General features: G+C 38.9%; 3 protein-coding genes across 8 annotated transcripts; all 3 read right to left on the bottom strand.

Annotated features, from left to right (window-relative positions):
• Positions 1 to 3,743: 3,743 nt before the first annotated feature.
• MYO5A (myosin VA) lies at positions 3,744 to 197,372 on the bottom strand. 4 transcript variants are annotated; one of them, XM_055319733.1, is made up of 41 exons: positions 197,244 to 197,372; positions 133,417 to 133,527; positions 129,910 to 130,081; positions 127,932 to 128,076; positions 110,902 to 111,058; positions 105,593 to 105,736; positions 103,177 to 103,258; positions 102,716 to 102,823; positions 100,834 to 100,940; positions 84,896 to 85,161; positions 83,752 to 83,833; positions 78,430 to 78,570; positions 76,054 to 76,179; positions 74,706 to 74,789; positions 71,743 to 71,904; positions 70,527 to 70,624; positions 68,413 to 68,499; positions 68,217 to 68,325; positions 65,329 to 65,540; positions 64,271 to 64,427; positions 59,674 to 59,913; positions 58,459 to 58,707; positions 55,002 to 55,095; positions 52,436 to 52,584; positions 46,456 to 46,569; positions 39,500 to 39,643; positions 39,202 to 39,255; positions 35,210 to 35,437; positions 30,053 to 30,153; positions 27,584 to 27,664; positions 25,558 to 25,756; positions 23,200 to 23,274; positions 21,828 to 21,921; positions 16,668 to 16,814; positions 14,493 to 14,647; positions 12,229 to 12,318; positions 10,494 to 10,644; positions 7,862 to 8,144; positions 6,161 to 6,335; positions 4,887 to 4,967; positions 3,744 to 4,401 (listed from the first exon to the last, which is right to left on the bottom strand). In XM_055319733.1, exons 1-41 carry the CDS (start codon positions 197,268 to 197,270, stop codon positions 4,249 to 4,251), a joined length of 5,634 nt encoding a protein of 1,877 aa, XP_055175708.1. In that variant the 5' UTR covers positions 197,271 to 197,372; the 3' UTR covers positions 3,744 to 4,248. The 4 variants fall into 4 exon arrangements, with proteins under 4 accessions (XP_055175708.1, XP_055175709.1, XP_055175710.1 ...); XM_055319734.1 differs by lacking the exon at positions 23,200 to 23,274; XM_055319735.1 differs by lacking the exon at positions 27,584 to 27,664.
• A 9,277-nt stretch (positions 197,373 to 206,649) lies between these two features.
• On the bottom strand, positions 206,650 to 207,749 carry LOC129506349 (eukaryotic translation initiation factor 3 subunit I-like). The gene has a single exon (XM_055320012.1). It carries the CDS (start codon positions 207,718 to 207,720, stop codon positions 206,743 to 206,745), a length of 978 nt encoding a protein of 325 aa, XP_055175987.1. The 5' UTR covers positions 207,721 to 207,749; the 3' UTR covers positions 206,650 to 206,742.
• Positions 207,750 to 209,657: 1,908 nt separating this feature from the next.
• ARPP19 (cAMP regulated phosphoprotein 19) lies at positions 209,658 to 232,633 on the bottom strand. 3 transcript variants are annotated; one of them, XM_055319997.1, is made up of 4 exons: positions 232,578 to 232,633; positions 232,274 to 232,328; positions 220,405 to 220,527; positions 209,658 to 213,716 (listed from the first exon to the last, which is right to left on the bottom strand). In XM_055319997.1, exons 2-4 carry the CDS (start codon positions 232,316 to 232,318, stop codon positions 213,546 to 213,548), a joined length of 339 nt encoding a protein of 112 aa, XP_055175972.1. In that variant the 5' UTR covers positions 232,319 to 232,328; positions 232,578 to 232,633; the 3' UTR covers positions 209,658 to 213,545. The 3 variants fall into 3 exon arrangements, with proteins under 3 accessions (XP_055175972.1, XP_055175973.1, XP_055175971.1); XM_055319998.1 differs by having other exon boundaries at positions 232,573 to 232,610; XM_055319996.1 differs by lacking the exons at positions 232,274 to 232,328; positions 232,578 to 232,633 and adding exons at positions 223,009 to 223,101; positions 224,057 to 224,598.
• Between the last annotated feature and the right edge of the window lie 11,217 nt (positions 232,634 to 243,850).

Raw genomic sequence — 243,850 nt, 5'->3', positions numbered from 1 at the left:
GTTCAAACACACTGACTTGTATATGGCTTGCCCAGGGACAGGCCTCAGAAGGTACCCGGGGGTGGGGGGGGGGAGGCTCGGCTGCAGGATGCACAGCTCGTCTGGTGGCTCTAGTGGTGGCTCTGGGTGTGTGTTGAGAGTGACCTACCTCTTAACTTGTGGGAGGCTTTCACTGCTTCCAGTCAGGTTGAGACAGCCTGCTACTAATTAAAGACCTAAGCACAGAGCACTGTACCCTCCGAGGGAGCTCTGACTCATTATAAAAATCAAACCAGTTATAGCAGGTAACTGACAAGAAGAGAGCCACCAGGCTCTGGGCACTTCATCTCGTTAGCACAAAGAACCTGGAACTTGGCACTTGCTCGGTTCCCATATGCCAGTTGCCAGTTCTGATAAGAAGAAGAAAAAAAAAACACCTCTTGCTGACCCAGGGCACCCCACAGGTACCAGGAGAAACAGAATGTCACCTGGAGACTTTTCAGTCTCCTGCCCCCCACCTGCCACATTGCCACTGCCGCATGCAGGGAAGTGGCATCGCGGAGGGTTGCGTGACCTCAGCAAGTCGCAGACCTCTTAAGTTATCATCAGCAAGTGACTATAGTAGCTACCCTTCCTACCTTCCAGTGCTGTTGTGAGGATACAATGAGGTAACAGAGGAAGTGAGCCTAAGAAAAGCATCGCCAGGTGCAAGATCCTGTTCTGTACTACTTTCAGCAGGAGAATTGAAAGGTCACACACTAATTTTTGCTTTCTGTTTTGTCCTCAACAGTTGAAGTTACCCAGAGGATCCTTGTTTATACCTCCTGGGGAACTCTACATTCTGGTGACTCTGTGTGTATGTGTGACAGAGACAGAGAAGGAGGGAGGAAGGGAAGGAGGGGGAGAGAGAAGAAGGAAAAAGAGAAAAATAAGGAAAGCAGGCAGGCATATGAATATTGTGTGAGGATTTCTCAGGATAGGACAGGTGCCCCTTTACCTACGGTTACCAGGGGAGTAATTTCTTAAAACAATCATTACATTGAAATTCCAATATTTTCATAGCCTCCCACACGTTAAAAGATCTGATCTATATAACCCATAATGACTCACTCAGAAAGAGCCAATTCTCAATAATCCACTGAAACAAAGGAAATAAAGCAAACCATACAAACTGACCAGAATCCCCAAATTTCCTTTGGTAGGCTTTGGAATATATCTTTTTGTACTTTTGCACTTGACAAAAGAAGTCTCAGCTACGTGGAGATTTTCCAAAACTTCCAAAGGAATCTCTTTGTGGATCTTACCTTCCACTTTATAGTTACTCTCAGGTCAGGGAGACCAAAGCCTTAACCTAAGAAAAGCTACAAGGCAAATTGCTCCTAGTTTTTTACCCTTGCGTTCCAAGACATGAGCTAAGTACATATGTAAGGTGTGTGGGGAGACTGTTGAGAAGGAGCTATTAGGACAGAACTGGGTTCTTTCAAGATCTTTCTTTGAAACGCTACTATGTGTCCCAGGGGAATTATGAAAAAACAAATTAGTGACAATGTTAACGAATGTACTGCTGAGTGAGAACAACAAACATTGGCCTGAAGGTAGGCCAGGGTGGCAACCGAGGACTGACTCCATCCACTGCCTTCCACAGCCAGAGTGGGTGAGTAGGCGGCTGGGGAAGGTAGGTTTGAAGCTGGGTGAGAAAGTGTAGTTGGAGAGAGGGTGAGCTGTCCTCAGAGGGACTAAAAGAAACCCTAATCTGCAGATTACTGTTGTATCCTCAAGAAAGTAGCACAGAGTCTTTTACCAGGACTTGGGTTTCCCTGGTTGTAAGGTATTCTTGTTATGACTAAAGATCTTTAGGCTGCTAGGAGAAATTAGTTCAGAACCCCATCTGGGGTCCTGGCTAGCCCTCAGAGGAAACTGGAGCCTGGAATAGTAGAATCTTTGTGTGACCATCACTGACCGGGAGAGATTCTGGCCCAGGTGTGGAAAGGAGGAGGCCCCAGCACTTTCTAGCAGAAAGACAGGAGACAAGAAAGAGACATTTCAGGATACAAGCTGTCAGGGGTAATATAAAGGGCTGCAATGGCAGTAGGAGCTACAGTGTGCTCTTGAAGACCTGGCAGGATTGTGTGCACAGGACATGTTGCACAGGGACTAAACTATGGGAGGGCCTGGGGGGAGGATTTCCCGGTCTGAGGTGGAAAGTCTACAGCAGGGTGGCATCTTTTTAGCATCTCCCTTATGCAACAAGTCAGTACTCTGGCACATTCAGTACTAACCAAATGGTTTTAAGAGTTCATTGTTCATTGAAAACCACATTGACAATTGGGGAAAACTAAGAGAGCCTGATTGAATCTGTAGTATTTTTGGTGGATTTTGCAAATAAATAAATGTATCCAAACTGAATACGGTAGTACATGACACAATAAAAATTACTCAAATGAATTTACTGTCTAAAAGTATGTATGTAAATCATGTACATTTAAGAAAGGTTATGGCTACATCAACTTGTGATTTTACATTTTATTAATCTCCCAGAATTAAGAGGCAGCAAACACTGCTCTTTCCATTCGAGGGTGAAATCACTGAGTAACTGCATCTAGTTTCTCTATGGTTCAAGTGGCAAGAGGAGAGAATTTTAGATGTGTAAGGGTCCAACCCTCTTATTGTGTAAGTGCGGAATGTGAGGTCTAAATAAGTTAACAGACAGTGTTTGTCCTTTAAAAACAATCTTTATCATGATTTGAAACTGTTTGACTTCCATTAATATTGCACGTTTTAATAAGATGTCATTTTTCATAGACGATCTAGCAGTTAAGTTTACATAAATCTATGAGTGTAATTCAGAACCAGAGTTTCTAATGAAAGCTAAGATTTTGCTCTCGCATAACTTGCAAGACTTACTGTCTTTCTAGGAATTCCAGGAAAAATTGAGAATATGTTTAATTAGGATTTCAGAATGAAACTTATAGGACCTGGGTCTTAATGAAACAAGTCCTCTGCAAAATTTAGCAATCTTCTTATATTTCTTATATAAGTCTTAAAGTATTCGTAAGATGATGCTCCTTAAAGTATCTAGTGGTACCGAGAACATTTATAGAAGTTGCAAAGCCTTAAAAAAAAAAATGGAACCATAGTATTTGTTATATACCTTCTTTAGCATAATTTATAGGATAATCAAGGTTTTAAGACCTGAATCATGACTATGCTGACAATCTTCTCTAGACAGTAACTGAGATTAATTCTTAATAAATTAAGAAGAAGAAAGAAAACCTGTCAGGGCTGAGAATATGCAGTGCAGGAATCCAATCCGGGAACTAAAAATAAGTCAATTTACAGAACACTGTACCCTGATGTGATATCCACCCAGGGAAAATTAATGAGCACATCAATGTAATACATTCTGAATAAATAATGACATCAACAATAGCCACTTTGTCTAATCCTATCCCTAAATGTCAAACATTTTGTCATATTACTACGTGATTTCCCAGTGTCTGCTACTTATGCAGGTGAATCTGTATATATTTGCACATAATCCAGTTAAAACTGATCTGATTGAATTGTAAACAGAGTTGATAAAAGAGAAGCTTATTGTTGTAGTGCCTAATAAGAGTATCGCTTATATATTAAAGAACACAGTATGTAGCAGCAATTTAAAATGCTCAGTAAACTACAGTACAAATGGACTTCTATGCTATATGGCAAACCAACATTCTCTTAATATCTCTATATCATAGTGACACATATAAGAAGTTGACCAATTACTTTACATATTGCCAGTTTATTTCTTTGATCCAGTTTGACAGTATCAACATAATTTATTCCTGAACTGATATGATATGTACTCAATGGCAATTTTTCTTTCAATTCTTCTCGTCCGCGCAGAGAAGGCTCTTTGTTGGTGCCTTTCTAACAACAGCTCGTAGCTGGCATTTACATTCTTACCATACCAGTTAGATGCAGTGCTAAGGATTTATAGTAAATGCCGGCAGCTGGTGACATTTTCCCCCTTCCTTCCATCATTTACCTGCATGTACATACCTTGGGAAACCTAACTGACCCAGGGTGAGTGTTGCTATTAAGGTAACACAGCACAAAGAAGCCTATTGTTCTTTCCACGGTGATGAAAGTACTTAGGGAAATTTCCAGTTAATAAACTCTTGTTTGAAAGATAATCAGTACTTTTTCTTTAAAAATGTCTCTTCAGTAGCTCACTGGAAATAATGGGTTCTTATTGTCAGTGTTTGCCTTGATACCACATCACTTTCAGACCCGTGATATGAATCCCAGGCCCAGGCTGGCTGGGATCTGGATGGTTTCTAGTGCAAGGGAGGATGGGTTAAAAGGAAAGGTGACAGGAAAGATGTGTTTAGCATCCATGAGCAGTTGAGGAGAGTCTTTCCTGTCTCGTAAACGCATCTGAGATAAAAAAAAAAATAAAAACAGAGCATCAGTTCTTTGAATCTATAAAGATTATTTCCCCGCACCAAAAATCTACCAAGTCCTCAACTAATAAAGAATGTTTACATTTGTTTTAAAATCACTTCATTTTTCTAATAAGCTGTTATCAAAAAGTTAATGCATTGTTAAAATTAGAGATAATACAATTTAAAAACACATTTTCTTTCAAGCACTATAAAATTTTCATTCAAAAAACTGTGTTGGTGAATCAAAGAAAAAGAAAGCCGGGACACCTGGGTGGCTCAGTGGTTGAGTGTCTGCCTTAGGCAAAGGGAGTGATCCTGGAGTTCCCGGATCGGATCGAGTCCCACATTGGGCTCCCTGAGGGGTTTCTGCTTCTCCCTCTGCCTATGTCTCTGCCTCTTTCTCTGTGTCTCTCGTGAATAAATAAATAAAATCTTAAAAAAAAAAAAAAAAAAAAAAGAAAGCCTAGGAGATCTTACCTGTATAGTACGAATAAATGATACAGAGACTCTTTCTTCAAACTCATTAACTGGAGTATACAAATTCAACACTTTGACAATCTGTGAGAAATGAAATGATTAAAGTCTTCAGCATACTATCAAACACACACACTAGGTGCTTACAGTCTGGAAAACTAAAAGGATCTGTGCATACAGTTTATAATTCTACTAAGGGCTGGGCTGGGATAAGGAGAGAGAGAGAGCTGGTCTAAAAAGGCATATTTACCTTTATCATGTGAATTTTTAAAATAGGAATGTATTAATGGAATATTTGAACATTTTAAGAAGCAACATAAATTTGGAAAAATAACCAAACCATACAAAAGAACACATGAAAAGTGTCCCACTCAATCCTCTCAGTCTACCCAAGCAGCAACTGTTTGTTAGTAGTGTCCCTCGTTTCCATCTTGCTGCTTTCTATGCATATTCTACGTGTAATCTATATAAGCTGTCTATAGTATGAGACATGTAACGACCATTAAGCCCAGGAGTCGGCAAAGAAATAACTGGCAAAAGAAAAACGGGCATGGTTTATACCAATGCCTTGCCTCATGCTGTTGCCAGCATCCTCAAATTGCCCTTCCCCTCTTTTCACTTCCTTAAATGCAGTGCCCAGCTTAATAGGACGTTCCTTGAACAGAGTAATATCTTCTCAGCATTTCCTTTAGACATCTTACTATAAAATGCTGGAACCTCTTATAGTAGAATCAGTTGGGTACACCTCTCTTGCCTACTACACTGGAAAATTCCTTTTAGGCAAGGGCTGTTTCTTATTGTTTGACGTATTTCCCCCAGTAATAGGTATGGTGCCTTGAGATAGGCACTCAATCAGTCATTTATTGAAATGAAGGAACAAGAATCATCTGTCTTAAAACTAGAGAAGTCTAATACCATTCAATTATCAAATAGTATGGAAAATTATTTTTTGGAATACAGGCTCCATAGAATGCAGAGAATATACACCCCCTGGAAGCAGGGACGTTGTTTTGTTCTTGGTTGCACCTCAGTGCTTGGGGGTGTTATGCAGAACACTGTACACAGTATTTGCTGAATGTGGACTGTGGATGATTGTGACTCTCACCCAAATTTTTACTTTCTGGTAAAATCTCCTTTAAGATTTGTATAGATATATGTCTTCTCCAATCACATGAAGTCAGTTCAGAGACAAGAGTCATGACTGAGGGACCTCATTTCCCTAAGTGTCACCCCTTGACAAATACTACACTAACTCTCAGCAGGGAGAGGTGCTTCACCTGGGCAGTGGTTAGAGCACTGCACATGGAACAAATGGCTTCTGCGTCATCATCTGTCTTCTTTTTCACTTGCAAAAGCTGAGCAGCCTGAATGAGAGGTTCCAGGGTTTCTTTAGCCCCGCTATTCATCAGATTCTTGTCACGCAGCCATTCTTCCAGTTGACTGACATTGTACCTATGCCAAAAAGAGAAAGAGGGAGAGAATGCAAATTTACTGAATGTTGTCATAAACGTCTTAATTTTTTATGTACGGCTTTGTCAGGAATTTCAGTTAAAATGACAGGCAGTATTTTTGTTCAATTTTCTTAAATCTTACCAGCTGTGCTTAAGGTTTTATTATAGCCATGAGGTTTATAATCATAATTATATAAGAGTAAATGACTAGAGGATATAATTAACTTCAATGGAAGGCAGAAATACAGCCATTACAGCAAAAATTACAAAATAAAACTTGCTGAGAGACAAAATAGAACATAACACGGCTGTGTCCTTATTATGCAGCTGACCAGAAAATGCTTTCTAGCTTGTTTTACAAGATCAGAGGAAAGAATCAGTAACCTTCGAGTACTTTTTCCTTCTTATGTCAAAATCCAAGGTAGTCACGAGAAACAAGATCCCCCCCCCCCCACATAGGCTTTGCACTCCAGCCCTCTTTAGGGAAGAGCGTGGGTGATGGAGCTGTGGCCTAAGGAAGCTCAGGGATGGAAGGAGACAAGGTAAGTGGGGGGTGGGGAGCGCTGGGAGAGAAAAGGCCCCAAATATGGAGAGAGATGTGGAGACTACACAGATGCTGAGGTTGCAAGAGGCAGTCAAACAAGTGACAGTGGTTCTCATGCTAACGCACTAAATGGATACATGATCAGAACTTTGCAGTCAGGCAGATAGGAGGCAAGATGATATTACAGTAGGGCTTCACAGGTGTAAACAAACCTTAGAGAAATAAATTCTACTACCAGAGAGGAAAGTATTATCTTCTTAACGTTAACTGTAATGGCTGTGTACCAGAATGGAAAATTTGAAAGGAATGCCAAGGTTTCCTGAGATTAACTAAAGACTTATGTAGGAGAGATCCTTTTTCCCTCTCTTGGTGAGTATTCTGTTTTAAAACAAATGATTTACAAAAAAAAAAAAAAAAAAAAAAAAAAATCAATTTTATTATGATAATGGGTTATGCCAAGGAGCAGCTGGGCAGACCATTGAGTGTACATTTTCTTAAATGTCAGAGGGGCATGTTTTAAGTTAATAAAGATTCTATTAGACATGCTCTTGTAGCCATGGTACAAAAGGTGTCTTGTCTAAATAAATTTCTAAAAGAAACCAAACATTAGGAGTCTTCATCATAAAGATATCTTGTTAGGTATAATTAAAACATATGCAAGAGGTGAGAAAGCAGCTATCTCAACTCGAAGTACTTTTCATCTGCTCTGTGTCCCCTCAAACAAGCTAGTGTCAGGGGAGCAGAGTTCCCACACAGTGGTGGGTAGAATGTGTTGAAAGGCAGTCAGGAGCGATACCGAATGAGAGGGGAGAAGTCCAGCCAGGCAAGAGGAAGCAGCTCCAAGTGTGGGCAGCCCTGGCTGCTTGGCTGCTTGGCAGCAGACCTCAGGTGTGTTGCCCTCGAACAAGCCAGAAGGCCCCTGAAGCCCGGCCAGCGCTTGGGCAGTGAGTGGATGGTGTTGGGAGCTGTGGGCGGCCGCTCACCTGATCTGCATGCCTTTACTCCAGGAGCACATGTCCTTCCGCAGGAGGAGGTTGTTCAGGGTGATGGCCCCAACAATGTAGAACATCTGCTTGACCACCTGCTTGATCAGTTCAGGGTCCATGCCATGCTGACACATGACTGAGTGGAACGAGTTGAGCTGCCGGAGGATGGAGTCCAGTGTGTAGGTGCCCTCATCTGCAATGCTGGAGGTTCGCTTTCTCAGCCCTGTGGGCTTCACCCCAGACACACCCTGGATGGTTTCATGCTCCAGCATGCCAGACACTGCAGGGGGAGTTCACGTGTTAGAAGATGCCTGTTTCATGCGTACACATGCCTGCTCACACAATGCATGCATGTACTCTCAGACATTCAATTTAGGAAAATGATCTGAGTCTCAAGAGAGGGGAAAACAACTTTCCAAAAAAGGGCTTCCAGGTTTTGAATTTTAATGAAGGAATAATTCTTAAATGAAAATATTTATGAAATTAAGAAATTTTAATGGTGCATTTGCTAAAATATGAAGCAGCAGCCTTATAATAGCACAAGCCTGGGATATCTTGGGAGGGTTTTTGAGAAAATGCAGCAGTTAGGGAGAGGATAAGTTATTTTCCAGGGATATCTGAGCCCCACAGGCAAACCAAGTAGCAAGACCGGCAGGAGACTGGGCAGTGGTCATGGAGAAGCCTTGGGAGGGGATGGTTGTGTGGGGCTGGAAAATTGGGCCCTTCCTTGCCCTAGCTTTCCATGGTAGCAGGGAAGCTTTGGGTTAGCCTCAGCATCCCAGAACTCGGTCTTTTCAAATGTGGGGCACTGCTCCCTCTATTGTGTCCTCACAGTGTTTGACTTTGGCTTATGCCTCCTCCTCCAGGATGGTTATGGGATGATTACTCCCTGGATTGGCAGCCCTTTGAGAACAGGGGCCAGTTCTGATTCGGTTTATATCTCTTATTCATTTTATTTCTCACAGTGCTAACTGCAGCTTCCACAGAACCTCAGGCTGACACAAAACATTGGCAGTTGTTATCAAATGACTGGGAGGTGGGGGTAGTAGTTTACAGTGGGACATCTCAGAGCTAAGCTTACTGTTTAGTCAATAAAAATAGGCAGAAATAAAAGAAATATTAGCTGAAGTTGACCTTCTTTGCATCTGTGTTGCTTCTTACATTTTAGCTGACCTACGTTGCTTTGAATACACAACCATTAGGGGACAACTGAAAAATTGACCACTGAGGTTGTACCCTGAAGAAATCACTGCCAAGAATCTCCCATGGCTTTCTCAGCCTTTTATGACTATGGTTGGTTTACTGTGGGCCTGCAATGGAAGATGGGAGTACTAAGGGCAACGAAGAAGTTGTAGAAATGTAGAAGACACACATGTGGAAAAAGAAAGGGTAGCTTGGGAGAAGCCTTAAGTAGCTGCTGATCATTTGCTTGAAGATAACAGAGTTTGGTAACTTAAAGCAAATTTAATTCAATTCATTCAAAATTAGCAACCTGCAATTTATATATGCCTCCTAATTCCTACTTTATACATGCTACACATTCCCAAGGAATATAGGCAGTGCAGTACAAAAATACACACCCAGGGTGAGTAGACACATTTAAAGAGAGGTATGTGGACTCACACACCTATTTCATATATAGAAATATACACACACGTGCACACCCCAGTCACTTATATCCAATGAGAAACCACTACTTTAAAACCAAATTACCTTTAACAATTCCATAGGGGCCTTGAGATGTAGAACTCATCATGGAGTGTCTGAGACCTATTCTTGTTGCCGTGGTACCCCCAACCCTTTTATTGTAGCCTAGCAGGAGAAATGTAAACTCTCCCCAACTTCCTTAGTTTTAGATAGATCCCCCCCAGGAAGCCCTGTGTAAGAGTTTTCTAGACCAAAGTTTGTTTATTTATTAAAGATTTTATTTATTTATTCATGAGAGACAGAGACAGGCAGAGACATAGGCAGAGGGAGAGACAGGCTCCTTGCAGGGAGCCAATGTGGGACTGGAGCCCAATGTGGGACTTGATCCCAGGACTCCAGGATCACGCTCTGAGCCAAAGGCAGATGCTCAACCCCTGAGCCACCCAGGCGTCCTTAGACCAAAGTTTAAAGTGTTTTTGAGGGGTGCCTGGGTGGCTCAGTCAGTTAAGCATCTGCTTTTGGTTCAGGTCATGATCCCAGAGTCCTGGGATGGAGCCTGCCTCAGGCTCCCTCTACCTGCTGCTCCCCCTGCTTGTGCACGTGAGTGGGCACGCTCTCGCTCGCGCGCACTCTCTCTCTCTCTCCCTGACAAATAAATAAGTAAAATCTTTTTAAAAAATAAAGTGTTTTTGAAAATTGGACAAAGAATGAGGTATATTGCTGGGTATAAAGCATAACCCAATCTCAAGGGAAAGGCATCACACTGGGGAGAGTCACTAGATACTGCCCTTTCAATCATGTGGAAGCAGTGATTTTGATGTACCCCAATTAGTCATGGCTGGGGTCCTGGGATTCCTCAGCTAATTTCAGGACTGAGTCTTACAACTTTATGTTCTTCATATGAAGATATGCCTCAAAACAAGTGCTGCTGGTGGGCACGTGAGGCAGGCAGACCTTGATGTCGGCCAAGCCCTCGCCTTACCGATCATTGGCTGAAGGATGTTCTCTAACACCCGCACAAGCTGCTGGTAGATCTGAATAGCCAAGTCACTTAGCACCTGCCGGTACTCAGCCAGGTCAAAATTGGTGAGACAGTGTTCATTCTGGCGAGATGTGTTGTGTTTCATAAAGCCCTGGTAGAACCAGAAAGCAAAGTTAATGAGACCCATGTGAAATAAAATGTCTCTTCTAACTCCTTTGTTTATTAGATTCCTTTGCTGTCTTTCCTCTGAAGAGTTTCCATCTGTTCCACGCTTGAATGCCAGATAGTCATTCTCAAATGCTCTGTGTGTTTGTTTCCTTCGTATCCCCCTTCCACTCCCTATTAGTTTTTGAATAACATCTAAACTTGGCAAGCTAGCATTTAAGCCTTTCCAATAGCCATGTCAGTGAAACAAGACAGGGGAACATAATTTGAAAAAAAATTAATGAGTGTTTTCATTCATGATGCAGCAGGTTTACTGCCAAACACCAAGTTATCTAAAGTATTAATCTCTTAACTTCAATTCCATTAAATACAGTCCTATTTATAAATACTGCCTCTGGAGGGCACACATAATCTGAAAATAGACCAAGAGGTTGATCAAAAAATAAAAAAATTCCCTTTATTACATTTCATGGTAATGATACATGATTTTCCATCCAAGATTAGAATGGAATTTTTTGGTGGTATTAGTTAAAATGGAAAAGCAACTGTACAGGCAGGTACTTTTGTCAGACATTGCCTGCTTGATGGATTCTACCCACAGTCAAGCACGTGCCTCCCTACACAAACGACCTAACATGGTCTTGAAGTGGAGACTGACAGGATAACTAATGGCCCCTCACAGCAATTCTAGTCTGTCTGTCCCATGTTCTCACGGGCTGTATCTTACTCATATTTGTATTTTCCATCATTTGCCAGGACAGTCCTCTGCCCCTAGCCTCTGGGTGCCTAGAAAATGCTGCTGGTCAGCTTCTCTGCCTGCCTTCCAGGCAAAAAATGGAATGCATGGGCAGCAGTGGGTAGGGGCACAGGCTGTCAGAGGCAGGCAGCCCCAGATCCCAGCTCTGCTCCTTCTGACTAAGAGAACCCAGGCAAATTGATGAACTTCACCGAACTTCAGTTTCTTCATCTGTAAAACTGGATTATAATTTATACCTCACAGAGATGTTGTAAGAATTAAAAATCATAGTGTGCAGTAAGTGCTGTCTGATATTCACTGAGTAGGCCTTAATAAAGAATATTAATATATTACATAGTTTTGAAATAACAGTTTTGAAGTCTATCAAGTACCTGATGAACCTATCACTGCAAATAAAAGCAAAACGGGTTTTTGGACCAATCTAAAGAGATATGCCTCAGCTTGATCACCTTTTATGTATTATCAAAAGCCAAAATTCTTTAAATAGTTCAATATTTTTCATATCAGTCCCCAAAAAGCCCATTTCCACATACTGACGAGGTTTCATTGCTCATAACAATTCATTAACCAATGCTCATTGTATTTCTGCTATGCTTTCTCATAATACAAACTCTCAGAGGGAAGAAACTATGTTGCTCTCTAGTTCACTGTTTCATAAACAATGGACATCAAACAAAACTATGAGCTTCCAAGCCACTTCTGAATTCAGGTTTCTAAATTAACAAATGGTTAAATGTTTTGTGCTTTAAAATTTTTCCTTAAAGGGGTCAGAGAAAATATATCATGCTGGTTTTGTAATCAAGGTTTTCTCACCTCTTCTCCACTGTACTGCTTCAAACAGTGCAAAAACCGGCATGTGTTAGAGAGCCAGAAGGAGACCGTTTCGAAATCATCACCTCTTTTCTGAAGGAGAGAAAAAGGCTACATTCACTTTCCTTAGGGAGATAACAACCTGAAAGGAACTGAACAGTTACCAGAAGGCCCACTTCTCTCAGTTACATTATAATTACAAAAAATAAATAAAAAAAATAAATCAGACTGCAATTGTAGTCTTACATCATTGCTAGAAAATTTCAACCCCATATTTGTTGGTTGGTTGTTACTTTGCTTGGTATCTATTTTCTTGCCATTAGAAAAAGATGCCCGATCATTCTGCTGGTATTAGCTTAGCCTAAGTCCCTTTCGGCAGAAAACAATTCATCCAACCACAGCTTACCCCACCTCACTTCCCTCAGGGTTACTGAGAGGGTCAGAGGGGACTAAAGCACAAGAGGGAACTATATACCAGGAAGTGCTGAATCCCAGATTAGGTTAGTTGTATCAGTGATACAACTCCTGAACAGAGAATCCGAAGTGGGGTGAAGGAAATCCTGGGCAGAAGAGAAGAGAGGGGGGAGCTGAATGGCTCTTCATCAGGACTAGGGTACATGCCAAATAACTGGCTGCTAAATCGAAGGCAAATATACTTCAGTTCAGAACTGGGATGAGAGGCAAATTCACAACAATTTTGAAGGGCATCAAGAATGCGTTGTATGCTAGTACCCACTCCTTTTTAATTTTTTACCAAGAATACATGGTATGTCATTAGTATACTATATAATGATCAGTTAAATTAGAGGAATGTCTTCCTGCAATTAGGATGAGAGGGAGAAAACATGATTTGATTCTGCTATCTTCCTAGGAATTGACTTACAAATTAGTAACACTTGCAGGCTAAATGCAATACAGCATCAATATACCAAAAATGAAATGGGTTACATCAGAATACCTCCAACAACTTTTTTAAAGATTCTATTTATTCATGAGAGAAAGGGGTGGGGGTGCAGAGACACAGGCAGAGGGAGAGGCAGGCTTTATTCAGGAAGCCTGACACAGGACTCGATCCTGGGTCTCCAGGATCACGCCCTGGGCTGAAGGTGGTGCTAAACCACTGAGTCACCCTGGTGCCCCCTCCAACAATTTTTAAGTGTGAAATCTTCAAAAACTCCATGCTTTGGTAACTATCGGGAAACTAACTACATAGAATATCTGCATAGCAGGGACGGAGAACCAGCATTTGTCAAAGGTTCACCACCAGGGGCTGCACAGAGGGTGTGTTTAATGAGAAGAGAACTTCAGGTGGAGAACATGAAAAAGTTCTGGGGTGGGCAATGATAATGGTTGCACAACAATGTGAATGTACTTAATGTCACAGAAACATGCACTGAAAAGTGGCAAGGTGGTAAATTTTATGTTTTGTGTATTTTACCACAGTTTTTAAAAAAATAATGAAAGACATACTAGATTTGAGAACATCCACTGGGCATGTTAACTATCCACTTATCTCCATCCAAAAAGTTTTCATCCAACTTCAGTTAGATAATCAGAAAGCAAAGTACTCGGAACACATTCTCTTAGCTCCTCACAGAAACGTGTGAGTTAAAGTTAAGTATAATGTTCATTGTTTTTCTAGAGAGGCAAGAGGAGGAGGTGACACAGTGATTACTGAGTTATGCAGGTCTTTCAATTTTATTACATAATTCTGCTGCCTTTTCCAAGCCTTTCCTCTCTGTTTAGTATCTGTTGCTCCTCACATGGAACCAGGCATTTCAGGTAACAAGGAAAATTATGGGGTGAGTTGGAGAATAACAGGAAGAAAAGTTGGAAGAAAAAATTTAATGTTTTATCAGCCATCTCGTTTATGAACAAGCCATGTCATGTTGAATTTACTTAATACCTTTTTAACTTTTTAACTAGAGCATCATATTCCCTATATATATGGACCACACTAAATATTTTTAATTTATTTGTAAGATCTCAAAACAGACTATTTCTATTTTGTTTATGAAGAAATTTACTCTGCAGTTTAATGCAATTATATCAAATTAATTTTAATTACTGTTAAACCTGAGCCCCACTGTACAAGAAGGCATATAGACATGTTGCAAGGAATGCTGTCGACAGTGTAAGTTATCAGTTAAGACTGGAAAGTGTTCACATCTGGCAATTTAGCTCCAATCTAAGAAAGGAAAATACCTTGGTGCAGATTCTGTCATCATTAAGGTTCACTATGAGAATTTTGTGGAACATGAACTGACCTTTAATACTTTTTTGATGCTGTTAATTGTTGATGTTAGCAACGACCTTACTTTCTGATCATCATTCAGGTAGTCAGCATGTCGAACACACATAAATAGGATATACGCTGGTAACCCTGGAATCAAATTGACTGCCACACCACGTGGCTTCAGTTCTGAAAGGGAATGGAGAAAAATAAGCTTATGTAGCATTGAAAATATTCTTAAGGAATGCTTTTATGAGATATAAAAGCACAGTTCTCATGAAAGAATTCAATCATTCAGGGTTAATAGGTCATATTAAAAAAACATATTTCAAAAGCTCAACAAGGGGAGAAATTGTTAAGGGTGGGGACATGTGAATCTTACAACTCCCGAATTTATATCTCTTGCCTGGACTTCTCCCATGAACTCCAGGCTCATGTATCAACTGCCTTCTTGACACCTCTGCTTAAGCATGTCAAATTGAGTCTGTTTCAAACAGAACCACTGATTCCCTATGGAACCTGCTTTTCTAGGAGTTGTCCCCATCTCAGTAAATGGCTGTTGCAGACTTCTGGTTTCTCAGGTTATAAACTCTGTCAATATCTTTGACTCCTTTGTTTTCTCACACTACATGTCTAATTCAACAATAAATCCTGTTGGCTTTACCTATAAAACACATTCGGAAACTTACTCTACTAGCTACCCTAGAACAGGCCACTATCATCTTCTCCTGAACTATAGTGATGGCTTCCAGACTAGTCTCCCTGAATTCATCCTCTGCTCTCCAGTAGCACATTTTTCACACAATGACTGGATTAATTCTATACACAAACGCCACTCGTGTTCTGAAAACCTTCCAGGCTTCTTCTCAGTCATTTATAAAATCGAAAATCTTCACTATGTCTGTGTGATCTGGCCCTGCTCCCCTTCCCCAGTTCACAGTGGTCTAGTAACACTTCTCCCTCTCATCCTAATTGCACAGGGCTTACGTACTTACTATTTTCTGTCTAAAATGTTCTTTCTGAGACACCAGGATGATCTGCTTCCTTGCTTCCTTTGATCGCTGTCCAAGGATCAACTTATCAAAGAGAACTTTCTTGACAACTTTATATAAACTATTTCACTTGCCTTTACTCTTTATCCTTTTACCCCATTATATTGTATTATTTTTTCTCTATTCCCCCCATGCCCCAATGTAATATTACAAGAATAGGGATCATGAATTACTTTATTCATTACCCAGTACCTAGAAAATGCTTAGCATTTGGTAGGAGCTCACTAAATGTTTACTGAACTGATGAATCTTTGTTAACTCTATGCTTAAAAATCACAGGCTTCTTAACATTTTTGCTAAATGAAGGTCATGTTGAAACCTAAGTGCCTCTGCTCCTATATATAGTACTTGGTTTAATGCCACAAACCTCAGGAATATTAAATCAGGTATAACTGTCAATCACATTGCTGTCAGCCCACACCTGCTGGGAGGAATGCTACACAAAGGCTGAACACAGAAGTTTTTCCCTTTTTCAGTTCTTAACTTTCAGGCTGTGTGCACTCCCAACTCATTTCCCACCCTCCCTTAAAGAGTCTTCTTGCAGAACTAGTGGGCTTACACCCCATCTTGCCCCTATGCTGCTCTGAAATGTTTCTTTCATGTCCATTTCATTTGTCCAGTCTTCTTCCCTTCCATAGTTGGAATCTTTTCCTCAATTCTTTGGTTTCTTCCCTATTACCAAAGTGTTATTCTTGACACATATAGTTGTGAAAGAAAGCAAGGGAAAAAATGAAACTTAGTAAGTTAAATGGCCCAGAGCAGTGGTGTTCAGCTGTGGCTGCACTTCAGAATTCTCTGAAATATTGAAAAAAGTATATTTGACATGGCCAGGCTCTTCCCCGTAGAGATTCTAATGTAATGAGTCTATGGTAGGGACCATACACCAACACTTCTCAAAAGCTTCCCCAGATATTCTGATTTGTAGCCAGAGTGAAGAAGGTCTGGCTTCAAAGGATCCTTATAGGTAGATCCTATGTAAGTCTCCCTGCAGGGGATAAGGCATGACGTGGTCAGGATGCTACCACAGAAGGATAATGCAGTTTGCAATGATGACTAAAGAAACCAGTGTTGAGTATCTTAAAAATTAGTGACTAGTCTTTCCCATCACTGACTATATGCACCAGAAAGACCTTCTATTCCGTGCAGAAAATACTTGCCCAGAATCAGGTTCTTGACAAGCTTTTGCTCATCTTCCTTCTTGTATTCCAGCATTCCTTGGAAATCCTTTTCTTTCCTGGGAATGTTAACTGGACGGATAGGTTCATCAATGATCTGTCCTGGAGATATGTTCTCCATCTGGCCCACTTCATGAGAAACAAAAAGGAGAAGAAAATATTTTCCAGGTAGAAAAGATACAAGGGTTCCACATTCCAATAATTTGAAATGAACTCTACGGCAACATAAACTTGACATATTTGCCACTTAATTATTTCCTCTTTAAATACCTTTTTCTCCTAAAATTAGGTGGATAGATGGCAAAATTATATGGTAATGTTACTCCAACAGCCACTAATGCCTGGCTACTATCAACATCAAAGAAAACATTTGCTGTAAAAACATTTTTTTTTTTTTTTTGCTGTAAAAAAATTATTTTTGGAATAAAGTTTCCTTTGTCAAAAGTAAGGTTAAATGTCCCCAAAATAAGTGGTTTAACTTCTTGGTTAACCAATCAGCATCATCATAATGTTTAAGATATTTAGACTTTAAGTCACAGAAAGAGAAAAACAGTATTCTACAAAGAGGCAGCAAGAGTATCAAAGATTTCCCCTCACATTGAGCTGTATGAATCCAGTCATTAAAGAAAAAGAACATTTGCTTTAAATGTATCATTGCAGTCAGTTCAAACCACATCAAGATAGCTGGTAGATAAGTATTTCTTCACACTAGTTGATGTGAAATGTATCATTTTTCACAAAGGCCTCATAAGGCAAAGACCTAACTTTCTTCTGCTACCCTTCATTCTCAAAGAAATTATGAACAGATAAACGCTTTTATTTAATATGATTTCCTAAATATTATTCTGTCTTTTGCTTGTTTGTTTTTAGTCAAGTGCTTTAAGTCTTAACCATGAAGCTGTAACCATTAAAGTACAAGCACTGGTTAATGGCCCTTTGATGTTAAAAATGGTCACTATTGTTAATGGCAAATGCTAGAGAAGGATTATGCTAAGAATTAAAAGAAAAAGGTCTCCAATTTCATTGCAAAAATTGAGAATTAAATGAGAAATGCAAGGGAAGGTAAGGGAACATAGAGTTATGATGGTGTTTGTGAAAATATATGCTACTACTAAGCAGGTTTTTAAATTCTTTTACCTATAGGGAGAGGGCAGTTATCTAGGGATAGATTGAGTTGAATCTGTTGCCAGACACAATGCAGATCAGAAGCATTAGAAAGTTTAATGTTGCTTATTCCCCAAGGTATCAGTAGTTCTTCCCCGGTCACTCTGGGTAATTTCCTGTGTTAGTTCTGGGAAGCCAGTTCCACAGGACAAGGTTATCACGGAGAACACCAATACCTGCCAGTATTCTTGCTTATGTGGCAGAGAGCCAGCCTAGTGCCACCCCGTCCACCTCATGCTGCAGCATCACACACCAGGATTATCAGCGCTGAAAATCACCACCGTCCATCAACACTATAATATCTAAAGAGTGACCACATTGTGACTGGACAAGTCAGGGCTGTGGCGTCTAGTGCTTCATATGCATGGTAAAATATACGTCTCTATACAGGAGACAGGAGATTCAAGCCATTTAGTTTTGCAAAGATTACTTCTGGAGTCAGTTTAAAAACAACAACATGAGGATCTCAGAATTAGCAGACAGTGACCTTCACAGCTCATGTACACACTGCATGTAAAGTACAAAAGAGTAAAATCCCTACCATCCATGTTACTAGTCACTTTGAGCCACAGAAATAATTCTGGGAGGAAATAGATTCAACATATTATCTTTATCAATAAAAGTACCTATTTGGACTCTAACCCCGAGAGAATGTTTTAAAGCCCACTGATTTCATCCACTGGTGATGAGATATACCATTATTTTACATAACACTAAAGAAGGAAAAACACTGCCAATTAAAATGCAACCTGTCAATAGTTTCTGAAAGATGCAACTTAATTTAAGATGTTAAAATGTAAAAATTTGAGCACCTCAGAATTTATGAAATATGGTGAATATTTTTACTAGGAGATCTCACATTTTAAAAGAAAGCTTACTTTCTTTTTACAAAACCTTTAACCAAGATATTTTTGGTTCTGCAAAAAAATGTCCGAGATGGTTTTCCATATTTTCATTAAAATTTTCTCTCTGCTTTTGAATTGTCTTCAGATATTTGAGTTTTCAAAAAAATTCATAGATAAAATATGGATGTCAACTCAACACAATTCTGATTTTTTTAACAAGCCATCTACTAATTAAAATGTCAGTCTTTATGTATGCAGCATCAGGAAATTATAGGGCCTGAAAGAAAGAAGCTGGGACCGCATTTCAGTTTTCAAAGACTCATAAGACCTTAGGGGTCATTTGGTCCAATGTTCTATTACAGACTTTCTTCTAAAAAAAACCTGAAGCAATACCTATTTTCATTTTCTGGATTCTTTATATTTGTGGGAAAAATATTCCTGAGCCTTTTTGTCCTGGAAAAGGAAAGGAAATTGGGCATTTTTTAAAAAATTTAATTTCCCCACTTTGGAACCAGAAAGATCTTGATTTCAGGTTTAATGGAGACAGGTGAATAAATTCCTATAAGTAGAGAGGAAAATTGGAAAATATGACAGCAAGGAGAGAAGTCAGTCATTCCTGGAGGCTTGGGTTCTGGTTCCAGTTTGGCTACTCACTGGCTGAGACCTTGGCAGTCCCTTATGGTTTCTGGGCCTCTGTTTTTTATGCCTATGAAATAATTAACTGATTTCTAGAATTCTTTTAGGTCTAAATTCCCTGACTTTATGAAAGTTGAGATGGAACACCCACTCCTGGATTAAAATATAGCACAAAGCCGATCAAAATTTGAAACACTCTCTATTTAGCTTTATAATTTCTGCTAAAAATTATATATGTTGGCATTTAAAAAAAAAAGGCTTCACTGGCTTCTAAAAAAGTCTCCTTAATTAAGGGTAGCCCATAGAAGGAGATAAGAATCTTGCTATTTTAAACCAGAAGAATTTAAGTATATTATATTTAGAGAAAAATACAAGAAAACTTAGTTTTTAAAAAGGCTTTTGTTGTGGAAAGTTCCCTGTATTTCCGTATAATGGAGGATAAGGAAATAGGAAGACAAAAGTGTTAGAAGAGCTTGTTACCTTAGTCTCTAATTTAGGGGAGGAGTACCCAGCATGAGCCCAAGTCATATACATTTACTTCATTTTATTCTTTAGTTTTGTGTTATTTAATTTCAAATATAACTTTTAAGAATATGATGTCCTTTTGTTTAATCTATGAAGTGCCTTCTCAAATGCTACTTATAGGTTTGAGAATACAGCTGGTGAGATAGTTTAATTTATGAGATTGATTTCTGATTGATAATAGCTTAAAATCGCTGACATCTTGAAATACTGTAACCTATCTCAATTAAAATATATGTATCAAAGAAAGCTGAGTAAAAACTTAAAATAAGTAGCTTTGCTATTTATCAAATTTTACTAATGTATTACAAAGAAATCATTAGAAGTTTAAAAAAATAATCTACCAATTAATATCCTTAAAATCAGTTCTTTCAGGCACTCTTGTCTAATTATCATCTTATGATATAATTAAAGCAGAGTTAAGGGCAGAAAGGTTTTCTGAATAAAGATTTTTTAAAGTTTTATCAATAGACATTATAGTCCATGTGTGTGTCTTGGGAGGTTCAAAGTTTTAGTGTAATAAGGAGTCATGTAATGCTAAAAAGGTTTATAAATTATGACTGCAAAATAATTTGTCTGATTTCTACAAAAATATTTCAGCATTTGTACATCCAAGAGAGTACATTCAAAGTAAACATCTATGCCATCATTCTAAATATGTTTGGAACTTATTCATTCAACAAACATTTAAGGAATGATTATGATAGGTCAGACACCATGCTAGGTAATACTGGTGCTATGAAAACAAGAGGAAAAAAGTTGTGGACCCTATGTTCAGAAAGCTCATGTCCATTGAGGAAGCCAGTGATTCAAACGGAAAAATTGCTAACTGTGGTCCACAGAGGGCAGAGCCATAAAGCCTGTCTCGGTGATCAGGAGAGGCTGCTCTTGAGGATGTGACATATGACTCTGGTCTCAAAGGATGAGCAGGACTTGACCAATTAGGAAGACCAAACAGAAAGGACAGTTGTGACAGACCTTGCATGTTGAGAGAATGAAAACCATACAGAGTTAACATGGTAGATTCTTCCAAACACTCCAAACTATGCAGAGTGACATTGAGAGACTAGATGGGTAGTCAGACTACAGAGTATCATTTTTGGTCAAAAGTGTATAGGTGTGAAGGCAATTCCAAAGAGGGTCTCTAAATCTCTTGAACAATGAGAACGGTATTGGAATAAACTTAAAACCTGGCTTTATCTCCATTCATTGCTATATCTCTGGCACCTAGGTAAATACTTAGTGAAGGAACCAACACACTAATCCAAAAGACAAGATTCATTTGTATATAATTACAATTGATATTTGATCATTTTTTTCAAGCTGTTTTCCCATTATCATATGTAAATTGTGAAATGTTAAAAAAATCTTATTTCTTTGTAATCATAAATCATTTTTTCTCTTTTTTCTCCATTACATTCTGTGAGGACACAGACTTGTCTTACTCTCCTTAATATCCCTAATACTAATTGTAATAATAATAATAGTTAAGTTGTATACAGCATTTACTATGTGTCAGGGAACACACTAAGTATATTACACACATTAATTCATTTCATCCTTACAAACTGTCAGGTAGATGCCATTTAACATAGATCATTCCCATTTAACAAGTGGGAAAACCGAGGCATAGAGCGGTTCAATAATTTTCCCAATATCAGATGCCTAATAGAAGAGTTGGGAGTTGAAGCCAAAAAGCTTGGCACCAAAATCCATGTGCTAAACCTCTATATTTGCCAAGCCCAGTGTCTGGCACATGGAGGACAGTCACTAGATGCTTGTTGAATGATTTCTCTCTCTTCGTGAAGAACGTTTTTCCCTACCTAGCAATGGATATTTCCACTCCACAGAGGTCAGATTTGCTGAAAGTCAATTTTGTTATCATCCCTAATATTCACATGCAAACCTGTTAGACCACTGGCATAGCAATACAAAATCAAGATGCAGCAATTGTTGTAAAAACGTGTTAAAATACCTTCTAGTTCACCAATTTTCTTGGCAAATACTTTCAGTTGTTTTTTCAGTTTCCGAACTGTCTTATCTTGTTTTTCAAGTTGTTCCATCAAGTCCTAAAGATTAAAATGAGAAATATAATAGAAAGATCAAAATAGGCCTTCTAAAATGTACAAAAGGAAAGCAGACACAAAATCACAGGAACACTGTTAGTTTTACATAAAAGCTCCAGAAAAGCTCGCTGGTGGAGCCACCACCTGGCTAAAACTGGCAGGCATGGGAAATGCAGCTACAATAAAAGCCAAATGTTAAAATACACACTGCAGTAAAATCCTTTACAGCGTGATGGATAGCGGGCTCACTGGGGAGTCTTTTCCAGTAGACTCCTTGTTGTTAAAACAATTAAATGCTTGTAAAATGTACTGCTTTTTTCAGTAGAATGCTTTCTCTCAAGGGGGAAGAGGCAAAATAAATTTGACAAGTGCTCAAAAAGTTCTGTGGGAAGTTTTAAGGATGGCTGAACTTAGGTCAGGGCTCTTGGCCGACCCCTGTGTGTGAGAAGCACGGTCTCTTTGAGACCTACCCTTTGGAAATGTTGAAATTAGTCTTATAACTTAAGAAGTTTGGGGGAAATAAAAGGTAAGTTGAAAAAGAAACACAGAGAAAGGATAAAGAGTGGTCTGCTGACCTAGGTCCAAGTGGCAGGTGGTATAACACACCCATAAAATTTCACAGGCAGAATATTTTGCCTTTATATATATATAAGCAAAGATATAACTTTGCTTATTGAAAAAAGGGGGGAATTCCAAGTACTTTGTATGCAAAACAAGGAAGAAGAAAGCCAGTACATTCAAGGGGAGAGGGTAAAAAAATGTCTCTGATGGCTATCAAGAATTCTCAAATCGCAGTTAAGAGATCAATAAGTAAGAATAAGTGGGTAACAGCAGACTCAAAGTTTAGGAGCGAAGTCAGTCAGTGCTATGTCTGGTTGCTATGCAGGTGATGGTGAAGGAAAGTATTTATAAACACAAATACTCATTCACTTTCCAGTTGAGACAGCGCAGATTTAGAAACTAGACTACTGATTCAAAGGAAATAGGTGCTAACATTTCAAAGTGCTCAGTTGTGCTTCTTGGATTTTACTTTATCTTTCCAATCACATTTTGCTTCCATCACACTGTAAGCCTATTGTTAATAACAAACCCAACGTGACAATGGACGCAGGACACTGACAGAGGTGACACCACTGGCTACAAGACAGCTGTGGGGAGAAATAGGTCTCGTGAAAGTTTTTGAAGAGATTCCTGAGGAGGGGTGGGCAGCAGTGTGCTCTTCAGTAATAGAGGCTACAAGTAGCAAGGGAGACAACAGAAATGCACTCTGAGTTTACATACAATCATCCGTTTGTAAAGTGAAATCCGATATGACTGATACTTCTTAGGGTCATCTGCATATAATTCCTCAAAATACTGAAAAAACAGGCACAATGGATATTTGTTTTTCTCTGCGTCTTTGAGGGGAATGCGACCTCTCAGCAAAATAAATTTTAAAATATTTTACAACACAAATAATGACAGTTTATGTTCTCAAAAGGCTGATTTGTCATCTGTCCATTGCCTTCTGATCTTTCCAGTAGAGATGATTGTAATTTTATATACATACACATATATTTTCATGTGCTCAAGGGTAACAGGCTATCACTCAGGTGCCATCATTTAGCAGGCTACACAGAACAGAAAGCTGGTATTTCACTCGTCAGACCTCCTCACAAGTTGTTGTATTTTTTTTTCCTGTGGCCAGCAGCAGTGCAAGGGTGAGGAGGCAAATAAAATGAAAGTGAAAATTAAGGCAATGTTGGCACTCTTGCCTGAAGGTGAAAAGACTGGTGAGAAGCTATGTGTCTTCCTTCCGTAAAGGCAACATGGGGGAGGCCCATGGAGCATGTTCACAAGTGGAGGAAGGAAAAAAGGCCATCTTCGTGTCTGTGTTGGGAAGTAGGTTGGTAAGTGGGTTATGCAGAATAGAGTTCCCAAGAACACTAAGTGTAGGCCCATTGGGCTTTACCATTCTGTTCAAGTGTTTCCTAAAGAAATGCACAATTAAGAAATTATATCATGGTTTTGAAAAGTGCATTATTCCCTATACTTAAGTTTGAAACTATTCTCCAGAATTAGTAGTCAGGTACGGAAAGTAGCTAACCTGTAGAAGGTTTTCTAAAACTCAGAGAATCTCATTAACTAGATTCTACCCCCTAGAATTTCAGAGCTTTAATTTACTTTTGTATTAGCTATGAAAAACTGCCAAGAAAATTAATAATGCAGACAAGATTGCAAAATAAATGATTAATCAACTTAGTGAAAAAATTGGGAGTTTGCCATCCAGAAGCATCTTGATTTCATGGTTTCGACTTGTATTTTAACAATCATTTATAAGCACAGAATTTATATGCACTGATCAATTGTTATAATTCAGTATATTTATAAATTCTGAGGCATTAAAGCACTGTTAGTTTAATTTAAGCAACAACATACTTGAGAGAATAATGACGTTTCAAAAATATTCCATGATTCAAAACATTTTCCCCCACAAATCTGTGATATTTCAGTCACTATGTAAAGAGTCCGACATATGTTTCTCCCATTCCTACAATGGAGCTTCACGTAGCAAGCTGCCTTCAGAGGGACAGAAGATGAAAAGAATACTTTTGGGTTTTACATCTAATTAATACAAAAGGTGGTTAAATAGAGGACACTAGAAAACGATCTGAAATATAAGTGATCACTAATGGAGTTGATTATAATAATTCAGACCGTTAAATATTCAGAGAAAATCCAAACTATTTTATTAAAGGTCATTAAAACTCTGAATTTAGGAAAAAAAAAAAAAGAGAGAAATCAACTATCAGTTCCAAATAGCTTTTCTCAAAACCAGGCTGGCACTACAATATAATATTTTCTATAGAAATGCAGAATTATAACTTTTCAATGACTTTTAACTTAATATACTTATCAAACCTAAGTAGATTTATGTCTATAATAAAAGTTATTTTGTGACAGAAATATTTTAGAACATATTTCCTGCTAAAGAAAGAAAAAGGAGGAATAAGAAATAACTTGGATTCTTTGCCAGCATTCAGAATCTGGCAAGGGAAAAAAAAAATCTCCTCATTCACTGCACTTCTGTTAGAATCAAAAGCATACAGACTTAAATCCTGATATCCCTCCACCCTGACCTGGGAGGTCTAGCCAATGTCAACCAAAAGCCACCGCTTGGTTCTGCCAACCACCTTCCCCAACCATAACTCCAACCCCTGCCCATCTGCTCGAGATGGAGGCAGGAATGGCCTTGGTGGCTGCCTGGGGACCAAAGATTAAAGCTCATCCCTAGTCTCTACTGTGACAACCAAGTAACACAGCTCCTTAAAATGGCAGAGAATCTGCAGCCAAAGGGTTGAAGCAGGTGAGCCGAGTTCTCAAGGATGTCAAAAGCCCAGCACACAGTTGGGGGAGATCTCCCAGGCTCCCCAAGGGAGGTCTAAGAATGCTCAGACAGCCCAGAGCCTTCTGTCAGATACACAACCTGTGCTTGGGACTTTTTCACGTCAACAAACACAATCACATTTTCCTTACTCTGTCTCTGCTATGGAGTGTGGAGCAAGTTTTTTCCCAGCCCATACAGATGTGTCTGCTGGAAAGGAAACAAGGCCAGTGCTGCAGGGCCAGGTGCTGCACGCTGAGGAAAGCATGGCTTACCAGGTTTTCGTTAGTCAGCCTGGTGATCTCGTGCTGCAGGCTGGCCTCGATGCGGGCCTCCGGGGGCAGCTGCAGGTTCTGCGCCAGCAGCTGCTGCTGCCGGTTGTTCTCCTCCTTCAGGCTCTGGATCTCCCCACGGAGGGCTTCAGCCTCGTTCTCGTGGCTCCTCTTCTGGGACTGGAGCTGGGATTCCAGGAGCCTGGGGAGAAGTGCACAGGTAGGAGAGGGAGATGGCACCTGTGTCTCTGCTTGCTGGGCATGAGGCTTTATGCTCGCTCGCCAGGGCAGGAAAAGTGGGGAAGCTGTAGTGTCTGTGTAACTTCTGACTTCTTTCAAGTTAAGAAACGCAAACAAGCGAAGTGCTCTCACATTTGCATCTTTCTGAATTATGGAATGCTACAAATATAACATTCTCAAAGGCCCTAAGAAATAGGAAAGTTTAAGCTCTTTTGAAAAGTTTATTAGAAATGGTGACTAAAATAGTCAATTAAAAAAACATACTTTTAATTTGGCTTACACTGTTTACAAACTAGCATTTCAGTTGGCAAAGACAGCATCTTTGCCACAAAATAACTCTGCAGTGTAGGACAAGATTACAAACTCCCTATCTCATTAAATATGCCTGTAAGAATTTCAGTGTTACTAATTTCAGGCAGAGTATGACCAGGGTCCCATTTCTACTTTCTACTCTTATCTCTGAGGGACAGAAAGGCTGGTGTGACTCTGAAATAGATACAGATTTATCCAAATCCACACAGGTCATTCTGAAATTTCACATACGTGTATTTTATATTTGTCATCTTTTCTCTCTCCCATACACTTCTATATCAATAACGTGATTTTAGAACATAGATGTTATTTTTTTTTGTGATGTGATTTTAGAACATAGATGTTATTTTTTTTCATAGATGTTATTAATAGGATGGACAAAGTGGTTGCAGCTTCTCTGAGCAAGCACCCAAGTCAGCTGTGCCTGTAAGCAAACCAGGGCATCGACTGTGGGAGTACCAGGAAGAAACGGCATCCTCCCTTCACCATGCACCCCCACTTCTATATTCACCCCCTTTCCAAACACAAAACAAAGTTATGGTTAGGAATTAACTAACATGAAGAAAGGAAAAACATTCTTTTATTCTAATCCCCTTTGTAATCAACTGCTGGGTAAAGGTTCTTGATGCCATTGCAAGCAAACGGTTAACAGCAGACTAAAAATATTTTAGTGATTATAAAATTTCAAAGACATTTGAACCAATAACACCACAAAGTTAATGATAATGGCTTGTGATTACAACAAAGCAGAATAAGCAGGAGCCCCTTGAACAAATAGCTAAGTATTTTTTTAATTTAATCACTAAAGTGGTATTTTTAATGAGACTTTAAAGATACAAATACCCCAGAGCAGATGAGTATCTGTGTTAGAAACCTATTGCTGTTTCAGTTTTATTTGCTTTCCCCTAAACACATTTAATGTGTTGAGTTATTATTTTGAACTGTAGCAATACAGGAGACCCTTCTGGTTTGTGGTTTCGCACATCTGAATTTCACAATAATCACACAGAATGCCAAATTAGGCACTCAACAGTGCAGTTAGGCAGCATGATAACATATATAAGAATACAGTCTCACAGGTGATACTTTCCTTTAGATTGGTCATTATTACAAATAAGAAACTACTAAATAATAGGTATTATTCTTTCCCACCATAGTTTGGGCTCTAATGGAAAGGTTTGTTGTTTTGTTTTCCAATCCCTAGTGATATAGCCAGAAATTTTAGTCTATGAAGAGAAGATCCTTCACTCACAGGCAGCAACTCTTAAATTCACTATCAATCCATTTCAGCTGTAATTGCATCTCTTAGTGGAGAAAATATTTAAGAAGGTACTTGGCTGAATGTTCTACATTTTACTGAAATTTACCCAGGAAGACAACTAATGTATAAGAAACACAGAAATTAAAGTCAGAAGGCCACTGTTAGTAAGAGAAGCAACAAGTTAATAACATTCCATTTTGAGGAGACAAATATAACCTGTTGGCTTGTTTTAACCCTTCATAAACCAGCCACAGCTCTCCATCCTCATTCAACTCATGGCAATCCATAGCAGGTGATCTTCCATGCAAAAGGAACAACAATGCAAAACACAAAGGGATACAGGATGGTCATGAGATGATGATGGTCAAGAGTAGCACGCGGTATTTCAATATTTCAGTAAGGCAATAAGATTGTTTTTATTAATTACAGATGGCGTTAAGACATTATCACAAAAATTACTTTTGGTTAATTTTGTACAAAATGGGTAACATGTAACATCACATGTCAATGAGTAGAGAGAAGAACAAAAAATCAAGGATTTAGAGCTACTTTTTCTGTAAAGTAAGAAATGACTGAAAAGGTGAAAAAGAAGTTGTTTTCAACATTTTATTCAGCTAGGAGAGTGATCTTTATGTCACATATTGTATAAGAGACCAAGATCAACCATGATAGTTACACACATATAGAATGAAAACGTCAGCTATTGTCTTCATGTGGCAACCGTCACAGTCCAGTTCAAAATGAAGTTTTAAGTCTTCTGAGTAGAAACTTGTTTTCACTTAATAAAAACCACTTTCCTATTTTTAAAATTGTGTTAAGAAATTCCTATAGGAGTGACTTATAATAAGAATATGTCCAAAGCTCTCAACTTTTATGACACAACTGTTACAAAGATTTTTTGTGTCAAAATTAATGTTAGATCTGGGGAAACTGCTTTTATATTAAAGATGTGACATATTTTATTAAAAGTATATATAGGGACACCTGGGTAGTGCAGTCAGTTGAATGCCTGACTCTTGATTTCAGCACAGGTCATGATCTTAGGGTCATGAGATCGAGCATGGTGTCAGGCTCCACACTCTGTGCTGGGCATGGAGCCTGCTTAAGATTCTCTCTCTCTCTCTCTCTGTCCCTTCTCCCACCCCACTCTCTCTCACTCGCTCATATGTGCCCTCTCTCTTAAAAAAATTATAAATAAATAATAATGACAAAGTTGATTACAGGCTTTTTCTATCTGGGGTATAAAAATAATATTTCTGAATATCTGCTATCAGACACTGTTCTATATCCTTCCACATGTATTATTTCATTTAGTTCTACTACCCCATTGGGTATCATTTGCCACATTGCAGACAAAGATACCGAGGCTTAGAGATAAGATACCTTGGAGGCAACACACTGGCAAGCAGCAGAGCCTAGGGCTATCTGACTCCAGAGCCCAGGTTTTTACTCTTCTACAAGACTTTTGTTGATATGAAGTGTACAGAAAGCACATTCCAGAGAATGCTCTTCTATTTACCATCTCCCCCTGGAGAGTTGATCTACTTTCATGGTCTCAATAATATTTACACTGGTGACTTCAAAATTTATATCTCAGCCCACATACCTCTCTAATTCCAGATCTATATGTTCAACTGCCTAATGGATTTCTCTCTTTGGGTGTCTTCCTAGCTGCTTACATTCACTATTTATAAATCTACTGATTATCTCCACCTTGTGCTTCCCCACACCACAGACCCAGGATCACAAAAAGCATTACCATATCCAACCAAGTATCCACAGCAGACACTCAGCCACCCTCTATGATTCTCTATTCCTCACCTACACATCTCAGAAGCCACAAGGCTTTTTGATCTCATCTTATGTATCTTTCAAAGTGTCCCATTTCTCTCAATCCCAGCTGCCACCAACCAAGTCAAGTCACTGTAATCAGTCATGCAATTACAGAAAAACTTCCTAACTGGTCTTTATGCCTTCAATCTTTTTCTACTATAATCTATTCTCTAACATAAAAGTCTTTGATAAAGTTTCATCATTAAATGGCTGTGCAAATCTTGTACCCTCAGTCAGCCTACCCAAAGCTCTTAGGTGCACAGTGACTGAGCTGTGTGCCATCTGAAACTTCACTTGTGTTTACAGTAAATAGGATAAAACTAGAATTAGGATTTTCTCAAAAGACCTTAGGAAATGTGACAAATATTTGATCTTAAATATCAGAGTCCCATCCTAGAAGTCATAGTACCTTTGTAGAATGATATGGCCAATACTGAGGTGATTCCAGATACTTCACCACTTCTTTCCACACTAAATTTCATAACTGAGAGCTAAAGTTATCCCTAAAAACTATCCCAACCATCCTGAACAAAAAATGAAAGACTAACCAAGACAGTCCAACAGTGAGCAACTGGTTTTCTTCTCAAGGCTAAGACCCTAAATATACAGAAATATAATCCCTTGATGTAAAATGCATTCCCCTTGACACCTCACATCAATAATGGTACCTTATATTAAAAATGAGATCTTAAATGGGAATATACTGGAAACCTTGAATTCCCCCTGAAGGTTAGCTGATGTCTAATAAAGCAATATATAAACACTTTGACTTACGCGCAAGAGGCTGGCTCGAAGACTAAGATATACATGATTAAGATTAAACTAAAATGATTGAAAAAAGAATAGACTTACCTGTTCGTTTCTTTCAAACCAATGTATGCTTGTGCTATTTCACCTTTATCTTTCATTTTTTGTACATCTTCTAAAAGTATTGTAGAATCTGTCATTGTATTCTGAAGGGGAAAATGACACATTTCCACATTAGCAGTCAACTCAAAAGCTTTGGACCACAGACAACATTTTTCTTTCCTCCAGAATAGGGAAGTTTACATGCCTTACCACACCTCTTCCAGTAGAGCCCCAGCTCCAGCCCCATATAACTAGAGAGGAGGGTCAGGCACAGGCAGTTAAGAGAAAGGGGTGTCTTCAGTCCCTCTATTAAAAGGGTGGTGATATTCTAGAGTACCACTGCCCTGTAAATAAAATCACTGATGGGCAATGTGTGTTTTACATTACGTGGGGTGGGGGAATATATATATATATATATATATATATATATATATATATATATATATATATATTTTTATATTCCATTAAAGTAGCTCCTTGGTGTCCCTGCCTGGTAATTGTTCTTCTTTTTATTTTTTTAAATTTATTTACTCATTAGAGACACAGAGAGAGGCAGAGACCAAGGGAGGAGCAGGCTTCTCACAGGGAGCCCAGTGTGGGACTTGATCCCCGGACCTGCGATCATGCGGCAGACGCTCAACCTCTGAGCCACTCAGGCATCCCTTGCCTGGTAATTGTTCTAATGCTATGTTATAATATAAATATATATATTTCAAAGTCTGTATATACATATGTGTGTATATACTTTATATATAAAAACATAGATATATTTCCAAGTATACATAAATCATTAGAAAAATAACCAAGTAAAAACACTGAGCAACTATTTTTTTTTATAAGGTTTTATTTACTTATCTGACACAGAGAGAGAGAAAGCACAAACAGGGAGAAGCAGACTCCTAACTGAGCAGGGAGCCTGACTTGAGGCTCAATTCCAGGACCCTGGGATCATGACCTGAGCTGAAGGCAGATGCTTAACCAACTGAGCCACCCAGGTGCCCCGACACTGAGCAACTACTGAATGAAAATAGAACAAAAGCTATTCTTCCTACTACTTCCCATCTAGTTACACTAAAACAAATGCCCCAGTAAAACACTGTGAAGTTTGACATAAAGCTCATTTTTCCATTAAAAACTCTGTACAAAAAAGGTAGATGATATGCTTTAGCAAAATTAGTTTTTTCTCACACATTTATATATATATAATATATATTATATATATAATATATATATATGGGAATATATACTTATATATGTATATATATTCCCATATATATATTCCCATATAAATGGGAAGAATTTAGCTCTTTGTAAATATCCACTATCTGTTGTTATTCAATTCTCCTTCCCTCTGTTCCATTATAGGATGGTACATAATTTTTTGAAATACATTTCTGGCAGGTCAGCATTACTAATGATTTTGTATGAAAAGCACTTTTCTGCTCACATTTTTACCTCCTTTTTTATTTTTCCTTTTTGGTCAGCCTGACAATCAATGTAATTTCCAAATCTTGCTTCTACTCAGCTACTCTGTCTCTCCTAAACCAGAGCAAGAATAGATTAAGAATTACTGCACTATAGCCTTTAGAGAATAATACATTTTAGAACCTAAGGACCCATTCTATCTGTCTAAATAGTGTATGTCCGATCTGTTAGTCAATGTTTGTTCGAAAGGCAGGTCTCAAAATGAAGTGGACTTAATAGAAAACACTTCAAAAACCATGATCTTAGAGACCAGTTCTGAGATAAGTTCAAGACCAGTTCTTGATCAGAAACATACTTTAAAAAAAAAAAATCCCACTTTACTCCTAATGCTTATAAATGCATCCTCAAAGACCAAATATAATGGGATCCCTGAGTGGCTCAGCGGGTTTAGTGCCTGCCTTTGGCCTGGGGCATGATCCTGGAGTCCTGGGATCGAGTCCCAAGTCAGGCTCCCTGCATGGAGCCTGCTTCTCCCTCTGCCTGTGTCTGTCTCTGCCTCTCTTGCTCTCTCTCTCTCTCTGTGTCTCTCATGAATAAATAAATAAAATCTTAAAAAAAAAAAAGAGACCAAATATAATCTGATAAGAGCTTATATTTTACTAAATTTTAAAAATCTTTCCCATAAATGCTACACAGAGCTTTCTTTAGTTATGATTTATATATATTTCAATATATATTTCATAGAAATTTTTTTTATCTTTCTCTGAAAGACAGAAAATTTTTCTATTCTACAATGGGCTATACTCAGATTTTTAACTTTTAAGTAGTAACTCTCAAAGACCCAATCCCAATAGTAAATAATGCTGTATGTATTGTCTGATATCTGAAAACCTATATGATGTACTTTTGAACTTTAGGTAAATTAGGTAACTTATCCTATTAACTAGTCTAAAGGAAAGATAAACTTCTTTATATGGTGTTTTCCTTATAGTAAGCAGCCAGGCCTTCCCTTATCTGGCCTACTTTAGCTAAGAAGTAGTGGTTGGAGCATGGGATCAGAGTTGGACCACTAGCATTAGGAAATTCCTGACTCACTGCTCAAAGTTTGTCTCCCCTAAGCCAGTTCAGAAGTTTAGAAAGGGCTGCCCGATGTAGGAAAATCCTACCCTTCTCAGGAAAAGTGTGCTTTACTCTGAGGCTCCTTCTCACCCTTGACCAACAAATCCACAGCTGCTAGAAAAGAGTGTGGGATAACCTGTGCTTTTGGGTATGTTACAAATTACGGGACTCCCATCCTGGGCCCCTGTGCTGTGGATGGCCTACCACAACACTATAGTGAGTCAGAGAGCTGACTATGAATTAGAAGTCATGGAGACCTCCCTCTGATCCAGACTGGAGCCTACTATATCTATTAGTTTTCCACTGATACAGAGAGGGCTCAAATAGGAAATTAATTTGTAAATATCAAAACAGACTTGGTGGTCAGAAGCATCAATTGCATATACTGGGGGAATACTTGTACGGTAAAATTTAGGATTAAATAAAAGTATTTACTAAAAGTTTTTTAAAAGTTTTATAATTACCTTGTCATCCTGAAAATCACAAGTCAGCAAGCACAAAAAACAAACAAAGAAAACAATAAACCCTTAGTTCCATAAATAAATCCCATCAATGAACCCCATCATAACAGAAAAGCTAACTGTAAAAACCCAAAAATTAGTATTTGTGGAACCGGCATAAGGTGGACAGTAATATATATTTATGTGATAATTCTTAATTTTCAGGAACAAGTGCTTGAGATTCTTTTTGAGTTGTTTTGGGTTTTTTAAGTTGTGAGTAAGGTGAGAAAATGACCCTCCTGTTAATGTATATGGCTGAAAGTCTTATCCTAGGTTTGTGAGAGTTACAGTCAAGCTTGATAGGAAGTCACTTGTTCAAATGGAGCCTTTCAGAATACTCACAGAGGTGGAGCAGATGAAGTAGACTTGGCTGGGCTGGATTATCACCTACCTCACTGGGTGTCATTCACTACTGTCCTGCAAAGGAGCTGTGAAATGATGAGTCTTTTGGACTGGAAACTGAATGGGTTCGAAAGGTCTCAATCAGCGTCGTGGGCATTTTTCTTAGTAAAGAACAAGCTGTTGCCATGTGTAGGCTGAGAGCAGAGGCCTTGGTGAGACAGGACAAGCCAATCTGAGAGGCTAGAGAAGAGCTGTGAGCTGGGTGAGTGAGCGCATCTGATACCAGAACTCTGCGCTGTTAACTGGATTGTTTTTATGTCTCTTGGTTCATTTTATTTTTTCCTTTCCCTTAACTTTTACTGAAGTTTCTTGTGAGAATACCACTTTGTCACAAGGGAACAGAGAGAGGAATTATGATTTTGGACTCTGCTCCAGCTAGCATAAAGAGACAGTCTTCTATCTCAAGGCCCAACCACAGCAGTAGTCATGAAAACCACACTGAGAAAGCCTCAGGAAAGGAGAGACTACAGGGCCAGGCCAAAGGAGAGATTCCCCTTCCAGAATCTCCTCATTTCAGCCCAAATGGGTTTGTGATTTAAAATAAGAAAGCCCATTTCTTTATATAAATCCACTCATTCCTGGGATATTTTTTCCTTCCAAGATTAGTCGCAAATTTCTTGTTTTCAGAATTTGGTATTTTCTGGATCAGTGTTGACCTCAGTATGAGTTATCTTTCTCAAAACCAAATGTTATATGCCAGATTCATTATTTTAATCATATGCAGAACTACCATTTCAAGGAAAGTATTCTCAGATCTTCCAGTTCATTATATATTATAGTCATTTTTTATATGGTATGTCCTGAAGCTGGAATACTTGATTGTCTAATTCTTGGTAACACTTCGTTTGCTGCATGAACATGGATAGGGACACAGGCCAGGTTTTATGATGATTATCCAGAGTCTCTCCGATGGCAAATGATAAAAAGGCCCTTTATCACCAACACATGGCAGCAATGGTCTCAAATTACCCGAGCGCAGGAAGAACTTTGAAGGGCTACCTCTACCCTGTGGCATGGGTCCTTTCTGTTGACACTACATGCAGCCCCTCCCCAGTTGAGACAGCTCCCCCTATTAGACAGAACTCCCTAAACTGAGCAGAAATCATCTGCATGGAACTTCTACTCACTGATCTCGTTTCTAACCCTTTTATATGTTGTCTTTCCAGTTAAATGGGCTATTTTCAACAAGGAATTTTAAAGTCTTATTTAATGTCTTCTCACACAGCAAGACAATCTATGGATTTTTGGACTTAACAGAATTTTACTTTTTAAGAAAAGTTTACTTGTTTTATTCATTTAAGTAATTTTTATACCTAATGTGGGGTTTGAACTCATGAACCTGAGGTCAAGAATCACATGCTCCTCTGACTGAGCTGGCCAAGAGCTCTGGATTGTACTTTTGATCAAAATTTATCATGGCCAGATTACTACTTAAAGATTAATTTTAAAAGCCCTTTGTTAATGAGTGAGAAATGGGAGATCATTTTAGTTTTCATTTATTTTTTGCTCACTTTAATTGGCATTTACAACAGTTTTAAAGCAACACTGAGATTTTTTTTTAAATGACAATATCATTTTTTTGGACAATACCCTTTAAATGCTAATTAGATAAAAAATGCTCATAAGTGTTTGGTTCATTATAAATTGAAGGGAAAGGATAGAAAGAAAGAGGCCAGTCTCCAGACACCCACTTTGGTCACTCACTCATGCTTACCTTGTGTTGGATGGCCTCCTTCTGGCTCACCAGTTGGGACCTCAAGATGAGGACCTCCTCCTTGCGGACATCAAGCTCCTCACTTACAGAGGTCAGCTGCTCCATGAGGACACGGTAGGCTGGTGCCCCTGGAGCAGTCACCTCTGGGGCACTTTTCTCACTAAGGGCCTTGCGAAGTTCATTTAATTCATTTTTCAGTTTTTTGTTTTCTGATTCCAGCTCTTGACGCTGTATGAAGAGAAAATAGTTCACTGCTGTTATCCTCAACTTTACACTGGAATGCTCGTGTTCTCCTAAGATGGTAGAATTCTGCTGGAAAAGATCACCAGAGCTACCCTAGTAAACAGCTTCCCAGGCTCTACTGGGAGCTCTGTTCTGCAAATTAAGGAAGCTAACATCAAGTGCAGCTGAGCAAGGCAAATGGCAGTTTGCTTCATCAACCCAGATTCCAGAGTCACATTTATTCTGGGCCTGCCTAGGGTGTGTTCACAGGCCTGGAGAGACTGCTGAGTCCTACGGGGAGAATTTAGCCCATTCCTCAGAAGCCCAGGTTTTCTCTGCAGGTAAATATAAGGCAAGTATGAGGGTTCAGCTGGTCAGGTTATTTCCAATGAATAGTTCAGATGAACAGAACCCTGAAATCTTGAGTAGCATCCTCTTATTTCCTTTGTAAAACAGAATGGAAAGACTATTGAAATCTTAGACTTTTAACTTCTAATAAAAAAATTAACATATCACTTAAACTAATAAAATTCCATTTAGTGTTTTGATGACAACAAACAGTGTATTTTTCAAACTACTTTGACATGTGTATGACAGGCTTGTGAAGTTGCTGGCAGAAGTCTTGGGAGGTGGGAGGAAAGGATGGATTCCTTTGCCACCCAGATGGCCAAACTCATCCTTTATCCCCTCCATACTTTCACAAACTACCAGACATCCTCATGCCACCAGTTAGCACTGCTTATGCAAACTTTGCTGAAACAATGGTAATGACAACCCAGAATAGAGTTCTGACGCTAGAATACAAATGTCTCAGGATACCGGCTGGGAAACGGTAAAGCAGACAGGCCTCTGAAGGCACCATGCTGCCTTGTTTAGCACATTACACAAGGCCTTATGACTGTGGAAGTGAGATACTTTTGGGTATAAGATAAAATATTTTATTGTTTCTTCCAGACAAGCCACCTTGGGTTTGTAGGACCACATCAGACCTCTCAACAGTTATAGTAAAACTATTTATAGTCTTTTTTTTTCTAGTATAAGAATATATATCCCTTTCTTTCATGCAAATTAATCTATTCTTATGGAAAATGAATAAGCCTTCCTATCCCCAATCTCCCACCAACTGATAATCAGATTCATATTGCTCATTTCTGCAACAGAAAACATGAGTGTCTTTACTTGGACACTAAGCTCCGATGCGATGTTTCCCAAACTTTAAAGTGCATCAGAATCACTTGCAGACAGACTGCATGGCCCAACCCCCAGAGTTTCTGGTTCAAAAGGTCTGGTATAAGGCCTACAAATGTACATTTCCAACAAGTTACTCGGTGATGCTAATGCTGCTGGTCAAGGGACCATATTTTGAGAAATACTGAGCTAATATACTTGGGAAATTAGTGATCTGGGCTTCATTTTTTTTTTTTTTTTAAATCTAGGCTTCACTTTTAACATATTCCAAAGAATGTCTTATTTGTTCATTTTTGTGAGGCAGGAAGATGGGAAAGAGTTGGAGATGACAGTCCTATTCCCCTTCCATCGGCCTGTGCCATTCCATCCCATCTGATTCTTTTCTTATATGACCCATATCATGAGTTGGTCCTCTAGACGAAAGGTACAGAAGGCATCAGAGAGTCGGAATAATAGAGATGACACTTTGTTGCCACTCTTTTCTTTCTCTGCAAACATAAATATTACCTGAGAAGTACTTTCACTGAAGGAGCAATAGATTTATTCATGTTATAATTTAGAAAGTGTAAAAGGGTTCTCTAGGGTATTTTAAAAATAGTGCTTTATTTAAATAAAAATTAATTTTCAAACAAGTGACAATAGGAATCAAGACTGTTCTGAAAGTTTCCTTCTGTCTGGAGACCTAAATTCAAGATCAGACTCTGTTAATCTCTTAACTGTTCTCAGCCTCAGTTTAATAATCTTTAAGGAGGAAATAATTTATCTCAGAAGTTTGACAATGACTAAATAAGATAAGGTGCAGGAAAACTTTTCAAACTGTAAAGTAAATAGAAGGTATTATTAGTCAAGTGTTTATTAAATGTCAGTGGAAGAGTTCTATCTTTAAGGGAAGGGGCTGATAAGGGAACTGTGGGTTGGACAGGGGTGGAGGACAGGCATTCCCTGTATCAAGCTGCCATGCAGCCTCAAAAGGAAGCAGTAATCAGCAGGTCTGGACCATAAGAAGTGGAAAATCCACAGAAGACAGGGTTCTACTAACATAAATTCATGTAACACTGTTAGGAAATAATATATCAGGACCAGACTTGAAGTAATATTACTAAAAAAAAAATACAAAAATCCTTATGACAATTTAGGGAGACCCTAGGAATTCTCAAATATACATAAAAAATTCTCTTTAAAATAATGACTTTTCTTATGCTATTTCGTGGCTTTTCTAATTCTTAGCTTTGGTTATAATCATAAATCTCGCTATAGTTTTCTAGTTATTCCAGACTATTGTTTACAAATGGAGAAAATAGTAAAAAATAAACACAAGCAGAAAATGTCTGAGAAAGATAAATTTAAGACAAATAATGTATTAATAACCTAGAAAAAAGCTGGGGGTGTCTTGATTGCTGATAGCCTGATAGCTCAAACTTCACAGGGCTCAAAAGGTTCTGAATCTGGAAAGCTAAGGAAGGAACTGAGTGGAGAACAGCCTACCCTGATATTATTTTTAATTATTTTATTTATTTTTTAAAGTAAACTCTATACCCACCATGAAGCTCGAACTATGACCCTGAGATTAAGGGTCACATGCTTTACCAACTGAGCCAGCCAGGTGCACAACCTACTCTGTATCAAGGAATGGGCTCTTGTTTGTTTGTTTTAAACCTAAACTCTTGGGTTACCCAAGATACTTTGTATTTCAGAAACTCCTGTTCCTTCCTAATCAGAGCCTTTCCCTGTTCAACTGCCCAGAGACACATAGTACCTATTAGTCAGACACTGCTTTTAACCATTAAGGAGAAAACTCTACCTTCATCTTCCTCCTCCCAACAGTTTCTAAAATAAGTTAGAATACGTTTTTACTATAATACCTAGAAAACTAATACTGAGCTATCTTTCTCTACAAGCGGGGTTTGGTGGTTAGGGCACAGGCTTTGGAGCCAAAGATACCTATGTTCAAATCCTGTTCCTGTCAGTTTCTAGTGGGGTGATCTTAGGGAAGTTACTTATATTTCTTAGCTTCAATTTCCTCATCTGTAAAATGGGAACTAAAATACTTGCAGGATTATTTTAAGAATTAAAGCTGATATGTAAAGTACAGGCATTTTAAAAAAAATGATGAGAATAATGACAGGAGCCAACATTTGCTGGGTACTTACTATGTGCTGGGCACTATTCTAAACAGTGTACATGAATTACCTCATATAATCTTCATGACAGTCCTATAACATAAATAGTATTATTAACCTCACTCTATAGATGAGAACACTGAGGCATGGAAAACATACGTAACTTGCACGCAGCTATATGGTGGCAGATCTAACATTTGAACCCAGGCCATCTGACACTAGAATCCATGTCCTTGCCTACCTTCTAGAGCCTCAGATGGCAGCTACTCCTGTTTTTGCTTAGACTGAACTTTAGCTTATAGGAAATAGAATCTATGAAAAGAAATAACATGAAGCTAGAAGTAATTCCTGAATAAGACTGAATTAAGGTGTCCTTAAGGATGTTCTCTGAGAAAAAGAGAAACTCTAAGCAGGTCACTTGCCAAAACATATTCAAAGCCTTGGGCTGAAGCTTCCCATTACCTTGAGTGATTCATATTCCAGTTCTGCACCTCTAATTTGTGGTCTTTCTTCTTCCTAGGGAAAATGTAAAGTTAAAAACTTTATAAATAAGTAGTTATACTTTAATTGTCACATTTTTCCTCAGAATATTTCCTTACTCTGCAGAAAACAGTGAGGAAAGTTCAGCCCTCACTACATGAACCAAATGCTGCTTGGATAAAGTACTTCTGGGCTGAGTTTCCATTAAAGAAGAGAGTGCAGAAAGTCCCACTCAGTGCTTGGTTTGGGCACGGCCCTGGGGTGGGGTAGCACTGTGTACCTTTGCCTTGCTGCGGAGCACCTGCTCCTCCTTGCGGTCCAGCTCGTCCTGCATCACCTGCTTCTCCTGCTCCAGCTCTGTGACCCGCTTCTGGAGCTTGAGGAACAATGACATGTCCAAAGGCACCTTCTTCTCACTTGGCTCCTAAATCCCAAAAATCATAAGATGGTCAAGATGATCCAGAAGATATACAAGCCAATGAGAAAATAATGAATAGTCCAACAGAAATATAGACAAGCTTATAGAAGAAATATAAATGGCGAAGTAATATACAAATAACATGTCCACCCTAGCTATTGAGTAGAGACATGCAAATTAAACAGTGAGGCATTACTTTACCATCAGATTGGCAAAGACTGGAAAGATCAATAATGCCATGTGTTAGTAACAGCATCTTATAAAATACTGGTGGAAGTATAAGTAGGCCTTTTAAGAGGGCAAGTTAGCTGTATTTATTAAAATTTAAATGTGTATACTCCTTAACCTAACAATATACATTTAAGAATTATCCCACAAAAAGTCTTACACAAGTACACAAGAATATGTGGAAAAAGATGTTCATTGCAGCATTTTTTGTAATTGTAAAAAAACCCCAAATGTCAGTCAATAGAAGAGCTGATTAAACTGTAGTATAGTCAAGTTAAAATATTTCATAGTTGTTTAAAAAATGAAATAGATATACACAAGTGGGTAAGTATGTCCTAGATAAAAGTATTAAGTGAAAAATACAAGTTGCAAGGAAGTATTTATACTATGATTTTATTTTTCTTAAAAAAACAAATGCCCATGACTTTTAAATATACCCACCACACAGCATACAACAATCTAGAAGGCCAACAATGGTTATCTTGGAGAATGGGGGTACTATGGGAAAGTTTCATTTTCTACTTTACACATTTCTACATTGGAATTGTTTACAATGAGCATTGGACTACTTTTCTATTCAGGAAAAACGATTTTTGAAAAGGTGAAGTGCTAGCATAAATATACTGAGATCAGACAGAGAAAACTGGAAAACTAAAATATACATAGCCCTTAATAAGGTGAAAAATAACCTAGTAGCATCTGACAAGTATGTCAGTTGGTTCTAGAACAGAAGCATGGTGAGAACTACTAGTGTAAACAGAGATACACTAAAGCTGAGCAAAGGGAAAGAGAAACCACCATCATGGAAGTTGAGACTGCTCTAAGTGTTATACCTTGTTTACTTCAGGTTTGAACTTTTTTTTTTGCCCCTATTTTATTTTATTTATTTATTTTTTTAGTTTATTATAGTAGGAGGTTTGAACTTTTAATGAGGTAAGGAGAATAAGAGTTGTGTTATTAGATTTAATGGAAACAATAGAGTCTCTTTTTGTTAGAGAGAGAAGAGCAATAATGAATGGTCAAAGTAAAATTCTATATTGATTAGTGTGCATCATATTTCAGATTTTCAATTTTTTAAAAGGCTTTTATTCAGACATAAAAGCAAAATGAGCTTATTTCATTTTAAGAGAGAAGGAGGAGGGTGGACAGAGGGAGAGGGAGAGAGAAAATCTCCACTATGTGTGGAGCCTGATGCAGAGCTCGATCTCACAACCCTCATATCATGAAATCAAGAGTCGGACACTTAACTGACTGAGCCACCTGGTGCCCCAAAATAAGCTTTTTATAAAGTTCAGGAAATAAGTACAAAGAAAAAAAAATAAAACCATAATCATACCCCCAGAGAAAACCTACAATTTTTGTCCTTTTTTTTTATAGATTTAAGTAATTGGAATATTTTCATTATAATGTTCTATTGTCTTTTAAATTTAGCATTATATCACAACTTTTCCAAATTTACAATATATTTGAAACCATAATTTTTAATAGCTAAACTGTCATGTGTACCATTATTTACTTAGCTGTTACCTAACTGATGGGCACTAAAGTTGTTTCTAATTTTCTACTACTGAAATATACTAAAATAAATATCCTAGTACATAAATACCTAAATATTAATGTTTTTAAGTCTGCTAAATTAGTTTCCATTTCTATCCAGCAACCACCGCTTTGCCTGGAACAATGACTGTTATCATTAAAAAAAAAAAAAGGCTCAATTGATAGACCAAAAGTGTATTTAATTATAGTTTTAATTCACATTTCTTTGCCTTTTGTTGAGGTTGAATACTTTTTATATTTGTTAGCTATCTTTAGTCTTTTGTGAATTCTTGTGCTGAATTCAGTGTTGCTTCAGTTCTAAAAAGGCATCTCAGAAGAATCAATTAAACTATGTAATGGGGCATTTATCTGTAGGCTATTGGGGTCATTAACCCACAGACTAGCTAGACCTGGACTGCTTCTTACTGTCCACCCTTGTAATGTTCAACAGTAAGAAAAAGTTTAGGTATAAGATCTTTGCCATAAAGTCTGTCCTGACTGAGCAGAATAGATACAACATCCTGCCTAAATGTAAAATTACTATAGATTTTCATTCATATTAAAACTCATTTCTATACATCCCACAAATATTTGCAGTTCAGCTTATTTACAAGGTAAACATTCCATTCATGTATTTTTAATGTTTGTTCATCTATTAATGAAGTATGTGTCCCTGAAAATTTTAATTATTTAATCTCTTTTTACGCTATAATAGACTTCACTTCACAACTTCATTCATTGTACCTAAAACGTCACCATTTGGGAATCATCCCTCTCAATCTTGAACAGGCATTTCATTTAAAAAGAATCTTCTCATTAAAATGAGATGGGGTGGGGTGCCTGGGTGGCTCAGTTGGTTAAGCATCCAACTCTTGATTTTGGCTCAGGTCATGATCTCAGGGTTGTGAGACTGAGCCGGGTGTCGGGCTCTGTGCTAGGTGTGGAGCCTGCTTATGATTTTCTTTCTCCCTTTCCCTCTGCCCCCCCCCCCCACAGCCTGGGCTAGTGTCTGCTCGCTCTCAATCTTTAAAAAAACATTAAAAATGGGATGAGGTAACTCTTTAGATATTAGCAAATACTACATAAAGAATTAGTTGACTGCCGGATAAAAGCAAAACCCTGTAGATAGGAATACTAAAATAGGAGATGAAATAACACAAAAAAATAACATCTGACAACTGCAAAATTGCTTGAGGCACAATGACTGGTAATTATTTAAGGATGCTCTGCACAGTGCCCATTCTTATCCCTAATGATACATCTAGTTAGAGATACCACTTCTTCTCCATGCCATATGAGCAAGGAATATTGGGCCACCTGGCTGAGACAAGTTTCTGAGGTTTTGCTTTGCTTTCTTTCTGTAGAAAGGACTTTATCATCCATGGATTTTCTAAAAGAGTGAAGCTTTGAAACTGACCTAAAAAATCATGGTCTCTCATCCGAGGAAAATCCGGAAGACAAGAGAATTTATTCACAAAATTACCAGCATAGCTCTGCAATCATTCTGGAATTATTGCTAACAACAGCTGAGACGGTTGTGGTGACCTTCTCCCTGGGTTTGACAGGCGTGAGAAAGCAGAAGGACGGAAGCAGAACTGGGATAACTAGTCAGTGACTAGTAAGAAAGCTGCACGACAGCAGGGAGAAGCAAAGGTTCCAAAAGAATGCCACTCCAGACCATGAAGATGCTGTGGGCATGGGAGGGCTGCACAGCAGGTGGAGCTGGCAGGTGAGTTCTCCAGAGGGAAAGAGCAATGGAGGCGCCAGCCCAACTTGTGAACAACAAATCACAGGTTTGGCAAAGCTAGAAAGACATCAATTCTTTTTTTAACATCAAATTTTGCTATCATTACATGACTGAGACTGGAATTCCATGTTTCAAAACAGTATGAAAAATTCTTCTCTATTTTAATAAAAAAAAAAGAATCAATTCATAACCAAGAGTGGGCCCATTATTTTCCTGGGACCAGATTCTGAAGGAGCTGCTTGGGAATACTATACATAGTAGAAATGCTTCTTTATTTTGTTAGGGGCAATTTGTAAACCTGGCCATTACAGAACTAGTTGCAGTGAGAAATGCAAACCTGGAGGTCAAAAGTAATCAGAAGTGCAAATGCACAGCCATAGTCTTAGTCTGATACTTCTCTCCCATCCAACTTCCTTTCTGATAATCAATCTCTCTTCTTCTACTGACAGTTCTACAGATTTCTATCTTTCTGATTCTGACCACACCCAATCAAAACTGTAGGATAGTCACTGGAAGCCTATTTATTAGAACAAAAACATGGATTTATTGAATGCTTATTATGTATCAAACATTGTTAAAAGTGCTTTAAAAGAATTATCTCAATCTTCAAAACATCACTCTAAAGTAAGATAATAATCATAGCATATCACTTCATAGGTGAGGAAACTGAGGCACAGAGAGACTGAGGCTCAGGTTATGGACATAGTTCCAAGGAGGAGAGTTACTGTAGTCTGTCCAATAGTCAAGACAACCCTTCTAACTAGAGCCAGCCACATTTCAGATGCATACACTTAATAACAAGGAATAATATGACTAGTTCAGTGAAAAGCCTTTCCCATTATTGAGAGAAGATTTCCAGGTGCATGACCTACTGCTGATGGTCAATACATATGAAGGACAATACACAGTATTCCAGATCTGTCTGTGACTTCTGCAGCACAATTCATACTTCATTATTTAAAAGAGATGAGCAAAATACTATATCCAACTCTAAACTAACTTTTTTTTTTTAAGTAGGTGCTACGCCATTGTGGAGCCCAACTCAGGGCTTGGACACACGATCCTGTGATCAAGACCTGAGCAGAGATCAAGAGTTGGATGCTAACCAACTAAGCCACCCAGATGCCCCTAAACTAACTCTTAATTTGAAAAAAGATTCAGTGGAAATATGGGTGAGAATTAGAAACAAAAGGTTAATTCTCCCCTCAAATCTGTAAGAATTAGGACACAATTTGAAAAGAGTAGAGACCCCAACAAATATCATTACTAGTAAAAATTAGGTAAAGCACAGAGGAGTTTTTGAGGTTAAAAATGTAATGTCCTTAAACAAAACTATCAATAAGAAGCCTCTTTGCCCTAATTCTTTTTTTTTTCCCTAATTCTTTTTTAAAGATTTTGTGTATTTATTTTGGAGACAGAGAGAAAGAGAGGAAAGGAGGATAAGCAGGGGTAGGAGCAGAAGGAGAAGGACAAGCAGAGTCCATGCTGAGCACAGAGCCTGATTTGGGGCCTGATCCCATGACCTGAGCTGAAATCAAGAGTTGGATACCCAACTGACTAAACCACCCAGGCAACCATGCCCTGAGTTTAATACAAAATACTTTGCAGCAAATACACACTTTTTGTCATGGTTTTCCTCTCCCTTGCAGGAACTGTTCAAGTTGTATTACACTGAAGCCAATAGTTTGTAAACATACTTCCCTCAGACTGCTGGGAGTGAGTGCTCCCATTAGGACCAACTGGATACAATCCTAAAACTTTCATATCCACTGGAGGCTCAGAGGCTATAATTTTGAAATCTTCAAGATCTAACTTGGTGGTAGTCTCCAAAGATGGTTACAAATGATTGCTCCCAACACAAATGTCTTTTCTCCCATCAAGAGATGAAGTCCACTGTCTTTCCCCCAAGTCTGGGCTGGCCTTGTAATTTCCATGACATAGACTGTGGCAGAATTAGCACTGTGCTGGTTCTGGGCTTGGCCCCAAGAGCTCTGGTATCTTTTGCTCTTACACTTTTAGAGTCCATTCAGCATGCCACTGAACAGAGAAGTCACCTGGAGAGGCCCGAGGTTCTCTTCCTTGGGCTGGGATGCAGGGAGGTGCTCCAAGTACCAAGAGTTTACAAACTATTGGCAATACCACGTGAAGCAGAAAAACTGTCCAGTCAAAATCCAAAGAGTTGTGAACATTAATAAATTGCTGTTGCTTGAAATCCCTGCAGTTTGGGATGATTTGTCATAAGTAATGAATAACAGGAACAACCTCTATCCTGCTATATGGTGGCCATAAAACTCTATCAACAGTCTACAGTTTAATGTTAGCAGTAGAGAGAAGCGACACTGCAGCACTACGTGTAAAACCCCCGCATGGGAGCAAGTAGAGTATGGAGCTCCCCACAGACCAGCCTCAGTTAGAATACTGGCTCAGCCACTGACAAGCTGGGTCCTTGGATAAGTTAACTTAGGGTTCTTGAATGTATGATGCCAACTATATGACATTTTTCCTTAAAATAAACAGAATGAGATGGCAGAAACTTTTCATTCCTGAGTAAAACTAAGACAAAGGAAAGAATCATTCAATTTTCTTCACCGTTCGGCCAGAAGCATTCTATTTCCGACTTGGCCATTTTCTCAGAACATAATATAAAAATAGAAGAATTTTGCCTGAATTACCCATTAGTGAAACTAATATCATATTTGAAAAGAAGATCTGAGAATTGGTTTGGGAACAATCTACCTTAAAGTCACTGTACTCTTGGAGTTACAGTAATGTATCATTTTGATATCATACCACATAACACAAACACTAAGGCAGATTTATAAGCTATTTTTCTTGCATTTTTGTGGACAAAAATTACATTGGTAAAAACTATTATCAAACAGAAGCAGCAGTTTTGTTAAACTCTTGGGCACTGGTTATTTATAATTTTCAAGGACAAAAGCCTTACTATTAAAACAATTTACCTCAGTCTGAAATAAATTTATGATGGGTTATGTTTTTTTGTAATAAGACATGTTAAGATGAGAAAGGGAATTACAAAAGGGAAAATCTTGTCATCAATATTACATTAAAAATTAAAATGTCTATTGGCCAAAAAACATATGTAATAAGTTATGTAAGTACATATAAGACAATATATGTAATAATTAATAAGCTAATTAAGCACCCATTGGTGATTTATGAAATATAAAGAGTTTGAACAACTGTTACATTTATGGACAATGAGGTCCATTCTGCAATGTAAATGCTTTCTGTTAAGAACAGCATGGTCACATCCTACTTTTAGTGATAAGTATCTAAAATGTACCTCTGTCCTCAAGGGCATATCTTCAGTTTCTGCAATTTCAGAGCTAAAGGTGTATTCAGACTCATTGCTGCTGTGGGTGGAGTCTGTTCTCTTGTGTCCAGGCTTAGGCACGTTCTGCAAGGCAAATAAACCAAGTAGAATTAATACTATATAATTAAACCAGTTATAGCTAAGACAGCATCCACCTTAACTTGGTTCTAACCCTCACTCACTGACTTATTGCTCTTTTGCCCAAATAGTCTGTTCCATTTTGTCCTTACAAACTCTTACAAAAGGGTTACTTTCTGAGCTCCTCAAAAAAAGAGAAGGATGCGCCAGCAGGGCATGACAAAAATAGTCAAAAAACCAAGTGCTCAAACAAAAATCACCTGTGATTATTAGCAGAGTCCTCTTTGTTTTTTTTTTTTTTTAAGATTTTATTTATTTGAGAGAGAGAGAGAGAGGGACACAGAGAGCATGAGCAGGGGGAGGGGCAGAGGAAGAAGGACATGCAGACTCCCTGCTGAGCAAGAGAGCCTGATGTGGGGCTCAATCCCAGGACTCTGAGATCATTACCTCAGTTGAAGGCAGATGCTTAATTGACTTTAGTCACCCAGGCAGCCCCCAATTTGGGTTTAATTTTTTATTATTTTTATTATTTTTTTAAGATTTTATTTATTTGATGGAATGAATGAGACAGCAGAAGCAGGGGAGCAGCAAAAGGAGGAGAAGCAGGCTCCCCACTGAGAAGACAGCCTGATGTGGGGCTCGATCCCAGGACCCCAAGATCACGATCCAAACCAAAGACAGACATTTAACCAACTGAGCCACTCAGGCGCCCCACTCTTTGGGTTTTAAAGCTGTGAATGGCCCATCAAACTGGATGAAGTGTAGGTATAAGAACCTTAGCAACCAAACATTGACTTCAGTGTTGCCATTAAATAAAACTTAATAAAAAAAACTCATGAAATATGTTTAATGATAGCATAAGCATTTTACTGCACTGTATTTGAGCATAAATAAAAAAAAGGGGGGGTTCTACATAGGTGATGATAATTTCTGTCACTTTTGGGCATGAAGTTGAATCTCTGAAGTCAGCAATGGGAAGGATGAGCAGTGCAGAGGCAAGAAAGCTGCTCCAAAAACCTTCTGAAGTCCTGGGGTTATTAATTCATGGAATCCAGGTGACATATTTATGACATGTGGTGCCAATGAAATTAGCATTCAGAAAGCTTATGAAGAAACAAACAATCCAATCATGAAATGGGCAAAAAACATGAACAGTAATCTCACAGAGGAAGACATAGACATGGCCAACACACACATGAGAAAATGCTCTGCATCACTTGCCATCAGGGAAATACAAATCAAAACCACAATGAGATACCACCTCACACCAGTGAGAATGGGGAAAATTAACAAGGCAGGAAACCACAAATGTTGGGGAGGATGCGGAGAAAAGGGAACCCTCTTACACTGTTGGTGGGAATGTGAACTGCTGCAGCCACTCTGGAAAACTGTGTGGAGGTTCCTCAAAGAGTTAAAAATAGACCTGCCCTACAACCCAGCAATTGCACTGTTGGGGATTTACCCCAAAGGTACAGATGCAATGAAACGCCGGGACACCTGCACCCCAATGTTTATAGCAGCAATGTCCACAATAGCCAAACTGTGGAAGGAGCCTCGGTGTCCATCAAAAGATGAATGGATAAAGAAGATGTGGTTTACGTATACAATGGAATATTACTCAGCCATTAGAAATGACGAATACCCACCATTTGCTTCAATGTGGATGGAACTGGAGGGTATGATGCTGAGTGAAGTAAGTCAATCGGAGAAGGACAAACATTATATGTTCTCATTCATTTGGGGAATATAAATAATAGTGAAAGGGAATAGAAGGGAAGGGAGAAGAAATGTGTGGGAAATATCAGAAAGGGAGACAGAACATAAAGACTCCTAACTCTGGGAAACGAACTAGGGGTGGTGGAAGGGGAGGAGGGCAGGGGGTGGGGGTGAATGGGTGACGGGCACTGAGGGGGGCACTTGACGGGATGAGCACCGTTATTCTGTATGTTGGTAAATTGAACACCAATAAAAAATAAATTTATTTTAAAAAAATAAATAAAAAGAGAAAAAAAAGAAAACAGAAAAGTTAAACAATTGCAGTCTGTTCCTTTCTGTAGGAGAAGGGGTTAGAGAATAACTTGAAGAAAGAAGGACTTAAAAGGCTGGGTTTTGTGCCCCTCGCTCCTAGGGTGCCCCCTGCAAAAAGAGGTGGATAGGTTTAGGGGCCTGCATCTCCTAGGGTTACTGATTCTGGAAACTTCAGACAGACCTCTGGAAGCTTTTCTGATCTGCCAATTTCATTTACTACTTCTCCCAGCTGCAGGAGGAGCCAGAAGTCACAAAGAGCTTCTTTGCTTCTTTCTCTCCCATATCCAGGCCCATCTATATGACCAAAGGAAAGCCAGCATCTAGGAGCAGGTGAAAGACTCCCGGGCCACCCCAACCTGTACTCTCAGTGCATAAGGAAGACCCAAGAGCACCAGAGCTTCTAAAATTACTGAGCAGGCAGGGAGAAATCAACCCACATAAAGTCAAAGGTGCTCAGATTTACTGTTTACATACACAGGCAATCTTACTACCCCAGCCAACAATTGTATGGAAAAGTATTTATTAATAAATCGGTTGTGTCATTATGAGAAATAGGTAGGTCCATATAAATACCTTCAAAAAGATTTTAATAAGCTTATTAGAGATGAGTGAGACTTCTATTTTCCCTCATGTATGTGTTACTAAGCGATAAGTACCTTAAGGTGTGAATAGAAGCAACACTGTATATTTGCTATTTAATGTAACTTTGGGATACAGGGTAGTGGTAAAATGTTCTAGGTCTGAAGTAAGAGAGAGCTGGGTAGGAATTCTAGGTGTGCCACTTACTTGCTCCTTACCCAACTTCTCCAGAGCTCATTTTCAAATGGGGAAAAGGTGAATAATGATATTATCTACCTGATAGGGTTTATGTGAGGGTTAAACTATCAATGTAACAAGGACTCGGTTAATGTTGAGTGATGTTGTCCTAGCATTAGGACCCTGCAGTGATGTAACAACTCCGCTGTGTGGGGCCTTCTGTTCCCCAAGATTTTAGTCCGTATGCCACACAATTACAAGGACAGACATCCTACTTGATCATCAAGTACCCCTTCAAGATTTGCATCTTGTACCTCCTCTTTTAATCTGTTATGTCTCCAATAATTCCTTCTCTTCTTGAATCTGTTTTACTCCCTTTGTCAAGGTTAATGACCCCATTGTTGACATGCTGGACTCCCTCCTTACTTGGGGTGAATCTTCAAACATTTCACAAGTCTGCATTCCTTTGCCTCATTTATCCTTTCATGTCTGCTTGAATTTCCTTGACCCTGGATTTAGTGTTTTCTTCCTTGCCTCTACTTTACAACTGAATGTTCCTGGGGAAAAATCCTACAACACTTCTTGGTACCAGGGCCAACAAATCTAGTCCTTTGTAATCAGTGGCATTAACTTTGGCCCATGTTATCACATAGATTACCGGGAGTCCTGAGGTGGTCTATTAATTCCCCTCCTTAAAGTTTCCTAACATCCATTTGAGGAATCTATTTACCACAAAATGCTTCTAAGCATTGCCACAGTGAGTGCCATCTGCGGAAGAGTGTCAATGAAATATTAGCCAAGTACCCATCTATTAGTCTCAAAGTTTCTACCTAAACATTAATTATTTAATTAATCTTAAATTATAAAGTCCATTTTTTAAAATTCTCTGTAATTCTTGGCAAACATTTTCTACAGATTCCAGACTATGTCTGGAGCTAGGAAAGGAGACTTAATGAAGAGCTGAGTAGGAAGCAAGCAGATTCTGATCTTCCTTCCTCTGCTATTTTCCTTTTCTCTCCCTCTGACCATTTTGTTAACCAAGAGGAGTGACAATGAGTCACAGGCATATAGTGGAGAGGATTATAGGCTGAGAAATCAGAAATCAAGCAGCTGAACTGCCCCTGGAACTAGATTATGTCTTTCTCTTTCCACAGCACTGCAGGAACAGAATGGCTAGCAGGCAGAGACTTGCCAGGCAAGAAGGAATAGCCCTGCTAAAGTTGCTGGAGGATGGCCATTATTACTGGAGGGTCTTTTCTTTTTTTATAAATTTATTTTTTATTGGTGTTCAATTTGCCAACATATAGAATAACACCCAGTGCTCATCCCATCAGTGCCCGTCACTCAGTCACCCTCACCCCCCGCCCACCTCCTCCCCTTCCACCACCCCTAGTTCGTTTCCCAGAGTTAGGAGTCTTTCATGTTCTGTTGGAGGGTCTTTTCTAGACATGGTTACCTCTTTAAGGAGGAGACACATTAATCTCACGGAGATTTCTGGGCATGTTCAGAAAGTGACATATACATGACGTATTTCTCTCGTTTTATTTTCTGAGGTTCATAAGGCACGCAGTTTTGTTTTGTTTTTTACAAGGCATGCAGTATTAAAGAATCCAAGAAATCCTTTAGGGAAAAAATCTGTTTCTCTCTGTTTCAACTAGTGCTTCCCACATTTATTTGACCCTAATCATTTCTTTGCCCAATGCCACTTCTTAATGTCCTAAGTAACTCTGGAAACACCTCATGGGACATGAAGCTTAGCTCTAACCATAACCAAAGCATAGATTAACCAAAAATGTTGGCATGGTTATCTGGTAAGAAGAATACACCCAAGAATGGAACTCTGGGGAACATGATATTCAAAGACAGAGGAAAAGGACTCTAGAAAAAGCTAAGAATGGGAGAATGTGAAGGAGGAAAGATTTCAACAAGGCCAAGTGCAGCAGGGAGATCAAGGAAGACAAGACATAATGAGAGTCTTTCTGGTTTGTCAGTAAGAGTAATGGTTGACCTACTCCTACTTCTAATTTCACTTTGTCACGTATAAATTAGGATAGAGTAACAAGGTTTGAAGTAACAGTCCAACTGTGGCATTTAAATTAGCTTTTTAACTTCTTTGAGACTAGATTTCCTCTCTTCCAGATGACAAATTTATTTCATTTCTTTTGTGTTACATAATCTCCTTTATTTTGACTTTTTAAATGCCACATTTTAAAAAACTTTGTCCAAGGATCAAGATAAAAGCAAAAGTTGAAGCAAATATTCTATGCTACAGATATCAAATTATCTTGTTTTTTATAAGAGGTATTTCAGAGCATTTCTAGCCATCTGTACCATTAGGTGACCTTCAAGGCCGATACTTACAGGGAACTAGAGAGCTAGAGAACTCTTTCTTTCCTGACAGTAGGTTAAGTAGAACAGAGAGGCTATGTAGAACTATTAAAAATACAAAAGGTAGCTGGTAGATAAAGAAGAGTTCTTGAAATAGATAATTACAAATAAAAACTGAATTTTTTTTTGTAGGAATACAACTTTGAAATTATAATAAAAACTAGTAGAGGAAATAATTATATAAACATATGCTTTCTGTGTAAATTTTACATGAAGTCATTCAATACGTAAGACAAAGTCTTTAAAGTGTTTGACTTTACTAAGTATTCATGAATAAAGTCATATCATTCATGGGATTTGCTTTACAACAACTCAATCCACTGGATGAGGTAGGTAGGAGGAATAGGGTAGGAGTAGAAATGTGTTGACCATTTTAAGTGTATAGAAATGCAACTGATTTCTGTGCATTGATTTTATATCCTGGCACACTGCTGAATTCCTGTATGAATTCTAGCAATTTTGGGTGGAGTCTGTGATGTGATGAGCACTGGGTTTTATACAGAACTGATAAATTATTAAATAATACATCTGAAACCAAAAAAAAAAAAAAAAGAAAGAAAAAGAAAAGAAATGTGTTGACCATTTTAGAATTGGGTAATGAGTACATGAAATACATGGGGATTCATTCCACTATTTGCTTTTGTATGTGCTTAAATGTTTTCATTAAAAAAAAGAAAAAAAAAGCAAATGTTTGACTCACCACCATCAGAGTCATTTCTTCTTTAAGGTCATCATATCGTTCTTCTAAGCGACTAAACTCATTCAGAAGGTTCTGATACCTCAGTCTTTCATCATTAAGATCGAGTTCCAGTTGTTTTGTTTCTTCCACTAACTTCTTCTCCATAGTCTCTGAAAGAAAACAAAAGGGAAAAGCATAACAAAGATGGCTCTACAGAACTCAAGAGTACAACATGTATGCTGACTTCCAGTTTCTCTGCAAAGGGTTTTACTTTTAGCACCATGAACTACAAAGAGAATGTAGAGAAAAAATATCATGACAAGAAAATAGTTTGTTAATAACAATCATCTACTGAGGTCTTCCATGTACTATGGATTTAGTGCCATTAGCTCATTCACTGTTTACAGCACATCCTTGATAAAGCTCCACTACTCATTGTTTAGTATTTTTTATTTCACTACATTTCAGGCTCTTATAAAACTTTTGTCCAAATTAGTATACTCTGTCAAAAAGTCAGAGATACTCCTCACATCTCTGAGGGTGGCAACTTCCCAGTGAAACCAGTTGTCCTATGTTCTGTGTCTACTCTCTGCTCCGTCCCCAGGCTGAGATCTTAACAATTTTTCTACCATGTCAAATCACCCCCTCTCCAATCACTCCCCCATTTCAAACCAGATAAAGCCCCCATGCCTGGTCATTTGTGTCACTACTTCTCTTGTGTGCTGCTGGGGGCACCCATTTACCATCCCATTTTGCTGTCTCTGTTGCCAGCAGCTTGCATTTGCCTGGGATGTCATCTGGAGACGAGATGAGCCCCTGACTACAGATAAAGCAAAGCAAACAGCCTCAGATCTCAGCTGTATGTTTTACCTAAATGAGCCAATCAGTCACATTTATAAATGTTAAGCTTCCTAATATTGATAAGGCTCATTTTATTCTCATGTTTTGGAGCTAAATATTAGCTGCCCTGCCTGTTTCGCCTGCTTCACCATTTCTTTCCCTGTCCGCTCCATAAGGGTGTGGGCAGCAAGTATCCTGTCACAACTGCTTCCCTGGTGCCCACCACAGTGTTTCCCTAATGCAGGGCTTCAAAAATGTGTAAATGAATGAATGAATTTCTTCTCCTCTAACATTCTATAAATTGCCTTTTATTCTCACCAATTTGCAGAAGCTGCATAAAGCTACCAAGAAATTTTCCCTAGGCAAATCCAATGTTAGCTCTTTGTTCTTGTGATCCAATTTTAAGTATCTCCTCATTCTGGATCTTCTCATCACATTCTGCATCCTAGCAGCCTCCTTTCCATGTGTCAATGACTGTTTTTAATATCAATTTTTTTTCTAGTTTCTTTTCTCTACCTTATCCCTTACATGTGGTCATCCCATAAGGCTTAATTCCAGATTTCTTCTCTTTCCTTTACATTATTCCCTATAATTGGGAGGGAGAAGGTAGTGGGGGGCAAAAACACAGAGGGCTCTCTTATCATCATAGCTTTAATGGATACCCAAAGGCCTATTTCTTTCTGTCTCTCATCTTTAATCTCAATTTGTTTTCAGGACATCTCTACTTGGAGGCCCTACCTGACATCCAAAATTTAACTCTAGGGATCCCTGGGTGGCGCAGCAGTTTAGCGCCTGCCTTTGGCCCAGGGCACGATCCTAGAGACCCAGGATCGAATCCCATGTCGAGCTCCCTGCATGGAGCCTGCTTCTCCTTCTGCCTATGTCTCTGCCTCTCTCTCTCTCTCTGTGACTATCATGAATAAATAAATAAAATCTTAAAAAAAAAAAATCTAACACTGTAACAACTGATCTCATTAATTTTACTCATAAACAGGTACTTCCCCCCCTCAGTTTCCTCATCAGTAGTAACACACCATTATTGTTGTAATACTTCATCTCAAAACATCAGGAGATTATTATTCCTTTTCTGAATACCACATCAAAAAGGATAATATTCTGGTGATTTTTTTTCATAAAAATATATCCTCACCCCAACCCATCCCTTTCTCTCTGTCTTTACCAATTACTATAGCTTTGATCTTTCTATCATTTAGCCCACATTTATATATATGTGGACTCCTTGTTAATTATCATCATTCTTATCTATCTCACAACTAGCAAATAGAATAAATATCTACATCTAGTTAGTTCTCTATTAAAAAAATTAGAGTTGCTTTTTTGGGGGGTGGAAAAGAGTTACTGATCTTGAAAGAATAATAACCATTTTTTTAGCAAAAAATAAATACACATAGACATATACATATTAGCTCACGATTTCTTCCTAGTTCAATAGAATCCTGTAAGCTATAACTAATATATCACACATAAAGAACAAATTAATTTTTAAAAAATTACATAGGATTCTGACTACACATGAATTCACATTTGTACAAAGAAAGACCAGATGACAAGTTCACCAACTAAATCAACCAAAATATTTCCACTGCTTGCCTCTTGGAACTTCATAAATTTACTGATGACAATGTCAACTTTTTAAAATATTTCAGCTCTAAGCAAAGTTGTAACTTATAAAACCTTGGTCTGCATTTGACTGGAGTACAGTAGGTTATGCCCACCTGAGTCTTACCTGTCATCTCCTTAGCCTGCTCCACAATAAGGTGATTGAGAGCCTCTTTTTCCTGCTTCAGCAAAGTGTTTTCTTCCTTCAGATTTGACACCAGCTATCAAATAAAACAATACACTCAGATGGCTGCAGTAGACAGGGGACGCCCAGTACTGGATATAAAAAGCATACCGCAGGCCCTCCCTACCTCCATGTCTCTGTGCCTCATTTCTTTACCTCAGTCCATGTAGTCAGTTTTTGAACTTGGCTCAAAGATTGCCCCCTCCACAGGGTCTTCCTGGAAACTCTCTCCAATTAGGTGTCTCTCCTACAGGACCCTGTATGTGTCTCGTCATAACCCTTATAAATAATTTACTTTTACTTCCCTCAGAAACTAGAAATCTCTGGAAGATGGAGATAATTGCTGTTGTTTTACTTTGTACCTTGAGCATTTAGCAATTGCCTGGCACCTAGTAAGTGTTTGCTCTTGAAGGGATGAAAATGCCTTCTCACCTCAACAGCCTAACACAAAGCTTATGGGTACTCATGATTCAGGTATTAAGAGGGATTAAGGAGGTTAAGAAAGATGTGAAAGGCATTTTGGTTCTGGAATTCACCGAATTTCTTCTGAAGCTCCCTGCTACCTGTCTTGAGAAAGAAAACTGCCCTTTTATCTCCTCTTAAGAGTTTTAGAATGTTACAAACTAGTCCTTTTAGTCCATGTCTAAGCACTGGCCTTACAACAGTGTGAAAGTACTTAATGCCACAAAACTGTACACTTAAAAATGGATCAGGTAGTAAATTTTATGTTATGTATATGTGTATTTTGCCCCCCAAATCACACACATACACATGCAAACAAAACATTTTGCCCTTTCACTTTCTAGTTCCCAGTTGGATGAGGATCCCAGGAAGCAAAACTCAAAACCAAAGGTTAACTCTGCAAAGTTTATGGCTTACTCAGTTCACCTATGAAATAAATGTGTGCTTATGATGACTGAAATCTGAATTCCTTTCTCTAAGCATAAATTCAAGGAACTCTTAGAGTGATAGCTTGTTTTCCTTCCCTCCGTCCTTCCTTTTTAAGGTAAGCTCTATGCCCAACATCAGGTTCAAACTATGACCCCAAGATCAAGGGTCACATGTTAATGCAATAGCTTTAATAATAAAGAGAAGGTTATCAAGAGTTCAGAGACAGAGAAAGGGAGCTCTGTGACTAAGGACACCTAAAGACCAGGAAATTAGATGGTAACACTGTGCCACAGCAGAAGTCAGTCCATAAGGTATTCTTTCTGATGGCCCAGTCTCTTCCCTCCATACTGAAATGGCCTTAACAGCTGTTCTCACTAGAAAGGGCGGAATTCCTGACATGCTCTTGAGAGAAACTGCTCTTTGTCAGGGGTGTGCAGCCAATAAACTGTGGTGCTTTTACAAAACACACGTGCCTCCCCCATACTTCTAAAGCCTGGGCAGCTTTTTAAAAACTCTTCAGTAGATTCAGATACACACTCCTGGTTACAAAGAAGAGTTCTAGAGTATCTTCTATGCTCCTTGATCAGAATGGGAACGTAGCTTTCCTGACCATAAAGCTGGCTGTCACAGTGAAATTTTTTTCATTCTTCCCAATTACTATACTCCGCTCAAGAGAATTAATGGTGGTAGCTATAGCTGTCTCTGGGAAAAGCAGAAGATAATCAAATAAAAGAGAAAGGAAAAATCTGAATCTCTTCAAGTGTGCCATTCTTTCAGACTAGAAAGGTATCAATTTGACTTTGAATAAGAAAAGAGAATACTCCTTTTCTTCTTTTTAAAGATTTTATTTATTTGAGAGAGAGAGAGAGAGAGAGAGAGAGACAGAACACACCAGAGAGCACAAGCAGGATGAAATAGCAGAGGGAGAGGGAGAAGCAAGCTCCTCTCTGAGCAGGGAGCCTGACATGGGACTCCATCCCAAGGAGCCCCTGGGATCATAACCTGAGCCGATGGCAGACACTTAACTGATTGAGCCACCCAGGTGCCCGAGAAGAGAATACTCCTATCAAGCTTAAATACTCTTAAATACTTCATTCCTCTTCAGAAAGTCCTCTGAAGAGGAATCTGAGACTCAAGAATCTGTGAAGAGCTTCTGTAGACTCAAGAAATGAAAAAAAGAGTTCTTGAACCTCAAGACTATCCCTCTGAATGCCTATTTGAATTCTGATGAATAAGCTTACTATGTCAAAATAACATATTAATGCCATTGCTATCTCTGTATATGGAGCCCAGATCTGCTAGAGATACAGGAAGAATTATTAAGACCCTGAACACCATGGGAAAATTGCAATTTTATTATCTACCCTATCCCATCTGAATTGCACCTAAGTGTCTTCTGAGGTTCTCACTGCATATACTGTGTTAATATTCAGAAACCAGTACAGGGGAGCCTTGGTGGTACGGTTGGTTAAGAGTCCAACTCAGTTTGGGTTCAGGTCGTGATCTCAAGGTTGTGAGACTGAGCTCTGCATCAGGCTCCACACTCAGCCTTCTCCCTCTCTCTCTCTCTCTCCCTCTGCCCCTCACCCTACGCTTGCACTCTCTCAAATAAAATCTTAAAATAAATAAATAAATAAATAAATAAATAAATAAATAAATAAATAAATAAAATCTTAATATATATATTATATCTATCTATCTATCTATCTATCTATCTATATATATATATATATATATATATTTAGAAGTCAGTACAGAAGAAGTATAGGAAATTGGAAGCCTTGCCAGTAGTTACAGCCAATAGTCATCTCTATTTTCATTTGAAGGTGGTAATACTAGTAGAATTTATGAAAATCTATCACTTTTTTCAAGTAAGCTTTATGTTGAGGTACTTTTATTTTGCTTAAATAACACATTGCATTGGTGCTTAAGAACCTTAATGTTTTCTGTACTTAATAAAGTTTTGATGTAAACTTTGATATAAATTTGTAATATAAAATCACCAATCTATAAGCATTGTTGTTGTTCTATCTGAATAGCAGCTCTTGGCTACAATTAGTGTTTCAACATTTGGATTTCTCCCACTTGGACTTCTTACACAGCCTTACTGCAGATTTCCATAAAGATCTGTACTGTACTATCAGCTAGTGACATTTCATTGCTTGACTGACTTCTTACTCGTTAACTCTTTTGATGAACAAGAATTCTACTCATCCAGATCTATGTATTTAAAGGAAAAGAGGACAGAGTAGGTACTTGGCCATGAATTCTCACAATACTGCTTTGCCTCTGTTCTTACTAGAGTCAAAGGTTCTACTAAAAGACCTACAACTATTCATCCATCATGTGGGAGAAATGCTTGGAAAACACTAACAATGAACAGTAAACAAACTGACATTTGTATTTTACCTTTGATTGAAACCACCCTTGAGCCACATGGGCCAGGTCATGATGACAGCACATTTCCTCTGTGAAAGGAGTAGATGGGGTTATAAAAAAGAGCTCCTACCTGCTCAGTTTCCTGTTTGTATTTATCTGCACGTTCCTCAATAGATTTTTTCTCTGACTGAGTTTGTTCCAGGTCTTTCCGGAGTTTGGTGATTTCTTCCTGCAGACTGAGGACCCGTCCAGTAGCAACCTTAGCCTCCTCCTCACTTAGTTGAAGACGCTCTAAGTCACTTCGTAGTTTCTCAGTCTCTGAGTTATATATTCCTTCCAGAGTAGTCAGTTTCTCCATGAGGCATTTGTAGTCTTTGTTCTTTTAAACACACGCATAAGTAACAATAGGTAAATATATATATCAAATGCATTTTGAGAAAACCATATTTATTCATCATATTCATGCTATATCATCATAGCACTGCTGTAGTATCTAACCAAAATACTAACCACAACCTTTACAATCAATACCCTCATAATGATACAAAAAGGAAACAGGGAGAATTAATTCTGTTTTATATCATGAGCAACATGGATATGATTCTCTCATGGTCACAAGGTGAGTTACCACAGTAAATTCTTAATTTCCTGATTCTTAAACCAGAAATAGATCTACACTTGCTTTTGAAAATAAATCAGTGTTCTACCAAAAGCCATATGCTAGTCAGGTGATTCATAAAAATGATACAATGGCCTCAAAATCACAAGTTACTTACAAAACTCTTTATTACCTCAAAATTCCTCCCACTCCTCCCTCTTCCTGATGAATCCTGCTTTATTATGTTTTCCCCTCCTCAGTATTTATGTATCGTTAATTAGCATTATATCATTTTCATGTGCTAAAATATTACTAACTATCTCTAGGAAATAAAACTAGCCCTGCAAATAGACTATCTGCTTCTCAGAAGCATGGACATCTTCCTGCCTCTTTTACCATATCTCAATGTTAAACAACTTATATGGAAAAAAAATTATACTTTATGCAAATGAGTAATGATGATGAAAGAGATTTATAAAGTATAAAGTACAATACGACTCTTGGTCATAAATAACTTGGAGTGCTAATAAATCTGGCTGTATTCTCAGAATAATCTCCTCCCTTAGTCCTTGCAAGTATAACCTTACCTATGAGCTTGTCACTATTTCCATAATGACATTAGTGTCATTATTATTTTACTTTTTTGCTATGATTGAAAAGTAAAGCCACGGGCAAACACTGCTGAAATTAATCCCAGTGGAGTTCTTTAGGCATGCCCCACTCTCAGGGCTTTTGAATAAAACACACCTGCTCATCAACTTTGCGCTGCAGCTGCATAATCTTGTTCTCCATGCCGATATGGAGCTTCTTATAGCGCTCAACAGAGCGCGCTTCAATCTTGAGCTTCTTCAACTCGCGCTTGGCCATCATCCGCCGGAAGCAGCACTGCAGGTAGATGATGGCATGCATGCTTCTCTTGTAGCGGGTGCGAGCCAGCCAGCCCCGGACCCACTTCTGAATGATAACTGCTTTGTGCTCACGGAGCATCTGCAGAGAAGGATAAGTACAGGTAATGTCAGATCCTGGACTAGACTCAAGGTTCAACATTATCAACCCACATATGAGGAGGAGAATCCATAAACTGCCTAGGTGGAAAGATACAAAAATTGAACCAACAATACACTATATGGATTTTACATATCACAAACTTATACAGGCACAAAATTATTTTATTTTTTTTAAAGATTGATTGATTGATTTATGAGAGAGAGAGAGAGAGAGAGAGAGAAGGAGAGAGAGAAAGAGAGAGAGGCAGAGACTCAGGCAGAGGGAGAAGCAGGCTCCATGCCTGGAGCCTGATGTGGGACTTGATCCCGGGACTCCAGGATCTCGCCCTGGGCCAAAGGCAGGCGCCAAACCGCTGAGCCACCCAGGGATCCCCCACAAAATTATTTTAAAAGGCGATTTGAAAAGTAGAATTTAAAATGTGATTTGAGAACCATACAGAAAAATGTTTATTCATGTTATATGTTTACATATGATGATAAACAGAGTATATACATAGAAGCTGTCTAAATTAAAGGCACTAGAATACTAAAAGGAGAACAATTCTAAAAAGAAAGAAAAAAACACTAGGTATCTTATTGGTGTATGATTTTTGTTAGCAACAGATGATCCCCTGTAAAATGAACAGAACTGTGTGGTATTAAAATAAAAGACTGACCCACCACCCTTACTCCTGATACCATATCACTGTTCTTTGGGTGTATGCTTGAAGACATGAGGTATGAGTAGTAAGCTGACTATAGAAGCTAACACTAGGGATACTGCAATGTCTACTACTAATTTACTGACTCTTCCTCTAAGAAACAAAAAAATGACACTCTTGTTTGCCATATTTGAAGAACATTATTTTTAAGGATTTCCCATTGCTATTTCAAATGTAGCAGGAATCCACTTATGAAATCAAAGGTGGTAGGGATGGAGCTTTAAAAGAAAAATAAGGGCAGCCCCGGTGGCGCAGCGGTTTAGTGCCGCCTGCAGCCCAGGACGTGATCCTGGAGACCCTGGATCGAGTCCCACGTCAGGCTCTCTGCATGGAGCCTGCTTCTTCCTCTGCCTGTGTCTCTGCCTCTGTGTCTCTATGAATAAATAAATAAAATCTTTAAAATAAATAAATAAATAAATAAAATATTTTAAAAATAATAAAAAAATAAAAGAAAAATAAAAGATTAAGTGAACTAATCTTAATTTTCATTTTATATTGTATTTTCTAAAAAAAAGAAAAAAAGAAAAAAGGATATTCTCCTAAAATTACAAACCACTAATAGCAAAAATGTTGCTTTATGAGATGAATTTGTCAGTAATGAACATCAGGTAGGGATGGTATAAACAATTTCCAGAAATGATAAAGAAAAAATTCTCTAATTAAAAAAAAATTCTTGAACTTTAAGAAAGATTAAACTAGTAAAACCTTGAAATCCTTCTAAGTCTATGATTTTATGAAATGACTCTTGTATAACTGATATTTAAACATATGCATTTGATTAAGTATTAGCAATTATGACAAATGGACATAATGTACCTCTTATGAAACTTTTTACATGTAAAAATCTCTATTCAAATAGACAGTAGTTTAATAAGATCATTAAAAGAACAACTTTGGTTTTTAAACTATTTAACAAAGAAAAAATGTAACATTCGAGAAAATACATTTAAGAAATAAGTGGCTAAGTCTTACATACCAAAAAAAAAAAAAAAAAAAATCATAGGTGTTTAGGAGACCTTAATCATCTGTTTGGCAATTGAAGGCTGCCCTTTTCAGCTGTTCTCCTAATGCCAAAGCAGCCTTCAGCTTCCACCCAGTGCAGTCACCGTGCATCCTGCTACAGTGAGACCAGCATACTGAGCTCCCCCTGAATGTCACAGTCCTGAGGGAGCCCTTTGTCTTATCTGTGTGACTAGTGACCAAAAGGATAAGAATCCGTGATGGAAACTGAAGGCTTTCAAACTTTGAAACTCAGGACACAGTGGCAAAGCTATTAATACCAGTTTTCCTATGCCATTTCCTTCTCTCCATGTTACTTTGAGCATTGATCCATTTCTGAAATTTCAGTCAAATGGAAACAGTATATAATTAGAGCTTTCACTCCCAAACTCAAGTACATCAGTGAGTCAAAGAAGTGAATAATACCTGCTCTCCCTTTAAGAACCCCAAATCCCGTGAAGGGGAAGCTTGGACTGGACACAACTAGAAGGAGAACTGACAGGGGTGCTACTGGCCTATATGTGAGCTAGTCTCTACCTGCCAACCCCCATGTGTCCAGTCACAGTGGGGATTGAGTTGGCCAGAGTCTGTCTCTGCTAAACTGATGGCCTCCTAGCCCAGTACAAACACTCCTGAGGAAAACAAGAGGGTTTTCCAGTTTGTTGTATCTAAAAGGTCAAGTTTAATAAGACTTTTCCCCTCCCTGAAAGCTCATGCCTATACAGAAAAAGCACCAGAAGGTGTGGCAGAGAGAAAGACCCGGAGTAGCTGTCTTCAAATTTTCTTCAAAACATAGCTATAAAATATGCTCATTTAAGCATCAACTTTCCATATTTCTTTGTTGTCTAAAATTATTTCAAAATAAGAGTAAAATAAACACATAAATGAGACTTGGCCACGCCCATGCACTGCTTGTTACCAGAGATACGTCCCTCAAATCACTCTGATGCTCCTTCTAAAGGTGATGTCCACTGAGCTCTAAGATCTAGACTGTATTTCTGACTTATTGAGAATATACCCTAAAGGACAGACTCAAAACCTTGCCAAAATGAGAGATTAAAATCTTCCATCAAGGAACGCCTAGATGGCTCAGTCAGTTAAACATCTGCCTTCGGCTTAGGTCATGGTCCCAGGGTTTTAGGATTGAGCTCCATGTCAGGCTCTCTGCTCAGTGGGGAGTGAGCTTCTTTCTCCCTCTTCCTCTGCCTGCTGCTCCACCTACCCATGATCTCTCTGTGTCAAATAAATAAATAAAATCTTTTTTTTTTTTTAAAGGTTTTTTATTTATTTATTTACGATAGTCACAGAGAGAGAGAGAGAGGCAGAGACACAGGCAGAGGGAGAAGCAGGCTCCATGCACCGGGAGCCCGATGTGGGATTCGATCCCGGGTCTCCAGAATCGCGCCCTGGGCCAAAGGCAGGCGCCAAACCGCTGCGCCACCCAGGGATCCCCTAAAATCTTTATAAAAAAAATCTTCCATCAATTAGATCATATACTGTCAGAGGTGAGATCAAGATTAATCTGGTAATCTATTATCTAGTCATTTGATTATTGCTAGATATAAAGATTACTTAAAAATTTCTGGAGCATCATATTCTAGTCAATACAACTTTTAAGCACATTAATGTAATTTATTTCCTTTTCACTATGCTAAATTCTTCTAAAGTTGTTTCATTCTTGGTACAATCTTCTACCCATCTATCATATTAGTCTACCTATTCAAAACTCATCACAGTCAGCTGAATAAAGGCCCCCAAAGACATCAGATCCTCATCCTTGGAATCTGTAAAGATTATCTTATTTGGGAAAATGGTCTTTGCAGACCATTAAATTAAGGGTCTTGGGAAACCTGGGTGGCTCAGTCAGGGAGCTTCTAATTCTTGATTTCAGCTCAGGTGGTGATCTTAGGGTTGTGAGGTTGAACCTCGCTTTCTGGCTCCATGTTGACTGCAGAATCTGCTTGTCTCTCCCCCTCCCCATGCTTGTGCACGCATTCTCTCTCTTTCCCCCCCAAATAAAAAATCTTTTAAAAAAATTAAGGATCTTGAGATAGGAGGATTATCTTGGATTATCTGGGTGGGCTTCAGATCCATCACAAGCATTCTCATAAGAGATAGACAAAAGAAACAATGTTAGACACACAGAAAAGAAGGTGATATGGAGATGGAGGCAGAGGCTGGAGTGAAGTAGCCACAAACACATGGGTACTGGCAGCTGCCTGGCAAAAGTTGGAAGAGGCAAGAGACAGATTCTCTCCCGGAGCTTCTGGAGAGAGTACAGCCCTGCTGACATCTTGATTTTGGACCAGGGATCCTGATTTTAGACATCTGGCCTCAGAACTCTGAGAGCATAAATTTCTGTTGTTTTAAGCTACCAAGTTGTTGGTAATTTATTATAACAGCCACAGGAAATTAATATAGTCACTTTTTTTTTCAAATTACACAGATAAGGGGAGAAAGGTAATTTTTTCTACTATTCTGTTAATATATGCATTTAATACTTAAAAATATATTTTAGTTGTTGGTTGTCTCCATTCAGTTCTTACATCCACAGGAACTCCTGTGGTATTTTGTTCAGATGTAGAATTTGATTAATGTTAATGGAATGAATAAACAAAATTGGAAATAATGCCTCACCTTGCGATACCTATTTCTGGCTAAGTAGCCTCGCAAATAAGACTGGAGAACAATAGTGGCCGTTCGTCTGATCTTGTATTTCCTGCGGACTATATACATGCGCCAGTACTTCTGAATAATCGTTGCTGCCTTGGTTCTGCGCAGGAACTTAGCATAGCTGGCCAAAGAAAAGGGTGGTGCATTGTCAGTAATTAGAAAAACCCCAAGAATACATTTTGCAGAAACTTAAAGCACCAATATCTTCAGCATAACAAGTAGTACCTCCATTGTTATAATTCTAATATTACACATGTGAAATCACTTATATTCATATAGCAATTCATAGTCCCCCAAATATTGTTGCATTCATTATCTGATTTGAGTCTTCCCTGAATAGTAGGATGTCCCATATTACCTGATATTACAAAAAAGAAAGTGAAGCTCAGAAGAGTTCTCTCTTTCTAGGACAGTGCTTATTACCTCAGCTGTGTCTCCTTTACATCAGTGACTGGCTATCCATAGTAAGCCCATATTTACTTATCACCAGCTTTCTTACATCTAGCCATTGCTAAGGTGTGATGTTTCTCCATAATCTACCTGTTTGGGCAGAAGTTCTTCATCATTAATTCATCTCTACTGACAGTTCTAAATTAAAATCATCCTCATATGTAATCACACTAATCATTCTCCTCTAGATCTTCTCAGTTAATTGCTCCTGAAAACTCTTCAATGGAATCATTATTAACGAGCACATATTCATGACTGTAAAAGAAATTTACAGAAGATTTCTTCAAGCCCACATAAAAGTACAAAAAGTTAAAAGCACCAAGGACACAAGTAGGTAGTAGTTTGTAATTTTTTGGTAGATGAATCTAAATGATTCATAAGGGTGAGTGAAATTTCCTTCGATTTAACTGTCTTGTGAGTAAATGTTATTCTTTGAAACTAGGAAGATGCACGGTGTTGCCTTCTCAAATAGGAAGACCACTGAAAACTGTCCTCAGTTGGACAATGAACCAGATGAGCTCTTTGGGCTCCGGGGCCATGAGTCAGGCTGGCCAGGCCACCAAGAAACCTACCATCGGGCCTGGTAGCCTCGCACATATCTCTGCACAGTGATGGCCGCCTTCCGCATGCGCAGGTACTTCTTCCGCAGCAGCCACCCTCGGATGGTCTTCTGGATCCGGATGCAGGCAGCCCTCAGCTTATCTGCCCTCAGTTTTTCTAGATAGGCCACTTGACCAGCACGGAAAAAGATCTTTGTCTTACCAAACTGGTATTTGTCCTTGTCCTATGTTTTGGAAGAAATTGTATACTCAGAAGTAGAAATGATGACCATATAAATGAACTTCTAAAAGAGAAAAAAATGTCTACAAGCAGAATCAGTAAAGGGATGACTCTATTAACTAAAACTTAGACTACATCACAATTAACTAATAAAGTCAGATTGTTTAATCCTATGCAAGTTGAGCAAATAGAAGGGATTTTAAGGAAAACTGCAGTTTAATTAAGAGTTATTTTCCAGAATCATTCTACCTGAAATTATTATCTGAGGCCAAAAACTTGGTTGTGGGTTATAGGCAGTTATTGTTTACATGTTTGCATTTTAAATATCTCAAGGAAATGGAGATGCTGACACTCCCTCTGACTGACTCAGGCTGTAAGCATTACATCAGGCTGTATGTTCCATGAGAAAGCTGAAGGGACAAAAAAACACCAGCATGAAGAGTAAGGCAAGAAGCCACGCACACAAAGTAAGAATTAAACAAGAAACTTGCGTGTTCACATCAGGAGTTAAATTTGCAACAGTTATCTGTTGCTTTTATCAACAATATTTGAAAATAAACACGTCCCTATAAATGTATCTAAAATCCTTCTATAAATTTCAAAACTCCTTTTATAAGAACATAATCGCTTATCTTGCTCATTGCCTTTGGATTACAAGCAGAGTCCAACATAAACAATGCATGTTATTTTTGGTCTATCACATTCTTATGTACCTCCTCTACAAGGATGCAGGTTATTAACCACGCTCATATCAAAAGAAGAGTGGAATTTATTTATAATGATCACTACCATGATCTAAAATTCTAAGGGAAAACAAAGAAAATCACTTTTCAGTGTATACAGTCATCTCCTATCTTGTATACGAACCAGAAAAATCAGAAATCTCCATATATACATAAATCACGTAAAATTATTTTTATTTAAATCAATAAAGTTTACATAGGAAATCTAGCTGAAGACATAAGCTGAGCTAGAAGGTGGCTCCTCTCTCCCTCTCCTGCCTCAGTTTCCCCACTCCACCCCTGCTGTCCTCTACCATGCAGCCTCCTCTGTCAAACCACCCTGCACATCCCTGAACCAGGCCTGGTGTGGTCTGGGTGACAACGTGGTCTGGGTGTAGCACTGTCCAATTCTGCTTTCTGTTCCACCTGAACCTAGGTTAAAAAGGAATTGGTCCAAACCCAAAAGCAGGATTCTTTTTACACATTACTAAGAAAGTGACCTTAGCTCTTCCCAAGAAACCAAAAAATGTTATTACCGAAGAAGAGATATTACATTTAGTTAGTAGTCAGTAATTAAGACAATTACCTCAAAGTGAGGTAATCTGTTCAAATTATTGTCAAACAAGTGAAAATATTTTTTAAAAAATCTTTCATGAGGGGCAGCCCAGGTGGCTCAGCGGTTTAGTGCCACCTTCGGCCCAGGGCGTGATCCTGGAGACCCAGGATTGAGTCCCACATTGGGCTCCCTGCATGGAGCCTGTTCTCCCTCTGCTTGTGTCTCTGTCTTTGCCTCTCTCTCTCTGTGTCTCTGATGAATAAATAAAATCTTTTAAAAAAAATCTTTCATGCATCTTAAACTCTTCATAAACTATATCATTGGTTCTCAAAATGGAGTCATCAGATGAGCATCAGCATCACTTAGGAACTTGTTAGAAATCCTTATTATTGGGCCCATCCCAGAACTACAGAATTAAAAATTCTGCAGGAAGGGGGTGCCTGGGTGGCTACTGGTTGAGCATCTGCCTTTGGCTTAGGCCATGATCCTTGGGTTTTGGGATTGAGTCCCTCATCAGGATCCCCGCATGGAGCCTGCTTCTCCCTCTGTCTATGTCTCTGCCTTTCTCTATGTGTCTCCCATGAATAAATAAATTTAAAAAAAAAATTCTGCAGGATGGAAACCAGCAATCTATTTTTTTTTTCCTCCAGCAATCTATTTTAACAAGCCATCCAGGTGACTGTGATACATTCTGAAATTTTACAACTCTCTAGTTTGGTATGCATGACTTTTCAAACACCAACCTACACTTTTTAACCATATCCCTACCGTTCCATATACCAATCTTATACTGCAAACAAAACAAAACAAAACAGTTTACTGTTTTCTGAGCCAACTCTATGCTTTCCTACTTTTTCACACATCGCTCCCTATTAGAATGTCTTTCTACTTTTATACCATCTTACCAATTCTTTAAGGCCTGACTCAAAAGACACTTCTTCCCTGAAATTATTCCTCCTTCCCATAGCACACATGGCTTTGTCTTCCTCTGATTTCTTTTGTGTGTAATAGACCTTAAGGCATATTATACTTATCTCTAAAATGCATGAATTTCCAAGACAGACTATGTTACCTTGGGGCAAGGCTTATTTTTTCATAATCACACAGTATATCTGGCCTGATACTTCTGTAAGTACGATGACCTCTAATTGATAATGATCAAACTCTAAGCAAGTGTATCTGAAGTCTGGGTCCAGGCCTCACCCTCCTGTTTCCTAACAGTAGACCACCCTCCTCACAAGGGGGCCTAGCATCCTAAGCACAGTATGCCTTTACCTCTAACATAGTATGCAAAATAATCTGCATTAGTAGTATATGAATTTCCCAGGGGTTTCAAATATTACAATCACAAGGCCTTTGGCCAATACCTGTTCAGGTAAAGGTAAATAGGACTCTTTCTTACCAGTATCAGTTTTTCTAACACATTCTTGCATGTTTGCTTTCTGTCACTCAGGACATCCTTTTGCTTCATTAGGACACGGTAACGGCTGAAAAACTCTTGGTAAGTCCACCTGTATAAAGAAACTCACATCAGCTTACTTGAAGGGGCAAAAATCTCTCCCAGAAGATCCCTCATATTTGAAACCCGCCCAGCTGACCGTGAGGGGAAGCCCGCAGCACTGATGCGGATGGTCTCCAGGACACCGCAGGCTCTCAGCTGCTGTACTGCCCTCTTCTCGTCAAACCTACATGTCAAAGAAAATGGACATCAGTGATATATAAAGAAGCCTGGCTAGAGCCACAAATTACTCTCCTTGGTCCAGAGAGAAAATTCTTTTGTAAGGAACCAAATGGATAAAATAGAAAACATTCCAAAGTTGGAGCGGAGATCAAAATGGAAAACTCTGTGTGACAGTGGGGAAGAGATAATTAGCAGTAAAAATAAAGAGTGGAGCCATAAACATTATTTGTAGTTCATGCCACAAACCTATAAGAAATACCACTGGGCATATTTTTAAAAAAACAAAATTCTTCACTACTTTGCCCATATTCATTAAATGGCTTGGTCTGATAAGTTCTTCTCTTAATCTTTACCTCACCATATTCCCTGGAATAAAGACTAGCCAGCACTGCAGATTGCTCTAAATTAAATATTCAATTATTTGAACTGAATTCAATTATTTGAATTCAATTATTTTTTAATAATTCAATTATTCAATTGAATTTCTTTAAATTCATTCAAATTATTCAATTGAATTCAATTATCTTTCTTTAAATACTGGTTTTCTAAAAGTTCTATTCAACTTCATGTGTACATACAAAGCATTTAGTGTCCACACCAATACAAATTATTTTTATTTTGTACTATATCTTTTATACTTTGTCTATTTAATGCTAGACAAATAGCATCTTCACATTATACTGACACTAAGAAAAGAAATAGCGAGGCCTGCCCCTTGCTGAATGATCACTCTTGGTACTCTCCCAGTTAAGCCCTGAGCACCCTCTCTGAGCCTTGTGCTGTGCTGTCTTCTCAAGTGTTCTGTTGGCCATAGGTGATGGGGTTGGCTGATGGAAGGTAATAGCCCCTAGGGTTATCCAGGAGAATGGCCCAGGCTGTGGCAGCTCTTTGTCTCCCATTTCCTCCAGAAAGAGCTTCTTGGCAATCAGGAGGCTGTACGTCTTTCAGAACTGCCCTGCACCTAAGGCAGAATCTCAGAGGGCGGGATTGGCAGAGCGTAGGAAAATGAACGCTCATATCTTACTGGGTGGGAGTGGGAGCTACAACCTTTGGTAAATGTGCCTCATCTGACCCACAAATTCCCCTTCTAGAAATATATTATCCTAAGAAGATAATCAGGCAAATATATAAGAATGTTTGGAAAAATATATTTATCATAGCATAGTTGGGATAACCTAAATGGTCATCATTTGAATAAATGATGTATATCTATACAGTGAGATACTATATAGTCATTAAAATGATGATGTGGATTTTTATTTACTCACATGTAAAGCGTCCAAGTTTATTAAGTTAAAACCAGATACAAAACAGCAATTACAGCATAAGCCCCTCCTTTTAATAGTGTCTCTCTTTCTTTCTCTTTCTCTCTCTCTCTCTCTCTCACACACACACACACACACACACACACACAGAAACACAGCAGGGAAGGAAGAGATGTTGGTTGGTTAAGAAGGATTTATGTGAGTGAATACCAGTTATGATGAATTTTTTTAAATTATTTTTATGATATTTTATATTTTTCAAAAGCTGTCTTTACAATGCACATGCATTACTTTTAAATTTTGAGAAAAATTTCCATTTTGAATAAAAAAAACTTCCCCCTCACACATGGTGTTCAATTTAGGACAAGACATTTGGTAATAGTAGACAGGCTCTGATGGTTTCAACAGTTGGAAAGTAGCAGAGAGAACACTGAGCCTCCACCAAAGCAGCCTTACCCGACCTGATTCTGGTTTTAACTAATGGCCAAATTAACAAAAGCCCAGAGACCTTGAATTAAAGTAAATTCAAAATAGAAAGCAGAACTAGGAATGCTTGGTTGACCTCCACTTTTAAAATCTTCAAAAGGTCAGCTACTAATTTGTTACATATTCTCCAAAGAAAACGAAAAAAGAAAAAAAAATCTATTAACTAGTGATTTCCCTCTACAAGACATGAAGATTTATCCAAATATTTTTTCCTTCTGTTGGTATGGGAATCCCTATGAAACTTGGACATTTTTTAATTCAGTAGTTGAGAAATGCTTACGTGAAAGGGAACTTGAAGTCATTAGGCTTAATGCAGCGCACGTAGTGAGGGGTAGTGGCATTGAGGGTCTCCATAAGCAGATGAAGGGAGTTTCGGAACTTCATGAAAAACAAAACAAAAGGAGCCATCAAGGTTTTGTCAAAGTTGACGTATAACAACTTAAAGTTTTCCAATGACACTACTGGAGATGATTTTGCCCCCTATGACCTGACACAACCTCAGAAGCAGGGGTGTTCTAAATAAGAATGTAGGGCTTTAGGTTAAAATTTGCTTAAACTCAGCCATTTATATGCTTATTCTACTAAATATACATTTGTTCTCCTCCCACCACATTTCCCTCATTCCGTTTTTATAAACTTGTTTTCTTAGAGACATTTTAGGTTCACAGAAAAATTAACTGAAGAGGGATTTTCCATCTGCCCCCTGCCCCCACACAGGCAGCACCTCCCCCATTATCAGTACCCCCAACAGAGTGGCACATTCATCAGGATGGTCTGACAAATCAGTTACCTGAAGTCCATCATTTACATCAAAGTTCACTCCCCCCCTTTATTTAACACAGGCTCCCACAGCTTTCTATCCTGAATGCACAATTCTGACTAAAAATATCACCTTACTTGAAGAATGTTAAGTCCATTTATCGTGTACAGTAGGAATTCTGCTACAAAATACTAAAAACATAGCAGGTGACTTACAAGACCACAGGAAATGAGCAGGAGGGTGGGAGAGTGCAGCCAGAGTGGGGCTACCATCAGGGACACAGGTTCCAGCCTGGAGGCTGTGCATCTCTATAAGGCCCTGCGCTTCCTATTTCACCTAGACACACAGTCCCCCACACAGGAAAGCAAGCTGACTGGCTTCCTGTCCAGAGCCCCCAGCCTTGTTCAGGTACTATGCCTGTATGTAGGATTTCCTACTCCCCACAGAGGGAACAACCAGAGGACAAACTGAAAGCAGCAGTGGTCTGTGAAGGATATACACTACAAGAAGTAAGAGCCAAAGAAAATAATTTGGGGAAAGGCTTTCACAGAGTCATGGGTCTAAAGCTGGGTGGAGAGGAGTAGGAGGGGATGGTGTGACATGTCCTCACAGTAAAAGCTCTATCTAGCCTTTCCCCACCTGAGGACCCCATGTGGGGCTTCAGCTGAGCCTGAAGGGAAGACCTGGGGCTTCCCTGAGGAGAAGGAGCCCTGCCATGGTAGCTTCTTCAACTCACCTGGTGCCCCACAGTTTTCTTGTGTTCTTTGGCTGTCTGGCCTGGTCTGCCTTTGGTGGGCTTTGCAGGAGTGCGGCTAAGGGGCATGCGCCCTGATGAGGTGGCTGATGTTGGACTGATGGCCTTCTCATCATCTTGAAATAATTCTGGTAGCATCTTAAACTGAGTCAGAAACAATAGAAGATAATTACACTCTAAATTAACTCAAATGTAAACCTTCACAGAAGACCTGGAGTCCATACTACTTCCCTTCCTTAAGTAATCCCTTTCAGAGTCTCATTCCAGAAGTAATCAATATCTATCTGTGTTAGGAAACAAAGATATGAGAGGAAGGTGACACAAATGCTACAAAAACATAGGAGGAAAATTTGGTGATTCTACAGCCATGTTTGGGGAAAACAAAATCAAAACTACTTCACTCAAGCAGCCCCTGTGGCACAGCGGTTTAGCACCGCCTGCAGCCCAGAGTGTGATCCTGAGACCTGGGATCGAGTCCCACATTGGGCTCCCTGCATGGAGCCTACTTCTTTCTCTGCCTGTGTCTCTGCCTCTCTCTCTCTGTGTGTGTGTCTCTCATGAATAAATGAATAAATAAATCTTAAAAAAAAAACAACTACTCCACTCACACTGGCAATCCTAATCTACAGAAATGTCCACTACAAACATATTACTGGTCTTGAACTACAATTATTTTATGAGCAAAATACTAATTGAAAGTCTTATCTTATTACCTTACCTCAGGTAAGGTAAAATGCTTTATCATCATGCTTCATTCATCTACCTACTAACACAAATGGTGAGCACCAACTAAAAAAACTCACTGAAAAATCTCAGCAAGAAGGGTGTCATGAACTAGTTCTCCAATATTGTAAGATTGAAAAATAATCACGAATTAATTTTTGAAAAAATAACATAGATTTATAAGGAAAACAATTAAAAGCCCTATTCTTGTCCTGGATGTAACCTTTTATATTTGTTTTCAAGGGATTGATAACTTGATTGTATAATTTCTGCAATCAATTTTGTGTTATACCAGGTTAGCACTATGAGAGACTATTAAAAGATCTGGCATTTAACAAGTAGATGGATGGTATTAGTCAATATGGTTAGGAGAAATTTTATGGAATGAAAGAGACTTCAAACTAACTGACAGGAATATCTTGAAACATATGTATCTTCAACAGTGACACATTCTGCATAAAATTCTTCAAATTATAATTTCAACTACTAATTATTTGTCTAATAATTTCAGAAATAATTTTCCTAGGAGAGTTCTTTCATTAAAAAACAAAATCAGAGAACTCCATTTGCTCATAATGTGTATATTTAATCATAAGGGTAATTTAAGAAATAACTCATGCTGTATAAAACAAATTGTTATACAAACATACCAATAATGGTTGCTTCTACACAAATGAATATATCCCTTTTACAGAAAAAAAATATACATATATCCTAGTTTATTTAGCTGCAAAGAGGAAAACATGTAGTACCACTATCTTGTATTACAAGCTGTGTTCCAAGAGAAAAAATAAGAGTCCCCCTAATAGATTTGAACCCCAAACCCAAGTTATGTGTATCATGATGCACCATCTCCCAGCTTTAGCTATAACAATGCTGCATAGACTGCAATCACTCCAAATGATTCCCCAGAACACATAATTATCCTTCTGATAATTAAGGATCTACTAGCCATCAGAAAAGTTAGTCAGAAGAAAGGACTGATTACAAAGTGTCTGGGGAATGAGAACCTGAGAATGTTCCATTTAAGCTAAATTGCCTAGGCAGAGTATTAGAATTTTATGGTTTCCATCACTATTCGTAAATAGAAACGATTTATACTCTAACTGAATACAGCACGCTGAGGGACTGGCACTATGAGAGATTTTTCTTTTATACATCATTCCTCCTATAAGCTATAAAGCATTAATGCCCAGTGCTTATGAGTGTAAGTAAGAAACTGACTTAGATACCGAAAGGACTTTCAGCTCAAGTCATGATCTCAGGGCCTGGGATCAAGCTTCATGTCATGCTCCGCACTCATCAAGGAGTCTTTGTCTCCTGCTCCCTCTGCTTCTACCCTACTATCTGTCTCATGCTCTCTCTTTCCCTCTAAAATAAATAAATCTTAGGGCAGCCCGGGTGGCTCAGCGGTTTAGCGCCGCCTTCAGCCCAGGGTGTGATCCTGGGGACCCAGGATGGAGTCCCACATCAGGCTTTCTGCATGGAGCCTGCTTCTCCCTCTGCCTGTGTCTCTGCCTCTCTCTCTCTGTCTTTCATGAATAGAAAAATAAAATCTTTTTAAAAAAAATAAATCTTAATTAAATGATTAAATGATGCAGCAAAAAACCTGTTTTCTCTCATCATTTTTCACAAAGGCACAAGAAAGTCTACAACCACCGTGGAGATAACAATTTCACATAAAACTCAAAATATTGCACAGTGGTTAAGAGCAGACTCTGAGCAAGTCAGCCTATGTTTTGTCTTGAAAACTTATTAGCTATGAAATCTCTGTCCTTCAGTTCCCTCTTGTGTAAAATGTAATGATAATATCACCTCATTATAAAAATTACATGAGTGGGATCCCTGGGTGGCACAGCAGTTTAGCGCCTGCCTTTGGCCCAGGGCGCGATCCTGGAGACCCAGGATCAAATCCCACGTCAGGCTCCCGGTGCATGGAGCCTGCTTCTCCCTCTGCCTATGTCTCTGCCTCTCTCTCTCTGTGTGTGACTATCATAAATAAATAAAAGAAAAGAAAAAAAAATGTTTAAAAAAATTACATGAGTAACATTCGTAAGGCATTTAAAACAAGACCTGACACACACTGTTATGTATCTGATAAATTAAAAACTAACAGTAAAGCTAATTTTGTTAGAAAAATCATTATTGTTAAAAAGCTAATGTTTAAGTAATTAACACTTTATTGAATATATCCTGATTGGAGAAAGCCTATACACTGTTACCTTGCTTGATTTCAGAACTTTAATTTGTTCTTCAAAAACAGTGTCTTTATTCTTTTCCAGAAAGCCTTCACACTGGTATTCCACCTGAAAACGCATGCAAAAATGTTCTTAACTAACAGACTTTTTGAACAGATATTATTATCATCAACAACAAAAATACATATTAGGCTCAGGATCCAACTGGCTCTCAGCAAATTGGTATCAGTTTTATTCTATGAAACCAGTACCATTCTTGGGAAGAAATACATGAACTCTAGAGTAAAACTCCTCAAATACTGTTTTTCCCTAGGGAAGAGTGGTAGTGCTAATTAGTTATGGTCTGAAAGATCCTCCCAATTCATACGGAAGCAGACTCATAAGAAGTTGACTCTCTTCTCCCATGCTGGCAGAAGAGAGCTCCTCTCTCTTGGCCAACCCAATGTATCTTCTTGTGACTCACATCACTATCCAGGAAGGGTAGTTCTCTTGGGAGAGAAGACACTAAAGCTAGAGAGAGATCAGAAGGAACAAAGAGCTGTCTGACAGAGGGTTGAGGTGGTGCCTGGGAAAATACTGTATGATCTGGTAAGTGGAACTACCTGAGAGTGCACTTCTTGCTTCCAAAACTCCAGTGACTTAGGGCATCTACCACTCAAGTTGCTCCCCAGCCTATAACACAAAGCCCTTAGGTGACCTAATGTCATTCCCAGGTTTCCAGGTAGGATTAAGGAGACTCAGAAGGTCCTCAATTCCTGAAGGAAACTCCAGGAAGTTTACCCCCAAAAGCCTACCCACGTTTCCTTTAAATATAAAAAAATATAAATCTCATAGCTCCTGATTTTCTGAGTACACCACTGAATTCACGAAGTAGCAAGTCTGCATACCCTGTTAGGAGGGACCCAATAACTCAGCCACAGAGGCTGACACAAGCCCACAGTCTCTATTCTAACCCCTCAAAGACATCAGCAGTCTGAGGCAGTGACCTGTAATTAAACACATTAACATTTCTACATTGAAATATGTAAATATCCAGCATAACTGAGATAAATAAAGACTATACACAACCTTGTGTTAGTTTAAGTCAGAGATTAGGTTTAGCCATAACATGAATTATGAAAAGGCTTCTTAGTTTTCACAGTTTCTTGGATTTCAGAATTACAGACGATTGTAGACTCATATTTATTTCATAATATAATTCTATTTAGGCTAAAGGAAGAGAAAACCAACAAAGCACACTGAAAAATACTTTTCCTATAAGACCATAAAGAATGCAAGTTTCAGCAAAGATAAAAATATCTCTTGACTATCACTTTTTTCCTTCTTTGAACTTAAATATTCAAAAAGAAAAAAGGTAATAAAGCTTTCTTACTTTGTCAGCAAAATGTTGGATGATGAAAGCTTTGTTTGATAGACGGGGCTTTTCAAAGAGTGCACATTTGTTCAAATGTGTGTTGTACAGTTTTTGGGCCCAAGTGTCATCTGTACCTTTAGGCATCTACATTCAGGGGAGAAAGGAAAAAAAACAAACAAACAATGGAAACAAGGTGATGAATCTTCTGATGTATCAACCAAGGGCCATTTTTTGGCTTTTCTAACAATTTTTTATTCAATTAGGGACTCATTCCTTCCACATTTCTGCTAGATGCCAAAAATTAATTGCTAATGAAAAGCAATGATTGAGACCTTCTCATGGGTGACTCAACCCAATCTTTGGGCAACTCAATCTGCCTATACCAGGAATCATCAAATAAATATTCTGTTTTTAAAACAAGAGCCTCGCAAACAAAAAATGAACTATCATGATGTCATGTATTTTTTTTCTAGGTAAGCTATGTGCCCAATATGGGGCTTGAACTCATGACTCCCGAGATCAAGAATCACATGCTCTACCGACCTTGTCAGGTGCTACATATCACATATTTTTAAAAATTTGTTAAATAAAGGTAACATCTGCAGAGAATGAAATATTTATATAATTCAGAAAGTTTTAAAATGAAGAGTAGGGGCACCTGGGTGGCTCAGTTGTTTAAGCATCTGCCTTTGGCTCAGGTCATGATCATGGGGTTATGGGGTCAAGCCCCACATTGGGTTCCCTGCTCAGCAGAGTCTGCTTCTCCCTCTCTCTCTGCCTCTGCCTCTGACTTGTACTCACTCACTCTGTCACTCAAATAAAATCTTTTTTTTAAATAAATAAAGAGTAATCTCCTTTCACCATTTCCACCAACTTTTTTATCTTTCTGTCTAGAGGTATGAACATAAGTAGAATCATTCTGTAAGCTCCCTGCATTTTTTTAAATAGTAGCAGTCTTGTATTTATGGCCATTAAGCTGTTACTCATTTTTCGTTCTTATAAAAATGGTCACAAAGACTTCTTTTACATATATACCTTGGATACTTTTGTAAGTATATTCATAGGGTGAACTCCAGCAGTTCACCATTGTTAGGTCCAAAGGTACCTGTGGTTACAAATTTGATAAGTATTGTCAAATCTCCTCAAAATACGTTGTATTAACTCACACCCTACTATCAATGAGTGGTATTATCAAATTTAACCTTACCTATCTGTGGTGTGTGGTGGCACAGTCAGTTAAATGCCAACTCTTGATTTTTGGCTTAGGTCATGATGTCATGATCCCAGGGTCCTGGAATTGACCCACTTGTGCTCCACATTCAGCGTGGAGTCTCTTGAGATTCTCTTCCTCTCCCTCTGCTTGTCCTCCCATTCACAGGGGCACCTCTCTCTCTCTCTCTCAAAATAAGTAAAATCTTAAAAACAAAAACCAAAAAAAAAAAAAACCTTGCCTATCTGATAGGTAAAAAACAGTATCCCATTTTTTATTTGAATTGCATTTTTATATAATTTCAAGTGAAACTGAACATTACACTCATTCTTAATGTTGTAGGAAATCTGGATGCTTAGGAGGATCAGTCTATGGTAAGTTGTAATTTATGGCATATAAACTAAAGAGGAGTTAAGAAAAAAGATAGGTTATTTGTCTAAGATCACTCAGCAGTAAAGCTGGATATCCATTATTTTCTCAACATGCTGTGTCTTCAAATATTAAAGCTAAAATTCCCTTTCTACCAGATATATTAGTAATAAAGAATGAGCAGTCAATTTAAAAATATTTATAACTATTATTCAAAATATATTTTGTATGATTTCTTGCATATCTTTAAATATGTCATACCACTGAACAAAAAAAAAAAGTACCAAATACAAGCATATTGATAACAAAAGTAGCTAACACTGGTGGTAGTTGTGTCTAATGTCAATTTTTCACATAACTTAGAAGCAGGTGAAAAAAGAAAGGAAATTCTCCAAGTTTCTTTTTAATTTTTTTTAAAAAAGATATATTTATTTACTTATTTTAGAGAGAGAAGGAGAGTACGAGTAGGGAGAGGGGCAGAGAGAGGGAGAGAATCCTCAAGTAGACTCCCTGCTGAGTGTCAAGCCTGACTTGAGACTCAATCCCAGGACCCTGAGATTATGACCTGAGCCAAAATCAAGAGTCAGCCACTCAACTAACTGAGCAGCACAGGTGCCTCAAAATTCTCCAGCTTTCAATTGTATTTGGAAACCTTTGGGTCTAGTGACCCTTTGGAATGCAAGTGGGGTGACCTCTCACTTATTGCCACAATGGCACTTCATGGTATACTAATGAATCTCTACTTGAATCCACTAACCTTCTGACCTTGACATAGCTCTTTTGATAGACTAGGTACATCTGAAAATCATATTTACCTTGCATTCTTCATCCAGCAAATCTAAAACGCCCAGTTTAGATTCTATAAGATTAATGCAAGGCTGATTATCATAAAAATCTATGAGTGTCCATGGAATTTGTTCTTTCATATATTCTTCTTGTTCTAATTTGAAGACATGCTGAAATGAAAGACAAAAAAGAGCTGGCATTATTGAACAGTACAAGTAATGTTAGTCAAGAAACATTTATAGAAAACAACTTAGATTTTCTAAGAGGATATGAACATAATTTGAGATAGTCCATGGCATTCAGCAACCATAATCTTGCGGGAGAAACATGATTTACACATGGAAAATAATATAAGAAGCAAATAAAAACCACAGATGGTAAAACCTCAGCTATACAGGATTGTTGGTAAACAAGTAAATCTAAGTACGTAGATGCATGTGTTAGACAACTGACAAATGTAGCAGTATTTTATATTTTTTTATGTATACATCTAACACTGCACTATATACTTTTTGGCCTCAGATTATTGCACAGTGCTGCTAACGATGCCTTAGCTGGCCTTGAACAACTATGCAGAGCAGATGCACCCTGGACCACTGAACCAAACTGGGTGATGCTTACAGCATAGCAAAAATAATTCTCTTAAGGGACAGTGATGTTGGAAGTTCACGTGCCTCAGAATTAGATAACAGTGTTTTATGTCTGCTTCCATTATCTTCCATAGTCAGGGAATCTTTGGTTCAATTTTCTGGATTCTTCATCCAATGCTACAAGTAGCTGCAAGAAATACCAATTCACTGCTCTTTCTGCTAAATGCTTCTACCACCATCCTCACCATTGCTTCTAATCTCCATTCACTCATTTATGCAAAAATACGTATCACCTATGTGCCAGTCACTGCATACCATTAACAAACTAGACATGGGTTCTGCCCGCATGCAGTTTGGAGACTAATGGGAAAAACAGACAGAAATAAAATAATCACAAACTGTAGTAATGTTACAGAGGAAAATAATGCAAGCTATGAGAGCAAGAGTCCTCATGAAGTTTAGATATATGGTGGTGAGGGAAAGCTTCCTAGAGGAAAGACTGTATGATATCAGCTCTGCAGATGAATGGATTTCAAGTTATTCTAGGCAGAAGGGCAATCCAACCACTGATACAGTTCTTGCTTCAGGCTGCCCAGCCAATGCAGCAACCCACAACTTCTTGTCTCCACAAGATGTTAATGACCTCTACTCATTGTTTTTGGGGATTTCTGCTTTCCTTTGTCTCTTGTGTGTCCTTGTTCTCTCAACATTTTGATGCTTTTTCTGGAAAGAACAGCTCTATGACCAGACAATTCATATTTTCTAGGACCCCAAGCCCCATGAAACTTAGGTATCACCAAGATTTCTGATACATATTCTCCTTGTGCACCTGGAACTTTCTCACTTTATTCTGTACTTATTATAATGCCCCTCTTGGCTCATTTGCAGCATTTACCAGCTGCAATAAGCTTTAATAATTAAAAACAAACAAACAAAAGGGTCACCCACATGAATATTTATATCATGCTAACCAGAAAGCAAATTTATTCTGCTCTCTTGATGAATGAGAACGTAAATAGGGCACCATGTGTCAGCAGGATGCTTTGCCTGATGGCACCAATATTTTACAAAACAATGAGCCTTGTCTTTTTTTAATTCAATAATTTATATGCAGTCACTGACAACAGAAACACTGTCCAGATTTTACATGGGCTTGATTCTTACACACATTTCTATGCCTAGGTGGGAAAGTCCACGAGGCCTCAAAAATTCTGGATACTTAATTGTCAAAAAGACAATGTGGGCACAAGGTTCAACATGGCTAGAGATCCTTGGTCAATCTATAATGCCTCCAAGCACTAAACATGCCAATAACCATTTTGATCATGCCCACTGCCCCACCCATAATCCCTGCCAAGGGACTGGCCCAGAGCAGCCAAGCTCTTTACTATAAGACCTCATGTTCCTAGTCACAGCTGGTCAACTGCTAGAGATCTCTGAAAGAAAAGTGAACAAAGTTATGATTCTCTTTCTCAGGTGGAAGAATTTGGAAATGGGCAATTAATAGTGCAAGCTGAAGCCAAAGGAAGTCAAGATGAATGGGGATTTCAAAGCAAATTAAGGGGATGAGAGGAGCAAGCTAACCACTGCTGGGTTCATAGGAAGCTTGAAGTGAGTGAGAAAGTTGAAACCTTGAGAAAATATATACAGAATAGAAGGGAAGAATAAGCCATATGACAGTAAGAGGGAACAAACACTGTGCAGAGAGAAGATAAGATGCAGTATAGTGTGTGTGTATGTGTGTGTGTGTGTGTGTGTGTGTAGAGAGAGAGACAGAGACAGAGGAGAAACAGATGGAAAGAGACAGAGGGAAAGAGAAACAAGAGAATCAGAAACACACATGCAGAAACATGGCGTTCTTATAAAATAGACAAATTAGCAAGTCCCTAATGAGGCCAGTGTTGGTTCCTTATATTGATAATCATGTTGTGCCAAAATGTACTCGGAAAGAGCTCAGGTTGTGGCTCTGATTAAAGTATTAAGAAACTCAGTAAAACCTTGAGAAAAGATAATGCTTAATCTCTGATAGGTTTTTATTTATGTTTCTTTTTTAATTTTTTAAATTTATTTTTTCATTATAAATTTATTTTTTATTGGTGTTCAATTTGCCAACATATGGAATAACACCCAGGGCTCATCCCATCAAGTGCCCCCCTCAGTGCCCGTCACCCAGTCACCCCCACCCCCGCCCACCTCCCCTTCCACCACCCCTAGTTCGTTTCCCAGAGTTAGGAGTCTCTCATGTTCTGTCTCCCTCCCTGATATTTCCCACTTATTCTTTCTCCATTCCCCTTTATTCCCTTTCACTATTTTTTATATTCCCCAAATGAATGAGACCATATAATGTTTGTCCTTCTTCGATTGACTTATTTCACTCAGCATAATACCCTCCAGTTCCATCCACGTCGAAGCAAATGGTGGGTATTTGTCATTTCTAATGGCTGAGTAATATTCCATTGTATACATAAACCACATCTTCTTTATCCATTCATCTTTCGATGGACACCGAGGCTCCTTCCACCCAGGGCAATTTACACGTTTAATGCAATCTCTATCAAAATATCATGGACTTTCTTCAGAGAGTTGGAACAAATTATTTTAAGATTAGTGTGGAATCAGAAAAGACCCTGAATAGCCAGGGGAATTTTACTTCATTTTTTTAAAGATAGATTTATTTATTATTTATTTATTTATTTATTATTTATTTATTTATTTATTTATTTATTTATTTATTTATTTATGAGACAGAGAGAGAGAGAGAGAGAGACAGACAGAGAGGCAGAGACACAGGCAGAGGGAAAAGCAGGCTCCATGCCGGGAGCCCGATGCAGGACTCGATCCCGGGACTCCAGGATCGCGCCCTGCGCCAAAGGTAGGTGCCAAACCGTTGAGCCACCCAGGGATCCCCAGCCAGGGGAATTTTAAAAAAGAAAACCATAGCTGGGGGCATCACAATGCCAGATTTCAGGTTGTACTACAAAGCTGTGGTCATCAAGACAGTGTGGTACTGGCACAAAAACAGACACATAGATCAATTGAACAGAATAGAGAATCCAGAAGTGGATCCTCAACTTTATGGTCAACTAATATTCGACAAAGCAGGAAAGACTATCCACTGGAAAAAAGACAGTCTCTTCAATAAATGGTGCTGGGAAAATTGGACATCCACATGCAGAAGCATGAAACTACACCATTCTTACACCCTACACAAAGATAAACTCAAAATGGATGAAAGATCTAAATGTGAGACAAGATTCTATTTATGTTTCTTATGCAAAGATGAAAAATAGAACAATCACATTTTTATGGAAATAGTCATAAGGCTAAGGTTTGAAGATCACCTCTGCATTATTTCACTGTGTTAAGTAACTTAACTTGCTAAATACAGATAGTTCAAATTTTCATCAGAGTATATGCAGTATTTTTTTTTTAAATCAATCAGTCAAATGTTTGATAATGACAAGCAACAATCCCTTGTCCCATCCCTCAATCCAGTCTCACTCTCTGGAGGAAACCATTTTTAACTTCCTTAATTATTTCTTACTGATACTTACCTCTAAAGAATATGTGTACTTCCTGTTTTTTAAATTTGTCCGTTGGAAACATCATCTATTGATTTCTTGATGAGACAGATGAGGCTAAATTCATATATACCACCCTCTCCACTGCCCTTCTGCTTTCCTCCCAATATTATTACTTTTGGTTCTTCTTTTGATTTTTACTAATTTTGTAACTTAAAACTATACCTTTAAACTTCTATTTCTTTATCATTAGCCATGCCACCTGACCTCTCTCTTATTAAGATGAGGATACTAAGGGCTCTTTTCCTATCCTTCAGCTAGCTCTCTTCTCTTCCATCTTCAATTCCTATGGGTGACTTTTTTGTTTTGTTTTTTGGGTGACTTATTTTTAATATCCTCTTCCATCAGTACTAACAACTATCCCAAATCTTGCACTTAGAACTGTGCCTGGCACTTTACATACTCTAACTCATTTACTGTATACAACCATATGCAGAAGGTACAATCATTACCCCCATTATACAGATGAAGAGACTAAAGCCCAGGAAAGCCAATTAACCTGTCCAAGGTCCCCTGAATATTCAATGCAGAATGGGATTCCAATCTAAGTGTACTTTTGAAGGTCTGTGTTCCTCACTATTGTAATCTACTGCCTCTCGTTTTTAAATATCTTGAAAACCCCCAATACCACGATAACATTTGAAGATATATTATTACTTCACAAGAGCCATTCTCAAAATATGCCCATTGCCATTGTCATGGTGAATGTCTCAGTCTATTGAAAAGAGAATCTGTAAAAGAATATGTAAATAAAATATGCAGAAAAGAGTGTGTGTTCTGATTTTTCATGCTGGCATCTTGCTAATACAGCAAGTGAGTTAAGACAGTCTTAACTCCACAGGGACAATACACTGAAGGATATCCTAAGCTCAAAACTTCATACTGCCTATGTTACTACCCATCACACTTCCTGCTTCCATCACTCAACTTACTTCGACTGAGTTTTTACTATTTTCAGACTGTAATCTGAAGATCATCTTGAATCTTTTCTGGGTCATAATCATTTCTTTAATATTGCATTAATATATTAATTGTAAGTTCCTCAACAGCTCAGTTGTTCTAAAGCCTAGACAATTATTGCAATTTACAACCTCATTTCAGAAACCAGACTTTAAACACTGTGTTGGAATTCAAAAGAATAATTTACAGTAGAATATTAGTTAAGAAAGAAAAGCCTTACCATATTGAATTGTTGCTGTAGTTTTTCATTTGCATAATTTATGCAAAACTGTTCAAAACTATTTATCTCAAATGTTTCAAATCTGTAAAACCAAAAACAGTATGTGAAGAGGAGAAAAAGTAACAAATAGCTTTTTTAAATATTCAAAATGTGCCTATTAGAAAAAGAGAAAGAAAGAAAGAAAGAGAGAGAGAGAGAGAGAGAGAGAAGAAATTTCCCAACATTGTGAAACTCTCCACATCAGTGAAGGTAAAGGTTTATAAGTCAGTTACATGGAATCTGTATCCAGCAGATAGGCATCAACCACATAGCAGAAAGGTTTTTTTTAAAGCTCTTTAAAGATGTGTTCAACAGTATGAGTTTTTGAGAGCCAATTCATCTCCAAGTGGGGAACAATCGAATTATGATAAAGCTATTGATCTTGTCAATTTACAGATTCACAGTGTCTACATTCACATAACAGGGAACAGAGAACAGAGATCAAACAGGTTCTTTTGAAAAAACTAAACAATAGGGCAGCTCAGGTGGCTCAGCGGTTTAGCGCCACCTTCAGCCCAGGGCGTGATCTTGGAGGCCTGGGGTGAGTCCCGCATCGGGCTCCCTGTATTCAAAAGGAGCCTGCTTCTCCCTCTGCCTGTGTCTCTGCCCCCCTCTCTCTGTGTCTCTCATGAATGGATAAATAAAATCTTTAAAAAAAAAAACACTAAACAATAAAAAATTAGACATCAAAAAACAAATGTAGGGGGCAGCCCGGGTGGCTCAGCGGTTTAGTGCCACCTTCGGCCTAGGGCGTGATCCTGGAGTCCCGGGATGGAGTCCTGCATTAGGCTTCCTGCATGGAGCCTGTTTCTCCCTCTGCCTGTGTCTCTGTCTCTCTCTCTCTCTCTGTATCTCTCATGAATAAATAAAGTCTTAAAACACACACACACACACACACACACACAAATGTATATGAAAGGTATTAACAGTTCAAGTGGGCACCCAGAAAAGGCAACTAGCAAACAAAATAAGGTTTTTAGAAATGCTCTCCTAGTTTTCTTTTCTCTTCACCAGTAGGAGAAAGAATCTAATACACATTTAGAGTTACTAGATAATCTCTAGAAAGAAATGCTCTATGGCAGACCACTAAGTCAAATACACTTACCCGTATATGTCCAGCACTCCAATAAAAGAGTGCTGTTTGACAGCTGAATGGAGGGCCTGATTGACATGATCTACAATCCAGTTAAAGAGCTTGGCATAAATGTGCTTGGCTAAAGCATCACGGGCATTCGTGGCCTGCAGCTTAGAGATTGGTTTGATATATGTCTCTGTGGCGGTAGCCAGTTTCCGATGGCAGAGCCAGTGACACATCTCCTCATAGTCCACGCCCATAAGATCAGAGAAGATGCTGAGGGGTTCATGCTTGGGCTGACAAAAAGAGAGTGGGTTATTTCTTTGGCCAAATCAATCAAATATTTACCAAATTTACTAAAAAATACAAACAAAGAGGTAACAAAACCCAGAAATTTCTTTGTTATAACTAACACAGTGCTCATGTGAAGTGGTCGGTGATAATAATCATAATTGTCTATTAGACTAACATCCAGGCAGCATTTTATAATCTCTTCTAGGGCTCATTTCATAAACTACATCTTCCTTTGTCTCTTCACTGTGTTTGTTTTTAATCTGTCTTTAGGCTCTTTTATTCAGTCAGTTGATCAGAGTATCTGTCAGCTTGTCAACAAGTATTTACTGAATGCCTATGATATGCCAGTAAATAAAACCAGACATGGCCCCTATCTGCCTAGAACTTATAGTAACTAGAGGAAATGGATATTAATCAAATGACTATTCCCTAACCTGTAAAATTACTGCAAAGAAAAAAGGAGCGATACTCCGATTCCATGTGAAAGGAGTGTGCCCTATTCAGGAGGCAGGGGCCAGTTGCCTTGAGAAACAGAGCTGAGATCTGAAGGATAGGAAGGTATTAACTCAGTGAAAGGGGAAGAAAGGGTCTTCAAGCTGAGGGAGCAACTGGTATACAAGTCCTGTGGTGGGAGTGAAACTAGTAGTATGAGAGACTAAAGCTGAGTGAGGGAGAAAATATCTGAGATGAAGCCACAGAGACAGGCAGGGGATATACCATGGCTGGTCTTCATCCTGAGAGCAAAGGGAAGCCACTGAAGAGTTTGAAAGAGATAACTTCATAGCTATTTGCATGACTTCTTAGATTAGAATCTCTCTAATGGGGGTGCCTGGGTGGCTCAGTTGGTTAAGCAGCTGATTCTTGGTTTCAGCTCAGGTCATAATCTCACAGTCATGGGATAAAGCTCCATATTGGGCTCCTGCTCAGTGCAGAGTCTGCTTCAGATTCTTTCTCCCTCCCCCTCTACCCTTCCCTGCTTCCATTCTCTTCCTCAAATAAATAAATAAATAAAATCTGTAAAAAAAAAAAAAAGAATCTCTTTAATGACTTACATATCTCTATTCCCTATAATGTCTTCCATAGGCCTTGCATTAAGTAGACATTCAACAAATACTTGTTTAATTTAATCCACATGAGTGCATTATATTTTTTAACATCTTCATTCACATATTTCAATTGAATCTGATGACATTCCTGGGGAACAAGCAGGATGAACATTGCTATCTCTGACTGAAATCCAAGAGGAGAGCTTGGATTTGAAACATCACATGACCATTTATGTCAGTGTTGTCATTAGAACCTGGGTGCCCTGACACCCTCACCTCCTGACCCTTTCCACTGAGGAAATTCTTCCTTCCTTCATCTCACCTCTTCCCAAATGATCACTTCAGATATAAATCAGCACCATTACCAACAGCATGTCACAACTCTCTTAAATAAGCAGCTAATTTCATTCATGTAAATATGAATGATTTGACATCATTTAGAAGTGCATCAGTACTCTCTAAACATATTCTATTTGGGGAACCTGGGTGGCTCAGTGATTGAGCATCTGTCTGCCTTTGGCTCAGGTTATGATTCTAGGGTCCTGGGATCGAGTTCCACACTGGGCTCCCTGCAGAAAGCCTGCTTCTTTCTCCCTTTGCCTATGTCTCTGCCTCTCTTTCTCTGTGTCTCTCAGGAATAAATAAATAATAAAATTAACATACTCTATGTTAATGGCATTACTTTACTATTATATTACGGCTGTAAACTTTTTTGTTCAAATTTTCTGTAACTTTACTGATTTCTATCTCTTTTTATCTGAGAGAAGTCAATAATCTCCCACTATGATAGATCAATTTTTTATTGTAGTATCTGTTGGTTTTTGCTTTATATATTTTAAGTCTATGCCATTAAGTACATTAAAGTTTAGAACCATTACATCTTCCTGGTGAATATAATCTCTATCATTATATACTACTCTATTTATCTCTACTGCTGCTCCTTTTGGCCCCAAACTTTATTTTGTTCAACATCAATACAGGGTCTGCTAGGTTTTTTTGTAGCGATTATGGCATATCTTTTCTAAACTTTTTATTATCAAACTTTCTATACCTTTATGTTTTAGGAATGCTTATTTCAAAAGCATAGAGCTGCATTCCTAAACCAGTTATCCAGTTGTTATCTAGTAATCTAGTTCTATGATTTTAGGGGGAGCAGGGGCTGATGATTTACTTTATTTTTTTAACTTTTTCTTCTGAGCTTGTTTTAGACTAACAGAAAAGTTACAAGAGCAGTACAAAGAAGTCCCTTCACCCAATTTCCCTAAATATTAACATTTTACCACACTTGCTTGTATCATTCTCTTTCACATATGTGCACATACACATTAATTTTTAGAACCTCTGAGAGTAGAGTGGGAGAAAAAAAATAAAACAACAAAAAAAAAACCTTTGAAAGTTCCAAGCATGATGCTATTTTAGTCCTAAATATTTTAGTTTGCATCTCCTAAAAACCAAAGACATTATTTAACTATAATATCATGAAGAATATTAGAAAATTAGCAATGATACAGCCCTATTACCTAACTTACAGATTTAATTCAATTTTTTTTGATTGAGCTAATCAATTTCTGCACAGAGGTGAGGGAGAGATTTTTATAGTCCAGGATCCAGTCTGAGTTCATATACTCCATTTAGTTCCAGTTTCATTAGCCTCCTTTAATCTCAAGAGATCTTTGCTCTTTTTTAGTTTTTTTTTTTTTGTGACCTTGATATTTTTGAATAGTATGTCCCTCAGTGTGGGTCTGCATGATGATATCTCATGATTAGATCTGGATCATGCCTTCTCGGCAGGAATACCAGGAAAGTGATGTTGTGATCTCAGTACAACATATTAGAAGTTATATAATGTTGAACAGTCATTTCTCCAAAGACGACATCCTGATGGCCAACAGACACATGAAAAGATGTTCAACACCACTCACCATTAGGGAAATGCTAACTAAAACTATAATGAGATATCACTGCATACCTGTCAGAATAGCTAAAATTAAAATCGTAAGAAACAAAAAGTGCTGGCAAGGATATGGAGAAAAAAGAACCCTTGTACACTGCCAGTGGGAATGCAGCCACTCTGGAAAACAGGATGGAGGTCCCTTAAAAAGTTAAAAATAGAACTACTTACTCTATGATCCAGTAATCACATTACTATTTACCCCAAAAGTGGAAAAGCACTAATTCGAAAGGATACATGCACCCCTCTATTTATTGCAGTATTATTTACAATAGCCAAACTACTTAAAAAGCCTAAGAAACAGACTCTTAACTACTGAGAACAAACTGATGTTACCAGAGGGGAGGTGGGTGAAATAGGTGATGGAGATTAAGGAATGCACTTGCTGTGATGAGCACTAGGCATTGTATGGAAGTGTTGGATCACTACACTATGCACCTGAAACTAATCTAACACTGTATGGTAACTATACTGGAATTAAAATAAAAAAACTTAAAACATGTTCTTTTTTTAAATTTTTTAATAATAAATTTATTTTGTATTGGTGTTCAATTTGCCAACATACAGAATAACACCCAGTGCTCATCCCATCAAGTGCCCCCCTCAGTGCCCGTCACCCATTCACCCCCACCCCCCACCCTTCTCCCCTTCCACCACCCCTAGTTCATTTCCCAGAGTTAGGAGTCTTCATGTTCTGTCTCCCTTTCTGATATTTCCCACACATTTCTTCTCCCTTCCCTTCTATTCCCTTTCACTATTATTTATATTCCCCAAATGAATGAGACCATATAATGTTTGTCCTTCTCCGATTGACTTATTTCACTCAGCATAATACCCTCCAGTTCCATCCACGTTGAAGCAATGGTGGGTATTTGTCATTTCTAATGGCTGAGTAATATTCCATTGTATACATAAACCACATCATGGGCAGCCCCGGTGGCGCAGCGGTTTGGTGCCGCCTGCAGCCTGGGGTGTGCTCCTGGAGACCCGGGATCGAGTCCCACATTGGGCTCCCTGCATGGAGCCTGCTTCTCCCTCTGCCTGTGTCTCTGCCTCTCTCTCTGTGTGTCTATGAATAAATAAATAAAATCTTTAAAAAAAAAACCCACATCTTCTTTATCCATTCATCTTTTGATGGACACCGAGGCTCCTTCCACAGTTTGGCTATTGTGGACATTGCTGCTATAAACATTGGGGTGCAGGTGTCCCGGCATTTGAGTGCATCTGTATCTTTGGGGTAAATCCCCAGCAGTGCAATTGCTGGATCGTAGGGCAGGTCTGTTTTTAACTCTTTGAGGAACCTCCACACAGTTTTCCAGAGTGGCTTAAAACATGTTCACTATAAACTACAAACCAGAGAAATAAATATATTTAAAGGCTTTTTAAAAGCAAACAACAAAAAACAACAATAAAAAAAGAAGTTCTATGATGCTGATTGGTCTCACTACTGGTTGCGTCAATTAGAGACAAAGAATGTCAAATACAGAAGGGAATGCCTGCCAAGTTTCTCCAATGATAAAGACGACTATCTTTCTTTTTAACTACTAAGTATTTGTGGGGAGTTCTGTCTTTTCCAGCCCAATACACCATTCATTATTATTATTATTGTTTTAATTAATGATATTTGATCTATATTGGCACGTGCTTTCCTAGTTTATGAATGAACCATTCATTCTCTCCTTTTATATCTCTCTTGGGTCATTCTCCTTCTGCCTATGTGACTTCTATGCTTCTTTCTTTAATATTTCCTTTAGTGAGGGCCTTTTGGTGACAAAATCTCCCAATTTCTTTATTTTTTTTTAAAGATTTTATTTATTTATTCATGAGAGAATAGAGAGAGAGGCAGACACACAGGCAGAGGGAGAAGCTCACTCCCTGCAAGGAGCCCGATGTGGGACTCGATTCCAGGACCCCAGGATCATGCCCTGAGCCAAAGGCAGACACCCAACCACTGAGCCACCCAGGCATCCCAAAATCTTCCAATTGTCTGAAACAGTTCTATTTTTCCCTCATTCTGGAAAGATCTTTGTACTGGATATATAATTCTTCTAAGTTAATAGTTATTTACTCTAGAGCACTGAAGATAGTGGTCTACTGTTTGCTGGCTCCTACTGTTGTTGAGAACTACTGGTTTAACTATTATTTCTTCAAAATTAATGTATCTTATCTCTCTGCCTGTTTTAAGATTTTTCTCTCTGCCTCTGATATCATTATGGTGTACCTTGGGGTGGATATCTTTTTATTTATTCTAAATGGGATTTTGTGGACTTTCCAAATCTGAGGTTTAGTATCGTTTTCACAATTTCTGAAATTTGTAATTATCTATTCAAATATTATGTCTGCCTCATTCTTTATTTTTCTCTAGGAATTCTTGTTGGATTAAAATTATACTTTATTACTCCATCCTTCACCTCTCCTATGTTTTAAGGTCCAATCTTGCATTTGGATAATTTTACCACATCTCTCTTTTAGCTCATCTTTTCCCTTCTCAGTTGTGTCAAATTTGCTATTAATTTCTTTCAGCATTCTTTTTTTTTTATATATAAATTAATTTTTATTGGTGTTCAATTTACCGACATACAGAATAACACCCAGTGCTCATCCCGTCAAGTGTCCCCCCTCAGTGCCCATCACCCATTCACCCCCACCCCCCGCCCTCCTCCCCCTCCACCACCCCTAGTTCATTTCCCAGAGTTAGAAGTCTTTATGTTTTGTCTCCCTTTCTGATATTTCTCCCACATTTCTTCTCCCTTCCCTTATATTCCCTTTCACTATTATTCATATTCCCCAAATGAATGAGAACATACACTGTTTGTCCTTCTCCGGTTACTGTGGCCAAGTTCAAAAAGGGTGTTGCCTGAGTTCTCCTCTGGGATTTTGATGGAATCTTGTCTCACATTTAGATCTTTCATCTATTTTGAGTTTATCTTTGTGTATGGTGCAAGAGAGTGGTCCAGTTTCATTCTTCTGCATGTGGATGTCCAATTTTCCCAGCACCATTTATTGAAGAGACTCTTTCTTCCAGTGGATCGTCTTTCCTCCTTTATCGTATATTAGTTGACCATAAAGTTCAGGGTCCACTTCTGGGTTCTCTATTCTGTTCCATTGATCTATATGTCTGTTTTTGTGCCAGATAAAAAACAGGACCCATCTATTTGCTGTCTACAAGAGACTCATTTTAGACAGAAAGATACCTACAACCTGAAAATAAAAGGTTGGAGAACCATTTACCATTCAAATGGTTCTCAAAATATATCCTAAAAACTATAGAACACTTCTGAAAGAAATTGAGGAAGACACAAAGAGATGGAAAAATATTCCATGCTCATGTATTGGCAGAATTAATATTGTGAAAATGTCAATTTTACCCAGGGCAATTTACACGTATAATGCAATCCCTATCAAAATACCATGGACTTTCTTCAGAGACTTAGAACAAGTTATTTTAAGATTTGTGTGGAATCAGAAAAGACCCCGAACAGCCAGGGGAATTTTAAAAAAGAAAACCATATCTGGGGGCATCACAATGCCAGATTTCAGGTTGTACTACAAAGCTGTGTTCATCAAGACAGTGTGGTACTGGCACAAAAACAGACATATAGATCAATGGAACAGAATAGAGAACCCAGAAGTGGACCCTGAACTTTATGGTCAACTAATATACGATAAAGGAGGAAAGACGATCCACTGGAAGAAAGACAGTCTCTTCTTTCAGCATTCTTAATAGGTTTGACTTTTATCTGTTCTGCCTAACTCCTTCTATTTTGTTCCTTTGTGGAATTTTTAATTTTTGACTATGAGCCAATATTTCTTGTAACTTTTATCATGGGACTCTACTGAGACCTGGTTTGAACGTGAATCATCCAAAGTAGATTTGCATTTGCTTCTGACAGGCATCTAAGGACCACCAATCTGGGACCCATTTAAGCTAAGTGTTCTGTATTTAGCTTTCTGGACCAAGTAGGAACTATAAAATCAGTCTGGGAGTAAGTGTGAGGGTCAGTTGACTGTTGTAAATTTTTAGGAACTATTTTCTCCTCCAGTTAGCAACAAGGCTTGCTCAAGCCAGGTCAACTTTTCTTTGTACTCTTGGAGTAGGTGGTGGGCAATTTTATGACTAATTTCCCAGTTAGGGTCTCAGCTTTAGGCAGTGATTCCTCTCTTTATATGAGCCCAAGGCTTTGTCTTTTGTACTCTACTTGGCTAAGAAAACCAAAGCTCATGGTCACCAGGTTCAGTAAATGCCCTAACTCCAGGGCTCTACTTCCTATTTTTACTTAGCTTCTGGCCTCTGAGTAGATTTTACATATTTATTAATTTTTAAAAAATATATAATTTATCATGGGGTGTCTGACTGGCTGAGTCAGCAGAACATGCAACTCTTGATCTCAAGGTTGTAAGTTCAAGCTCCACATTAGGTATAGAGATTACTAAAAAACAGAATCTTTAAAATATATATAAGTAGGGTGGCTGGCTCAGCAGCTGGGCACCTGCCTTCGGCTCAGGACATGATCCTGGAATTCCGGGATCAAGTACTACATAGGGCTCCCCAAAGGGGAGCCTGTTTCCCCCTCTGCTGATGTTTATGCCTGTGTCTCTCATGAATAAATAAATATTTTTAAAATATATATATATGTGTGTAATTTATCCAGTATGAAGATCAATCAGAGCACCTAGCTGAAAATTGCTGGAAGAGGAGGGGCAAGATGGCGGAAGAATAGGGTCTCCAAATCACCTTTCCCCACCAAATTACCTAGATAACCTTCAAATTATCCTGAAAATCTATGAATTCGGCCTGAGATTTAAAGACAGAACAGCTGGAATGCTACAGGGAGAAGAGTTCGCGCTTCTATCAAGGTAGGAAGATGGGGGGGAAAAAAGAAATAAAGGAACAAAAGGCATCCAAGGGGGAGGGGGCCCGCGAGGAGCCGGGCTGAGGCCGGGGCGAGTGTCCCCAGGACAGGAGAGCCCCGTCCCGGAGAAGCAGGAGCTGCACCAACCTTCCCGGGCAGAAAGGCCTCCCAGGGAGTTCGAGCAGGACCCCAGGAGGGCGGGGATGCCCTCGGGCTCCCTGGGACAGTAACAGAGGAACTGCGCCCTGGGGAGAGTGCGCCGAGCTCCCTGGAGGGCTGCAGCGGGCACAGCTGGACCCAGGAGCAGCTCAGAGGGGCTCGGGCGGCGGCTCCGCAGAGGGGGCTGCGCCGCTGGGAGCAGCTCGGAGGCGGCTCTGGCAGAGGAAGAGACTCGGTGCAGAGGAGGTGGTGCGGCTCCAGGAGCAGATCGGAGAGGCTCGGGCCACGGCTCCGCGGAGGGGGCTGTGCAGCCTGAGCGCGAATCCAACAGTGCAGGCCCGGGAGCACTGGGCCCTGGGACACAGCCCAGGATCCGGCCTACCACCGGAACAGGCAGAGGCCGGGAGGGCCCAGGATCGCAAGGACGCTCCTGCCCCGAGCTGAGCAGATCAGCAGCCCCGCCCCGGAGCCTCCAGGCCCTGCAGAGAGCTCTGTAGTTACTGCCGGAGCTGACTCCAGGGCTACAGAGCTGGCTGCCGCCACTGCGGTTGCCTCCTGGGGCCTCATAGGATAAACAACCCCCACTGAGCCCTGCACCAGGCAGGGGCAGAGCAGCTCCCCCAAGTGATAACACCTGAAAATCAGCACAACAGGCCCCTCCCCCAGAAGACCAGCCAGACGGACCAGTTCCAGGGGAAGTCAAGGGACTTAAAGTATACAGAATCAGAAGATACTCCCCCGTGGTTTGTTGTTGTTGTTGTTTTGTTGTTTTGCTTTTTGATTTGTTTCCTTCCTCCACCCTTTTTTCCCTTTCTTTCTTTTTCTTTCTTTTTTTTTTCTCCTTTTTTTCTTTTTTCTCTTTCTCTTTTCTTTCCTTCTTTCTCTCCTCTCTTTTTCTCCTTTTCCCAATACAACTTGCTTTTGGCCACTCTGCACTGAGCAAAATGACTAGAAGGAAAACCTCACCTCAAAAGAATCAGAAACAGTCCTCTCTCCCACAGAGTTACAAAATCTGGATTACAATTCAATGTCAGAAAGCCAGTTCAGAAGCACTATTATAAAGCTACTGGTGGCTCTAGAAAAAAGCATAAAGGACTCAAGAGACTTCATGACTGCAGAATTTAGAGCTAATCAAGCAGAAATTAAAAATCAATTGAATGAGATGCAATCCAAACTAGAAGTCCTAACGACAAGGGTTAACAAGGTGGAAGAACGAGTAACATAGAAGACAAGTTGATGGCAAAGAGGGAAACTGAGGAAAAAAGAGACAATTAAAAGACCATGAAGACAGATTAAGGGAAATAACTGAGAGCCTGAGGAAGAAAAACCTATGTTTAATTGGGGTTCCCGAGGGCGCCGAGAGGGCCAGAGGGCCAGAATATGTATTTGAACAAATCCTAGCTGAAAACTTTCCTAATCTGGGAAGGGAAACAGGCATTCAGATCCAGGAAATAGAGAGATCCCCCCCTAAAATCAATAAAAACCGTTCAACACCTCGACATTTAATAGTGAAGCTTGCAAATTCCAAAGATAAAGAGAAGATCCTTAAAGCAGCAAGAGACAAGAAATCCCTGACTTTTATGGGGAGGAGTATTAGGGTAACAGCAGACCTCTCCACAGAGACCTGGCAGGCCAGAAAGGGCTAGCAGGATATATTCAAGGTCCTAAATGAGAAGAACATGCAACCAAGAATACTTTATCCAGCAAGGCTCTCATTCAAAATGGAAGGAGAGATAAAGAGCTTCCAAGACAGGCAGGAACTGAAAGAATATGTGACCTCCAAACCAGCTCTGCAAGAAATTTTAAGGGGGACTCTTAAAATTCCCCTTTAAGAAGAAGTTCAGTGGAACAATCCACAAAAACAAGGACCAAATAGATATCATGGTGACACTAAACTCATATCTCTCAATAGTAACTCTGAACGTGAACGGGCTTAATGACCCCATTAAAAGGCACAGTGTTTCAGACTGGATAAAAAAACAGGACCCATCTATTTGCTGTCTACAAGAGACTCATTTTAGACAGAAGGACACCTACAGCTTGAAAATAAAAGGTTCGAGAACCATTTACCATTCAAATGGTCCTCAAAAGAAATCAGGGGTAGCCATCCTTATATCAGATAAACTAAAATTTACCCCGAAGACTGTAGTGAGAGATGAAGAGGGACACTATATCATATTTAAAGGATCTATCCAACAAGAGGACTTAACAATCCTCAATATATATGCCCCGAATGTGGGAGCTGCCAAATATATCAATCAATTAATAACCAAAGTGAAGAAATACTTAGATAATAATACACTTATACTTGGTGACTTCAATCTAGCTTTTTCTACCCTCGATAGGTCTTCTAAGCACATCTCCAAAGAAACGAGAGCTTTAAATGATACACTGGACCAGATGGATTTCACAGATATCTACAGAACTTTACATCCAAACTCAACTGAATACACATTCTTCTCAAGTGCACATGGAACTTTCTCCAGAATAGACCACATACTGGGTCACAAATCGGGTCTGATCCGATACCAAAAGATTGGGATTGTCCCCTGCATATTCTCAGACCATAATGCCTTGAAATTATAACTAAATCACAACAAGAAGTTTGGAAGGACCTCAAACACGTGGAGGTTAAGGACCATCCTACTAAAAGATGAAAGGGTCAACCAGGAAATTAAAGAAGAATTAAAAAGATTCATGGAAACTAATGAGAATGAAGATACAACCGTTCAAAATCTTTGGGATGCAGCAAAAGCAGTCCTAAGGGGGAAATACACTGCAATACAAGCATCCATTCAAACACTGGCAAGAACTCAAATACAAAAGCTAACCTTACACATAAAGGAGCTAGAGAAAAAACAGCAAATAGATCCTACACCCAGCAGAAGAAGAGAGTTAATAAAGATTCGAGCAGAACTCAACGAAATCGAGACCAGAAGAACTGTGGAACAGATCAACAGAACCAGGAGTTGGTTCTTTGAAAGAATTAATAAGATAGATAAACCATTAGCCAGCCTTATTAAAAAGAGAGAGAAGACTCAAATTAATAAAATCATGAATGAGAAAAGAGACATCACTACCAACACCAAGGAAATACAAACGATTTTAAAAACATATTATGAACAGCTATACGCCAATAAATTAGGCAATCTAGAAGAAATGGACGCATTCCTGGAAAGCCACAGACTACCAAAACTGGAACAGGAAGAAATAGAAAACCTGAACAGGCCAATAACCAGGGAGGAAATTGAAGCAGTCATCAAAAACCTCCCAAGACACAAAAGTCCAGGGCCAGATGGCTTCCCAAGGAAATTCTATCAAACGTTTAAAGAAGAAACTATACCTATTCTACTAAAGCTGTTTGGAAAGAGATGGAGTACTTCCAAATTCGTTCTATGAGGCCAGCATCACCTTAATTCCAAAACCAGACAAAGACCCCACCAAAAAGGAGAATTACAGACGAATATCCCTGATGAACATGGATGCAAAAATTCTCAACAAGATACTAGCCAATCGGATCCAACAATACATTAAGAAAATTACTCACCATGACCAAGTAGGATTTATCCCTGGGACACAAGCTGGTTCAACACTCGTAAAACAATCAATGTGATTCATCATATCAGCAAGAGAAAAACCAAGAACCATATGATCCTCTCATTAGATGCAGAGAAAGCATTTGACAAAATACAGCATCCATTCCTGATCAAAACTCTTCAGAGTGTAGGGATAGAGGGAACATTCCTCAACATCTTAAAAGCCATCTACGAAAAGCCCACAGCAAATATCATTCTCAATGGGGAAGCACTGGGAGCCTTTCCCCTAAGATCAGGAACAAGACAGAGATGTCCACTCTCACCACTGCTATTCAACATAGTACTGGAAGTCCTAGCCTCAGCAATCAGACAACAAAAAGACATTAAAGGCATTCAAATTGGCAAAGAAGTCAAACTCTCCCTCTTCGCCGATGACATGATACTCTACATAGAAAACCCAAAAGCCTCCACCCCAAGATTGCTAAAACTCATACAGCAATTTGGTAGCGTGGCAGGATACAAAATCAATGCCCAGAAATCAGTGGCATTTCTATACACTGATACTGAAGAAAGAGAAATTAAGGAGTCAATCCCATTTACAATTGCACCCAAAAGCATAAGATACCTAGGAATAAACCTAACCCTAAAAACTATAGAACACTTCTGAAAGAAATTGAGGAAGACACAAAGAGATGGAAAAATATTCCATGCTCATGGATTGGCAGAATTAATATTGTGAAAATGTCAATGTTACCCAGGGCAATTTACACGTTTAATGCAATCGCTATCAAAATATCATGGACTTTCTTCAGAGAGTTAGAACAAATTATTTTAAGATTTGTGTGGAATCAGAAAAGACCCCGAATAGCCAGGGGAATTTTAAAAAAGAAAACCATATCTGAGGGCATCACAATGCCAGATTTCAGGTTGTACTACAAAGCTGTGGTCATCAAGACAGTGTGGTACTGGCACAAAAACAGACAAACACACAGATCAATGGAACAGAATAGAGAACCCAGAAGTGGACCCTGAACTTTATGGTCAACTAATAATACTCGATAAAGGAGGAAAGACGATCCATTGGAAGAAACACAGTCTCTTCAATAAATGGTGCTGGGAAAATTGGACATCCACATGCAGAAGAATGAAACTAGACCACTCTCTTTCACCATACACAAAGATAAACTCAAAATGGATGAAAGATCTAAATGTGAGACAAGATTCCATCAAAATCCTAGAGGAGAACACAGGCAACACCCTTTTTGAACTCAGCCACAGCAACTTCTTGCAAGATACATCCACGAAGGCAAAAGAAAAGCAAAAATGAACTATTGGGACTTCATCAAGATAAGAAGCTTTTGCACAGCAAAGGATACAGTCAACAAAACTAAAAGGCAACCTACAGAATGGGAGAAGATATTTGCAAATGACCTATCAGATAAAGGGCTAGTTTCCAAAATCTATAAAGAACTTATTAAACTCAACAGCAAAGAAACAAACAATCCAATCATGAAATGGGCAAAAGACATGAAGAGAAATCTCACAGAGGAAGACATAGACATGGCCAACACACACATGAGAAAATGCTCTGCATCACTTGCCATCAGGGAAATACAAATCAAAACCACAATGAGATACCACCTCACACCAGTGAGAATGGGGAAAATTAACAAGGCAGGAAACCACAAATGTTGGAGAGGATGCGGAGAAAAGGGAACCCTCTTACACTGTTGGTGGGAATGTGAACTGCTGCAGCCACTCTGGAAAACTGTGTGGAGGTTCCTCAAAGAGTTAAAAACAGACCTGCCCTATGACCCAGTAATTGCACTGTTGGGGATTTACCCCAAAGATACAGATGCAATGAAATGCCGGGACACCTGCACCCCGATGTTTATAGCAGCAATGGCCACAATAGCCAAACTGTGGAAGGTGCCTCGGTGTCCATCGAAAGATGAATGGATAAAGAAGATGTGGTTTATGTATACAATGGAATATTACTCAGCCATTAGAAATGACAAATACCCACCATTTGCTTCAACGTGGATGGAACTGGAGGGTATTATGCTGAGTGAAATAAGTCAATCGAGAAGGACAAACATTATATGTTCTCATTCATTTGGGGAATATAAATAATAGTGAAAGGGAATAGAAGGGAAGGGAGAAGACATGTGTGGGAAATATCAGAAAGGGAGACAGAACATAAAGACTCCTAACTCTGGGAAACGAACTAGGGGTGGTAGAAGGGGAGGAGGGCGGGGGGTGGGGGTGAATGGGTGACGGGCACTGAGGAGGGCACTTGACGGGTTGAGCACTGGGTGTTATTTTGTTTGTTGGTAAATGAACACCAATAAAAAATAAATTAATTTTTAAAAAATTAAATAAATAAATAAATAAATAGAAAAACAAAAAACAAAAAAAGAGTTGGTCCACATCTGAAAACTAGTAGGACAAGGGGGATTGGAATTTGGGACCCAAGCCACGGACACTGCAGCAATTCCAGGATAGATAACAAGGGGTTTTGCCAAGATAGTAGCAATTTACGTGCAGAGGAAGAAACAAATTTAAGAGTAATTTAATAGGCAGAATTGTAGGAATGTTGGCTACAGAGTAGGGAAGGGAAAAGGTAGAGTCCTAGTTTTCTGGAATGGGTGCCTGAGCAATATTGAGGTCTCTGTATTATCACTATGGTTGAGTTGGAATGAAATGCTTTGGTTTGTGCTGTCACTGTTGTTATTTTATTTGCAGACCACCCTGACACATCCCCATCTCACATAATACAATGGTGGGACTAGCATGTGGATCAAAGGGTAAAGGTACAAACGGTAATCAGAATAAAAATTACACTTTAATAATAATGGTAGGAAATTTGACGAAATAAACAACAGTATTACAACTTAAAGATCAAATCTGATGAAATAAACAATATTACAATGTAAAGACCATATGTGAAAATATTTTGGGGATTACACTAAAATAATGATAATTAGAGAAGTTTATACTTATTAAATTATCCCAATATATCAAAATTAGTGTCATTTCACATGTAATCGAAATAAATATTATTAACAAAAAGAAAAGAAAAGAAAAGAAAAGAAAAGAAAAGAAAAGAAAAGAAAAGAAAAGAAAAGAAAAGAAAATTGCTGGAAAAGAAAGTCTCATTTTACAGACAAGGAAAGTGAGGTTCAGAGAAGCTAAGTAATTCACCCAGATTAAACAGTAAAGTAGGGACTGAATCCAGGCAGAGACTGAAATGTGCATTTCAAAACTAACATCTCATTTATACAAATTTAAGTCAGTCACAAATTAATCTACATGTAGATCTGCTAAAAATCAACTTGGATATCTGAAGAATGAAACATAAATCTTATTTTTTTTTTTGAAACAAATCTTAAGACTTTCCTATCACAATCTTGAGGAAGCAGGATGGAAAAAGAATTACATTAAAACTTCTTCCACTCTAATAAAGTTTAAAAATACCTATAATATGTATGTATATATGTGTGCGCATGCATATGCATGTGCTTTTTATATTTGATGATGGTGATCAGGAAATATTGCAAATCATAAATGCCCAATGAGGACAATCTGAGACTACCAGGTTTTGTTACAATTTAAACAAACATTTCATATGGAATTGGGTTTTAATTCTCAGTGTGCAGTTATCGCTATTCATGCAAGAATACGCAAATCTTAGTGAAGATACCCAAGCCCCCAGCCATCTAGTTCCTCTTCTCAGGAGTAACAACTGCTAATAGTTGTTTCAATAAATTTTAAGCCATATTACAACTCCATAGCTGAAGACACAAAGTTTTCAATAGTTGGTACTTGTGCCATGGGCCAAATGAACCCTCCTCCCTAGATGGCCCCAATACAAGTTTCATATTGAATACTTCCCACCTCTGTTCATATGGACCAGATGTGTATCCACGTTCTCTCTTCTCTCTTAGCCCTAACACACACAATCACTGTGCACCAGGGATTAGCATCCATATTTTTTACCTTCAGTTCAAGATTCTACTTGGAATAATTTATCTGATAATGTTAGTAGAGAAACTTCAAATACACTGCTTCCTTAAAGAATCAACAAAACTGAAATACAAGCTATCACACTAAGCACATTCTAACTTACAGGTATTGTGCAGCTATCTGAATCCCGAGATGTAAATGCAACATTGCCTAAGTGAAGGATGCCAGCAAGTATTCGGAAAATTCCCATCTGATAAGACTCACTAATTCCTGAAACAACAGAAAAATGAACAAGTGATTACAAACTATTACAGGAGACAATTTTAAACCTGTTGTTAACTCTTGAATATTGCCATATGTGCAGATGGTAGATGGTACATGCCATAGTTAACAACATTCATCTTTGTTGACATGAACACATAAAACAAGGCAGGATCGTGATTGGGAGCATGGGATGCAAGAACTGGGCTCAAGGGCTGGCTTTGCTTCTGACCTGCCATCTCATCTGGTTAGGTAACATCACCCTTTTATGTTTCAGTTTTGAGATATGAGAAGAGTAGTGACTGTCTCCAAAGGCATCCATGAACATTAATAAGAAAATGCATGTAGTCATGCAATATACTTAGCACACTATGGGACACATAATAAATGCTAAACAAATTATCATCATTATCATACACTGGATTTAAGTATTTTCTTAACATTATAACCTTTTCTATTTTTTCTATTCCAAATGCAAGCTATCGCCCAATAAGGCTATTTTAAGTCAGATTATTTTAATTACTTCTTCTAACTACAGACCAAGTGTAAATTAAAGAGTTTGCAAGATTAGAAGTGTTTGGGCTCGTGTTATACCCAGCCTGATGAGGGAATACTGAAATGCAGTATTGGAGCAGCAACTAAAGGACGAGGCAGTATGAGAAAGCTGTACAGCCCCTGGTGTTTTATCAGATCTGGCTTCATTTTTCAACAAGGTAAGAATTTCCTGAATATTAGATATAATTATGTGGAAGTAAAAATAGTAAAATTACTTCCAAACATGTAATCATATACAGGATAATTGAAAGTTGATCTAATAATGAATGTTTTTCCTATCTCCTAATTATGGCTTTTCAAATTTGTAATTTTCTATTTACAAATATATTTAGCCCTAGAAGTATAGCAGTATTTTTTAAACTTAATGTGCAAATGAATCACCAGTGGATCATGTTAATATACAGATTCTGATTCAGTAGGTCTGAGATAAAACGTAAGTTTCTGAATTTTTGCAAGCTTCATTATGGTCCTGGACCATACTCTATATAGCAATGCTTTTAAATTAAATTAACTCAACTCATAGTACTTATCAAAATACCATCACATGCTTTTAGTTATTTATATTTTGAGGTTGTTAAAATAAATAATTCGCCACTAAAAGTTGTACACTACAGTTCTAAAGACTGATTTACTTGTATGTAGACTCCATATTTTTTAAATCTCAGAAACTAGACAGTGACATCTGAGCCATTCTTAAAACAGTGGAAAAATATACATGTAATACAATGTTTTGTCACTACACCAGCTCAACCATATTTCCCAACGACAAAAGACCAAAACAAATAAACAAACAAAAAACAAAAGTCAAAAATAAAAAGCAAAACCCTACAAAATGTGAGCTTGTTCAGGAACCCATTTCATTCAGCCTTAGGTTTCAGATTTTGTGAAAATTTAAACAAAAAAATTACAGTTAGTTCTACCTCCCCTAAGACCCCCAATTTGTTTTAAACAGCTTTACTGAAGGATGATTTGCACACCATAAAATTCACCTGATTTAAGTACAATTCAGTGATTAGTTGTACAACCATTACTACAAACTGATTTTACAATAGTTCCCATCACCCCAAAATAAAACATCATGTTCATTTGCTGTCCAAAGGTGTTTTATAAAGAATGAACGTTCAATCTCCCAACACTCACCAAGTAATACAAAGCTGAGCCAACATTCCAAAGATTGTTTGAATCAGAGAACTACTGCTCATAAGAGCTCAAAAATAAAATTATGTTACCTAGCAAAGTGCACGCCTGCCTGGTATGTGCCATCTCCTTGGTATCATCAACTCCTTCGATCACGGGACTGCCACCCTGCTTCGTGTAATTAAAGTTATCTGCATTTCCTACAATTAATGAAAATAAAAGATTTGCAGTCTATGAAAAAGCCTTGGCTTCTACCCTTACGTTCACTCTAATGTAGAGGCAGTGATAGCATAGTCAAGTGCACTGAGTCTGGAGTTCAACTGCCTGAGTACTCATCAGTCATCTTAAACTCAACTCATGGCCAATTTTGCTCCATGTATGCAGCTATTCACCCCGTCCCCATCCCTAGGTTATCATGAAGCCAACTGTAGACTTCTTATCATTTTATTCATAAATATCTTAGGATGAGATAATCTCCTTTTTAATAGGTTTATGAACTCAGGAATTAACAGAAAGCAGTATCAGAACGATAAATCTAATACCATATTCATACCTAATCGCAGCATTTTAAATTCAGGTAACTTTGCTGAAGCACAAAGCTGATAGAAGATATGATAGTTTCTCTCCTCTTCTGCCTTTGAAATAAGAAGAGTTTTCAATTATAGCATTTTAACCTAAAACTCAGAAAATTCAATCGTAAAATAATTTTTTAAAGATTTATTTATTTGAGAAAGAGAGAGGAAAAAAAGCAGGGGGAGGGGCAGAGGGAGAAAAATCGCAAGCAGACTCCCCACTGAGCAAAAGCCTGACTTGGAGTTGGATACCACAACCCTGAGATCATGACCTAAGCAGAAATCAAGAGTCAGACACTTAACCAACTGAGCCACTCAGGCACCTCCATAAAATAAATATTTAATTATCTTGATGCAAGAAGTTGTCCCTTCCCAAATTTTCTAATACAGGTTTATCATCTTATGATTTATTAGCCAAGTGCAAATATATATATGAATGTGTACCTGTTAGTCACATTCAACAAAAAATATCTGATAATGATGCTTTTGAAGTAAAGAACAGCTTGATATATGCCACTGTCATAAATGATTACCCTTGGGGAAAATTAAAACCATGTTTTTGAAATACAGGTATCCCCTGCTTTTCTTTTTTTTTTTTAATTTTATTTATTTATTCATGAGAGACACAGAGAGAGAGAGAGAGAGAGACAGAGACAAAGGCAGAGGGAGAAGCAGGCTCCAAGCAGGGAGCCTGACATGGGACTCGATCCCAGGTCTCCAGGATCACACCCCAGGCTGAAGGCGGCGCTAAATGGCTGAGCCACCTGGCTACCCGCCCCTGCTTTTCTGAAGTTTGCATTATACCATGTCATTCTAGCAAAAGGCTTACATTAATACCTGTTTTGCTAACCAAAAGAAATCCAGAGAGTATTTTTTAAAGAAAAGCAAAAAATAGTGTTTAGTGTTTATTTTGCGGAAAGCCACTAGAGGCAGGACACCCCCGACAGCAACCATGAGACCACATCTTCGCATCAAGTTGCCATAGCTTTCAACTGTGTCTGTGAGCATCTGTTAGCAAGATGTATCCTAAGGTATAAGAAAAACCTAAGGGAGGTTATTTTTGGGGTCTGAGGATGCTCAGAAACTTTCTCATATAAATTAATGGTATGTTTTTCCTCACTTTATACCATTTCAGCCTATAAAAGGTTTCATAGGACCAATCTACTTCTGGAAAGGGGGATAAACCTGTACTCAATATTTTCTCACAGTACCACTCAGGTTCATGGTCTTCCTAACACTTTAGATGAAAAAGAATATTCTATCTTTGCCATATGTCAGATCAGATCATCTACTGTGGTTGTTTGTAAGAGATCCACAAATGTTGGGACACCTGGGTGGCTCAGCAGTTGAGTATCTGCCTTCAGTTCAGGGCGTGATCCTGGGGTCCTGGGATCAAGTCCCATATCAGGCTTCCTACAATAGAGCCTGCTTCTCCTTCTGCCTATGTTTCTGCCTCTCTCTCTGTCTCTCATGAATAAATAAATAAAATCTTAAAAAAAAATAAATCATGTACAATTTTAACATAACAGTATTTTTTTTCATAACAGTATTTTCTGACAGTCTTTTCTCCACATACATACTTTAAAAATGCAACTGTAATAATATTGTTTATACAAAACTGAATCCCTATACTCCACCAATCATATCCTTGAATTCTGCAGTGTATTTAGTTGACTAAAGAACAGTGTGGCCTGAAGGTCAGGTTTGATGCTCAACAGAACCTTATGTCTGGAAAAGGAGACTATTTATCTTCATTACATTATTCTATCTAAATAATAATAAGATTCTAAGAGAGGAGAAAGAAGAAAAGAAGACAAGTAACTAAGTTCAAACTGTAGCTCACTGAAACACATGACCCAATGTCTTCCCTATCAACTGGGAAATATGAGAGTTAAGACTAAACTAGTAACACCTCTTAGGTTGCCTAGGTGGCACAGTCAGTTAGACTCCGACTCTTGGTTTTGGCTCAGATCATGATCTCAGGGTTGTGGGATGGAGATTCATGTCAGCCTGTGCACAGCACTGAATCTGCTTGGCATTTTCTCTCTCCTGCCCCTCCCCCTACTCATGTACACTCTCTAAAATAAATAAAAAAATACAATCTCAAAAAAACAAACAGCACCTCTTTTAACTAAGTTTTTTCCACGACAATCTGCAGGAAAAAGTCAAAATCATTAAACCTAAACCAGTGCCCATTCCCATAGATTATTAGTCTAATAGATACTGCCCTGCCTCTGACAGGTACCAGTTTACGTATTTCTGTCCAAATGCAGTCTGTAGCAATACTGTCATAATATGCTCAAGAGTATCTGTAAATAAAATACATACCAGCAAGCATGAGCTCTGGAATTACATGGCAATCTAACACAAATATGTACGTGTACCCGCCCGGCTTACCTGGAATACCACTCTGGATTTCTCTAAAAGGTAAGTTCTCATATTGGCACCAATGATTCGATATCTCTTATCAAAACCAATTTCAATATACTTCCCAAAACGACTGCTATTATCATTCCTGGTTGTCTTAGCATTTCCAATGGACTAAGAAGGGGAAAAAAATAATATTTTAGAAGTACAGTTCATGACATGACATTTACAGAGTCTGTTCAGGGAGAGAAAGGACACAATGTAACACAGCACTTTAAAACTGATTCTTTTAAGAAGAGAACCAATCTTGCCCCTGCAGGCACCAGTGTGTGCTTTGCCCACTGTACAACCACACAGTTACCCACTAATAGTTCATATCTGCCTTCTTATTCTCACACAAACTATCTTCAGACACAGTAAATCTGAGCCCAGTGGCTGGGAGATTTTCACAGTGTTTATGGTATTGGAACACGCTCATTCAGGTCAATAAAAAAGGAAATGGACAGGACTGCCGAAGCATAAGCCCTCTTAGTTACACACTCGGGTTTGCATTTCCTGAGAACTCAGCCTGTTTTATGTAAATAAGCTGGTTAAAACAAATAAATGTCTTTATGGAAATGTTGTTTGGTGTTGAATCTCTTTAGCTAGAAGTTTCTATCATCTTATCCTGTGACAACAAAGGCCCAGTTGGATTAGCAGAATCTTAGTAAGTTACCGCTCAGGTCAAAGCCATTTTCAGAAACCAGACATAGTAAAATTTGCCTTTGGATTTTGATAGCTGTGTCTAACTTGTAAAACACCTGCTATAGATTTCAGAGAATGTAACTTTCTGGTACAGTTTTTATATACTTTTAAAAATTAAATAATGTATATACTACTTATTGACTTAGGTAACAGCCATCTAGAAATTTTTCTTCCAAGGCAAAGAAAAAACATGGTGTAGAGAAGCAAGTAGTCATATAATATATTGTATTAAATGTTTAATGAAACATTATACATAAGATTACTATAATTTACTTGTGCAAAGCTCCAGACAATTAGGACTAGTATATTGAACTATATTGAAACCATAGCAGAGAGAAAGACAGGAAAATACTCTGGAGTGTTAAAAAAAAAAAAAAAGATATGCAAACATAAGTGATGAAAAACAATAACAACACAGCCACAAAAAAATCAACTCATCAGATCCTCTGATCAAAGAAAGTATATTTCATTCTCTGAAATACAGGGCAGGTATTGTCCTATTTTGCTCTGGCAGTGAGAACACTGCTACATTTCAGATTAACATTTTAAACGGAAAGAATGACAGAAAGCTATCCTCCCAGCAAAGTAAGAGTAATGTAGCCTTAGACAATTTAACAATACATTTACTTAGATATTCCCGTTCTTTTTTTTTTAAGATTTTATTTATTTATTCATGAGAGACAGAGAGAGAGACAGAGAGAGAGAGAGAGAGAGAGAGAGAAAGAGGCAGAGACATAGGGAGAAGGAGAAGCAGGCTCCATGCAGGGAGCCTGATGTGGGACTCGATCCCAGGTCTCCTGGATCACACCCCAGGCCGAAGGCAGATGCTTAACCGCTGAACCACCCAGGCATCCCAATTCCCGTTCTTGATATGACAAAAAGTACAACATAAAGTCTCCATATATTCCAATTATTCTTATCTAGAAAAGAAAATTAAAGTACAAGGTTTTCTTTCAACACAATATTCTGTCAAAGAGCAGAGGAAAAAGATGTAGTAATTGTGGCAGTAATAGTCACCAAGGGTTTATCAGGCATTGTCCTGAGTACCTTCCTGCCAGCAAGTAAGCAAGCTAGCAAAGGGGGGGGGCCACAGCTTCTCCTCCCTGACTCTATTCCACCTTCCATACTTCCATATGCCACCCCTTTCCTATCTACTCAAGAGTGGAGGTCAGAGTGGTTGAGCTGCCAAAACAATACTACACCCTGTAAGAAGCAACAGTGAGTAGGCCAGGGTTGAAACAGACCCTCCTCTCTGTCTTTGAGTAAAAGGTATTTACATATAGAGCAAAGAGTGGTAGAAGGAGCAAATACCTCGGTATTAGACCAGGCCCTCCTACCATCTTGGCAACATTTCATCCTCTGAGGAGCAGTGCCTCCAATTGAAAACTGATTAGTTTAAATGACTCTAGGCAGATGCTTGGGTGGCTCAGCAGTTGAGCATCTGCTTTTGGCTCAGGGCGTGATCCTGAAGTTCCGGGATTGAGTCCCATATCATGCTCCCTGCATGGAGCCTGCTTCTCTCTCTGCCTCTGTCTCTACCTCTCTCTGTGTGTCTCTCATGAATAAATAAATAAAACATTTTTTAAAATATAGATAAGCTCTAGGTTCCTTTTCAAAACTAGAATTATATGATTATAAGCCTTGAACCTGATAAGGAAAGAAGGTTCTACACATAAACAATACTTTTTGTCCATTCCCCCTAATTGCTCTCTCTGCCTTATAAGTACTGTATTTACAACAGGCTCCCTTGATGCTATTTTCATTTCAATTAGCAAGTTATTGTTAATGAAAAAAGTTTTGTGGTCTTAATTTTACTATTGATTTCAGTGAAGTGTTGTGTGAGTTATTCTTTACTAAAAGGAGATAAAAGTCTTTAACTATGGTTATTAAAGAACTATTAAAACTACTATGCCCCAAGAATCTTTCCCTGTCCCCATCTTTGGATGAAAATCTAGAGGAAAAGGAGAAGAGGAAAACATGATAAAATGAGCAAGAAAGAATCATTTACCTGTGCATCATTCATATTTTGCAAAAGGAGCCTTTGCTAAGGATGAGGATCTTGCTTTCTAAAGGATTGTGTATAGATTCCATTAACTACTAGGCTGTGATGTTAACCATGTAGGATGCTTATTATCTAGGGAGGAATTTCAGATCACTGGAAACCGAGACATGTCATTCTGGACAATACAGTAAAGGACTCTGATATAGAGACACAGTCTTGAGGCAGGTTTAAAGTCACAAACATTCTAGGCCACATACTCAGTATTTCATCCATGTCTTCTTCCTATAACTGCAAACCCTTTGTCACCATTCTTCAGTTCCCAATTCTATTCTATTTTTTTTAAGATTTTATTTATTTATTCATGAGAGACACAGAGAAAGAGGCAGAGACAAGAAACATAGGCAGAGGGAGAAGCAGGCTCCCAGTGAGGAACCTAATGCCGGAACTTAATCCCAGGACTTCAGGATCACAACCTGAGCCAAAAGCAGATGCTCAACCACAAAGCCACCCAGGTGCCTCCCTGATTCCATTTTAATCTTTCAAATTGGGATGCTCTCATTTTTGGTTATTGAAAATTAGTTCTCAGGGTGCCTGGGTGGCTCAGTTGGTTAGGCAGTAACCTTTGGCTCAGGTCATGATCTCGAGGTCCTGGGATGGAGCCCCATACCTTGCTCAGCAGGGAGTGTGCTTCTCCCTCTCCTTGTGCTCCCCCGGCCCCCCACCAAAGTGCTCATGCACACTCTCTCTCAAATAAATAAAATCTTTAAAAAAAAAAAAAGAAAATTAGTTCTCTCTTTGTCAAATTTTCTTAATCCAAATTCCTGTAGAAAAACTATACAACAATATAGAAGGGAGTAGCTAAGCACAACTGATGCCTTTATCTTTTTTTGTTTATCCTAGAAAATAAGGTAAATTCCTTATAACTACATATTAAAAACTAGTATCAATGGCCATTTTAATCTCTCCTATGAACGCAACTAAAATCTGTATTGTAGAAAAACCAAGGTAGTTATTTTTTGAATGAGAATATAGTAAGGTCATAAAATATTCTACTAGACATTCTATAAGGTTCATTCCAGGCTTATATTATTCTATGGTCCAGGGTTAGAAGAGGTGGGATTCCCTGATGCCATCACAACCTAGACTGGAATATTCTAATATTAGGGACTAAGAATTAACTAAACTATTGCCAAATACAGAGAATTTGTCGTTGTGACCAAAAATAGTCAATCTAATGGCAGGAAGCAAAGCCAAGTCCTGTTGTTTTCTGACCCAAAACCCAAACTGGCTGTACAGATTAGATTTCCCCAATGCTAACACTGGATTCCAGCACTATATCTGTAGGTTGAATTGTTTCAAAATCTTAATATTTGCTTAAAATGTTGACTACTCTTTTTAGCACAAACCTCTGTTTCCCCCAGTCTCTGCTATTTTAGAAAACCTCCAGTTCTCTTTCCAGGGCACCTAGCCCAGGCAGCCTCTTAACTTCCCCAGCAAATCCTGTCCTCTCGGTCCCAAGAACAGAAGTCCTACTGCTCTGGAGGGAAGCCCTGCAGGCAACAGATCACAACACTCTGTTCTCAAGTGTCACACACGGCACTGCAAACCAGGCACAATTACCTCTGGGCTGATTATTGCAAAAACCACTTGTATCCCAGGTGCACCAGGCCAGTTATAAACTCCGTCTGTGTTTGGGGGACAAATAAGGCTTGACAAAGGAAAAACACAGGAATAAAAAATGCTGACTTGAATTTTTAATAAGAATGGTTTGTTTCTCCCTCTCCAAAATAATTTCTCTCCATTATTAATGAGAATTACTTTTCTCCATTTAACGGGACTATTTAGAAAAATGTGACTTTTCTAAAAGCATGTTAATAGACAAATAATTCTCAAGTTACAAATCCTGAAGTACTCAAATTTTCACAAAAACATTTCCACTTTGTATACATATTTTACTTTTGAAAGGACATCCTTTCATAGTCCTTCCTTTCACATGGAATTTATAGCTACTGAATTCCTTTTTCTAACCTAAAGCTGTGTGATGTGCTCCACAGAAACAAGAAGAAAAATGTTTACAAGATCATGATTTAAGCCTACAGTTCAAATCTGGGAAAAAAAAAGATAGAAACCTACAGCTCAACAGGTTGTACTAAGTATAGAAAATGAAATGTGGGCAGAGGGATAATAAAACTCATCATGCTTTAGTGAATCCTATGAACTCAGAACTAGGGGGAAATGAGGAACATACTTCTAGTATAAGGAATAATAGATGTGAGTCAATTAACTGGGAGAATAGAAATTAAGAAATGAAGTACCACTGTCAGTTATTTGGAGACAATTCAGTGGTAGGTTAAAAATGCAGGATTATGGAATTAAGTAGATGCTTCCATAGCTGGGCTTTACTCAAATGTGTACCTTCCTGCCTTTCTACTTTTCACAGGTCTCTTCTTACTAATATGCGGAGAGGTATTTTCTTACTTTTAGTGGTTGGGAGAGCCCAGACTTTTGACAATATATACTGTTTCAGTTTTTTTTTTTGAGTAGGTTTCTTAAGAGAATATAGTTAAGAAGGCCATGGCTGCTGCTGTCTTACCTCCATGATGGGGTTGGAGGCCAAGACCTTTTCTTCAACATTGGCTTCACTGGCAGAACCACTTACAGTTGCAAAGTATCTCATGGCATACTTAGCTGAGACTGTTTTTCCTGCCCCAGACTCTCCACTTACAATGATGGACTGATTTCGTTCATCTCTGTAAAACAAAGAAGAGTAACTAACAGTGCTGTCCACTCCTGAATGTGACTAACACTATTTCCTCTGTGTTCTTATCAGTGAGGCATGGTGAATTTCTTCTGGTTCATACCTGGAGCAATGTGGAATGATATTTCCTAATAAAAATAACTTCTTGCAAACTAGCAATGGACAGGGAAAAGAAGATATCAAGCATCAAATTAGTGTTACATCTAAGGATGAATCTATAATAGGAGGTCTCTGAATTTTTGTGTGTATATATCTCAAACACATTATTTCTAGACAATAATTCTGGTATATTACAGTACTGTTGTCAACCACCTCAAAAAAGAAAGGAGCCACAGTAAAGGCATTTAAAAGAAAATCCTATTGAAATAAAATGATAAATTGTCTAGTAGTTAACAACCCATAAAGTCATGTCTTCCACAAACTCCAGCTCCTACTGAAAGTATCTTCATTAGCAGAAAAGAAATGGTTCGTGTATTTGTTGGCTGACTTGTTCAAATATGTCAGAACTCAAAGACTATCTACTATTCCATCTTTAATTCATTAACACAATGACTCAAAAACTCTAAGTGATACACTTGTTCACAGGACTATCATTTCTTTGAGGATAAGACCTAAGTCATCTTTTTTTTATTAAAGATTTTATTAAAAAATAATAAAGATTTTATTAATTTATTTGAGAGAAAGGGTGAACAAGGGGCAGGAGGGGAAGAGGCAGATGGAGAGGAAGAAACAGATTCCCCACTGAGCAGGGAGCCTGATATGGGGCTCAATCCCGGAACTCTGGGATCATGACCTGAGCCAAAGGCAGGCACTTAACCCGCTGAGCCTTCCAGGTGACCCCTAAATCATCTTTGTATTTAATATCCAGCACCTAGTGCAGAGCCTGACACATCACAAATGCTCAATAAATATATATTGCTTACAAGTAAACAGAATTTCAATGAGCAAACTAGCCTAAGATTAAATCTGCTTTACTTTTAAATTTTTTATTTATTTATTTGAGAGGGAAAGAGAACAGTAGAGAGAGAGAGCAAGCACAGGTCCAGGGCAGAGGGAGAAGGAGAAGCAGGCTCCCCACTGAGCAGGGAGTCTGACCTGGGGCTTGATCAAGGACCCCAGGATCATGATCTGAGCCGAAGGCAGATGCTTAACCAACTGAGCCACCCAGGCATTCCTAAATCTCTCTGCTTTGACTATGATTTCTAGCAGGACAAAAGTAGGAAATTGCTACTGCCTGAGATGGAACCAGCAATTGGCTTTTCATCAAAATAACTGAACAATAAAACATACATAAAAGTGGTATCATTTGTGCCCTTAATTTACAGATACTGGATCAGGATGACCTCAAAGGTTTTTAGTGGAACTATCCTCTAAGACCACAAGATGGGGAGGTTATTCTACATTGGTCATCCATCCATAGATGGAACATGGAATAGTGACAGTTCAGGTTGTACAGATGACCAAGAACCTGATCATAAAGTTCTTACATGAGATGTTAAGGAATGTGAAGTTTACCTCAAGGTAACAGAGTGTCTATTAATAGGTAATAGAGTTTTAAACAGAAAATAATACAACCCAATTAGTAAAATCAGTCTGGCAGCAATGTGGAGTATGAGTGGCGAGGGTTCAGATGAAAAATTATGAAAGTTTTAACAAAGGTTGTCGCTGTCCTGATTGAGAGCAGTAGATAGCTTTAAGAGATACCAAAGTAGTAAAATCCAGAGTACTTGGCAATAAATTTCCAAAGTAGAAATTTAGGACTTTCTTTTTCCCTTGAGAAATGAAGGTTAACTAGATCTTGAAAAATACAGTGGGAGTATACAGTAGCCTGCTCCTGACACTCTGACTCTAATATTGTGGGGAAAATGCGGAGGACCTAGGTGACACACTAAAGAGTGTTTAAATTTTATAGTACAAGCTTGCACATAATCCTTGTTTTTATGAAACAACCTCCTCATACTTACACTCTCATTTTCTTTTTATTTGAATTTCTCAACAGAACTGGACACTCACATTGCCTCTGTTCATTCATAGCTAATTAAAACATAAATCGTCTAATAAAATAGTTTTTATTGTGGTGCCAGTGTCCTTTCTTTTAGTCATTTAAAACATCTTCTGAAGGGTGCCTGGTTGGCTCAGTCAGTTGAGTATCTAATGCCTTTGGCTCAGGCGAAGATCACAGGGTCCCAGGATTGAGCCCCACATTGGGCTCCCTGCTTAGTGAGGAGTCTGCTTTTTCCCTCTGCCCCTTACCCCACTCATGCTCTCTTTCTCTCACTCAAATAAATAAAATCTTTTTTAAAAAAAGTCCTCAGAATTCACCTTTTTCTATATATTAATCAAGCAGTGATCAGTAGTTTTGGATTCCCTTCTACCAAATGATTAAAAAAAAATAATCTCTTCCTAATTCCTGCATGATCAGTTCTGTCACTATGCCCTGTGTAACACCACTCCTTCCAACAGCAAAAGACGTAAGGAGACTTCCACTAGTCTGATGGAAATATTAATGGGAACCACTATTTAAATTGTGCTGCCCTTAGGCGCCTGGGTGGCTCAGTCACTTATGTGTCTGCCTTCGGCCCAGGTCATGATCTCAGGCATTGAGCCCCACAGGGCGTTCTGGGATCAAGCTCCACAGTGGGTTCACTGCTCAGTGGGGAGTCAGGTTCTTGCTCTTCCTCTCCCTCTGCCCTTCTCTCCGCATTCATGCTGTCTCAAATAAATAAAATAAAATATTTAAAAAAAAAAAACAACACTGTACCGCCTTTAAAAGGCTATTTCAAGTCTTAATATCAAGATGTTGTATCAAAAAATATAAAAATTCATATAGCCCTTTCCTATGATATATGGAAGAAGAAAAATATTAAAGACTACACAGCTTTGAGTAGTTTGTATGACCTCTCTGCTCCACAGTTTTCTCATCTTTAAGATTAAATAGTACCAAAAGTCCTACTCAAATTCTAAAGTATTACAATCTAAATGTCTAACTCTGGAATTGATTTTTCAGATGCTGGATGGACAATACTTTGCACTCTAAGCCAGGGTAAACTCTTGGAACCAAGAACAATTGGAAAAGGACAGGCCCACAGATACTCAGGTGGTCTTGAGTGGCCATATTTGAAATGGGCAACATTTCTTCTCTGGAGGACTCCTGAATTTAAGATGGCCAAAATCAATAAAGGATTACAAAGAGTAAAAATGTAAAATAATCAATTCACGTGCTTTTAGCTCAAACATAGGAAGCAGAAATCTTTTTTTATTTATTTTTAAAGATTTTATTTATTTATTCAGAAAGAGAGAGAGAGAGAGAGAGGGAGGCAGAGACACAGGCAGAGGGAGAAGCAGGCTCCATGCAGGGAGCCAGATGTGGGACTGGATCCCAGGTCTCCAGGACCACACCCCAGGCTGCAGTCGGCGCTAAACCGCTGCGCCACCGGAGCTGCCCAGGAAGTAGAAATCTTTATAAAAAGATTTCATAAAAAGATACAATAAAATCTTCAAAATGTTTTCCAGTTCTACGTAGCCATAGGAAGAAATGCCAAAAAGACAGAACAAGAGCAGAGATGGGTGGAAATGGGGAGCCAAGCAGAGACACAGATGAGAGAAGGACAACAGATAATAAAGACACATAAAGGCAGAACAAAAAGAGTATGACAAAGATGAGGAGAAAACAGAAAAACAACTATGAAAAATTTTATGGTTCACACTTGCTTATATTATACACAAAAATAAATTCAAAATGGATTAAAGACTTAAATGTGAGACCTGAAGCCCGAAAATTTCTAGAAGAGAGCATAGGCAATAATCCCTATGACATCAGCCTTAAAAATATTTTTCTAGATATGCCTCCTTTGGCAGGGGAAACAAAAGCAAAATTAAACAATTTTTATTTGTCAAAAGAAAAAACTTTTGCACAACAAAACAAAAAAGACAACCTACTGAATGAAAGAAGAGATTTGCAAGTGATATATCCAATAAGGGGTTAATATAGAAATTATTTAAAGAACTTACACAACTCACCACCAAAACCCTGCAAATAATCCAATTTAAAAATGGTCAGAAGCCAAAAATAGACATTTTTTTCAAAGAAGACATCCAGATGGTCAACAGACAAGTGAAAATATGCTTATCATCATCATCAGGGAAATGTAAATCAAAACTACAATGAGAGGGGCACCTGGGTGGCACAGTCATTGAGCATCTGCCTTTGGCTCAGGTCATTATCCTTGGGGTCCTGGGATCAAGTACCGCATCAGGCTCTCCAAAGGGAGCCTGCTTCTCCCCCTGCCTCTGTCTCTCTCTCTCTCTCTTTTTCTCTCATTAATAAAGTCTAAAAAAAATACAATGAGATATCACCTCACACTTGTCAGAATGGCTAAAATCAAAAACACAAGAAATAAGCATTGGCAAGGATGTAGAAGAAAAGGAACCTTCATGTATCACTGGTGAGAACGCTATCTGGTATGGTTTTCATTTGTGGAAAGAAATATGGAGTTCCTCAAAAAGTTAAAAATAGAATCACCCAAAAACTCCACTACTGGGTATTTAACCAAAGAAAATGAAAACACTAATTTGAAAAGAGATAGACAGATATAAATAAATAGATATATTTACTCCTATGTTTATTGCAGCATTATTTATAATAGCAAAGTTATGGAAATAACCCAAATGTCCATCCACAGATGAATGAATAAAAATGTGGTATATATACACAATGGAATGTTACTCAGCCATAAAAAGAACAAGATCTTGCCATATGCAACATGGATGGACTTAATAGCCAAGTTATGGAAATAACCCAAATGTCCATCCACAGATGAATGAATAAAGATGTGGTATATATACACAATGGTATGTTACTCAGCCATAAAAAGAACAAGATCTTGCCATTTGCAACATGGATGGTCTTAAAAGGCATAATGCTAAGTGAAATAATCAGAGAAAGACAAGTACCATGATTTCATTCACATGTGGAATTCAGGAAACAAAATAAAAAGGAACAAAGGAAAAAAGACAAACAGAAAAACTTACTTTTAAATACAGAGAACAAAGTGATTACAAGAGGGGAGGTAGGTGGGGGTTAAATAAGTGAAGGGGATTAATAGTACACTTATCGTAATGAGCACGGAGTAATGTACAGAATTGTTGAAATCATTATATTGTAAACCTAAAACTAATCTAATACTGTATGTTAATTATACTTGAATTTTAAAAAAAATTTAACTTATGGTTCAAGATGAATACCAGAGTCTACTATCTTCTATTCATTTGATCTGTGAGCTTTAGATGGTTACATATATATAAATAATAATTTACTGTTCTTTGAAATTTTGCTTATCTGATCAGCCAATATTTATAATCCTTCAGGTATTCTTTTCTTATATTACAAGAAAGAACTTTCTACTTTTGGGATATAGCTATCATTTCAAAAGCCTGATTAAACCAATTTAAAGAAGAGAGATTCTCTACTCTTCATCATGGACAGATCAATCTGGACCATCTTAAGGACGCATAAACCAAACATTTATGATTTCTGGCCAATTCTCTCAAGGGCATCTACAGTAATCCTTTTTTTTTTTTTGAAAGATTTTATTGATGTATTCACGAGAGACACAGAAAGAGAAGCAGAGACAGGTAGAGGGAGAAGGAGGCTCCATGCAGGGAGCCCGATATGGGACTCGATCCTGGAACTTCAGGATCACGCCTTGAGCCAAAGGCAGACGCTCAACCGCTGAGCCACTGAGGCATCCCTCCAGTAATCCTAAATACCTGGATACTGGGTGCCTTGGAGGTAAGCCCTTCTGACCTGTTTTATCAATGGTGGTTCCAGAGGCTCTGATGTGAACTAAAAGCCCCCACCTAAAAATACAGCTTCATTCATTCATTCAACATGTAATGAACAGTCACGACGTACCTACCATTTTATGAAGACAAAAGACTCTGAGGTCATAACCTATTGAAAGAGACTGAAAGTAAAGTTAAAAATGGAGTGAAGTAATTGCTCAAAAAGGAGGTCTAACCAGGATACTATGAAACAAGGAAGGATATGGAATTGGTAGATGTGAGGAAGAGATGTCAGGAAATGCTTTCTTGAAAAGGTGATGCTTTCATTGATTTTTACATGATGATAAGGAGAAAACTAGGTTGTATGGGAAGAATGCACTAGGAACTAAACTATGTAGAGGCACCTGAAACATCAGGAAAAAATTATTCAAGAACAGAATATCTGCTTTAGGTTGATGAAAGCAAGGAGTTACACTTTAGTCCATTTTCCTCCTTTGGTTCTTAGTACCTGTATATATTCAGTCTCTCTATCTGTATCTATTTGTTCTATCCAGCCTTTTCTTATACCTACTAAGTTTTTATCTTGCATCAGGTGTATTCTTTTACAGATTTTCCTTCTGAACTTTACCGTTTAAAAAAAATGTGATTTCTCTAGCTCATCATAGTCATACCGAATACTATTCATATTTTCTAAGACCATCAACTTGCTCTCTGCAAATTTAATGAGCATATTTTCATTCACATCCTGGTCATTCATGACTAAACTAAGTAATGCCAATCTCAGATCTGACTCATGTGGAACACAATTTAAATTTCCACCCATGTTGATGTATTTTTTTAAAGATTTTATTTACTTATTTATTCACGAGACACACACACACCCAGAGAGAGAGACAGAGAGAGAGAGAGAAGCAGAGACACAGGCAGAGGGACAAGCAGGCTCCATGCAGGGAGCCCAACGTGGGACTTGATCCCAGGTCTCCAGGATCACACCATGGGCCGAAGGCGGCACAACTGCTGAGCCACCCAGGCCGCCCGACCCATGTTGATATTGACTCTCTGATAACCACCTACTGGGTGCTGCTGTTTACCTTACTTAAGCATACAAGCACCTACATCTAGTATTTAGTTTATAAGTGAACATGTTTGCATGAAACAAAATCTAGAGTTTTACTTTTTTGCAGGCAATCAATCTGAAATCCAGCATTGCTTCTCCTTATTTGATCCCTTGTTAAAAGGAAAAAATATTAAGTTCATGTGATAAAAGGCTTTCTTCAAAAGCTCTGTTTTTACTGTGATGACTTAAAAATGTGGCTTCACTTGAAACTGCAATCCCTATCTCTTTTGTTAAGAGGCATTAAGTTTTTCTACATCATTATCACTCATCAAAATCAAGCTGCTATGCTGTGTTTTCATGATTTCTGCTTTTGATCAATCTCAAGAAGAAAAGATTTTTAGTTTTTATTTTAATTCCAGTTAGTTAACGCACAGTGTTATAGTAGTTTCAGGTGTATGATATAGTGATTCAACAGTTCCATACATCACCCTGTGCTCATCACAAATTTACTCCTTAATCTCCGTCACCTATTTAACCCATCTCCCCACTCCCACCCCTCTGGTAACCATCCGTTTGTTCTCTATATAGTTAAGACTCTGTTTCTTGCTTTGTCTTTCTCTCTTTTTTCCCCCTTTGTTTATTTTTTTATTTCTTAAATTCCACATATGAGTGAAAGCATATGGCAACTGTCTTCCTCTGACTTATCTTGCTAAGCATTTTACTCTCTAGCTCCATCCATTCAAGAAGAAGAAATTTAAATTCTAAAGTGGACATTAGATAATAAATTCACAATGACAATATTTAGTATTATTTTTCAAGTTAAATATTTCCTATAAAACAATGTGCTGGCAGACTGGTGAAAGCTGTGCTTTAGAGAGGCAGAGAGACTATTCAGGAAATGAAAAGAAATGTTCCCTAGAGATACATGCTAAGGCCAGTCAGTTCCTGCTGAGGAAGTGGTCACATGACTATCAAATCTTCTCAGGTCAAATGGACTTCTCTATCACTAAGGAGCCTGTAAGATTAAAATAAAGATGCCATAACAGAAATACCAGTTATGGCATTTCTGTTAAAACATAAAACAGTTATATATGTTTAGAACTTTTATAGACTTATATTTACTATGGTTTATTCCTTCTACAACCTTATGGGATAGCTAGCATCCATTAAGTGCCAAATTCATATTTTGAAGAATTCTAAAGAACAATCATATACCAGGTGCCGAGGTAGTCTCAAAGTAAAACTTAGTGGAGTCATGGAAAATAAATAATAAATAAATAAGGATAAAAGAGCACAGAGAAAGATAGTCTAGGCTGAATAAAACGTGCATAAATATAAGTATGCAATGTTAATTTGAGGGAATAGATGTCTCAGAATAGGGGAATATGGTTGAAAAAAAGAAAAAGAAATGACAAAGAAGAAAAGATTTGGAGTCTCAAAGCTAGAACTACATCTCAGCTCCCAGATACTATTTATTAGCATAATAACCTGAACAAGTTATTTTCCTCAGTTTCCTCATCTGTAAAGCACAGGTGATGATGTCTGCTCCCAGGGATATAATGAAAATTAGAGGTAACATGCCTGACACCATGCTTGCACACAATAGGCATCTAAACATTCTAGCTATTAATTAATAGAAGTTAATCCAGCTTTATATATCATACATAAAAATCCTTATCAAGTAGTAGATATTACTTCAAGTCTATTTGCATAAATGGGATACTCGGTACCACGGGGCAGCCAACTCACTGTTGGTAGCAGGAGAGATTTTACAATCTATAACAGCCAGCAGGCCAATGAGCCTCAGCACAGTGAAGCATTCAGAGACTGCCTAGCCAAATGAAAGAAGGAGTCACCCTAAGGAGAGGCCTAGCAATAAGCAGTCAAGAATAATAAACCAGATGAGAGGCTAAAGTGGATGAAAAGAGAATGCAGACATAAGACTTCATAACAACGACTGAGGACAGTAACAGCCTATATTTAAATACTTAGCATTTTTAAAACTGCATACTTTTCAAATTTTTTACTTAAAATGTTATATTCATATTTATATATTTCATATATATTCATATATTCATTTCAGGTGTACAACAGTACAACATAGTGATTCAATAAGTCTCTATGTTATGCTGTTCAGAATGCTTTTATTTTTATTTTAAGATTTTAATTATTTATTCATGAGAGACACACAGAGTCAGAGACATAGGCAGAGGGAGAATCAGGCTCACTGCAAGGAGCTCTATGCAGGACTGGATCCCAGGACCCCCGGATCATAACCTGACCCAAATGCAGAGGCTCAACCACTGACCCAACCAGGCGTCCCCAGAGTGCTTTTATGTTTAACATCTAGTATAATTTTCACCTGTGAAGTATGCATGACAGGTATTATTTTTCCCTTGTTGGGGAAAATAATAATATAAAGAGGTTAGATGGCTTTACCAAGGTTAGTGCAGAGATCTATGAATGACATCACATACATCTCCTGGTTTCCAAGAAATTTACTGGGGAAGAATCACTTGTGTCAGCTTTGCTTAGAGGATAGATAACTAAAATGAAACTCCAACTCTTTCTTCTCCCATACTCCAACCCACGTATACAACCTGCTCTTCCTTCAATGTCTTCTGTCTCAATAAATAGCAACTCCCACCTTTCAGGTGCTCAGACCAAATACCTTGCCGCCATCTCTGATTCTCTTTTTCTCTCATACCCTCACATAAGCAAGCCTCTGTCCATTCTTTCTTAAAAATATATCCAGAATCCATTCATCTACTTTTATTTTCTCCATTAATATCTTCTTCAACTAGACAATCACTATTTCTTGCTTGGATCAATACAAATACCTCCTAACTAATCTGGATTCTCCCCTTGTCCCACTATCAACTGTTTCTTTTAATTTTTGCTTTTGTTTGCAAAACCTATAAACTGAACTCACCTATATGCTTTACTCAGATTCACCAATTGTTTAGGTTTTGCCTGTTTGTTTTCTTAACACCTCTGTTTCTCTTATTTTCATATTTTTGAAATATTTAAGAGTGGGTTACAGACATGATGCCTCCTATATAATTTTAGAGTACTGTATTTCCTCAGAACAGTGATGCACTTTTACATATCTACAGTAATCAAAATCAGGAAATGTAACATTGATATAACAGTATTATTTAGTCCACAGTCTATATTACAATTTTACCAATCATACAGCAATGTTCCCTACATCATTACCTTCCCTCCCTTATCATCATGGATTCAATTCAGAATATTCATTTTAATTGGCATGTATCATTCATACCCTTTAATCATAAACAGTTCCTTAGCCTTTGACTTTTTTTACTTTTGTAATTTTGAAGAGTATGTACAGATATTTTGTGGAATGCTCATTTTCAGTTTTTCTAGTGTTTCCTCCTGATTAGATTTATGATATGCATTTTTGGCAGCAATTTATGGTCAATTTTTATCATAGCTGCAAGATCAGGCCATTCCTCTGCTCCAAATTCACACCCAGAGAAGTCAAATTTGTTATGATACCCCACATGGCCTTTTAGGGTCCTTGCAGCTGATGACCTCTCTGCCTGGAATATTCTTCCTCAGATATGTAAATTACTTGCTTTATCTTTTCCTTCATGTTATTACTCAAAAGACAGCTTTATTTTTTATGGAGTTAGATAAGTTTGGTATCAAAGTCTCTAAGGAAAAACAAACCTCTGAGGATGCTCAGGAAAATAATGAAAAAGAACAAACAAACTATGAGAGAGTTTAATGTAACCAAACATTAAAAAATACTATAAACGGGTGCCTGAGTGGCTTAGTAGTTTAAGTCTCTGATTCTTTTTTTTTTTTTAAGATTTTATATATTTATTCATGAGAGACAGAGAGAGAGGCAGAGACATAGGCAGAGGGAGAAGCAGTCTCCCTGCAGGGAGCCTGATGCGAGACTCGAGGCCAGGACTCAGGATCACAACCTGAGCCGAAGGCAGACGCTCAACCACTGAGCCCCCTGGTGCCCCTTACTCTCTGATTCTTAATTGCAGCTCAGGTCTTGATCTTGGGCCTGTGAGTTCAAGCCCCACACTGGGCTCCACAATGGGCATGGAGCCTACTCAAAAATAATACTATAAAGCCACTATAATTAAAACAGTGTGGTACCGGGACATGAATAGATAAAGGGAGGTCAAAGAACAGAGCCAAGAAATTGACCCAAAAATATGAGAAAACCTAGGATATGCTAACAGCATCTGAAATAACTGGGACAAAATGGGTTTCTTAGTAAGTGATGCTGGGATAACTAGATAGCCATTTGGAAAAAAGATAAATTTAGATTCATATCTCATATCATACAAAAGAATAAACTTCAATGGAATCAAGGATCTAAAGGTACATTATGAAATAATACAAAGACTATAAGAAAATATGGATGAATTCTTCTTCTACCCTGGTATAGGGTAAGGTTTTTAACAATGACTTAACATCCAGAGTAATAAAAAAAAAAAAAGACTGATAATTTTGCATCAGAAAAAAAACAGCATAGGAGCACCTGGGTAGCTCAGTGGTTGAGTGTCTGCCTTTGGCTCAAGTCGTGATCCCGGGGTCCTGGGACTGAGTCCTGAATCATGCTTCCCACAGGGAGCCTACTTCTCCTTCTGCCTACATCTCTTGCCTCTCTGTGTGTGTCTCTCATGAATTAATAAATAAAAGGTTTAAAAAAAAAAAACAGCAAAACAAAATGTAAAGAAAACTTACAAATGGGGGGGGGGGATATTTGTAATATATACCATAGTCAAAGGGCTAATATCCTTAATATATCTTTTAAACTCTTCACATTTGGGATCAAAGGACTAAAAACACAATAGAAAAATTGAAACACACATGAATGGACAATTCACCATTAAGAAACAAACACATTAATAAAATGGTTCTTAAACATATGAAAAGATGTTTAGACTCACTCATATTTAAAGAAATACAAATGAAAACAATATTGAGATACCACTAGAGAGTGAAGAATTAAGAAAGAAAGACTACACATTTTTTGTTGATGAGGCTATGAAAAAGAAGGGACTCTAGAACAATTGTGGCAGAAATACAAACCAGTACAACTCTTCTAGAGGAAATTTGGTAATACCTACAAAACTACATTTACACCTACATTTTGACCTAGCAATACCACTTTTAGCAACTTACTTGAAGCTACTTTCTAAAAATACAGAAATACATATGTACAAGGTTACTTATTACAGCACTGTTTATAGTTGCAGAATGTTGAAAACAATCTAAATGACCACTTACGAGAAAGTGGGTAAATAAACTAATAAAGTGGGTAAGATAATGGGCAGCCCTGGTGGCCCAGCAGTTTAGCGCTGCCTTTGGCCCAGGGCATGATCCTGGAGACCCAGAATCAAGTCCCATGTCGGGCTCCCTCCGTGGAGTCTGCTTCTCCCTCTGCCTGTGTCTCTGCCTCTCTCTCTCTCTCTCTCTCTCTCTCTCTCTCTCTCTCTCTCTCTCTCGTCTCTGCCTCTCTCTCTCTCTCTCTCTGTGACTATCATAAATAAATAAATAAATAAAAATTTAAAAAAATAAAATAAAATAAATAAATAAAATATGTTTTAAAAAAAGTGGGTAAGATAAGAACTAAAGTAACTTTGGAAATCAGAACTTTAACTATATTCCATAAGGCTAAAGACAAAATGAATTGGACACAAATATTGTACTTGAGTTGTAAATTTGCTTTTCACAGGAGTGTGGGTTACTATTTCTGAAACTACTTTATGAATATTCTAAGATTCAGCAAAGAAGTAAATATACTGTGGATAATAAGAGCCAGGTTTCTCAAGAACAAAGAAAGGAGATAAAAGGAAAAAGGGAAAGCAAAAATTAAAACTGTGGTGTTTAACTGTAAGTATCAATATGAACTAATGTTTCTTAATATATATACAGATAGACATAAAACAGATATAGATGTTTGTGTGTGTGTGTGTATGGAAAGATATGCAACTGTCTCATATTTAAAGAAAGGCAATTTAAAACAAAACTAGGATACCATTTCTTACCTGTTGGTGTGGCAAAATTTTAAATGTAAGACAACACATTCTGTTGATGAGGCTACAGGGAAACGTTTATTTCCTAGGTCTGTATACCGAGCTTAGAAATGATGCCCCAGCAATAATGAGCACACTTAGCAGCAAATCTTGGTTTCTAAGTATACATCCCCTCAAAAAAGGAATCAAGGGTCCTTAAAGAAGTGGCTGATTCCAGGGTTGGGGCAAGGAAATTAGAAAATGAGCTACATGATGCTAGAAAGTAAGGAAAAAAATAAAAAAAATAATGGAGGACAGGTGAAGGGACACTTGAAAGAGCTCCCAAAGGCCAAATTTGAGAAAGTTTGAACAAAATAATGAGAGAATAGAGAATAATCCACAGAGTAAAATAAATATCTATGAGTCTATATTGATACAAATAAAAAATAAATAAATACTAAATAAATGGGGAAAAGGAATAATTCTCCCTTAGAGTAGAATTACTATTCATAACTGTAGAAGAAATGATGGAAATAGCAAATGACCACTTGACAAACACCACAGTATTAACTGTTGCAGGCAAAACTCATCAATGGATGTTAAAATTAGTAAGTGAAAGTATCATGAGAAACAAGGTGTTTGCATGGTCTCAAAGTATTTTCCCATAATATACTTATTAATTTAAAGTTTAGTAATTATAGTAATCTAGTAGATACTTCCATAACCAAGTGATCAAACTTAACATTCCCAATAACTGGCACCTTATATCTCCTCTGTATGATGAAGGGTACATCATTTCTATAAGATTCCTTACCCAGATGCATTGTTAACCTCAATCTAATCAGGAGAAAACCTTAAACTTTCCAGAGAGGAAGGATTTTTACAGTCTGCCTAATTTTTCTACTGCTGTGTCCCCAGGGCCTACAAGATAACTGGCTAGTATTCTTCCAAAGTGCCCAAGCCATGAAAGAAAAGAGGACTAAGGGACAGTCCTAGATTGCAGGAGCCTAAGGAGATAGAACTAAGTGCAAAACGTAATTCTAGATTGGATCCTAGACCAGAAAAAGGACATCAGGGGGGAAATGATGAACTGTAAACAGGTTTTTAGATCACTTAATATTATATTAATGTGAATTTCTTGGTTTCAATGATTGACTATGGCTACATAACATGTTAACATTTAGGGAAACTGTACGTAGGGTATATGGTACCTCTGTATACCATTTTTTCAAGCTTTTTGCAAGCTTAGGATTTTTTTTTCAGTTTAAAAAAAAAGAGGGGAGGCAGCTTTACAATGAGGCTTTCCCTGAGCCTAGTACATAGGCTTTCTACTAGCATTCCTTACCTACTTCCCTAACTTACCAGAATAGCATTTATTAATATGTGACAACTGTGTATCTTATTTATTTTTATTGTTTATCATGGCTCACTTTGTGAGGTTAAGAATTTTTGTCTATTTTGTCTCATTTGTTTGCTGTCCCCCATATCCAGGACAGTGTCTGGATGGTGTTCAGTGAAGGTCTACTGAACAAGTGACTATATCTTCCCGAAGATGTACAGGGCCTCTGGGAATACTGATAATGTGAAATTCCAGGATTCACATCTGATAAATAAGACACATCTCAACTTGGTGAGGAATAAAGTGACAAGAAAGGATCCTGCAATACCTATCTGGATGCCTAGAAGACATGGTCTATTTAGCTGCTGCAGCACATTTTGTGTGTACAGATTTTTTCATATAAATGGTAAATTTATCAAAACTGATTGAAGCATATTTTAAAATTGCCTAAAAAAACAAAACTGAGTAAAGGGAAAAGAAACAAGCCAATCTGTAATAAAGAAATTACACTGACTGGCTAAGTCACAGGGGAATGATGAGGGGGGGAATGTTAGGGAACCAAAGTAAATCTAGGGTTGAAAAGCCAGAAATATTCATATAAATCTAACACTAGTCTCATGTTTCCTGTACCAAAAATGCTAAGAAGCAAACGTTCATATTTAAGGTCAATATTTTTGAAGAAGTCCTCTAATTCTCTATGAGCAGTATAACATTCATCAGAGACAATTTTTAGGTCCTGGCACTCCATGCAATTCCCTCTCTGCCCAGTAGTTCTCTGGCTGTACTTGTGTGGTGCTAACATTGTACTGCAATGCTCCAATACTACAGAAGTCAAATACTGGTGGGCTTTCTAAATTTACGGGGAAAAACTATAACTGTTAGGGATGCCTGGATGACTCAGTGGCTAAGTGTCTATCTTCGGCTCAGGGTGTGATCTTGGGTCTGGGCATCAAGTCCCAAACTGGACTCCCTGTGAGGAGCCTACTTCTCCCTCTGTCTATGTCTCTGGCTCTCTCTCTGTGTCTCTCATAAATAAATTTTTAAATTCTTTCAAAAAAATTATCCCGGGACTCCTGGGTGACTCAGCAGTTGGGCCTCTGCCTTCAGCTCAGGATGTGATCCCCGAGTTCCAGGATTGAGTCCCACATCAGGCTTCCTGTGGAGAGCCTGTTTCTCCCTCTGCCTACGTCTCTGCCTTCTCTCTGTGTCTCTCATGAATAAATAAAAAAAATCTTTTTAAAAATTATACTGATAGGTGGAATTTAAAAGCTTAAAAAAGTAACATTTCTGGGGCACTTGGGTGGCTCAGTCAGTTGAGTGACTCTCATTTTGGTTCAGATCATGATCTCGTGGGTCATGGGATCAATCCCCCCCACCCCACCCCGTGCAGCTCCACACTCAGTGAGGTATCTGCTTGAAGATTCTCTCCCACTGCCCCCCTCCCACTGCTTGCACACACGTGTGCTCTCTCTCACAAATCTTTTTTTTTTTTTTTAAGTAACTTACATTTTTGTCTCTCGTTCCCATTTGATAACAGAATCTGGTATAATACAGCATGTTATGTAGTACAAAACTATATTTAGTCATTTTATGTTTAATATGATAGTATTTCATAGTGTTAGACTAATGGAATTTGAAAGCTAGTCTTTCTAGTTATGTGGCCTTAGGAAAGTTAAATAACTTCTCAGTGCTTAAGTTTTCTCATTTGTAAAATGAAAATTAATAATACCAACCTCAGAAGGTTGCTATGAGAATAAAATTACTTAATGAAATGGAAAGCAATTAAGCAGTGCCTTGCACAGAGTACTTAATAACTGTTAGAGATTAATAACTTAGCGATTATTAGAAGTAATAGTATTTTATTAATAAAAGGGCATAATGACTTCTATGGACTCTGTCAATGAAATAATTCGAAAATTTTGTCACATGCTGGCCCAATTATGTACAAACACTCTCCCTGGTTGGAAAGGAGAAAATAAAACTTCTGCAGTATTACTTTTCTCTCTACTTCATAAATTGCTTGAGGGTTTTCCACATCACATTTATATATGCTGAGTCTTACCTGAAGAATGGAGAAATGAGTTAAATGTATACTATTCTATACATCCACAGTTTTGATTTACATTACATTATTAAGAGTATGATCTAGTCTTGAAAGTAGCTTTTTTTCTCTGGTTTTCTACTCTTAAAATGTTAGGCTTCCATGGTTAATATCAAAGACATTTTACTGATGCTCTTCAGGATCACTGATCTATAGATCATAAAAGTAACATTATTAAATCAGTTTCCTTGAGGTTTAATTCTCTAAGATACCGACAGATTTCTTCTTTTACTTAGGCCTTTTATTTCTAGTCTGCCACTCATTAGCTGAAGGATAGTAGGCACATCACTTAATACCACCAAATCCTTGAGACCTCTCATCTATAAATATAACATCTGTCCTTGCATAGTCACAGGATCAGGAGGAGATTCCAAAGGCAGTTTTTAAAACTGCATATCCTTTTATAAATATGAAGTTATTTTAATAATGCAGACCATCCAAAATAGTCAAGGCTGTTTATTTAATAATAATTTATCAGTTGCTCTTCACTGTATTTTAAAATAACTGTGACTCAGCAAAGAAGAAATTATCACATCTAGTAAGAGTCATGAAAAAATAAATCGAGCTTTCACCAACCTGGCCATTTGCTTGTAAGCTTCTTCAGCTACCGCAAAGATATGTGGATCCATATCACCCATATTCTGTCCACTATATGCATTAATAATATCTTCTCCATAAATAGGCAGCTGTTCATAAGGATTTATAGCTACTAGGACTATACCTGGGGGGGCGTGTAAAAGCAAAAAAAGAAGTCAATGATATATTAATGAACATATCAAACTTGCTAAAGTGACCACAGTTAACACAAATTTCAATCTCAATTAATCTTAAACAAGTTGTTAAAGATCAAACTATGTTACAGGCTTCGCCTCTGGGCCTGTTATACCTTGACCTAACTTAAACACCATTTAAACACTGATCTAAACTCTTAAAAATAAAAACTATTTTCATAATATTTAAATAAAAAATTCCACTTCTAGAAATTTATCCAAATGAAATCATATATTCAACCAAAGATTTTTTTCATAAAGATATTTATTGATATTTATATTTTTATTCATGAGAGTGAAAAGTAGAAACAAAATATATAATAAAGGGAGAGTAACCAAATATTTTGTTAGACCCGTATGACAGACTATTATACTACTACCACAAACTATGTTTTTAAAGAATATGAAATGTTGTAGGAAAAAATGACACAAAAGTATATACAGACCGATTCCAATTTCATACCTATTTATACTCTCTCACATATGTACAGATACAGGATGTGTTAACATAATACTGGTTATTTTTCAGTAGTAAATTACATGTAGTTATTTTTCCTTTTTTATACTTTTTTTTGTATTTCCTTAAATTTTATAGTAGGTGTATATTAATGAAATCCTTCATTCAACAAATATTTATATAGCTTCAAGTATGTATCAAGTCTTTTCTGAGTGCTAGATTTATAACAATAAATGAAAAAAGACAAATCTTTATCCTCATTGATTGTATATTCTAGTGGGAAATTCAGACAATTAACAAGATAAGAAAAATATTATAGGTTAGATAATAGAAAGGAAAAAGGAGAAAAATTAAACAGAGAAAGGAGATGGAAACTAAGGAGGGGAGAAGGGGTTTATGACTTAGATGTGGCAGGCAGGGAAGGCTTCACTGAGAAGGTAATGTATGTGCAAGAAAAAAACAAACAGAAAAGTGAAAATTGAGAAACAGAAATATTTGGTTCATAGGGAAGAAAACAGTATCAAGGATATAAGATGTGTAGGTTCTTTTAAGAAGAGAAGATAGCTGTCTCTGTCCAAAGCAGGGGGGTAAGGAAGAAATGATGAGTGGCTGAGTTGGTCACACGGAGTAAACAGACTTGGAAGGAAATGAATGAAATCCCAGACGTGAGCCCAGGGGAGAATGATCAGGGAAAGAAAGATAGGAAGTCAGTACAGAGAAGAGCCAGGGACAAGAGAAAAATGAAGGTTAAGAAAAAAAAGAGAGAAAGACAAGAAAAGGAAAAGGGGAAAAAACTCAAAAAAGTACACAGTGCTTCACTTCTAAGAGAAAAAAAAAGGATGCTGAGCTGGCTCACTGGCAGCTAATACCACAGCAAGTTGGGGCCCAGGCCAGTGCAGCAAGCAAGAACAGCTACTGGGAGTCGTCAGTCCTGCACTGAGAATAAGAGAACACTAAACTTCTCAAACCTGCACCAGAGATAAGTCTCTGGACATCTACTCTTCAAATAGCAGTTTTCATACGAGATGAAAGTAACTGGCAAACTCACTGAATTTGGCAGACAACTTCTTTAGGAGGAAGAAAAGCCAAAATATGGGCCTAGTTCTGTCTTTTTTTCCTGAGCAAAATGACAATAAGTTCAAAGAGCTTATTCAGCACAATATGCAACTAGCTAATGAACATGGTAAGTTTTTTTTGATAACTCTGAAGTGATCTTCTCCCTAGGAGGAAATCCAACTGCAGCCTTCTTTCCCCATGCACAATGTCTCCATGGCTATGTCCATTAGAGGACAGAGTTCATTCCACTCAGACAGCAAGACATACTTACCACAATATGTATAAATAAGTTTGGAGTCAATAAAGCGGACTCTGAGATTGTGGAGCACAGCAGGTTCATGAAGATAGCTGAGGGCTGTGAGGTCATTTTCACCCACAAGTATGTCAGGGTTTCTCAAGTGAGGCAGTTCCTTGGTCTTTGGATCTAGACGATACTCCAAATCCTGAAAATGCACAAGATACAGCATCTGGATAAATCATAGCAATAAAAGTAAAAAGGCCTATGCATTTTGCTTATTTGTTATTCCTGATTTTCTTCTCAGCTATTAAATGCATTCTTTTCCTGGCACCTTCCAAAGCTACAGAAACTGCTGGAAATGGAAGTCTTCTTTTTCACTAGATGTATTAACTTGTATTTATAATTTTTTGCTAATATAGTTTAAGAAGCTTAGACTTTTTTAAACCCAATTACTGAGCCAAAAGTTTTTGCCTTTTTTTTTTTTTTTTTTTTTTAGGCAGGCTGCATGATCAGTGTGGAATCCAACACAAGGCTTGAGCTCACTATCCTGAGATCAGACCCGAGGAGAACAGAGTAGGATGTTTAACCAACTAAGCCACCCAGATGCCCCTGAACCAGAACTTTTTAATCTTTCTTTAAATAACCTTTTTCTTCCCCATCCCTCACCTGTGATAAGTGAATGAGCACTAAAGAATGGTTAAGAGCTTGGCTCTAGAGTCAGATCAACCTGGGTTCAAATCCAGAAACTGGTACTTCTTTTGTGGTGTTGGGTATGTTACTGAATCTGAATCCTTCATCTGTAGAAAGGGCATAATAGAAGTAGCTCACAGGAGTGTGATAAAAGTTAAATGAGGCAGTGCACGGCATGTAGTAAGTACTTGGGAACCCTAAGAGGTCCAAGAATCTCCTGAAATTAGGTATAAATGTGTATTTGTCCATATGTATAAATACATATATATATGTGTATTATTTTCTGGAAATACAGTCCTGAGTTTCATTTGATTTTTAATGAGGTAATTGGCTCCAAAAGTTAAGAAGTACTACTCACTTTAAAGCCAAGGATATACAGCTTTATGGCAAAGCCAGGCATGCAAATTGCTACTCAACTATGCATTAAGGGCAAATAACACCTGACAAGTAAAAAGGGAAAAAAATGAAATTTAATTGTAGAGAAGAAACAGCTGGTTTTATAAAAAGCCACTTTTCTGGGATCCCTGGGTGGCGCAGCGGTTTGGCGCCTGCCTTTGGCCCAGGGCGCGATCCTGGAGACCCGGGATCGAATCCCACATCAGGCTCCCGGTGCATGGAGCCTGCTTCTCCCTCTGCCTGTGTCTCTGCCTCTCTCTCTCTCTGTATGACTATCGTAAAAAAAAAAAAAAAAAAAAAAAAAAAAGCCACTTTTCTTAACATTGCAGAGATACAGAGCTCAAATGTTCAAAACAGGTTGAGATGAACCATGTTAAATGGAGAGGAATTTATCATCTGCCCCTCAACTTCTTCCTGCCTGTTAGGGATATTATGTCCTTTCCCAAAACTGACTGGTCCTTGCACTGATCCCTGCAATACACAAAAGCCACTTCTGGCTATGCAACCTCAGGTGGAATTAATGTCTCCAAGCCTTGGCTTCCTTAACAGTTATAATATTATAACTATACGATTGTTGTGAGAATTAACCTAAGAAAATATAGCTCACGGTGCCTAATGTGCGTAACACAGAGTAGTTGAATAAATTAATTCTTTAATTTGGCATTCAATGCCCTCTTAATCTGGCCTAATTCTTCCCTGCCTTCTTCCCAACTAATCTTGCCTCTGTTTTGCTCTCTTGAAATTCATCCTCCATGCGACCATCAAGGAGTCCTTTCTAAAACACAAATCCAGCATCCTTCCTCCTTTAAAAATATTGTAATCACCTCCCATCACATACCACTTGAAGTCCAAGAGTTTTAGGATGATCCCCAGATGTGATCTGGTTCCCAGCCCCCAAACTCTTGCCAGTCTTGTACATCCTAACAACATGGAACTTGTGTAGTTCCCCAAATGTACATTACTGTGCATACCTCTCTGCCTCTGCATGTACTTTTCTGGATTCCTGAAATGCACTTCCCCTTGTCTACTCATTCTCAGACCATGCCTCCCTGAGCCCTTACCTTCATCAGACTGTCTGGCCACTCCCCACTCTGTCCTACTTTTGTTCCTTGCTTTTATATCATATGCCATACTATTCATAAATATATCTATTTCTCTTATCTAATATTGATGTCAGCACCTTTTGCCACTTCTTAACATACTATATAGGAAGTACGTTAATATGCAAGCCTAGACCTAGAACACACATCTTTCTAAATCTCTTGCTCCAGTCAACTTGTTATATTCACTATCTCCAAAATACATTCCAAACCTCATAGGGTCTACCCCCTTTCTCTTTGTCAATCCAAATTCTATCTACCTTTTAAGATTCAGTCAAAATTGTTCTTTCTCCTTGAAGCCTTCCCTGACAAAGGAGCCCATCATGAAATTTCCCTCTTAGGCATCCTAAAGTCATCATTGTCTTTACAACATTGCAGAGTGGTTATGAGCACAAATAATGAAGACAAATTTTCTGCCTTAAAACCCCAGCTTCATCCATTAATACCTATACAATCTTGAGCAATCCCTCTGAGCCCTCATTTCTTCACTCATAAACTGGTAATAACAACAGCCCCACTTCATAGTACTGTTGTGAGGATTAAATGAGTTAGAGCAAGTAAAACACCTAGAACTATGCCTACCACATAGTAAGTGTTCAATACATGCTAACTCTCAGGACAGTATTACTCATTTGGTAATAGTTCATCATAATCTTTTGACATCTTTAATACTGTGGTGTTGAACTACTCTTTCGACTCTATGTCTTATGTAACTTTTCATGTATTTGTTCCTAGTTCCCTTGGCTAGACTATAAATTGTTTAAGGAAAAATTAATGTCATAAAGTTTTTTAAGAAAATAGTATGACAATGCCTTGTCAAGTGCCGTGGAGAAATAAAAAAAGGTATATAACTAAGATGTGTCTACCCATGCCATGAATGCAGACGGAAAGTATAGAAATTAGAAACACAATTGGTTTTATATTTTTCTAGTTACTGGCAAACTGCTTTATGCATAATAGCTTGTCAGTAAATATTTTTCAAATGATTAGGTCCAGCAAGTATCAAATCTCAGACTGGCTCCTTAAGCAATGTTTTCTTAGTCACTACGAAATTAATGCTAGCCTAAACAAAATAAACAGGTATATCTTTGGGAGGAATAGAAATGAATCTAAACCTAATCATAATAAATTCATAGACCACAATAATGGATTTTTAAAGTTCTGCCATTTTCATTAACCCACTGGCGTAGAAAATTGAGTTTACTATTTTGCTACTTTTTTTAAATTTAAGTATAAATATTAGATTAGTTCAAAATGTAACTTCCAGCTGAAGTCAGCTATGCCACAGCAAACTCACACTTTTGAATTCCCTTCACTTTATGCAAATGATAACAAATGAAAGCAAAATTTTTACCTTTCCTTCCTCAAGGTGAAGCAGGAGGACTTTATCTCCTGGTTTATAATCTTTGAGCAGCTCTGCTGACTTCCAAACTTCCTCAGGATCAGGTATCCAAACTCTGGCAAACTAGAAGACAAACAGAAAAAAAATTAAACTAGCAAATCAATTACTTTATAACAATCTATAAACATTATGGACTTATTTATAATGAAACAATTTACAAAAGAATAAATTTTGGCCAATATTAAATTTAGTATTTCTTTATTTGTTTGTTTATTATGATTTTATTTATTTGACAGAGAGCTAGAAAGAGCCAGAGTACAAGTGGTGGGAATGGCAGAGGGAGAGGGAGGGGAAAAGGCAGGCTCCCTACTGAACAGGGACCCCGATGCACGATCCCAGGACCCCATGATCATGACCAGAGCCGAAGGCAGATGCCCAACCAAGTCACCCAGGTGCCCTGAAATTTAACTCTTAAATTAGTAGTTGAAAAGTACTTTAGCCCCAGTAGTACCATCATGCCCATATTATTTAAAAAATATGCTCTGGGGATCCCTGGGTGGCGCAGCGGTTTAGCGCCTGCCTTTGGCCCAGGGCGTGATCCTGGAGACCCGGGATCGAGTCCCACGTCGGGCTCCCGGTGCATGGAGCCTGCTTCTCCCTCTGCCTGTGTCTCTGCCTCTCTCTCTCACTGTGTGCCTATCATAAAAAAAATTTAAAAAAATAAAAAATAATAAAATAAAAAATATGCTCTGCCCGTTACCTGGGTGATGGGCACTGAAGAGAGCACTTGATGGGATGAGCACTGGGTGTTATACTATGTGTTGGCAAACTGAATTTAAATTAAAAAATGTAAAAATAAAAAAATAAAATTCAGTTGACGATAAATAAATTAAAAATATGCTCTGTACTGTGGTAATAATTTTATACTGCATATAAGTCAAATCATTCTATTTTACGCCTTAAACTTATATAGTGCTGTATGTCAATTATATCTCAAAAAAATTGGAGGAAAAAAAGTTACTATGAATAAACAACTACAATTAAAGTTTGAATTTGCTTTACATAGTAAATGCTACCTGAAAATGTAGTTTTAAGTAAAAATGTACAAATAAATCTATTTTTTCACTGAATGTTGAACTTTTAAAAATGTCAAAACATGAATGTGAAGCTCTGGTATTAGTGGCTCTGCCAGCTTCAACAACATAGCTCTTCTTTTTATGGCAGGATTTACAATTTGAATCTTTGGTTGTGGTTTTCATCCTGTGTTCTGCAAAGACTTGGTGACTTCTCAAGTATTCCTTAGGGACCATTAAGGTGTGGAAAAGAGGAGAGTAAGCTTGTGACTTGGAGCCACAGCTGTTTTATAGACTGGGCATCTGGAATTTCCTTTGAAGAAAGCTCTGCTGCCAATTGAAAAAAAATTAAGAAAGCAATGTTGTCTAGTATTTTGCCTTCATTATTATATAAAGAAGAGTGAAATGGTATATCTGATTAGCAGTAAGTTTGGCTCTCAGAGCCTTAATATAATGAAAGAAGTATGGTAATCAATCATCAGGGCTTCCTGAACCAGCAAATCTTTAGCCTCAACTAGACATTCTCTGGACTTAAGCCAATTTGAGACTTTGGGTCAATTTTGAAGAAAAAGAAAAATATACATTAACATGAATGAGTCCTCCAAACACCAAACTGAAGAAATGTTTTATGATTGCTTGGATTCCTCAGGAAGGAATCTCTCTTTATGTACATTAAACCTTGAAGCTCATTTTCAGGAGTATATCACATATAAAAATATCACCACCACCAGCCTTTCTCTATTTTATTTTCTTCAAGCTCTTATTATTACCTGTACTTACTCACTGTTCTATGATTGCTTGTTTATTTATTTCTTTTTTTATTTCTCCTCCTCCATTTGAATAAAGCTCCATGTCTGCCTTGTTCAATACTACATCAAGTGTCTATGTACATAGCTGCTTCACAGCGGGGCACTTAGTATTTAATGGAAGAATCTCAAAATAAAGGGTATCTTCTTAAATTGAATAGAATTTGTACGGTAAAGAAAACTTGTGATTTCTTTACTTTTCTCTTATTATTAGATTTATAAAAACTTGTCTGAACAGTTTGCAAAGAAAGAGTACTGAACTATGTTATAAAGTCTAATTCCCAGGAGTACCATACTGGCATCTTAGCCTTTATTTCAGGCATCTGTAAAATGGGGATTATAGCAGTACTCATTTAGATCATCTCAAGGGCTTTCATACAAAGAAACCTTGTGAAAAGCATAAATCAATATATGCATACAGGTTGAGACTGTTACCAAGTGTATATTCCATAAAAAATGATTACTAATGCTATGTCAAATATGCTACAGAAATTTGTTTTATAACTTTTGTCCCAGATGCACAGTCCATTAGCTGAGTAATAGCTGTTACTAAATTTACTAGAGGTTACTAAACCTTTACTAAAGGTTACTAAAATTTTACTCATTCAAGAAACATTTCTGTGTACCAGCGGCTCCCACTCTGAAACTCACTTTAGAAAGCCAGTATTTATATAACTTTCTCTGGAAGGATTCACTGGTTCCAGGAGAGATATGCAATATATGAGATTCAGAGACATGAAGTGACCTATCATCTTGATGATGAAAGCACAAAAAGCAAAATGGGTTCAAGTGAATTTGCAGAAGCATGACTGACCTGCTCTAAATATGAGGGTATTTTCAACTAAACCTAGAAAGAAACACCTTCCTGTTATTTGTCAATACCAAGTTCTGGCTCAGGTTTCCACAAGTGTTTTGGAAACACTTTGAGTGCATACTTTGCCAAAGGCTAGATTTCCAAGAGCTAGCAACACTTAGAGATAGTACAGGGAGGCCAAGGCCCTTAACACTCACCATGGGCAAGATATTTAAACATCAAACATCACCCTGATAACCAAATTCCCCATTATCCTATCTCTATCTCTTGGGAAAGTATCCAAGGAGAAATAGGTCAGAACTCGGTCTATTATTACCATTGTCTTTTTATGGTTCTTTTCCATCTTAACCGAGGAGATTGGTGACTCTGCGAAAACAACTATACTGGAACTGGGTCAGTCTGGGAAATAAATAAATAAATATTTTTTCCCAGCAACTTATATACATAAATATAATATACACACACACACACACACACACAAGGCATATACATATATGCCTTAGTTGCTGAAAACGAGAGAAATTCCAACCTGACAATGCCCCCTTCTTATTGCCTCTGTCACCTTCAACCCTACCTTCTACTTTTTCCCTAGGCCCCCAGTAAGGATACACATAGCAGCCCTGAGAAATAGGACTGAACTTGTCCAGCCACAGCCAGTGGCGAGAGACTGCCAGAAGACTGCAGCGGGAAGACAAGGCCCCAAGATCTTATGAGAAACCTGGAAATGGAACACGACAGCAAGAGTCAGACAGAATCAGAAATAGGAGTGGACACACATACCCACTAAGTCTGTTCAGGATTTCCTGGGAAAACAGAAGCAGTTAGGAAAAAGATAACCCTAGCCAAAGTGAATCAGACTGGACACAGCTCCCAGCAAGACAAGGGAGGGGCCGATGTCATGCAACTCTGCTGTGTCATCACTAGCTAGTAGATGGTGAGACTCTTTTGCAAGGCTGCTCATTCCCTTCTCCTACTCACACTACTCTAATTTTGTCCCTCAAAAATCTCATTTATAATACCTCAGACCTTATTTTAGTTATTTATGGGATCTATCTACCTCCCACTATCTTACATACTCCTTAAGGCCATTTTGGAATCCTCTATAAGGTTGGTCAAGGTCCTTGCCCATGGTTGATGAGCAGCACATCTGTGTTGATGTAATTTAAGACAGAGGTAGGATAAGGTATGGAAAAAAGATGGGAGAACTGGGAGGAGAAGCAGCAGAGGCAAACTTCAGAGGCCTACCTCAGGATTTTTCCTGAGGCCACAAAACACGGTTGAGATGGGACAGGAGTCCGAGACCAAGAGAGATCCTTGAAGTAGTAGGCAGAGTAAACATTGCTGTAGGAACCAATAGGAGAAGGGAAAGCAAAAATTTAGGACCTGAAGTACTGTAATCAAAGCCAAAAAACTATAGGAGATGAAGAAAAGATTAAGAGGCTTAAAAGAGATAATATTAAAAGGTAAACATATCAAAGAAGATTTATGACAATTCAAAGGAACACCTCATTAGAAAGGTGAGTAAGGACAAAACAGAGATGGGCTAAATTTTATGATGATAGGCAAAATCTGAGTAAATAATGCTAGCACAGATTTAAGCTGCATAATAGCTTACAAGGAAAATACAAACCATCTGTCCTTCTGTAGTACAGTTTAGTAGGGCCTGCCTGGCAATGAGGAGGAAATACTGACAGAGTCCAATAGAAGAGCACTGGAAAGGTGGGTTTGGGGGACATGCCTGCACTGGCACTTTCAACGAGGGGCACAGGCAGTGCCAGCTCAGCCTAGCATGGCCCTCCTTCCTTCTTAGGGATTACGCCTATCCCTGCAAATGTAAAGAGGCACCAGTCATCTTTCTTTTTGTATCCTCTTGCAACACTCAAGAGGTTCCTGATTAATGCAGATGACTCACTAGAAATTTCGCTAACTTGCACTTTGTCAGTCAAGGAATTCTGAGGTGTGGGCCCCAAGAGCAGTTTTTCTGAAGCGTCAGACACTTTGGGAATAAGACTGACAGCACTAATAGAGCAAATGATCAGTCCCTGGAACCCAAAAAAATCTGACCCATGTGATTCTCTCCCCTCTCCCAAACTCCCACATACATTACTCACTTCTCAGACAGCACATGTGCACATCTTTCCTAGCTCCCCCATTAAACCATAAGCAGCCTGACAACATAGGATCTGCCTTGGTTCCTGAATGTCTACAAAAATGAATGCTTTATGTGACAATTTAAACAAGGCTATGACAACTAATAAGTGTCCTCCTAGGATATGAACTGAAGCAGGAGAAAAATCCTGAATTATCAACAGCCCCTCCTCTAAATTCTATACTAACATTGATACTTACATGGTTACTAAGTAACTCATATAACCCTTAGGGTATGTTTTGGTATAAAAAAAAATCAAGTACTACTACCCTAAAGCACATAATGCACATATATACATATGTATACATACACACACATGCACATATATACATATATTACATATATGTATATTATGCATATAGATTGTGTTCCAGATGGTGGAAATATATATATAGATCTGAAACACAATCCCTCCCTTTTTCAGCCAGCAAACTCCTATTTATCCTTCATGTCAGTGTTAAAGTACCACCCATCTCCTCTTAAAAGCCGTTCCTCACCTTTAGCACTCCATTCTCAATGTCCCCATTACTTCATACAATCTTCACTAGAATTCTTATCCCACTAAATGAAAACTTTGCGTGCCTAATATCGCTTCAGCAACCGTGAGCTCCTTAGAGGTAGGAATATATCTTCTTTATCCTTGTCTCTTCAGCACTTAACACAGGGCCTGCCTATAATAATTTGTGAATAAACCTTTGTTATAAGAATGTTCTTGGCCTCAGACATTGTACCCTAAGACGGTAGACTAAAAGAAATACTAGCAAAAGGTCTCAAAATCTTCTAGAAGGGTCTATAAGTTCCAGAAATAGAGAAAAATGCGAGCAACATTAGATGGTTGAGTTACATAGGAAATCACAATGTGATGATAGAAAGCAAGGAGCCAGGCATGTAGGGAATAAAGAAGTAATGAAATATCCTTTCTTCTTCCCCATCACACAAACTCATGCCTCCATCCCTTCATGATTCATATGTTTAAAGTGGAAGCTACTCCTCACTTCTAGTACAGACCTCTGCACTCCCAACCCCACCACAGATTCCTCCTCACTCAGAAGGTGAAGGAAGTATTGTGACCACCGCTTCCACCAGCCATCTGCTGGAGCAACAAAGTGGGGAAAACAGACAGGAAGAAAGGTAAACCAGAGCATTACAGCAGGATAAGGGGTCACACTAAAATGGCAGGAAAGAGAAGAGATGGGCCAGGGGTGAACACACGGTGCATCCTGGGTAGGACTGGATGTGAAGGGCAAACATGTTCTGTGCCCCTGCTGGAGCTCCATAACAATGCTGTTGGTGAGGGAAATGACAAACACCAACCTTGCTTTGTGGAACTTGATGAAGATTGTAAGGAATGAGAGCATTTTTTCTTTGTCAGTAGAGGCCTAGATATTTTACATCTATAATTTCATCCAATCATCACCATAACTTCATTACTAACCCATTTTAACAGATATTGAGGCTCAGACCTTAATAGTAGGTAGAGCTATGATTCAAATCTTTAGTCTAAAAGCCAAATGTTCTTTCCACTTTACCATGTTTCCCCCTTGTTAATACAGATCTTATTAAGAAGAAACTCCCCTCCTCCATCCAAAACTGTTCCTCTTGGTATCATACTCAAAACAGCTATTAAACTGATCCATGTCATCAGGTGAAACTTAAGAATGTCTCATCTAAGATAATGTATCAAAGCCACAGTAATCAGCATGGCATCCATTCTGCAGTATTCCAACTGGCTCTGACCAGAGAATGAGGCTCTGCCAAAAATAAGTTTAGGAAATAATAGCAAAAAATCATCTGAGGATGCTAAAGACTAAAATTTTAATAGGGGAATGATTCCAGCTTCACTTACTTCTATAAATGAACAAAATGATAAGGTTGATTTATGATTTTTTATTTTTGTTACTCTTGAAGTTACCCAGCATGTGCTGTGAAATGTGCATGGTTTAAAAGTAAATTGAATTTGTCAGTTTCTAGCAGGTATTGAAATTATTTTAAACTTATGAAGAAAATAAGAACTCTTCAAATTATTGGATATGTTTTGTTACCATCAAGAGCAAAACTTAAATTATCTTATTTTTCTAGAATTTTATATGAGATGGCAGAGCTTAGGAATGAATATTTTTAGACACTGTAGTTCTTTAACATCTCTGTAAAGATTATTTTTGGAAGTAGGTCTCACTTTACAAGTGCAGTCTTAATATGTGCATCAAGAAAAAATAACTATATATGCTAATGGTATTTGAGGATAAATTTTAAAATTTTAAATAAGTAAAATAATCAAAACTAAAATACAATCACCAACAAAGAAAGGAAACACATTGATCATTTTCATCACAAGGCCCTTATTTTGCTATGCTTTGTTTCACTTTCCTGTCTTTTACTTAATTCTTGCAATATTCCTTATAATTGTTATTAAAGAGGTTCCTCATTCAATAAACAGCCTGAGAGAGGTTAAATAACTGGTCCCAAAGTCACTCAGCTAGTAAGTGACAGAACAGAGACAGGATTCAAACCCAAGATGATCCTGAAGTTCAAGATGCTTAGAATGTATAAGGAAGAATAAGATCAACGTAATCCAAATAAATCACTTTCTCCTGATTGTGACCAAAGTTGCCCAATTAAGCAAAACTCACACTTTCCTACCATTTTCAACACTTGCTCCCAATTTAGAGACTAGTATACAGGGTCATGTTAAATATGTATAGGCCTCTGGATAGATAGATGTCTTCCTCCCACACAGAACATCTATCATTTTGATAAATGATTTGGTGGATAATTTTTAAATCTCAAGTAAAATGTCTCAAAGAGATAAATTTTGAAGGAATCAGACAGCATATACACTATATGAGACAATATAGTTAAGTAGACATCGGTATGCAGTTCCCTCCATTTATAACAGGTGGCTCCCTTTGTTTTGCTCCCAGCTTTGGGGACAGACACCTCTGGCTAAGATCATGGTCTGGTGCTAACTTGGGACACATTACAGGTCTTTCATAATCTAGCCCCTGCCAACTTCTCCAGGCTCATCTCTCATCATTCCTGGCTTGTCCTTCAGCCTCTAACAACTGCAAGCACCATGCAGCTCTCCCCTATCTCTTTTACTTCCCAAATCTGGGAAACCCCTCCCCCATCCTCATCAACCACTTCATGCCTATGTGTCCTTTAAGCACCCACCTTTCAGCAGCTTTTGACACTGACCTTAGCGCATACCTCAAACATTTTTTTGCCTGGTTTCTGAGATACCTCATCTTCACGGTTCCCTCAAATCATTCTCTATCACTCCTTTTCAGTCTCTTGTGCCAGATCCACCTTCTCTGTCTTACCTCTAAATATTGGAATTGCCCAGATCCCTGGGCTGGCTCTGTTCTTTCTTCAATATAGTATTAAGGGTTCAGGCTATAGGACTAGACTATTTGGCTGTTATTGTTTACTAGCTCTGAGGTGTTCCTGTGCCTCACTGACAATGAGAGTAACAATAACGCCTACTAACTGGAGTTATCATAAGGATTTTTTAAAAACATTTTTATTTATTTACTCATGAGAGACACAGCAAGAGAGAGAGGCAGGGATACAGGTGAGGGAGAAGCAGGCTCCATGCAGGGAGCCTGATGTGAGGCTCGATCCCAGACCCCGAGATCACACCCTGGCCAAAAGGCAGACGCTCAACTGCTGAGCCACCCAGGTGTCCCATATCATAAGGATTAAATCTGTTAATATATGTAAAGTATTCAGAACAGTGTTTAGCACATAGAAGGCAATAAATATCAGGTATCTTCTTCATTAATATTAGTATTATTAGAAATCACCATTTTTATATTTATACTGTATTCCACCCACCTTCATGAGTTTATTTTTTTTATTCCTTCATGAGTTTAAATACCAATTTTTTCCCATATTTCTATCTTCTAGCCCAGTTCTTTCCATTGAACTCCAAATCCACAGACCCATATAACTAGCTAAGATTTCTATTTAGATGTCTTATAGGTATTTAAATTTAACAAGCCCTAAACAGAAGTCTTTGTTTCCACATACTTTTAAATCTGCCCTTCCTGTAGTATTCACATTTCAGTAATAGGCATCTCTACCCAGCTAGTTAGATGCTCTTGGGAGAAAACGGATACTCTCCTACACTCTCCTGCATCAAATCCATCATTAAGTCCTACCTCTAACATACAACTAACTTCAATCCATCTCTCTCCACCTCCACTGCCAACATCCAAGTCCTAGCATCATAATCTTACTCCGATGCTGGAAATACTCTCTTATCAAGTCTCTCCCACATTCCCAATTCAGCAGCCAGAGTAGTCGTTTTTGTTTGTTTTAAGATTTTATTTATTTTTTCATGAGACACACAGAGACAGAGAGAAAGGTAGAGACACAGGCAGAGGGAGAAGCAGGCCCCATGCAGGGAGCCCAATATGGGACTCGATCCTGGGTCTCCAGGATCATGCCCTGGGCTGAAGGCAGTGCTAAACCACTGAGCCACCCAGGCTGCCCTAGAGTGGTTGTTTTGAAATGGAAAAATCTGCTTATGTCTCACCCTTGCTTAAAACCCTTAATAACTCAGGATAAAGCATTCATATAATCCCCTAAAGTCTTGCATTATTGGGTGCCTATGAGGGCAGGGACTGTTTATTTTGCTCAAAACTGATACCCAAGGCTAAACATAGTGTCTGATCCGCAATAGATGCCCAACAACCATCTACTGAATAAATGAACATCCTATTTCATCAAATCTAAGACACCATCAATGATAAAATGCATTCCTAATGTGAAAAAACAATGCGTATTTCAAAACTGAGTAAATATATCAGATCATTATTATATACATTGTTCTTACCCATACCTCTGACTTTATGTCTCTGATGTTTTTCCTTTTCTTCTAATAATTAAACCTTTGTCAAAAGAAACTTTTATAACCTTTCTTGAATAAGGCAGACCTTTAAAAATACAACAATCCACTTTATTTTTTTAATTTTTTTTATTGGAGTTCAATTTGCCAACATATGGCATAACACCCAGTGCTCATCCCGCCAAGTGCCCCCCCTCAGTGCCCATCACCCAGTCACCCCAATCCCCCGCCCACCTCCCCTTCCACTACCCCTTGTTCATTTCCCAGAATTAGGTGTCTCTCATGAACAACCCACTCTAAAAACTCAATTTCAGTGTCATGACCTCCAGGAAGCTTTCCTGGACCACCATGTAAAGGCAGGAGCTCCCACTTGGACCATCCACAATACCTGTTTTTTATCTCTATGTACTTGCCACATTCCATTATTATTATATTTATACATGCCCGTCTCTTTAACTAGTTGAGACTTCCTTGAGGACCAGATCTGTGATTTATCCACTGGCTTCACCTCCATTCCTGGCCCAATAGTTAGCAGATAGATGCTCAATAAGATGTCTGTTGAGTGAATGAATAAATGAATACATGAGTCTGTAGGAGCCACAGAGCTTCCACAGATTGGAATGTTATGTAGAAAGCCAGTCAAGACAGAAGCAAGAAAGAGATTTGAAAATAATTTAATTAGCTACCCAACTACAAGCATGAGTGGAAAAAAATAACCCAGTCATCCATACTTCAAATTCAAGCTGGTTTGCCCAAATGAAACAACATTTCTCAAAAGGAGGATACTTCAAAAACTAAGAGAACATGCTTAAACATGAAGAGCTTCTAAGGTTCATAAAATGTGTTCACATTTATATCTTACATACTACCTATCCCTCTGCCTGTAGCTTGAGTAGACTTTGATCAACAGAATCCCCATAAAAATTGTTCAAACAAAACCTAGAATTTTCATTTTGTAGCATTAATATTTTTAAATGCATATACAACAGGTTAGGCTAATTATATAAGACCGCAGTGTTCATTTGATATATAGAAAGCACAACTAAATGGATGCTAAACACCAACGAGGCAGGTGGCCCCAGAGTCACCCTAAAAGAAGAGGAGAGGGATCCCTGGGTGGCGCAGCGGTTTGGCACCTGCCTTTGGCCCAGGGCGCGATCCTGGAGACCCAGGATCGAATCCCACATCAGGCTCCCGGTGCATGGAGCCTGCTTCTCCCTCTGCCTATGTCTTTGCCTCTCTCTCTCTCTTTCTGTGACTATCATAAATAAATAAAATAAAATAAAATAAAAAATAAAAAAATAAGAGAGTTGCAGAAGTGATGCTTGTGCCTTCAGCATGATGAGACAATTACTAGAGAACCAAGAAGCAGAAAAAAGTAGATATTGAGGTTATAAAGCACTATCTCAACAATTCCCAAACTTCTAGAGAGAACAAGAGTACACTCTTTTCCCTCAAGTGTGATAGCCCTAAGGTGCGAAATAATATTACTGAATTGACAAAGAAGACCATCCAAACTGACTGGTTTGAGTTCTCAACAGGACTGAGAGGAACTGATAGGACAAAAGGGATAACAGAAACATCAAAATCAACTTTCGCTAGATTTTAGGTAGAAAACTCTCATAGTTTATGAAATAAAGGACATCTGTTTTTGAGCAAAAACTACTTCAACTGTATATGCTGAGAGAATACTTTGAAAGATAAATGCAGCACAGGCAAACTGAAGTTCTGACAGAACTTGTGCCTCAGTCTTTTACTCAGATGTCAAGCTGGTATCCTAGCACTGACTTGACCACACCCTTCTAGAAGACTGAGATGAATCTCCCTGTCAATTAGAATTTCTGTCTACAGTGAGGAAGGATATTCTTTCCTTCTATCCCCCCACAACCACTGCTTCTCATTTAAAAAAAATCCAGGGACCCCTGGGTGGCTCAGTGGTTTAGCATCTGCCTTTGGCCCAGGGCGTGATCCTGGAGTCCCAGGATCAAGTTCCTCATCAGGCTCCCTACATGAAGCCTGCTTCTCCCTCTGGCTGTGTCTCTCATGAAAAAATAAATTAAAAAAAAAAAAAAAAAAAAAACACATTCATGAGGGGTACCTGGGTGGCTCAGTTGTTGAGTGTCTCTGCCTTTGGCTCAGGTCATGATCTCTGGGTCCTGGGACGGAGTCCTGCATCAGGCTCCCCCTGGGGAGCCTGCTTCTCCCTCTGCCTATGTCTCTGCCTCTCTGTGTCTCTCATGAATAAGTAAATAAAATCCTTAAAAAAAATCCATGAGTTTATTTCTTAATATACAACTAAAATTTTTGAATATTGCAAAATTATCACACACCTAAAACTGTTTTCATTTTTTATCATACAGAGTTAATTTCCCCTCTCTAATTTTTCCTAATATTCTTTTTTTTTTTTAATTTTTTTATTTATTTATGATAGTCACACACAGAGAGAGAGAGAGAGGCAGAGACACAGGCAGAGGGAGAAGCAGGCTCCATGCACCAGGAGCCTGATGTGGGATTCGATCCCGGGTCTCCAGGATCGGGCCCTGGGCCAAAGGCAGGCGCCAAACCACTGCGCCACCCAGGGATCCCTTTTCCTAATATTCTTATTTAAGTTTTTATTACAGAAAATTTCATTGGTATTAGTGCTCTTTATACAAAAGAGGTTTTGTCTAGCTAACTCACTGTACAGCCTTCATAAAAGTTACTCTAAATTTACTTTCAATCTGTATCTGGGATAATCAGCTTCATATATTTATTGCCCATTGTGTAAAAAGTACTTCCTTTTTTTTTTTACCTATAACTACTTCTTTGAGCTGCAAAAAAATGCCTCTGAGTTCTTATTTATGTAATGAAGAAGTCCACGTTGCCCTCTTCATGTGCTTCATAGCTTTCTGAGCTTTCACTAGATAAAAAGTTCATTCTTTATCCTTCCAGATGGAAAGGTTCAATTTTTTTTTGAACAGTGCCTCACATCCTCCTACTCATTCTAACATATTTTTAATCTCTTTGAATTTCAATTTTCTCACTTACAAAATAAAGCAATTAGACAGTGTAGAATCCAGAGTCAAGGTTAAGAGCATGGGCTTTGGAGTCAGACAGACCCAGTGACTCCAACACTTTGCAATGGCGTCACCTTGAGAAAATTATCCAACTTCCTTTCTCAGGATCCTTATTCATAAAACTGGTTATTAATAATACATATGTCAATAGTCAATGGTACTGTAATTGGGCTGTAGAGTGACAGTAGCTACACTTGTGGTGAGCATAGCATAACACGTAGTGTCCAATCACTATGTTGTACACCTGAAACCAATAATGTAACGTTGTGTTTTAACTATACTTCAATAAAAATAATATGTACATCAAAGAGTAGTTACCCAGATAAATGAGATAAAGTTTAAAGGCCATAACATGGTATTGTCACTACCCCTATGCCATGCTACCTCCAAATTTAAAGACCTCATTGTGCTTCATCTGTATTCTTTTACTATATCTACAACACACTGTGTGCTTTAGTTCCTGCCCCCTTGGGTTTAGTATCACCTCACTAGCATCTTCTCAATTCTGAGTTCTCACTGTGTCAGTAGGACACCCCCAAACTCTAACTTCAAAGGCTATTACTAAACCCACTGCCCAGAGCATCCTCCCCTGATCCCCAACTCTCCTTAAGGCTGGTTCCTTCTCACACCTCAGGTCTCAGTTTAGATGTCCCCTTTTCAAAAAAGTCCTCCCTGGCCACCCTGTGTCCACCCTGCTTTGTTTCCCTGGGATTATGTGTCTCTCCATCTAGCCTGAAACCCCTGTTAAGAGAAGGGGACACCATTAATTCCTGAATCTAGAACAATACCTGTTAGGCAGTACTAGTTAATAAATATGTGAGGAATCAAAGTGCTCAGGATAGTGTTTGGCTGGCTGAAAAAAAATAGGTTAAGCCCAGGATGTGAAAGAACTCACATGCCATGCTAGCAGTTTGACCTTTATACTGCAGAAGACTGGAATTCATTAAAGGTTTTTAAGCAGAGTAATAAGTGACCAATGTTTCTAATAGCTTAGTTCTAATTGGAAGTTCTTTAAACCTGATTGAAAGAACATCTTGTACAACTTCTGCTTGTGATTAATTATTCTCCCCTCTCCCAATTATGCATGTCTGTAGACAGGATTAATCTAATATACACATAACTGCTTCCAAAACGTCATTCGTATTAGACAAATGGGGCTTGCACTGGAGGGACTGGGAGTCATACAGCCTCATGAATGATGGGAACTAGAGGGGAGATTCTTGGCCCTGGAAATAAGAGACCTGGGAGTAAAGAGCAGGGAGAGGGTAGGAGCCAGGGTGCAGGGGAGACCCTGTAGTAAGCCAAGTCTGAGGGCAAATGAGCAGGACACCTCCTAGGCTGTTGAGTCACCTAAGAAAAAAAATCCTGTTGGCCTGCTTCTGAAAGGAAGTGTTTACTCTTGGGCTCCAGGATACCTCCTTATCCTATCAGCCCCTCCTTTTTTTTTTTTTTTTCTTTTTTTAAGTATCCTTTTACCTGAATTTTAGCTGTTAAAAGGAGCTACAAAAGGTGGCCTAGGCCCTACATTTGGAAGAAAGGATAGCCAAAAAAAAAAATGTTTACAGAAAATTTAAAAACTTCTCGGTGGCAAAATACATCATAAACAAAGTCATAATACAAACTGGCCAAAATAATTTGTAACAAACTAATTTCCTTAATTATAAAGAACTCTTACAAATTAAATAAGAAAAAATAAACAACCCAGTAGCAAAATAGGCAAAAGAAAATAGGCAGGGGATCCCTGGGTGGCTCACCGGTTTGGTGCCTGCCTTCAGCCCAGGGTTTGATCCTGGAGTCTCAGGATTGGGTCCCAAGTCAGGCTCCTTGCATGGAGCCTGCTTCTCCCTCTGCCTGTGTCTCTGCCTCTCTCTCACTCTCTCTCTCTCGAATAAATAAAATCTTAAAAAAAAAAAATACACAAATCACAGAAGCACCATTAAAAAAAGTTAAACATAAGAAAAGATGTCCAATCTCATTAATGCTTTAAAAAAATTCAAATTTAAGATACAATTTAAAATTTTGTGTACTGAATTTGAAAAGATTGAAAGGGTTGTTAATATGGGTTGGGAAGAAAGTAGACAATCAGGTGTTTTCATATACTGGTGATGAAGATAAGAAGATGCAATGTTTTTAGAGAGAAACTTGGTAATTTCTTTCACAACATAAAATACATATTTCAGGGATGCATACCAAACTGGGAAGGAGGCAAACTTTTGATTTTTTACTGTATGTATTTCTATATTTCACAATTTTTATAAGTGTTACTTTTTTTAATATTTTTATTTATTTATGATAGTCACACACACAGAGAGAGAGAGAGAGAGAGAGAGGCAGAGACACAGGCAGAGGGAGAAACAGGCTCCATGCACCGGGAGCCCGACGCGGGATTCGATCCCAGGTCTCCAGGATCGCGCCCTGGGCCAAAGGCAGGCACTAAACCGCTGCACCACCCAGGGATCCCATAAGTGTTACTTTTTAAATAAAACCAAAAGTTTATAAAATATGCATATCTATGACTCAGATAATCTGTATCTAGATATTTTTCCCATGAGATACCAAAAAAATACACATAATTCTTTCCAAAGTTGTTCTGCAGCATTGTTTGTAAAAGTGAAAAATTTAGAAATGACACAAAGGTTAATATACATCTACATTAATAAAAAGGTTAATATAACTATAGTAATATATAATTAACAGATTAAGGTACATCTATACAATGGAATACTAAAAAAGAATAAAGTAGGTCTATATGCACTGACATGAAAAGATTCTGTTAATTTAAAAAAGGCAAGTTGGGAGCACCTGGGTGGCTCAGTGGTTGAGTGTCTGTCTTTCGCTCATGTTGTAATTCTGGGGTCCTGGGATTGAGTCCCACATCGGGCTCTCCGCAGGGAGCCTGCTTCTCCCTTTGCCTCTCTGTCTCTCATGAATAAATAAATAAAATCTTTAAAAAAAAAAAAGGCAAGATGCAAAACATCAACATTTTATGATTATATTTGTCCAATAAATATATATACATATATATATATATACACACACACACACATATACATACATATAATGGAGTGGCTTGACAGTCACAGATTTGTATTTATGGTTACAATCTTTGTGAACAATGCTGAAAGTCTACAAACACCTGAACATTGATCTTTTTGCCAGTCATGAATGAGTGACACCCTTTGTGAGACCTCTATGGTGAAGGGAGACCAGAGCTGGACAGTGGGCCTGGCCCTGCCCTGGGCTCTATCTCAGTGTGGTTTTGTTCTTCTCCACTAGTGTGTGTGTATACTTTCTATGTAGGAGAGAGCTGTGAGAGAAAGGCACCTGTTTGCACCTGGTGATGGAAGGGAAGCTTACGTAGAGGTCTCTGAAATTGACTGTTGTAACCATCCACTGTCTCCTCTACCCCAGTCCCCACACCCCCACCCAAGCCTTGGTCTACAGATACACAGCCCCTGTCCACCTCTCCAGCTTCATCTCTCCCCTTACTCCCACCCCTTGCTTTTTTGTGGTCCAACACCACTGGCCTTCAGTTCTTCAAAACTGCCAGACTCTCTCCAGCACAAGACTTCTCAAAGTCTGTGCCCTCTGCTTGGGATTCTCCCCTCCTTTCATTAACAATTAACGGTCCTCAGCACAGTTACTACATGACATTTTTCTCTCTCTTCCCAGGAAGCTCCAACCTGTCTATTTTTTCATTGTTTCATCTCCATCATCTACACAACAGCCTGGCATACGTATGAATAGTATGTGCATATATGGATGTATAATTATGGACAATACATTAAGCACACAATATAAAAAGTTACCACCAGCAATGAACTAGGGGAATTTGAAATTATAAACACAATACTAGTTACCTTAAAAAACCCTCATTTTGAGGTATAAATTGAAACAAGACATGCTCAAGATTTATATGAGGAGAACTACAAAACTCTGGTGAATAAAATCAAAGAACTAAATAGGTAAAAAGGTATTCCACATTCATGATTAGGAAAACTCAATGTTGTCAAGATGCCAGTTCTTCCCAACTTGATCTACAGATTTAATGCCATCCCAATCAAAATCCCAGCAAGTTATTTTATAGATATTGACATACTGATTCTAAAGTTTATGTGGAGAGACAAAAGACTCCTTTTGACCAACACAATCCTGAAGAACAAAGTTTAAGAACAGACACTATCTGACTTCCAGAGTTTACTATAAACCTATAGTAATCAAGACACTGTGGTATTGGTAAAAGAATAAACAAATAGATCAATGGGACAGAACAGAGAAGCCAGAAATAGATCCACATAAATACAGTAAACTGATGTTTGACAAAGAACATGATAGTGGTAATACAATATAGCCAAAATGGTCTTTTCAATTAATGGTGCTAGAATAACTGGACATCCACATGCAAAACAAACACACAAACAACCCCCTCTCAAAAAAAAAAAAAATGTAACGCAGACCTTACAGCTTCAGAAAACTAAATTCAAATGGATCACAAATCTAAAATGCAAAGCACAAAACCATATAACTCCTGGAAAATAACACAGGAGAAAATCTAGTTGACTATGGGTATGCTGATATCTTTTTAGATACATCGCCAAAGGCATGGCTCATGAAATAAATAATAAGTTGGGCTTCATTAAAATTAAAAATTTCTGCTTTGTAAAGGACTGGGAGAAAATATTTGCAAAAGACACATCTGATAAAGGATTATTATCTAAAATAGACGAACTCTTAAAATTCAACAATAAGAAACAAACAACCTGATTTAAAAAATAGACCAAAGATCTTAAAAGACACTTCATAAAAGAAGATATACAAATGGCAAATAAGTATATGAAAAGATGCTCCATATCATATAGCATCAGGGAAATGGAAATTAAGACATCAAAGAGATACCACTATATACCTATTAGAATGGCCAAAATTCAGGACATCGTTGAGGATGAGAAGCAACAGAAACTCACACTCATTGCTTGTGGAAATGCAAAATGGTAATAGCGAGTTTGGAAGTCAATCTGGTTGTTTCTTACAAAATGAAACGCATTAAAAACACACACACACACACACACACACACACACACATTCTTACCATATGATCCAGCAATCACAAACCTTGGTATTTACACAAAGGAGTTGAAAATTTAGGTCTACACAAAAACACAGATGTTTATAGTAGCTTTATTCATAATTGCAAAACTTGGAAGCAACCAAGATACCCTTCAGTAGGTGAATGAATAAATAAACTTGTGGTACATTCAGACAACGGACTATTATTCAGTGCTAAATAGAAATGAGCTATCAAGCCATGAAAATACAAGGAGCAATCTGGAAAAGGCTACAAACTCTATGAGTCCAACTATATAACATCCTGAAAAAGGCAAAAGTATGGACAGAGAGAATAAGAATATCAGTGTCTGCTGGGGTGACAGTGGGGATGAGCAAGCAGAACACAGATGATTTTTAGGGCAGTGAAAAAACTCTGTGTGATGTAACAATGGCTACATGTCATTACACAATTGTCCATACCTACAGCATGTATAACACTAAGAGTAAACTATGGACTTTTGAGTAATTATGATGTGTCAGTGTAGGTACTTCAACTGCACTCTGGTGGATGGGGTGTTGATAATGGGGGAGCCTATACATGTGTGGGGGCTGGGAGTAAGTTATCTCTGTATCTCTCAATTTTGCTGTGAACCCTAAACTGCTCTTAAAAAAAATAAAGTCCTTTAAAAAAAAAGCCACTTTGTTGAAATTTGTCATTTTATGTATTTATTTTTTAAATTTAAATAATCTCTACACCTAACATGGGGCTCACCCTCTTCCAAATGAGCCAGCCAGGTACCCCTGAAATTTGTTATTTTATAAAAATGAGGCCTGTCTCCGTATCAATCGCAGAGTTCATTCTAGGATTAATAGTGACTATGACAGGAAAAGAAATGGGTTCTTTTAATGTTTTATAGCATGTCCATTTTGTTTTTCATGTGTGAAGAAATAAGAACTAAATACTAATCACCATGGAAACTTGATTGTCAAACAACTGCAGTCTTTAGCTAAAACTCAAAGAACTTGAACTACCTCATCTACAATTCTATTTATATTCAGCTTTCAACTCACCCAGGAAACACCTGCAGAATTCAGGAAAACCCCTAGCTATTTCAAACCACAAAGAAAGTGTGAAATTTTAGAACCAGAAGAGAGGTTAAAAATTATTTGGTCCAAACATCTCATTCATAAGCAAACTTTAAGCTCCAAGGGCAATACATCTAGACTGCAAAGCTGGCTCAGGCCAGACCCAGCACCAGACTCAGAATGCCCTGAGCCTCAAGATCTGAGATTCTCTTTGACTCCTCTGGCTCCCTCTCTCTCTGCCTCTCTGTGTCTCTCAGTGTCTCTCTCTCTCTTTCTCTCTCTCTCTCTCCCACTCTTTTCCTCCCTTCCTGCCTCCACCTCCTCATTCTGGCTCTCCTCACTGAATCTCTCTTTCTCTCTGAATCAGACCTAATAGATCTGTAAGAAATTGTACAGCTGCACACATAAGGAAAGCAAAATCAAGACTCAACAAAAATTGCACTTCATTGCTGCACAGCTTAGTTTCCTAGTAGACAGAGTAAAGGTTGGAGACTGGTATACGGAGGCCCACAGGAAAACTTTTTCCTTAGCATCATCTCCCCTTAGCTTTAACCCTTAGCTGTGCCCCTAGCACAACTGTCCACAGAATTACAAGGTGCCAAACCATGGTTTCCTTTACATATAATTGAATACATTTATTCTAATGTTTCACTCATTCAGCAAGTATTTACAGAGTACCAGTTCTATATTAGACATAGGTCTATCTAGGTCCCGGACAGGTGGACTTATGCTTGGTTTCCCTTATACCCATCCACTTGGGGTACTGGAGGATCTGTGAGAGCCCTGGCATTTGATTGTGGGCTGGACCACACTACAGATACTCATATTAAGTCTTTAGGGGCAACAGGGTGGTTCAGTGGTTGAGTGTCTGCCTTTGGCTCAGGTCATGATCCCTGGGTCCTGGGATTGAGTCCCACATCAGGCTCCCCATAGGAAGCCTGCTTCTCCCTCTACCTATGTCTCTGCCTCTATGTCTCTCATAATAAATATATAAAATCTTTTTTTAAAAAAGGTCTTTATAATTATGCCCATTGACTGACTTCAGAAGTTGGGACAGCACTACATTCAAGCACATTTCTCCACACTGGCAAAATCCTGGTCAGCCCTCATACAGTAAAAACCAGGTGGTGTGGGACACCTGGGTGGCTCAGCGGTTGTCTGCCTTCCACTCAGGGTGTGATCCCAGGATGAGGGATGGAGCCCACTTCTCCCACTGCCTATGTCTCTGCCTCCCTCTCTCTGTGTCTCTCATCAATAAATAAATAAATGTTAAAAAAAAAAAAAAACAGGTGGTGTTCCGTAACTCATGATTAACACATTGTTACAACAGATGCTAAGGTCATCCTTGTTGGAGATTTGGGTAAATGATCTCCAGCAATAAAAAACAATGTTAAATGTAACCAAGGATTGCCTAGAGATTCTACAATATTTTCTATTTGACATGCCATGACTGATTCTATGTAGTTCCACAAGTGTTTATTATATATATATTCTATAACATGCACTGTTCTAAGAACTGCAGAAACAAAAATGAGAAGGTTTTTGTCCCTCCCCCAGGGGCACAGATAGAAGGAGTCACTATGATATGGTAAGTGAAGGTATGCATAAAGTGGCATGAGAGCCCAGTAGAGGCAAATATCACCCAGCCTGAGTAAAGAAACAGTACAGAGTAGCTTCCCAAAGGAGAGTGTTCATAAGTAGGTAACAGAAGGATGAATAGGAGTTAGCCAGGTAAATGGGGGAAGCATGTTCTAGACAGAGACAACATGAGTGAATGAAGATATAAAAGATAATGAAATATTTGTGAGGAATACAAGCAGTTTAGAATTACTATAACAAGAAATGAGGAAACCAGAGAGATACCCAGAGTTCAGATCATGAAAGGTCTGGCATATGGTAGGTATTCAAGAAGTACTTGATGAAGGAACCGTCTAGAACTTTCATCAAGAAAAAGGTATGAAGGGGCAGCCCGGGTGGCTCAGCGGTTTAATGCCTGCCTTCAGCCCAGGGCCTGGTCCCACGATCGAGTCCCATTTCAGACTCCCTGCGGGAAGCCTGCTTTTCCCTCTGACTGTGTCTCTGCCTCTTTGTGTCTCTCATGAATAAATAAATAAAATCTTAAAAAAAAAAAAGAAAGAAAGAAAGAAAGAAAGAAAGAAAAAGGTATGAAGGATGCCTGGGTGGCTCAGCAGTTGAGCATCTGCCTTCAGCTCAGGGAGTGGTCCTGAGTCCTAGGATCAAGTCCCACATCAGGCTCCCTGCATGGATCCTGCTTCTCCCTCTGCCTGTGTCTCTGCCTCTCTCTCTCTCTCTCTCTGTGTCTCTCATGAATGAATAAATAAAATCTTAAAAAAAAAAGGTATGAGTATGCAATTATGCATGTTGGGCATATTTTGTATATTTGTTTTGTTAGTGGAAACAGAATATAATATGCCAGTAGAATTATAAGGACATGACACAGTCAGCAAGAATATGGCTCACTCAGCATGATACTTCAAGACGCAGGCATCATAAAGAGGAAGTGGCTGGACAGTTTTGATATTCTTGTGATCACAAGAGAGACGATCCAGGGTGTGTCTGCATAGAAGACACAGGCTGAGATCATATGGGGAAAGATAAAAGGGGGATGCTCAGAATGTGTGAGTTTCTTGGATATAGCAAACATCTCTTATTTTCTCCCACTGGTCTAGATACAACCAACATAACTAAGCCAAGTCGCTCTGTGACTCCACTTGCTATTCCTTAAGACATCTTAAAGAAGAAACTGAATTGGGAAAGAGTAGAACTCATTCCTCATGTTTATTTTTGTGAGTGGGCTTGAGTCCTTCACTATTGCTGAAAAAGGAAGAGGATACCCAAGGCTGAGAGAAAAGAAAGTCAACATGATCCATACCCTAATAATTCCATACAGAAACACACAGGAACTCTAAGGGTAGATTTGCAATAAATATAAGAATATAGAAGGTGAGGCAGGGGCACCTGGGTGGCTCAATGGCTAAGCGTCTGCCTTTAGCTCAGGTCGTGATCCCAGGGTCCTGGGATCGAGTCCCAAATTCTTTTCCCTCTGCTTATGTCTCTGCCTCTCTGTGTGTGTCTCTCATGAATAAATAAAATCTTAAAAAAAAAAAAAAAGCAGTAAGGTTAATAAGGGAAGCAGGTTAATAATGAGGTTAAAGAGGGGACTACTGGTCATAAATTCTAAAAACCTTTGTAGAGTAACACCCAACTCAATAAGATGAAATTTCTCTTTGATTTTTTTTTAAGGATTTTATTTATTTATTCATGAGAGACACACAGAGAGAGAGAGAGGCAGACACACAGGCAGAGGGAGAAGCAGGCCCCACACAGGGAACTCGATGTGGAACTCGATTCCAGGTCTCCAGGATCACACTCTGGGCTGAAGGTGGCGCTAAACTGCGGAGCCACCAGGGCTGCCCTCCTTGATTTTTTTTATTTTGTTCATAGTGTATGTGTGTGTGTGTGTGTGTATAGTATTTTGTTCGTACATATATGCTATAGTATTTTGTTCATAGTATATATATATGAGTAAAAATAGACATATTTTACCTAAAATATATATTTAAAATATACATATAAATATATTTTAATAAAATGTGTTCTATTTGTTTATATTATACAAATATATAATATTTACATACAATATAATTATGTTTTATTATAATATTAACCATTATATTTTATATTATAAATACATTTATATTATATGTAATATATTTTAAAATAAAAATTCTGTGTATGGAGTCGGAATCAAGGGTATATTGGAACTTTCTGTACTTTCTAAATTCTCCATGAAGCTAAAACTGCTCTAAAATGTAAAATCTGGGTTTTTGTTGTGTTTTTTAAGGAAACTTGTCACACACACACACACACACACACACACACACAAAACTTGTCCATTAGTATAGAAGTTGAAGCAGCTCACAGCTGGGAGCCTGAGTCCCCATTCCTAATCCCCTCCTCCTGAGTTGTGACTCTGATCCATGATGCCCCTAGACCACCCACTGTTTTTTGCTCCTATCAGGCATCAAAGGGCCTATGATTCCAAGTGGTTGTGGCTCACTTAAGCTCATGTAAGTGAAAGATAGGAAGAGTATATATTAAGAACACAGTGGAAACAGAATAACAAACGAGAGAAGGGGTGGGTTTCGCAGAGGCCACTACTGAAGCATAGCTGATTCTGAGGCAGGGCCAGGAAGCTAAACAATAGGGATCTTGCAGCATTTCTAATATGCCACCGCAATGTGTTCATCATTGTACACGTGTCTATACCACACTTCTCTGGTTTATCTTTTCTATCCTTCTCAGTTGCAATTCCCAAAACAAAACATCTGAATGGCTCAGTTAAATACTACTGCCTCTGTTTAGACTGAACTTTTGAGACTAGCCAACATCATAAGACCCTTGCCAGCCTGTGAGTGAGCTAGCCTTGGGTCAGGGCCTCCCCTGATCCAGTCAGCTTGGCCAGAAGAGCTGAATCATGTGGTTCTCAGCAGGAATCCAGAATGTTGGGGTGGGGTGGAGGGTTAAAGTTATCCTTTGAAGAGACTGTGGGTATGGCAAGCACTGTGAATTTATCTATGATACACTGATGATGGCAATGTCTTGGCAGAAGTCTCGGGAGTAGAGATGGAAAAAGTCACACCTGTGCAGTATTAGAGAGTAATATAAGAAGCAATGTGTGTGAGGCCTTTAGCAGACAAGAAACACCTAGACAATCCTGAAAAATTCATCTTCAGCACTCAGCATTTTTTTCCTACTTACTCTAATCCCATAACTTAGAAAACATCTGCTACCTTCCCCCCATATCCTATGGTCTGAAGGCATTTTAATTGAGCAAATGACCTTAAAAACACAGTGGCAAGGATTTGAAGGTCCATTCCCTGACCCAAAGAACATTTTCCTTAGCTTATGTCTGTGTCCACATCCTTATCAGAATCCCAACTGTGGCTCCTCAACTTTTATCACACAATGCAGTAACTTGAAAAAATGACTAATGTCACAATATAGAAATGAGCAATTCTGACCAACAGCCTTGCTTCTGGTGGTGTTAATCCTGTCTAAAAGCAACTGTACGCAGCCCTCTCCCAAAAAGAAAAACACAGGGTTCACTAGAGGGCTGGAAGCCTCCCTAGGAAGTCAGTCAGAATTAGGCTACTTTTTAAACCTCTCTTTAAAGATTGTTAATATACACTGGGATTGTTGAGCTCTGATATACAGACAAGTGAGCTAAGGGGGAAAGTAGCTGACCTATGACACACCATTTTAATAAAAATTAAATTGATTAAATTCATTCACTAAATGACTAAATAACTATAAAAGCAGAATCAAAAGTATCCTAAAACAATTTTAAGAATTTCACGTGTGCCTCCTTTTTACACATTACATTTCTTCAAAAGTATAGCTGAATTAGGATTCAAAGAACTAGAACACAAGAGGCTCTGGATAGTTGAATAGCTACAGGGGAACACACACTCACACACACACCCCTTCAAGAAAAAAGATGAACCTGTTCCTATAGCTGAAAAGAGAGGAGATGAATATTCAGGGAGAAAGCATCATACTCCCCTAGCTCTTTTTATTACCAGAAAAAGACAGGAAGTAAGTTTTAACCGTGAACACTGTTTCAGTTTTCACAGGCTTTTGCAGATTTAAATATTCCAAAGTGATCGTTGTAAGAAATGCCATGGAATAGAACGTATTTTTATGTTCCTAAATTAATAAAACAACTTTGTAGACAGAACCAAAAATTGCAGTTATATCCTTATTTCCCCAAATATTTTCTGATTTAATAGTCTTTCTTTAATAAAATGTTTTGAGTGATCATAATAAAGAGAGTGAATTGAATAATTACAAAACTTTTCTCAGCTAAGAAATACCCATCATTAAAAATGATCTTTATTTCTAATCAGTCTTCAACTAACATAGAAGTTCCTAATACTTAAAGTACTTTAAATTACTCCTCCTCTACTAATGATCTGTAAAGATAGCACTGATCTTTAAAAAAGAACAAAATAGCAATGTGTTAGCAATGTGAACAAAGATGCAGGTGATGAATCATTTTGATGTCAAAAATGTTTTGGGTATTGAATTTGAACACAGTAGAGCATATTTTCAAATACTACTGGAAGTAAGGAGACTCCTAGAGAGTTTAAGTTTTGTCACACGAGTTAAGAAACCAGTTTAGGGATCCCTGGGTGGCTCCGTGGTTTAGCGCCACCTTCAGCCCAGGGCCTGATCCTGGAGTCCCAGGATCGAGTCCCGCATCGGGCTACCTGCCTGGAGCCTGCTTCTCCCTCTGCCTGTGTCTTTGCCTCTTGCTCTCTCTGTGTCTCTCAAGAATGAATGAATAAAATCTTTAAAAATATATATATTAAAGAAACCAGTTTAAAAGAAATTAGTTGATCTCTAGGGGTGGCTGGATGACTCAGTCAAGCACCCAACTCTCAATTTCACTTAAGGTCAGGATCTCAGGATCATGAGATATAATCCCACACCAGGCTCTGTGCTGAGCATGAAGCCTGATTGGGATTCTCTCTTTCTCCCTCTGTCTCTCTCTGTCTCTTTCTCTCGCTCTATCTCGCTCTCTCTCTCTAATAAATACATAAATCTTTTAAAAAAGAAGAAGAAGAAAGAAATCAGTTGATCTCTACATGAAACTTCCTATTGGATCATGAGATACTGAATTCTCAAATAACAAGGTGTCTTTTGGGACGCCTGGACCACTCAGTGGTTGAGCTTCTGCCTTCCACTCAGGCCGTAATCCTGGGGTCCTGGGATCAAGTCCCTCATCAGGCTCCCTGCAGGGAGGCTGCTTCTCCCTCTGCCTGTATCTCTGCCTCTCTCTGTGTGTCTCTGATAAGTAAACAAATAAAATCTTTAGAAGAAGAAAAAGATTGTTGTCCTGTTTTTTAATATTATAACAAAATTGAAATTTCTTAGATATTTCCCACAACAACAAGCAAATCTATTTGTCAGCTCTGAATGTTGTTCTTTTGAAAACACTATGGCAAATTCTTTGGGGTGAACCTTAGAAATGCTTTCAAGAGCCTGGCATTAAGTAGCTATATAAAACTATCTTAAGTTGATAATTGTCACCATAAACAGACAAGTGGGAAGATATAGTCCTACCGACATTTCTATGGTAAATTGATTTTAATTTTTATGAATTGCTTAAATCATATTCTTCTTCTGTATTTTTCTTACTCATTTTCAAATGAAATATTAATTCTATATGTAATCATTTAGTCCCTCTGTGAAGAAGGTTTTGTGTTAAACTGGAGTGGAAGTAAGGCAGAGAGTGGAAAAAAGGAGGACCATGAATGGCATGGTCTATTCCCTGCTTGCCAGAGCCAGGCCTCTTTTCCCATGAAGGTCAAAGGAGTAAAAGAACCAAGGTCCATTTTGACTTGACAGCCCTATCATTGAGCATTGTACCCCTGTCTTACAGATGAAAAAACTGAGATCAGGTGAGGTAAGGTAGATTGGCCCAGATGACATGGCTAGTTAAGAGGAGGAGGCAGGACCTGACCCAAGTATGTTTAGCCCCAACTTTTGTTCTCTCTCCATTACACCATGCTGTTAGTAGGTTTCTTAACCAACCTCAAGTAGATCAAGTATCACCTTCTGAGAGGCATCCTCTCTATACCAGAAGTTTCATTTTCTTCACATTTTTAAAGAGATTGGAGCCATAAATTGTGAGAGCCTTTTCCAGTTGAAAACAAACAAAAGCGTTTTGCAGATTTTTTTCAAATAGTACCTTAGGTAAAATTCCAGAAGAGAAAAACGAAATGAATACACAATACAGGCAAAAAAAAGGATGATGTTAAAAAGAAAAAAATAAATTACAGTTTCTTCTTATTGCTTTACTAAATGGCTAGGAGGAGTAGGGGCCGGTTCTAAAGGCCAAGTGTGCACACTTGACTGCCATCATGCCCATGGAGTCATCAGATGCCCACAACTGAGGCTCTGTAGAAGATTCCCAACAAAGATATACCCCTTTAGGCATGTGGATGAAGTAGAAGACATTCAGAGTTTGAAATGTCATCATGGGGAATGTGGGTTATCTTAAGAAAGTAATATGTTAGTATTTGTGTTATATATGAATGTTTTGTAAATACCTTTACAGAAGACTGTGATAAGAGTTTTTACTTCAATATTTAAAATTTAGGGCCTTGGGGCACCTGGGTGGCTCAGTCGGTTAAGCGTTTGCCTTGGGCTCAAGTCATGATCCCAGCGTTGTAGGATCAAGCCCCGCACTGGGAGGAGAGGATGTTGCTGCTCAGTGGGGGAGCCTGTTTCTCCCCTGCTGCTCCCTCTGACTGAGCTCACTTGCACGCACGTTCTCTCTCTCTCTCTCTCAAATAAAACCTTAAAAAAAAAATTAGAGGCTCTCAGAGAGGAGAAATAGGTTAAAAGACACAAAACTATCTGAGGCATGTACAGAACAGTATGCCAAAATGGGTTTTACTCCATGGCTTTTCCTGGTTTCAATTTTGCCTTGTCTTTAACCATCATCCTTGGGTTTCTAGACCCTACATATAGTCTTTGTATGTCCCATATTGAAGGAACTAACTTATGTGCATAGCAAAAGCTCTCAAAACCTCTGGCCCCACTCAATCTTACCCCTCAAAATTATCAAACAGTCCTACTTCAAAGAGCCTGCTGAGATGACCTATCTGGAGCCCACCTTTGGGTTCCAAGAGCACTGGATAATAAGGCAATACAAAGACTAAGAAGAAAACTCTGACCTTGGATGAGGCCTCTGATTCTCTCTCAATTTAATGGTCATGTGTTGCTGAATTCTTAACTTCCATATAGTGCTGCTTCTATATCAAAAAATTCCCAACTTTACTGGACTTTATCAAATTCTCCAGTTCAAAAAAAAGTAAAGAATTGAAAGAACAATAGATCAGGTGGTTGGTCTTGTTACATAATATTCACTAGGACTCAAAATATTGAGGGAGAAAGTAAAAGAGGGAAGGAAGCATTTTTGTAATCTTTCCTGTGAGTTCGTCATTATAGCAGTTTATAAATATATGTATTTGATATCCGTAAATAATGAGTTCTTGGAAACTACATTCTAACACGGGGTACTAATAAAGCTGTTTTTCCAAAAGAGCAATGCTATAACTGAAGTTTGAGTTCCTAAGTCTTCAGTAGCATATTAATTGCAGATATGCTCAAAGAAATGCCATAGAGTAAATATGTAAAATTATAAAACTCTAAAGCAATTTCAAATATCAAAATTACGCTGCTGATCCTAGTCCAAGGGCTTAAAACAAGATGAATTGATTATATGGTTGACCCCTGAACAACACAGATTTAAACCACACAGGTCCACTTATACATGGATTTTTTTCAATAAGTACAGTACTGTAAATATATTTTCTCTTCCTTATGACTTTTTTTTTTAAGAGAGAGAACATGAGCAAGGGGCAGAGAGAGAATCTTAAACAGGCTCCAGCATGGAGCCTGACATGGGGCTCAATCCCACGACCCTGAGATCACAACCTGACACAAAATCAAAGGTCAGATGCTCAACCGAGCCTCCCATGCACATTCTTTATGATTGTCTTAAGAATATTCTCTCTTGACTCCTAACTCTAGGAAACGAACTAGGGGTGGTAGAAAGGGAGGTGGGGCAGGGGGTGGGGGTGACTGGGTGACAGGGACTGAGGGGGGCACTTGATGGGATGAGCACTGGGTGTTATTCTAGATGTTGGCAAATTGAACACCAATAAAAAAATAAATTCATTAAAAAAAAGAATATTCTCTCTTTTCTCTAGTTTATTTTAAGAATACATTATATAATACATGTAACATACAAAATACGTGTTAATCAACTATTTGTGCTATTGGTAAGGATTCTGGTCAACAGTAGCCTATTAGCAGCTAAGTTGTGGGGGAGGCAATACTATGGGGAGACTATGGGGAGAGTCAGCAATACTAACCCCCACAATACTCAAGGGTCAACTGTGCAAGTATCCTATTATAAAGCAGAGGAAATGTACATATTTGATTAGAAACTAGTATGCTTACATTAAGCATATAAACAATAAAATAACTTGGATCTGCCTAAAATACTCCAGAAAGAAAAATAGCTGGAAAAGATAATAATTGAAGCAAGGTGTGCAAAATGCTGATATTTGTTGAAACTCTGTGCTTGTGAATTTGTTTTACTATTTTCTTTATGTTTGAAAACTTTTCATAATAAAGTTTAAGAATCTAACTAAAAATTATAAATAATTACAGCTTAATAAATAGTAAGCATTATTTAACAATTTCTCTTCCTTAAAACTCACACTCTGGTGAAAAATGAGACAGGTCATAACAACTACCCATAGGAGAAGGCATTAAGGCAAGTTTCCCACAGCAAGCAGTTGACAACAGTGTAACTAACTTGAGAGCCCTCCCCTCACCCTTGAGATGATGTACTCATGTATCAGTAAGCCAAGTGTAAAAGTGTAACTGCAGGGAGTGAAGTCAGTCCCTAATCTTATACTACATCTAAAAATTAACTCAAAATGGATCAAAGATCTAAATATAATAGCTAAAACTATAAAAGTTTAAAAAAAAAAGATAGGAGAAAAGAACCCTGACATTGGGTTTGGCCATGATTCCCTGGATATGACTCTAAAAGCCCAAGCAACAAAAGAAAAAATAAAGAAATTGGACTACAACAAAATTAAAAACTTCTGTGCATTAAAGTACATAATCAAGAGTGAAAAGGCAACATGGAGAATAGAAGAAAATATTTGGAAATCGTATATCTACTAAGGGGTTAAAATCCAGACTATATAAAGAACTCCTATAATTCAACACCAACAGAAATAAACAATGTGACTAAAAAATGGGCAAAGGACTTGAATAGACATTTCTCCAAAGCAGATATACAAATAGTCAACAAACACGAGAAGATGCTAAACATCATTAACCATTAGAGAAATGCAAATCAAAATCACAATGAGATAATGCTTCATACTCATTAGGATGTCTGCTATCAAAAAACCAGAAAACAACTAATGTTGGAGAAGATGTGGAGAAACTGAACGCCTGTGCACTGTTGGTGGGAATATAAAATTTTCAGCTGTAATGGAAAACGGTATGGAAGTTATTTAAAAAAATTAAACATAGAATTACCATCCAATCCAGCAATAAAATGTGTGTGTATGTGTATATATATATATATATATATATATATATATATATACCCAAAAAGAACTGAAAGCAGAGTCACTAAGAGATATTTGTATGCTCATGTTCATAGCAACATTATTCATAATATCCAGAACTGGAAGTAATCCAAATATCCATCAACAGATGAATGGATAAACAAAATGTAGTATATCCATGCAATGAAATATTAATCAGCCTTGAAATGGAAGGAAATTCTAAAACATGCTACACCGTGGATGAACCTCAAAGAGTATTATGCTAAGTGAAATAAGTCAGTCACAAAAGAGACAAACACTGTTATGATTCCGCTTACATGAGGTAACTAAAGTAGCCAAATTCATAGACAGAAAGTAGAAAAGCAGTTGCTGGGGGTGGAAGTAAGGGGAAACAGGAAGTTGTTTAATGGATAGAGTTTCAGTTTTACAAGAGGAAAAGAGTTCCGGAGATTGATTGCACAACATGAATGTACTTAACATTACTGAACTGTACACATAAGATGGGACATTTTATGTTGTGTATTTTATTAAAAATTTTAAAAAATTAAGTGTACATCTGTATTCTAAATATTTATTAAATGCCCTAACATACAGTCATTTCAAAAAGGCAGATCTCCAAAGATGACCTATGATAACTACATTGGACCCTTGTTATCAGATTATTCCTATAGAGTTGAAGAAGAATTTAGTAACTCAATTAGAATTTAGTTATTGAGACTACTAAGGATTCTGTTGCATAGCGAATTGCTACACGGTAGAGCTTACAGATTTTAGTAGGGTTCTAATGTTTCCTATCTTAAGTTTTAGGGTCCTAAAAAAATAGTAAGATTCACTTTTAAAAACTGTATTTCCACCTACACATAGTATCCAGTCACCACAGAATTGTACCAGCCCTAGATAAAGTCAACTTTAGCTCAGGGAACTCTGCCAGGTTTAATACCTGAAAGACAGGTAAAGAACACTAAGCCATATACTTTTGATTGGATTCTCTAAAGACAGTGAGTCAGGCTCCAAATATCAAAAGATCTAGTCTCATGCTAATGAAAGCAAAGATACTTTCTGTTAGAATTCCTTTTATCCAAGAACCTCAAAGTACTTGGCAAACAATCAAATGGAAATTAAAGCATAGCCTCAGGACACATGAAGGCATTGGCATTCAAAAACTCATACAAAAAGCCTCTAGATCCCACTACCAATTTCTAGAAGAACACAGTAAACTACACCATGGCAATATAATCAGCAAAAACCAGACTGGGAAATTATATATGACAAATGACCCAGTTTCTTCAACAAATAAATTTCAAGGGAAAAAGAAAAAGAGATGGAAGGGGAGCGTATAGATTGAGATTTAGAGAAATACCAACCAACTCCAACATCTGAACCTTGATAAACCTTGGTACAAAAAAATTAAAAAAGATTATGACATGGATGATACAATTGGAAATACAAACTGACTTGAATATGATGATGTTAAGGAACTAAACTAAAAAAATTATGACATGGATGATACAATTGGAAATGCAAACTGACTTGAATGTGATGATACTAAGGAATTTATGAATATTTTTTATGTATAAAATGGTATTGTGGATATTTTAAGTGTTTATGTTAGAGATATTGTTTCAAAGATCTTCATGACCACTCCCAGGTTCAGTAATTTCTTAGAGAAATTTCTCGGAACTCAATATATACTGTACTCATGGTTAGGATTTATTAAAGCAAAAGGACACAGAGCAAAATTAGCAAAGGGAAAAGGTACCTAGGGTGAAGTCTAGAGGAAATCAGGTGCAAGCTTCCAGGAGTCTTCTCCCAATAGAGTCACATAGGACGTGCTTAATTCCCTCAATTACGAGTTCTGAAATGTCATCTACCAGAGACACTCATTACAGTCTTGGTGCCCACCATTTTATTGGAGGCTTGTTACACAGACCCTCTCTGCCTAACATGTACCAAGATTACAGACTCCCAGAAAGAAAGCAATTGTTGAGCACGAACCATGTTGTTTGTACACAAAGTTTAGGGCACAAATGAGCTGCTACAATTAAGGTGGCAAAAGAACCCCCCTGAAATCCAAGTTCCTACATGCTGGCCAAGGGCCAAACTTGAAAGCCAATCTTTCAAAGGACAGCAGTCAGGCTTGATGGAGTAATCCTTCTCTACACAGATATATACTGAAATACTTGGGATGAAATGACAGTATGTCTCAGATTTCCTTCAAAATAATATAAGAGGAAAAAAAAATAATATTGGAGGGTGGAACTTGGCATGGATAGAAGATTAGCCATAATTGAATTGCTGAAGCTGGAGGATGGACATGTGGGAACTTATTGTACTGTTTTTCCTACTTTAGTATATGTTTTAGATTTTTCCATAATAAAAGGCTGTGTTTGTTTTCAATCACAGAAGAAAACTCAGAGCCAATGCTTAGGCTGTGAATCAAGAAAATGAGATGGGATGAAAACTGGAGCTTGTAGAATCCTCAGGCCTCAGGAAAGAGATGTTGTCCCAGGTCACATGTGACTAGACTTTGAACTCTGACACTCAAGAGTCAGTTACCATGTTCGGGGAGAAAGGGACACAATGGCAAACTGTATATCCAGCCAAAATTTTGAGAGTGATTTAACTGTAGCCACAGATTAAGTGGCTGGCAAATCTTAAACAATCCATACAGTTTGCAAATCAGATTTCTTATACTTTTAGTCATTAATTACTGAGCCATAAAATAAATATGTAGCCATTCTTTCCCACAACATGTTAGCAAAGAATGGAGAAGGTCTCTTCCATTTCAAAACTGTGTTCTTTAGCAAATAAACATGCTACTTACTCACATATTATGCTCTGGAAAACATTATGCTCCTCAGAGTGACTAAAGCCTTGGCAATAGTTCCAAACACCAGAAATATTGAGCATTCTGACTCACTGCTATACAGCCTCCACAGACATCATTAAATTCTGGTTTACTTAGGTAGGGTATGCAGAAGGTGAGGGAAATATGGGTAAAAATAGATCCTTTCCACTAAAACTAAAAATAATCTGTATTTAATAATAAATTATTTGTAACACAAATATAACGAAACTATGTTTTAGCTTGCATTATGTAAGGCTGGAAAAAATAACTAAAAGCCCAATGGTGAACTACCCGCATAACAAGTTTCACTGACTGGCCCCTGGCTCCAATACACAATATGACAACTCAACCTGTAATAGAAAAGAATAAGGAGGGGAGGACCAGCCCAAATCAGCAATACAGACTCATACATCTTCCCTCTCTTACATGAAGAAAACATGCATTCATCACTAAGTGGCGCCATCCCTGATTCCCAAACAAAAGACATTTTGACTCATCATCAATGACTCATCACCAATAAACATTCCCTATTAGTAGGGATGACTTTCCACTAATTCATCCACACTATAATCCAAATGCTAGTACTACCAAAAAACATAAAATGAAATCTCTAGGCTGGGGATCAGAACAAAGCCTACAGGGGCACCTGGCTGGTTCAGTCAGAAGAACATGTAACTCTTGATCTCGGGGTTGTGAGTTCGAGCCCCATGTTGGATATAGAGATTACTTATAAAAATTAACTTGAAAAAAAAAAAGAATAAAAGCTACAAATGAACAAGAAAATGGCCAAGGGTCTCCCTGATTCTGTACTAAAACCCTCAGAGCTTTCCTGACAATGGGAAAACCTATCAACTCCATAAAGCATATCATCATCACTTAGCAGTGAGTTACAAATGAAGTGCAGTATTTAGTCAGAGTTCCTTCCAGGTAAGTGTTATCAAGGTAAAACTTACTGTGATTAAACAAAAGATAGAATGTTACTTCTTGTACTGTTTATCCAGGTAGCAAGCTCTGAGGAAGTATTAAGGAGTCTGCTGAAGTTATACCTAGAAAACCAACTACTGCAGAGACTTTTAAATAAATGTGAAATGTTGACAATTAAATAGCTCTCAATAATATTCAATTGGCAGGATGCCTGGGTGGCTCTGCAGTTGAGCATCTGCCTTCAGCTCAGGGAGTGATCCGGGTCTGGGGATCCAATCCCGTATCGGGCTCCCTGCAAGGAGCCTGCTTCTCCCTTTGTCTATGTCTCTGCTTCTCTCGGTTTCTCATGAATAAATAAATAAAATATTCTTTTAAATATCCAATTGGCAAATCAGTATTCCTTATGTTATTCACAAAAAGCCAATGTTAGCCAATAATCCCTCTTGAGATCTATGTATAAAAAGTTGTATTTCAGCCCAAAGTACTAAAAAAATTTAAATTGATTTACAAAATGGCTATATTCAACTATCCAGAACACTATTCAGAATAAAAGGCAAAATAGCCTCTGAGTGTTCAAAAAAGTAGAACCCCTTGCATTCACTAAAGCTTTACTTGAAGGAGAATCCCTTAGAGTTTTCGTTCAGACTCTACCTGTAGTCTTATTTTACAATTTTATCTGTTCCAAGTTCACAGCAGTTTAAAGACGGAAAAGTAATACCTAAGTGACAAACTAATTTGAGTTAATTAGGTAGGTGAGGAGGATTTTGAAGCTATGGAGCTCTTCATGAAACCTAAGGAGAGGAATAGGGCTTCAGAAAGAACTGGAAACAGGGCTCAGAAAGCTAATCAATCCCTCTGTTTCTCATCTTTTGCTCCTCTGTTCACATCTGCAACCTTTGCTTTCTGGGGCCTAGACTGATGAAAGATGCCCTATCACATAACTCCCAAGTTTCAAGTCTATATAGATCTAACCATAGTGAGTAAGCTACCCTTCTCTGGAAAAGTGGCAGGATATGGACACAGAATGGCCAGGGTAGGAGATATTGCCACCCCTGGTCTAGCTGCATGTGCCTGAGGTGAGAAAGGGTATCAAGTTATACAAAATGGCTAGGGATTTAAAGAAGGTTCCCAATCTAGGAACAATCTAGGAAGACTCTCCAAAGAGTATCTTTGCAGATGTGAAGCTGCAAAAATTCTAGGAACTAGAGAGTAGCAAAAAGTCAGAATTTATAGTCTCATAATGAACAGTGCAGGCCCTCTAAAACTTTTGACTTGAGGTAATATGTATTAGCATATAGACAACTATACTACACACTTTAGTAGACTATGAGAGCTTCACAGTACTACTTGCACTATTAGTCACATTTATTATGCTGGCCCATTAGTCATAAGAGTTCAAGTTATATTCAATATCATCTCTTTGAAAAAGAGAGATAATACTTATACTAATGGGATACTTGGGGAAGGACACTGACATACTGCTGAGGGGAATATAAACTGGTACAGCCTTTTGAGGAAGCAATTTAGCATTATATACAAAGTACCTAAAAAAAAATTTAGCAACTCTATCTTTAGGAATTCATACTATGAAAATACTCCAAAATATAAATAAAAATGTATTTAATATTCAAAACATTATTTATAATACTCAAACTATAGAAATAACTTCAATGTCCAGTGATAAGTTAAATAAACAATGTTTATTTATTTTTTTTTTTAATTTTTATTTCTTTATGATAGTCACAGAGAGAGAGAGAGAGAGAGAGGCAGAGACATAGGCAGAGGGAGAAGCAGGCTCCATGCACCGGGAGCCCAACGTGGGATTCGATCCCGGGTCTCCAGGATCGTGCCCTGGGCCAAAGGCAGGCGCCAAACCGCTGCGCCACCCAGGGATCCCATAAACAATGTTTATTAACCTATACTTATAATCTGAAAAATAAACTTTAAATAACAAGAAAAAATATTCATGTCATAAATACTGAAAAGGGCTGCACAGATACATATATGAGAGATGCATATATATAAAATATTCTCAACTATATAAAAAAGTATGAACAGAAAAAGCTAGAAAGGGACTGCCATGGTTTGAGTTCCCTAGAAAGCATGCTCTGAGATGGTGATTAATACACAGGCAGTCTATCAGGGAGTGTTCTTGGGATCTACAGCTATGGGAAGGGAAGAAAACATGACTGGGCACAGGGAGAAGCCGAATTGCAATGCAGACCTAACAAAGACCTCAGTCAATTTCATGTAGAGCTATGAAATTGAAATGGCACAGGGAACACTGGGCCTTCATACCCTGCATCAACTACTCATAGGACATAGACTGCCCTGAAAAAGAGTATGTCCTTGAGCTAATGCCTGATTAAACTGAGGAAATTCCCAACAACCTTTCAGTAGCAAGACAGATCTGGACAGTAAAGCACAGTATCTACAACAGAAGCTACATCCAAAAATTACCGTGTGTTGTCTTTGGAGGATAGCTATTTATTTGTAAATACCTTACCAGGGTCTTCCATATTTTCTGAATAAAAAATAAGCTATGCTCTGTTCTTTTTTTTAAGTTTTTATTTATTTAAGTAATCTCTATACCCAATATAGGGTTCAAACTCACAACCCTGAGACCAAGAGTCCCATGTTTTTCCTGACTGAGCCAGCCAGGTGCCCCAGTTAGATACCCCCGCTTTTGTTTTTTAAAGATTTTATTTATTTATTTGAGAGAGAGAATGAACACACAAGCTGGAAAGGGGCAGAGAGAGAAACAGACTCCCGACTGATCAGGGAGCCTGATCTGTGGCTTGATGCTAGGACTGTGAGATCATGACCTGAGCCGAAGGCAGATACTGACTGGAGCCACCCAGGTGCCCCAACCCTATTTTTATTTTACTTTTTTAAAGATTTTATTTATTTATTCATGAGAGACACAGAGAGAGAGGCAGAGACATAGGCAGAGGGAGAAGCAGGCTCCCTGCAGGGAGCCCAATGCAGGACTCGATCCCAGGACCCCATGATCAAGACCTGAGCCAAAGGCAGATGCTCAACCCGTGAGCCACCCAGGTGCCCCCAACCCTATTTTTAATAGATTTTAGAAAGATTTATATCCAGTATACTTACAATATAAAAAACTAAATTTGCCTAATGGCAGTTAGTATACATAAAATTTAGTTATAGAAAAATATATATACATTAGCTAAGGTTTGGTTAGTTTTAAAATTTAAACAAATTAAAGTGATGTGATGAGTATTATATGTTGGCAAACTGAATTTAAATTTAAAAAAATAAATAAATAAACAAAATAAATTAAAAAAAAAATTGGCTCAGGGGTTGAGTATCTGCCTTTGGCTCAGGTCATGATCCTGGGGTCCTGGGATCGAGTTCCCACATAGGGCTCCCCGCAGGGAGCCTGGTTCTCCCTCTGCCTATGTCTCTGCTTCTCTCTCTGTGTTGCTCATGAAAAAATAAATAAAATCTTTAAAAATACTTATACAAATTCAAATATATATCTAAGACAATTATTTTAAAAAAGCAAAACATGGGGTGCCTGGGTGGCTTGGTTGTTTAAGCATCTGCCTTCGGTTCAGGTCACAATCCCCAAGGTCCTGAGATGAAGCCTGATGCTGGGGGGAGTGGGTGGGGGGGGGTGCGGCTTCTCCCTCTCCCTCTGCCTGTCACTCCCCCTGCTTGTGGTCTCTCTGTCAAATAAATAAATAAAATATTTGAAAAAATAAAAAAATTAAAAAGCAAAATAACTTTTTCATAAATACATCATAAACTCACTAGCCAAAATTAAGTTTTGCATGCCAAATAGCCAAAAATAACGTGAAAATTCTAAAAATATTAGGAAAAAGGAGTTCATTTTAAAAATGGAAAACCTATTTTATGGTTTACTTTACAACCATACACAAATCTGCTGAATTATACATGTTTAGAATGAGTCATAAGATAGCTGAAATAAAGTTTTTATAAATTGATATTTTACCTACCAGAATGGTTCTGTAAAATGATTTAAAAGAAAGTTTACATTAAGCCATCTGAAAAATTCCTGCATGTGTATAAGATAAGTACTTAATATATATATATATTTTTAATTTTTTTAATTTTATTTTTTTTATGATAGTCACACAGAGAGAGAGAGAGAGAGGCAGAGACACAGGCAGAGGGAGAAGCAGGCTCCATGCACCGGGAGCCCGACGTGGGATTCGATCCCGGGTCTCCAGGATCACGCCCTGGGCCAAAGGCAGGCGCCAAATCGCTGCGCCACCCAGGGATCCCCAGTACTTAATATATTTATAAAATTGCTTACCAAATGACTTCTGGTTCTAAATAAGATGGAGAAACTTGCATCAGAATAACATTCTCACTGAGAACTAAGAAAGCTAGATAAAAATGCAGACTAAGGTGTTGGAGAGCAACCAAAGAATCATAATTTGAGGAGCCAAGATCCTATAGAAAAGGGAAGTGCACTGAGATGAGGCCTACAGTTGCTACTACACCTTTTCCCTCAGGTCATCTGCCAAATCAACGTATAGGGTATGGAGACTGAGTTCCATATGTTGATCCAGAACTTGTGGCAGTCTCACAGGTCTAAAAAGACAAAACTTGGCTATACCAATAGCCTTGAACTCTAAAGTGACAGGGGGCCAGATCCAGGAGAAAAAGAAGTAGTTTCTCACAATTTCCCTTTGGAACATTCTGTCAGTTTCTAAATTGTAGATATGCAGGAAAAGTGGCTGAGAAACTAAGCAAAAAGCAATCATTTAGAAGCTAAACAGCTAAAGAGAAATTATGGCACCTCAAGTAGTAAGGAAACAAAAATTGGAGTTTATGGCTAGGAAGGAAAAAAGGTCTGGGGAATATATCCCAGCTCTCATTTGATGTCCTTAAAACATTATATGCTAAGATTAAAGCCAAACTAGAAATTGACTATCCTTACAAAGCCTGAAACAGTGGAACATCTTAATCCCTAACTGGACAAGACCATCAGTCTGTCTGCCAGGAGAAAATTCAATCATTTCTACAAGAAGATATCACTCAGAGCCTCTATAGAATGTGCTTCATTCAACAAAAAATTGGCAGGCATGCCAGGAGAAAAAAGATGAAATGACCAAAACCCAAGAAAATATACAATGGAAAAGGATCCACCAGGGACCCAGATACTGCAGTGATCAAACAAGAGACTTTAAGAGAACTATGACTGAAATCCAAGCTCATCAATACAGAGAACAGACTGACGATTGCCTGGAGGGAGGCAGAAGAGTAAAATGGGTGAAGGGGATCTAAAGGTACAAACTTACAGTTACAAAATAAATAAGTCATGGGGATGTAATGTACAGCATAGTGACTATAGTTAGTAATACTATATTACATATTTGAAAGTTGCTGAGAGTAGATCCTAAAAGTCCTCATCACAAGAAACAAATTGTAATTGTGCATGGTGATGGATGGTATGTAAGCTTATTGTGGTGATCATTTCCCAATATATACAAATATTGAATCATTACATTCTGTACCCGAAACTAAATGTTATAGGTCAATTATAACTCAATAAAAAATAGTCACTATGTTTAATATAAAGATATGCAAATAGTTGATAATTTTCCCAAAGACCTTGAATATCTTTTTAAAAGCATGTAGAACTTTTAGAACTAAGTAATATAACAACTAAACTTAAGAATCCAGTAGATGAGGGACGCCTGGGTGGCTCAGTGGTTGAGCGTCTGTCTTCAGCTCAGGGCATGATCCCAGAGTCCTAGGATCAAGTCCTGCATTGGGCTCCTTGCATGAAGCCTGCTTCTCCATCTGCCTATGTCTCTGCCTCTCTCTGTGTGTCTCTCATGAATAAATAAAATCTTAAAAAAAAAATTCAGTAGATGGACTAGACACAGCAAAAGAGAAGATTTGTGAAGTGAAAGACATGTCAGCAGAAAATAACCATATTGAGCCCAAAATAGATAAGTAATAGAGAAAAGACAATCAGAGACATATGGTCTAACTTATATATAACTGAGTCCTGGAAGGAAAGAGAGAATAGGACAGAACTAATATCTGAGGAGATACTGGCCAAATGTTTTCCGAAATAGATGAAAAACATTAAGCTAGAGCAAGAAATCTTGCTCTAAGGGATCCATAACAGACTAAATGAAAACCATGTGTGGATACAACATAGCAAACCTGAACACAGAAAACTAAAAACAAAGAGAAAAGTCTTAAAAGTAATCAGTGGCAGGTATAATGGAGGGTTGGGATGGCAAGTCTCAATAATTTCAAAGAATGTACACAGATGTCATTTACAGCATTAGTTTTGTTTTAATAATAGGAAACCTAATGAATGTGAGGTATTATCTCAGTGTGGTCTTTCTTAAAGATTTTATTTATTCATGAGTGACACACACAGAGAGAGAGGCAGAGACACAGAGACACACGCAAAGGGAGAAGCAGGCTCCATGCAGGGAGCCTGATGCGGGACTTGATCCCGGGACTCCGGGATCACACCCTGAGCCAAAGGCAGACGCTTAACCACTGAGCCACCGAGGCCATGGAATCACGCCCTGAGCTGAAGGCAGATGCCCAATCGCTGAGCCACCCAGGTGTCCCTCTTAGTGCGGTTTTGATTTGCATTTCCCTAATGAGTAATAATGCTATCTTTTCATGTACTTAGTGGTCATTTATATACCTTTTTGGATAAATGTTTATTCAAATTCTTTGCCTATTTTTTAATCAAGTTGTTTGTTGGCTTATTCAGTTGGGAGAGCTCTTTATGGATTTTCTTTTATTTGTAGATCCTCTTAGGACCCTCCAAATCACACTGGATAGTCAGCCTTCCTCATTCTCTTCCCATACCTGGAAAATGTTCTTCATTTAAATCTAATCCAAGATACTAATTCCAACAATAAAAAAGGATCAGGAATGAAACATCCCTGTTTTGAAAGCAAAGAACAATGCTTAGATATATTATAAATTATTTTAATATATTATATACACTATATATACTTATATACCTTCAGACACCTTTTCCTAACTTAAAAAATGTTTCTTTGAAACATCTTTGTTTACACCACTTTAAAAAGAAAATACTTGTTTTTTCTAATTACAAAAGAAATATATATTGAATATAAAAATCTAAATATTATAGATATGGATAAATTAGAAAGTGAAAGTCTCCCATAACCACACCTCTATAAATAACTGTTTTCAATAATCTAAATAGTCTAGTATAAACTCTTTCAGAACATAGGCATATACATACACATACATGTACATGTACTGCATTTTGCTTTTTTTTTACTTAACACCATGTCTGGTACATTTTTCATATCAATATGAAATGCTGTTATCTTTTATAATAGCAGCCAAGAAAGTATTTACATATGTAAACTAAAACCGAATTTTTTAAGATTCATAAAATACCAGACAGAATGGATTCTAGTAAGATCAAGAGCTCTCAGGGGTGTCTAGTGGCTCAGGTGGTTAAGCATCTGCCTTCAGCCCCACGTCAGACTCCCTGAGAGGGAGGGAGTCTGCTTCTCCCTCTCCCCCTCCCTTTGCTTGTGCTTTCTCTCTCTCTCTCCCTCAAACAAAATCTTTCAAAAAAAGATCAAAAGCATTCACAGTCTAATGTTGAACAACAGAATGAGGGCTGAGTGGGAAGCCAAGCCTGTGGTTATTCTGTATCTCCTGTACATAAGGCCTAAATCTAATAGTACCATGGTTGCAGCCTTCTCATACCTGCCCATGGTACTTGTACAAACTCTTTCTCACTCTGTACCAGAAATAACATACTCTCTGGCCATACTGCAACTACAGAAATGTGTGATCAATAAATCCAGCCATCTCCAAAGCATCTAGTGAGAGAACAATGAAGCTATCAAGCTCGCTGGTCAATGTAAGAGAAAGAAGAACATGTATAGGAGGTTACACGTGTCAGCCTCCATTTAAAGCATAATTCTCTCACTGTCCCATTGATAGACAATATTTTGGCTTATTTATTTCCTCAGTTACACAAAGAGTGTTTTCTTTTATGATGAGCTTTAAAAAGATGCAAAAGAGGCATTGACTTGGGAGTCTCAGCAAATGATAAAATTTAAATGAGAGCAATTTCTCAATGGAAGATGTCACTATCATGCTAATCTCATTATCTGGTCAAAATTTCTTAATCTTCTAACTACTTTTTTCTACAGAAGTTCTCTGTAGTTTCTCATGTTTTCCTTTCCTTGCCTACTTCTACTTTAAATGTTCACACCAAATGACTGACTTAACAAAAATCTTAACACTACCAGGTAATCTAAAATTTAGTAAGACTGGGTTAAGCATCTGGTTGGCATGGCTTTACCATAAACTGCAGATAAGAGGTGAGAGACCAAGTGCAAATGAACCCCAAAGGTGAAGGGGCTTTTCATTTCTCTGGGCCTTCAACTGCAGCAGCCACTGTAACTCAGCATCTCCTTTGTTTTTTTAATGTCTTGTTCTCTTCTTCACTCATTGAAATTCATGAATGCTGAACTTCAAGATAGCCTAGGAACAAGACAGTCTGGAAGACTGGCATGGTCTCTACACACTCATCTCTTAACTAAAATCATCCACCCACTCACCTTCACTCAGACCCAACTTTTCCCTTCTTATTCAAACTTCAGTCCTTGTCTGCTGTGTTCAGGATTCTAAGCCAGAAGAAAACAAAACTTTGAAAAGCCATAGAAAATGTGGGAAAGGACTCACGAGGTAGCCAGAGAACCTAGAAATTATGACTAGAACTAGGTTATTTGACATTACTACTCATGGTTTGCAAAGTCAAAAGATTTTCACCTCTCAGATTCTATCCTATTCTTAGGTTATCTGCATTTATTTTGTGTGTAAATAACCCTGTAGATTAGACAAGTGTCTCTCAAATTTTTAAAAAATATTTTATTTATATATTGGAGAGAAAGAGAGAGTCACAGAGAGCACAAGTAGGGAGGAGAAGGAGAAGCAAGCTTCCCACTGAGCAGGGAGCCTGATGCAGGGCTCAATCCCAGGACCCTGGGATCATGACCTAAGCCAAAGGCAGATGCTTAACAGACTGAGCCACCCAGGTGCCCCAATGTCTCCCAAATTTATGTTAACTTTATTCATATTAAAGCTGTTACAATTTGTTTAAGTTGGGAATGCTTTCAGCTACAAGGAACGGAAAAGTCTGAGCAAGTAGCTTGAACTGGTAGGACTTTAATAATGTATGAAACAAGAAGTTCAGAGAAGGTTATCCTCAGGGTTGTTCTGACAGCACCATAATATCATTAAGAACTCAGACTCTTGGGATGCCTGGGTAGCTCAGCAGTTGAGCATCTGTCTTCGGCTCAGGGAATGATCTGGACCAGGGAACGAGTCCCGTATCGGGCTCCCCACATAGAGCCTGCTTCTCCCTCTGCCTGTGTGTCTGCCTCTCTCTGTGTGTGTTTCTCATGAATAAATAAATAAAATAAATAAAATCTTAAAAAAAAAAAAAAAAAAAAAAGAACCCAGACTCTATCTTTCTGCTATACCATCTTCAGCTTGGCAACTTCATTCTTAGGCATGTTGCCTCATGATTGCAGCTTTGCTGCCACAACTCCATACATCATAGTCCACATTTCAGAATGGAATAAAGAAAAGGATATGCATCCAAACTATTCTCTTGCTTGTTCCTTCTATCAGAAAAGCAATTCTTTCCTTGTACAGGCCCTCCAAAAGATTTCTGGCTATATAACACATTAGCCAGAACTGAATTATATGGCTGGCTCTAACTTCAGTAAAAGTGAGAAAAGGGCGGGGCCTCTGGGTGGCTCAGTGGGTTAAGCATCTGCCTTCGGCTCAGGTCATGATCTCAGAGTCCTGGGACTGAACCCTGCATCAGGCTCCCTGCTCCCAGGGAACCTGCTTCTCTCTGCTCAGGCTCTCTCTCGTGCTCTTTCTGTCAAATAAGTAAATAAAATATTTTTTTAAAAAGTGATAAAAGGGAATATTTGTCTTGTAAACCTCCATAGTGACAAAAAAACCTACTGGGACTGGCTTTTGAGATTCGAGAAATAGTTTATGACACGTTTATATTATGCATAAAGTGCTAGTTACCCAATTACAACAGGACACAGGACCTTTAAGAGCCTTTGTTTAGAATAAGTTCCTCCTTCCAGCAGAAAAAGGATTGAGAATACTGATGGAGAAATTTAGAAGCGATTGGGATGAAAGCTACAGCTATGTCAGATGATGCTGACAATGTGGAGTTATAGACAGACTGTATGTGAAAGAGAATCGCTAGCCAAACTCTATGGAGGGAAAAGTGTAATAGTGTTCATAATTCATGTCTTGAAACCCTCCAAAAGCATTAAGAGTATGCTAAGGAGAGATCTATTACGAATAGATCTCTATGACTTTTTTTGTAAGCAAGTGAATTTTTACAAATCATTTAAAATAGACAAGCCAGCAGGGGCTCCTGAGTGGCTCAGACAGTTAAGCATCAGACTCTTGATTTTGGCTCAGATCATGATCTCAGGGTCGTGAGATCGAGCCCAGCATCAGGCTCTGTACTAAGTATAGAGTCTAGTTGGGATTCTCTCTCCTCCCTCTGCCCTTTCCCACTCACACTTGAGTGCACACTCTCTCTCTTAAAAAGAAAAAAATAGAGAAGCCAATAATACCAACTAAGAGTTAATATTCACAGACTCCATTATGATGTGCCAGTTAGTAAGCTAAGTGCTTTATACATATATCCATGTGTGCTTTACATGTATGTATATATGTGTGTGTATATATGTATATATGACCTCTCAGCTGCCCTTTGAGGTGAGTACATTCATTAATTTGTCAGGTCACATAGGAAGCAACTCAATCTAAAACAGGAAATCATGCTTTTAACCATATCACATTATTTGCTATTTTTTATTTGTTCTCAAGTATTTCCCATTCTTTGTATGTATTTGTATGTATTTGTTCTCAAGTATTTCCCATTCTTCCTATGTATTTGTTGTTTAATCATTCAGATTTGTAAAGTTTAACTCTTTTTTTGTTTTTTACATCAAAACATTTATTTTTTGTGTTACAAAAACAAAAATAAATCCAAGCAGGTAAAGAAATAACCATATTGTTTTAAGTGTCCCATTCTGGGTTCTCTGTCCTAGAATTCAGTAAACAGTTTGAGTTTGGGTTGCTTCAACACCTCTTCTGGATTTTATGATGTCTCTATCTTACAACTATATTTCTCTAGTTCAGCTCGTGACTGAAGAAGTCAACCTTTATGTTATCACCATCCCAGTTATCCTTCCAGACGTGCATCTCCATCTCTTTTTTTTTTTTTTTTTTATTTATGATAGTCACACACACACAGAGAGAGAGAGGTAGAGACATAGGCAGAGGGAGAAGCAGGCTCCATGCACCGGGAGCCCGTGCATCTCCATCTTTACATAAACCAGCCCAGTCTTTCCCAGGAAACTCCTTGAACTCATCATTCTCCTCTAAAAGACCCAAGTCTACTCACGCTGCATTTTCTCTGACATGGTGACCCTCCACACCAAAAAACTCTCAGGCCAAGATGATAGTTGGACCTCTCACTTTTCTTCACTGAAGCACAAATGCTGATGCTGCCTCTGAGCATAAACTTTGTTTACATGATGTAAATAGGCTTTTCTCTACTTTCTTTTCATATTATATCTGGTTCATAGAAATTACTACATGGCAAAGCCATTTCAATCATTTTTCAAAAACCTAAAAAGTCAGGTAATCTGAACAGATTTTATAAGTTTTAGAAATCTAAGATAAAAATTACAACTAACTTGAAAGAACAACCAACCAAAATGGACATCACAACACAAAGACAATGTACAAAGGAACCAAAGTAAAAACATAACCATACATCTATATTCGACCTGTTTATTCTAATGTCTCCTGTTTCATCTACTCTGAGTTTGCTACCTCTAAAGTACAATGGCCAATTATTATTTGTAGACAAGCCATTGGTTCCCTGAGTTACTGGGCTATTTCCCTGCCCCACACATACATGGTAACACACATTTGGGTCTCCCAGTCTCAAACTGCCTTTTTTAAAGTATTTCTTCCTTCCTTCCTTTCTTCCTTCCTTCCTTCCTTCCTTCCTTCCTGCCTGCCTGCCTTCCTTCCTTTCCATTTTGGCTCCCTTTGTTTTCCTTTACATCTTTATTATTATTCTTCTAGAAATTTAGCTCCTAAACATGCATTAGACCCTGAGCATACTTTCAACACATAATAAAGTCCAGACCTTTTCGTCAACAAAACCATACATCATATTATATGTTAATTTCTTCTTATTCTCGTTTTATCTACTAAAATTATAAGTAGATTAACTTTCTAGTTTGCTTGAAGGCAGTGTCCTTATAGGTTAGGTCACAAGATGAATGCTTCTAAATGTTGGATTGGAAAACAAAGACAATCACATATAGCAAAGGATCTTCCCCCTTCTTTCCTGACTGGTTTTCCCGAACTCTAGCTATCTCTGTCCAATAATCCCTCTTTCCTTAACTATTTGGAAGACAACAAACACACAAACAAACAAACAAAAAAAAAAATCAAACCTCATAACAGCAAGATCAACTGAAGAAAATAGTGATGGGAACATACATAGCCTCTTCTTCCCTCCAATAACCCAGCAAGCAACCTGACCTGGTATTTGCCACCCTGCTTGTACACACAAATTTTTGCTTGCTGGGTCAGCTGTATTTAAACTATGACAACTATAAATAAAATAATAAAATAGAGACCATTTTTAGATTCTGACAAAACCAAAGTTCATGGGGTTGCTCTCTTGAAAATGGTCACTGAAGTCAGAGAACCTCAAGAGAAAGTAAGAAAAAAAAATCACTACATGTCCTGAATGATTTATGTTGAAATTAGAAACATCAGATGAGGACTGTAAGATACATCAACAGCTTAAAATGGTCCCAAGTGAACAATCTGTGCAATTCTCCTTCTCTAGTCCTTGGGGAAAAAAAAAAGTCAAAAAAAAGCTCTAAAGTCTTTTTAAAGAGACTGTTATTCCATTAATTATTTGAGGCAGTTTTTGTTTCACTGGAATTAATGAACATGACCCTTCTTCTTTCAGCTCCAGCTGCATCTGATGTCACTGTGCTACGGCAGGGAAGAATGAAAACCAAAGGCACTGAGTTGACTAAAATGAAAAGCATGCATAGAAGCAGTTCCAGTGCTGTTCTTGAGACTGTGTTGGCCTATATATTAACCACTTTCCAAATAAACTCAATCTATTGTATTGGTCTATATATTAACCACTTTCCGAATAAACTCAATCTATTTAATTTCATAGTTATAAAACCTTAACTGATGCCCAACAGAAGAAATTTTCAAGCTGGAATCACATATTTTAAAATAAATGGCCTCTACTCATTCAGATTTATTAAATTTCACCATAGTGTAGGACAGTTACCTTATACAAATTCCTGAAAAAAAAACAACCAAAAGATAAGCAAGCCAAATAAAAATACAGGGGGATGATCAACTGTTTAAACATAATTATTTTAAGAATCTAGGTTTAATATACAGAATGGTACAGATTACAACCAAGTCTTATAGTTTTGTTAAACTGATACTGCCTTAAATGTCCCCATCACTTAGATTTTCATCAACTCAGATGAGACATCCCAATCTGAAGAAACCTCCCCCCTTGTAAGTAGGGCCAGCCCTAATCCAGAGGCAGCCCATCCAGTCTTCTTCCTGAAATTTTAGCAACTAAAAGCATTCTGTTTACAATAAGAAAACCGTTTCCCCCCACACACACACACCCTGACTGGAATGTCCCTGAATAGGTTCATGTTGACCCTCCCCGAAATCAACCTGGATGCTACGGGACTCCCGCGGTTCTTTTGTCTTTAGGCAGTTTCTTTCCTTTTGCCTTTTAAAAGATACCTGTAATTGCTAATCGGGCTCTTTTCCTCCTCGGAGGTGGAGAGCCCGTTTGCGCAAACGTTCAATAAACCCTCTTGCTAATTGCATCTGCCTGTCTGGGGTCTGGGTCTCTGGGGCGTCCACCGGGCCACGTTGGCACCCGTGAGCCAGGGTCCAACAAATCCTCACTCTAACCAGTTAAGCTGCATACTATAGGTTTTGTCCAGATCCTTGTTAAACATACCATAGTGGAGGCCCCAGCTCCAAAGACAAATTAAATCTCAAACTCCAGCGGGTAGTGATGAAAGAGGAAACTCTGCATGGTCCGCAGATTATTCTAAGACTAAGACGCTGCTCCTGACACAGACTTAGAAAACCCTTGGCCCCAACGAGGTGCCGCTCTGCCCCAGGGGACTGGCTATCTCAAGAACTAGGCCCCTCACGATCCCTGGTCAATGTCCCAGACATTTAAGGTAGAAACTCATTATAATAGAAACATTTAATTACAGTATTTGTAAACCAACGGGGCTTAACTGAAGTAGATTAACCAAAAGACTTCTTTTTGGAGCTTCTAAGAGCTCAATCTTATGTCTCAGAGATTATTTCCCCATTACTTCTCTTGATTTAGTATATGTGTTTTTTCTTGAATAACAATCTCTGCTACATTTTTTCTCCCTTTAGCCTAAGTCAACATTTTCATTTCTGCAGCTAACAGTTTCTGAGTAACCAGGCTATCCTGCCATTAAATACGGATGTAGAGGCTTGACAAACCCCGAGAAGCTTTTATTAGGGATAGTCTCCTCGATTAACAAGAAAAAGCGAGTATATTAATGTGTAGATTACATTAAAATTCATCCTACCTACCATATGGCTTCCAAAATACTGCAGAGGAAGGGATCCACTATCCTCTCAAGTTGGAACTAACCTACAGCTTGATTCACCAGGCCCACAGATTAATGACCATAACCTGTCTACGTCTATAGTTTAGAGAATTTCCTTCTACTGGGCTGTTGTGGTTGGCACACTCCGAGATCTCAAACATTCAAGAATTTATTCCTGAGTGCTTTGATATTCCTGTGGATTGTTCTTAACACTGACATGATAATCACCAAGTTTCTGTACCAGTATTGTTATATAGAAAAATGGGATGTTTTGTTAATTATAGCCAAATTCATTAACTACTACAATTGATTTCTTTGTAAAGGAACACACAAAGGCTTTTGGTTCTCTTCAATTTAAAGGTAAACTGTCAAAAAATTAGAGCTTACCATAGTGGACTGGTTGACTAACATTAAGACTAACTCAAGCAATATAACACTCTGAATCCATTAAAAAGATACTGTAAAAAAAGTATGTATCGATATGGGAAAATGTTCCTAACATACTACTTACGGAAAAATATATCGCTACAAAATAGTATGCACAAAATAAATCATTCTGTTGGAGAAAATATACATAGGAAAAAAAGTAGAACATATATCAAAATATTAAGAATATGTGAGGACAGTGAGATTACATGCAATCTTTTCTATTTCTGAATTTTCCAAGGATCTGCACACTGAATATTTATTATTCTTATAGATTTTTTTAACGATTTTTTTGAAAGGAAAATAGTTCCCAAAGTAATTTTGCAAGTCATTTCTTATACTATTTCACATCTATTATTAGTAAAGGTAATGGAACATCTTTCACCATAGAAGATTCCCAATTTAGTTTTAATATAAGAGAGGCAGTTTTTCCAGTTGCCTTTAAAAATAGCAAAAAAGATTTACTAGGTCACTTCCATGTGCCAGGTTTTCTCACATATTCTATTAAAAGTGAAACATTAAGGATAGCCAGGGGGAAAATGGCCCACAATGTATCTACAGTAAAACTGTCTTATAATTTTAAAAAGACTCCCCCCACCACCACCACTGAACAAGGAGCTCAAGTCAGCTACCTTTTGCTGAGCATTTATTTGGTGGGGATTCTGGTAAGAGGGAAATATGGTCGACAAAAAGTCCAAAGTCAAGTAAAGTTGTAACACAGGCTCAAGTAGCAAGGTTGGTTCTATGTCCCAGAGCAGAATTCCACAGACCACCTGCATCAGAATTCCTTACAGGATTGGATAAAAAAAGATTCCTGGGGCTCTCAAACCTACTAACTCAGCGTCTCTGGAAGCAAGACTCAGGAATTAACATTTTTCTTTAAAATTTATTTATTATTCGAGAGAGAGAAAGAGAGAACAGGGATGGAAGGGGGCAGAGTGGAAAGGGAGAGAGAGAAAAACTCAAGAAGACTCTCCACTGAGCGTGAAGCCTGACACAGGGCTTGATCCCACAACCTTGAGATCATGACCTGATCAGAAATCAAGACTCCAACATTTAATTGACTAAGCCACCCAGGCCCCCTCAGGAATTTACATTTTAAAAAGCATTCCAGATGGTTGCTACATAAAAAGTCTGAGAAACCCACGTTGTGAAAGATCAAGCCAAGAGAATAGGGCTAGAAAAAGATCAAGAGTCTTAAATGTCAAGATAAGGAATGAGATGATTCCACAGTAGATAAATAGAACAGAGGAGGAGGGGCTGGGGACCAGCCAGAGGTTTTTCAGCTGGAGAGCAGCATGTTAAGATCTGTGTTTAGGGTTAAGACTGCTCATTACAGCCTAAGTTGAAAAAGAGAACTGGAAGCACTGGAGAATTCAGGAAAGTGATCTATAATGATGCATTAAAGCTGACCAAGAGAAGAATAAAATGGTTCCCATCCTGGTACCAAAAAGGGAGATGAAAGAAGAAAGCTCATGAAGAACTACTGACAAATAGTAAGATAATCTGAATGCTGAAATGTTAAAGCCAAAAATTACAGATATGCAGAGGAAGATCTGGAGAAAATTTTCCAATGGTACTTTAACACCACCTAGTTCATTCATTCAGTCAGCCATGGAGGTGTTATTTATTATGTACTAAATACTAGTCTAGATGCTAGGTCAAAAAAACATGAAAACCACTGAATTACATACTTTAAATGAATGAACTGTAATGCACGTAAATGGTATCTCAATACAGTTGTTATTAAAACAAAACAAATGTGATACTTCCCCTTTGCTGGGGAGATAACCAACTGCAATGCACTGTTGTGTCAGGACGGATGTGGACAAAGTGTTATATAAGAACACACAGGAATATCTTAGACAGACTAAGATCTGAAAGACATAATTCATGAACAGTGGAGAAAGCCAGGCAAGGGGAATGCTGCAAAGCAGGAAGAAGGCAACCTGGAGAGCTCTTGACTTAAACCAAAGATCTGAATGCGAGGAAGGAAAATGAGATAGGAGGCAGGCCCAGGGTGAACGTAGATCAGGAAAAGCCCAGTGTATCATGGCCTCACTACTCAAGGTGTGGTCCTCAATCCAGCAGCACCGGTGTCACCTAGGAATTGTTAGAAAGTCTTCGGGCCCCACCAAAGACCTACATCAGAATCTCCATTTTAACAACATTTCTAGGCGATTTCAGAAGGACACCAAAGTTTGGAAAGCACCACACTAACATATTTATTCTCAAGACAATATCCTATAGAGAATCACTGAGGAATTTCAAGTCAGAGAGTGGCGTGATCAGATACGTTCATTACATAAAGATCACTCTGGTGGCAGAACAAAAAACAGATTACAGGAGGTAAGGCCAAAAATTGCTTAGGATGCTGTTACAGGAACCAAGAAATAATAAGGGTTCAAACAAAGTAAGGATAGTACCAAGAAATGGTAAGTGATTGCGGTGGTAGGCTTAAAGAGGGGGTAAATCAAAATAATTTCTAAGTTTTGAGTTTGGGTACATGGATGGATGTTGACACCGTTTACCAGACAGAGAACACAAATAATAACAATTACAGTGGCTAAGATTTCTCAAATATGTATCAGACATTAAGCAAAGTGCTATGCATGAACTATGTCACTTAATCCTCTTAACTCAATGAAGTCGATATTACTATTATCCCATCCTATAGCTAGGAAAGACACAAAGAAGTAGGGTAAGATGGAATGAAGAGGAAGGGGAGAGATGACAAGTTCAATGTTGAATATGCCAGGTTTGAGGTACCTATAAAGATGTCCATAGGCAGCTTTTTTGCAAGGACAGCAAATAGGTTACAAACAGGGATTTGGAAGTCATCAGCACAGGTTCATACCTAACTCTTCAGGAGCGGATCAGGCCACAGCGAGAGGGAGTGTAGGTTAAGGACAGAGCCTAGGAGCGCCAATATCCAGGAAGTTATAGTAGGTGGCTAAGTTTATGAAGAAGACAAAATAGCCAGAGAGAAAGGAGAATGATAGCTACAACCAAATAGCAACAATAATAAGAGACAACAGTTAAGCTGTGTTATGTATCAGTTGCCATTCTAAGCATTTTTATCTATATCAAAAAATTTAATTATTATTAAAACCACTGGAGGTAGGTATTATTTTCCCCATTAAAAAATGAGGAAATTGAGGCACAGGGAAGTTAAGTAGTTTGGTCAAGTTCACACAGAAAGTCAATAGTGAATCCAGGATTCAAACCAGAGTCCATGCTTGACTGCTGTGATACACTGCCTCTCTTTCAGGCATTGAGAGAGGTGGAAGCCAAGGAAGGAAACAGCTGTAACCAAGTTCTTGAAATAGTGTCTAGTAAATAGTAAGACCTCAGTAAATATTAACCATTATTATTTGATAATTATACTGCCATGAAGTCATGCATTTATGGAGGCCCGGTTTTTAGAAGAAAACAAATGACAACTAAACAAGTCCCAGTTTTTAGAAGAAAAAAAATGACAACTAAAGAAGGTAAAAATCAAGGTTTCATGGAGGAAGAAAGCAAAGAAACTTCCAATGAGGCTAGGGCTTCTACTTGGTTTCCTATGGCTTCAATATCTAAGTTTCCACACAATCAACTTTCAACATTTGTGGCTACTTAGTCCTCCAGCAAGGCTGCTGTACACAGCAATGACCCATAGGCCTCACAAACCTCCAAATACCTTCTGAGTGCCATAAAGATTCCATTCCAGGATGCTATCTTTAACATGGGGTATATTTTGCTCCATTCTACCTGTTTTAAGGCAGGTAATTGATGCTGAAGGTCTCTCAGGTTGTTGACTAACCACTGAAAACAAACTCTGACCACTCCGGACAAACAGTAATTTCTTCTAATTAGGAGGATATCTTGTCTATAATAAAATGATATCATATTTTTAGGTAATTTTCTATTTTGTGTGTGAAATTCCTTTTTTTAAGATTTTCTTTATTTCAGAGAGAGAGTGCACACAAACAAGCATGAGCATGGGGAGGGTTAGAAGGAGTCCCCACTGAGCAGGGAGCCCTATGCGGACCCTGGGATCATGACCTGGACCAAAGGCAGACCCTTAACTTACTGAGCCACCCAGGTACTACCTCAGGTGATTTTTAAATTAAAATTATATTATTTATACTCTTAAAACAATAGCTTTATGGTTTGTTCGTTTGTTTAATTCTTTCTAATTCAATAATTCTGTCTGGCCCACATTCCCCCAAAATCAAGGAGAAACAATGAATAAGTAACAATGAGGAAAATGGTCAGGAAAAGGAAATAGTTTAGATTTTCAAAAGGCTAGGTTTTTGAAACAAATTCATATATTTCTATCTAAGAGGATTTCTCAAAACAAAATAAAGACACTGGATGGCAGAAAGCATCTCACATACGCGGGACATCTGGTCATTGTAGCCCTGAAGCAATGTACATTAAAAAATGCTATTTTTAAAATGAAATAAATGTGAATACCCTACCCTGCATCAATGCAAATGACAACACTTCTCAGGAAGACTCGGAATGTAAAATTGACTAATTCAAAGATTTATGTTCAAAGATATTCACCATACTACCTATCTTATAATAGTGAAAATGCCCAGCAGTAAGTGGAAGATCCAGATGATGGATTATTATCTAGACACTGAAAATAATATAAAAAGTTTATATTTAATAACATAAAAATTCTCACAGGGGCACCTGAGTGGCTCAGTTGCTTAAGCATCTGCCTTCAGCATTGGGCTCCCTGCTCAGTGGGAATCTGCTTCTCCCTCCGCCCTTCCCCCTGCTCATTCTCTGTCTCTCAAATGAATAAATAAAATCTTCTTTAAAAAATTAATAAATTAAATTAAATTAATTGGGATGCCTGGGTGGCTCAGCGGTTGAGCATCTGCCTTTGGCTCAGGGTGTACTCCCGGAGTCCCAGGATCAAGTCCCACTTCGGGCTCCCTGCATGGAGCCTGCTTTTCTCTCTGCCTGTGTCTGTGCCTCAATATGTCTCTCATAAATGAATGAATGAATGAATGAATGAATGAATGTATATTCTCACAATACATATTAAGTTTTAAAAATCATAAAAATTACCATATGAATATAAATGAGAAACGTAAGGAAGTGAACTATAATTAACAATTATTATCTCTGGGTAGTATTAGTTTAGTTTTCATTTTCTTCCTTTATATGTTTCTGTATTTTCCAAATTCTTTGAGATGTATAATTTCTATAAACAGAAAAAAAATTACTTAAAAGTTATTTTTTACTGGAGGGTATTATGCTGAGTGAAGTAAGTCAATCGGAGAAGGACAAACATTGTATGTTCTCAGTCATTTGGGGAATATGAATAATAGTGAAAGGGAATATAAGGGAAGGGAGAAGAAATGTGTGGGAAATATCAGAAAGGGACACAGAACATAAAGACTCCTAACTCTGGGAAACGAACTAAGGGTGGTGTAAGGGGAGGAGGGCGGGGGGTGGGGGTGAATGGGTGACAGGCACTGAGGGGGACACTTGACAGGATGAGCACTGGGTGTTATTCTGTATGTTGGTAAATTGAACACCAATAAAAAATTAATTAAAAAAAGTTATTTTTTAAAAGTTTTTCCAATAAATTTCTGCCTCTGTTTTTAACTCTTTCCCACTTTTTCTTACGCTAGTCTAAGCCTTAAGGTCTAGGGCAGAGGCTCTCAAGTGGGGACAGAGGGGAGAGGGATTTGGCCCCCCAGGGGATATTTGGCAATGTCTGTAGACACTATGATTGGTGTGGGGATAAGGGATATTACTGGATCTAGCAGATAAAGGTTAGGGATTTGGCTAAAAATCCTACAATACACAGGACAAGCCCACAGAAAGCAAGGATTATCTATCTGCACTATGGCAGTAGTGTAGAAGTTGAGAAATCTTGGTCTAAGATGAAAAAAATTAGTATAAACAGGAAGAGTGGGTTAAAATATAATATTAGGGGCAGCCCCGGTGGCAAAGCGGTTTAGCACCGCCTGCAGCCCAGGGTGTGATCCTGGGGACCCGGGATCAAGTCCCACATCAGGCTCCTTGCATGGAGCCTGCTTCTCCCTCTGCCTGTGTCTCAGCCTCTCTGTGTGTGTGTCTCTCATGAATAAATAAAATCTTTAAAAAATAAAATAAAATAAAATATTAACTCTAGTGGGTTTAACTTTTCACTTCTATAATAAGATACATATATACATAGAGAGAGATCTATGTAATAATAGATATATTCTGAATTGATATATGATTAATCCAGGTTTTGAACCAAATTCCTCATCAAAATATGTATGTCCTGATTTTGTGAAAATCATCTCTGGGACTTCTGCTTCCTGTGTCAGCATGATGCTTGTCAAACTAGAAGTGAGGTTTTTCTCAGCGTGAGCATGCAGAGACCAATTCTGGGTAAAAGTTTTTTAAGTATTGCCACAAAAATATTGTAAAGTGAGGTCGGATCCTTATCCTTAAAGAAATAGCTTGCTGTTTATACTCCAGTATGGTAAAATGAAAAATTAAGTTCTAATTAGTCTAGTCTAGAGTAAAAAGTAGTCTAACACAAAAATGTTTACTTGCTTAAAACATATAAATACCCCCCTGCACAGAAAATAATTTATGTAAACTCATGAGAAATTACTTCCTATTGTGATGTCGGATTCAGGGAATGGTAACACAGCCTAAGTACAAGGATCTGAGGAAATGAAGTTCCCTCCTCATTCTAAGTCGTCACTGAGTAACAATTCACTTAATAAGAATTTATTTTATCGCACTTTAGGTGTGTGTGCATACGAGTATATTTGGTTATAATAAAGCACAAAAGAGCATTAGGGTGAGTAGATGAAATAAAGCAGTAAGGGTGTCAAGAAGTAGATGACAGGTGGAAGGCAGGAGAGCAGGGAAAAAAGAGAACTGGAAATGAATCAAATGGGAATAATAAATTTTATAACTTCTAATGAAAATGGGGGAAGAGGGCAGCCCCAGTGGCGCAGCGGTTTGGTGCCACCTGCAGCCTGGGGTGTGATCCTGGAGACCCGGGATCGAGTCCCGCATCGGGCTTCCTGTGTGGGGCCTGCTTCTCGCTCTGCCTGTGTCTCTGCCTCTCTCTAGCTCTCTCTGAATGAATAAATAAATAAATCTTTTTTAAAAAGAGAGAGAAAATCACCTTATAAAAAAATGGGGGAAGAGAATAATATATTCAAGCAAAAATATGAAGAAAATGAGGGGAAATAAGGCACTAGGGAAATACAGCTGAAAAAGTTCCAAAGGAAAGGTGACATAGGGTTCATAACCCCCTGATTAAGACTAAATGAAAAAATATTTTTCAAATCTTCAATCTCTGATATGATTTCAGTAACATTTGCTTAAATGGATTCTCCACGGCTCTTTTTATTTTTATTTTTTTAATTCAAAATGATTCTCTAAGGGAAATATATCCAATAACCTTCTGATCATGCAAAAATCTTCCTATTCTTCTGCTTAAAGATCAGAAGAGGAGAGGAGGAATTCAATCGCTTTGTCACTTTGGGTAACTCATTCATGGTGGATATTGACTATTCTTTCCAATCAGCAACAGCTTTCAGCCACCACACCAGGTCTGAGAACTATCAATCATGATGTCCTGCCTCTGCCTGGTCTCTGAGATGAGCATGAATTGACTGCCTACACAGCACAGTGAAAGGCGAGGGCACATGACCCATAGCAAGGGCAACCAGAATTCTTTTACCAGACTCTCTTCCTCCAGGCCCAGAGCTAGAAGATCATGTGGTCTGCAGGTGCCACTGACCATGTTTTTCACCATGAAAAGAGCTGTCATGTGGACGAAACCAATGGCAGACAGCACAATCTGACATGAAAGCCAGTGACAGAGACCACATTCTAGCCTTGAATCCATAAACCTGGACATTCAGGTCACAGGAGCAAATAAAATCCTTTTTAGTTTTGAGTTGTGTTTCTGTAACCTCCAACAAAAACAGCTCTGGCTGGTAAACTGTTTAACACTGTCAAAGAGATATTTGTTAAGTCGGTATCTCAGAACCACGGTGCATAAATTATCCAGACCCCTTTTATTTACAGTACATCTTAGCTGTCATCACAACTTGAGGTAATACGTTTTATAAATGTAAATATGTAATGTTTAAAGTAGAAATTCATTTTAAATGACACATTCATGCCAAGATCTAACGAGTACCCCTACTAAACTGAGATTTGATATTACACACTTCTGTTATTCTTGATGTTAAATACTTCACCATTTTCCACCTTCACCTTTCTAAATTAGAGTCCTTTCTATCTTCTTTACTACCTGCTTCACTGCCACAATCATTCTATTTCTCCCAGTCTGAAATTCCTCTAGTTTCAGTGCATTTTTGTCAAGAAGTAGAAACCCCAACCACACATACAGGATTCCTGGCCAGGAAAATGCAAGTTGTTTTTTGTTTTGTTTTGTTTAGTTTTTAAAGGAGATAGTTTATTGACTACACTGCAAGGGAGGTGGAGGCAGGATAGCAAAGGAGAGGCTGTCTGCCATGAGGCAGTTGGTGTGGAATAGCCCGCAAGGGAACAGCGAGCAGGACAGCAGACGAGAGGCTGGCCACTGGAAAATGCAAGGTTTGTATGAGTGACTAGAGGGAGATAAAACTTGTCTTTTCAGCATCCAATCTCTCTCCAGTTCAGCATTGTGCTCATGTTTTTGGCTACAACAGCACATCAGGCCAAAGGATGTAGACAGATGGTCCTCATGAACACTTAGAAGGGGATAATGTACTTCTCCCTTAATTACAACCACGTTTGGAGCCATTATTTTGAAACCAAAACATCATCACACCATCCCTAAGTTCCACAATTGGCAAAAAGCCTCTGTTGTACAAGGAGATGTTTAATGCTGATGGCTACTGGTTTAGGGGACTTCCATCTGAGGAGGGCTTAGAAGCGAAATGGAGAAGGTCCAAGGCATGAAGAAGCCAGGGATGTTTCTGCAATTTCAAAATCTGTTATTACCACAAACCCAGACTGACATTACAACCAAGGTAGATGGAACAGGACAACTGTTAAAAAGCAAAATTGAGTGACGCCAGGGTGGCTCAGTGATTAAGCATCTGCCTTTGGCTCAGGGCATGATCCTAGAGCCCCAGATCGAGTCCCACATCAGGCTCCCTGCATAGAGCCTGCTTCTCCCTCTGCCTGTGTCTCTGCCTCTCTCTGTCTCTCATGAATAAATAAATAAAATCTTAAAAAAAAAAAAAAAAAAGCAAAATTGAGGGATGTCTGAGTGGCTCAGTGGTTGAGCACCTGCCTTTGGCTCAGGTAATGATCCTGGGGTCATGGGATCCTGTCCCGCTAAATGAATAAAATCTTTAAAAAAAAAAAAAAAAGCAAAATTGATCAAAGGGGATTTTAGCGCACTAAGGACCTAAGGACCCAAGGCATCAAAAGCAGACAGCATCAACAAAGGTAAAGGGTAAGTATGTGAAGGAAAAATTAAATAAACCACCTAAATTCCTCTGCCATCTACTCTCACCTCCTACTGTGAATGAAACTCCACAGGAGGGGCACATGGTGGCTCAGACGGTTAAGCTGCTGCCTTCAGCTTCCATTATGATCCCAAGATCCTGGGATATAGCCCCACATGGAGCCCTCTGCTCAGTGGGGACAAGGAAGGGGGTCTGCTTCCCCCCTCTACCCTTCCCCCTCTCGTTCTCTCTCTCTCTCAATAAATAAAATCTTAAAAAACAAAAACAAAAACAGGGGACACCTGGGTGGCTCAGTGGTTGAGCATCTACATTTGGCTCAGGTCATGATCCCAGGGTCATGGAATCCAGTTCTGCATCAGGCTACCCACAGGGAGCCTGCTTCTCCCTCTGCCTAAGTCTCTAACTCTCTGTGTATCTCTCATGAATAAAAAAATAAAATCTTAAAAAACAAAAACAGAAAAAAAGAAATCCACAGGAGAAACACCCCAGCTCAGTCCTCTATATCAAGTATCTCTATTGCTTGGGCTAAAGTGAAACCATACTATACATTTTGAAAACAAACAACTCTTTCTGCTGTCCCAGTGAGCAAGCACAACTCTAGTAAACTGGCATTTATTTTTTAAATTATCATTTTAGCTACAAAAAATAAACTGCAGAAGAGAAGAAGCTTAGCATGAAAAACTCCTGAGGACGATGAAAATGTTCTATATCTTGTTTGTGGTAGTAATTACATGACAGAAAGTATTTGTCAAAACTCACTAAACTGTATACTTAAGATGAGTGAATTTTTTTACATATAAATTTTACCTAAGTCGATCAGAGAGAGAGAGATGGAGCTAGAAGGAAAGAAGAGGAACTCCCCAGGGAGACAAATGCAAAAAGTCTGAGAAGACGCTGTGAGAAGACATGCCAGTAGGGGATGAAATGGGAGGAGTGTGGTTGCCCACATGATGTTTTTACCCAGGGTCAGGCCTTATTCCATAGATCTTCCAGGAGTTTCTACTTCTGACAATTCCTTATACTTCACTAGGAATTGCCTGAAGTAGAGACAATAGATCAAAGTCTATCCTCCCAATGGGTAATGTGCCTCTAGATTCTTCCAATGGAGGCAAAAATCCATTATAAAGTTAAAAACAAGCTAAATTACCTTCTGAGAGAAGATGTAAGGTAAGAGGGTTTACCTCTCCTCTCCCACACTTCCTGTGTCCAACCGTTTGGACGTTGCAGTTAAATCCAGGAACCCCACTCACAGACCCTGCTCCAGAGTTCCCGACTTTGAACAGCTAAAAGCACCATGAAGATTTAAACTGTTTATCTGGCAGTGGCAACTCTCATTAAAATTGGAACCTCTCTGTACTTTTTTAGCCACTGGGCAATACACCAGACCTTCACACTTCAAGAAACAGTTAACAAATTTCAAGAGGAAATCATGAGCTTTCCGCTTTGCTCAAGCAGTCTGAAGAAGTATTTCTGAGTAGCTTACAAGTTCCACAGAGTCTGTAAATTCATGATATAATGGGAATTAACTTAGTTTCCAAAGCTAGAGCTACTGCTGTTAACTTACACTGTTCCCTCTCCATCCCACCCTATATCTAATCTATCACAGAGACCTGTCTCTTGAGTTTGTCCTCTTTCCCACATCATCTGCCTGTGCCTCAGTCTCCCTGACCTACATCATTTCACCATTTTGTTTCCTGCAACAGTTTCTTTGGCTTCCCTTGGCTCCCAGCTCCCCAATCTATTACTCATCCTGTTCAACATGCCTGAAAATGTGCTTACTTGTTTAACCACTTCTTTATACCCTGCTTCTTTCCTGCAAGTAGACTAATCATCCCAGACCATTATTTACAGGAGACAGACTGTTCAGGACATCAGGAGGAAATATAGATGGAAGGGATGTGACGGGATACTTGTGGAAATCAAATATACTTGCTAAACCCCAAATAAGGCACATGACCAGGGATGAGGTTACCGTCCTGTTTTCAGATGTTGAAAGTAGTCTGAAAAATGTAATTTCAACACCAAAATGTTATAATTTCCAGGATTGATGGTAAAGGGGAAGAGGCATAGAACAAAAAACAGGAACTATCCCGGAAAAAGAATCTAGGCCATATGGCTTCAGTAGGTAGGAAGGAATATAGTAGGAAAGGAAGATTACAGACCTATCACCTATTGGCCTAAATTGCTGTCTCACCTAAGAAAGTGTACATGGCTTCTTGAGCAGGGCTTTTAGAAGTTTTTATAGTTACAAAACTCAGCATCCTGATACACAATGGGACTCTTAATTAAACAACTTCAGGGAACCTTGACCATTCTACAGCATTTACAGTGTTCTCTGCCTTTGGGAAGCTCATGCGAGGACTACCATGCCATTTTATTGCTGCTAGTGATCCATCTAGGCCTAATTAATAAACTCTGCTCCACAAATGCTGAATCCTTTGAAGTTACTGAAAGCATCTATGGTGACATTATGATTCACATATCCACTGGCAAGTCAAGACTAGCAAATGTTTTCAAAATCAGAAGCAATGAGATATCATAGGCATCTTCAATTCTTTTTGGAACAAGCCAGGTGGCTCTAAAAACAAACTGACCCACAACTCTGTGAATATACTAAAAACCACTGAATTGTAAACTTTAAATTGGGAATGACACAGTATGTAAATTACATCCCAACAAAGCCTTTATTTTTAAAACCAACAAACATATTTCAACCAAAATGTTAGTTTCCAGAAATGTTATATCCTAGGAACCTAGGTATTGCACTTAAAATGTTTATATTGTGGGAAAACCTTACAAAATGGCAGCCCTGGTAAATTTCTGTGACAAAACCATTATCATTTTAGATACAAAGAATAAACTGAAGGGTCTCTTTCCTTTCACCTTAATGGAAGGTAATCTATATCACACATCAAAATCTGCCTTTAAACTCTGAATGACATTTTTTTAAAGGGCACTTTTCAGATTTAACCACTTTGTTGAATACCATAATTATGACATGTCACTAACACATCTTTCCTTGTAATCTACTCCAGAATTTCCTTCCCTGTAATCCTCTGTGAGGAAAAAATTCTTCTGTTTATCCAGTGTTTTAATTTCTAATGATTTCCCTCTTCCTCTAATAATCACTACCCAAGCTTTTATCTCTAGAATCATTCCAACCTTCCCCATGTCCCGACCCATTTCCTAATTTCTACTTATAAATAACACACCAGCTGTCTGCCTGCTGTGGAGGTAACAACAGGTTATTTATGCTCCTAGATATTTAAAGTAGGTCAAGAATATAAGAAACAGACTGTGAGCCCTTTGAGGGAAAGGGCTATGGTGTCTCGTTCATTGTTAGAACCTCTCAATATTGGTACACCTGGGTGGCTCAGCAGTTGAGCGTGTCTGCCTTTGGCTCAGGGCGTGATCCTGGGGTTCCGGGATCAAGTCCTGCATCAGGCTCCTGCGAAGAGCCTGTCTCTCCCTCTGCCTATGTCTCTGCCTCTCTCTCTGTCTCTCATGAATAAATAAATAAATCTTTAAAAGAGAGGGAGAGAGAGAGAACCTCTCAATATTAAGCACAGTACCTGTACCTGGGAGGTTGTTCAATAAATATTTTGGCCCACCATTAAGCTAAGGCCCATTGACAAAAAGAATTAGTCAGCAACTAGCCAAGTGACCAGATTACACTTAGACATAAATATATTTAGAAGGCAATTTAAGCTCAACTCACTCTTCATGTCTAAACTAGTCTGTTTTCACAATGACAGAAGGTGAATTTTAAGAGTATATGATGAAGCTATGAACAAAACCCAAAACCCTGCAATTTAAAAATCACAATATTTTTAAAGTTTTTTCTAAAAAAAAAAAAAATTATCTTGGGAGGAAAAAAAGCTGACCCAGACCAAGAGCAATTTATCATCCAGTCTTTAGTTGAGCAGCCTACAATTAGGTAGCTCAGGGATGGACTCCTCAAGCTGCACAGTGAAGAGTGGAGGGCTATACAAAGTAAGTAAAGAATGTTTACAGACCTGTATCTCATCATGGGAAAGTGTTTCTTAGAGTACCTACTCCACGTGTTCATTATGAGGATTAAATGAGTTAGAGCAGTGCCTGGCACATAGTTGGCACTCTATCAATGTTTATTAATAGAGTAACCAAATCAGTTTCCAATTGCATTCATTCATATATTAGAGACCAACAACGCCTAAGAAAATTACCAGGTTTAAAGAGAAATTCTAACAGTGCAGTCTTTAAATCTATGGCTGGAAAGAAAGGGGTCCTTGGGAATGTTATATGCAAACTCCTCTTCTCATGGTTGAATAAACTAATCATATACCTATTTCTTGAGAAATTCACAGGTTACAAAAGCTTTCCCATCTATTCCTGGATTTGATCCTCACAACAAACAGCCTTGTAAGAGATGCAGAGCGGGTATAATTAACTCCACTTGCAGATAGGAGACAACTAAAGAAGAAGTTAAGTGACTTGCCCAAGGTCACACAGTAAGGGAAAAAAGGCACCTGGGCTAGAAATCCATATCTTTTTCTCTGACGGTGGGTCCAACCATGCAGCAATTTAGGGTCACATTTGGAAACCATGATTCTGAAGACGCTAAATGGAGATTCTGCTGCCCATACGCACTTGAAGAGCTAAGCCAATTCTGTTAAGTGGAACGAAAGGAAATTAATAGTTGGCTAAACACCTACGTACGCTGGAGGTACAGTATAATAAAATGCCATGGCTACAACACGTTCACAAAGCATCACAACGCGGCCGGAGACACGTTTTCGGACGGTTCTCCAAAATATGCCATTCAGAAAATACTGACGTCGGTACAGGAGAGAAAGGACGCTTCCCTTGAACGGAATCCTGAAGGAGGCGGCTCGCCCCGGCGGATGCTGCAGGCATGGAGCCTAACAGGGCTCTAGGGGTTGCACGCAGGTAGCGAACTCCCGGGGACGAGGGAACCGACCCCCGGCCCGTGCCCCCCGCCCCCCCCGCCCCCCCCCCCCGGGAAGCCGGCCGCTCAAGGTGAGACTCGGCGGGCGCGCGAGTGCAGGGCTGCGGGCTGCGGGCTGGCGGGGAGGCCGGCCGGGGGGACGGCGCCGCAGCCCAGCGCCAGACCTTATTTTGAGCGCCGTCCCCGCGGGAGGGCCCATCTGAGGTCGCCGGGACGCAGCCCCGCCCGCAGCCAGGATTCCTCCCAAAGCCGGCGGGCCGGCAGGGCCCTCGCGACCCAGGCGCCCTCGGCCGGCCTCCCCGCGCCCCGCGCCCCGCGCCCCGCGCCCCAGGGGAAGGCGGCTGCGCGGCAGGGCCCGGGGTCCTGGGGCGCGCGCGGGGCGCGGGGGTGCAGCCGCCCCGCCCGCGGCCCCCTCACCTTTGTGTAGAGCTCGGACGCGGCCATGGCGGGGCCCCGGCGCGAGCCCCCCGCCCGAGCGGAGGCCGCACCTCGCCTGGGCGGCCGCCCGCGCCGACTAGGAAGCGCCCGGCAGCCGGCGGCAGCGAGCGGGGCCGGGGCGGGCGGGGCGGGGCGGGGCGGGGCGCCTCAGGCGCGGGCGGCGCGCGGGGCCCTGCCCATCACGCCCGGGCTCGCCGCCAGCAGGTGCACGCGCTCCGCGTGCTCGGGCTCCTCGGGGTCCTCGGGGTCGCCGCCGCCGCAGCCCCCTGCGCGGCCGCCGATGCCGCCGATGCCGCCGCCGATGCCGCCGCCGCCGCCGCCCTGTGCATTGTGGGAGCGGGAGGAGGCTGCGCTCCTGCGCTGCCCCCGCGGCTGCTCCGGGCTGCCTCCGGCTGCGAGCATCCCCGGCCTGCCAGACTGCGCGGCCGCCGCCTCCTCCCAGAAGCCCGCCCGCCCCACCCCGCCCTACCCCGCCCCGCCCCGGGGACGCGTCGCCCCGGGGTCGCCCCTCTCCCCTAAGCGGGTCCGGACCGTGCAGAACGCCCCGGCCACCGAGAGGGGCGGCGATAGTTGGTGTCACTGCGTGTGTCCAGGTAAACAGTCTCTAGCTGTTTTCCTATCCTTCCAAGCATTTTTCTTTTTTCTTTTTTCTTTTTTTTTTTTTTAAGATTGTATTTATTTGTTCATGAGAATCAGAGAGAGGCAGAGACCTAGGCAGAGACCTAGGCAGAGGGAGAAGCAGGCTTCCTGCAAGGAGCCTGATGCAGGACTCATCCCAGGACCCCGGCATCACAACCTCGGCCAGAGGCAGACACTCAACCCCTGAGCCACCCAGGTGCCCCCCTTCCAAGCGCTTCTAGGGAAAGGATCTGGGAGGAGGCTTCCTCGAAGTTTAGGCTTCCTCGAAGTCTAGTACTTCATAGAACAACCTAGAACTCCAGGAGAGTGAGGACCAGTAATCTGCCACAGAAGATCACCAAGGTCATCCTGAACACCTAGACAGCTGCCTGGGTATCGTTTTTTAAAACAAGATGCCCCCAGGGGGTAGCCCAGGCGCCCACCTCTCCTAGGCCTATGTATTTGCAGAGGTACCACTACTCTTCTGCCTCAGTCCTCTTCTTCCACCTGTTTGCCCTAGTGATTATCAGTTTCATGATGCCACTAAAAGCTATCTGGAGGCTACCTGAAAATTGTGGGAGACTTTTGTGGAAAAGTCCGTACTGCAAATTAACTTTGTATCAAAAAAAAATTAATTCTGTATCCAAAGGTCAAAGGTGGGGGACGCCTGAGGCTCAGTCGGCTAAGCATCTGCCTTATACTCTGGTCATGATCTCAGAGTCCTGGGATGGAACCCCTAGTTGGGCTGCCTGCTAAGCCCCAGTCTACTCCCTCTCCCTCTCCCTGTCCCCCACCCCCAACTCATGCTCACTCTTTCAAAATCTTGAAAGAAAAGGAAGTGTCAAAGGAGTCTCAGAAGTAGCTAGCATTCAATCTTGCTGACCATTATCCTTGCACATCAAGCACAAAATGTGGTCTTTCCACCCGGTCCTCATACTCTCTTCACCCTCCACCTGCTCAGCACCCACCCACACTTTCACTCCTGGTTAACTAATCTCATATTTGTTTTATTCCAGCCTCTTTTTAGTGTTCTCCTCTTTCTCATTTCTTTGAACTCCTAACTGCCTGTTCTGGCAATCTGGGATGGTTTCTATCTAGACCATGTCTCAAGGCTGGCCCCTTGGTTGTGTGTGTGTGTGTGTCCTGTACATGTATGTAAAGGAAGACCATTGCTGTGGGGGGTGGGGGGCACTTGGTATCAGTCCTTACTTCCTGAAACTCAAGCCTATCCTTCCTTGCTCACTGCCCACAATCCCCTCAGAGAGGCCATAAGTAATGGCTACAGAGTCCAAAGACCCACAGAATTCTCTGTTCCTTCCAATTCTACAGTCACATCTCTTTCATGTTTCGGGGTCCCACTCATTCTTTATCCAGACATTAAAAGGAAAAATGGGGCAGCTATGACCTGTAAAACAAAAAGACACTGGACTGAGATTTAGAAGACCTGAATTCTACCCCTTATAATTTCTTCATGCCTTGTGTAAGGGGGTAACCACTGCTTTCTCACCCTCAGATAATACCTCTCAGGACTGTTGGGAAATGCTGATGAAGGATTCCAGGGCATACACCGGAGGGTATGCTGCTTTGGCATAGAGTTCAGAGGACTTGAAAAACAGCAAATACAAGAGGGGGAAAAAAATACCCTAATTTTCCTTTTTCTTAAAAGCAGGAAACGAAAATCCTATATGAAAGATGTCCTCCTAAAAAAAAAAAAAAAAAGAAAGAAAGATGTCCTCCTTATACCAGAAGAAAATTAATATTCTTATCATCAAGGAGAAGCTGAGACCAAGAGAATTCTGCACCAACAGACCTTTGTTAAAATCGTTCTAATCAGGGAGACAGTTATAAAGGTAGAAGGTAAAGAGGGCAAGTATTTATTTGCTGGGGCTGCCATAATAAGGTACCACAAACTATGGCTTAAACTGTAATGTGCTGTATGATCTGGAGGTGCAAAATGTCAGATCAAAGTGTTGGCAGTGTTGGTTCCTTCTGGAAGCTGGGAGGGAGACTCTCTTCCAGGCCTCTCTCCTACATCCTAGTGGTTTGCTAACAGTCTTTGGCATTCATTGGATTCTGCTGCTCATCCCAATCTCAGTCTTCATCTTCCCATGGCATTCTTCCTGTGTGCATATGTATCTGTGTCTAAATTTCACGCTTTTATAAGGACTCATTCATGTTGGGTTAGGGCCCACCCTAATGACCTCATCTTCACATGATCATCTCCAAAGACCCTATTTCTAATTAAGGTCTCATTCACAGGTACTGGGGGTCGGAAGAACTGATGCATCTTTTGGGGATGGAGAGGGGGGACACAATTCAATCCATAACTGTATGCAATGGACAAAAACTAAACAGAGAAGACAGAATGTGGGAGGCCAGCAATTTTATTTTTAAGATTTTATTTATTCATGAGAGACAGAGAGAGGCAGAGACACAGGCAGAGGGAGAAGTAGGCTCCATGCAGGGAGCCTGATGTGGGACTCGATCCCAGGATTACACCCTGAGTCGAAGGCAGATGCTCAACCGCTGAGCCACCCAGGTGTCCCAAGACCAGCAATTTTAGTAGGGTGGTCATTGCTTTATTCAAATTGAAAAAATAATTTTATGGAGGGACTATTAGGTGCCAGCACTTAATATAATAAAGATAGAAATGAATGAAATATAGTCCTTGACCTGGGAGAGCTCACTGTAGTGAGTAGCTGCAGGAGGAGGGGAAGGGGCAGTCCATGCAGCATGGTCTGCATGGTCGTAGAAACCATCTTAATTCTTTAAGATTGGCCCAATTCTAGAGACAGAGGCAAAGCACTATGTTATCGGTTAACTAGTTGAATTTACATATGCTAATATTTAGTGTTTCAGAGAATAAGACACTGGGCAAGAGTGATGTTTGAGTGGGTGGGGAAGAATCCTAAATAGCTCACTGAAATCTCTAAATAATGATATGTATGGGAGGTCATTTATTATCAAAGGATGTATAAAGGAAACTAGGCTATGAAGCAGAAAAGGGAAAAGTTAAGACTAGATAAAGACTGGGGCACCTGGGTGGCCCAGGCAGGTAAGCGTCTAACTCTTTAGGCTCAGGTCATGATCTCTGGGTTTTTAGATCAAGGTCCACATCACGCTCTGTGCTGAGTGCAGATTCTACTAAAGTTTCTCTCCTTCTTCCCCTCTCTGCTTCTCTCTCTCAAATAAATAAATATTTAAAAAAAAAAAAAAAGGATAGCATAAGCCTGACCTACAAGACTTTCAAAAGATAGAAGGCAGGCATCAGGAACTACTGGCTCCCCACTCCTTTGCTTCAATAACTCCAGCCAGTTTTTCTAGCTCCCACCCACCTGTGAATTTAGGCCTAGCCACATTTTAAGGCTCCCAGGGCAAGGAAGATTAAAAGTATAGTACTTAACTCAAAAAGTACAATTATTTTTATTCCCGGTACCTATTACTCTAATTCTAGATTCTAATCTTGTGTGTCCTAAAATATCAATGTAATCTCTGGCTCTTTGTTCCCAGTCTTCTGCCTCTGTCCTGACCACCAGCTATTTGGGCAGCTTTTGCATCCCTATGCCTGGTTGTTTGGTACCTGAGTCCCCCATCAGTTGATTCTGCATCTTGAAATGTTTTCTGCTCATGTCCATAGCACTCACCTGCTTCATATTGCCCTGTTCTTCCTGAATTACTTGATTTTAAGGCCTTACTAGCCACTCTGATCCTGTACCTCCACCAACCAGATACACACCTACTTTCCATGGGTAGTGGTGGAAGGTCCTCATTGGTGAAAATGACTTAGATTCAAATGACTTTGATTCTTAACCCCAGTTCTTTTTTTTTTTTTTTTTTTAAGATTTATTCATTCATGATGAACACAGAGAGAGAGAGAGGCAGAAACACAGGCAGGGGGAGAAGCAGGCTCCATGCAGGGAACCTGACGTGGGACTCGATCTCCGGTCTCCAGGATCTCGCCCTGGGCCCAAGGCAGCGCTAAACCGCTGAGCCACCTGGGTTGCCTAACCCCAGTTCTCACTTGGGGTGAGCTACCTAGCCCATGTGAGCTTCCTTTGTTCTTTAAATACACTTGTAGGGGCGGCCCGGGTGGGCCCCCATCTCACTATGCCCCCATCTCCACCCCCTCACCCCAGCCTAATCCATCTGTTGAAATCCTAACTCCTAAGATAACATAGTAGGAGGTGGGGCTTTTGGAAGGTGATTAGGTCTGGACTCTATCCTTGGACCCTGGGATCATGTAGATGCTCAATTGCTGAGCCACCCAGGAGTCCCTCCATTTGGTTCTTTTTTTTTTTTTAATAAATTTATTTTTTATTGGTGTTCAGTTTACCAACATACAGAATAACACCCAGTGCTCATCCTGTCAAGTGCCCCCCCCAGTGCCCATCACACATTCACCCCCACCCCCCACCCTCCTCCCCTTCCACCACCCCTAGTTCGTTTCCCAGAGTTAGGAGTCTTTATGTTCCGTCTCCCTTTCTGATATTTCCCACACATTTCTTCTCCCTTCCCTTCTATTCCCTTTCACTGTTATTTATATTCCCCAAATGAATGAGAACATATAATGTTTGTCCTTCTCCGATTGACTTACTTCACTCAGCATAATACCCTCCAGTTCCATCCACGTCGAAGCCAATGGTGGGTATTTGTCATTTCTAATGGCTGAGTAATATTCCATTGTATACATAAACCACATCTTCTTTATCCATTCATCTTTCGATGGACACCGAGGCACCTTCCACAGTTTGGATATTGTGGCCATTGCTGCTATAAACATCGGGATGCAGGTGTCCTGGCGTTTCATTGCATCTGTATCATTGAGGTAAATCCCTAACAGTGCAATTGCTGGGTCACAGGGCAGGTCTATTTTTAACTCTTTGAGGAACCTCCACACAGTTTTCCAGAGTGGCTGCACCAGTTCACATTCCCACCAACAGTGTAAGAGGGTTCCCCTTTCTCCGCATCCTCTCCAACATTTGTGGTTTCCTGCCTTGTTAATTTTCCCCATTCTCACTGGTGTGAGGTGGTATCTCATTGTGGTTTTGATTTGTATTTCCCTGATGGCAAGTGCTGCAGAGCATTTTCTCATGTGCATGTTGGCCATGTCTATGTCTTCCTCTGTGAGATTTCTCTTCATGTCTTTTGCCCATTTCATGATTGGATTGTTTGTTTGCTGTTGAGTTTAATAAGTTCTTTATAGATCTTGGAAACTAGCCCTTTATCTGATACGTCATTTGCAAATATCTTCTCCCATTCTGTAGGTTGTCTTTTAGTTTTGTTGACTGTATCCTTTGCTGTGTAAAATCTTCTTATCTTGATGAAGTCCCAATAGTTCATTTTTGCTTTTGATTCTTTTGCCTTCGTGGATGTATCTTGCAAGAAGTTACTGTGGCCGAGTTCAAAAAGGGTGTTGCCTGTGTTCTCCTCTAGGATTTTGATGGAATCTTGTCTCCCATTTAGATCTTTCATCCATTTTGAGTTTATCTTTGTGTATGGGGTAAGAGAATGGACTAGTTTCATTCTTCTGCATGTGGATGTCCAATTTTCCCAGCACCATTTATTGAAGAGACTGTGTTTCTTCCAATGGATCGTCTTTCCTCCTTTATCGAGTATTATTAGTTGACCATAAAGTTCAGGGTCCACTTCTGGGTTCTCTATTCTGTTCCATTGATCTGTGTGTTTGTCTGTTTTTGTGCCAGTACCACACTGTCTTGATGACCACAGCTTTGTAGTACAACCTGAAATCCGGCATTGTGATACCCCCAGATATGTTTTCTTTTTTAAAATTCCCCTGGCTATTCGGGGTCTATTCTGGCAGAATTAATATTGAGAAAATGTCAATGTTACCCAGGGCAATTTACACGTTTAATGCAATCCCTATCAAGATACCATGGACTTTCTTCAGAGAGTTAGAACAAATTATTTTAAGATTTGTGTGGAACCTCCATTTGGTTCTTAAAGAAGTTTCAGATTGAAGCAATGATCCCAATGAAACCACTTTTAAATTTCTAGATCCTTTCTAGATCTCTGTTAATGTAGATACATGCTTTTACGAAGTTGTAAAGACCCTTCTGGATCTCAAAGTTACATCCTCTTCTCTTATACCCTCCAGAAAAAAGACCTCACCACTTCTTTTGAAATAGGACTAAGGTCATTCGGAGCTCTCCCCTCTCATGTCCCTTTCTCCTCCTGAACTTTAGTCCTTCATTCTTTGACTCTGAAAATGACAGGTCTTCATACATCCTCTCCATCCTAGTTCTTGCCTTTTTGTCTCCTGCACATCTTTGGTTTTTCTTCTCTACTTTTTGTTTTGCCTCCAACCAAACTCAAATCTTTCCTACATTTAAAAGCAAACCCCCCAAAAATAAATAAATAAATAAAAATAATAAATAAATAAATAAATACAAACCCAAAAACTGTACTATCATTCATGTGCCTCACCGTCTCTCAAAAAAACCACACCCTTACCACTACTTCATCTTTGGTTATCATTGCTCTTCTGTTCCTCAGCCCTATACCCCACACACACATACCTTTTTTTTTTTTTAAGATTTTATTTATTTATTCATGAGAGACATACACAGAGGCAGAGACACAGGCAAAGAGAGAAGCATGCTCCATACAAGGAGCCTCCACACATAACTTCTCTATTGAAACTGTTGTTACATGACCAGGGATACAAAAATCCAAATCTAGCAGGCTTTCCTCAGGTCCCATTCTTCTCATTGCTCTGCTGTAGTCCACACTTTCTCTTCCTTTTATCGGAACTTTTTCCTCTTTGCTTCTGACACTTCCTTTGGAAACATGAATTCCTATCATTAGCTGGCAATGTTGTAACAAAACAGAGGAGTTACAAGATATGAAACAATTACAGTGAATAGCTCTTTAAAAGTTTACATGTAAACCTAACATATGAGAAAATAATGTGGCAGGAATAATACTACATATGACCATCTTAAATTACCCCAACTGGCAAATACTTGAGCCATAGACCTAAGTTACATACAGGTATTCCAAGACATGTCTTACAAGACAGATATAGTAATTGTCAATTTAAAAGAAAAGCTAATATTTTGTCTTTTTAAAGATTTTTATTGTTATTTGACAAAGCGAGAAACAGAGACAGAAAGAGAACGCACATGCATGAGTGCACAAGCAGGCAGAGCTGCAGGCAGAGGCAGAGGGATAAGCAGGCTCCCCCCTGCCCCCCAGAGCACAGAACCCGATGCAGGGTTTAATCCCAGGACCTGAGATCATGACCCGAGCTGAAGGCAGATGCTGAACCAACTAAGTCACCCAGGCCCCCCAATAACTTGTCTTCTTTTAGCAAGAACATTCACAGTAATTGGGGATTCTCATAATATTGATATTAAAGTGGTTGAGAATAACTGAAAACAGGAAAAGTGTGTGTTCTATATTTTTAAAGATTTTACTTATTTGAGATTGTATGAGTGGGGATTGGGCAGAGTAGGAGAAAGAGAACCTCAAGCACACTGTATGCCAGATGCAGAGTCTACAGGGCAGGGGGCAGGCGGAGGTTGGTCCCAGGACTCTGAGAGCACCATCTGGGTTGAAGTCAGATGCTTAACTGACTGCGCCACCCCGCACCCCTTGTGTTCTCTAACAAACGTAGTTTGGCAGAAAGCTGCCCACTGGTGTGTCCCCCTTTGATCTTTATCCTTAAATCAAAAAATATGGCTGCTCTAAGTGATCATTTCTGTAGTAACCCTTACCCTTGAATACAGGTTTGAACTGCACAGGTTCACTTATATACATGTGAACTTTTTTCAAAACAGTACTGTAAATGCATTTTCCTTATGATTTTAATAACATTTTCTTTCCCTTCACTTTAAGAATACAGTATGGGGCAGCCCATGTGGCTCAGCGGTTTAGCACCGCCTTCAGCCTAGGGCCTGATCCTGGAGTCCCGGGATCCACTCCCACATCAGGCTCCCTGCATGGAGCCTGCTTCTCCCTCTGCCTGTGTCTCTGCCTCTCTCTCTCACTCTGTCTCTTATGAATGAATAAATAAATAAAAATCTTAAAAAAAAAAAAGAATACAGTATGTAATACATGTAACATACAAAATGTTAGTCAACTGTTATCAGTAAGGTTTCCAGTCAAAAGTAGGCTTAACTTGGGGCACCTGGGTGGCTCAGTCAGTTGTGCAGCCTGCTCTTGATTTTGGGTTGGCTAGGTCATGGTCTCAGAGTCCTGGGATGGAGCTCTGCATTGGGCTTCCGGCTCTGCTTCAGGATTCTCTCTCCCTCTGCCCCTCCTCCGGCGCTCGCTCTCTGTCAAATAAATCTTTAAAAAACTACTGTAATTAGTAGTTACGTTTTGGAGTCAAAAATTTGTGGACTTTCTATTGTGCAGGGGGGCAAGTGCCTTAATCCTTGCGTTTTCAAAGGTTTCAACCCTTGCAATTTTCTATCTGTAGACAAAAATGTTCCACTGGAAACATTAGCTTGTATGTGAGTTTACAATGACAAGAGTCTACAATACACTGATCAGCCTGTTATTGGTAGTAAGGCAGTAAAAAATCTTGGATATCGCATGGAGAATGCTTGCAAGGTTATGATCACAAGCAAGAGCAGAGAAGCAATGAACACTTAATCCATCCCTGCTATGGAAAATCAGGTATACCAGCAAGGTTTATGAAAGCAAAGTTCTTTTTTTTTTTAAAGTTCAATACTGGTTTTTCTTTTCTTTCATTTATTTATTTATTTATTTATTTATTTATTTATTTATTTATTTATTTATTTTTTATTTCCAAACTAATTTACTTCTCAGAGTCCAAAACTTTGTGAGCCCTGGCCCAGAAATTTCCCCTGGTCCTGATGGAGATCCAAGCTTCTTAAGCCTCAAACTCAAATTCAAAGTACTGTGGGTCGAAGTAGTGGATGCGGACATAACCATCTTCACCGCTGCTGCTATAGCTCTTGCCATCCGGATGGAAGGCAACGCTGTTGATGGGTCCGAAGTGACCCTTGACTCTTCCAAACTCTTCTTCAAAGGCCAAGTGGAAAAACCTGGCTTCAAACTTGCCAATCCTGGTGGAGGTGGTGGTTACATCCATGGCTTCCTGACCACCACCCAGCACCACATGGTCATAGTTGGGAGAGAGGGCAGCTGAGCTAACTGGACGTTCTGTCCGGAAAGTCTTCTGATGTTCAAGAGTTGTGGAGTCAAAGAGCTTAGCTGTGTTGTCCTTGGAAGCAGTGACAAATATGGTCATGTCCCTGGATAACTGGATATCATTGATCTGCCGGGAGTGCTCCTTAACATTCACCAGTACTTCTCCAGACTTGGCACTATACTGGTTGAGCTCCCCGCCTTCATGACCCGCGATGATGCACTCCCCCAGGGGTCCCCAAACAGCACTGGTGATCTTGGAGTCGTTGCAAGGGATCTTCATGTAGGGCTCATTGTTGTCAATTTGGCTTGGATCCCGCAGGTCAAAGAAGCTCACAAAGCACTGGTAGCCCATCTGTTTGTCTGTGGAGAACATGATGATGTTGCCCCCAAAATCAAAGCCACACGTCCGGACAGCTGAATTGGTCTTGAGTAGGGCCAGCTGCTTCCCTGTTTCACAGTCCCAGAGACAACAGCTATTATCAGCTGAGCCGGTAAGGACATGTTTGGTATCCCAGTCAGCGTCTACACACCACACAGCTCCACTATGGCCCATGTAAGTGCCCAGCCTCTCACCATTCACGGAGTACCACACTTTGACAATAGGGTCCTTGGCCACCGTGAAGAGGAGGTCTCCCTCGCGGTTGTACTTAATCTGCGTAATGGATCGTTCATGGCCCTGCAGCAGGATCGGCTTCATCCTGGCGTTGACGCGAGGGAAGCGGCAACGTGAGTCTTTTTTTTTTTTTTTTTTTATTTATGATAGTCACAGAGAGAGAGAGGCAGAGACACAGGCAGAGGGAGAAGCAGGCTCCATGCACCCGGAGCCCGACGTGGGATTCGATCCTGGGTCTCCAGGATCGCGCCCTGGGCCAAAGGCAGGCGCCAAACCGCTGCACCACCCAGGGATCCCTGAAAGCAAAGTTCTTTGACACTTCCTCATTCAGAGAAACAGAGTATGAAGACCTACCTCAGTGAAGGAAAGGCTTGCAGAGTTAGAAACACATTCTTTCCCTGCATCCAGTCCTTAACTTGGTTTCCCAATTACACGTCCAGCTCAAGTCAGTATTCCGTTTCACTTCGTTCAATAAGCATTTCAGTATGTATAAACTGCTAGGGATACAATAATGAATTAGGTCTTCCTCTAAGTAAGCTAAAAGTTGAGCTGAGATCAGAATGAATTAGAGTCAAGCAAGCTATGAAATCAGGGGAAATGTCTAATGGAAAAGAAATATATGGGGCGGGGGGTGGGGGTGAATGGGTGACGGGCACTGAGGGGGGCACTTGACGGGATGAGCACTGGGTGTTATTCTGTATGTTGGTAAATTGAACACCAATAAAAAATAAATTTATTATAAAAAAAAGGAAATAAATACACAGGCAGAAAGAAGGTTGGGACATTTTTAAGTGATAAGAATAGAAACAGTAAGGCAGGGGGATGGATGGGAGCATAACACAGACAAGGTAACAGGAGTGGAAAGTGATGTTAGGAACCAAGTATCCAGGGATCCCTGGGTGGCGCAGCGGTTTAGCGCCTGCCTTTGGCCCAGGGCGCGATCCTGGAGACCCGGGATCGAATCCCACATCAGGCTCCCGGTGCATGGAGCCTGCTTCTCCCTCTGCCTGTGTCTCTGCCTCTCTCTCTATCATAAATAAATAATAATAAAAAAAATTAAAAAAAAAAAGGAACCAAGTATCCAGCTAAGAAATATTAGCAGTATGTGTATAGGGCTAGCAATGGAGAGAGATTGACAAATTCAGTATATTTTGGTGGCTGTTGGTCACAGCCTCTAAGGAATCAAGTATGACTCCAAGGTTGGTTTGAGTACCTGAGTGGGTAAATGCATGGTGGTATCATTTACTGAATTGAAGGCTGGGAAGAAAAGGCAACGTTAAGGAGAAAAATCAAGAGTTCCTTCCTTCACATGCTATGCTCTCCAACCAAACTTCCTTTTTCAGTCCACATTTTCCCAAGTCCTTGCCTATTTGAAAATAGTAATCCCTCTACTAAATGTTCTTGTCTCCCTTGCCCCCTACCCATGCCTGCTGCAACCCCCCTCTCCAAAGTCCCTCCTCTAACACTCCTCCCATTTATCCCCTAAATCGAATTACTTATTCCTCTAGACTGCCCATAACTTTATTTCTTCCTCTCCTAAGGAATGTAACACCTTCTACCTAGTGTTAAATGTTATATAATTTTTCAGAATGTAAGCTCCTTGTCTCATCCATCTTTTTATTTCCAACAGTATGATAACTAGAAGTGCTTTGAAGAAGACTCCCAACATGAAGGCAAACAATGTTACCTTCATCACAAAGCCTTAACAAATGTAAGATTGTTAGGATGTCATTTTCATACTTTATTTTTTAAAGATTTTATTTATGAGAGACAGAGAGAGGCAGACACAAGCAGATGGGAGAAGCAAGCTCCCTGCAGATAGCCCGATCCCAGGACCCCAGGATTATGACCTGAGCTGAAAGCAGATGTTCAACCACTGAGACACCCAGGCATCCCTATCATACAGAATTTAAAACAGACTATAACAAAATTCTTTCCGCATGTAGTAGTAGCTGAAATCTAAAAATACCAACTTCAGGAAATATTCTGAAAAACAATGTAAAGAAGACAAAAACTGCAAATTAAATGAATAGAAATTAAGTAGATCAATTTATTTTTTTTGTATATTTCACAAGTATAATTTTGGGAGGGCTATTTGACAAATTTCAGCATTAACTGCCAACTCTATAGACATGTTCAACAAAAAAGGCATTTACTCTTGGCCCTTTTAATACAGGCAAAGTGTCCTATTGCATCACAAATGAGAGATGTGGTAACAGATCTGAGGGCTTATTAAAAGAAATCAGGTGTTTTTTCCAAACGTTATTTGGTTGATAACATAATACAAACATAACATGAATGGTTTCATGACCACCAGCAATTTGCAGAATAAAACCCATAAGTCTACCCTACTTCAAAGGCCAAAACTAGTCAAACAGTATTAAAATTGGTTTTTAAATCCTTAAATTAACAATCGCAGAATGAGATTTCTTTGATCTCAATTTTGTTAAGGTGTGGTGGGGGATTAGGGGGAGAAAGGATATGGGGGGGGTGAGAAGACTGGCAGTGCATGCTGAGTTGCAGAGTTGGGACAGCGGCTCAAATTAGTCATCCAGATTAGGATAGTGTTTTAGAAAATTAAACATGTGTCCTAAATGTGGCATACTGAGAAAGACATTCAAGGATGATAATTCATCAGCCCTAAATACCATTTAATGAAACCCATCTGGAGGCTTAAATAGGGCAGGATGAAGTAAAATGAGGTGAAAAAGGAAAATGAAAAATACAAGAAATGTGTTTAATGCTGGGGAGTGTGAAAAGGCCACCAGAGAAACTTCCTTTAGTTGACACTCAAGTGTGCTCTTCCTATAGGCTACCTGCCTCTGGATCACCAAACACCAAATTCACAGCACAATTTAAGCAGAGATTACATTTCAGCTTTGATAAAACTTCACAAGTATGGTTTTGTTACATCAAGTAAAAAGAGCAACTAATTCCAACTTTTGAAGTAAGAACAAGTAGAGAGGCCTCACTCGGCCTGCTGTGATGAATAGTTAAGACTTATTTTTAGGTCAGCAGCACATGAGTATTGAATAACTTGTAAATAGACTGCAAACATGCTGCTGCCAGTTCATCAAAACATTCCAATAATTCTTACTATCCCAACATGCCAAGAACTCTAATTGTTTTAGTCAGATGTAGCCTCCAAAAATGAAATGTTTCTCAAAGTATACCACCAAAGTAGGAGCTACTGGACACAAAACAGGTAATTTATTCCAGACATTAGCGAATTTTCATGAAATATGTTACTCTCAACTTCAGTACACTCCAATATTCATTTGTAATAAGACAATTAAAATTAGCAATTTTTCAAACCACAACTCTGAAATTAGAGAAATGGAGAATTAAACTCATCCAGTCAACATCTTCATTCAAGCAATGGTGAAACAGTCTGCAAATAATGTCAATAAACTGAGAGTTGAGGCAGAACAAAAAAATAGAAAAATTAAAAACCTATCCCAAGCACCAATAATGGAGGCTAAGCAATTATACCTACAAATTCTTGTTGACAGGTCTTTCCTAAGGAAAATCCTGAGATTTTAAGCACTGTGACTTTACAGAAGGCAGGTTGGTTTAATGAGGAAATTTTTAATAAAAAGACAATCAACAGTATTTTATTTTGGGCACTTATTCAGTATTTCACAGATCCTCAACAAGTTTTGAGGTAGGTTAAATATCAGCATTGTAATTTACAAAATAAAACTTAAGAGGTTATATCACTTGTTGTAAACTATAGCAGGAATCCTATCATGGTCAAGAATAACATGGTCTCTGTGATCTTTCAGATTAATCATCTCAGATGTGTAAATTTAATGTTGACAGCTTGCAAGTATTCACCAAAAATTTTTTTTAAAAAGTCAAGATATCACAGAAATTCTACTTTGGGGTATTGCCTACTGTTAAATGGATCCCACAACGATCATACATATTGTGGAATAATCTACTTGCTCCCATCATAAATATGTTATATATAACTGATCTTTAAAATTACAAACTAGAACATTACTTATTTCATTGCTTTTCTGCCTTTTGGGGTGGGTGGAGCAGAAAGATAATCAGCAAGTCTTACTGAGAGCACTAGGCAGCCTTTAAGCGCAGGTGCTATGCTCAAGGCACCATTTACAATGATTTGGGGTCATAGGAAAGCAAGTACACAGATGGAGCCAAGATCTAGAAAAGATGCCTGGATCCAAAAAGAGGCGAGGCCCTGTGCAAGTCAAAGACAAAGAAAAAAATACTATCATCTCAGGCTACTGATCTTCATTGTCATGCTATAGCATATCACCTATGGGAAGAACTCTTAAAAGAGCAGTAAATATATCCCAATGAAGTCTGTTAATTAAAATTCTTTACTAACTAAACCACAAGATTGATTATTTTATTAAAGTGACATCTATAGAAGCAAAATATCTAATATTTTAATGTATGTTCCACCTACCACATAAATGACTCTAAGTGTCACAAGTAGAATTCACTTAGCTTACTTATCAGCTCATCCTGACATGGGTTCCTGGGCCAATCTCAAGTATTTGTTTCAGTATAAAATTCACTTAAACAAGTGTCAAATATTAGTAATTATACAGGATTAAGAGTGGTTAATTAACAACTGAGAAATTATAAGAAAAACATTATTCTGCTATAAAATATAGAGCAAATTTTAAGAGTGAGGATATACACTTATGCTTCTGAATAGACTAAACAGCACAGCCGAACACGATCTGAGTCAAAGAGGCAAGAAAAAAAGGAGGGAAGGGCCACAGGAGGCAGAGTATCGAAGCCTTTTTATTCTAGTGTCCCCCAAATTGACTGTGGAAGTAAAAAGTTTCTACATTAAAAAACTTTATATAAATTACATGAATTGCAATTTTCATAAAAGTCAAAATGAAATGTTCTGCATAGGACAAAAGATATGCCTAAGCAACATATCATATCTGCACAAGGCCACTGAATGTCATGGATATTAGTAACAAATGAAAAAGCTTAAGTCTATGACAGACTAAGCAAAGATTTCAGTTTCATATTCTATAAGCCCAAGATTGTAAACTACTCTTACTATACAAAAGCTCTAATGACATACAGAGTTTTGTGTAGGAATTCTTGTGCTTCTGGTTGGCACATCATCTACTTTTTAGTATGTGAAATTAATACAGACATTTGTGAGAGGTTGTGCAAAACTATTGTATTTACAAAAATGGCACAAAAGTGAATTCAAAAGTTGATGCACATGCACACTTCATTCACATCTTCAACAAAAGATATTCTAACATTATAGAACTGAATAAGAATTCTAGCTTCAATGGCAGCTGTTAAGCACTAGAGTCACATTAAGTTACACCAGAATGGGCAAATATTGCCCAAGTAAAATTCTATTGTTAAAGCTGAAACAGGTTTAAGGCCATTCAAGTTCAAGCACAGAGATACAAATCTTTCAGAGCCCCATGTACTTTTGTTTAAAGAATGTGACCTTTCTTCCAACTTGTGGTCTTAAACTTCTGTTTTACAAAATCCAAAAGGAAAATACAGAAGAAATCAATACAATAGAGGTTATATTAAATAAGAGTAACATACAAAGCTATAATTAAGATGAATTAAAGAAAGCCAACACATTACAATTGAAAAACTTGCTTGTTACTTGTTGAACCAGTCCTACACTAGGAGTTAGGTAATATATACAATTATTTTCAAGTAGATTATGTTGCTCTAACATGTTCTTTTATCAGTGCACTGTTAAACTAATCAAAATCTACACACATATATTCCCTTACAATAGCAGCACACACTACCGCTACCTGCAAAGCTGTCATTCTCAAATGACTTAGTGAATGAAAGGAAATAAAAAGCAGAGAAGTAACATAATAAGGAGAAATAACGGGAATTAGAAGATTCATGCAGTTCAGCTCTTTTATTAATCAGCCAGCCAGCTTGCTAGCAACAAGGGATGGTTTCCGCTGAGGAAGGTCCTGTGGAGTGGGAATGTGGTCACCAGTGACCTCTGTCTTATCCGGAGCTGCAGTAGGAAGCTGCTTGTTCTTCATTTTTGCTTTAGCCATATTGTAATCTCCAGAATCAAAATATTTTTGCTACAAGAAAAAAGAAATTGAGACTGGAATTTAAAACTTTCATATGCAATCACACTGATTTAACATGTACATGTGACCCTATACTGTCAGTATAAAATAAGTTATTCTTAAAAAATTTAAACAAAACATTAATATAGATGAAATAGCAAAGCTTTCATTTACTAACAGAAAAATCAAACTGAAATTCTTGCTTATTTTGAAAATAAAAACAGTCCACAACTTGCATCTAAGATGTGCCACGCACCTTCAATTACCTTAATTCAATAACCTTATGTTATTAAAACCATTATTTTACAGCTCCTGTCATCTAGAATGAACGTTTCTGCAAGGGCTTAAAATCATTTCTTTGAATTAGGACAGTTCACTAAAATCAAATTAAGGTTAAAATATAAATGCTAAAGTTAACAGAAGAGATAAACTCATTAGAAATTATCACTTAAAATGCACATCCCTATCCTACACTTCTATTTTTTCACCTAAAACACTGAATAAGTGCAACTATCACTCTTTTTAGGCGGAAGGATGAATAAGGTAATGATACCTTTTATCACTAAAATAGAAATTGCAAAGACAGCAAGTTTAATCTTAACATAGCTAAACTACATGAGGTACCCGTTTCAGAGTAAAAACAAATTTGCCTAGTTTTTAATTCCCACCTATCCTGCTTAACCTAACTTTACTGAGTGCCTGTTATACATGAGGCACCATGTGAGTCCTGGAGAGATATACAAAGATGCACAACAGTCAGAATCCCAACCATCACACTGTTGTAAGCACACAAGGTGCTATGGGTGCCCAAAGGAAGGTAACCTAACATTTCTAGAGTAGGCAAGAGGAATAATCCAGAAATGAGAGGAGTGTCTCATGGACAAAAGGTGAGGGGGGGAAAAAAATCTCTCTGAGACTTCAGGGATATCTCATGTGGTAAATAAAGTAGCTGGGAATTCACAGCTTAGTTTAAGATTATTGAGTGGCCTGGGAAAAGGTCTCAATGGCTGCGTCTCCCAAGGGACTATTCTTTTTAATAAGCCAGATCAGGCCTAAAGCCAAAGAGTCTAAAGCTAGAAAACGGTTTTTTATGTGTTACTATATGTATGTAACACACTGAGTAGTAACAAGGAAACTTGGAGCATATCCTTTTAAGGTTTACTGTAGCTTTTTTCTGCAAGTTTTAAAATGCGTACAGTGAAAAATCTCAGGGGCGCCTGGGTGTGGCTCAGTTGGTTGGGTGTCTGCCTTTGCCTCAGGTCGTGATCCCAGACTCCTGGGATGGAGTCCCACATCTGGTTCCCTGTTCAGAGGGTAGCCTGCTATCCTTTCTGCCCCTTTCCTGCTCAATCTCTCAAATAAATAAAATCTTGAAAAAGAAAAGAAATCTCAGAACTCTGAGTGTCCTATTAGAGAGTTACTTCTGAAATGTAGTAGCTTCTAGAGGAAAACAAAGCAGACTGCCAAATTCTTTACTGAGTCAAAAGCATAAAATGAGAAATCTAACACACAGTGCACATTTTAAGCATATTTTTCCCAAAGTAATAAAGTCAGTTTCTTATACCTATTGTATAGTAAGCAAAAATTCATCATAAGGGATTCTCACTTACTTACTGTTAGGCTACTCTGCTTGGGGAAAAGGAATTAAATTTATTTAATGTGGCTAGTGACAAAACTAAAATCAGTGCTAACAATTGAAACTGCTCTAGAGAGAGGAGTGAACTAAATCAGCATTTCTCACCATAGGACAGACATAGGCTAACAAGGCAATATTAAAAATTTTGAATTTTAAGTGAAAATCTTTAAAAATTAGCAAAACATGTTCTGGATCATCTGGTGACAAACTTATAAAAGCCTCCTCCTACCCAAATTTAGGAGCCACACATCAGTATTTATAATTGCACTGACACTAAGTGGTCATCTAAAGTGACAAATTAACTTTTTAAGGCCATTTTACTTAAAACTGAATCCTTGGAGCATCTGGGTGGCTCAGATGGTTAAGTGTCTGTCTGACTCCTTATTTCAGCTCAGGTCATGATACCAGGGTCCTGAGATGGAGCCCTGAGTAGGGAGGGCTCTGTGCTCAGTGCAGAGTTTGCTTTTCCTTTCCCTCTGTTCCCCCTCCCCAACATGTGTTCTCTCTCATAAATACATTAAAAAAACTTAAAAAAACTGAATTCTCAGTTTTTCTGGGGCTTCACAAATATGAAAAAATATGGGCCAGACTGTTTCTCGATATCCCTCCCAGTTTTAACAGTCTATATGTCAAAATGTACAAGCCACATTATGCAAAGCTTAAAATAGATGTAATAACATTAATGAGTACAGTAAAACAGAAAGGGACTATTAGATATAAATATCTAATCAACCTTCCCAAATGAAGAAACTATTTATAATTTAAAAACTAAAACCCGGGATCCCTGGGTGGCGCAGCGGTTTGGCGCCTGCCTTTGGCCCAGGGCGTGATCCTGGAGACCCCGGATCGAATCCCACGTCGGGCTCCCGGTGCATGGAGCCTGCTTCTCCCTCTGCCTGTGTCTCTGCCTCTCTCTGTGTGTGTGTGTGTGTGTGTGACTATCATAAAATAAAAATTAAAAAAAAATAAAAAATAAAAAATAAAACCCAAGGGCACCTGGGTGGCTTAGTGGTTGAGCATCTGCCTTTGGCTCTTGTCGTGATACCCAAGTCCTGGTGGGATCGAGTCCTGATCAGGCTCTCCACAGAAAGCCTGTTTCTCCTTCTGCCTATGTCTCTGCCTCTCTGTGTGTCTCATGAACAAATAAATAAAACCTTAAAAAAACAAACAAAAAACAGCCTCTAAAACCCAAGGACCCTGTGATCCAGACATCAAAAAAAAAAAAGAAAAAGAAAAAAAAAAAAAAACCACGAAACCCTTTTAAAATAGTAAGAAATAATATAGTTGAATATAACTTTATTTCCCTAATATAAAAGTGCTTATTCATTGACGTTGGTATAATGCAATATTATTCAAGAGTTCCCTTCTCAAATTCTATGTAATTATTTTTTTTTTTTAACCATTTCATTTTTTTTTAAGATTTTATTTATTTATTCATGAGAATACACAGAGAGGAGAGAGAGGCAGAGACAGAGGCAGAGGGAGAAGCAGGCCTCATGCAGGGAGCCTGACGTGGGACTCGATCCAGGGTCTCCAGGATCACACCTGGGCTGCAGGTGCTAAACCACTGAGCCACCGGGGCTGCCCCTATGTAATTATTTCTTGATTCAAGTAGCATTTTCTCTTTCCCAACTATTTACTCCAAGATATGTATTTATAAATTCTGACTTGAAGATACTTAAAAAGCCATAAATAGTTGAAGCTAGAGGAAAATTATAAAGACAACAGCCCAAATAATGGAAGAAAGCTTGTTCTTGTTGCTGTTTCTTTAAGATTTTATTTATTTATTCATGAAAGACAGAGAGAGGGGCAGAGACACAGGCAGATGGAAAAGCAGGCTCCATGCAGGGAGCCCGATGTGGGACATGATCCCGGGTCTCCAGGATCACACCCTGAGCCACAGGCAGACAGACACTCAAACACTGAGCCACCCAGGTGTCCGAGGAAGAAAGCTTGTTAACAGAAATAAATTATGCTAGAGATTGGTAAAGGAAAAAGGTTTCCTAAACAGTTAATCAAATCCAAGTAACAATTTAATAGAGATGATTATATAATTTATTACATAAACCACACCTAACGGGACTATTTTAAAATTAGATTTGATACAAATATATTCTACAAAGCTGTATTTGTAATATAATGAACATCTTTCTCATTCTGCTTTTCTACTTATTCCCTACATTACATTATCTTTATGCTTTTAAATAACCACAAAATATTCTATTTTGTTGACATCACAATTTATTCAACTCTGCTGTTGAATACTTTTCTTCAAAGTAGCACTCTTGCTACTTCTAATTATAAAGCTATAAATAGGAGCAACCCTGGTGGCTCAGCGGTTTAGCGCCACCTTCAGCCCAGGGGCCTGATCCTGGAGATCAGGGATCGAGTCCTATGTTGGGCTCCCTGCAGGAAGCCTGCTTTTCCCTCTACCTGTGTCTCTGCCTCTCTCTCTCTGTGTCTCTCATGAATAAATAAATAAAAATCCTTTAAAAAAATAAATATAAAAACATAAAATAAAATAAAAATAAAATAAAATATAAAGCTATAAATAGGGGCGCCTGGGTGGCTCAGCGGTTGAGCATCTGCCTTTGGCTCAGGGTGTGATCCCAGAGTCCCAGGGTCGAGTCCCACATCAGGATCCTTGTATGGAGCCTGCTTCTCCCTCTGCCTGCGTCTCTGCTTCTCTCTCTCATGAATAAATAAAATCTTTAAAAATAAATAAAGCTATAAATATCTTCAAACTTGAAGACGTTTTCCTTATACTGAATCCCTCAAGGGATTATTCAAAGAATATGAACACCTTTATAAATCTTGATCCATATCCCTTCTCACAATGAGTAGTAATTTTAAATGCTCCACACAACAAAGAGAATATTAACTATATTCAACTTCAACCTCACCAGTATTACTGTTAAGTATCTTTCTAATTTTGCTGTATTGTACTATGGTGTATGATCTAATGTACATTTCACAGATTTCCATCGTGGATAAACATTTTTCTGCACCTGGTATTTTTCCTGCTAAAATTCTTTAGGAGCACCTTAATGTTTTTCTTGAATATCTGAAAAATCCTTTTATGTACTATAGGTATTAACTATCATTTTTGTAATAATTTTCCCGCTGAATTACTTCTCATGAACACAAGTTTTACTTTTTTTTAAAGATTTTATTTATTTATGAGAGAGAACACGTAGGGCAGGGAGGAGAAGAGGTAGAGGGAGAAGCAAGCTTCCCACTGAGCAGGGAGCCTGACACAGGTCTCAATCTCAGGACCCTGAGATAATGACCTGAGCCCAAGGCAGACGCTTGCTTAGCTGACTGAGCCACTAAGGTGCCCCCAGAAGCTTTACCTTTTTATATATTTGGTATAATTCCTACCTGCCTTTGAATTCCTAACTTTGAAATAATATTTCAAAGTTGTGAACATTATTCTTTCATATAAAACAACAAAAAAATAAAACAACAAAAAAAAAACCTGTACTTTTACCACTTTTAAAATTAAGTTTTTATGTATTTATTTTGAATTGCTAGAATTTTTATTAGGCAAGCTCTTTTTTTTTTTTTTTTTTTAAAGTAACCTCTACCCTCAACATGGGGCTCGAACTCATAACCTGGAGATCAAGGGTCACATGCTGTACAGAATGAGCCACCCAGGTGCCACATTTACCATACTCTCCTGGTATAACAAAGAACGAATGATTTCACTTATATATGGAATCTAAAAACATTAAACGTGTAAAAACAGCAGAATGCGGTTGCCACAAGCTGAGGGGTGGGGGAAATAGGGAGATACTGCTCAGAAGGCACACACTTTCAATGATAAAACGAGTAAGTTCCAGGGACCTAATATACAGTAAGTTAACAATACTGCATTGTATACTTGACAGTTGCTAGGAGTAGAGCTTTAATGTTCTCACATAACAACAAAATGGTAATTATGTAAGGTAAAGGATGTGTTAACTAACCTTACTAGTAAACATTTCACATGTATGTTGTGAAATCATCACGCTGTACACCTTAAACTTACACAATTATATATGTCAACAGTATCTCAATAAAGCTGGAAAACAATATCCTTTTGCAATTTGAGAAAATAATCCATATATAGCTATGGCCAATACCTATACATATAAACATACACATACACATGGATAGGTGTTGGTTAACCAAACAGCAGATACCAGTATGTTCAAGTGTTCCAGGTATTTACTTAAGGAAAAACATGATTTGGCACCTGATTCAATTAATAATTCTCTTCATCTTTCCCTGTTCCCTGTGTGGTAAATAAAGTTACTTAAAAAAAAAAAAAAAGATGGAATCCTTTGATTTTTCATAAAGGGGTCAGAAAAGAAAACCTAAGGACCTTGTTCAAGTAGCATTATCTCAATTCAGATCTCGTTACTGAGCATTAAATGGTTTCTACCTCACAAAGAATTGGTAAGATTTTGAAAAAATGTTTTCAGTAATTTGAACTACTAAAATTACCATGTATAAACTGTTTTAGAGTAACTGTAAAATGTATTATGTAAAAGAGATAATAAGCTCTGCTTACATAAGTGACTTCATCCAAATAAAAAATATTTTTAGTTTGGCATGGAAATCATCTTTAAAACAGGTAAAAGTTAAAAAAAATATATAAGTAGAAAGATAAATGCCAGCTTCTGGATAGTCCTAACTTTTGGAAAGAAGGGGAAAGAAGGATATTTACACACATGTGGTAGGTTTCAACTATATCTACAACATTTTCTTTCTTACAAAGATAAAACTGAAGTAATTATGGCAAAATATTAACATATTAAATCTGAGTGGTAGGTACATGGGTTCTGCTATATTATTATCTGCACTTTCCACATGTTTAAAATAGTTTATAGTTAAATAAGTGATGAGTTGTTCATTCTTATACGTATTTATACAATAAAAGGTATAAAATATAGGAAAATTATGTATCTATATATATCTGGTAAGATAGAGTTATGTACACAGACACCCATTTTGTAATCACAATCAGCACACTGAATTCATAGGGTTTAAGCATCTGAAGATCATATAATGAGAACTTACCCCTTTCTGCAATCGTTTCCTTAAGAAATCTGAACCTCCAGGCTTTTGTCCCAGATGAGGATACCTTGCTTTTAATTTTGCTTCTTCAGCTTTCTCTGGACTAGTCACTTTATCTTCCATTTCCTGAAATAATTTAAAATAACTTGTCTATTACAATTTACTTATTTAAAACAATTCACCTTTTAATATCTAGATCTGGACTTCAGTTGTCGAATGCCAAACACTGCAGCATCTGACTGAGAAATCAAGCACAGAAGCTTTTAAAACATCTCTGTCTTGTTTTTCAAATGATCCATGTGATAGCTCTATTATAGCTGTGATGCATGTGTACACCCCACACACTGGATAAAAATATCAAGATAACTCAGCTCTGAAGTCTTGCTTGCCATTATTTTCCAGTCATGTATAATACATTTATAGTTAGTCACCTTCCATGGAACTCATCAGTTCTTTGCCTGCATTTAGAGAACCATCTTAATACTCTTAAAACACAAAAAGATCTGTTAATCCAGATTCATGTATGATTGGAAGCACTGAGATTCTTTAATAGGAATTAACAACTTATTTACCAGAAGATTTTCCCTAACTCAATATAGAAGACCTTTTTTAAAAAAATTTTATTTCTCTTAAGTCATCTCTACACCTAACATGGGGCTCAAGCTCACAATCCCAAGATCAAGAGTATTATGCTCCACCAACTGAGTCAGCCAGCCACCCAGCCTTGGTATTTTTAAAGAGAAATATCTTTGTCAATCTTCATATCAGTGTGTATTATTCCCTAGTTTCCCCCTGTATTTAATGACAGACCGCTCATACCAAAGGTACCATTCTTCAATGTATCAAAAATGTGTTTTCTAACCAAATGACTGTCAATATTTTAGGACTATTCACTTTTTTTCTTTTAAAAGATTTTATTTATTTGAGAGAGAGCACAAGCAGGGAGAGGGACAAGCAGACTCCCTGCTGAGCCTGACATGGGGCTCTATCCGGGGACCCTGAGACCATGACCTGAGCTGAAGTCAGATGCTTAACTGAGGCATCCAGGTGCCTTTTTTTTTTTTTGGTAAGTAAGCTCTACAACCAACATGGGGCTTGAACTCATAACCCCAAGTTCAAGAGTTGCATGCTTTCCAACTAGGCCAACCAAGTGCCCCAAAGTCTATTCAATTTTTTTGAAAAGCACATTTAATACAAATTTTATGTGATACAGGAGGCTTCATAAACATGAAGACCAAAGATATGTTTAAACCTCATTTTTATACTAGGTTCAATCAAAAGTAGAGAGAAAATGAAAAAAATATGACAGGACAAAAAGGAACATGAGCTGAGAGTGGTAAATGGAGGAAAGGAGCAAGGCTTATTTGTTCAGTCTTCTTTGTGTCCCTCTATCTTTGAAGGTAGGTGAGTCCCTTTCCTCCAGCTATACAGAAGGCACCTCTCATTTGCAGAGCTTATTATCTGCTTCAGGGGAAAGCCAAAAGTCCTTTCTGCACATGCTATTTCTCAGATGCCTTCAGCTTATAATATCAAAATCCCAAAGTGCCGTACTTTGGGTAAGCATTCTTCCATTTGAAAGTTTCCCAAGAAATTTCATGGTTCAGAAACTGAGGTCAATTATCCCATAACCCAGTGAATCAGTCTCCGTCCTGGGAATAGATCAGTCCTTTCAAATAGTTGTTTATCATTTCAGGACATGGTGGTTGTACCTATATTAGGTCTTTATACGGTATGATTGCTCATACTACTGGCATTTAAGAAGGGACATTTTTCTTGCACTGACTTTTGTCAGTTTTCCCAAGATCCCAGCTGCAGACTCTAGAGTGATTGGAGTGTCCTAGCCATCCCTTCACAGTCAACAGAAACTACTTGTCAAGTTGAAAAAGGTCCTGTCTCTTCCCATTTTTCTTTATCCTCTTCTCAAGCTCTTCATTCCCCTTCCAAGTGGATCCAATCCCCATCCACAGGGTAGAGCCACAGGGCAGAAAGGCTGAGTCCACTAACCTGCCCCCCCTTTTTAAAGATTTTATCTATTTATTCATGAGACACAGAGAGAGAGAGAGAGAGGCAGACACATAGGCAGAGGAGAAGCAGGCTCCCTGTGGGGAGCCTGATGTAGGACTCGATACCAAGACTCTGGGATCAGGATCTGAGCCAAAGGCAGACAGACACTCAACCACTGAGCCACCCAGGTGCCCCAAACATACTTTTTTTTTTTTTAAACATTTTATTTATTCATGAGAAACAGAGAGAGGCAGAGACACAGGCAAAGGGAGAAACTGGGTCCTCATGGGGAGCCCGATATGGGACTCGATCCCTGGATCCCAGGATCAACGACCTGAACCAAAGGCAGACGCTCAACCATTGAGCCATCCAGGAATCCCAAACCTACTCACTTTTAACACCAGTCTTGATATAGTCTACTTTTTTTCCCAAGAACCATACTTTATAGGGGAGCAATGTTTATCACTTTGTGGTAAGTACTGAAGAAGAATTAATCAATCAAGAAAAACAAAGCTGCCCTGATAGGCAATGCTGGGCAAAGACAAAATGCACCTTCCAGCTAATGGACTCATTTCTGTATGTCAGCCAGGCAAAATCACATACCTTTGCATATCTCAATTCTTCCAGGTTGGGTGGGGGTGACTGGATGACGGGCACTGAGGGGGGCACTTGATGGGATGAGCACTGGGTGTTATTCTAGATGTTGGCAAATTGAACACCAATAAAAAATAAATTTATATAAAAAAATTCTTCCAGGTTATTTATGTCAAAAATGAATGAATATCCATAAATGCCAAGCCTTCTGTTCCTATACAGCAAGCAAATCATTTATGCCCAAAGAACTTACGATTTTTGCATCCATTTTCCTCAAAATTGTATTAATACATGCTTTATAATTAGCTTTGTTGACCTTACACATTGTCAGTATCTCCCTCATCTTGACCAGCTTCCTCATGTGTTACAACATCTCATTTTTAGTCTTGGAATATCTTGAGATTAATGCTGCTGCAGCTGCTGTCAAATATACTTTTTCTATGGGGCCTCCTTTATATTGTGTGCTCCCTTCTGCTTCAAGTGCTCTACCTTCCTCCTTTTATGCTACAGTCTCATGTATCTATTTAGATTTTCAGTCTCTTTAAGTGGTCATATCACTCTCTTGATATACACAAAATTCAACTCTGTGTGCTCTGCCAGAGACAGAGCCTCTAAATAGTATCAGTGACTCTGCCAGTCATTCCATTCAAGAAGAGTATGACCCCAAAGAGAGCTCAAGTGTGAGGTGTGTGATGCAAACCTGCCATTCCCATGATGATCTCAATCCTGGGTTTCTTTCAGAGTTGAAGTGTATCAGTGTTCTGTTTATTATTCTAGTGTTTAAGAACTCAGCCCCTAGAAATCTACTACCTCAACTGTCGATTAACTGAAGAATCAGGCCAGGTATCTGTTCAACCACTAGATTAAAAAAAGTGACTTGCCCTATTGAGAACTGATAGGGCTATCTCCACTACGATTGGGACTTCACTGGGGTTCTTCAAGGGTATTTTAGTTATATACAATTTGTTTGATAACTTTAGAATCTAACCCCTATGTAAGGTAGGACTATACTGTATTAATCACCCAAGCTAAAGAAATAATATACATTTAAGATTACCAATTTAGTGCAGGAAGGTGGGCTAGAGTTTCTCCTTGGTGGTTCAGCTTTCACTGTAGGCATCTGCCATAGGTCCAGCTATATTCACAGCAGTGCTTCTCAGAGGGAATTGGGAAAAGGAACTTATTCTTGGGTCCCCTGATACAGTTGTTTTTTAAATCGGTTAATCTTAAATTTGGATGTTAGTTGAAAAGAACTATAACTTGATTATAGCCTTTGAGTCCTCACACATTCAAACTAAAGGGTATTAACAGTCCTACGTTTCCAATAAAACCATCCAGCTTTCTTGGGCCTGGTAAATAAAGGCTCTTCACTTCCTTTGAGTTGAATTATCAGTTCCCTATATCTAAGAGAAATTCCTTAAAATTTCTGGTATGTGGTAGCAACTTGCCCTCATTTCCTGTGTTTCTGCAGGTTTCCCTCATTTTCAATAAAAGAGGGGAAGAAAGTTGTACACAACATACCACTGTATCTGGCATTCCTGTATTTTCAAAATAAAGAATACATTCTTGTATATGTTTATACGTAATACTAAGCATGTTCAATTAAATCAAAAGTTTATTTTTTTAATAATTTTTTTATAATTTTTTTCAAGCCATCGGAGTTTATTTATTTTTTTAATTTATTTTTAATTTATTTATGATAGTCACAGAGAGAGAGAGGCAAAGACAGGCAGAGGGAGAAGGAGGCTCCATGCATCGGGAGCCCGACATGGGATTTGATCCCGGGTCTCCAGGATCGTGCCCTGGGCCAAAGACAGGCGCTAAACCGCTGCACCACCCAGGGATCCCAAAATAGTTTATTTTAAATACCATTTTGGGAAACAGCATCAACAGAAGAAAGTATCATTTAGGTGTGGAATGGATTTATGATATGTGTCCTAGAAAAACAATTTAATCCTTGAACTTTCTTTCCAAATACATAGATAAAAGGACAAGTGTCTGCTAGCTACAACTCTGTAGCTGGATTCAGAATTTCAGCTGCATTTAACACCAAAAGGGGGAAAAATATGACCAAAGCAACATTTCTCAAACACAGTACATACCATTTAGACATCTAGGATACTTTTAATGGATCATACAGAAACTTTCTTAGCTTGTTGCAAATGTACAGTTATGTATTTTCAACTTATCAGTAAGTTGAAATGCTTGGGACTTTCAACCTAGAGTTAAATATAATTAACATGTCAGGTGGCAGACTGTGTCCACTGGCATTCAGCCCACACTCACCCTTCTTTAAAACACTCCCCTAAATCACTACAGTTAGACGTCTGAAACTATATTTCCCTGACTGAATTCCTACTAGGTTCTGCTAATGACAGTACACCAGCTTAAAAGGCATAGGAGAAAGAATCCACTCTGTTCCTGGTGATAAACACCAACAATGTGAGGACAAGCAGTAGCCCAAGAGCTTTCACCTCCAGAAACATTTTCCCCCTTTATTCCTCCACCCTTCTAATAATTTGTACCCTAATTCCCTAAACACATCCCTTTCTGTTTCAAATACCAAAAGTGGTTCCTACTCTCCAGATAGAACACTAGTTGATAAAGTCAGGTAAAATAAGCAATTTATTACTATAGTCATGTTAAAAAAATGCAAAGGACACACAGAACTTGGTGTGATTCCATGTTTCTGTACATCCTTCAAAGTAATTCCTAAATATTTATTTCAGCTAGAATGAAAATAAATCTTGAAAAAGGCTTGAGATACAGGAATAGCAAAGAAATTGGCATACATTAATGTATACTGACAAGTCACTTTGTAATTTCTCCCCAACTTTGCTGAGATATAATTGATGCATTAGCTTTTCAAATTTTAAAGTCTTAATATTGGAGGTTAAATACAAAACAAAAGGGGAGCCTAGCTGGCTCAGTCAGTATAGCATGGGACTCTTGATCTCAGGATTGTAGGTTCAAGCCCCAAGCTGGGTATATAGATTTACTTAAAAATAGAATCTTGGGCAGCCTGGGTGGCTCAGCAGTTTAGCGCCACCTTCAGCCCAGGGCCTGATCCTGGAGACCTGGGATTGAGCCCCACATCCGGCTCCCTGCATGGAGTTCCCCCTTCTCCCTCTGCCTGTGTCTCTGCCTCTCTCTCTCTCTGTCTCTCGTGAATAAATAAATAAATAAATAAATCTTAAAAAAAAAAATAGAATCTTAAAAAAAAAAAAAGCCTCAAAATATATAAAGCAAAAGTTGACAGAATTACAGTAACAAGTGCCAAGTCTATCAGCATAGGATATTTCAACACACCTTTCAGTAACTGATGGGTGAAAAAGAAATAGTCACCATACCAGATTGTATTTCTGCACCCAATAGTTAGGAAATATATGCTCTTCCCAAGCACAAATAGAAAAGTCTTAACCATTTTCATCCAGACCACCACCTATGACTATAGTTAATAAGATTAAAAGTCAGTAATAAAAAATTTATATATTCCTACTATTTAGAAATTAAAATACATTATTAAAATGCTTATTAACTCATTAAAACTGAAATGTGTACAAACTTAAAAAAATACATTATTGAAGTAATTCACGGTTAAAAGAAATAACAAGAATAAAAAAACACATGGAACTCACTGATAATAAAAATTCTATACTTACCAAACTTGTGGGATATGACAAATGTCCCTTAGGGGCTTATATTAAAGAAGAAAATGAAAACTGAATGAGTTATGTATCCAACTTTAGTAAACAAAGAACAGAACCCAAACAGAATAGGAGAGAAAAAAAGATACAAAAGAGAGGGTCAGCAAAATAGGGGAATGATAAGCTTAGCCAAGAAGTATTTTTAAAGATTCAAATCTGACTTCAAAATTTTATCCTCTAAGACGTTTTTGTATCATACAGTAATTTTACTACTTTGTAGAATAGATGCTAGAATGTGAGTGGATTCACTCAGCTCAGCAGTTTCTATGCTGCTAATCCCTTTGGTGGGGAGAAGTATAGAAGGATCAATAGAGGGGATCCCTGGGTGGCGCAGCGGTTGGGCGCCTGCCTTTGGCCCAGGGCGCGATCCTGGAGACCCGGGATCGAATCCCACGTCGGGCTCCCGGTGCATGGAGCCTGCTTCTCCCTCTGCCTGTGTCTCTGCCTCTCTCTCTCTCTCTCTCTGTGTGACTATCATAAATAAATAAAGAAAAGAAAAGAAAAAAAAAAGAAGGATCAATAGAATTCTGGAGTATTTACTATAGGCTACAAACTGGGAACAGAGAAACCCAGGATTATCATAACAAAGATATACGCTTATCATTTACAAAAAAATACTTAAGAACAGTACTTTGAATGAGGGTTACATGAGGGTTACCCTTTTGACAAGCACATAAACATTATCTTCAATGTATACTCTATACCTGGTACACAGCCTAATATTTATTGTTAGGCACCTACAGTTTTGTGAATTAATCTATTGAAATACATTAGATATCCTTTTTGTAAGTAGGTAGGGCATAAAGTATAAAAACATACAGAAAAAAAGACCAATCAGGGATTATGTAGTCTATCATGGATTGCTAATAAATCTGAATGACTGGTACTACTCTTCAGCCTTCAGCAGAAAAGTTACATAGCAACATCAACAATACAAATCTGATCACTCTAACCAAATTCTTATCTATCTGCTCAGCAATCATGCTCACTGATGCACTGGCTGATGAATACACAGAAAAGATTAACGAAGGCCAACAAATCCTTTAGGATATTGCCAGGGAAGTATCAGTATTGTTATCAACCTCTGGGGGAAAACACTGTAGTCCAATTAAATCCTTACTACTTGCCCAGTACCTGGCACTTAACAGGTGTTCAACAAAAGCCTAATAAACAAACACACTGTTTTTTTGTTTTTTTTTTTTTTAATGATAGTCACAGAGAGAGAGAGAGAGAGAGAGAGAGAGAGAGAGAGAGAGAGGCAGAGACACAGGCAGAGGGAGAAGCAGGCTCCATGCACCGGGAGCCCGACGTGGGACTCGATCCCGGATCTCCAGGATCGCGCCCTGGGCCAAAGGCAGGCGCCAAACCGCTGCACCACCCAGGGATCCCCACACTGCTTTTAATAAAGCTAAGAAACTTCCTAAACACCTTACAGTTTTACCATTAGGTTATCTTTTAAGTATTTCATGTTATAGTAGCACAGGTTCAAGAATAAAAGACTAACAGAGGCAAGCTTAAACACTGTTGTATAGAAGCATACTTGCTAAGATAGCAAAGAGAAACATTTTTAAACTTTTCTGAGGTTTACCTCTAGATTGCTAAGAATTAATGGTTGCACAAACCAGACCACTAGGTTCTGGTTTAAAAATAAAAATTAGGGACACCCGGGTGGCTCAGCAGTTGAGTGGCTGCCTTCGGCCCAGGGTGTGGTCCAGGAGTCTCAGCTTCGAGTCCCGCATCGGACTCCTAGTCCGACTCCCTGCATGGAGCCTGCATCTCTGTCTCTCGTGAATAAATATGATATGATATGATATGATATGATATATAAATAAATTTAAAACACCCTTGAGCCTTTTAGTTACCAAAGGCAGTGGTGTAACAGCCCCAACAAATGTAAATATTAACTGCAATTCCTTAAAAACTGGGAAAATAGAAAAGCAATTTGTATCCACTCTTCAACGGCGATATATGAAAGTAATTAACATAATAGTTTTCTTCCTTTTCCACTACTCACAAAAGTACCAAGTGTTATGTTTTATTTTATTTTTTTTTATTTTTAAAGATTTTATTTATTTATTCATGAGAGACACACAGAGAGAGAGGCAGAGACACAGGCAGAGGGAGAAGCATGCTCCATGCAGGGAGCCCGATGTGGGACTCGATCCCAGGACTCCAGGACCACGCCATGGGCTGAAGGCAGGCACTAAACCGCTGAGCCATCCAGGGATCCCCAAGTGTTATGTTTTAAACTGACAAAAATATTTTAGGTGAGAGCTCTACTTGAGTTTTAGCTTCTTCCAAGACATCTTACTAACTTAATTTGATGAAACTTGTGTTAAAATCTAGAAAACCTATTATGATTTTTTTAAACTTATAAACCAGGGTATATATGAAAAAATATATACAATCCTCTACTTTCATTCAGATTTCCAAAGTGGGTCTAAACAAAGGTTTTCGTATTACTATAGTCTATCCCTCCTCCTACTTTTTTTTTTTTTTTAAGACTTTATTTTTTCATGAGAGACAGAGAGAAAGGCAGAGACACAGGTAGAGGGAGAAGCAGGCTCCTTGCAGGGAGCCCGATGCAGGACTCAATCCAGGGACTCCAATCATGCCCTGGGCCAAAGGCAGGAGCTAAACCACTGAGCCACCCAGGTGTCCAAATCCCTCCCCTTTTTAAACTGCAGTACAACCACTGCCATCTATATTGAAATAGTACTTTGCCAATGGTTTCATATGAAAAACTCTGAGAAAAATTCATTCAACCAATATTTTCTGAATAAAATGAATGGAATGAATCGAGTAAGTTAGATGCTATGTGAGAAAAGATAAAGGAGGGTCCCTTTAGTTCACTTAAGATGTTCACTTTAGATCCTTAAGTTCACTTAAGATGCTCACAATGAAAACAGATTTAGGTATTTTAAGTCTCCACATGCCTCTTCTCACCCCAGAACTAGAGCGCACACCTGTCTGACTGAGCTTAGTGTTATTCAAAGTGGAATCACAGGTAACAGATCCAAGAAGTCTCTGCTTAATTTTTAATGTTTTGTTTTCACTTCAGTGATAATCTACAAGAAAAAATATAAGCATACACCTGCACATCTGAAATGCCATCTCATATTTAAGTGCCACATGAGTTCCATGTGAGCTTTCATTTATGACGACAGAGACTGAGCCAAGATAATGAGAAAAGAACAGAGCTCAATTTAAAATGTTAATGGTGCATTTTTGACCTTAGAGTTAAATGATCACATAGATTACACTTTAGTAAGAACTGAGTCATCATATCACTAGGGGACCATTAACCTGCCATACTGAAGAGTTCCCGCACTTTAACAATTGATACCACATTCTCAATACGTTGGAAATTTATTTTTGGCAAAATACCATGACACAATAATTTACACTAATTTTGTTTGTATTTTTTAATTTTTTAAAAAAATGTTTAAAGTAATCTCTACATCCAGTGTGGGGCTCAAACTCACCACTCTGAGATCAAAAGTTGCACGCTCCACCAACTGAGCCTTCCAGGTGCCCGTTTTAATTTTAAAGCAGTATTAAAGAAACAGATGCTTATACTTATTTTCATGTTCAGACATATTTAGTTAATATCCCAATAAAAAAACAGTGGTCTATACAGTTTTCTTCTCTTAATAAGGGGCACTCAGAGAAACAGTGACTTAGCTCTACTCCATGCAGGCTCATCTCTTTACCTTAATTTTTCAGAGGCAATTGGCTAATGTACTATAAAACTATAAAGGTATTTTAGCTGAATACTTTGGCTTTAATTGAAAGGTCAACTGGGTACAGAGAGAATAATCCAATTTTTTAGGTCATCTAACTATTCTTCCAAATGGAAGAAACAGGTGATTTGGCCCATAGGAACACAGAAGTGACTCTGCACATTCTCCTCATGTTTAGGGATGGTATCCATGCTACGGGCACTTAACATCTACAGCCAATCCCTAATGCAAGAAGGGACACTATATTACCCCTACACTTTGGTATTAATGACAGCAGCCCTAAAACCACAGGACTTGAATTAAAATTTTAATGTAGATATTCATGAAAAGAAAACATTCAAGACATGTTTTATACTGTTAAGGGTCAGAACATTAGGCTGTTCCAGGTAAAAGCATTTACATTGTAGAAATCAACACTACACTTTGGCAACACACTAACAAATCTCACAAAAGATAATTACATAGCATACTCTTCTATATCATAAGTCAAAACTGAGGTTGATTTTAGTGTTTAGGACAGAACAGTAAAGAGACAATTTGTTGTTTTTTCCCCCGGAGTTCTTAAATCCCAAGCAATTATGAACACCACGATAAATATTTTTTAGTTAATAAATGACATTTCATGTTACTGTAATCTTTAAACTACGTTTGTATTTTTTTGTCCCAAAAGTTCATTTTTGTTAAACATAAAAAATACCCAACACAGCCTTCATCGGAATATTCCCTAATAATATCCTAACTTGGCCTCTTATTTATACTATTGCTTTTTCTTTTTTTAAAATAATAACAATATAACAGACCCATCCAACTGAAGACAACTTAACTTGTAAGAATATATGGAATGGGTTTATTAGAACACACCAATTAAATTTCCAACCTGATTAGGAGCATGGGTAGAACATTAAGCAGAAGCATTAGGCCAAATCCTATTTATGATAATGCCCTCTGATTTTTTTCAAGAAAAAGTGCTGGTAATTTTCCATCAACAATTTAAGAAACAAGGTATCCTGGGCCTTTGTAGGGCAGCCACAATTACCTAGGAGGGTAGGGCAACAGGAATAATGGTGGAACAGGCAAGAACTAGCATAGATTAAAAAAGAAAACCTTAATATTCATAATTTGAAGTATACGGATTTGTGGCGTATCCTCCTACCTCTGAAGGATATTACAGATTCCTGTCTCTACGAAAATCCAGGTCAACTGAGTTGGTAAAATTCTTTAAACGCCAAGCCTTCGATTTCCAGACAAGTACCACATGCGGATCCCAGTGGCTTTACATTTCTGAGCACAGAAGTTACCTAGCTCGTTGAAGCCCCACAACAACCGCATGAAGTATCGCTATTCTTATTTTACAGATGAGGAGACTGAAAGCTAAGCAGTTTAGCGACTGGTGAAGGTCACAGGGCCAACAAGGGTTGGAACCGAAATGCCAACCCAGGTCTGAACTCCCCGCCCAAACACGCGATGACCGCCTCAGGAGTTAAAGGCATGCGGGCTATACCAGGAGTTGCAGAGTTAGCTCTTCACGGGAGAAATACAACTTCCTGCGCAAAGTGAAACTCACGGGGAAACTTAGGTTCCACGCATAAAACCCGCTCGCATGTGCAGTCGAGGGCAAGGAACAACGCGACCGACCGCGGGGCGGCGCCGACGTGGACAAGGCTCCCACTCCCACCACGCTGGCGCTGAGCAGCGGGGCCTGCGGACGCCGGACCCGCCCTCCGCACCCGGCGGGCGCGCCCCTCCGCACGCGGCCGCAGCAGGCCGCCCCGCAGGCCCGGCCCCCGGCACGCTCGCTTCTGGGCCTCCCGTGACCACACTCACCTTCTGCTCCTCCGCGGAGGCGGCCTCAGGGACTTCCGCGGACATACTGCTCCTTCTGCAACGACACGCCGGGGAAGATGCGATTACCGGGTGGCCGAGGCCGCCCGGCCGCCGCACCGCCTCAGGCCCACCCGCCCCTGCTCTCCCAGCGCCTGCTCGGGCCGCCTCGCCCGCGAAAATGGCCGCGCCTTATGACGACACGGGGCCCAGCAGCGCTCGGCGACCGCGACCCGCGGCGGCCCGGCCGCCCCTCCCGCGCCGCGCCCCGGCCGCCCCTCCCGCGCCGCGCCCCTGCCCACCTTACCCCGCTGCTCCGGCTCTGCGACGCCGAAGCACTTCCTTTCTTCCTTCAAAGGTCGCGGCTCGCGCGTTACCTCACGTCCGCCGGCCAGATGCTTCCTGGGAATTGTAGTTTACAAGCGGAGCCGCCTCTCCTCCCTCCGCCCCGCCCCTTTCCTGCCTGTTCCAGGGACTTCATAATTTCTGCTTTCCCGGACTCGCCTAGTCCGATTCTCGTACTTGTTCTCGCGCTGTAACCGTGCATATTTTCTTTTGGGCGCTCCAAAGCCCTGTGCTGCTCCTTTCCACAATCTCTCCCGGCTCCGCTTTGCCTTCTTAACCGTATTCATCTCTCACATCCCCCTCCCTCCCCCCATTCTACATCATCTCCTCAGGCTTTTCTTGAGCCCCTACACTAGGTCAGGTCCACTTCTTTAAATGCTGTCACATCTCTGCATAGTTCTCCAGCAACATACACTGTATCATGAGACATTAATTGCTATTACTATTAATAGAGTAATAATAACAATTCATTGGCCCTTTTCCCGCCCAGATAAGCTACGTTAGGACAGAGACCTCGTCCATATTTGCTTGTATTTCACTCCCAGAGGCCAGCATGTCCTAGATGTTCAATAAATATCCCACGAAGAAATTTATGTTCCATTCATTGGTCTACATCCCAGGTCCACTTCCACAACTTTACTGAAACCCCCGGCAACAAACTCATCCAATGGCCTTCTTAATTACCAAATCTGTTGGCTTTACCTCCAATCCTCATTCTAATAGGCATCTGAGTAGCTACTGGCAGTACTATAAAGGTCATTTCAATGAAGTGTCCCTCAGAAACTTGGAAATAAGATTGACCTCTAAGAGTTAAACTAGTAAAAAGCAATTCTGTGGGAGTTTGGAAACCATCAAAACATTCAATCAGAGTTTCCTAGGAAGAATCTCAGACAGGAAGACTTGCGTTGGGATTGCAACTTGAAAAACCAAGTGTTATACTGCGCTCCTTCAGGAGTAAAGAAGGAAGACGCTGTCAGGCAACCACGTACTTAGAATTCAAGAATTCAAGAAGGCAACTTTTGACCAAGATATCCTTTAGGAGTGCTTTAAGCTGGGTCAGCTGAGAAATTCATGAGCTCAGCTATTCCCATTCCATAATCACAAAGTAACTTACTGAAATTTTGCCTTTCCTTTCATACAGAACTATAGGGAGAAAGGAGAATGTGCTAGTTAGGCTAACAACCATCTAACAGTTGTATTTTTGTTTTAAACACTTATTTATTTGTTTGTTTATTTATTTATTTTTAAAGATTTTATTTATTTATTTATTTTAGAGAGAGAGCGCGCGCACAAGCAAGGGGAATAGCAGAGGGAGAGGGAGAATCAAGCTCCTCTCTGAGCAGCGACCTCATTGCGGGGCTGGACCCCGGGAGTCTGGGATCATGACCTGAGCCAAAGGTAGACGCTTAAGCAACTGAACCACCCAGGTGCCCCAAACAGTTGTATTTTTTATTAATAAATTGGCATTCTGATATATATCCTAAATGAATGTATTTGTGACCTCGAGTTAAAATCTGAGACCACATATATAAAAAAATAAGTATATGTGATCTTGGATAAAAAGATTCTGTTCCTGAAAGATAGGACACTCACATGAGGGCAAGTTTGAATTTCTGGGAGGCTGACTTTGGCCAATGGGAAACTTACAAAGGTCAGTGCCCCATTGTGGGGGCCTGAGAAGTCATCCTTCCCCAGGTAACACTCCTCTGCATCATTAACCATGTACCTTAATATTTTAAATTGCACGCTGATCACCAACATCCTGTTTTTCAAAATTTACTTCTCTTGACTTCTAGGATACTACACTTTTATTCTTTCCTACTCCTCTGGCTGTTCCTTCTTAATCTCCTTTGTTGAATCATTACCTTACTCTTAATGGGAGGATTTTAACAATTTTGTCCTTGGATCTCCTTCAAGTTTTACACTCTCCAGATCACTTCCACCTCATAGCTTCAACTGCCATTTATATATTCCATATCAGTACTGTCCCACAGAACTTTCTGTGATGATGGAAATAATCTGTGCTATCCAGTACAATTGTCACTAGTCAGGGGCACCTGGGTGGCTCAATCATTTGAGCCTCTGACTCTTGATCTCAGGTCTTGATCACAGGTTGGTTAAGTATAAGCCCTGTGTTGGGCTCCAAACTGGGCATGGAGCCTACATTAAAACAACAACAACAACAACAACAAAACAAAACAAAACAAAAAATCACAAGAAAGAAACAGGCACATGTGGGTGGCTTTGGAAGTTAAAGTGTCCAACTCTTGATTTCTGCTCAGATCATGATGCCTATTTAAGGCTATCTTCCTCTGGCCCTCCTACCATTCCTCTCTAAAAAATGCAAAAAAAAAAAAAAAAAAAAAAAAAACAAAACAAAAAACCAATTGCCTCTAGTTGACCATCAGGCATTACTAATGCTTGATGACTAATGCAACTGAGAAACTGAATTTTAAATTTTATTTAATTTTAATTAAATTGGCCCCAGGGATTAGAATCACTGAGAAACCCTATTAATAGAGATCCTTGTTAGGTGTGGGGCAAGGTTCAAGTATTTATGCTTAACGAAAGCTCCCCCTGGTGATTCTGATCCACACATGCACAAGATTTTTCAGGCTTGGAACTTGGTAGGTATATAAAAGCTTAAAAAAGATCAGCAGTCTTTTAGAGATGTTGGTGCCCTAGCTCAAGAGTTTGTCGAAGTAAAGGAGATGATGTCCCACCCTATCCACTCCTCAAGCAGCTGAGAGAGGAAATCTACCTGCATCATTGCTGATATTATAACAAATATCAAGAATAGAATACATTTTCCCTCTACGATGGCTTCAGCTTTTATGGTCCGCAGGGGAGGGGACCTCCTCCATGTCACCAGAGGTGCTCACAATTTCTTCAGTCAATCTAAGCTGGGGACCAGGGCATGTTGGGCATGTACCCATGGTCTCGGAGGGGCACTGAATAGTTGTAGGGTGTGGCCTGGTTGATCATGGTGGTGTATTTGGTGAGGGGGTTGATGGTGGGCAGAACTGCAGAGTGGCCCTCAATGGTGAAGGACACAACCAGCACTGGCTCCTTGGCCCAGGCATGCTTGAAGAAAGCAACCAGTCTCCTGGCCATCTTGGTTTCAGTGGTGGCACCAGTCCATTTTTGAAAAAGACTATTTTTAAGGAATCTCTACACCCAACTTGGGGCTCAAACTCACAACCCAGGATCAAAAGTTGCACGCGAATCCCACAGCGCAGGCCCCGGAGCACAGGGCGCCGGGACACAGCCCAGGATCCGGCCTCCCCCGGGACAGGCAGAGGCCAGGAGGGCCCAGGACAGCAAGGACGCTCCTGCCCTGAGCTGAGCAGATCAGCGGCCCCGCCCCGGAGCCTCCAGGCCCTGCGGACGGAGAACCGAGAGCCCCGAGCCCCGTAGTTCCTGCGGAGGCTGAATCCAGGCTTCCAGAGCTGCCATAGCAACTGCAGCTGATCCTCCTGGGGCCCCACGGGGTAAACAACCCCCGCTGAGCGCGGCAGCAGGCAGCGGCAGAGCAGCTCCCCCAAGTGCTAACACCTGAAAATCAGCACAGCAGGCCCCTCCCCCAGAAGACCAGCTAGACGGACCAGTGATACTCCCCCGTGTTCCAATACAACTTGTTTTTGGCCACTCTGCACTGAGCAAAATGACTAGAAGGAAAACCTCACCTCAAAAGAAAGAATCAGAAACAGCCCTCGCTCCCACAGAGTTACAAAATCTGGATTACAATTCAATGTCCGAAAGCCAATTCAGAAGCACTATTCTACAGCTACTGGTGGCTCTAGAAAAAAGCATTAAGGACTCACGAGACTTCATGACTGCAGAATTTAGATCCAATCAGGCAGAAATTAAAAATCAATTGAATGAGATGCAATCCAAACTAGAAGTCCTAACGATGAGGGTTAACGAGGTGGAAGAACGAGTGAGTGACATAGAAGACAAGTTAATGGCAAAGAGGGAAACTGAGGAAAAAAGAGACAATCAATTAAGGGACCATGAAGACAGATTAAGGCAAATAAATGACAGCCTAAGGAAGAACAACCTACGCTTAATTGGGGTTCCCGAGGGCGCCGAAAGGGACAGAGGGCCAGAATATGTATTTGAACAAATCCTAGCTGAAAACTTTCCCAATCTGGGAAGGGAAACAGGCATTCAGATCCAGGAAATAGAGAGATCCCCCCCTAAAATCAATAAAAACCGTTCAACACCTCGACATCTAATAGTGAAGCTTGCAAATTCCAAAGATAAAGAGAAGATCCTTAAAGCAGCAAGAGACAAGAAGTCCCTGACTTTCATGGGGAGGAATATTAGGGTAACAGCAGACCTCTCCACAGAGACGTGGCAGGCCAGAAAGGGCTGGCAGGATATATTCAGGGTCCTAAATGAGAAGAACATGCAACCAAGAATACTTTATCCAGCAAGGCTCTCATTCAAAATGGAAGGAGAGATAAAGAGCTTCCAAGACAGGCAGGAACTGAAAGAATATGTGACCTCCAAACCAGCTCTGCAAGAAATTTTAAGGGGGACTCTTAAAACTCCCCTTTAAGAAGAAGTTCAGTGGAACAATCCACAAAAACAAAGACTAAATAGATATCATGATGACACTAAACTCGTATCTGTCAATAGTAACTCTGAACATGAATGGGCTTAATGACCCCATCAAAAGGCGCAGGGTTTCAGACTGGATAAAAAAGCAGGCCCCATCTATTTGCTGTCTACAAGAGACTCATTTTAGACAGAAGGACACCTACAACCTGAAAATAAAAGGTTGGAGAACCATTTACCATTCAAATGGTTCTCAAAATATACCCTAAAAACTATAGAACACTTCTGAAAGAAATTGAGGAAGACACAAAGAGATGGAAAAATATTCCATGCTCATGGATTGGCAGAATTAATATTGTGAAAATGTCAATGTTACCCAGGGCAATTTACACGTATAATGCAATCCCTATCAAAATACCATGGACTTTCTTCAGAGACTTAGAACAAATTATTTTAAGATTTGTGTGGAATCAGAAAAGACCCCAAACAGCCAGGGGAATTTTAAAAAAGAAAACCATATCTGGGGGTATCACAATGCCAGATTTCAGGTTGTACTACAAAGCTGTGTTCATCAAGACAGTGTGGTACTGGCACAAAAACAGACATATAGATCAATGGAACAGAACAGAGAACCCAGAAGTGGACCCTGAACTTTATGGTCAACTAATATACGATAAAGGAGGAAAGACGATCCACTGGAAGAAAGACAGTCTCTTCAATAAATGGTGCTGGGAAAATTGGACATCCACATGCAGAAGAATGAAACTAGACCACTCTCTTGCACCATACACAAAGATAAACTCAAAATAGATGAAAGATCTAAATGTGAGACAAGATTCCATCAAAATCCCAGAGGAGAACTCAGGCAACACCCTTTTTGAACTTGGCCACAGTAACCGGAGAAGGACAAACAGTGTATGTTCTCATTCATTTGGGGAATATGGATAATAGTGAAAGGGAATATAAGGGAAGGGAGAAGAAATGTGTGAGAAATATCAGAAAGGGAGACAGAACATAAAGACTTCTAACTCTGGGAAATGAACTAGGGGTGGTGGAGGGGGAGGAGGGCGGGGGGTGGGGGGGAATGGGTGACGGGCACTGAGGGGGACACTTGACGGGATGAGCACTGGGTGTTATTCTGTATGTTGGTAAATTGAACACCAATAAAAATTAATTTATAAAATTAAAAAAAAAAACCGATCAATTTCAGGCAGGAATAAGCATTAAGCCATGATGTCACTGAAGTTATTTTCAAGAGATATCAATGCATTAAATGTGTTTTTCCTATATGGAACTGAGAAAAATTAAAATTTCTGGGTAGATTCTCTTTTCTTCTTATATAATTACAGCCATATTTTTATATAATAAGGGCATGAGATGATATATGTAAACATACTAATTTCACCAAGACTTTATCTTATCAAATAAAATCATATTTCTGCCAGAAAAAAAAAAAAGTTGCACGCTCCACTGACTGAGCCAACCAGGCAGCCCAAGAACAGAATACATTTATGAAATGAAGATATAGGAGGAGCCTGAAAGATCAACTCAGGAAGCCAAGTGACAAACGGAATGCCTAAAATCCTAAGTATAAATGATGAATTCTGTGTGCTAAGCCCTGGAAACAAACATTACCTGAATAAGCAAGTCAGCCAACTGTAGAGAGAGAGAGAGCAGTTTCAACAACTTGAGTTTTAGAAATGGAACTTAGAAGTTGGAGGATGCCATTCTCTAGGGACAGAGTAAAATGAAAGATCTTTATATAAACTGAAAATACAAATGGGGGTACCTGGGTGGCTCAGTGGTGGAGTGTCTGCCTTTGGCTCAGGTGGTGATCCCAGGGTTCTGGGAGCAAGTCCCACATCGGGCTCCCCACAGGGAGTCTGCTTCTCCCTCTGCCTGTGTCTCTGCCTCTCTCTGTCTCTCATGAGTAAATAAACATAATCTTTAAAAAAATACAAACAGGAAGATTTTGAATGAGTTAAAAAGAATAATGAACAGTGGGGTCTGAAAGAGACTCTACAAATTTTAAACTTTTAAAATTTCTTAAAATGAAATTTCTTAAAATTTCTCTGGAACTCAGTTGGTGAGGCGTCTCTTGATTTTGGCTCAGGTGGTGATCTTGGGGTTGTGCGATTGAGCCCCACATCAGGCTCTGCACTGCTCACTGAGCTTGGAGCCTGCTTGAGATACCCTCTCTCTCTCTCTCCCTTTGCCCCTCAACCCTCCCCTCACCCTGCTCTCTCTCTCAAAAATAAAATCTCTCAAAATATTTACCACAATGTGTTTCTAAACTTTTCATCAACATTATTTGCATGCCTCCTGACCAAATACTAAATTGAATGGCCTCTGAGCAGCTTTAGGACACTCCTTCCTAAAGTCTTTGTTTTTCTTAAGTCTTTTTTCCCCTAATGATTAACAGGCATTTGCCTTATAAATCTCACTTATCACATGCAAATTATATTTTATTGGTGAGAATATTGATGAAAAGTATATCTTATGCCAGACCATAATACTTGTGGAACAAGAATGAAAAAGAGGCAAGATGCCTGTGTAGTAGACTGGAAAAGATATAAGCTTTAACTTATATTTTGAATCCTGAGTCTTCTGACAGTGAGACCTTGGGAAAACTTTTCAAGCTTCTTTTTCTTTCGTTATAGATCTATACTCTCTGCAGTATGGCTCTAAGTATTAAATAACAAATTGTTTACAGTGCATGGCATATTCATAGTAGGCACTCTCTTCCTCTCAGTATCCAAGTTTAAAATACATTCTTTCACCAACTATACCTTAATAAAAATTTTTAGAAAGGATATCTTTCCCATAGATGATCCATTATGGAGTAGAATGGGCTGATTCTGATGTATATATATACTTTTAGGAATTGAGAATGAATTCCTACCATGATGAAAGGCCTTCTTCCTCCCTAGACTGACACTGTATTCCTAGGTCTAGTAGACCACATAGTGTCAAATACAAAATTTTAATATTGACCACCTCTGTAAAGTAATAGCTAAAAGGGTGGACAGAGAAAAGGACTTTCATATTTACTTTACATAATTAGATAGTGTGAAAAAATGACAGTGAACACATATTGCATGAATTTTTTTTTTAAAGATTTATTTATTTATTCAGAGAGAGAGAGAGGCAGAGAAAGAAGCAGGCTCCATGCAGGAGGCCGGACGTGGGACTCGATCCCAGGTCTCCAGGATCATACCCCAGGCTGCAGGCAGTGCTAAACCGCTGCGCCACCAGGGCTGCCCTGCATGAATTTTTTTTAAGATTTTGAGAGAGAAAGCACAGGAGTAAGGGGAGGGAGAAGCAGACTCCCAATCGAGCAGGGAGCCAGACGTGGTGCTTGATCCCAGGACCTAAGGATCATAACTGAGCCAAAGGCAGATGCCCAATGGACTGAGCCACTCAGGTGCCCCTGCATGAATATTTTAAAACTGAAAAAGAATCACTTTCATTCATGAAACTAATTAGGCAAGAGTGAGAATCCTTAGAATGAAGCTTTGAAAGAGAAATGTTTTCCTTTCTTTCATCCTGGGGGAAAACAGCAGAAGGGAATCTTCTTTTGAATGCCTTCCATTCAGTCCTTATTTCATCACTTACTCTTATCTGATAAGAAAATTTCCAAAGACTTCCTCAGTTTGTTTATGACTTGGAGTTCTTTAAAAAATAAAAAAATATATATAATTTATTTATTTTTGTGGGGAGGGACAGAGAGAGAGGAAGAGAGAATCTGAAACAGACTCCCTGCTGAGTGTGGAGCCTGATGCGGGCCTCCACAGGGAACTTGATCCAACAATCCAGAGATCTTGACCTGAGCCAAAATCAAGAGTCGGTGCGTAAACTGACTGAGCCACCCAGGAGGCCCCGGGAGTTCCTTTTTATTTTATTTTTTTTAACACATTTTTCTTTTTAAGATTTTATTTATTTATTCATGACAGTCACACAGAGAGAGAGAGAGAGAGAGAGAGAGAGAGAGAGAGAGAGAGAGAGAGGCAGAGACACAGGCAGAGGGAGAAGCAGGCTCCATGCAGGGAGCTCGACGTGGGACTCGATCCCAGGACTCTAGGATCACACTCCAGGCTGAAGGCGGCACTAAACCACTGGGCCACCAGGGCTGCCCGGGAGTTCCTTTTTAAAGCAAGTTATCAGAATGGCTTCTTTTGTTAATCTGTGAAACTGCTCAGTGATCCTGCAGTAAGGGAGGAGATCTCTATTATCTGCCACAGGTGAACTGGTTGTCTGTTAGTAGCTTTACCTACAGGCCAACACTCAATTTATGAATACAAAGAGGTGTGACATGGGAAGTGTGGTCAAGGGACGCTTGGGTGGCTCAATGGTTGAGCGTCTGCCTTGGGCTCAGGGCATGATCTCAGAGTCTTGGGATCGAGTCCTGCATCAGGCTCCCTGCATGGAGTCTGCTTCTCCCTCTGCCTATGTCTCTGCCTCTGTGTGTCTCTCATGAATAAATAAAATCTTTTTTTTTTTTTTTTTTTTTTTTTTTTTAAGGAAGTGTGGTCAAGTCTCAGTTTGTGAAAAAAGAAGGGCAGGAAAAGAACTATTATGCTAGAATTAGAGCCAGGGCAAGTGAGAGCAGACAGGGGCTGGGTGACATACCTCAATTGGAAAAAACCGTGTGTGCATAAGAGGTCCTAAGAAGAGGGATAAAATGTCAGTACGTTTCCCTTAAACAAACTTGCCAGCAAGAGTACAGGATGCACCCAAATATTTCAATCATCTTCTTGAACTTTTCTTTAAAATACTCAGAAAGTGGCACCTGGGTGGCCCAGTTGGGTAAGCGCCTTTGGCTCAGGTTATGATCCCAGCATCCTGGGATTGAGCCCCACATGGGGCTCCCTGTTTAGCAGGATGTCAGCTTCACCCTCTTCCTCTGTGGCTCCCCTTCACTACTGCACACAACTCTCTCAAATAAAGATGCCTCCAAACATGGAAAACCATGATTAGAAATAATTCTAGAAAGGTTATAATGAGGTATCCACATGAAAAAGACACCTGCATGCAACATATATCACTAAATTTTGGTTTACTGGAGAGATCAAAGAAACAATAACTTTAATTTAAAAAAGACATTTTGAGGGGTACCTGGGTGGCTCAGTGGTTGAGCATCTGCCTTTGGCTCAGGTAGTGGTTCCGGGGTCCTGAGATCGAGTCCCACATCCGGCTCCCCTCAGGGAGCCTGCTTCTCCCTCTGCCTGCATCTCTGCTTCTCTTTCTAGGTCTTTTATGAATAAATAAAATCTTTTTATTTTTTGAAAAGACATCTTGATGATTTAACTGCTTGGTGTTTTCTAAGTATTATATAGATTTATCAATATTTACTTTGGTCAAATGTGTAAGAAATCCAGATACATATATTGGAATGCTTATTCCAAGAATCAAATGACAGAATTTAAGAAGGCATATTATCAATATTATCACCCCATATTCTCAATCCACAGACCCAGAAAGATTATAGAATTCCTGGAGTCAGTCCTATCAGATACTATTAGAGCTAGGACTACAGTCCAAATGTTTGGGGTCCTAATTCCATGTTTCCACAGCTTGAAAATTAAGAATAAATCTTCATAAATTTGTGCCATTGACTTTTTTTTTAAGCTTTATGGAATATCAATAGCTTTCTCTTTTTTAGCTGGTCTTTTAAAGATTTGAGAGAGCAAGCAAGCATATGTGTGCAAGTGGGGGAAGTGGCAGAGGAAGAGAATCTTCAAGCAGACTTCCTGCTGAGCACAGAGCCTGATGAGGGGCTGGATCTCAGGAGGCATAAGATCATTACCTGAGCCTCATGAAACCATCACCTGAGCAGAAACCAAGACTCTGACGCTTAACCAGCTGAGCCACCCAGGCGCCCCGCTGTTATCTTAAAAGAAATTTAAAAGAGGCTTCTTGCTGGCCATCCACAACCTACATCTACCTACTCATCACTGGTCAGATTTCCCTTGAATAGTCTATCCATTAGCTGGGTCCCAAACTAAAGACCTTCCACCCTCCCAAATTCCAGAGCACTCACCTGGTCCTTGAGCTCCAGATCTCCTGGTGTGGCCTACTTGTGTGGTACATATTCTCTAACCTGCATTCACAAATTTGTACCAGCATTCCAGTATCTGTGCCTTATTATCTGATGCCCACTGCCCCTGCACAAACATCTACAACCACTCTTTGTTCTAAGGGGAATGGAGGGAGGGCTTTTGATGCATTTAGTCAAGTTCCCTTGCTCAGTGGTTCTTCTCTCTTCGTTGTTGCCAAATGCCTTCCTTTCACTGTGACCCTGAGCAAGAAAGTGATACATTTCTTTGGAGAAGAAGCTCAAGACATCTTCTCTACTGTCTTGCGAGCTTTAAAGCTAGAATGGAAACTGTCTGATGGCTACCGGGAATTTACTCAATCACATGAATGTCTCATCTAAAAATAAAAGCCAAATACACATTTCTTTGGGTTTTTGCATATATTTACAATATAAATACTAATTTGCTTTCAAAGTACATATTCTTCTTAACAATTTGCAAAAGTTATCTAGCATGGGACAGCAATTTAATGTAAAGCCTCTGTAGTAGTAATTAAGGAAAAATAGAATTGTTTGGGGGATAAGAAGTTCTAGAAGGAATATGAATGGGCATAATGATTTGAACTTGCAAAGGGAAT

Source organism: Nyctereutes procyonoides, unplaced genomic scaffold (genome assembly GCF_905146905.1).
Source record: "Nyctereutes procyonoides isolate TBG_1078 unplaced genomic scaffold, NYPRO_anot_genome, whole genome shotgun sequence".
Lineage (NCBI taxonomy): Eukaryota > Metazoa > Chordata > Mammalia > Carnivora > Canidae > Nyctereutes > Nyctereutes procyonoides.
This window is presented reverse-complemented; position numbering and strand designations above follow the sequence as displayed.

Bases quoted from the DNA above. Each gene is read 5' to 3' on its own strand.
- MYO5A (XM_055319733.1), bottom strand. From the start codon at position 197,270: ATGGCCGCGTCCGAGCTCTACACAAAG. The intron at 128,077-129,909 runs GTAAGTATGTCT...ACGCCCCCCCAG, and splicing joins ACTTATTTATACATATTGTG to GTATAGTCCTAGTAGCTATA. The intron at 10,645-12,228 runs GTGAGAAAACCT...TGGTTCTACCAG, and splicing joins AGCAGTACAGTGGAGAAGAG to GGCTTTATGAAACACAACAC.
- LOC129506349 (XM_055320012.1), bottom strand. From the start codon at position 207,720: ATGAAGCCGATCCTGCTGCAGGGCCATGAACGATCCATTACGCAGATT.
- ARPP19 (XM_055319996.1), bottom strand. From the start codon at position 224,119: ATGCCTACAGTGAAAGCTGAACCACCAAGGAGAAACTCTAGCCCACCT. The intron at 223,102-224,056 runs GTAATCTTAAAT...GCCAACATCTAG, and splicing joins CACCTTCCTGCACTAAATTG to AATAACACCCAGTGCTCATC. The intron at 220,528-223,008 runs GTATGTGATTTT...AAATTATTTCAG, and splicing joins AAGAATTGAGATATGCAAAG to GAAATGGAAGATAAAGTGAC.